Source organism: Sus scrofa, chromosome 13 (assembly GCF_000003025.6).
Source record: "Sus scrofa isolate TJ Tabasco breed Duroc chromosome 13, Sscrofa11.1, whole genome shotgun sequence".
Classification (NCBI taxonomy): Eukaryota; Metazoa; Chordata; class Mammalia; order Artiodactyla; family Suidae; genus Sus; species Sus scrofa.
The window spans coordinates 73,048,341-73,275,334 of NC_010455.5; the positions used below are offsets into that span (position 1 = coordinate 73,048,341).

Consider the following 226,994-nt stretch of genomic DNA (forward strand, 5'->3'; position numbering starts at 1 on the left):
CAGACCTTCGTCCTGCCCCTTCCTCGCCTTCTCCCAAATCCCACCATGAGGTGGGGCCTTGCTCACCCAGCCCCCAGCCCCGCACCTGTCCTCTCTGCATGGGAACTTGGCTTGTTCCTCCCTGGATGGTGGTGGCTTGTGCTGCATGAGGCCACCTCGGGGATTTCAGACCCCCTTCCCGTGCACAGTCTCACCTGGAGGGTGGGTTGGGGAGGGAATTCCTTGGCTCCAGTTAGTCTCACTCTCCAGGTAGCAAGGTATCCAGGGATGAAAACACCTCGAGGGGCTCAGACACACCCTCTGTTTGCACACACTGCACAGACCTGCCCGTAGGGCATAAGGGAGTTGTTCTCCCACCTGACAGACATGCAGCTGAGGCCCACAGAGACCCCCTGCAGTCTCAGGGTACCTAGTACCAGACCCTCCCTGCCAGGAAGACCCCTGCTTGCCTGCATTCCAATCCCTGGGGAGGAATTTGAGTCTTAGAGAGGGTTTTGGAGTAATTTACTCCAGCAAGAGAAAAGAAGACCTCCTGGCTTTTTCTAGAAGTAAAAACTGCTCTGTACCCACCCGTGCCCTTTCAGGAGGGTCACATACCAGGCAGAGGCACACAACCCACTCAGCCATCCAAGCCCATGCTTGGGTGTCAGGTTGATATTGGGGCAGAAACCAGGGAGGAAGGGCTCACTGCCAAGCAGGCAGCCAGCTGTGCAGGACTTGCCTGAGTGGGTTTGCGGGAGACAGACTGGACAGACAGGGTGAGCTGAGGATCCTGCCAAAGCGTTGTTGGGGCACAGGCTGGAGGGTAACGGGTGCTGGTCACGGCTCCTGGCAGGAAGGCAGAAAGGGAGGGGAAGCGGAAGCGCAGGCTGGGGTCCGTGAGTGCGGGACGGCCAGAGGATTGGCCAGTGTCCCCAACCCCGGCCAGCATGTGTACCTTCCTGCTGGCAACTGCTTGATGTTAGAATTTCATATTTTTACTTTCATTGTTTTACAGTCACTTTCTACTGTGGCAGGTGGGTGATACTGTCTTCCACTCACTACAGTGCCATGAATTCCCTCTTTTTTTTTTTTTTTTTTTTCCTTTTACTCAAGGTATATGGAAGTTCCCAGGCCAGGGGTCCAATTGGAGCCACAGCTGCCAGTCTACACCACAGCCACAGCAATGCAGGATCTAAGCCACATATGTGGCTTACACCACAGCAATGCTAGATCCTTAACCCACTGAGTGAGGCCAAGGTTCGAACCCACATCCTCATGGATACCAGTCGGATTTGTTTCCACTGTGCCACAATGGGAATTCCTCATAAGTTCCCTCTTAAATACAGTCTTCAAGTTGAAAAGGAAAATGTGTGTCTAGAGGAAGTTTTGAGGGAGCTGGAAGGACAAGGGAGTGAAATGCCAGGGGTGGCGCCAGGACCGGCTGGGCCACCAAACCGCCACCAGCCTGGTGGTGCAGGCCCAGTCCTACAGGCTGGGCACCTGACCTCAGAGCCTCAGACCAAGGGCCTATGTTGAGGAGGACACAAGGCCAAGGGTGTCTTGTTCAACAAAGCACCTGTGAAAAGGCAGTTTTGAGACAATTGTGATTCGAATATGCAGATATTAATGGGGTTATATAGGTGAAAATGTTTATCCATTAAAAATAGGGAGGTGTTTGAGATGGGCTTTGGGGGTTCTTTCTGGGAGCTGGGCTCCTCCTGTCGGCCAGGCTACCAGGGGAGGCCTTAGAGCTGCCCAGAGCCCAGGTCAGGGGACAGACTTGGCCACAGACAGAACCCCCAATGGAGTAGGAGCATTCGCCCTCGAGAAGGACCTGGCGTTGGGCCTTGGGACTGGACGACTGGCAGGTAGGGTCTGGGGCGAGAAGGTGAAATGTTCTGCTTTGGGGGTTGTAAGCAGCACCTCCCCCTGAGAGGGCAGTGAGATGAGGCCAGAGGTGGGAGCCATGGGGCCACTCTCCCTGCAGCCGGTGGGGTAGATGAGACAAGTAAGCCTCAAGGAAAGGGTGGGGCTGTCCTGCTCCGGAACATTCTGTGGCCCTCCCCCACCCACAGCGAAAGCCAGGTGGAAAGATACACAGAACATGAAATTTGCCATCTTAAGCATTTTTTATGCACAATTCAGTGGCAGTAATGAACACAGTGTCTTCAAGGTTCATCCACGTTATAGCAGGTGTCAGAACCTCCTTCCTGTTGAAGGCTGCATCACAGTCCCTTGTGTGTGTTTATCACCATTTGTTTATCCCCTGTGTTGCTTCCATCTCCCGGCTGCAGTGAACACGGGTGTACAGAAGTCTCCTGGAGCACCTGCTTTCAGGCCTGTCCTATATACACCCAGAAGTCAGATTGCTGGGGCCTATGGCAGCTCTGTTGAACTTTTAAGGACCCACTGCACTGCTTTCCTCGGTGGCTGCATATCTCATGTTCCCAATGTCACTGACCCCTGTGAGACCAAACTCTTTGTGACCGTGTCTCCACCTAATGTGGCTGGACCTGGGGATGGATCTGGGGGGCCAGAGAGGAAGTGGGGTGGGGCATGGGGCGAGGTACTGGCATTGGATGGGTAGCAGTTGGTAGTGTGGACGTGAGTGAATGAGCTGGGGGTGGGGTGGGGAGAGATGGTATTGCTCAGGCTGTTGTAGGTCCCCCCACACCCATCTCAAGCCCTGCAGGTGCTCACTCCAGCCTGTTGTGACAGAACCTTCCAGGTTAGGGATCAGCTTGGGGTCAATCCACCCTCATGGCCATAGATGTGGAATTGCCTCCCTGTCATTCTGAAGCCTGGCCCCGCCTCACCTGGCAGAGCTCACCTGCATAGTGGGTAGTGCTGGGCTGGACCTCCCCATCGCCAAGGTCACTCAGGCAACACAAGCTGGGTGGTACACAGGACTCAGGCATTTTAAGTGAGTTTCAAGTAGGTAGTCAGCAATTAATTAGAGGCCACCAGGAAGGGACTGGGTAATCAGAGAGATGCCCTCTGCACCCCCGACAACCCCCACTCCAGGAATCCCGTGCACACGTGAGACTCCTCATCTGTGCAGGCACAGCTCTGGATAATTTGCAAAACCCTCAGGGCAAATGGACTGACTCCTCCTACTGGCCATATGACCTGGATCCAGCCAGCAAGAGCACCTTATTCTCTGGGCCAGAATGATTGGTTCAAATAGACATGTGCCCAAAAGTTGGACAATGAAATCCTTATCGGATATGTGTGTACCAGTGGAGCTTTTTTAACGCCATGGCTGCTAAGCTGGTTAGCCTCGAGCTGCTGGCAGCTATGGTGCCCCTGACTTGGGAAGAGCCTGCCCGAGAAGAAAACCTGTATGGAGGACAAAGGAGAAAGGCAGATTCCTCGTGACCTCATGGATCCCCCGGATCAAGCCATGTCTGAAACCAGATATACCCTTGGACTTCGTATTGCAGGAGCCAACCAGGTCTCTTTCATTGCTCAGCAAGTTGAGGTTGAGAGTCTGTCATTTCTCCTGGAGAGGGGCAGCAGCATGCAGACCAAGAGGGAACACATGCTCAGGGTGGTCCTCAGCCGGATGCAGCAATGATGCCCGAAAAGCCAGTTTCTCAAAATAAGTAATTAGACTCCAGTGAGCTGGTGGACAGTCTGGGCTTGAATCCTGGCCCCATCGCTGACAGCTCTGTGTCCGTGGGCCAGTGGCACATCTCACCTTTTGTCCCCAGGTCCTCTTGTATACTGAATGCTCCAAGCATATATCAGCATGTTCTGGACTGTGCTGTAGAAACAGTTCCCCCAATGTCTGTGTCCTGCAAAACCTTGTGCCATGTGCCTCGCACAGATCAGCTGGCAGCTCTACTCCATGGAACCCTCACACCAAGAGCTAGATGCCCAGCCCAGATGTGACCCAAGCCTCTTCCATGGACGCTTCAATGGTCAGAACGAGTCCCGAGGCCCCTTTTCAGACTGACCACACGTGCCATGAAGAAATATTGCCTGGAGTTCCCATCGTGGCTCAGTGGTTAACAAATCCGACTAGGAACCATGAGGTTGTGGGTTCAGTCCCTGGCCTTGCTCAGTGAGTTAAGTATCCAGCGATGCCGTGAGCTGTGGTACAGGTCGCAGATGCGGCCTGGATCTGGCGTTGCTGTGGCTGTGGTATAGGCCGGTGTTTACAGCTCCGATTCGACCCCTAGCCTGGGAACCTCCACATGCCACAGGAAAGACAAAAAAAAAAAAAAAAAAAAAAAGAAATATTGCCTGAATGGCCTCGGGGCCTCCAGGAGGGCCCCAAAGGAATGTAGCAACCAGGGGCCCTCCAAATGTGAGTCGGGGCCCAACTTCCCTGCTCTCAAGGAGACTGGAACAGCCTCTGCTCCTCTTGGGGCCTTTGGCCCCTCCCTCCGTGGACCATGCTTGGTTTCACATGCTGACCACCTGGCCTCTGCTCACTGGTGCTCATGCAGCAGAGGTTGCCCTGCTCAGGTCGTTCCCTCTTGGTCTGCACGCTGCTGCCCCTCCCCAGACGGCCCTCCCTGTCTGCCCAGCTGGCTGCCAATGCATGCCGCCCCACAGTTACCTGGGCACTGTCTTAGCTTTGCCTATTATTTTACCCTTGCTTAGAGTTGTGCTCCGTCCACCACCCCATCACCAGTGCTTGTGTTTGGCACACAACAGTCTCAGCCTAACGTGCTGGATTGTCAGCTGGTCTCACCCCCTGCTGCCCAGACACCCCCACCCACTGCCCTGCTGACAGCTGGCTGGCCCAGTATTGACAGCCGATGGCTAACATGCTGGATGAGCCCATGTGCGTGGCAATGCGAGGCACCCGCCCCCTCCCACACCACAGTCCCTGCATAATCACACTTGATCATGGTGAGCGCTGATTGCGTGCGCTCAGGGACAATCAGCTGCTGGCAGGCTAGCAGGGCTGGGCCCTCGGCAGCCTAACGAGGGTAATTGAGGCAGGGCTGATTGTGCTGGAAAGCTGTGGGGACAGAGCAATGGGAACAGGGCACGTCACACCCCAAACGGGACCATGTTTGCTAAATTTGTTTCCGATGCAATTTCACGCTGATTACACTGACTCTTTCTTGGTAATGGAGCCTGGTGCTTCACTGGCTGCCTGTATGCCGGCTGTTGAGGGCGGCCCCTGTGCAGCAGGAGGCAAAGGTGACAATTTATGGGCCCATCAGAGCCCTTGGAGTGGAGATGCTGCAGGAAGGCAGGCAGCGCCACCCGGCTTCTCTGGGGACCCCCCTCCTGGCATGGGGGCCGGCTTTCAGTCTTGCAAGAAACTTATAGCCCCTCAGCTTGCTGTCTGGGGCGCTGTGAGGTCCACACTGGTTCTTGTCACTATCACTGCCTGGAAGTCAGGTACATACAGGTGTGCAGTAGCCCTTTGGGTCGGTGACACCTGTCTCCTCCAGACATAGGCCTGCCTCTCCCAGTCATCACCTGATGGCCACGCCTCCGGGCAGGAACACTTGCCTGTTGGGCCCCAGAAGCAACAGCCCACAGCCACCCCCCAAGAAAGGCAGCACCAATACCTTCTCTGCCAAGAAACCATGTGTCAGAACTCACAGGATGAATGACAGCCTGTGTAGGAAAGGCCAGGATTTCCCAAACCAGATTCCTCGGCTACAAGGCTCCCAACGGGGTGCTCCCGCCGAGAAGTCTAGGACATGCAGCTCCAGCCCTGCTGCTCAGATGGGACCTGGGACCATGGTGCCCAGAATGCCCCAGGCCCTCTATCTGCATCTGCACTGCTCTCATCTGAGGCAGAACAGTTAGGGAAGTTGAGGACACCGTGTGTGGCGCCAGGACGACAGGACTGTCTGGCTGACACAAAGCCCTGTGCCTGTTTCAGCTGGTGGTTCCCCGTGCCCCCAGGGCCCAGCACACAGGAACTCTGCGAGGATGGACACCACACTGCACAGCATCTGCAGTCCTGCAGAGACCTGGCAGCCAGAGCCGAGGGCATCAAGGCCCAGCCAGGCCGAGGGCAGGTGCCCCAGCAATGCAGAACACTGCTCTGAGGATGGAAGCGGGGATGTACTCATAGGCCTACTGGCCTCACAGCCCCACCCCAGACTCCCCAGCAAGGAAGACCCAGAGGCGTGAGCTTTAGCAAAAATGTTTACTCTCTCCTTAATGTGTGTGTATTTACAAGTACTAAATCTGAGACAGTAAAATAGGAAATAACCGTGTATTTACACAACCTGTGGGCCGAGTGCCATTTCAGCCACAGCGCCCCTGGGAGAGGCAGTGGCCGAGGGGCAGCTCCGGCTCCTGAGCGATTGCTCTTCTTTTGGGTGGGGGCCCTGCGGCGTTAAAGGACAGCTAATTGTGGGCTTCATCTTAAAAATAGCTCTCTCTCTCTAAATATATCTATACTAGCTTGTGTAGCACCAACGGCGTGAGCCCTCAGCTCCAGAACTGGGAAGAACCAGGCGGAGGCTCGCTCGGCAGGGGTAAACCAGGGTGGGTAGGGTGACGCTGGGCCTGTCTTGGCACTGCAGCCCCCCTTCCATGGGCCCCGGGGTTGGGAAGCAGGGAGGCGGTGGCCAGGGCCAGAGAGTACGGGCAAGCTCGAGGTATATGGAGAGGCCAGGCTCCCACTCCGAGGCTGAGCCGCCCTGGCACTCCTGAGACGTGTGCGGGTGAGGTGGGCGGTAGCAGCAGTGTCTGGGGTGGGTGGGTGTCCTGGCATAGCGCCCTGCGCCATGGCCCAGGCCCCCCAGTCCTGGGGCTGCAGGGGGTCTTCGGGGCAACCAAACCCACCTCCCTGCACAGAGCAGGGCTCCAATCCCCGGCTCCTGCCATCCTCAGGCCAGAGCTGGAGCTTGGGGTCGGAGAGCCTGGCTGGAGGGTGCAGAGGTGTCAGTGGGGGCCGGGGCACCACGGAGCCAGGACTCAACCTGACTGCAGTCCCCAGGGAAGGGCGGTGCAGCGGTGCTGCTGGGTGGACGGCAGACTTAGGTCAGCGGTCAGCTCGTGTGTAAACAGACAGTGCTAAAGTGCTTGCACCTGACACGTGTGCATGCTTCACGAGGCCACGTGCCGGCAGGCCCCTCCCCCTGCGTCACCACCGCCCAGCCAGCTGACCACAGGGTGGGCACAGGGGCCCAGCACCCTGTGGGGGCCGGGGAAGGGGTGGTGCTAGGAAGAGACCTTGGAACTGGATTCTGAAGAGGGCGGCGCAGGGGCAAGGAGCGCCCCAGACCGGGTGGGGCTGGAAGAACAGGGGCTTCAATCAGAAGCAGCCTCAGGGAAGACTCGGGGGGGGGGGTGTGACTCACACCCAGGCCAGCGCCCGTCCTGCCTGAGCTCCAGCTGGACGCCCACTGTGGCAGGAGGCCTGAGCCCTGCTCAGTTCTCATGGGGTCCAGGGACCCTGCACCCCATTCCAGGAGCTTCCTGAGTCAGGAGGTGGTGGAGTTCACCCCCTCCTCCCGCGAGGGAGCAGCTCCTAAACTGATTAGGGTGCGCGGTCTGGCTGGCGCTGCCTGGGGGGGTGCGGGGTGGCCACAGTTAGCTGTCCCTTAAAGTCCACGGGAATCTAGTACCGTCAAAAAGTGAATTGAAAAGGGGACGGGCCACTGTCTTCACAAGTGACTGATTAATTAAAAAACATGAAAAAAGGGCCTAACAACCTCTAGTATTCAACACTTGCAGTTTTAAAAAGATCAAGTCAGACTAAACGCTAGCACAGTCATGCAGGAATCCTCGGCCCTCGTCTGCGAAGCTCTCGGGCTGAGAAGTTCTCTCCTTCTCACGTCAAAACAAAAACAGGAGGCCTGGGGTGGGGCTCCACGCGGGGAAACTGCGGAAACTTTCTCCACGACGTTTGGTATCACTTTCCCGCTGCCTTGATTTTCTTATTCTAAATTGTAAAATTTCTCCTCCTCCAGTTTACTGTACAGGACCCCACTGGGGCTGGAGACTGAGGCTAGAGCCACATATATATATATGTATATATATGTACAGGTTTTAATTAAAATGTGTTCTCTCGCTCGCCGAGGGCAGGGTGGGCAGAGCCGACTTCAGGCCCTCTGGTCACTGCGTCCTGCTCCCGCCAGGCCAGAGGGTATGGTCCGAGGCCCCCCCTCAACTCAGGCTGTCCAAGCAGAGTACAGCAAGACCCCCTTGTTCCCATAAAACACGAGCATTGTCCCCAGATGTCCTGCGCTCCAAGGGGTGACACGCTGTTGAGGGGCCAGACTGGAAGCCATTGGAAGGTGGGGGGTAGAGGGAGGGGGAGGGTGACCAGGGCTGCCCCTGAGGCATCCACAGCCGGGAGGCCAGCCCAGGGGTGGGGGAATAAATAAAGGGAACGTGCACTCATGGCCCGGAGCCCCAGGCCCAGTGGCTCCCAGAGGCACAGCCCTGAGGACAGAACGGGATCCGAGTCCTTCCGGAAGTCACATGGGCCCTGCATGGAGCTGTCCTGCAGCCCCTCCATAGGAGGGAGCCGGGGGCCTCTCTCTGGGCGAGGTCATCACGGCGCTCTGGCCTCGGCCGCGGAGAGCACGCGGTGAATCGGAGGATGGTGGCGGCGGTGCAGCGGCAAACATGGGGGAGCCGGTGTGGCAGGTGGGTGGCAATGGCCAGACTGACTCAGGCCCACCTTGGCTGGGTCCCAGGCATTCAGCCTCCCTCAGCCCTCAGACTGCCCAGGAAGCCGGGCACAGCCGACCCCCTCCCAGCCCCTGGGCCTGGCCCTCCTGGCCTTGGCAGCCCAGCCTCTCCCTCCCAGAGGGGTCACGGCAGTCAGCCTGTTGTTCCGAGAAGGCCCCTGGTCACAGCTGGGCTTCCCAGCCCTGTGGCAAGCAGCTCTGGTGTGGAGGTGCTACAGCAACTCTCATCCACACCAATTTAGAGCCAGGACCCCCATGGGCAGGAAGGGGTCGGGGAAGGCCAGGGGGATCAGGACTGCACACCTGGTCCCCAGGGCACAGCACCTGCCACAGCTGGGGCAAGGCTGCCTCCGTGTACCTCCCAGCTCTGGCCGCCAGACAGAGGCCACCCCCGAGGGACCTCTCACTCAACTCCCGCTGGCCGGGCAGTCATGGCCAGTGGCTCAGCTGCTCAAGGCCATGGTGTCCACCACCTGCTCCAACTTGCTCCGGAGCCGCTGCCGCCGGGCCTGTTCATCCTTCTCCAGGGCCGTCAGGATCTGCGGGGTCAGGTAGGGGCATCAGGACAGGCCTCACAAGCAGTACCCCGGCTGGTGGGGCTCCCAGGAAGAGGCCAGGTTTGCCCCTTCCACTCTCAGCTGAGCGGCCTGGGTTTTGAGCCTGGAACCAAGACCCCAGGTCCCCAGGTAATCCAGTCTTCCTTCATGACCCCAACACCATTCCAGACAGAGCTCTGTTACTACCAGCCCCCCATGTGCCCTCTGCACAGTGTGCCCAACTGTCCAATGGGACAGAGATCCCCAGGGCCTGGCCCAGCGCCCTCGGGTCCCCATACTGTCTGCTCTCCCACGCTCCTGTCTGCTGCCCGTCTGCCTCCATCCCCTCCCACTGCCCATGTCTCTGTGCCCCTCACAGCAGAGGCCCAAGGAAAAACCAGGTCTCTGCCCGTCCTCCTGGGCCCTGCTTCCCATGCCCCTACTGCCTCTGTCTGTGGGTCCTGGGGCTTGGCCCATGCCCTTGCCTGCTCTGGACTCAGGCCTGGGCTGCTTCCTGGAACCTCGGCTGAGGGTCCTCCTGCTTAGCTGTGGCCCCACGTCCTGAGCTCAGAGCTCCATCCGCACAAACTCGCACAAAAGTTCGAGCTGACTCCTGATGTGCTTCCTGCAGCCTTCTCACCTCCTGCTCAGTCAGTCACAGTCTGGAGTCGGGCCCCATGGTTAGACCAGCAAGTCCTGACCCCTCTCCCAGCATGGTAGTCTGGACACAGCCCCTGCCCCCCCACCCCCCGCCGCCTCCCCTGCACCTGGCAGTCAGGCTCTGTGTCCCTCGGGAAGAGCACAAGTCCCCTGAAACCAGCACACACAGTGCCAGCCCTGCCTCTACCTCACCTCCCCTAGCCCTGGGCACTCAGATGCAGCCTTGTGGCCTCCATAGCTCTGCTCTCTAGCCCTAGGTACACCGTCCAGTGTAGCCCAAGACAGCTCTTTGTCCCCAGCATCTCAGGAAGGCCCAGCTCCACGCATGCCTTGCTCCAGCAGCAGAAAGATGCAGAAGGTCGAGGGTGGCCCATGCCCTACCCTGCCCTGCCCTGGAGGGTCGCCCACGCTGTCAGCCAGCCCAGGCGGAGGAGGGAGCCTGCTGGGTGAGGCTGGCATGGACAGCGTGCTCACCTCATCTTTGTACTTGCTGATGTAAGAGTAGATCTCGTGCAGGGCACTCATGCTGTTGAACTGGCTCAGGTGTAGCCGTGACTGCTCGGCCAGGTACGCACTCATGTCCTGGTCGCTGATGGCAGGCATCTTGGCAATGTCAGCATAGTACCTGCAGTAGGGCGGGCAGGTGTGTGAGCTGGGCCCCGGCCCCCACCCCCCACCCCCCACCTCCCAACCCCCGCCCCCACCTCTCCACCCAGCTCTTGTAATTGGGGATGTCCTTGGCGTAGAGCAATTTGTTGGAGGGCGAGTCCTTGCCCAGCTTGTGCTCTGATGTGGAGCAGGAGTCCATGAAGGTCTGGGCCACCACTGACAGGCAGGCGTCTGTGATGCTGCTCTTGTGGATGTCGAACACAAACTGCGGGTTCTTGATCACGTTCACCCAAAAGCGCAGGGGCAGGCTGCAGGCAGATGGGTGCATGGTCAGACAGCAGCCCTTATGGCGGTGGGGGAAGGGCCGGCCGGTGGCCTCACAGACTTCGGCTCTCGCCGTCACAGTGACTGTGGATTTCCACACAGACTGGGAGATAGGCCCAAGGAGCTGGGCTCTAAGTGAGGGTCATGCCCTGCTGCCCAGCCCTCCCCACGGTCATGGAACGAAGTGTGCACACCTGTGGGTCCCTGGGCCCGGCCACAGTCTCCAGGCCTGGTGCCCGCCCGCTTCTGCCCAGATGAGTCTTGGTGATGAGACCAGAAAGGCTCAGGAGACCCAGCCCCAGACAGCTGGCCTTGGGACCCCAGATGCCACCCCACCGGCTGGGCTTCGACAGCTACTGGCCACATGCGGGTGTACATTTAAATCAAAGTTTAACACTTGGGTCCTTGGCTGTACCAATTGTGTCAAATGTGCCTGACACGGATAGCACAAGCCTATAACTGTCAAAATCACAGCAAGTTTCCCTTGACAGTGCTGTCTGCACGAGGCTGCCTCCGGGGTGCCCCGTGGCCCAAGGTCTGGGGCAGCACAGGCAGAGCAGTAAGACTTGGGCTGCATCCTAGGCTGGGGGCATGGCATTAGAGGGCAGAGTGTTGGGGTGGGGGAGGATACCACAGGGAACAGGAGGAAGATGCCAGAGGCCAAAGGCAGACCCTTCTGAGAAAGGCAGGCAGCTCTGGACAAGAAAGCCAGACCAGGCAGTAGCTGCTGCCCTGGAGGGAAGCTGCTGACCACTTGGGGGTGGGGGGCCCCAGGAGTGTCTGCCAGCACAGGCCTGGCCCACTGAGGCTGTTCTCATGCAGAAGCCCACACCTACACATAGCTGTGCACAGCCAGGGACATACACACACATCCAAGGGAGTAGCACTCGTTAGGGCCGTGGAACCCCCCAACAGGTGAGTCAGGAAGGCCCACTCAGAGGGACCGGCCTTCAGCCTCACTGCGGCCCCCGGAAGACAGACTCCAGCAGCACTGCAACCTCCCACTTCACCTGCTGCACCTCCCACCCTGAGCCTGCCCCAGCCCCCGCAGGTACCAGTTGCTCTTCCAGGTGTGGCGCACATCTGCGTCGTGTATCTGGTGCTGGTCAGCCTGCTCGTCCAGGAAGTCGAACATGTATTTGATGGCCAGCGGCAGGGCAGAGCCCCGGTGTGCAGTGCTGAAGATGGTCTCGAAGAGGTCGTCCACGAACTTCTGCAGCGTGCCCTGCAGACAAGGGGTCACAACTGTAGGCACTACCCTGGCCCCAAGACCTGACCCTCGTGGCCCGTCCCGGCCAGCCCACCCACCCACCTTGGTGGCCAGCAGCCGAGTCAGGTAGATCTCTGAGACCATCTTGCTGCCACGGTCGCCCTCACGCTGGTCCAGGTGGTCGTGGTTCTTGACCAGGTGCCACAACTTGGTGCCACTCTCCAGGTCGGGCGTGATCATGGGCGTGCGGGAGCGCAGGCTGTCCGGGCTGCTGGCCGTGCGGAGCATGCTCTCTGCGGGCACCATGCCCGTCAGCTGCAGCATCCAGCACTCACGCCCACCTGGGGCCTTGGGCCAAGCAGCTGCCCAGTCTGAGCCTCAGTCTCCTCACGTGGAAACTGGGGCCCTCAGCCCCCTCCCTGGGCTATGGCGACAGTGGTGCCAGGGACTGGCACTACAGACGCGGTTGGGGAACTTGCTATCTGGGAAAGGCTAAGGGTCCCAGGCACAGGCCACAGCCCAGCACCTCCTCCTGCAGCGCCCCAGGCCAGGTCCTCCAGGCGGAGGGCCTGCCTGCTACCCAACCAGCCTCACCGTATCTGCTGAGGGACTTGGTGAAGGTGGACGAGTTGGAGATGTTGTAGGCGGACGTCTGCTTGGGCACTAAGGCCACCGAGGACCCGTCAGTCACCTGTGGGCAGAGGGCCAGGGATGCATGACCCACCAGCTGGGCCCAGTCTCTCACCTGGGCCTCAGCCTCCCCTGGGACCACCCACGGGCCCAGATGATCACACGTGTGACCCCACCCCTTTCCTCCTGGAGCTCTCGGCCCCCACCACCGGTCTGGATGCCCAAGCCCTGTGGGAAGAGAGGCCTGAGCTGTGGCCATGGGTCGAGGGTCACCTGGTAGTGGGCCAGTGTGTTGAGCCTCTTCCAGTCATTATCTATCTTGGTGGTGACGTCCTCGTCCTGCAGGATGATGCGGGCCATGCGACCCTGGCGCCACTCTGAGGGGGAGGGGAGTGCTGGAGTGGTGGGGCCACTGGCAAGTGCCACCCTGCTCTCTCTTCCCTCCATCTGGACAGGCCCCCGGGGTCACAGGCACCCAGGGGGCACTGAGTGAAGGGCCCTTCCCGCTCCTTGCAGGACAGCTCCCGTCTAGCTCAGCGCAGAAGCCAGGCACCCCTGCTGCTGCCCTGGGCCCTCTGGCAGCCCTCTACCTGCACCCAACCTCGGCAGCCCTCCCCCCGCAACCCCCATGCAAAACCCCTGTGGCCCTCCACCTGCCTCCCCACCCCAGGTGGCCTGACCCCGCGTGGTCTGTCCTGCCTTCCAGAGCTCTTGCCCAACTGTTTGGCCTGGTGCTCAAGGCCTTCGGCCCCAGCCTCAATCACCAAGGGGTTGCCAGGCCCAGGCCTGCTCTCCTCCCCTGGCCTCCCTTGGTCAGCAGGTGATCCCCATGACCGGCTCACGAGCCTGAGAGCCCTCGGCTCCAAAGGCCCGGCCACTCCTTAATGCTCATGGGAACCCTACCCCTGCCTCTCCTGGGGCCAGTGGCCTCCACCAAGACCCACCCGCCTCCACCTCCCCTCAGATCCACCAGACCAGTGCCCAGTGCCTGGACTTCCCTGGCCAAGCTCGTGTGTTACCTGCAGCCTCCACACGGAACCCGGCCCCTGCCCCCCAGCCAGGATGCCTCTCCTGGGCTCACCCAGGTCCATGTCCCCGGCCTTGGGCCTCTGAGAGTAGGGGACGCCCTTGTACACGGCATCCAGCAGCTTCTCCTTGACTTGTGTCACTGTGTCGCAGTTCAGCCCCTTCACCGGCACCTCAGGCGCATTCTCGTTCTCAGGATTCACGCAGTTCAGGGTCTGCAGGTGGGAGGGGCACAGCATCAGCCCCCCACCTCTCCACCTCCCCAGGGGCAGGCAGGCAGGGTCAGTGTGGGTGGTGCTCACCAGTGTCTTGTAGTCGATCTGCTGCCGGATGAGCTTGTCCTCGCTCAGGGAGTAGCGCGCCTCACCCGTGATGGCATCGATGGGGCCCTTCTCCATCTGCTGCTTGATGGCGCAGTAGAGCATAAAGAGAGGCTCCCCCGCGCACTCCTGCAGGTGGCAGGCAGCGTCAGGCTGTAGCCAGGCACCCCAGTTGTACCCAACCCCTGCCCTGGCCTCTGTGTGTCTGCACTGGCCCTCCAAGCAGAAAGGTGACACTTCCAAACTCGAAAACCCTGGTTCCCAAGCCCACGTGAGACAATTGTGGAAAGTAACATGTCTTTTCTATCAAAGGAAATCTTGGTTACTCCATTTTGCTCCTGTTCTCCTTCCTGCAACCCCCCTCGCCTTCCTGCGACCCCCCCACTTCCCTCTTCTGCCAGTAACAATTTGTTTCAAATTAGCCAACCAGGAATAATGTGCGCCCTGACCTGACCTATGGGAAGGGGAGAGGGACATCACCTGCGTTAGGGATAAATAAGGGAGGGTCCTTGGTTGGGTGCATGCGCTTTTTGGAGTATCTGTGCCCTTCTGTAGAAGTAAAGAGCCTTGTCGAGATCTCCCCATGTTCATGTGTCTCATTTTTCGACACTGACGATCGAGCCATGTCCCCAACGCCATAAACAGACCACGTGACAGACCATCCCCCAGGAGGACGGGTATGAAAACTGTGAAGGATGTCTCAGCAGGGGGGCCGGGGGCCAAGGCTGGCCAGCCCACCTGAAGCCCCCCCACCCCACGCCTCAGCTCAGGCCTCACAAGGACCACTGCCCCAGCCGCCTCACTCCTGGAGCCCACCCAAGGCAGCCAGTGCTGCACACAGACAAGACCTCAACTCCTGTCCTGCTGCCTGGCCTGAGCCACCACAAACTGTCAGATGTCGAGGGCCCACTGGGCTGGGAGCCCCTGCAGGAGAGGGCTGCTCCTCCCTCCCTTCCCCAACTCGAGAGCAGACCCAACACATCACACCGCCCAGGGCAGGATGCTAGCAGGGTGGCCACCAGGACACTGGCGAAGGTCTATTCTGCCCATCTCCATTGGCCCCTCAATTGCATGGCCCCTCAACATTGCAGCCACGAGGGCACCTCCTACTCCCCACTGCCTTTGCATCTGCTACCCTACAACCAGAACGCTCCCATCGCGTCTTCACTGGCCCTTCCAGACTCCACCAGACATCCTTTTGTCAGAAAGGCCCTCTGGGGTGACCCGGGGCCAAGGCTGCTGGGAACCCATCTCTGAGCCCTCTTAAAGGATCTTGTTTGTTTTTCTGCCATCTCCCCTCTGGAGTGGAAGCTGCTTAAAGGCCAGGGCATGTCTGGGTTGCTGTTCCACCCCCAGTGACCAGCACAGAGCCTACGTGTGCCGGGGCCCTACAGACAAACGCTGAACAACACATGCTGTGAATGAAAAGAGCTGTTGGAACAGTGCCCATGTCCTGCCCACTGAGGGCTGCCTTGACCACAGTGCCTGAGCCACTGTGTGCCGTGCACTGGTCAGTCCCCCCTGAGCCAGGCACAGGTACTTCCTGCCTTGGCCACCCCAGGGAGCTCAGGAGCAAGTGTGGCTCCAGCAGGCAGCCTGGCCAGCTCCCTGGCCCCGGGGCCCACAGACAGCGCCCCACCCGGTAACCAGATGCTCTGGTTGCTTGTTAGTATCTGTGGTCATTAAAGAGACAGCTGTCAAGGACAGCAGTGGGCACAGGGCATCCCAAGACCTTCCAAAGACACGGCCCCTGTGAGACTGTCTCACCTGCAAACCGGCCTTGGGTCAGCCAGGTTGGGGCCAGTGGGGCTGGTGGGGAAGCAGAGAATGCAAGGAGAGCCAGGGCCAATGCCAGCTGCTTTCCTCCTGCAAAGGCCATGAGAAAGGAGCCAGGGGTGGGCTCCTCTTGGAGGAAGGAAGCAGCTCAGAAGGGCACAGGTAAGGTTACAGGCCATGATCACACAGCAAATAAAAAGAAACCAGAATTCGAGCCCAGATCGATCTCCTTTACAGCAGCAGGTCCTTAGAAAACATGTGTCCTCACAGGAAGTGAGGCTGAGCGGGCTGTGCACCTGGCCCAGCCAACAGGACTGACCCTCTCCCTCCTGGACACAGGAGACCCCAGAACTCAGCCCAACCCTTGCTGGGCCTGGTTCCTGCAGTGAGGAGGCCTCAGCACTGCCCATCCCAGCTGGAAGAAATATGTGGAAACTGCCTATGAATTTCCAAGTGAAAGTTCGAGTACAGGCCATTCGATAAATGATGTTAGAACAAGGGCTTCTCCATTTGGGTTAAAAACAAAAACAAAAACAAAAAAACAAAAACAAATGAGATCCCTACCTCACACCATGTGCTAACAGTATAACACAGAAGCTACTGAAGACAGAAAACTTTTGTTTTAAAAATTCTCTTCATCTACTGAAAGAAATACCCCCCCCACCAAAACAAGCAAAATGTAAAAACAGACAATTCGAAGTAAAAATAAAAGTGGCTGACCTTGTAAATCAACTGTATGTCAATAAAACTTTAGAAAATGGGAAAAAAAAGTTACCAAAATAAAGAGGCTGGTCAAACACATAAAGGATGCCGACTTATTAAAGAAACAGACGAAAGCACCCAGCTGCCAAAATATTTCACAGCTGACAAGCACAGAAAGGCTGACATGGCAGGTGCTGTCTGCTGCCTGGGCAGGCAAGGCTCTCGCAGGACAACACATTTGGAGGAAAGATAAGTGTGATCACGGTCTCTTCTGAAACCCACCCGAGCATTAACAGGGGAGCAAAGATCACTGGCCTGGATGCAGCTGCAGGGCTGTCCAGAAGTCAACCTCCCCTGACATCCACCAGTCACGCACCAGCTGACACCCGTAATTCAGCAACGTTACACGGCGGTTAGAGAATGGGACACCTGCCTGCATCCTGAGCTGCACGGATGGCCATAGTGAGAGACATGTGGCACTAAAGAGAAGACCCTCACAATGAAGAAAAGGTACTAGGATTTCTTCCTAATGTCACAGGCACACTCATTTATAGACATTTGCTTCAGTTCAGAAACCAGCCTGGGAAGTCGCACAACTCAACAGATGGTCACTTCCACCAGAACTTGCGGAGAGACTCACCTCTGTTGTTCGGGGGTGCTAAAATGAGTACTGATCACTTTCTTGGTTAAATGTTTTTTTCTAAAGACAGCAAAGAATGAAGAAAAAAATCTGGGTTGTGTAAAAATAGCTCGCGCATACTAAAAAGAAAGGAGCCATCAGGCCATGAGGAAACTTGGGGCGGGGGGGCCTTAAATGCACGTTACTAGGAACAGAAGCCAGCCTGAAAAGGATACACACTGTGTGATCCCAACTTAGGACATTCTGGGAAAGGCAGAGCCACGGAGACAGCGAACTCAGGTGTTTGCTTGGGGAAGGAGGAAAGAATGGCGAGCACAGGGGGTTTTTAGGGCAGTGACAACCTTCTGCGTGACAGTATAGTAACAGATACGTGACAGTACATGCGCATCCAAACATACTGAAAGCACAACACCAGGCATGAGCTCAATGTCAACCACGGCCCCAGGCGATGCTGATGTCAGTATGCCCGCACCAGTGGTGACAAGGGACCACTCTGTGGGGGAGGGAGTGGGACAGAGTATCTGGGATTCTTGTTCTCTCCACTCTATTTCATGTAAACATAAAACACACACACATGCACACACACTCGCACAGTCCGTGGCACAAAGCAGTCAGGGGCCAGTGTCAGGCCCCAAGCTGGTGTGCATGGCTGTGCAGCAGGGCCATCAACCTGCTCCTCGAGTTTCCTCCCCTGCAGTGAGTGCATAGCTGACCCCGCTCAGCCTCTCGGCCAGGACCCCCGCCAAGGACAACATGGGCCAGGGGTCAGGTCCGCAGGGCTCCCAGCACTGCCCTCCCCTCCAGGCTTCCTTCCATCCTGCTCCCTCTGGCCTCTAGCCTCCCCCTCCATCCACTACCTGCCTGTCCTGCTGGAAATGCCCAAGCCCAAAGGACCCTCAGCCTCTGCCTGTGACGCCCACACCAGCTACATGCCGGCCTTACACCAACCCACGCCCGACCAGGTTCGTAGAGTGCATGGGTCACACTGGGTGTGCAGGGCCCGAATGAGAGGGATGGATGAAACCATGATGGAGCTTGAGCCTGGCTGCCCATGCCCTCTACCAGGTTTGCACAGATGACCTGGCAAGCACGGCACGCGGGCTGCGAACCACTGCATCTTCACAGGAAACATGAGGCTCTGAATGGCGTTATTGCCACTGGGCATCATTTCAGTCCTGAGCTCATACCCACCTGTGGGCACCTCAAGGCCTTTGCTCTGTCTGCTAGCTCCTTCACAAAGCCACCACAGAAAAGATCAGACCCAGGCCCCTTGCCCGTTCCGTCGTCCACCACACGGCACCAAGCAGCAGGGGCTCTCTTATAAGAATTAAGCATTCATTCAGGTTTTTTTAAGGCAAGCCAGACAGACATCTGAGTCCAAGGACCTCCTGGTCCTAAAGTGCAGGTGACCCATTAAGCTGCTCAGGGCCCCAACCAAGTGCACCTTCACCCCGTCTAGCCGCCCAAAGGCCACACCCCACTCAGAGCACAGCCTGGCTCCCAGGCCTACCTCTGGGGTGGGCCCCCCGGGCCTGCACGGGGAATTGTCTGGGCAACGAATGGCAGAGGAAGCCCAGGGAGCTGCCTCTCCTCACAACGGGGCTGAGAGAGGCCCCCGGGCGCCTCCTCAGGCTGGCCCAGTGCCAGGGGGTCCCCTCTGACCTCAGGTCTGGGCCATGGGCACCACACAGACCCACTGGGGCCTGGATCCACACCCCAGCTCAGCCATATGCGGCCATGGGACCATCTTTAGAGTGGGCATCCACCCCTACGTTGAAGGCTGAAAGAGGACTGGCCAGGCCCAGGGTGAGGTGGGGAGCGTCACACCGAGGTTCTTGAGCCTCTGGCTTCCCGTGTCCCTCCCAGCCAGGCTCCCGCCTGCTCACCTTGAGGAACTTGTACAGAAGGAAGGTGAACCAGTTAGTCAGCATCTTCTCTGCCACCGACTCAGTCCTGGGGACAGAACATGGACGGGGCGGTGTAAGTCCCAATACCAGGCCCACCCACATCACACCCCACCACCACCTCTCCAGGGCCAAAGGTCGGGCTTGGACCTTGGAGCAGGTATCTGATCATGAGGACTCAGGCCTGGTGCCGTGGGGTCCCCTAGAGGCATGTCCAGGGGCGGGTTCTCAGAACTGCCTCTACAGCACCTGGGCCAGGCTGGCAGGCGCCCTGTTGCAGGGGCATGGGCATGGGGGCAGGCTGTGGTCAGAGCGGAGGGGCAGGTGAGGCAAGAGGGGCCCCAGGGCAGCGGGGTGCGGGGAGAGCTTACCGCCGCAGCAGCAGCTTGGGGTGGTTCTTGCTCTCCAGGTTCTTCTCGATGAGGTCGGACAGCAACTGCTTGAGCACTCCCGTCGCATACTCCATCTCGCCCTGCAGGGCTGTCATGATGAGCGAGGCCACGTTGCCACGGTCGCGCATGGAGAAGCTGCGCTGGGCCTCCAGGGTGCGGATGAAGGTCAGCAGGAAGTGCTTCTTGGTCAGCAGCTGCCCGAACAGTGTCAACGACTTCTCCACATTGGCCTGCACCTGGGGGGGATGCGGGCCTGCTCAGATCTCAGGGGTGTACCAGCCCAGGAGCTGTCCAGGCCCCACGCACCTGGGCAGCCCTGGGGGCGGGTGGCACGTTGCCTAACAGGTCCCAGAGCCCCAACTGTCCTAGCAGGATGGACGTGCATTGGCAGCTGCCTGAGAAGCCCACCACGGGCAGAAACCTGGGTATAGCCATGTGGTAGGGGTGCAGCACGAGGGTGGCCTGGCTCTGGCAGCTCAGAGGAAGTATGACATGTCTAATGGGAACCACTGAGAGGTCTGTGATCCCTCACAACCAGTACCGATGCAGAAACACCACCCTCTCCACTTCTCAGAGAACAATGAAGTCCAGGGAGGGGAGTGGCTTGCTGGGGCCACCCAGCACAGAGGTGGAAAAGACAGTGGAATGCAGGCGTGGCTGGCTCCAGGGCCCTGCTTGATCTGCACTGAGGCTTGTCAGGGCAGGAGAGACACAGGCTCCCAGCCCAGGCAGGATGGGTGCCAGGTCCCAGATAGAAACAGTCACCGCTAAGAACCCAATGCAGTAGATGGCAACACTGGGAGACACACACGACGGGGGATGGGGAGCCCCCAACATGGCTGCTGTCTTAGCAAATGGGATAGTGAGCAGCCCAAGGCTCCCTGGGTCCAACCAGGGTGACAGGAAGGCTTGCTGGGCTGTACTTAAGAGGGTGCACCCCACTCACAATGCCACATAGGGGGTTCCCCTACATCCAAGGGGACACTCCTGCCTGGAGGACACAAGGTAGCAGGCTTGTCCAGCCCCCTGCCGGTTCAGAGTTGGGGCTGGGCTTCCGGCCAGCCACTGGGGAGCCCTGGATGACAGCTCTGTGGTCCCACACCATCTGCCACACAAACCCCAGCTGAGCACATGTGCCTCCCAACACGCATGGCAGCAACCTCTGACTGATGAAGCTCGACCCCCAGAACCTCCCAGTAGACAGGTTGGGCAGGCTACAGGAGGGCTCCAGAAGCCCAGGCTAAAGTTTGCTGCAAGGAGCCTGGCCCCCTCCCTGCTGTACCAGCACAGACCCCCTTGGAGCCTCCCAGCACCCCTCTAAGCAGGCTCAGGCCACCCTCAGGACCCAGCCAGCAGCCCACCTCCATCTCCTTGAGCACCGGGTGGTCCTCAATCCCAGGGAAAAGCACACGCATGGCATACGTCCGGTAGTCGAGGAAGGGGATGCCTGCGCCATCCAGGTCGTTGGTCAGCTCATGGATGTCTGTCTGCAGCTCTGCAAAGGCTGTGGGCAGATGAGTGGTCAAGGCAGGTTCCTGGGTCCCTGAGGCCCCAGCCCTTCCACACTCAGGGCCTGGCTCAGGCTCCGGCTCTGCCACCCACTAATGACTTAAAGGGATCTCAGCCTGCCTGGGCCTGTTTCCCCAGTCCTCACACAGGGGGTGGCCCTCTGCCGCTGCTACAAAGTTACCCAAGACGGCAGAGACTCCAGGGGCAAAGAAAGCCGGTGCCCCCTCCCCTCCTCCTCTGGGACACCTGGGAAAAAAGAGACAGGCCACTGGGTGAGCACACCCTCAAGGCTCAGCCAGCAGGCCCCCTACATGCCTGTCCCCTTGGGGTGACTCCACATTCAGAAGGAAGGGAGAGAGGCAGGCAGGCCCCAAAGAACATTCCAGAGCCATGAGGGGTGGTCCTACAGTGGCCTGAGGGCATGCCATCTAGTTACCTGCACCCGGTCAGCCCTGGGGGCACATGTTCTACCAGATACAGGCACTGAGGTTCAGCCCAGCAGGACGGGCAGATGGTTGTCCTTGCCCAGGGAGAGCCCTCTCCCCCTGAAGAGCCCCTCCAGCCACCCAGCCCCCAACACCTGCCTGGGACTCAGGGGGCGCCCGGGATGCAGACCCAGTTTTAAGATGGGCGATGGGCCAGGGTCCCGGGCCAACCAGATACCTGTCCAGCACAGTTAACGACCACCTAGCACTAAGTTCATTAGGCACAAGGGCCCTGTTGAGGCTTCCAATCCCACCCAGCTCCCTGCCTTCATCCCTGGTTAGGAAGCTCCCATTCCCTGGCCCCAGTGTCGCCAACGTCCGCTAACATCTGCAAAACATTCCAGGTTACTCCCACCCCTGACACAGCCAAGACCTCCAGTCACTGTGGCACTGCTTCATTCACCCCTGGTGACAACCCCCAGCCCAGATGGGGCTTCAAGAAGCACATACAAATGGGGGCTCGCGTAGAGAGGGCCACAGCCAGCCCTAAGACACTGTCTCACAACAGCCAGGAAAGCTAGCCAGGCTGATCAGCAACCAGCACAAACAACCAGCTTGCTGCCTGGTGCCCACACGGGCACACGGGAGCTGGACTCTCCAGCGTGCCCAAGGCCCTGGCCTCAGCATCCATCATTTAATGCCCACCCAGCGGTCCCACAGCAGTGTGCTCAGTGCCAGCATCTACTCTGGGAAACTGAGCCTGAGCACTGTGGCCATCCTGCCACCACAGGAGAGGGAGCCAGGGATGAAGGGGTTCCTGCGGATGGAGCTGAGAACTTGGCTCAGCTATGCCCTGACTGCCCTGCACAGGCATCCCATGACACCTCCTTGCTGCAGTGGCCCAAGCTGATTGATTTCCACTCCCCAACCCCAGAGCTCGACAGAGGCAGCCCAAGCCAAGGTCAGGTGTGCAAAGGGGTTGAAGACAGGTCCCCACCTCAGTGTATCACCCGGCGCCAGGCAGAACAGCCCATGCCAGCACACTGCAGATGGTGGACTGGCACACAGTCCCCACATCTGGTCACAGGCCCATCCCACAGACTGAAAAATCAAGGCACAAAAATGTTGTGTGCCCGTCTGGGGTTCTACAAGTCAAGCTGGAACACAAATGATGGGGGGCTCTCTGGACAGAACCTGTGTTTCGAGTGACACCCCACGAAAGCCCCCAGACAAGGCCCCTGCCCACCTCCCTGGGCCAAGCCTGGCACTGTGAGGCTGTCAGGAACGTGATCAGGTGGGTGGGCCCAGCTCAGCAGGAGCAACAGGCTTGGTGAGCCACCCACTCCCCAACCCCCAGCCCTCACAGACCTTCCTTGCACTCAAGGGCCACGCGGGATTCCAGGTTGTCCATCTGGAGCTGCAGGCGCTTGAGGGTGCGGTCAGCGTCCCGTGATTTGCGCTTATAGGCGATGAGCACAGCCACAATGACCAGCAGTAGGAGGCCCCCGCCCCCGCCGATGCCCACAATGGCAGGCAGCGTCAGCAAGCTGTCCGAGTACACCTGCAGCACCCCTGGCGAGAACTCGAAGCCACCGGCCCGGACCTGGAGGTGCAGACTGCTCAGGAGGTGCCACGCCTAGTCACAGCTCCAGGGTCCCCTCAAGACCCACCCGAGGGCTTGGCGAGGTGGAACACAGGCACCCAGGGTAGATGCCACGCCCGCTAGGGGAACCAGGGCTGGGTTCCCTCTGGCAGGAGGCGAGAGCAAAGTTCTCTCAGAGCTGGGAATGCCCTGTGCGAGACTCAGGAGGCCAGAGGTGACCAGGGCACGTGGACGCACCGTGACCTTGTGCTGCCCGGTGAGGTTGGGTGACTCGCAGAGCAGCTGAGTCTCTGAAACGGTGAGGGCACAGGGCGTGGAGCCGATGAGCACTGTATAGTTGAGCCGGGAGTTGCCAGGTGCTGGCGGCAGGAGGTTGCGGCCCTGTGGGGGCAGGACAGGGATGAGCCCACTGCCAGTTCCCATATCATCCCCATGCCATCCCCTCCCCACACCCCCCGACCGCCGGCCCCACACCATCCCCACGTGGCCCCACGCCAGCCTGTACCAGCCCCACCCACTGCAGCAGCCACCTTGAGGATGAGGGGGGAGCTGGGTTTCAGCTCCAGAAGGCCCGTGGGGCTGAGCGGCTCCAACACAGGGTCCGGGTAGTAGAGGAAAGATGAGGTGTTGAGCACGAGCAGGGCGCGCACGTCGTCCATGACGAAGCCCAGCTCGTCGGGCCGCTCCCCCAGCTCAGGCGGGCTGCGGGCGGGGTTGTCCACCGATGGGGCCCGGCACACCATGGTGGTGTCGTTGTACACCAGGCAGCTCTGGGGATACAGGACGAGGACACTAGGCTGGCTGATCTGCACCCAGCCAGGCACTAGCAAGCAGGGCCCCGGCTGGCGGGACGGGGTCAACCTCCCTCCCTGGGGCCTCCAGGGAGGCTACCATGAGCTGTGGGGAGCAAGGCCCAGCAAGGACTCACGTTCTCCCTCTCGACGCCTCCATACTTGGCCCGGATGCGGGGTTCACGGACAGTGGCCAGATTAGTGCCTGTGACTGTTAGGAGGGTCCCTCCACTAAAAGATGAGGGAGGTAGGAGTTAAGGGTTGAACTTCGGGGACCCTCTGCCTGCCCCCGCCTAGGCCCAGAGACAGCAAGCAGGTTAGGACCTCTCTGCACCAGTTTTGGTGGAAGGACCACATGAGAGGAAGTGGGGAGCCTGGTACAGGGGTCCCATGCTTGGTGCTGGTCCTTGATGGCTCAGGAAGGGGTGGTGGGGCCCAGGTAGCACCCCTACCTGTTGATGCTCCACTCGGGATCAATCTTCAGGATAGTGGGGTCCTCTGTGTAGTTGTACTTGACCTCAGGATTGGTGAGCTGAGCACGGTTGATATTGATGACGATGGGGGCACTGCCAGGGCTCTGCCCAGGGGGTGTCAGGCACCGGATCTCCCGGGAATTCCTCCTGGAGGGGCCAGTGGGAGTGAGCATGCAAGTGCCAGAGCTCACCTCCGACGTGGCTAAGAGTCGAGGCTCCACCACGGATGGCTGGGGGCAAGTTACCAGACCTCCCTGGCCCCACCTGCCAGCCTATGACAGAGGCCGCAGCAAGACCTGCCTCCAGGTGGCTGACGACTGTTAGGGCCACCCTCCTGGTCAGCCCCTCCACCTGGGCCCCAAACTGGCCTCTCCCTCCACACTGCCCTAAAAGGCATCCAGGCTCTCAAAGCTGCCTCCCTGGCTAAGGAGCAGGTCCTGCATCCTAAGCTTGCTCTCCAGCTGACCTCCTGCCTGCCTCCTCCACAGTGTCAGCTGGCAAGCCTGTCCATGCCCTGACTTGCAAGAGCCCAGCCTGCCTGGCAGGAAAGGGCAGCATATGGCTCAATGCAGTAGCCCCATCGGTCACCCAGGCAAGGCTGGCAGGACAGAGCCCATGGCTTCAGCATCCTCCAAGGGCTGGAGTACAACGAGCACAATACTCAGCACCAAATTCAGATACACTGAGTGATGTCCATGTCCCCCACATGGTCCCCTGACCTGAAAGTGGGCTAATCCTGAGTCTGGGCCCTGAGCTGGCAACATGAGCTGGCCAGAAGTGGGGGCACCAGGTCAGCCACCCCCAACGGACAACCATCCGGTCACCGCCTGCACCTGCTCCCGTCCTATCAGCTCCTTCACCATAGCCAGGAAGCCCCGCAGCCGCCAAGCCTGCTCACGGCAGGCTGCAAACACCAATAATTAGTCTGATAACGGGTAATTACCGCAGGAAAATATTTAAAGGCCCGCTCCATTATCATCCCTAATCTAAAATTATCCACTTCAGGGCTCCGGGCTTTGTTAAGACTTCCTTTTCCTCTCTTTAAAAATTTTTAAATGCTCCTTATGTTCCCAAGGAATCAACCCAGGACAGGGTGGCTGTGTCGGCCCCTCAGAGCCAGGTCCCGCCCACCCAGCCCCGCCCACCCTGCTCTGCCCACTCTGGAGGTAGCCTGTCTCCATGGTAACTTTCTCCGCCTCTGGGTTTCCATAGTGATCACCCCAGCCAGGCTCTCCACAGCCCCCCTTGTTTCCTAGGCAACAGGAAGGGGCACCGAGCCATCTGAACCAACCCCCACCCAGGGAAGACAGCCCAGGCCTGGGGTCCCCATTCCGTGCACACCCCGTACCAGGAGAATGAGCAGGGCCGGCCGCCAACAGACACAGCCACGTCACTGCCTGCGTTCAGGTGGCTACCCTCGATGCCAATCCAGGTGCCCCCCGAAAGGGGCCCGCGGGCAGGGCTCACACGGTAGAAAGTTGGAGTCTAGGGAAGAAGGAAATGGCTGGAGCTCCTGGCAAACGCCAGCACCTCTGGCTGGGCCCAGGCCTGTGCTCACCAGGTCTCAGATGCTGCCCACAAGCAGCACAGGAGACTTGAAGCCAGGCCCCGGGGAAGAGGTTGCCTTTGGCCCCCACAGGGCAGGGGAGGGCTGGGTGGGGCAGGCTTACCACAAAGGTGAAGCGTTTGGGCGACAGGGCCCGGTAGTGGGGGGAGCAGTCCCGCACGCAAACCTCCACCAGGGCGTCATGGGCCCGGACGGTGCTGGCATCTCCGATTTCACAGACGATCCTGTAGACACAGGGACCTCAGTGGCTGGCGGCATCTGGCGGGCCTCCCTGCCTCCCTGCCCGCTCACTGGCTGCACTCACTGTTCAGCACTGATGTACTCGCTCTCCACGGGGCTGCATAGCACCTTGCCCACGCGCACACCCAGCCGCACGTCCTCAAAGCGCAGCCCTAGGTTCTCGCCCGTGATGGTGAGCCGTGTGCCGCCCTGCCGTGGGCCTGTCTCAGGGGACAGCTGCAGGGAGGAAGAGGCTGGGGTGGGTGGGGGGCAGCCAGGTGTCTGAGCCCCTGCCTGAGGATCAAGGTTGGGGTTTGCCTACCTTGAAGATCTTGGGGTCCGCGCAGCGGCTGCTGCCATGGCGCGCGTGCATCCAGGCAGCGGGAAAGTCTGCAGGACAGTGGGGGCGCAGGGAGCAGCGGCGCTCGGCCACACACCAGCCACACTCAAAGCGAGGGTCGGCCTTGAGGCAGAGGCCGCAGCTTTCCCGCAGTGCCGGGCACTTGTACAGGTGGGCTGTGGATGCAGACGGGGGACTCTGTCAGCCTCCCGCCCCCGATAGTGCCACCCACCCTCGTCCCTGACCCCAGGGCCACCCCACCTGGCTCACCCTGGATGTTCTGCGGGTTGTCAATGACGAAGTGGCCATTCCACACCACAGACAGGTTCACGGGCAGGTCACTGACATCATTGCCCTCGTAGGAGTACTGCGGTGGGGAAGGGCAGTCAGGCCATGCTCTAGGTGTCAGAGCTTGCTTGCGTCCCTCATGGCCACCTCAGGGACCAGACCTGGGGCAGGGTGGTTGGGGCTTGCAGGCTGGGGTCTGGGGGCTCTGCCTAGAGAGACTGGCATTTCTGATCTGGAGCCGCCCGCTTGCAGGTCGGGCGATGGGGCCAAGCGCCTGCTGCCACGTCCCTCTGGCTTCCCCTCTGCACACGCAGGCTTCTGGTGGCGTTGGTCCCCACCCACCACCAGCCACGAGGCAGACCCTCAAAGGTAAATGCCCCAGGAAGCAGGTCCCAGCTGCTCCCACCCCATGGACACGTGCCAGGGATGCTCACGAACTTGCTCCTCATCTCTGAACCAGCCCAACAATCCCTCCTGGGGGACCATACTAAGGTCCTGGATGTGCGTCCCCCACACCCTGGCTGCCCCCCGCCCCCAGGCCAGGCTGGGCTCGGGGACTCAGCCCTCCCCTGGGAGCCCAGACCTGGTTGCCCAGCTGTGTCCCACTTCCCGCAGCTGAAGACTCGCTCTCCAGCCGGAAGCAATTCATCACCTTCTCCACAGGAATTTAACTGGATCCTATCAAATTCCCTGATACTCCCTTTACACAGAGCTGCAGGAAAGATAAATGTGGGCCTGGGGAGGGGGTAAGGAGTGTAGGGACAAGTGACAGAAGATGGAGAAGGAAGGGGGAGAAGCAGAGAGGCAGACGCACAGGGTATGGGGCACATGGAAAGGAAGGAGGGGTGGAGGCAGCCCTGCAGGGAGCCAGTGGGAGATGCAGGTGGAGGGCGTGGCCGACAGGAGGCAGTATCTGAGGGAGGAGAGAAAGCAGGCCTGGGCAGACAGGGAGGAGGCTCGGGGAGTCTAGGGCCCAGCAGCTGACCTGCCAGGACAGAGGAGGCCACAGCGCCTGGAATGGAGCCAGACCTCTGACCCCCAAGGCCCTCTCTAAGGTCCTAGGAGGTCTTACACATGGCCCACAGGTACCACCCACCACTCAGGGCCTCAGCCAGCCTGACGTCCACTGCTCTCAAACACATATGGAGACCACAGTTTGCCAGCAGTCACAGCTGGAGAGAGCAGGTCTAGAGGTGGCCTCAGGGCCACCAAGGTGGCTCTCTCCCTTGCCCAGTAGAGAAGATCTGGGCCTGCAAAGACCAGTACTGAATTCTCGGGACTTGAAAGGTCGCCCTTTCAAGTCAAGGACTGAGGCTCCGAATTTGGCTGCTCCTTGGCTCACCTGCTGCCATGTGAACACAGTGGCCGCCGTGCATGGCTTCTATGTCTGGGCACAGCATGCATGCCTCAAGGAGCCAAGGGCTGGTTCTGTCACCCTGACCACAGCCCCCAGAGATGGCGCATCCTCAACCTGGCCACCTCACCACGTCCCAAAGACCCCAGGCAAAGCCAAATCCCTCCAAACATCTGGGTGGCTTGGGCGTGGTCCCTGGGACAGCAGAGGGATGTGGTGTGGCCTGGGGGCCAAAGTGCCCTCTGAACAGGGGAGGCAGACCTGACCACCCATGGCCCTTGTGCTGAGGCAGAAACCAGGTCCTGAGGCTGCCAGCCCCCGCCCCCCATGGGCTCACCGACGAGTTCTGGCACTGCAGGCTTGAGCTGTTGAAGCGCAGGGCAGCAACACGGGCCGGGCTCCCTGGGGTGTGGAACAGGCACTCGTACCCACGCTGGCCCGACTGTGGCTGTGGCAGATTCCGAGCAGCCAGGGTGATGGGCTTCACCACACCCGCTGGCACATAGATCTGGGTGGAGGGCAGGATCTGCGGGCAATCCTGGGGGCAACACGGCTTCGGCTGAGCCCAGGCTAGAGGCTGAGCTTCTCTGGGGTGAGCATCACTGCGCCCACTGCACACTGGCAGACGGACTGAGGACAGCAGTGACAGCTACACACTGTGACCCAGGCAGGCGCTCTTGGGGGCAGAGGGGCCTGCTCAGGGTCCTAGGACCCACCAGAAGGTTCCCATCTGGCTGCAGCTTCAAAGCCCTTGAGGCAAAGCAGGCTTGAGGTCTCAGCTGAGGGCCTGGGGAGCAGGTAAAAATAGCCAGAGCAAACAGAAAAACAGCCAGGCCCCCAGGGCCAGCATTTCAGCAACAATAACTGATGCAATGGCCCGGCTTCCTTGCAGCAGGGCTAAACGGCTGTGCAGGAGATGGCCCACAGGAACGCTGCGAAGTGAGCTTTAAATAGAGATGCTGAAAACAGGCTGTGATCCAGAAGCCCCATGGCATCTTCCAAGACAGCCGGGCTGGCTCTGCCAAGGCCTCAGGGTCCCTCGGACCCTGGGCAGGCCTGGCAGACTGTCCACCAGGCTTGCGGGGTGCCCGTCTCCACTGGCCAGGAGCAGGCAATGGCCATTGCACCTGGCACACCACTAAGCTCAGGCTGCAGCCCTAGAGGCCGTTGCCAGAATGCAGGTGGCCACACCGAAGCCAGCACTGCCCTGGCCATCTGCAAGGGCACCTACACTGGCCCCCAAGCCAGGGACCCCTGTTGTTGGGGTCTCTCCACAGCCCTGACATGTCCTGGCCACCAGGGCCCTGTGCCCACCATCCCCCGCCTCACACCTTCCTCTGCACTGACACCACCTCTGCTGGAGGCCAGGGCCTGTCTCCTCATGGGTCTCAGGGCACAGGTTCTGTGTCCCCAGTAGGCTACGGCCTCACTGCAGCCAGGCCTTAGCACCTCGTGATCTCGGCCACAGAGATGCGTGAGCTGGGGCCTGACCCTGAACTCTGAGTGGCCTCAGACTGGGCTGAGATGGAGGCAGCAGGAGCAGGCAAGGGATGTGGTCACAGAGGCCCTGCCTTGGGGGCCTCAGCCTCCCCTCGTCTGAGGAGGTCTGGATCTACAAGTGAACCAGGGCCAGGACTCTGGTTCTATAACACATCTCAGGCTTTGCCCAGAGCCCTTGGCTCACACAGACCCAGGAGGAGCCTGAAGAACACCCTCTGTGGACAGCACGACGACCAGCTTTGGACCCAACACATAACCCTTGTGTGAAATGCCCCCTCCCCATCCTGGAGAGGCTGGACTTGGGCAGAAAGTCCAATCTGGGTGTGGGTCACCTCCAAGGGTGGGCTCTGCTCCCCAAGTGGGACCCACCAGGCCACCCAGCCAGCACCAGCACCCCTTTGAAGCTGACTGAGCAGACACGGGAGCACAGGGCTCTGTCCCATCACAGGCAGGAAGACGCTGTCACTGGGACCCAAGACCTCACCGAGTGAGCAAGCACTGAGGAGGGGTTGTCCAGGGCAACCAAACCTATACCAGAGGCTGGGAGGGGCTGGGGGAGTCACACTTCTTAGGGACGTCCCCATGCCACCTGGAGCTGAGAGGGAGCGCCTGTGCAGTTAAGTCCATCCCCAAACAAGCCCCAGCCCCTAGTGCCCAGCCATGCCAGCACAGGAAGCTCAGGGAGGGTCTATATCTCCCCCCACCCTGGCACAGGCAGCTCAAGGATAGTCTACACCTGCCCCCAACCCCGGCAGAGACCAGCTTGGGGAGGGTCTATACCTACAGGGTGATTTCCTCTGAAGGGATGGCTCGGGGAGGCAGAGGGTCAGAAGTGGGCCAACAAGGACTGGGCCCCCGCCTCTCACGCCCTGCCTCAACCTGGTCACTGCTGTGGTCCCTGCACGCCACCTACTCAGCAGCCTAAGAAGCCCCTGCTCCTGCCCGCCCAACCAAGACACCTGGGCCAGCTCCCTGACCTGCCACTCCCATACTACCTCCAGCCCCCGTCTGCTCTCAGCCCACCCCCCACTTGTCGGGGTGGTGTGCATTGTCACCATGGAGCGGAAAAACAGAGGCCCACAGAGAGATGGTGGGGGCAGCAGGGAAGGTTCTGCCAGGGGGTGGGGGCGTGCCCGCTGCCCCCTCTGTCTAGGCAAGTCCTCCCCAGCCGTGGCCCCCAGGCACCCATGGCTGCTGGGACTGACAGCCCCCTGCCCCCCAGCCAGCAGGTGTGGTGTCTGCCGCAAAAGCAAGACCCTGGCTTCAAGTCCCGGCTCTGCATCTGAAGGCTGGACATGGGCAGCCAGGCCCCCGCCCGTGCCTGGCATGCCCTGGGTCAACCATGCTGGTTTTTAGACCGGCTGCTGGTAATAAACTCAATGCCCACTCGGCTCTGAAACAATTACTACCTAATTAACCTCAATCAACACGCAGCCCACAAGGGCCTCCACCAGCAACCAGTCGCCAAATTCCCACGCCCATGAGGACCCAACCAGACACTCACGCTCCAGGCTCCTGCTGCCCTGGGTGGACAGTCCCTGCCCCCAGCACCCTTGGATGATCTTTTGGTCTGTAGCCCCCAAGCAGTGACCACCAGCCAATGCCACTGGCTGGCCTGAGGCTGTGACAGCCCTTGAGAGCGTCCCCTAAGACCTTCTGGGGCACCCCCCCTACCCTCTGGCAACACCCAGCTCTGCTGTGCCTCCTCACCTCAGACACATTGACGCGGCCCTCCAGGAAGGCACAGTCGGCGGCGTTGTGAGTGCACACGTGGCGGTACTTGCACCAGTGGCAGGGGAAGGAGCCGTTGACGCAGGACAGACAGCTGCAGGGAGAGGGCAGTGAGCCTGAAGCTCCCCTGCTGTTCCTGGAGCTGCCCCAGGGCCTTTACATGGGCTGCTCAGAGCTGCTCTACTGCTACCCACCAGTGCTCCCCTCCTCCTCCCTCCATGGCCTGCTGCCCACCCCAATGCCAGCCAATAGCACCTTCTAAAGATGTACACGTCTAAAGCCGGGGTCAAGACACATGTGACCATCAGTACTGGGAATGCATTAATGCAGCTAAGAAGCACATTTTAAATCTCACCTTATTCTGATAAACTAAGATGTACATGGAAGTGCTGAACAGGGGCCACAGGCTGGACGTTGCCTCTGTGACCAGAAGGCAGGCTGGCCCGGTTAAGAGTCTGATTTGTTCTGACACATTCCCAGGACCTGGATGGGTCACAGAGTCCCATGCCCCACCATCCCTGTGGCTTCATGTCACCTGCCACCATCCTGCCTCTATAGAAACGCTCCAACCCTCCAAAACTCTGGAAGGCAGACCCTGCCTCAAAGATCCCAGCCTGTCACACACAGGGAGGCCAGACCCTGGTGACAATGACACCAGGCCCACAGTGGATGCCCCACCAAGGGCCAGGAGGGCATCAGCATGCAAGTTAATCCACAAAGACACAACTGAGAAACTAGGCTCGCAGCTCTGAGGTGGACACTCCTGGGCTGGGTGCCCTCCAGGCCTGGGGCCCTGGACCCTGTGGGACACACAGTAGGGCCTCAGCTCCCCTGCTCTTCCTCTGTGGCTGGTGGGCTGGCAGAAGACCAGAGGCCTAGGGTGAGCTCCCACACTTCCAGAGAGGACCTGGGCCAGTCCTGCCCTGGGCAGCAAGTGCCGAGGGCCCAACTGGCAGTTGGCGTCTCCCATGCTCCCTGACTCAGTCTGGTGCCCTGGCCCACTCTCACATGAGGCAGCCTGAGAGATGTTCCATGTGGTAACCAACTGCACTCTGACCGCCACCCCCAGGACTCCCCCAGGGCCTGTCCTTGCTGGCTCCTCCTGCCCTGGCCATGTGCTGCCCATGGCACACCGTGCAGGAGGCCAGGGACACTCACGACTGGTGGACGCTGCAGTTGTAGAAGACGAAGTCCACGGACGCAAACTTCTTGCCCGTCTCCTTGGACTTTAGGTACAGCTTGACCACCCGCTGGTCTCCTGCAGCAGCAGCAAAGGCCCTGTCATCAAGGCCCCGAGGGCCACCTAACCCAGGAGACCTGCAGTCCCCTGTGCCCACCCACCCAGCGGCCCTGGGCCTGCAATGCCTCCCCCGCCCTCACCCCTCACCAGGTCCCCCCCTTGCTGTCCCAACAACCACCTCCTCCAGGAGGCCCCCCGCCCTGTGGCCTTACCCTGGCCCCGCGTGATGGGCGCCACCTCCCGTGCGGAGGGGGAGCGGCAGTGGATCCGGCCGTCCTCCAGGATGCCCTCAGATTCGGTGAAGTCCTCAAAGGAGCAGTTGACTCCAGCCGAGAGGTCAGGTACATTCCAGGCCTGCAGCACGAGCTGGGCGGGGGCAGGAGGGACGGTGAGCAGGGGCCCGTCCCCCAACATCCTGCCCATTCCCGGGCCACCATGCTCACCGGAACCTGGGACATAGTGACAGACACATTGCGTGGCTGCACGGCCAATTGCACACACTGTAGCAGGTCCGCAGCGAAGCGCTGGGGCTCGTCCGCCCGCTCACAGGCATCCTGACGTGAGCAGCTGCAGGCATAGACATGGGACCAGCTGGGGCAGGGGCAGGACAGCCCTGAGCCACCCCGCACCCCGTCCTAATAGGGGAGCTGGGCTTCTATCACTGGCAGGTCACAGGACACCAACCACCAAACCAGACCCAGAGGAACTTGGGAGGGAGATGGGACCCCCAGGATCACAGTGAGGCCGCTTAGACCCTCCCCCAACAACACCCTGCCCAGACTCACATGCTGTGCAGGACACACCAGCCGCAGTGGGGGTCCCGTGACCCCAGGCACAGCTCACAGGACGTGTACTGCACGCAGCTTTCCACAGGCACGCGGGTCACCTGGAGGAGGGGCCTCAGTATCAGGCTCCCACTGGGCCTGCCCCCACCTCCTCAAACACATCCAGGGTAGCCCCATGCTGGGCCTTCCTCCTGCTTGGTCTACCCAAGGGCCAGTCTTGGGTGACCCTGGCTTGGCTGAGTCAGGCTAAACAGACTGGGGCTGTCTCCAGGGAGTCAGTGCAGGTGACAGTTCTGGCCAGTTCCTCCACTCTGCATCCAAGCATCCCAAGGGAACCACAGGCTCTTAGGCTCCAGCCCCCAGCACAGAGGCAGGTGGGCCACTTACCCAGCCCTGCCTATTCAGCCCTGACATCCCAAGGCGTGAATGGCCTGACAGCAAGACAGGGGCAAAGGAAAAGTGGGAACCACCAAGAAGGAAGGGAGCCCCTCTACCCCCCACAGGGTCACCAGGGGGAGCTGAAGGGCAGAGGCCGGCTCCAAGCATGCTAGACTGGAAACAGCACATGGTCTTGATGAGCTGGCCAGGCCACAGCCTGATGACTCGGGGCCCAGGCACACCCAAACCTCCCACACCTCTACCCTGAAAAATCTCTCTCTCAAAGAGGTAGTGGGAACCCCAGACCAGCCTGGGAAGATCTGGAGGCAGCCTGGACATTGAGGGCCAAGGGTGGCCACACCCAGCTCCCCAAGGGCACGCCCAAGCTCGCCTCTGCAGGGCGGCACCCACCTGCTTCTCCGTCATGGCGTAGAGGTACTGGCGGTCTGGGCTGAGGACCAGGTCACGCAGGATGGGGTTGCCCTCTTGGGCCACTACGCTCTCGTAGGCCAGGGCTGGCCGGCCTCCTGGGTTCGCCAGGTCCACGAGGATCTGAGACAGGAGGCCCAGGTAAGGCTGCCCTGGCCCACCTCCAATTGAGGGCAGAGCCTGGAGCCCCTCCCCAGCCACCCAACCCAAGAAGCCAGTGTAGGACCCACTGTGGCCTGGAGCCTGGTCCTGGCCCAGCCCCTTCCCCAGGTGACAGACACCACAGTCCATGGGTGGGAGTCTCTGAGGACTGGAGAAAACAACCACCCTCCCATCTCAGCTGCACAGCCCTTCCCAAGGCAAAGGCAACAGGAGCCCAGGGCCAGCATCACAGTCTGGGGACATAGGGTGCCCAGGGAGGCTGAGAGTGAAGCAGGGGCCTCAGGGTGGGGGTGGAGCGAGGGGTCAGGTCCTGGGGGACAGCCCCCAGCACCAAAGCAGGGGGCGGGCATCTCACAGGCATGCAAATATGCTCTGAATCCCAAACCAGCCGGGGCGTTAATTAGCCAGCTCTTCCCCACAGCTCGCAATGCTGCAAGTATTTTTAGTTGCTTTTACCAAACAAATGTATTTAATTAACAGAGAGACCCAGGAGCTTTCCGAGATGGGGCTCGTGGGGCGGCGCCGGGCAGGCTCCCAGGGCACAGGGTGGGGCGCCTGGCTCAGGCCCGCCCCCACTGGCAGCCATGGAGCAGCCAGCCCACCTCCTCCTCCACTATGGGGGTGCTCAGCCCAGCACCCCTCCTTTGCACTCCAAGCTGACAGGGGCAGGTCTGACTGGCCAGGGTGGGCTGCGGGGCCAGCTCCAGAAGGAGTCAGAGAGGGCGGCAACCAGGGAGGGCACTGTGTCCAGGCCAGAGGCTGCAGGCTGCGGGAGGGGGAGAGAGAGGGGGAGGGCCGCATTCCTGAAAGCCCGCGGCCACCCCCCACATCCGCTCAGCTGCCTCCCAGCCAGGCAGGCAGGCTTAAGTCAAACCAGACCCGGAAGAGCTGTGTCCAGAGCGGGTCGGGAAGGCGGTCCCACGCTGGGACTATTGCTGCCCCAATGGCTTCCGGTGCCCGACCTCGGGGCAGAGGGGGCACTAGGTGAGGGCCTGGCCAGGACCCCAACCTGCACCCATTAAGCCTGCCCGTTCTCACAGGGGACCCACAGTCAGCTCCACTGCCAGCCAGGCCCTAGAAGCCAGGAGTCTGGCCTCGGTACCCACACTGCCTGGGCCCGGGCCCGGCTCGGACACATTCCAGCTGTGGACACTGCCTCGGTGTCCCTCTCTGGGGAGCAGGCATGAGGGGCACCTCTCTCCACACAAGAGCCACTCTGGGAACTACACGTCCAAGCAGGTATTACGGGTAGGCCTGGGTGGCCAAGGCCCCCCAGCAGTCACCAAACCCCAAGAGCCAGCCACAGAGGCCCGGCAAGGCCAGCCTGGCCCACGGCCAGAGAATGGGGACAGGACAGCCAGAGGGCAGGGAGGCCTAGACGCAGGCGAAGGCACCAGTGTGGGGCCAGAGCTCCAGACCCAGTCTCCACCAGAATGACCCAGATCAGGGCCCTCCATGTCCTCCCTCAGGCGCCTCCTGTAGTCACCAGAGCCCAGGCCTGACTCTGCCCCACCTTGGGGACTCCTGGGATGCTGCGCTGACCACAGCCCTGGCCTGGTGCAGAGGGCACTCAAAAGACATTCCCGGGCTCTAGCCCTCCCATCCAGATCACCAGGGCCCCATGGTGGGTCCTGACTGCTCGCCACTCACGGCTAAGGACTGGGGCATGGCATCACATCAAGGTGCGCCCCTCCACCTCTGAGCAGGGGACAAGGGGTTGCAGGGAAGGTCACACCAAGGGCACCCAAGCTCTGAGGCACAGCAGGGAAGAGCCTGGGGAGGAGGGTGGGGGAGGCGGGCCAGCCCGTCTCTGGAACGGCCCTGCCCCCAGGCCCCCACGTGCGGATGCCTCCAACAGGTGGCTCCTGACAGCTGCAGCGGGAAGCATGCTTGTCCAGCTGTCCATCTGCCATGCACCCATCTACCACCCACCTGCCCAGCACTGGGCAGCCCCCAGTGCTTACATGTGCAGGGCTCCCCCGTTGCTGGAGGACACAGAGCAAGGGGGCGCTGGGGAGGCATGGTCCATGGGCCAGTGCGTGGACATGCCTCAGCTATGTGCTGAACAGCCACGGTCCAAGCTCAGCAGGACCCCCGCCTGCAAGCATGGGACAGTTGGGGGCTTTTGGCCAGTCCTCCAACCCTGCCTGTTGTGTGCCTCAGCTGGTTTTCAGGCTGCAGGGCCTGTGGAGCACAGGGAGGTAAACTGAGGCCCACAAGGACCTACCAGGGCCCTGGACCCACGCCAGCTGCACCTGAGGACACGGAGTCAGCTCCAAATGTGGGAGGAGGGATGCAGCAGGGAGGGCATTCTGGGGAGAGGGAGCATGCAGGGCAGGCACACAGCCAGGCGGATGGCAGGACAGCAGGACACACCACGGCTGGCAGTGCGCGTGCTGACACCACACCCTGGCCCACAGCTGTCACTCAAGGGCCACCCACCTGGGCAGCTGGGCCTGCAGAGCCTCCCCTGGTACCTTCCCTGACCTCCAATTGTCACCTCTGTCCTCTGCAAACCTCCCCCCAAGACCTCTGCAACTTCCCACCATAGGCTGAAGCCCCTCCCTCCAACCTCCCCAAATCCATCCTGTCCTGTCCCCTCTCACCGTCCCCCCCACTTCACTGCAGTGAAGGACCCCCCTCCACCCGGATGGCTTAAGTGCCACCTCCCAAAAAACCCACCCAGCCTGGCTCTGACCCTGCCTGCTTCTCCACCAGGACTGTCCCTGTCCCTCTGTACATGGGGGAGTCCCCTGGGTTCTGAGCTGAATCACAAGGTCTGTCAAGAGCCCCCAGGGAGGGGCTGGGCCAGGCACCTACCACCCCATGGGCTGCCTCCTCCCACAGATAGGCCCAGGATTAGGTTCAACCCTATATATCCCCAGACCAGAAGGACCCTGAGGCCCTGGACACACTGGACAGAGACCCTGCAAAAGGACCCATCAGAAAGCAGTCCCTGGCCCTGGAGGCCCAAGCCCTAGGGTGGCTCGGCCGGCTGCCCCCACATCCATCACTGAGAGGCCCTGGCCAACTGCTGCAGGCAGGCAGCTGACGGCTCGGCCAGGTCAGCTGTCCGTCCAGTCCAGAGCCAACAAAGGGTCCATTCTCTGGGCCAAGGGCGGGTGGGGGGGCCGGGGAGGATGTCTGGGCCATCCAGGCTGCTTGCCAAGGCCGGCACGCGCCCTAGCCGCCCGGAGGCAGGGGGCTGCCGAGCTTGGCCCAAATGGGGAAGGGTGAGTTCCTTGTTCTGCCCACCCCCAGGCAGCACCTGTGGGCCTCTCTGCAAAGTGGGGGCACACTGGTGGAGCTGACTCCTGGTCTCTAGATGGGGGTTGAGGGACAGACAGAGGACGGGAGCGAGCTGCCAGGGCAAGGACTTCACAGGCACACCTTCCTCCTGTGGGTATAAGCTGCGAATCGCTCCCAGCAGCCAGGAGGCCGGGTGGTCCTTCCTGGGGAGCACCTTGTAGAAGGAGCCCCCACTGCTCTCTCCTCCCAGGCCCGGGGCTGTACGGCCCGGCCTCCTCTCCTTCCTGGCCAGCGCCGCTCAGCTTAGGCCCCCACGGAACCAGCTCCCAGGCCCGTCAGCTCTCATGGGCCCATAGGCTGCCCCCTTCTCCAGCTGAGGGCAGGTTCCAGGCCCCTTCCTGGGTCCATTCTTGGAAAGGCCAGGAGGAATTTGATACTGAAAACGCAATTAGCAATTTCCTCTTGGCAGTCATTAAGTAATTAAAACACAATTTCCAGGAGCCCTACAGGTTGTAATTGGGCCAGACACACCTGGTAAAGGGGGGTGGGTAACGGGGTCACAGGAATCTTACCTCTCCTATTCTCAACCCTCAAAACACAGAAAGACATAGGGAGGGAACAACCAACGCAAGCAGTGGTCTTCTCTGACTCTTAGTTTCCTCAGCTGCCACCTGGCAACCGACACACAGGGCTGCAAGGATGAAGCTCACAGTTCCTAACAGCAGGGGAACAGAAGGTTCCAGCTGTCCTAGGGGATCTGTCCCACTGCTACGGAGGATGCACAAAGCTGGACCAGGAGGCAGCAGAGACGCACAGCCTTCCACCACATGCCAGTGACATGGCCAGGGCACCCCTGCAGCTGGAGATTTAAGCAGCGTCCCATCCAGCCAGGGGTGCTGCAGCAGGTGGCAGTGACCATTTGGCCAGATGTCCTTGCCTCAAACCCAAGACCTGCTCACCTCTCTACCCAACCCGCACAAGCAGCTGTCCCTGCCCCTCCACTTTCATGAAACCACCATTACCCTCTAGCTCTTTGTCCCCAGGCCAGATCTCTGAGCCTCTGCTGACCACCACAGGGTTGCCAGTGAACTGTCCGCCACGTGCAGGACGAGCCCCCAGCCCCTGACCCCCTCTGGCACTGCTCAGTTCCCAGCAGCACTAGGGCACCTCTGAGCTTTGACCCTACTGTTCTCTCCCCCTAGAAGACCCTTCCTGGCAAGGCTTCATTCTCATCAAAGTTGCCCTGGTGCTGATACTAGGACTAAGCCTGACGGCCAGACCCTGCAGGAAGGCAGGCCTGGGGCAGGACCCCGTGCACACTTGTGGGCAGCTCAGCCCGCCACCAGCCACCACCCCGCATGCTCTCAGGCAGCACCAGCTCTGGGACAAGGGGCCCACAGGGTAATTGCCCGTAGCCAGCCACACCCACGAGAACCAGAAAGACCACAGAACATGTTCCCAGGACACAGAGACATCACGGGGCACCATGCCACAACCACCTCCAGGCTCTAAGAACCCCTGCCCCTGGTGGGACCCCATAGGCACAGCTGAGACAACAGGAAGCAGCAGCTGGGATGCCTCCACTCCTCACCAACCACTCCTGGGGGCAGGGGTGGCAGAGGGACCCAACAACCAGCCACCAGCAGGGCTGCATGCTGACCACTGATCTACCACCCCCACAACCCCCACCAGGTGCTGCCAGATGTCCCACACCTGGTCCTCGAAACATAGAAAAGACATCACATCCGCCCAGAATGAAACAGTCATGTGAGTGTGTAGAGCACACAACACAGGATGGGGCGTCCACAGCTGCCACACAGCACAGGTGAGGCTTGTGGGGGCTGGGTAGAGAATTCAGGAGATGCGTCAGGTGGCAATGCCACAGCCAGCCCAAAGCATGGCAGGCCGCCAGCACAGGGACCCCTGGGAGGGGTGGGTGCCAGCCGTGGTCTCAGGCCTCAGGCCCTGTGCTTTCCTGTGGGTGCATCTCCTCCAGAGTGGACGCCAGACACAGGCCAGCCACACGCATGACAGCGGGGACCATCCTGACCCCTCCCCCGCCTGGCCCCGGAGGCCACGCACATGTGCCCAGGGCTTAGGTCTCAGCCATGACTAGCAGGCCACCTTTTGGAGCCTCCACAGGCCTGGAGGACAAGTTGCGGGAAACTGACATGGTTCAGACATAGGAGATGAGCCTCCTGGGGTGCAGGCTTGGGCCTCGGGGCCTGGTCCTACAACATCTCTTGTGAGGTCAGCACACCATCCTAAAGGGCCCCCGCACCTCCTACAAAGACCTGAGCTTTGGGGCACAGGGCCCCCACTGGATGCACTAAGCAGGGATCAGCAGGGGCAGCAGCCTGCCACAGCTGCTCCACTTGGCTCTTGGGGGCACCACTGAGTCTCAGAATCCTGGGGCGGGGTGGGGGAGGGATGCCATTTTTCAAAGGGAAGCTTCTAGAGACGGAAGCCCTGAAGGGTAAGAGCTGTCCCAGGTTCAGGACAGCACATGGCAGAGGCTCAGCAACTACACAGAGCATTGATGCCCAACCGGACAATGGCCAGGCACATGCTGGGGACAGCACTGTAGCCATAGTCTGTGGTCTCTCCTCACCACACAGGCAGGCTGCAGATGCCCCAGCCCAGGTCCCCAGCCACTGCCTGGTGGTCCACAGCATGCTTAGGCTAGCCTCTGATGCTTTTTCAAGACAAGTTAGTTGCCAACACTTAACAATCAAGAGAGCTCACACAAAAGACAGACTTCCAGATTCTCTCGAAAAACCGGCTGCTCAGGCAGACAGGGCTGCTTTTCTGCCTGGCACAGCCACCAAGCCACAGGGCTGTGATCACACAGGGCTATGTCCCTGAGCCCAGCCCCAGCCCCGCAGCAAGCACAGGACAGGTACCCTCGCCAGGCCCAGGGGTAGGGCCCACTTCTACCATTGCTTTGAGGATGCCACCAGCTAGGGAGGGGCTGGGCAGGCAACCCCTGCCAGGAGTCCAGGGCCTATTCCCCACCCGCCATGGGCACCTGGGCCGACTCGAGGGCTTGGGCCAGGGGCCGCCCTTGGGAACTCCTGCTGGGGCCCCGGCACCCCTGGAGGCCACAGGGGCGGGGAGGACAGGAGGGTATGTGCAGGGCTGGGGTCTGGGGGTGTCATCCCAGGAGGTGGCAGGCAGAGGGCACCCCAGCCAGCCCTCAGCCGCTCAAGTTGGCAGCTCTTAAATTAATCGGCTACAATTTTACACAGTACCGCCTGGAGGTGGCCCAGAGCCAGCCACGTCCCTAGAGCTCTAGTCGCTGTTTAAAGCTCAGGGCAGACCAGGCGTGGGTAAGATAGGGTGTGGTGCCAACAGCCTACCCCAGGGTCTAAGGTAGGTGGGAGTTCCCAGGGCCCCACACACAGGGCACAGAGCGCAAGGGGGTAAGGAGATACAGCCTTCAGGGTGGGAAGGGCCTGGATCTAAATCCTGGAGAGGGAGCCCGAGGGCCCAGCTCCCTCAAAGGTCCTGGAGCCCCTGGAGAGGTAGCTAGGCAGCAGCAGGGAGGGGGCATGGGGCTGGGCTGGAGCCCTCCCTGCCCTGGCTCTGGCCCCGGAACACCCCCACCCCAGCTGATGCCTTGGGCTATGGGAAGGAAGACCCTGCATGTGGCCAGCCACTCAGGTTTCTAGAAGGAGGGGCTGCCCTGACAGCCCCCAGATTCCTCAAAGCGGGAGAGAGGTGGCCAAAGTAGGGGTCCCACCTCCTTTCCTCCAGGGACCCCAGGGAAGGGAGGGAGGCCCTGGACATGTGCCACTGCCCCCAGTGCACCTCGGTTTCCACGTCACATGGACAAGGGGCTGCTACAAGGCCCCAGCACTGCCACCACGCAGCACGCAAAGAGGCTGGATGGCACTCCCGGGCACGCAGCTGGGGGTACGAGGGCTGGAACCACCGGAATGCAGCCATTTTGACAAAACCTACAAACACCCTACAACAGCTTCCCTGGACCCTCCCTGTGGGTGGAAGAGGCTTGGGAGGCACCCTCTGGGGGAGGGCTCAAAACCAGCCGGGTCGACACCCTGACTCTCAGACTGCTGCTACCAGCCAGTGGCCCTGGGCATGGCTGACCCCACACACCCCAGAGGGCACCTGTGCCCAGCCCCAGTGTAGGGGTGATGGCGCCAGGGAGGCAGGTAGAGGGGAGGAGCAGAGAGGACGAGGGGCCCTCAGCCATGGCCTCCTCACTCCCGATGTAGCCCCTTCTCCCAGAGAGCTCAGGCCTCCTCCATGGTCCCCACTCAGCCTCAGTGTCCCCTTGGTGGGTCAAGGACAGTAACGTGGGGGTGAGGCTGAAAGGCAGCAGTTGGAGACAGGGATGGACTGACCTGTTCTCAGCACCTCGTGGAGTGGCCTATGGGTGAGGACGATGCCTGGCCAGCTACCCAGCCTGACAGCCAGCAAGAGGGCTGCTCCCAGCCCCAGGAGCCTACCCTTCTGCTGGGTGACAGGCTTGAGGCCCTGTGGCAATGTCTCCAAGAGGCTTCACTGGCAGCCACACCCGAGAAGGGTCTTGCTACAGTGGGACAGGCCCCTGCCAGGCACAACCCAGCGACACACCTCCACGGGTCCACAGCTCTTCCCTGCTTCCCCAGCCCCAGGGCAGCAGGCAGAGAGCATGTGTGCTGGGGGGAGGCCCAGACCTGGAAGGGGAGCAGGTAACACCCAGGGCCCAGGCAGTGCCTGACCCAGGGTGGGGGTGAGGTCACACCAAGGACAGGCTGAGGGCACAGACGCTGATCCAGAGGGTGGCGGGGGCCAGAGCTGGCCAGCCACCACCCCAATGGCCCCACTGCCTCATGGCCACCCCAGCCCAGAGCCCACACTTCAGGCCCATTTCCCAGATGGGAAAGCCAAGGCTAGGGAGGGCCCTTCCCCGGAATCACAGAGCTGGGGGGGGGCAGTGGGACATGACACTGAGGACACCTGACCTGGCAGAGACAGGAGGCACTTCCCACTTTCTCTGGCACCAGAGCTGAGAGCAGGCAAGGCCTTCGCTGGCCTGGGGCCCAGCCCCCACCCACGGGCGCACGCCAGGCGGGGAGCTGTGTCAGCAGCAGCCTCAGGACAGCTGTTATTTCATCTACCAGCCCCGCCCTGCGCTGACCCTCGGGAGCTTCCAGGCCCCCCACCCTACTGTCGCTCCAGGAACTTCCCCCACAGCAGACCCTCCCTGATCTGGTCCGCACCCACCAAGTTGCTGCTGACCCACTGCCTGTTGCCTCCCCAGAACGCCCTCCCTGTCCAGCCCAGCCTGGCTCTGCGCAGCTTCTCGGGGAAAGAGACCTACACATGTGGGATGGGCCCTGCCCCCTCAACCCACCTCGTACATGCAGGGGCTCACAAACTGCCCCTGCTCTAGAGCACGCGGAGGCTCTCACACCAGTCCCTTGCCTTGCCCTTGGCCTTGCTGTCTCATGTGGTTGGGGGCCGTGCTCCAGGGCAGAGCACTGCCTCAGCAGACACTGGATCCCAGGAGAAGAGGGAGCCTCACAGGCCTGCCCTGCCCCCGCCCTGCACACAGCCTTCCCAGGAGTTCACTGTGCGATTTCAGAGAGCAGGGCCAGCTGCTCCCGGCCCGAGGGGCTCCACCGTCAGGCCTCTGATGCCCAGCCAGGGCCTCGACAGGGGCCAGAGGCAGAAGCAGCCCCCAAAGAGGGTGAGATGGGAGGCGATCACCCCCACTGTATACACACCAATCGCCCCAGAGCGAGGCCAGCTCGACTCCCAGCTCCTCCCCTGCCCCGCTGACCTTGCGGATGCGGCCGCTTCGTGTGCCCACGAACACCACAGTGCGGCCCCGATAGTCGTAGGCGGCCACGGCGGTCAGGCCATCATCCTTGTCCACGAACAGGGGCGTACCCTCGATGGTGACTGTGCCACCCAGTGGCTGGTTGAAGTCTTGCCCACAGAAGTCGTCGTCAATCTGCAGGGGCTGTGGGGGGAGGAGGGTGAGGCCCAGGTGCCTTCTTGGGGGGTTACACAGCCGGCTCCGGTCCTCTCCACTACCAGGGCGGGAGCCCAGGGCACATTCAAGGGGCCTGCACAGGCCACACCAGGGGGTGGTTGGGGGGAGACTATGACCTGGGGGCAGCCCATCCAGACCAGGGGACGCAGGACTTCCTAGACCCATTCGACAGACAGGAAAACCAAGGCCCTGGACATCACCTGAGGCCCAGGAGCAGGAGCCCAGGGTGGGTCCCACATCTCGCACCCACCAGGAAGACCACCTTGAGGGGGAGTGGGCAAGGATGTAGCTGGGGTGGGGGGAGGGGAAGGTCCACCACACAGTGATGGCCACATGGGCGGGCTCAGGGGCTGGTGGGACACAGGACAGTTTATTCGGGACTGGAGCAGGGGTCAGACCTAAAAGACAAAGGGAGGGGCCAGCTGAGAGAATGCGACTGCGGGCACAGGAAGCGATCAATAGCATGAGGTTCCGGAGAGGCGGGTGAGGCGGGGTCTGGGCGGGCCCTGCAGCAGGCTAGGGTCTGAGGTTTGCAAATGGAACAGGGGAGGCCCGGTTGGGGCTGGGGGCCGAGGGGAAGGAAGAGGGACCCGTGAGAAGGTGAGGAGGCAGTGGTGACAATGCCCAGGAAGGAGGCAGGTGATGTGGGCATGGTGACATCAGCAAGCACTGCCCTTTCAAGCCTCAGTTTCTCTAGCTGAACAAGGAAGACTGAACGCCTCACTATGCATCAGACTCATGCACCTGCAGCCTTGGTGTGGAGGGCAGCCCTGCTGTGACAGGGCCCCCACTGTGCAGCAGCAGACACAAGAAAGAAGGGCCACCCCCCTGCTATGAGGACAAACCAGTGTCGCTCCCAGGGCAAAGGTAGAAAAACTGAGGCCAGAGGGCAGCTGGGCTTTCCTTGAGCCACAGTACGGCCAGGGCAGCAGGAGTACAGGGGCTGAGGCCTGGCTTGGAGGTCCTACCCAGTGACCCTGAACAAGACCCTCAACCCCTCTGAGCCCAGGGTCTTCCTCAGAGAACAATGGATCCCATGGCCTGCGGTTGTGCAAGAAACTCCCCCAAGGCAGCTGGCCCCATCAGGGCTTAGAAATGGGCTGCCAGCTTTTAAGAGCAGCTTCTGTGCACTCAGGCTGCTCCCAGGTCAGGCCTGGTGTCACCAGCTCCCACGTGTGGGCAGGAGCATGGCCAGGCACCTAGGGCGAGGGTAGGCAGAGCCTCTCAACATCACTGAGAAGAGACGACCTCTGGTGTCCACCTGACTGTGGTCTGGCCCTAGTTTCCCTCTTGCTGGCCACCTACCTTGGGCAAGTCACCCCATCCCTCAGCAACCTCATCTGTGAAATGGACACAAGACCGGGCCAGCAAGCACCCAGAACAACACCAGGTCAGTGCTTCGTCCAATGTCCCCAGTGGCTTGTGGACTCATGGACACGGTCACATCACCCTGTCTTTGAAGGGAGCAGCACAGCCACAGCCTGGGAGTAGGCTCTGTGGCTGACAGCTCGGGTACAGCCCCAAGCCTGGGAGATGGGCCAACAATAGCAGCTAACATAGGACCACTGCCCCAGGGGCAGGAGCATGCGTGGACAGCAGGGCCACTCACCAAGCTGACCCAGCCCATGTGTGGATGGCGGGGCCACTCACCGAGTTGATGCAGCCCAGCTCCTTGTTGAGCAGCCAGGGCAGCGAGAGCTTGCCCTCCCCACGGTAGCAGGACTGGATGCGCTCCTTGATCTTCTCCTTGATGGCCCTGAGTGTGAAGAGGCACAGGACTGACTCCCGGGGCGGCTTCACACGGTTCTTCTGGCCCTGGGCGAACACGGTGAACAGCACGTCCTCATCCTCAGCCAGGCCCAGCTGGCGGGCCAGGGCGCGACCGGGCCGGCTCAGGTAGGCATCCTGCACCAGGCGGTACTCCACTCCTGCCTGCTCACAGCCGATGGGGAACTCGACATAGGAGTAGAACTTGGGGTCGTCCACGCACAGCCGCACGATCTTGGACGTGAAGAAGTGCTCGCCGGCAGCGTCAGGCGAGGTGAGCTGCGTGTCCAGCTGCAGGGTGAGGTAGTAAACGAAGTGCTCGCTGCGGAAGCTATACACGTAGTAGATGTCGAAGGCTGGGAACTTGGACAGCGTGTCTGAGGGGATTTTGAGCTGCGAGGACACGAACTCGTCCTGGTACACGAAGCCGAACATTTCGGCGTCCTCCTCATTGGCCATGAGCCGCCGGCTGGACAGCGTGGGGAAGTACTCAGACTTGCCATCAATGGGCGTGCCCACGAAGAGCTTGGCCTGCGCCTGGCCTGGCGGCCCGGCGATCAGCACGCCTGCCATGCTGCCCGGCTCGCGCACACCCGACAGGTAGTGCTCCTTGCGGTGGTGTGGCTCACCCAGCTTGAAGAGGTCGTCCAACCTCAGGAACTGGCAGATGCCCTGTGAGGCACTGCCGCAGGCCAGCAGGCGGTTGGCAGCCTGATCTAGCAGCAGCAGCTTGTTGACATTGTCGGTGCTGCCCAGGCCGTGTGGGCAGGACTGCACGCTGGGCGGCGGGTAGCACTTCTCGTTGTCTTCCACGGGGCCTGTCACGTGCGCACGCAGCAGCGTCAGATTCCCTGACAGCTTGTAGATGCGGTTCACGGCACCCACATACACCTCACCCGTCTGCTCATGGACCACCAGGTGGGTGAGGGCCCAGTCGCTGGCCGTGAAGGTGCGGAAAGGGGGCTGTGGACCCCCGCCTGCCCGGGGTGTGCCCCCCAGCAGCAGCAGGAGCAGCAGCGGCAGTGGTGCCCGAGGGCTCAGAGATGCCAGTGGCATGATGGACTGGGTCCCGGGGCCAAGGCGCTCAGGTCCTGTGGGCACATACATCACGGGGCCGGGGCCTCAGCCCTGCGGGGAGAACAGGACACAAGGCACATGAGTGCACACAGCCCTTGCCCATTGGGGGACACAGGTACATGCACACGTGCGCCCCTTCTCTGCCGCAACTTCCCACATTGAGGGCATGACTGATCCGCCAGGAAAAGTCAGTGCAAAGAAGGCACCCCTGTGGCCGGGAGCCCTACATACAGCTAAACAAAGCTTATGACCCTAGTGGGTAGTATAGGACACCAACCTGGCTGCACACACTTCACCGCTGCCTGGGCTACCATGGCCAGGCAGAGGAGGAGAGAGATGGACCCAGAGCAGGGAGGTGGATGACCAAGGATCAGGGTCTAGATTAGAAGGCCCACCAACAACCAAACCTGGAAGCCATCACCTCCTGACCCAAAGCCTCCCCTCACCCGGGGGGCAAGACCTTCCAGCTGAGTTTCCTGGAGGGTGACAGACTTTCTGCCCCCTGCAGGCCTTGGGCAGTCATAATGCAGACCTCTCGGGCTATGCGTATCAACCCTGGGGCCACTCCCTGGCTGACCTCAGCCCAGCCCCCACCCAGCCCTCTGAGGACTTCTCCAGGAACCAGGCCGGGTGCATCTCCCACACGCCATCCCTACCCCAGCCAACCCCATGCTGAGGTCACCAGCCCCTAATCCTGCCAGGCCCCACTTCTCAAATAGTCTCATCTCCCTATAGCCCAGGAGCTGGCAGTCAGACACCAGGTTAATCATAGGCTCCACTGCTCTGCAGCCATGTGGCTGCAACAGGGTCACTCCTCTTCCCCACCCTCGGTTTCCCCATGTCTGCTAGGTAAGGCCCACAGCTGCTTTCCCCGAAGAAAGGGGGAAGGTTGGGATGCCCTCTCAGTGCAGCAGGGGCCATGGCTAGTCACATCCCCAGATGTGGGAGCCTCCACCCCTGGATGGAAATGGGGCGCTGCACACACCCTTCATTTTATAGGTGGGGAAGCTGGGGCTGGATGGAGAGGCACCTGGGCCTCCATGTGTGCCCCTGTGGCACAGGGACCCTCTGGCCTCCCTGGCCACTGCCCTGAGGCCTCTGCTGCCTCCTGACACTGGCCAAAGGCAGCAGTCACTCCTCCTGTCAGTCACCCCGTTAACTGGTGGCTCTGCACTTGCTAAAGGTTGCATGACATATTGTTCCCAGACATTCCCCACCAGAACGGGAAAGGGAGTTCCGCGAGAGTAAGGGCCCAGCTCTACACTTTCCAGCTGAATCCTGGAGGCTGGCCCCAGGACCAGCACTTGTGAATGAATGAACAGACCAAAAAAACTGGGTACTGGGCAGAACGGGACCTGTTCCTTCACCCTGTCCTCACTTCCCACACACCCTCCGCCCCTAAAAACCACAGCACTGCTGGGGAGACTGACACTCAGCAACCCACAGCCAGGGAACCAGGCTTGCTGCCCCAGGACCCTCCCAGCAGGCTGTCGGCTGCCTTCCTTGAGGATCCCCGCCCAGAATCCCCCCAAACTATGGCTGCTGGGACCTCCCAGGCAGCAGGCAGAGGAGCCCCAGCCCCTGCCCCCAGCTTAGGATCCCAAGGCAGAGCAGGAGCTAGAGGACAGGGTGGCAGTGGGGCCTCGGCTGAGCACTGAGAACTCCAAAGAAAGCATGAATCACTCACCGTTTATCAGTTCAAAGCAGGCCTGCAATTACCAGGGGCTGGGCTCTCCCCTCCTCCGGATAATTATACACGTCTTAATGAAATTACGGGCCCTACTTTTTTTATTAAACAGGAGGAACCCAGCTGAAAAAGCCCCATCCAAACTCCAGCCTGGCCCAGGGCCCACTCCCCCTCCCCCAACAGAGCTGCCCTGCCTGAAAGGCCAGCTAGGGGCGTGGGGCTGTACCAGGAAAGGGGGACCAGAGCCCAGGGCTAGGTCCTGGGACCTCCACCTCACAGAGACCAGTGAAGACTTTTGGGTGACTTCCCCCACTGAAGAGGAACGGGGCCGGGGCTTGGATGGACCCAAGGTCACCCCGCTAGTTATGAACACTCCTACAGAGACCTGGACTCCCACAGGCCTCCGGTCTGCCCAGGGAAAAAATGCATTCATTCCAAAGCCTCTGCTGGGGAGGCCCATGCTGGGCTGGGGGAGGGGAGCACCAACAGATGCGAGCTCTGGGCTGGGAGGGAACAGCACGGGCCTGGTCTGGGAGGCATCCACCTGCTCTAGGAGGACGGGGAGGGGCATCTGGGGTGCAGAGCAGCAAGAGCTGAGGCCAGAGGTGGAAGCTGTTGGACATGCAGAGGGGAGCAGGAGTGACTGCAGCACCGGCATGGGAAGTGGGCTGGGCCAGCCCAATCCATCAGAACCAGACTGGTGTCCCCATCAGAGGAGAGCAGGGAGAGGGGCTAGGATACGGCAGGCTTCACTTCTGCACAGGACGGGTCAGCCATCCAGCAGAGTGTAGAGAGTGGCAGCCCCTTCCCTCTTCCCCTCTCCACCCCAGCAGCCACCACCACCACCCCTCGCCCTGAGAAACAAAGGCCCTCAGAGGCCTCTTCAAAGAGAGACAGCCCCCAGCCTGTGCACCCCCAGCCCTGGATCCTGTGGGGCTTGCATAGGTTGGGGTGTGGGAGAGGAGGACACAGCTGTCCTACCCAGTGGTACCCTGTCAGCAATCAGGGCCAAGGTGTGCCTGTCACCCCTCCTTCCCCAACAGAGGCCCCAGGAGGTGGTCGGAACCACCTGCTCCCCCTCCAGGCATCATGTGGGACTAGGATCTGGGGGCAATGGAGTCCTGCTCCTCAGAAAAAGTGCCTGCACCGGGCCTTCCCTGAGGCCAGTTCCTCCAGGCCAGATGCTCTAGACTCAAGGACCTTGGAGGTGGGGAGGGGCTACACCACCCACCAGGAGCCAGCAAAGGGCTATTTGCTTTGTCCACAGCCCCCACCCCCACCCCCAAGCACCCACCTCAGTCACCTGGGCTCACCAGGCCTCTGCCGAATGCCCTTCCCTGGCCTTCCCAGGCTGACTTGCTGCCTGGCCCTGAAGGGAATCACTGATTTCCGCGTTCACCTCTGGCACGGACAGGGCAGACTCCGGGAGGCCTGGCACAACACCTGGTCTCTCCAGCACACCCCAAACCAGCAGGGCGCCAAGGGACCTGGGGCATGCTCCGGGCTAGAGAAGCAAAGGCGCAGCCCCACCCCCGGCAAACCCAGAGAACTGGCCTGGGCTCCAAGGAGGTGGAGCAGTGCCTAGGGCCGCACCGCCAGAGCCCAGACTCAGGGGTAGAGGATCGGTCCACGTCCCCCAACACACACACCCCTTTCTTTCAAGGGGCGTGGCCCCAACACCCCACAGATGAGCCAGGGGCAGCTTCAGGCTCTAAGCAGCCACCGGAGCCCCTCTTGCCCCCTTCCCGAGCTGCCATGGGGTCTCAAAGCGGGAGGGGGTTCCCGGAGCCACGTTCCCCTCCCTGAGGCCGCTCGATCGCTCCCCGCCGCCGCCACCCCCACCGCCCACCAGGCCCGGGGCCGCGCAGGAGCCCTCGGAGTGGCCGCGAGAAGCGGCTGACCCTGGAGAGGCCCCGCGCGGGGCAGCGAGGAGGCCCTGCTCACGGCTGGCGCACCGCCCCTCCCAGCCGACGCGGGCCTGCGGGCCTGGGCGAACCGGCGCCCACTCCGGCCCCGCGGGCCTGCCGGCGCCGGAGATCCGGCGTGGTCCGCCGGCCTGGCCCGGCCGCAGGGCCCTCCCGGCGGGTCCGCCGCGAACTTTCTCCCCGCCCGGCCCGGTGGAGGCGGCGCGGCCCCGGGAGCGCGGCAGGCAGGGTCCCATCCTGGCCTGGCGGGGACGCGCAGGCTCGGCGCCTGAGCTGCGGCCGCGCCCGGACACGCGTGAACCGGTCCGGAGCCGCAGGGACACGCGGGGCCGCGGACACGCGGGGGCGCGGCTACGCGCGCCGCAGCCCCCGCGCGCCCCCCGCCCGGCCGCAACCCTGCGGAGGCCGTCCCACGCCTGGACCTCGGCCCAAGGCTGTCCCGTGCCCAGACCCCTGCGAGACCCCCACCGGACCCCAATGGACCCCCACCCGCCCCGCCACGGGGAAAGTTGCGCCCCTACTCACGGGCTTCCCCGGGGCGCGCCCGCCGCCAGCCATCGCCGCCCACTGCCCGCGCTGCCGCCCGCCCCGCCCCGCCGCGGGGCCGCCGAAGCCGCGCAGGCCGCCCAGGCCGAGGCCGCCGCGCCCGGGCTCCGCTGCGTGGCCGCCGCCGCTGCCCAGCATGAATGGGGCGCCAGCCGCGCGGATGCGGACCGGCCTCGCTCTCGCCGCCCGCGGAGCGCCGCGCGCATGCGTAGCCCGAGCGGGCCGGGGCAGGGCGGGGCCTGCGCGGGGGCGGGGCCCGCGCGGGGCGGAGTTGGCAGCTGCCTCCAGGGGGCGCTCCGTCCTCGCCGCCCGCCCTGGCCCACTGCTGGCTTCAAAGGGCGACGCCGCCACCAGGAGCTGCCCTGGAGCCCGGCCCCTGATGCGGCTGCGGCCGAGGACGGCAGTCCGTGCCAGGGATCCTCAGGGGGTCCGGGAAGAGGCCGGAGGGCTGGGCTTAGGGCCGGGCGTGGGACGCACTGGGCAGGCGGTCATGGGGCCGAGCCGGCGGGCGAGGGAGCACTAGGTCCGGGGAGAGCCGCCGGAAGGTGCTGCGCCGAGAAGCCGCGGGCGCGCGGGGCCGAGAGGAGGCGAGGTGGCAGAAGCAGCCAAAGGGCTGGGGTCTTGCGTGAGGACGAGCTGGGGCGTGGGGAGGCCGCGGGATATGCGACGATCCGGGCGGGGACCCGCAGGGGAGGGACCTCGGCAGACCCGGGGTAGCCCTGTCCTGCCCTGTGCAGCCGTGTCCTGGTGTCTGAGCTGATCGTCCCCATTTCCTGTGGGGCCGGCCACTTCTCCACGCTCCCGGTGTGCCCGGTTTGTCGGGACATTGTGTTCATCTGAGGTCGTGGGGAGGTCTGCGCGGTGAGGGCCCAGCGGCCGAGTGGCTCACAGGCAGACGGGCCTTTCGCTCTGCTCTGCGGCCCTGGCCCTGGCAGGTGTGCTGACCCTCTTCTGCTGACCGACTCCGCCCCCCTTGGGGCCGCGCCTGGAGCTGAGTGGTCGTCTTGTGCAGGCGCTGGGCTGCTCAGGGATGTGTGCGTGTATTTTTGGCGCATAGCCCAACAGTCTCCTTCAGTGACCACCGGGCTTTACATTACCAGCTGTGGTGTGGGAGGGTCCCCGCTCTCCCAGTCCTAACTCTGTTTTGAGTCTTTGCCCATCTGCTGGGATGCACTGGCTTTTCATTGTGGCTTCAATTTGCGTGTCCCAGAACGAAGGCAAGCAACTTCTTCAAAAGTTCTTTCTACTATTTCATTCAACCCGCACTAAGGTAGTCCTGGCCCTACCTGGCTCAGCGATGATGTGTAAAAAGAGCCGGGGGAGGGGAGGTGACTGACCCAAGTTCCCAGCAGGTTGATAGCAGGGCTGGGAAGCTGACCCTCGCTACAAAACACACACACACACACACACTTAGGGCCCTTCCTTCCCCTTGGATCCTGAGCCCACTCACCTGACTGATTAACACGGCAAGTCCCACCTGTTTTGGAGCCTCGCGTTTTCCCATCCCAAAGATGGCCATTGGAAATCCTGTGGCAGAGCTGCAGTGAGGAGGCATGACTGTGACAACCATAGCCGGCCTGAGAAAATGCCAATCCCTGCTCTCTACATTCTCCAGTCCTGTCCCCACCTGTCCTTGGCGAGGCCACCAAGGAAGGAACCACTCAAGATCCTTCTCACACTGCTCAACACTCCCCAGGAGCCGGGGCCTCTGCTTTGAGGTGCAGGCCCCCATCTCCCTAGGCTCTGGGCCAACTTGGCACCCTCTTGTCCTGAAGCTGCCCAACCAGAAGCCCCCACCTCCCCCGGCCCTGTGGATTCTCTCTGAAAATTTATTCCCGATCACATCACTTCCCTCCACCCCACTACATCCCTCGCTCCTGCTCCCATGACCTTCCATCCACTCCAGGAAGGAAGTCTACTCAGGTAATGCTCAGCACCACACAGGAGGACATCAACTCCAGGTGCGGCAGGCCCGAATGAGGGATAAAGGCTAGCAGGCTTTTGGAAGACAGCAGAGCAGACTGTGAACGTGGCCAGGAAAGGAGTTCTCCAACTAGGCATCAAAAGTAAAGAATGGAGAACATGGGCCATTTGATTACCTTCAGATTGGTTATTTTTGTTCATTAAATGTTACAAGAAGATATACCTGAAACTAATACAACATTGCAAATCAACTAACTCCAATAAAATATGTTACAAGAGGAAGTATCAAAATAACCCAAAATTTAGGAAAAGACATTTGCAACACATACACTTGACAAAAGACATAGAAGAAATTCCCAAGAATCAAGGAAAGGCCACAATCCAACAGGGAGGGACACAGGGCGGAGACCCCAACATGCAGTTGGTTGGAGCAAAAAATGGCAAATTATTGTTGCTCTGAAGAGCCCTGCAGTGAGTCCTTGTACCCAGGGAGGCTGGCCAGGTGCAGGTGGGGAGGGGGTCCAGAGCTGGGGGATCTGGATGGATGCAGGTGGGAGGGGGTGCAGAGCCGGGGTTCACAGGCACTGTGGCTCAAGGGCTCTGCATCCCACCTCACATGGAGGGAAGTGAGTCACCGGCCGCTGGGCTCTTCCTCCTTGGGTTTCCTGTGTGGGTTTCACTTCTGTTGCCCTTGCAGCTCAGGGTACAGGGCAGTGGGAACAATTCCTAGAAACAGAATAGACCTAACAGGGGGTTTTGGGGAAGGAGGGCCTGTCCAAACCTCCAGTGTTCCTGCCTCGCTTCTGCATGTCTGTGACTCGGCTTTGTGTAGAAGTGGACTCAGGCACCTCTCCCACCAGGGGCAAAACCTCACCACTGATGGGCGAGGAGAGGGCTTGGGGGAGCAGAGGGCAGGCACCCCAGCCCCCTGGGGGTGGCCATTGATCCCCACCCCTGGGCTCAAAGCTGGGGTGGCCCTGCCTCCTGCCTCTCCTTCACCCCCACTCCCTTCACCACCTGCTTCAGGATGTGCAGGCCTCCCTGGTCACTGGCTCCTGGTCAGCTCTCCCTGCCATGCAGTAAGGGTCTGAGAGAGGAGGGAGGACAGCCACTGGGCCCTTCCCTGGGCAGCCAGCCCTGAGCATCCATGTCCTGGCTCATTGCACTCATTGCCCTGTGGGGTTTGGTGCTGCCAGCCTTGACCTGCGAGCAAGGCTGTCCCCACTGCATTCTGGGAAGACTGTCTGGCCGCTGGTGGAAAGAGGATCAGTGAGGTGGTGATGCCGATGGAGGGCTGTGCACAGAGTGGTTCCCACACTCAGGCCTTGGGCTTGGTCCCCCAAAGCGGGCATGGAGCTCAGCACAGGTGCGGGCACTCTGGAGGGAGGCCCACCCCAACCCACCCCACCAGGTGGTTGTAGGCGGAGCCTCACTGGATCCAAGCCCCAGGCCAGCAGGGAAGCAGCAGGGGAGCATGTCCCTCTCTCCTCACCTGTGGCTCTGCTGGCCCGAGCTCAGTTCATGGCCACATTGGCCTCTGTGCCTCGTGGCCTCGGCAGCTCCAGGTGCTTCTTGCCCAACAAGTCCAGGAAAACTCCCAGAATGCTCACAAAATGGACTGGATCACGGGCCAAGCACTGGAACTTGACTGTCGGCAGGCTGGGACAGGGAGCTCTCCAGAGCCAGGGGGTAGCTTCGGGGAATGGGTCCCCAAGAAAAAATACAAGTGCAGGTGTTTTCAAGAAGGCCCAAAGCCAGGCAGGCAGGGTGCCCAGGACCCCGTGGTGCCAGCTGGTCCCCACCTACCTTCTCACTCAGGTGACCAGTGTTCTTGCTCCAAAGATGCTTCCACACCTCAGGCTATCCCCACTCCATGCCCTTGACCAGGAGTGCCACTGCCACCTTTTATCTCGCAAAGCCCAAGCTCCCATCTCCTCCTCCAGGAAGCCTCCTTGGCTTCTGCTCCCTCCCCACCCTCGAGCCCTCTTTGGGCTTCCCGTCTGACTCTATGCCAGTGGTGACCACTCTGGGTTCAGAGTCCCCAACCCTGGGGACACAGCCAGGTCACAATCTGCACTGTGTTTTGTAGATGATACAGAAGCAAAGCCCTTGCCCCCCAACCCCCACCCTGTTCCACACACACTTGCCCTGGAGGGCTCAGCCTCACCTTGTCCTAGAGCTGCCAACTCAGGTGACTTCAGGGGCCAGGTGGGGCACGGATATAAACTTTGAGCCAGGCTGGAGCCAGGCTGGAGCCAGGGCCCAGCTGTGAGCTGCAGGGCACCTGCCTGTGAAGACCATGGATGTGCTCTCAGGTGGGAGTTGAGAGAACAAGATATACCTTCGAGCAGAGTCTGGCCAGCAAGTTTGCACGTGGCACCTATGGCTCCACCTGGCTCCCACAGTCAGGTCACAGATGAGGTCCCTAAGAATGGGAGCCCATTGCAGGGCTGTGACCTCTGGGAGAGCACCCCACTCTGTGGGGCCCCCTGGCCTGTATACCCTGCAGCCCTAGGAATGGACACGTAGGTTCTGGAAAGCTGCCTAGACCTTCTCACTGTGCTAAACTACCTGGGCTGAAGCCGGAAGCTCAACCCCCACCCAAAAGTAACAGGCAGCCCCCTGTTTGTCCACCCATGCGGGGTCAAAGGAGGCCAGCTGCAAACTCCAGGTTGAGCTGCAGCCGAGGATCTCAGACCCAGCCCCAAACATGCAGGACCCCATCCAGAGCCACCATCAGAATAGGCAGCAGGGAGCTCCCCACCCCATCTGGGAGCACAGGGCCAGCAGACACCAACATGCAGGTGACACAGATGTTGGAATCAGCTGACAAGGACATAGAAGATGCTCCTACCAGTAGTCAGGAACACGCTTGGAACAAATGAAAATACAGAACATCTTGGCAAGGATATTGAGTTTAAAGAACAAAATGAATATCTTAGAATTTTTTTTTTAAATACAATAATCATTACAAAAAGCTCCAAAGATGGCTCCACAGCAGAGCAAAGAGAAAGAGGTGTGAACTTGAAGGCAGAGCAGCAGGAATGACCTAACCTGATAGCGAAAAGAGGGGGAAAAGCCACATCTTGGGGAGCCCGGGGACAGGGAACCAGAGGTCTGTGTCCTCGCAGGTGCCCCCTGGGAGGAGAGGCCAGGGGCAGGACTGGAGAGGGGTCAGAGGCATAAGGGCAAAGGAATTCCCAAATGGTGCACAAGACAGAAACCCACAGACTCAAGGAATGGAGTCAGCCCCAGAGGAATAAACTCAAAGAAACCGAGGCCCAGACCCAGCTCCTCCAACGCCTGAAAACCCAAGTTGGACCCCTTGGAAGCAGAAGCAGAGAGACAGTTCCCAGGCTTCATGGGCACAGCGTGAACCACGGGAACCTGTGGATGGAAACCACGGAGGCCGAACCAAAACCACCAACCACGAATTCTTCAACTTTGTGAAAATACCAAGGAGCGAGGGACAGGGGAGGCAAGATGTTCTCCGGGAAGGAGAAGCAAGAGATTTTGTCAGCAGGACCCAGGAGGACCCAGGAAGAATGGCGAGCGGGAGTCTTGCCCCCAGAAGAAAGCCGGGGCAGAGGGCCCTGGGGCCACAGTGGACGGAGCATGGGGACCTCACAAAGCTCCCAAGTGCCTCACAGCCGCCTGGGGCCTCAGCAAGGTGATGGGGACCTGGGACAGCCACATGGGGACACAGCGCCAAAGCCAAGGACAGCCCTGCATGGTCAAGGACCCAAGGACACTCAATCCAGAGGCATCCCCATCACCCACAGAACAACGTCTCAGGGTTCAGGAACAAATGTAGTTCCTGGGGGGGGGGAAGGCACGATTCTGTGTCTCCATTGCGGTGACTGTGACAGCCGCCCATTCATGGTAAGGGACAGAACGGAACACACACCTCACATTGATGCCGGCATCCTCACTTCTGCGCACCTGGGTGTGACCCCTGGGGAGCCTGGGAGAGGGCACCTCTTCGTGCAACCCTCACAGCTTCTGTGAGGCTGCTGTCATTATGGATGGCAATTGCTTCACAACAGGAAGGTTAAGAAGAGCTGCTGCTGCTCTCCCCCAGGCCTGGCTGCACTGCCGGCACTCTCTCTGGGGACAGGGCTGGGCTCCATGGCTCTGCGGCTGTGCAGGTTGGACAGCAGAGGCCACCTTGGGGGTCCTGGGCATGCCCGGAGTCCCTCCTGACCACCCCTCAGTCTCCCCAGACCTGGAGCTCCCGTCACCTCTTTGGGGACACTCCTGACTCTGACGTAAACCACAGGCCAGTCCCATCCTGCAGAGTCAGTCCTGGGGTTTCCAAGCTGCTAATTACCTGTCACCCGGGGGGGGCCTGGGAGGCAGGGGTCTCTCTGGTGACTAGGACACGGTGGGCTTGTGGTGTGGATTGCCATGGGTGCTGCCCGGCAAATCTCCCTGGGCTCCACCAGCTTCAAGGCAGCACATGGGACCTCGCAGGGTTTCTAGGGGGAATTAGAGGGTGCAGGGCAGGCAGGACCTTGGGGCTGCCCCTGTGTCTCCTCCGCAGATGTGACACATGCCAGGGAGGGCACAGACACAGAGGGAAGTTGGAATTTCTGGGGAGGCACTCAGCTATCTACATTTCCCCTTTCCCTCTCAGGGAAAACCCTCCCCTGGGGATGGCCTCATGCGGGGGTCTTTGTCCAGAAGCGCACAGGCTTCAGAGGCAGAAACAAGGTTCCCAGCCCCTCCCCAGGCTCCACTCAGAGCCTTTTCTGGGTCGAGGGGCAGATGGCGCTGCCCCCAGGGTCACTGTGAGGGCCAGAGAAACATGTGGGTGCCTCCTGGCCGGGAGCTCTCTCAATCTGCCTTGCTCAACCCCAACCCAACCCCACCCACGGGGTGGGGGCTGTGGCCTTCCCCTCTCATGGAGAGGAACTGTGGCACAGAGAAGGGCCCCCAGGGAACAGGCTGAGCCTGCTGGCCCCCTACCCCAGCTTAGTCATAGGGAATCTGTGATTTCCCTCATCTACCATGAGCTCTGCATATGATGTTGCTCCCGTCCCCATGAGGTCACTCTGCTGACCTTGCCTACAGCCCCAGCCAGGCGCCTCTGCTGGGAAGCTTGCCTGACGCCCAGCCCACCACCTGGTCAGCAGCAGCAGCAGCCCTGCACTGCAACTCAGACTGGAAGTTACCGTTTCTGGGCCTGGGTCTCTTCCACGTAGGGGTGTCAAAGGGTCTACGGCAGGGAGTATGCAAGGAGCAGACAAGACCAGCCCATCTCTCCTGTATCCTAGGCAGGTAGAACCGTGGTCAGCCAAGCAGCACCCGCATTCTGGGCACAAGCTCTGTGAGGCGGAGGGGGCAGCAGAGAGGGGCTGGTGAGGGGCTGGGACATGAACATGCTAACCGACTCAAGCCCCAGTCACTGGAAACCCCCACCAGAGCAGGCAGGGCTTTTTTGGGGACAAACACTAAAGGTGACATTCAAAATATTTAACAGCCAGTCAGTAGACACGAGACATAAACAGTGGATAGGACCAGGTTCATGAAAACCTAGCTTTGCTTAATTCAGTAAGACATTCACTGACTTGCTTCTCTGAAAGGCCCAAGGAGGTCTGACCTTCAGGTTCCGCAGCCCCAAGCCTGGGAGGGGAGCTCAGCCTGGCCAACCCTGATGGCAGACTTAGGGTCCATAAGCGGTGGACCAGCTGGGCTGTGCCCGGGCTCCTGGACACGGAGCCATGGCTTCGAGCTTCCAGGTTGGCGGTAACTTGTTAGGAAATGTGAAGTCTCTCCACCGGGCTTCTCTCACCCAAGGTGCCTAGGGAGTGTCTGGGAAGTTCTGAGAGCTCCAGTTTGTACTTTTCCATTGTCAAGCAGTGCTCACTCAGTGAGGATAAACAAGATACCTTTGCATCATCTGGGGACATCTGGGTGGTTTCAATACCATGGCTGGTAGGAGTGCAGCTGTACAAACGTCCCCTTGGGCCCACCTGGGCCCATGGGCATCTTTGTGGTGTCGACCCAGCAGGAGACCTGCCGATCAGCACGGAGTCAGGTGTCAAGTGTCGACTTGGACAGGTGCCCACACCTGCGCCGTCTGTCTACATAACCCTGGCCATTGGAGGGGAATTTCTCTGTGGCTTTACTTGCAGTTCCTTGATGAGTCACAAGGATATGGAGCATTTTTTCATGTTGACTGGCCTCCCCTAAGAGGTTCCTGACATTTTTCTGCCAGCTCTGGAGCAGTTTATTGTCTGCCCATAACCCCCTCAGAGAGCAGGGCTGAGAGGGAAGGAGAGCAGCCAAGTCCCAATCACCATGCCTAAGCTCCTTGATCCAGCCATGCCTGAAGCTCCATTCTGCACTTTTCTCTTACGCGAGCCAGAGCTCTTCTCAGTTGTAAATTTGAGCAGGGACTGTCACTTGTGCTGCAGGGTCCTGACATTCTGGGAGCTCACTGACCCCAGGGAGGAAGAGAGTGGGGGTGGGGAGCCCTCCCTGCTGTGGTCTATATCCCACCTCATTGTCAAGTGTGTTTTGAGGCTGAATATCCATTCCATAGCCAAACCTCAGAAAATATGTTTTTCATAATTAGTTGATGTTTATTTAAAGGGAATAACCAGTCCATTACACTTAATGAGGCAGGTTACCATGTATGAAGTGAAATTGTCTCCCTTAAGAGAGACCTGGACCTGGCCATGCTGCTTCCTGGGCCAGGGATACGAGGCAGCTCCTGGTCTGGGGGTGGGAAGCCAGGCAGCAGGTGCAGTTGTGTGCTGCCTCACAGGCAGTGAGGCCCCCACTCCTGGTCCCCTGGCCCACATTTCTCCCCTTGTGTAACCCTCTATATGGCTGGTTTCCCACTTGCTCAGTGATGCATTGCCAGTCCCAGAGCCTTGACTACATGTGTGGAATTTGCTGCCACTGTTTGTTGTAAAATTTGAGTACTTAGAGACCCTCTTGCTACAGTCCCCCAACGTCTCCTCCTCAGGCTTCATGCCCTGTTGCCCCTTAGCAGGCAGGCAGCTCCCCATCCAACGAGAGCCAGACTCTTCTAAGGGGTCACTGCCGGGCCTGGGAGCCAGCTGGAAGAGAGGCCAGCGCCGAAGACCCCAGCCTGGCAGCAGAGGCAGCGTATGCATTGCCATGTGCATTGGGAGCTTCAAGCCGGGGGCTGTAAAAAAAATGTTCTGGTCAGTTTAATAATAGAAAACACAGGTAATTATAAAAACCCAAAACAAAACACACCATAATCCTATCTCCCAGAGAAAAGCACTGAAGCGTTCTGGTGTGCACCATGCTGGCCTTGTGCTTTTTGTTTTTCTCATGTAAAGAGAATGGCTCAGGCAGCTAACACAACTTATTTCCTAAATGGATTCACGAGCTCCACGCTGAATCGTGTGTCGGTGGCTGTTGATGGACGGAGCGCATCCCCGCTGTTGGGCATTTGGGTTGTTTCCAGTGTTGCAGCTATTACAGACACTATGGTAAGCCAGGTCTGGCTCAGCCCTCCAGCCCCACACAAGCCTCCCGAGGGCCTGGCCACAACCGACATCAAGGTCAGCTTTCTTGCTGGGACACAGGATTGGGGCACTGACCCAAGTTCTAGGATGTGGAGATAAGTGCAGGATTAGGGAGACATGAGCCTGCAGGACATTCGTCAGGGACTGACTGTGCTCGTAAGGGGAGAGAGCAGAGGATGAGGGCCAAGCTGGGCTGCTCCAGGTGTGGGGAGGGGAGCCCAGCCTTCGGACCACCCCCACCACTGGGTGGTAACTGGATGCAGCCCAGCTGGATGCCCTGCTGTCACACTTGCTGAGCACTCACCTGGACATACACCCCCCGCCCCACATGTGACTGTCTCCCTTCCATAGATGGGAAGCAGGGAACGCTGCCCGGGGCTCCATTGGAGGCCACCCTGGACCCCGCCACACTGCCCGTGGGCACCCATAAAATGGCCCCCCCAGAGGGACAATCCTGAGAGCCTTGGACCCCATCACTGGGACGGTGTAAGAAGCTGGCAGGTGGTGGGCGTGGCCAGTGCCCTGCGAGCTGTACACCACGGCCCAGGACAGGACTCAGAAGGTAGACAAGGCCCTGGCGCCACAGGCTGCTGAGGGCGTCTCAGAGGGGCCTGAGCAGTTTCTGGCTGAATGACGGTTCTGAAGTCACTTAGGGTCAAAAAGCCAGTGACCTGTGACACCCCCCTCCCCCGGCTGACCTCACAGAGGGCCATCCCCTAGCTGGGGATACACTCGTGCAACCCATCACCCACCTGACTGCAGTGTGTTTCTGACCATCTCCTGGTGTGCTCTGGAAGCTGGACGATGACCAGGACCTCTGGGTGGGGAATCTCCTTGGCCAACATACAGCCAGCAGATACAGCTAAGACGCCACCTACCCAGGCACCTAGGTGCTGCCGAGACTCGGCCCCACCTGAGCTCCACGTGAGAGGACTGGGCGATGAGTGGAGCTTGGGCTGCAAAGCCTGAGTCAAGTGGTATGATCTGAGCCCAAGAGGGCACAGAGCTCTCCAGAAACTTCAGCAGAAAATGTAAGGTCACCAGCCAAGTGACCAAGTTGCCAGTGGATCACAAGCTGCATGTGGCACTGGGCTGGTGGGTGTAGCCGGGGTGGTCAGGGTGCCTCAGCGGGGGATCCTGCTGAGGGTCAAGGACTTGTAGGTGGGCATAGTTCATCCCAGCCCATCTGTCACCTGCCCTTCTTGACCCATATCCCTTGCTCGGTCTATGGAACCACAGGCACTCAAGCCAAACATCTGAAAGTTCCCCCACACTCCCCTCACCCACTCAAATCTTGGCCCTGCCAATTCCAGCCTAAGGCTTGGCCAGCTCTGTCCCCTGACCTGCCCCAGCTCCTTGAGGATCCATCATGACCGTAGGTCTGCAGTGCTCCCCTCTGGCCCTAGTTGAGACCATCTCCCCCAAGGCCAGGGTGACATCACTCAGAGGACCCCCCCCCCAGCTGGAGACCCCCCAGCACCCTGCCCTGCTGGCCCATTTTCTCTTGGCAATGCCCAACTATGCATGGCCTGTGCCCCAACCCCAGTCCCCGTCTGGGTTCCCAGACCCTGGCTTTCCCAGCACCATCCCCTGGCTTTGGACGCAGAGCTCAGCCCATCAGGAAGTTTCTGCTATAGAGGCAGTTAGGGGCCTGCAGAGCCTCCTCTGCAGTGGGTGCCCCTTAGAGCAACAGCCTGATGGCGGGGCCAGCTTGGGGCTATGCACAGAGAAGGCAGCAGTGACCAGCCAGCAGCCCAGAGGGTGACTAGACTCAGAGACGTCTGCTTTATTTGTCTGTGGACAGGCACACACGCACACGCTATTTCTCAAGCACAGGGACATCGGAGGTGCCCAGTAGGACATGCTGCAGTGAGGGGTAGGAGGGTCTGTGGACTGTGGTCCCACACTGGCCTCTCTTCAGGGCTCCAAGTCACCACCAGGCCGGGAGGGAGGCTGCTCATCAACCCTACAAAGGAGGACAGGGTTCAGCATGGGGCCTCTTCCATGCACCCCCAGCTCTGCCCCACGAGGGCTGCGCTCCTGGCTGCCCTGTGGGCACCACCATTTAATGGACATGGTCCTCCCCGGTGGGACTGAGGCTGCGACTGGGTCCCTTCACCTCTGAGCCTAGTGCCTGTGCGGGCCGCAACCTGCTTCCACCTTTGTCCTGGCCCTGCTCTCCTGGCTTCCTCAGCCTTCCCAGCCAAAGCGCTAGAGAGCCCTTGCAGGCAGGCAGGACTGCTATGGGGCGCCATCCCCATGCCCCACGGCAGCGTGTCCCTGGGCCTGGAGGGTGCCACACGGGGTTGGAGTTGGCCCAGCAGCCCCAGGAGGTACCTCCCACTCGGGCCACTCCCTGGCCGTTCAGGAGCAAATGACTTTTAGGGACCCCTAAGGCTGGAGCCTCCTGTGGTGAGGCTGGCAGAAGCTGTGGGAGCCTCGTCAGCACTGGCTGCACCTCGGGTGACTGCATATGTGTCTGGGAGGTGAGGCCCTCCCAGAGGGAACTCTGTCTGCAGCACAGGGGTGCAGGGCACCTGGGCAGACGTGCTGGAGCTGTGGACACTGGAGTGACATGCCCCCTGCCTCCTCTAATCCTGCTCTTGCCTCGTGCAGTGAAGACATATTGGTGACTTTGTTTGCTAAAGTCAGACTTTGCAGGGGGCAGGGGCCTGGACCAAGAGACAGAGGGACCAGGAGGGGCTGGTGGGGGGGCTCTGAGGGAAGCTGAGGAGCTGTAGTACTGAGCCCCAGGTCCTTCCTTTCAAGTTAAGTGTGTGGCGGGCAGGGGCTTGGCGCTGCCCTCTGCCCGTTCCTGGCAGGGAAAGGATTTCTGTGCCCTCACAAAGCCCTTGTAGGTGGGAAGAAGCTGGGGAGGGTTGTCCACGTTCCATGGGCCAAAGCACTACAGGGACAGTGGCAGTGCCTTTCCAGCACAGCTTTCCATGCATGTTCCAGGACCCAGAGGAACCCTGGCCTCCCAACCAGGCTCCAGGCCCACCTAGTGCCCTGGGCGTGTGCACGGGCAGAGCCCCAGCCTGAGGGTCAGAGAAGTATAGATGGCTCTGGTGAGGCTGGGCTGTGCAGCAGAGACTCCACCACACCAGGCCAAGGGCTACCTGGCGCCACACCTCTGAGCTTGCCTCCTGCTCCATGACAGGAAGGCTGAGGATTGTGCAGGACCTGGGACCGCGTGACATGCTCCCACACTCACACAAGCTGGACCCCTTTGCGTCAGCACAGGAGAGGGTGGGCAGTGAGCTGTCCTCTGCCCCTTGCGTGACTCCTGCCCTGCACATGGGCCTCCCCCCACTGCCCAGAGCTAAGGGCCAGGTGGCCTACACATGCCCTTAACTAGGAGGCTGCCCAGACAGACAGATGCCAGGGCCTGATGTGACCCAGCCTGGGGGCAAGCACCCCTTCCCACTCGAGGTCCCGGAGCACAAGGCAGGGGGAGGTCAGAATGTTGACCTTACCTTGTGGGCAGCGCTCACACAGTGTTGGTAAGCCTTGACCAGGTCCGAGCACAGCAGCACCTCCTGCAGGTGGTCGCGGTAGCAGCGGAGGATCTGGTCCTGCAGCCCGAGCACACGGGCTCCAGCCTGCGGGGCCTACGGACAGAGAGAGGTGGCCAGGCTGGCCCAGTGGGCGAGGAAAGAAGGGCCAGCATGGAGGCCACCGGCTCCAGGCTCCCTCAGAGAGGGAGCCGAGGTGGCCAGCTTGGATCCCTGCCTTCCTGCCCGCCTGCCCACTGTCTCCAGCAGGCCTCTGCCCCAGGTGGAGGCCCCTGTGACCACGGGATTACACTCAAGGTGGCTCTCTCCTTCCAAAAGCTGTTCTTCTGATTTTGAAACTAATACAGGCACCAGAGGGACAACTGGAAAACTGTAGAATGCCTAAAAAAGAACTAAGATTTTCAGTTCCTGGAGATAATCCCGCAGCATTTTGGAGGGATGTACTATTTTTTTCTTTCTTTGTTTATCAAAGTAGGTTTAGAACCTAAATCTAGGCTCTAAACATATTCATGCAAAAATTATGTTCTCTTCCTAAAAATACGAAGCAAATACAAAAAAGTGAAACAAAGATTATTCTCAAGTTGGTCACCGGCGTGTCCTTCCTGAATGACGCCTCTCCCACTGCCTCCATCCCATTCCTCAGACACGCTTCGGCACACACAGCCCCCACACATATATGCACACATTAACACATGTGCAAATACCCGTACACTCACAGCCAAAGTCATGCACACATATATTCATACTCCACTGCTCACACGTTGATGTGTTCAGGCTCCTGCTCCTTGCAGCTCCAGACAGGGGTGCCATCTCTCACCCCCCAACACACTCACACACAACACACACACACATACACAACACACACACTCACCCTCACTCATGCTCACACACCACACACACCACACACTCACGCACCACACTCACACACACAACACATGCACATATGACACACACACACAGGGCAGCAGAGGCCAGGTAAGTGGCTGGCCCAGGTCACACTAGGAGGCAGAGGCTCCAGCATTCACTCATTCACAGGGTTTCCATGGTTCCTGGCAGGTCCATACAGGAACCCCTGAGCCACAGCCTGGTTGCGGTCCCCACATGGCCCTCCTACACTCAGGCACAGTGGGGAGTGGGGAAAGGACCCTGCCTTGTGCACACAGATATGCTCCTATCACTGCAGAGTGACAGCCCCTGCCTGGACCTCTGTTTTGGAAGTCCAGGCTTGTAGCAGGTACTGTTTGCAGACAACTCAAACCAACCATGTCCCTAGTCAGGACTTCGGTCAGCACCAGGAATGGAGGACGAGGAGCTCAGTATTTAATTGTCTCTCCTGCGAGTCTGCAGGTGGCACTTCTTTTCCCCCCATGGCCCCTGTGGGGTGGCTTCATCCTCAGGCCTGCTGGCTGATATACATCAGCTTCCCCCCTTTCCCACTGGCCAACCTAAGATGGCAGAGACGAACCTGCTGCCTGGAAAGAGGCAGAGCAGCAGCTCTACGACTCATCCCGCTCCCTGTCCCCTCTTCTGCCTCCGGGTCCCTGGCCCTGTGTATTCTGGGGGCCAACTTTACGGAACACCCAGCCGCTCCCAGTTCAGGAAAAACTGGGCTTAAAGTAATCCATCCATCACACCAGGGGCACTTCTGGGCCTTTGAGGCCCCTCTGCTCTGCGATTTGTCAGAAACAACATGAGGGGACAGGAGGGCAGGAAAATGTCAACTGGAAGAAATTTCACCTGTTTGCCCACCAAGCAGCCATGAATGGACAGGCAGGGAGAGCACGGCTGTGTACAGTAGAAGGTGCACCTACCAAGCACAGCCCACCTGGCCGGGCCATGGCCCCTGCCCACTGCACTTGGAGCAGCCTGGGCTTTACAAGCCTTCAGTCTCAACAGCCGCTCCTCAGACACAGACTGTACTGTGGTATGGACCTTTCCAGGGATGGAGACGGCTTGCTCCCCCACTGGAGGGCTGTTAAGGTCTCCATCTGGGGGTGGGGGTGGGGTGAAGGTTGGCAGTCAGAGGTCAGCTGCCCTCGCTGGCCTTAACTCCTTGGCAGGATGGGCTGAGATGGTGGGATGGGGCCAGGGGTGGGGTGGAGTGGGCGGCACTCTCTGGATGAGAGTGAGGGCAGGAGGCTCTGTGGCTGTGCCTAGACATGGGCTGGAGGTGGCTGCATCTGATCTGCGCCTCCCAGCCCAGGGCTCTTTCCTGGGAAGCTTAAGGCACCCATAGTGGGGACCCTTCTCTGAAGAGCAAGCTGACCACTGAGCGAGTGCCCCGTGGGCCAGCAGAGAAGCACACAGGTTTGAGGGGCAGATAAACCCAGGGCGTGGCTCAGGCTCTGCCACTTTCCTCTAAGGTCAGGGCTGGGCAGGGACGAGGGCCCAGGGCATCATGCAGCCTGGGGCCAGCTGTAGAGTCGGTTCTCAACACCTGCAGGGCCTCCTTCAGCAGAATCACTGTCCCATGGTGTCACACGCATTCAGGAACACGGCTTCCCACCTGCCTGCTTGACACCTCCAAGGACCTCAGCCATGGTAGGCACTGCGGAGAGTGAGGTCTCTTACAGGTCAGAGGCTGTGATGCCCGGATGGCCTCTGGGAATGGGCACCACCAGCCCCATGCTGCCCGTGATCAAGCTCTACCCACCGGGAGAAATGACAGATTTCCAGAATGAGTCACAATAAAGGGTATCGGAAGAAGGCTCAATGAGCCCGGAGTAAATGTGGTCCTCTCTTTGCCAGGGCACCACCCTGCCCACCACCCAGGCTGAGGGAAGAACTGCCCCAGGGCTCCAATGCTGCCCCTGCCGCTCGGGCAGTACAGGTCCTGTTGCTTCCACTGCCAGGAACACCACGCGAGGGACCAAAACCTCACCACCCACTTCGGGCAAAAGATGCTCTTCCCTCTCCTTGGGAAAGACCCTGGGCTCTGGGCAGCCCTTTCTGCTGACCTGGAATCTCTCCAGCTATAGCCAATCCCCCATCCATCCAGCCATAGGCACCATCAAGCTCAAGATGCCTCAACCCCAGGTCTGAGCTTACCGTCCAAACTTGTTACCCCCACATCACATCTCCTCACTGAGGTCACCATCAAGTGCCAAGGACCTCATCCCCTACTTAGTGTCTGTGCTGGAGGCGGTCCCAGTGACTAGCCACCCACCTAGTTAGACACCACGAATCACTGTAGGTGTCCTTCCCATCCTTCCAGGTGTCCCCCCCTCCTCCTTTCTAGATGCCCCCCAGGTGTCCATTCTCCTTTTTAGGTGTCCCCTCCTCCCTTCTAGGTGTCCCCCCTTCTAGGTATGTCACCCCTACCTTTCTTCTAGATGGGGCTCTGTTCCCACCCACCCTGGGCCAGGCCAGTCCCTTCAGGCTTGTCTGGCTCAGGGCGGCCACCAGAGCCCTGGGCCCTGGAGGCTGGGAGGCCCTGTTCTGACTCTGACTACCAGCCCCACTCCCCGACACACCGCGAGCTCTGCCTGAGGGCACCACTCTCTGCACAGCTCTGTGCCAGACCCCAGGACCCTGTGGCCCTGGCCCCACCTCACTTCTCCTCTGCACCCCGTAACTTGGGCGAGTGGTCCCTGATGTCCCCAGAGCCCACAGAAGCCCCGCCATCCCGTTTCCACTGTTATGACAGCCTCCTTGCCTCCCACCCACCCTTCCCACAGCAGTCAGTGATTTCTCTAGAATGTAAAGCAGTGCAGAGTTCCAACTCCAAGCCAGTTAAAAACCCATTTCTTGGGTGGTTGCAGCTCACTGGCCCCGTGCTAGGCACTCCTTCACTTCATCACCAGGAGAAATGCAGACTCAGTGACTCAGAGACACAGTGGCCTGTGCCCTCACCACCGATAAGCCACTCTCAGACAACTGCCCAGTGTTCCCAGGGCCCCAAGCAGCCCCTACACACCTGGAACTGCTGTCCCTTGTCTGGGCTGACTGAGTGATTCTCCTCACTGTGTCCCCCAAACCCCCGCCCCCCAGCTGAGTCTCAGGCCTCTGGAGGTTGCTGCGCTCTTGGCCTCTTTCCTACTCCCAAGGCACAGACACTTCAAGGGGACAACCAGGACATGGCTTGGGGACCCAGAGGATCTTCCTGTCTGTGTCCATCCCTCTCTCTGGCCTTGCTCCCCACCCCTGAAGACACGAAGCCCAAAGTCCCCCCTCTATGGCACACACACCACTGGGTTCTAACATGTCTGCCCGTCTGTCCCCATTCAGAGCTCAGAGGCCCAGGCTCCACATGGGTAAGAACACGTGACCAGGCGTGGCCTAGACTGCCATGTGTGTGCACATGCTCACCCACCGTGCACCAGGTCACGCAGCAAGAGCACCGGGAGGTGGTCCACATCAGCCTCGTGGGCCTGTGGAGGGGACAGGGCTGAGATCGCAGGCCAACATGGCCCGGAGGGGAAAGGAACCTCCCACCATCGGAACTAGCCTGCGTCCGGGGACTGTTTTCAGCTCTTGTATAGTGAAGCCGAGACGCTCAGCTTGTGTCACCTCAGGCTGGATGTCTGTGGTGAGTGGTGTAGGTGATGGCTGAGAGCCACCTGCAACACACGGGAAGGTCAGCGGGGAGGACTGTCTCCCCATGAAATGCATGCCCTTCTTGGAACCTCAGAAGGGGCCCTCAGTTGGAAACAGGGTCGTGGCAAATACAATTAGGATGAGGTCATCAGGCAGCGAGGCCCCTAAACCAATATGACTGTGTCCTTCTAAGAGAAGGCGAGACACAGACTCAGGGATAAGCCATGTGGCAATGGAGGCAAAGCTGTGGTGCTGCATCTATAAGCCAAGGACACCAAACCTTCTAGCAACACAGAGGCCGGACAAAGCCCAGGGCCCCTCCAACTTCAGGCAGAGCCTATCCTGCGGTCAGGTGCCTGGGTTCAGTTTCTGGTCACCGCAGCCCTGGGAAATGTATATAGTCGGCCCTGCAGGGAAATGGTAGGAGGTAAATGGGTCACTAGTCACCCTCTAACAGAGAGAAACCTGCATCTTGTGACTGAGGGGCCTCGGCCATGGCAGCTGCAGGCTGGGCTCTTGGTCTGTGCAGCATCTGACCTCTGCCCCCGGGGGACAGGACTGACCACACTCTACCCCCAGGCCTGGAGAGCTCCAAGGGAGAGATCTGGGCTGGGGGTAGGGCGAGCGACACAGGTGTGCCTGGCTCTGGCAAGCAACATGGGTGGAAAGTGTGCCAGGCCTGAGGTCCAGGTCGTTCTGGGGACCAACATCTGCCAGGCCCTGCAGGTGGGGTTACTAGCATCAGGGGTGTTAGGTGACTTGCCCAAGGCCACACAGCAGTGGGATGGAGCCATTTTAAAGCCTGGTTGTTTGGCTCCACAGCCCCTGCTCTCCACACTGCATTCATTTTAGCTCCATTCCAGTTTTGGAAAATTCTAAAAAAAAAAAACTCCAAGGAAGAAACAACCGTGGGTACGAATGGTATTCAGGCTCCCAACAGAGCCAGAAGTTTGTGGACTGGAAGTGGAGACCAGGGGGTGGTAGGTGGGGTCCATGGGAGAGCGGGGAGATGTCGGCTGGCCACTGTGGAGCAGGGTGGTGGGGGTGGAAAGGAAGAGGCCTCATGGGAGCCTGGCGGGTGGGGGGGCCGCCCCTGAGCTCACGGGGACAGGACCTCCCACACAAGCCCAGCTGCGCTAGGCCTGGGCGGGATGCCCTTGTGCACTCAGACCCTCTGTGTGCTCTCTTATTTAATAAAGGAAATCTCATCAACTTACCCTTCTCCTGTTATCACTGCTGACATCCATCTGATAATATTGGCCTGGTGTGGAACCGGGCTATTAGACGTCCTCCTGACACTTAATTTCTGAGGAGTACCAGCAGGGGGTGAATACACGGAGCAGGCTTTTTATTACGGCTGGAGGGGGGGGTCCCAGCAGGCTGGGCATCCATCTCTGTCAGGTCCAATCTCGCTGCCGGACAGGCTCCAGTTTAGCCCCGGCCAGGCTGAGGTGCTGACGAGACCAGCTGCTTATTAAGAACTTGCTTAACTGGCCTCTACCAACCATGTGCCATTCAGCCGGGGGTGGGGGACAAAGACACATCGTCCACCAGCCCGCCCCATGCTGGCCTCCATGGCCCCCCCAGGAGGTAGCTGTTCAGGAGCCCAGGCCCAGCAGAGCTCTGTTCCCAAGGAAACAAAGCACAAGCTGGATTCCTCCCTGGGACAGCATCGCACATACACATATGCTTACACACACATGGACACATGCAATACACTCCCACGCACACACTCGCACAAGCTTGTGCATAGACACACGCACATCTGCATGCACACATGGACACATGTAACACACACACAAGCTCATGCTCACACGCACACACATATACTCACATGCACACGCAACACGTGCTTGCGCTCACACATGCTCACTTGTATGCACACGCTTGAGCACACTCACACAGACACACACAACACACATGCACACACTCACATGCACACACAGGCTGCTCTTGACTAGGATCCTTTGTGAAAAAGCAGCAGGGGAAGCATACATCCTCCCAGGAGCCTCCCAAGTCACCAGGTGTGTGGGGTAGACATGGGCCAAGGAGGCAGCAGGGTCTCTGGGGGTCTTGGGTGTCTAAGCAGGGCCACCCCAGGTCCACTGGGCTAAAAAGCCTTCTGGCACTGGTCCTTGTGGTCCCTTGGTGGCTGGGGCCCCAGGGGCTCTGCTTGGGCAGGATGCTCTCAGGATGGCCTCCCTGGGCACCAGGACAGGGAGCAGCAGCAGTGACGCCTGAGGACCCCCATGACCCAGGCCCCCAACACACACACAAGGCCCTGTGCCCTGGGCAACGTCACTTGCCTGCTGGTATACTCTTGTCTGCCTCCCCCGACTCCCTGTGACACACCTGGGGGCTCTCCAAGCCTGAAGATGCAGGTGCCCTGGCCCAGGCTCTCCTGCAGAACTGCACGCGGGGCTGCCCGCTCAGCTGGACTGGGCCCAAGTCTCCCAGAACCCAGGCCCAGCCCAGAAAGGCCTCATGACATGTTTCCCTCTGCACACAAGCCGCCAGCCCTCACTGGATACCAGCCTCTGTCCTGCTCTGCCCTCCCAGCCTGCTGCGCCCCCTCCTCTCGCAAAGCCTTTCCATAGGGATAGCTGTGCAGGCCCTGCCACACACCTGCAGCCCAGGGACGGGCTCTCAGGCAAGTTCTCACCAAGGCCAGACCACCAAGAGACAGAGCCTGGGGATGGCCCCAGGGACCTGGCCAACATCTACAGGCCTAGAGGCAGGGCCAGCTCCCAGGTGGCATCCAGGCCACTGGGCCCTAGTAAAGCCACAGCCTTGAAGGAGGCGCACCTGGGAGATATGAACGCTGTGACAGTGTAGGGGCCGCCACATGCCCTGCGGGCCCTTGAGGCCTGGCAGACAGGTGGCAAGGGCAGGGCAGGAGCGGTGGGAGGTACACACGGTGTCTGAGGAGTCCATCCCTGGTGCACATCAGAAGCTGCAGGACACAGTGGGGCGCAACACCCTTGGAACGTTGGTGCTGGCTGCTCTCCGCAGGCCGGACAGAGGTAGCACCGCTGTGCAATAGGCATGAGGTCCACAGAGAGGCCAGCAGTGCCCTGGCCACACAGCTGTGGGGGGCGGGGGGATGGGGTCGGCCACCGAAAGATGAAGCTAAAATCTGGGGGTGGTTGCCTGGCCATGCAGTGAAGACCCTTGGGCCCATGAAGAGGCTTCACCGGAGTTACTCACCCACCAGACAACACCTTGGCCTGGCTGAGCCCCTGTGGAGCCATGTTGGGGGAAAAGAAGTGGGAGGTAGAGACAGTGGAGCAGCTCAGGGTCTGCGGTCCTCCAGGCCCACCCCCACCTTGAGTGGCAGCTCCCCAACCTCTTCGTCACTCAGGGCTGGGCCAGCCCCCACTAATGTCATATCTCCATGCCCAGAACACAGGGGCAGCAGCGCCTTGGGGCCTCTCCTCCATGCCCTCTCCACTGCCTCCTGGTGCCCACAGAGCTTCACCCTCCCCTGCTCCACCCGTCACACAGCCACCACAAGTCCATGGTGGGGGTGTGGGCTGTGGTTCTGGCATGAGCTCGCTGCCAGTCCCTATGCCCCCCACCGCCCCCCATAGCTCCAACCGGAGCAAAGTGTCCCCATCAACTGTGGCACCTCTGTTTGGCAGTGTTGCTCACCCTGAGATGCTGGCACTGCCCACTGCCCATGAGGGCACCCAGCTGCTGGGGCCAGACCTGTAGGAGCAGCCCTGCTGGGCTGGGAGTGCCTCGTGGGCAGGAACAGCCTCCCACCTCTGCTTCCTGGGGCCTTACAGATGCCGAGCTCACAGGGTGGACCAGCTCCCCTGGGGGAGCCCCCTCACATTCGGGCAATGGGTCACTAGCGCCCAGGGGTTCAACCCCAACTGGAAAGGAACAAACCAAGGAGCCTCCCTCTGGGGCAGGGCAGGTCACATGCACCTGGTAGCCTGTTCACCTGGCAGGACTAGGTGGCTCGGTCCCCAAGCCTCCATGTGGGATAACTGGCAATTCCATCCCAGATAGGTTTGGAGTGGGTGTGATGTGCTCTGGTGAGGGGCTGTCCCCTGACAGGTGACACAAGGACAGGGGCAGGGTTGCACCAGATGCCATCCAGTGAATCTCAGGCAGAAACACCTGCTGGTGATGTGAGCAGACCTAGCTGCTCCTCCTGAAGGCCTTCCAGCCATGACCCCAGGCACCTGGCCTGGCCTCAGGAGCCTCCACTGCTGCTGGCTGGCCCTCATGTCCAGCCTGCACAGGCCTCCTGCCACCATAGGAACTGCCTCCTTGAGGTCTCCTCCCCCATCCCCTGAGTCCACTAACTCAGGCTCTTCATGAAGCCCTGCCCATCACCCTCCCCCAGCCCCACAAGACTCTACCTCCTCCACCCACCCCTCACTGCCCTTCAAACTGCAGAACTGTTTCCTCAATGAATCTAACTTAATCTTAGTGAAGAAACAAGATTAGCATAGAGCTGGATGAGGCCATTTTCAGGTCCTCCCACCCTCAACTGTTCTCCCCTACACATTCAGAAACCATGAAGGCCTTTCTGTGGTTAACCAAGGGTACTCTGAGGGGTGCCCCTGGCCCTACGGCTGAGTCACTATGTGGGCTGCACCCCAAAGGGGTCCCTCAGGGTGTCACCTATCCCCAAGGGCCAGAAGGGACTGTGGCCTTTGTGCAGGAAGCACCCAGGATGGCCAGCCTCCTCCTCATGTCTCATGGAAGCTTTGAACCAGGACTGACCCCTCAACAGGATGAGTCTGCTGTGGTCCCTGGAGTTCAGTGGGACCCCAATGTCAGCTGACCCAAGGTGAGCAAGCCAAAGCCAGGAGGCAGCAGCATGCAGTCACCCCAAGGCCGTGCAGCAGTCAGTGGGGCTGTGCCCCATGTCCTAACTCCTGTCAGCCCCCAGTCACCAAGGATGAAGCACAAGGATGGACACCTCTCCCAGGCCTCCCAGGAGGAGAAGCTGGAGGAAGGGGGCTATGCCTCTGCAACTGGGGGTGGGGGTCACAATTAGCAGGAAAGTTCAATGACAGCTGTGAGCACACAGTTGCTGAGGGTAATGGGAGCCAGGCCTCCCACTGTCCAAGCAGGGAAGTCTAAACCCGAGAAGCTACAAGAACCCTAGCACTGGACTTGACTCAGAGGAAGTGCTGTGAACTTTATATACACAACAGATGCATGCACCAGTGTATGTGAACTCACATATGTAAACACGCATGCCTGTGCATGTGCACAAGTGTTCCCAGCTCCATTCACCAGGAGTATGTGGAAACAGTGACACCCCAGCAGCAGCAAGCACACCCAGTGTCAGATCTTGGTTTCTAAACACCATTCTCTGGCAAACAGAACAGGGCTCCTTGGAGACAGAGCTGATTCCAGCACTTGGGGCCAGAACACCTGTGCCAGAGAGTAAAGACCACTCAGAGCATGAAGCCATGTGTCAAAAGGGCAGAAGAGTCTGTCTAAGGGGCCAGATCCTAGACATCAACATAAATGAGGGTATTTATTAAAACCCAGTGAGGAACATCAACAAAGTAACACTTAAGTGGAGGAGAAGGGACGCCTTCCCTCAAATCGATTCTTAAATATAGAAGAAACAGTGGAAATAATCACTGCGGCGACCCTGACCATGGTGGCTGATTCAGGAGACGGCTGTTTCTGGAGGCAGGGGCTGAAGGGGTCAGGACCCTGGCACCCTGGAGTACCTCCCACAGAATGGATCAAACACGGGGATGCAGCCTGTGGAACAGTGACCTGGCACACACCAGTGTGACTGGGTCACGGTCCACATCCCCAGTGGGGGATGGGACGTGCCAGGAACCTTCCTGCCAAGAGCACACGGCCTAAGTCTGGCCATGAGGAAACATTGGGCAGACCCAGGCTGGGTCACTCTTCAGAGGGAGAGGCCTGTACCCTTTAAGACTGTCAAAGTCATGGGAGACAGAAAGACTAAGCAATGTCCCAAAAGAAGGAGACTCATGGCCACACAGACGCAGCACAAACCAGGCAGCATAGGATGTGCCTGCAGGCTGGCTGAGTCAGGCAGGGTTTCCTGACCACAAGGGCTGTGTACAGTCACAGAGGACAGTCCCAGGACATACCCAGTGGACTGGAAATCTTCAGGTCAAAAGGTCACCATGTGAGGAAAAGACAGCCTTTCTGTTTAGTGGAGGAAGTAAGGGCACAGACTCTGACGTGCACGACTGTGAACCTGGGTTAAGGCAAGAGCTCTTTGTGCGTTGCCATGACCTCCCTATAGCTTTGAAAGGATTTCAAAATAAAACACAAGGCTGGCAATTTAGGAGGACTGTATGTATTCAAAAGGATATATTTATCCCAAAAAAGAGCCCACCAGATTTTCCTTTTTTTCTTTTTTTTTCCAGCTGGGATTAGGGAAGGGGAAGCTGGACAAATTGATTCTACATTCATCTGAAAGATAACCTGGAAGAAGATCACCAAGGTAGAAGAACTTGCTCTGCTGGATATTTAATATTTTAAATAACTACAGCCACACAGTTTGTTTTATACACGTTTAAAACATGCAGGATTGGCCCCGGGAAAGAGTCTAGAAATAGACCCAAGGACATGAACCATGACTGGGTGGACTCTTACACCATCGTTGGTAATGGACAAAGGGGGAACAAACGTGGATCTGTACTTTACTTCCTGCGCCTTAGAAACGCAGTGGGGTGTCCTGGAGCATGACTTAATGTTAGGGGATAAGTCAGAGAAATGCTAGTCCTAAAAACACAGGTGTGGGGGAAGGAAGACCTTCATGATATAACCTGAGTCACAAACAGGAAAATGAACCACGACAAAAATACACCAGGTCCCTATCCCCAAATCAACTTCCTAAGGGCAAAAATTAAACTAAAAAAAGTTACAAAAAAATAAAAGATTAACAACACCATTACACAAAGACTTTTTAAAAAGAACTAATAAGGAATAAAGAGCAAAGGCCTTAAGTCAATCATTCACAAAAGAAGAAATCCAAACGGTCTATAATTTCTGAAAAGGTTTAACCTCACTGATACCAGAAGAAACGAGGGATTTTCTTTTTTCTTTTTTTTTTTTTTTTTTCTTTTAGGGCCTGCAACATATGGAAGTTCCCAGGCTAGGAGTCATATTGGAGCTGCAGCCACAGGCCCGCACCACAGCTGTAGCAACACAGGATTTGAGCTGCATCTGCGACCTACACTGCCGCGGGCAGCAACACTGGATCCTTAGCCCACTGAGCGAGGCCCCTAATCCTAACCCTAACCCACATCCTCACAGAGACAATGTCAGGTCCTTAGCCCACTAAGCCACAAAAGGAACTCACGAGGGGTTTTGAAAGTAAAAGGTTTTTCTTGTTTGGTTTTGGTTTTGAGATTAGCAAAAAAAAAATTTAGAAATATTGTTAAAATCATGTATGGGCTTGGGAAGATGGACACCATCCAGAATCATTGTCGAGTGAAAACTGCTATAGACCCTGCACTGTTTTGGAGAGCCAGCAGGAAAAATGTAAACATGTAAATATACATGTAGAAATACCCATGTGTGTCCTTTGACCCAACAAATCCCTCCAGAAGGATTTAAACAAGTGCACAATGTCACATAAAGCTGTTTGTCGTAGTTGTCATTACATTGGTAAGAAAATCAGAAAACTCTCCCAGATTCATCAATAAATGATCAATTACATAAATTCTGATTCTAAGGAATAATGACGTGGTTATTAAAAATGAACGTGTAAGTCTGCATTACTGACATAGGCATGGTCCACAGAACACGGATGAGGGGCTGAGGCGTGTCTCCATGAGCCCAGGGTCCTGACGTCCAACTGTGTGTCCATGCCTGTGACTCATGGCAACTTCACCAAGACTAAGCATGGGGAGATTTGGGCTTAAAAAAAAAAAAAACAATTTTTTTCTGCATCATTTGGGTGTTTTTTGTTTTTAACACTTATGTACTATTCTTCTAATCAGATGACAAAACTACCTTTGATTTTGAAAATTGTAGTGATACGTAACCATCTGGATATTGTAATTACTGATGACTTCAAGGCACAACAGTAAATAGCAAATCAAACAATATGCAGACACCAAATCTGGCATTCCGGGTCTGCATGGATTTTCAAAGTCCATCACTTACAGTGTTATTAGCACACAGCACACATGCAGTTACAGAGGTGGAGACGGGGTGCGAGAAGTCAGAGTCGAGGGCTCCTGAACAAAGCAGGAGCTAATCTTTGTTGAATTAGGTGAAATAAAGGCCTGCTTATCTCTGAAAATCCTCAAACAGAAATCAATTTATTCTCGGAGTCAAAGGAAATGTGCACAAAGATCAGCCGGATGGTTGGGGGACCCCACTTTATCCCCCTGTCACCCAGGTCTATGACGACACAGCTCCCGCCTTCTGCGCTGTCATAGCCACAGCTGTCACCAGCCAAGGCACCTTCCACCCTGTCCCCTGGCACATGCACCCACCCCGCTGTGCACACGAGAGACAGGCTGGTATAAGAGGCTGAGAGCTGCATGAAATGGGGCAGAGATGAGCCTCCCCCTGCACTCGGGGTTAAGGGTAATCAACCAGGCAAGGATTTCTGTTCACAGACCAAATGCACTGCTTCTAGGGCCCTTGTGCTGAAACGTGTCTGCTCCCGTCACTAGAGGGCTGGCACTCCCGAAGGCTTGGGCACTCGCCCCTTCAGGAGGCCCAGGAGCACTGGCAGGGGCTGGACCCAGGTGACATGGTGCTCCTGCTCATTACCACCATCCCCTTAGGAGGCCCATTCATGGCATGACTCTCCACTTTACCGCATGCAGAACAAGGACAGTGAGCAAGATGACATGGTCAAGGCGCCCAGGATGCAGGATGCATCAGACGAGTGCCAGGCCCCCATCCTGCTGCCTGCAGGAGCATGAGCAGGACCCTCAAAGGAGAAGCTGTCCATCTGGTGAAGCCCAGGATGGCTTCACCATCCGTAGTGCCGTGTGTGACCCACTGCAGAGACCTAGTGCATATGCACACAGACAGTATAGGAGTTGCCACGGCCTGCCCCACATGGAATCCATGTAGACTCCTGGGCCAAGAACCAGTCACTTCTGCCATGTCAGCCCCAGCAAAAGCAGCACAGCTGTCCCCTCCCCACCCCGCACTGCTCTGCCATTTGGAAATGCATGTGCCATCCTAAGCAGTTCGGCCTGACGCACAGTAGGGACTGACCATGCTGCACAACTCCCCAATTTTTCCTAATTCCTCGAGAGGGGTGCTGCTACTTTTGAAGAAATAAATACAGCTTCACTACTCCTTTTGACCATGTGGAAAGTGGCATGAATTTTATACGCACGACTAGCAGCAAGCTTTGTCATTACCACCATCCTGTCTACATGTAACATTCCTATTATAGCTGCAACCAGACTGGTGGCCTTTTCTTACACAAGCAATGGGACTAAGCTGCCCATGGTTTTGAGCTGATGTACAGAATCTGTATGTAACAAACCCTGAAAGCAAAGAACCTTTTGTCACCACGGTTCCTGCCCTCCACCCTCCAGCCAGGCAACCAGAGGTGGCTGCACCTTGTCTCACCACGGGGTGCTGTCCTGTCTGGGCCGTCAGCCTGGACCTTAGGGACAGGTCACCCTAAGAGGATGGGCCTGAGCATGAGCCATGGTGAGGCTGGATTAGTGGACGGGCAGGCTGCCCAGGAGCGCCTACCTGGTTTTAGATTGCCTGAGTGGTCAGTGGCACAGGCTGTGTTGGGTCTTAATGTCCAGTCGCTGGGGGGAGGGGAGAGCCGCAGAGGGAGGGACATCACAGTGAGACCAGACCCTCTGCTTCATGCCAATGCTGCCATCCTGCCACTGGAACCAAGACCCAAGTGAAAGCACCACCTGAGCACAGCAGATGACATGAGGTCATGTGTGAGCCCGAGGCGTCCTGCCTGCGTGGGATGTGCAGACAGGGGGCAGGAAGCCATTCTTGGTGCCCGGGCTGTGGGGCTTTAGGGGGGATATCATGGGTTGGCCTGTTTGCTTCCCCAGCACAGGAGCTGTGGCTGCAGAGACAGGAGAGGGCAGGAAGGGACAGGCCAGCTCCCTTGGGCCTCACACAACCCTGTGAGCACTGGATGGTTACCCTAGCGCCTGCTATGGTGCAGTGGGTCAGTGGTCCGGCTTATCTCCATGGATGTGCGGGTTCAATCTCTGGCCCAACGCAGTGGACTAAGGATCCAGCGTTGCTGCAGCTGTGGCATAGGTCCCAGCTCCAGTTCGGACTGGATCTCTGGCCTGGGAATTTCGATATGCCAGGGCGGGCAGCCAAGGAAAAAAAGAAAAGAAAATGGATAGCCACCCCTTTGACCTGCAAGAGGACCCTGGCTGAGAGAAGGGACTCCCTGGCCAAGTGTGGTGTCACAAGCAAGACACAAGGAGGATTCCACTCTTTTGTTTCAAAGACTGAGTCTCTACAGTACGCGACCAGATCCCAGAAGATGAAACAGACGCCCCAAGGAAAGCACAGGAGGTGTTTACAGGCAGGGAGGTGGCAGGGGGACCTGGCCCATTAGTCCCTACAGCCAGAACACTGAGGCCACAAGGGCAGGGCCACTAGGCCAATGCCTACAACCTGTGCAGAATACTGGAGAACCAGGGGCAGAACCGCATGTTCTCCAGCAGGAGCATCCAGACAGGCAGAGCCCAGAGCCTGCAAGACTCTGAAAGGAGTGGGGGCTGTGCCGGGGGGTGGGGGTGACAGGCAGGATAGGACGAACCCCACACCCCTCTTCCCTCCAATGGGGACTTGCCAGATCTGCCTCGGCCTTCCTGGTCCAACCCGGGGAAAAGGAGGACTAATGAGGAAGCATGTCAGGATCTGGCTGACTCACTGGCCAGCCTGCTGGAGGCCAGCGTTGGCATCAGCTCCATCTGCATCCTGTGCCCCCACACATCCATTGGCTTGGGAAGTGTGCACAGGTCCAACTAGGAGGGATGTGGACTGTGTAGATGACAGAATCCACACATGGGGACCACCAGCCCACAGACAGGCCCTGAGTCTACCCCAAATAAATACAAGGACTGGACCCAATCCAAACAGAGCACCTAGCATGCCGCACGGAGGTGAGTTTGCAGGGAGCATTACACCAATGGTCAGCGGGGTCCAGCTGACCAGACGGTGGACCCTGAGCTAGGACGATGCTGTGGCCGCTTAAGGGGCTGCCCATGAACCTGGTGCCCAGGTGAGGGGGGTGGTGGCCATGCTAGTACCCCCTGGCAGCCAGGCTCCAGGCCCTGGGCTGGGAGGACAGGAGAAGGAATATGGAAGGGACACAGACATCCCCGACAGACACCCAAGGACTGTCACGCAAGGCACCTCCATGGCCGCTAGAACGTTGGGGCAGAGACAGCCCTGGACGCCTCCCAGCCGGGTCTGCAGCAGGGCCACATGGGTGGTGTGGTGAGCGTGGTCACTGCGAGCCAGCTGGGTGGAGCTGGGAAGACCCTGCCTATGTCTGAGGCTGGTCAGAGGAGCCTGGGGCTGCATGGTTTCATGGATGCCCCAGGCAGGGGCTCAGAGCCTCACCTCATGTGCATGTGTGTGTGTCAGGTGGGGCAGGGGTGAGAGCAGAAGTGACGGTTTGGGGATACTCTAAAGAGACTCTACCCTAAAAAAGACACCCCCCCAAAAAAAAAAATTAAAAAAGAAGTTTCCGTTGTGGCTCAGTGGAAACGAATCTGACTAGTATCTGTGAGGACGCAGGTTCAATCCCTGGCCTCGCTCAGTGGGGTTAAGGATCCGGCGTTGCCGTGAGCTGTGTGGTAGGTCGCAGACATGGCTCAGATCCCATGTTACTGTGGCTGTGGTGTAGGCCTGCAGCTACAGTTCCGATTGGACCCCTAGCATGGGAGCCTCCATATGCCATGGGTGCAGGCCTAAAAAAGACAAAAAAAATAAAAATAATTAAAAAAAAATAAAGAGACCCTAGAAACCACAGCTGAGGGCACAGAGGCTGTACTTTGGGACCATAGACTCATGCTCCTGACTCACCTGGGTCAACCACACCAGGGACGCAACTGAGGGTCCTTAGGGCCCACCCCAGCCTGAACCTACCGCCATGGGTGAGCACATGGCCGGCCCGTCTCAGGTACATGCCTTCTTGTCTTCTGGACAGAGAGCTCCTGGGCGGTGGGTGGAGACCCCCCATGATTTGGAGCCTCAGCCTTCCCTCCCGAGGCCTGGAGACTGTTGGGGTCCTGACATGTAAGCTCTACACTTGTGTGAACAGGCCCACAGAAGCTGCAGAGACCAACCTTCCTGCAGCCCCACTTGGGCCTGAAGCACCCAGTTCCCAGAGACAGTGCAGCCTCTCACGAGGTCAGCAAAGCTTTCGCCCTTGTTGCTACCAAGGGACAGGGTGCAAGGTCTGTGGGGCCAGAGCCAGAGCTCTTCAGTGCTCGGTCGTCCTGACCCCCTGTCAGGGCTGCCTCCTGGGGCACAAGGCCCATCATGGGGGCAGGAATGACAACACAGGACCCAGAGCACAGCTTTCTCTCAGAAAGCAGAACCAGGAGGTAACAGGCTTAGAGAAAGAAACCGAAGTTCAAGAACGGTCAGTGGGAACCATTTACTGATTAAACAGGGAAGATTTCTCCACCGATAATATCCAACCCCAAAGAAAACAAGAGTGGCATAAAGGACAGAGCTTTGGGGGACAGTGGCTTTGCACACAAAACAAGTCTGTTAACAGAGCTGGGATGAAGCATGTCTTGTGTTTGTTAAGGAGAGGGATTAACAGGGCTAATCTCCAAGCCCAGTTTCCTGAGTCCTGAGCATTGGAGCAGTAAAAGGTACCAGTGGCGGAGATGGGCCTTGGGGTCGGCTGGGGCTACAGGTGCCAGGACAAGCTCTGAGCCCACCTGTCCTCAGACAGGCCCCCAATCCTCCTAAGGGGGCCCGGGCATGCAGGGCCCCTTGTCACTCAGTTCTGCTCCTCGAAGCCCCCACTGCCCATATGTCCAGCTGGCCCAGCTCCCATGTAGGGGCCTCCTGGTTTGCTGAACTTGTGAGTCACCCACCTGCGGAGCTGCAGTGGGTCAGGAGTGGCTTCCCGCCTCCAACTTCGCCGCCCACCTCCCAGATGCTTCCAGCTATCTTCCTAAAACACAAACCTGATCATATTAACTCCACACTTAAAAGCTTTTTTATGGCTTGCCACTGCCTGTGGGACGAATTCCAAGTTCTTTCCCACTCAGGGCAGAACCTTCCCCCCCGGGGATCAGGCTGCCCTTCCAGCCGTACCTGAGCCTCCCCTCCCCCAACACCTGCTTTTCCCCAGCACAGCCAAGCGTGCCCACGTGGCCCCCTTCAGTCGATTTCACTCATGAAGCCCCATGGCCTCTGCCCAGCAGGCAGCATCCACACACTGATACAGCTTCTACCCACCAAATACAGAGCGAGTGTGCCAGTCCAGACCCGCGACACAGGTCAGCAGGATAGGGCTCCTGGCTGCAGAACCATAGAAGCCTGACGCCTGGGAGAGTGTGGTGCTGGGCAGAAGTGGCACCTCTGGAGTGACCCGGCCCCTGAATTTGGGAGACCTGTGTGCGCACTGGCACACAGACGCCAGCCTCGAGAGAGGCTCCGCTCAGCAACATCTAATCCCATCGTTAAAGAGAAGCAATGGTAAAAACACTACAGGAGCAGGGATCCTGTGCAGTGAACACCACTGTCCCCCTCACTCATGGTGGTGGCCCCTCAGGTGAGTCACTGAAGGGGGTGCTTTCTGCCCCATGCCAGTCAAGGGCAGGCCTTGTGGAGACTCTTTCTGGGAGAAACTTAGTGCCAGTTGCCCACCTGCCGGGGGAGGCCAGTTGCTGACGCAGAGGAGCAGGCCTGCTGCCTATGCCCAGGGGGCACCCATCACAAGCCCCATGCCGCTCTGCCCCCAGCACCCCCAAAGGAAGGTGAGGGCCACAGCCTGCCTGCCCTCGGCTGTGCTGCTGTGAGTCAGGAAGTCCCTCTCTGGAGCCGACTCAGACTTTCAAGCTGCAGTTCAGGGATCCTGTCCCCCCCCACCCCAGGGCAGACAGCATCTCCTGAGAGCACCAGGCAACAGAATCATCAGCCTGTAGCTCCCTACACTTCTTCTGCTCAGCGAGGTTGCATCTCTGTTCCACTCGGAACCTCCAGATGCACCTGCCAGACCCACATGGGTGCTGGGCCCTCCTGATGCAGGTGGGGGCCTGGACGGGGAGGAGCCCACTCTCCCCAGACCCCCAGCCTCCTGGCCCAAGAGCTGCCATGTCCACTCCAGCTTTACTCAGAATCATATGTCACGTGGCATTTCTTCTGACCATGGAGCCACAGACCCATCCAATAGCCTCTGTGCACAAGGGAGGCTCCCAAGCAAAGGGCAGCAGGTGAGTCAGGGGCCAGGCCTTGACCAGAAAGCAGCACCCTCACCTGTGCACACATGTGAACACAGACACATGTGCACACACAGATACGGTCCTGGACATAGGCAGGCATACGTACCTTCCCACATACTCACACATGGATGTGCACACATTTACACACCTCCCTCACACTCACATGCATTTGCAAGCACTCACACACACTCATATGCACGTAAGGCTAGCTCTTGCCTCTATGTGGTCCCTGTCGCTGCCAGCCTGAGGATCGGACTTCCTGGCCCCAAGTTATCATCACTGCTTCTCTCATAATACTGTATTTTCATCCTTATTAATCTTTAATAACACTAGTTATATAAGTACATACACTCTTACAGAATCAAAACTACAGCAGAGAAAGCCACAGCCCTTTGAGTCACATCCTGAATGCCCAGAACTGCCCAGGAGGCTGTTTCCATCTTGAGTGCATCCTTCCAGACTTGTCTACATGTACGGAAACCACGGAGCAGAGAGAGGGCAGCATGGGTGCTGGCGCACAGCTGAGCCACGATGCACTCACCCCCCCACCCCCCTGCAAGGAGATGTCCTGTGGATTTTTGGAGCCAACATGCAGAACTCGGGAGTCCCCTTCTAGTCGCCGTTTGCTATTCCAGAGTCAGATGGCTCACGCTGGCCCCCACCTCCCTGCACAGCTGGTGAGGCTGCGCTGCCCCCTCCCAGGGCACCCACGCATATGTGGGGTTCTCCAGGGTATGGCCCCAGGTGGGGGCCCGGGGCCCAGGGGCCTTCCCTCTCTGTGGAGCGAGTCAGAGTCACTCTGCACCTCGGACTGGGCCCTCCTTCACCTACTGCACTCCAGTCTTTCTAACTCCAACTCACTCTTGTTTATTGAGTGCTTATTATGTGCTTAAAAAAAAAAGAACTCATGATGCCCTTGAAAATACCTTCAGGAGCAAGAGAAGTGTATCTCAGAGCAGTTCTGCCACGTGATGCAGTGCCCGCCAGGTGGCACTCCCCCCTGCTGAACCTCAAAGTCTGGCCCACATGGCCCCACTACTGCTGCAGGGCCTCCCTCGAGGGAAGCGGTGCCTAAACAGTTCATCATCTCTTTTGACATCCCTCCCCCAGTGTCCACAGAACAGGCAGAAGCTCATGGGCCCACCTGGCATAGCTCAGTCCTGGATGGGCTGGACAGGGGGGATGCAGAGAATGCTGGTGCATGGCACTGACCCCTGGGAGGACAGACAGTGAGCAGAAGATACTGAGGTTGGTTTTGAAAAGTGAGCATTGGAGTGGCTTAGTGGTTAACGAATCCGACTAGGAACCATGAGGTTGCAGGTTCGATCCCTGCCCTTATTCAGTGGGTTAAGGACCTGGCGTTGCCGTGAGCTGTGGTGTAGGTTGCAGACGCGGCTCGGATCCCGCGTTGCTGTGGCTCTGGCGTAGGCCGGCAGCTACAGCTCCAATTCGACCCCTAGCCTGGGAACCTCCATATGCTGCAGGAGCGGCTCAAGAAAGAGGCAAAAAGACAAAAAAAAAAAAAAAAAAAAAAGGTGAGCATGATCTGTAAGAAAAACATAGGGAAGAGTGTTCCAGGCAAATGGGCCATACAAGATAAAAACTCCACAGTCTCCATGTTCTCAAGTTGGAACTGAGCAGAGTCTCAGATTGGAAACTGGGCTGAGTGGGGGTGGCGAGTAGGTTTCCCCTCAAATGCCAGTTCAAGGAGGAAGCTGGCCCCAGTGGCCAGGGTGAGGCATGGAGTCCTAGGGTCAGCGTCTGCCAGGGAGCAAGAGGGGTAGAGGCAAGCAGCAGCCCCACCACCTCACTTTTGCCTGGGAGCCCCCTGTCCCCCACGCCCGGCAACTCCCCACCCGGACCTCTGCCCCACGGACCTGCTCCCCTCCCCCCAACAGCTGTGCTTCTCCTGCTGCAAAGGCAGGAATCTGCTCACACTGGTGTACACTGGAACTGTGCTAGGTGGGGCAATAAGCCACACAGGGCTTGCATCTGGAAAGAACCACAGACACACACAGACACACAGACACAGACACAGACACAGACACACACACACACACACACACACACACACACACGGCTGAAATGGGCAGAGCAGCCACTCAGCTCACCCACACATAGGCAACTCCCTGCTGACATCTGTGAGAGGGGACACCTCAACACAGGGGAAAAGGCCATCTCTGGACACCACTGGACCTGAACTGGACCCCTGGCAGCCCCACTGTGTGTCCAGAGGAGCCTTCAGGGAGGCCCAACAGAAACAGGGGTGCTGGCCTATTTCCCCATCCAGGGGCAAGCATCTCTTATGAGGGACACTGAACCATGCAGGTCCCAGCACAGCAGCTGCACTGGGTGACGGCCAGTTGGTCACCTGTTTCCTTAAAGAAACAGATTACCTGCATTTTGATTTGGCAAAGGAATTCTTAAATGGGCTTTGACTTTTAACCTCTCAAAGAGCCAGCTGTACCAGTTTAAACCACACGTTTGGGTAAATTCCTAAAGAGAAAACGCTTTTTTACATGGGTTGGTAAGGAAGTGAGAGAGAAAAACATGCTTTGAACTTAGGCTAATGTGAGTGCCATCTGGGCTATAGACCACTTAGGTTCAAACACACAACCACTGTCTTAATAGGTGATCAGTGCTCTGTCACGAAGTTCCTAATACACGCAAAACAGGGCTCACGGGAGCCCAGCCCCAGGTGAGGCAGGCCCGGCCGGCACATCCTTGCTCACCAGCCCCTCTAGTCACGGTCCTTGGCACACAATGACTCAGTTCCAGGAAACGGTCAATTGTTCTCACCTCTTTGAAGTCTGCTCTCCGTGGGGCCAGGGCCATACACATTTCCTGACAGGGAGGCTCAGAACGAACCCCCAGGGAAGAGGACACAGGCTGTCATCAAAAGAGGAGTGACGAGAAGGCAGGACGTCCCCAGGGCCTTATTCTCTTCCTTCAGGGAATCTAAGCGATTCTGCCTTCTGCTCAGCTGTGAGGCAGCAGGTGCGTGTGTGTGTGCATGTGTGCATCTGCGCACATGGGTGTGTACCTACCCTGCCAACTCCTGCCCCAACAACAGGACTCGCCCAAAACAAGAACCCAAGCTCTGGATGTCAGCCTCACCACCTATGTTTCTCCTCAGGTACAAGGCAGAGCTCACTGACCTTCAGGGGTCTCCAGGCCCTATGAACACCCTGGGCTTGGCAGCCTCCAGAAAGCTTGGCAGGCTCATGTTAGGAGGGTCATCCATCCACCAGTGTCTGAAGCTGCCAAGGCCTGGTGTCTGAGCACCTTCCCTCGACCTGCTTGAAGTGAAGCCAGGAATCCCAGGAACAGGGATTCCTGCTGGAACAGCTGCATTATCCTCTGAGAAAAACCTTTACGAGATGGATTTAAAAATCCATTTGAAGGCTTCTGAGGACAAGGCAAAGTAGGACTCAAGGGCCAAGGTTATGACGAGAAGAAAACGTAGAAGTGAGTGTTCATTCCTGAAGCCACGCTCCCCTGTCCCCCAGAGTTTTTGCCAATACGTGGTCCTGGGCAAACAACTTCTGCTAAAAGGCAGAGAAGCCAGCAGGGCTTCTGGAAATCTCTCAGGAGATTTCTAACAAGAGATACAACACTGCGTATGGCAGCTGGGCAGGCAGCTGGAATTGAAAGATCAGGACTCCAGGGAGAAGGGAGTTAAAACTTAGTGAGCCAAACTCAGTGCTTTTTCCTCTTTTAAAGCATTCTTCAGATCCTTGAGCTCAAGAAGCCTCAATTCAAGGAACTAAGAACCTAAGTAAAAAGCCACTAAAAGGCAGAGTGGAATTTTCAGGGGATTCAAAGAGTTAAGGAAGCGAAAAAAGGGTTTCAGAACTCACCAAGAAAGAAGAGCCCAGGACAGGTCAGAGATGGCCCGAGCCCCACCCAAACTGCAGGCAGGGCACAGTCAGCTCAGTCTGTCAGGGTTATGGTGAACCGCCCTCCTGCAACACCATCAATGAAGAGGGCAAGTGCCTCTGGGAGAGCCTCTGACTTTCGCTACAATGTCTGGCGTTTGATCAAGAACTACCAGGCACACAAAGAAATAGGACAAAGAGAAAAAACAGACAATAGAAGCAGACCTACAGATGACTTCAAAATAATTATAATTAATATGTTCAAGAATTTAGATGGCAAAAATCAGAATCTCAGCAGAATCTAGGACAGAATTGAAAGAAATGCAATAATTAAACTCAGAATTCAATAAACAGAGGTTTACAGCAGGTGACACATTAAAGAGAGGATTAGTGAAGTGAAAAGACAATGAGAAGACATGTGGGTTACAGCACAGAGATGAAGAAACAGTGACAATCCCCCCCCCAAAAAAAGAGCATGGAGACATATGGGACACAGAAAGACATGTAGCTGAAATTCCTGAGAGAATGTAAGATAAGATGGGCAGGTAGCATTTTATTTGGAGATGAAATGGCTGAAAAATTTCTAAAGCTAACAAAAGGATGTCAAACCCCAAGGCATGAACTCAAAGCAGGAAAAAAGAAAGAAAATATAAATTTGGGCACACCAGAGTAAAACCAGACAGAGAAAATCTGAAAATCAGAGAAAAAAGGAAACTACCACAAAAGTGTGACAATACCAACAATGCTGACTTCTCCAGGTAAAAACAGGTATCATATGAGAGGGCTATGTGAACAAGCCCAAGGACAGGTATCGTGGAATGTGAGGACTATATGGAAAATACAAAGGAAAGGATTGCTATATTCTTTCAAACTGCAGGTGAAGACATTTCCAGATAACTGAAAATAGATCTGTAACTAGCAAACCACGCTAAAAGGAACACTAAAGAAGCTCTTCAGTGAGAAGGAAGCAATCCCAGAAAGAACCCATAAACCCATGTGGTGGTCATCTTGGAGACCAACCAGGTCAGCAACGTAGTCTGAGGGACAGACACACAACAGACACAGGAGTGCAACACCACTGCTCTGAATGCGCAGAACCCATCTCCCCACTGGGCTGGAAAGGACCGCAAGGGTTTTCTCTAACTGAAGAACAAAACCAGGAGCTAATGATTCAGAAGGTAGCTGGAAAATTAGTTTGGAAATTACACAATATATTTTGAAATAACCTATAAGTCAAAGAAGAAATCAAAAGAAATTTGTTTTTCGGCTTTTTTTGTTTTTGTCTTTTTGCCTTTTCTAGGGCCACTCCCACGGCGTATGGAGGCTCCCAGGCTAGGGGTCTAATCGCAAGCTGTAGCCACTGGCCTATGCCAGAGACACAGCAACGCCAAATCCGAGCCGCGTCTGTGACGTACACCACAGGTCACGGCAACGCCGGGTCCTTAACCCACTGAGCAAGGGCAGGGACTGAACCCGCAACCTCATGGTTCCTAGTCGGAGTCATTAACCACTGAGTCATGACAGGAACTCCAAAATTTGAACTGAATTTTATATCAAAAGCTGTAGGGTAGCTAATGCTATGTTTATGGAGAAACTGCTACCCTGAATGAGTATATTAGGAAAGAAAGAAGCTGAAATGATATTTCACTGCTTTTAGGATGCAAGTAAAATCTCTAACTCCACCAGAGTCTTTGTGGTCTGGCCACTTCTCACTTGCTCGCTCCGGCCACACCACCCAAGCAGCAGGTCAATTCCTTGAATAGGCCATCACTTCTTGTCCAGGGCCTTTGCACCTGCTCATCCCTGCCCCTACAACGCCCACCCAGGTCTGGGTCAGAGCCTCAGAGTGTGCTTCTTTACTCACAGTCTTTCACAGCTCATGACTGTAATCAGCCAATGTTTGGGCAATTGTTTTTTGTGTAATTAACATTAAAGTGTGGTTTGTCACCCTCCAAATGCTGTGCCTTGATGGCAGAAAAGGAAGCTGTTCTGTTTGTTGTCACCAGGACAGTGCCTGGTAGATGCAGGTGCTCTGTGTCAGTGTGTGAAAACACATGGGCAACTGGTCAACCACCAAAGATGCGCCACGTCTTGAAAGTAAACTCTCCAATATGACTGCTGTCAGTGGCTGCAGCTCTTTCTGCAGCACCTGCGACACTGACAATCATCTTCAAGTCAAGAACTCTCCCTACCGAGGACTCTGTCCTTGCCCCAGGGTTTAAGCTAAACAGTTTCTAACTCTGCTTCCCCTTTGCTCCACTTGGGAAAAGACAACTCTCTTAGTAAACTCAATTTACGTATTAAATCTGATCCATGCTACACCAAGCTAGGTGTGATAAAGGTGGTGATTAAATAAATAACCACCACTGTTAATGACACTTACACGAGTACCGGCAGCAGCTTCTGATGTCCTGGGTCCACTTTCCCCGTGGACATCACTCACAGACAAGGAAATTCCAAGGCCAAGTGAGGTGCCAAGTGCACAGAGCCAGTGAGACACACAACTGAGGTCCCTGACTCCATCCTGCCACCTGCCTACATCTAGTGGGGCCTCACAGATGGTAAAAGCACCAAGACAAATAGCAAGTCCCTGAAGCTGAGCTCAGCTTGGCCCCGGCCTGCACATCCAGGTGTGACTGTGGACAGGTAAGGGAGAGGCCCACCTCTCTAGCCTCTGTTCTCAGTCTGCGAAGCAGAACACCCAACAGTAAATGAGGGCAGTTGGAACAGTCCATCCTCGGGGTTAACCTGCACCCCCTGGGAGGTGGGAGAGTCCTCCCCCTGAGGCTGCCACCACTCCAGGACTCACCAGCAGGACAGAGTTCTCCTCCCCACACCCATTCTTCAGGCAGTTCTACCACGACCCGTACCATTTCCCTAGCACCCAGGCGCCCTGTGCACCAGGTCTGGGCTGAGTGTGCCCCTCCTGGCTGCCCACATAGCTTTCACCATCACCCTGTCCCACAAACCTCCCTGTCGCCTTTCCTCCAGGCAGATCCAGCCCCCTTTGCACTGTGGCTGATTTCCTGGGGAGTCACCCCATTCAGCCTTGGGAGCAGGGTGTGGAGCCCGCTGATTTATGAGGGTCTTCAGGTCCCCAGAGACATATGCACACAGAGGACCCAGCTCACAGGACACGGCCTAGAGTGGCTCTGCCCTGAGCCCTGGCCATGGTGGCACAATTACAGGTGGCTGGGGCGGCTGGGACCCAGGGGAGCCACCACATGGTCATCTGTGCTCCCCCAGAAGCTTGGAATCAGGCTGCGGTGGTGGGAGTTCTCACAAACACAGGCTAAGCCCAGGGAGGGGGAGGCCTTACTTGATCGTGCCCTCCACTTTTGAGGCTGCCTCGTGGAACTGCTGTGAAGACAGTCTGTATGTCTCCATGTTCTACAAAGAGAAAACAGAACTTGTTACCAGACGGGCAGGAAACTCCTCTCCGGCGCCCCCCACACCCCCCAGGCAAGCCTTCAGAATCCACAGATGCTAATTTCCCACTAGTATCCAAGGAGGGTGCAGCTCCCGGTGGACCAGCCACAGTGGCAGGATGCTGAGAAGCCTCGGCAGGATGCTGAGAAGGACACGTGGGCCCCCTGCTTCAGGGACTGCACCCCAGCCATGAGCAAGGTCCAGCATCCCCCCCACCTGGTAAACAAAGTGGGCACACAGCCACACCCACGATTGGTTAACGCGCCTCTGCAGCTGCTTTCACCTACAATGGTATCCCCAGAGTCTGTGGCCCACACAGCCTAAGATATTGCCATTTTTAAAGAAAAGGTCTGCTGAGCCTCCATCTGGCACAACCCCATTTCATAGGTGGACTCCTGCTTAGAGATGTGAAGCAACTTGTCCAAGGTCACACAGCAGACAGCAGGGCCAGGACCCCATCCTCACTAGCACTGCAGGGCAGTCCCAGAGGCCCACACCTCCTACCTTCCAAGGTCACCCCGTGTGTGCAGAGGGCTGGGGCAGTGTGGGGATGGCAGGAGGATGGAGCTGGGCTAGAGTCCTGGGAAAGGCACCACCCCCCTGCTTAGTCACTTCACCTTTGTGCCCCAAGGCGAGTGGCTCCAGGTCACCCAAGCCCAGCACCCAGCACACAGCACTCCACATCCTCTGATGAGGCCAATATGAACACAGTTGCCCTCCCGACACAAGCTCCTGGCAGGGCCCTGGGAGGCTCACAAGCAGACCCACAGTAGAGGACGCAGTCTCAAGAAGGAAACTACCCAGAGGAAGCCTGGTGGTGCCCATCTCCCATGCCCCGTGGGGCTTCCTGCACCTCCCATAGCTGTTCTACAGATGGCAAATGCAGGCCTCTGGTGTCAGATACTCCCATGGCACAGGCCAGTCATCCCTGCAAGCACCCACGAGACAGGTGAGAGACCCCCCCCAGTCACAGAGACCCCTGTGCTCACCCAGAAAAGGTGACAAGTGTCCAAATCAGAGCCATCCTGGGCAACTGTGTACCCAACAGACCCTGTCATCTGTCTGCAAGGAAGGTAACCAAGGCAGGGCAGGGAGCACCTCCCTGAAGTACTCGCAAGGCATCGAAGGCGAAACATAAACTGGGGAGGCCAGGCCCTCAGCCCTATCCTGGTATCACAGCCTCCTGGGAGAGCCACTGGGAAGGCCATGGAAGAGTGTTCTGATGGCAGCTGGGCCCATCAGGGGCAGGAATTCTGTTCTGGGCTGCCCTGGAATGAATCCACTGCAGCCCCCACCCCCAGCCTCTCCCCAGCACAGCTGCTCACCTCTGACCCAGGGAGACAGCTGACACCCCTATGATGGCAGCGGGAACTGCAGATACCAGCACAAGAGGTGTGGAATAAATACCACCTCCCTACTGGCCAGGCTGCGCCAGCCCCATGGATGTGCTGACTCCAGGCCACCCAGTCCATCTCTCTAGGGCCCTTATGCTCCAGCCAGGAGATTCCAAGTCCATCTCAGCACTGCTGCCTGGGGAGGCAGTCAGGAGGTCCTCAACGGGCCCACACATAACTCTCTTCCACACATGCTGTCTGTTCTGGGGGTCACATCTTCCCTTAAGCACTGTCTTCTAGCCGGCGGGCACCGGAGGGGCAGCTCCCAGGACAGCCACGCACTCACGTGACCTGGCACCACTGAAGCCACCAGCCCTATTGTTCCCTCCTGGCACCATGTCCCTTTCCAGGGGAGCACCCACAGCCCAGATGGGACTCTGACCCTGCACCTCCTCATACTCAGCCTGGGTGAACTCAGTCAGCAGCCAAGTCAACTGTGACCTCAGCCCGAGTGTAGTCAGCTAGGTCTGTCACAGGACATGCTGCAGGCCAGTTGGTTTGTCACAGGAAGTGCCTGCAGGCCAAGAAGTGGCTGTGATAACCCCAACGCAGCTTCCTCTATTGTCTCAGGTTGACTCAGGGAAAAGCCCTTCTTGCCATCTAGTCTGCTAAGCAGGACTGAACCCCAGTGCCCCCAATGCCCCCAATGCCAGTGCCCCCACCGCTGCCACCACAGGGAGGTGGGTGTGGGCCATGGGAAGGAGCAGCTCCTGTGTCCCCAGGCCCTCCCAGCATTCTGGAGGGCCCTGAGCCCTCAGTCAGTAAGAGCAAGGCCTCTGTAGCCTCCATGGGGATGGTGGTAGGGCTTCTGGAAGGACAGGGGACCGCCCACCCTCACGCCAAGACCTGCTAAGTACTGGGTCCCAACCGCAGCCTGTGAGACTGCACCCTGGTGGTAGTAAGGGGGCTGAACTAGGCTTTACCTTCAAGGGAAGGTGGTGGCTGTGCAGACACAGCGCCGCCCCAGTCCCTGCCCTGTGCTTACTGGCACCAGCAATTTCAGATTCAGACCCAATTCCGGGGCCCTCCCCCCATGACAGCCGTCCCTCCTGCCCCTTCAGCTGTTCCCCGTGAGCTGAAGCCAGAAGACCTGATCTCTGTTAATTAAAGCTGCCATTAAACATTAACTACATGAGGAAGAAGAGGGGAGTGCCGTCTCTGTGGGGTTCAGCAGTCACTGGTTTCTTCAATCACTTCCCAAGCAGTTTCCAGATCTCAGCCTGTCTGATTTCTCCAAGGGTCTGGAGTCTCCAGATGAGAAGGGAGCGCGGGTGAGGGATGGAGACTGAGAAGGGGGGCCAGGTCAGGCCGCCCCCACTGCAGCCAGGATGGGCCTCAGGCAGAGCCCAGTCTGACAGCCTGGAGGGAGACGCGTTCAGGCTTGGCACCCTAGTAGCAAGCACTGGGCACCCCAGGACAGTCTGTGCCGCATTTGTGTCTGGCAGGAAAGACAGGACTAAGGTGTACAAGCATCCAGGATCGGGCAAGAGGTCACCACACAGTGAGGAATAGGTGTGAATCGAGGGCGGCTCTGGAGCTGGGTCGGTGCCTGCCTCCCTGGCTTCTCTGTGGAAATAGCTGGAGGCCCACTGAGACAGTGCATGTAAAATGCTCAGCGCAAGCCTCGTACAGAGCAAACAATAAATGTTTTAAGAACTTAACACCCGAATGCATGTCAGCCAAGAAAGAGATTTGGATGAGAGCCGGGGAAATGCAAAGAGAGGAGGTAAGCTCACCCCATATGTCCCCAGGGCTGCTGGTGGTGCTGGGCACAGAGTGGGCCCACCAGGAGTGCTGAGAAAAGAGGCTCAGGATTGGGATGTGGTCCTGCCTGGAGCTGGGAGACCAGGCAGGGAACACGGAGCAGAAGCGTCTGGCTCAGGGCCTGCAGGGGCCACGTGAGGATCAGGAACTTGGACCTTCCCCCAGTGAGAGCATTTCACTAACTCTTGGGAGAGTTCCTGGCTCTGCCTCATGGCCACAAGCACTGTATCACTGAGTAGGGACATGGGGTTCAGTGGGACCCCCAGGCCAGGTGTTGTGGCCAGATCAGCCAACGGACTGGCCCTTCAGGCCCAGAGTGATGCTCCCTCTCCAGATGGGCAAAGGATGCAAAGATGGGACCCAAAGCCTGTCTATCAGCTGTGCTCGCTGCCCCCAGCAAGGCCTACAACACACTGAGGGCCACTGGGGCCAGGCTCACAGCAGATGCGTGGTTATGTATAGATGAATGTGAAGGCTGGGACTCCAGATGCCCAGAGCAGGGAGAGTTCCAGCAAAATCAGTGCAGCTGCAGGGGCTGGGGCTCAAGGAATCCCAGCGTCTGCAGGGAGCAGAGTGAGAAGTGGAGACCTGGGACCCCGCCACTGGGAGACCTGAGAAACTCAGCACCTAATTACCAAATGCTCTCCAGGCTCCAGCAACGCAAGGGCATTTGGAGAATCTGACATGAAATAATAAAAACAGGAGTTCCCATCGTGGCGCAGTGGTTAACGAACCCAACTAGGAACCATGAGGTTGCGGGTTCGGTCCCTGCCCTTGCTCAGTGGGTTAACGATCCAGCATTGCCATGAGCTGTGGTGTGGGTCACAGACGTGGCTCGGATCCCATGTTGCTGTGGCTCTGGCGTAGGCTGGTGGCTACAGCTCCGATTCAACCCCTAGCCTGGGAACCTCCATATGCCTCGGGAGCGGCCCAAGAAATGGCAAAAAGACAAAAAAAAAAAAAAAAAAAAAAAAAAAGAAATAATAAAAACACAAAGAAGAAAAACATATCTTTTGTAAAAAGTCCAAAGAGTCAACACAAAAATTTTAAATCCTTGGATGTGAAGTCAGTGACAGATGGAAATTAAGTTTTGTTGAGGGGCTGAACAGCTGGTTCTCCGATCTTCATGAAGCCAGGTCAAAGACTTTGCCTTTCCCCCCGCTGGGTGCCAGCCCCTTCCCCAGACACTCCTGACACCAGACCCCACCTCCACCACAGCTCCCCCTCATCCCCCAGCACTATCCTATCAGCTACTGCTACTGCTAAAAATGACCAGATGAAGCTAACCCATTATGCCCCACTTTGCTATCAGCTGAGAGGACCCTCTTTTCCAGACCTGCTCTGGCACTTGCCCAGGCTGGGGGCAGAGACCACACTCGTTCCTCCACTGCTTGCCCTTGGCAATGTCCACCTGGAATCCCTCAGTTCCTTCTTTCCACAGCTTGGGATGCTGCCTCCAGCCCCCATGGTCCCACCTGTGATGCTCTTTCCACACCACCCACCACCTCACATTCCTGCCCTCTAATCCATTGACCTTTCTCCTGTCCTGACTTCGGCTCCCTTCCTCATCCCTGTCTGGCCCTCCCTGGGTCCTGCTTCCTTCCACTGGGCAGGCTCTGCTTCCAGCCCCTCCCATCACATCCTGGCACCCTCAGTTTTCACCCATACACCATCGGCACTGTGTTCAGACTCCAAGCCTGAATAATCCAAACCACCTGCCATGGCTGCCCCTGAGCCCAGAAGACCCACCAGGAACTCAGGCTCCAACCTCAGGTGAACCTCCCTCACAGCTTCTAATTCCTGAAATCCCAGGTCTGCTGCCCTGGCCATTCATTCTCCAGGACTGCTGCTTCCCAGCCCTAAGTCCCTGCAGTAGGCAGATGACCGCTTCTCGACCTCGGTGAACACAGAGGCTGTGGCTGGACATGAGCACAGGCATCTCCGCCGGGGCCAGGGTGCTTTTGCCCGCCCCACAGGCCCTGGGTCCCATGGCAGCTTCAGGTTGTCTTTGGGGCTCTGAGGAGGCCATGAGCAGCAGGCCAGGGCTCCTTTGTTTCTTCCCATTTGTGAGTGCCTACTGTTTACAGCAGCAAACAAGAGTGCTGCCGTGCTGGCCTTCGCAGAGCTAGCAGCCTGCTTACGGAAAAATAATTCAGGAACCAGTGTCAAAACTACACAGCAGGGGTAGCCAAGGGGAGGGGGGCTGGTAGCACCAGGAAGGCCACTGTGTGGGGCAAAGGATGTGAGGAAGGAAACAATATTGACGGAGGCTCCAGCTGGGACCACCCTAGTGTGTTCTTGGAGAAGCATGAGCATGTCTGGAACTGGCCAAGGTCTTGGCAGAGCCCTTTAGAGGGTCTGGTCAGGGGACAATATGGTCTGATGTCCATTCTGGAGGGATCACTAGCTGCAGCACAGCAAAGAGGCTACGGGAGACCGGGGGGCCTGGGTGAGGGCTGCTGGGTCATCTGAAGTGGAGAGCAAGGAGAATCAGATTGCTGGGGACGGCAGGAAACACACCGTGAGGGTCCGGAGGCCGGGACCAGGGGCCAGCTGGGGTCTATGCATGGATTGTGTGGTTTTGGTACATCAACTACTAGAGTCTTAGTTGAAAACAGATTCCCATGGGGCCTTATCAGAGCTCTGACCACCAGTGATTCCCTCTCTTCTTCTGTCAGACTCTGTGTCCAGAACCGGCCCTCACACAGCAGCTCTGGTTCCCTCATTCCTGCCCTGTCCTGGGCAGTCAGGGTGTTTTTCCTCCTGGGCCCCCATCATGATGGAGCCAAATGCACTACCTCTGCCCCCATGGCCCCAGCTCCCAAACCCTCTCCTTTGTTCTGTCTTCACTGTCCACACACCACACTCTCCCCAGGCTGCTGTCTCCCCATGCGGCTCTGCAGCCTCGTCATCCATGACCCTGGTGCCCCGGCAGGCAGGCTCTGCACTTCACCTGCAGGGGCATGACCTACGAGGCTCCAGCTGTCCCTGCATCGTCCCCTCTGCCAGCTCCCCCCCACCCACCTGGGAAACTGATTCAAGCTGTGACTCCCAAAAACAGCGTCCTCTCCCTGGGCAGTGTCACTGCTCTGCCATCTACCTCTTGGTTCTCTGCGCCCACCCCACCCCCCTGGAGCCTCCAGGGCCTGCCCCCGCCCCACCCCCCAGCCCCTGACCTGGGCTGCAAGCTGCAGGTTAGCTGTCTGACCTGGACAACAGACAGGACAGCCCTAGCTCACTGGGACCACACATCTCAGACTGGCTCTGCTCCCTGTTTTTGAGAGCGCTGCTGCATCACCTCCAGCTCAAGGCAGCCAAGAGCTCTGCCTGGGAGGCTTCTGGTCCCTGGCTTAGCCTCCTGGAGCCAGCCTCCTCCCCTCCTCCCGGCCAGCACCCCTCACTGGCTGGGCATGCCTCCATGTCCTGTTTCCTAACACCTGACTGGCCACTACCTGAACCTTGTTAAGGTGTGAACTGCCCATTAGGGTGTGTGATGTTGGCTTTAGGTGAGACCTTGGGCAAGTATTTGCATTTGTGAAAAGTCAGGAAGATACCCACCCGACTCCTATCCATCACTTCCTGCTGGGTCACGTCCGGGAGCCAAGGCTTGGAGTCAGCTCTCAGACCTGGGGTATCCTGCAGGCCTGGGTGGGCCTCCTCACACGTCAGCATGCTGCTGTGTGTGTGGTGGGGTTACCATTCTCCCCTCGCAAGGAAGCGAAAAAAAGAGTCTTGGGAGTCTACACGTGATAGATATACACAGACACACACTGCACAGCACGAAGTCCATGTAACACGGGGTCCACTCGTCCTGACTACACGGGACACTTCACCCTGGCCAGTGCTGACCATCACCTGAGAGGTGCTTTTCACAGAAGTGTGACTGGGTTAGAAGACCCGCCTCTGTGAGTTCCTGGGCCCTGGGCTGGGAAGGACTGAGGCTGCCCCCAAGGCCATAGGCCTGCAGCCCCGGGTTTCCTAGGAGGCCACTGACCCTCAAGACTACAGGGCTGGCAGACTGCACAGCCTTCACCAGCAGGCTGTATGCCCTGTGACGCGGGCCCACTTGGGATCAAGGTCTGAGGGCATTGCTCAGAGGACAGAGGACAGGGCCAACTCGGCGATGGTAGAAGGTAGCCAGGCCACTGGGCGGCATAAATGCTCTCACACAAAAGCTGGCAGCCAGCTAGGCCTTGTGTGCTAGTTGGTGGGTTTTTACATTTGCAAAAACATATTTGGCTAAATGAATATTTAAATAGTTTGAAAACAAAATGCAGAGCACAGTAGAAAAGAAAAAGAAATTTAAAAAATCAAAAGACATGAATTTTAACTCTATCTTTGTGACTTACTGGTAGAGCGATCCTAAGTAAAATCAGTCTCACTCAGCTGTATCAGCTGTGACTCCCTGATTCTCTGCAACAAAGGGCCAGAGAGTAAAAGTCTGATGATTGCTTGGTGCTGGGACTCCTCGGTGGAGGGAATGCCAGTCTGATGGTGACCTAAGAGCACAGAGGCATTCAGGTGTCCTCTCTCAAGTGCTGTTCAGGGAAGCTCTGAGTCCACAGCCTAGGGGTCCTCAGCATCAAGGCTCTGCCCTGTGACCCGAGGACCTCTGGGCAGCAGCTACAGGCTCGATGCACTGTTTCCAGAACCTTGTTCCCTGGAGCTGAAAGTCTCACCTGCACCTGCTCAGGCCAAGGCATGTGGCACAGGTGGCCCAGCCAGTAAAAGGCAGGGTCAGGGATGTGTGACACCTGGGGAGCACAGGTGTGCAGATCCAGGGCCCTTCCTCAGATCCTGGTACCCTGGGCTAGGTCCTGCTACCTCAGCTCTATTGTCCTCCTCTGTCCCCAAGTTCTCACACCTGGAAACTCCACTGGCAGCCCTGCAGGCACATGACTGCTGGGTGGCCCGGGGTGGGGGTCCAGGCGTCGGGATTTTAAAGACATTCCCAGGGTTCCCACGAGTACCCAAGGTGGGGCTCTCTGTCCCAGGTCAGGGAAACCCTGAGGTGAAGCCCTGCTTTGTCACTCGGCCTCACCTGGCCTCCTCGTGGACAGCAGAGCAGCAGAGTGGGACCTGTCAGTGTGGGACCTCCTGGAAGGGACTCTGCAGGGACAAGGGCAGCCATGCAGGGGAGGACCTGGCATGGGCCATAATGAACACGTGGCTGACGGCTTCGCATTCCCACCAACGAGGGAATCGGCTATGAGGGTTAAACTGCAATTCAGACTTAAGTGGAGGAAAAAAGGTAAGAAAGAAAAGGAAGGTGGGGAAGTTTGGGTTCAGCTGGGGGCAGGTGCTGGGCAGCAGGTGGGGTGAGCAGGGTGACTCTCTGTGGATCAGGATGTGGGGGAGAAGCAGAACAACTGGGGTCTACAGAGTCCCTGTGGGGGGACCGGCTGTCTGCCTCTGCCTCCTGAGCCTGGACCATGCTCAGGATAGGCAGCCGAGAAGGATGTGCTGAATAAGAAACCACTCTTTAAAAGAAGGGCTCACAGGAGCCACAAAAGTGTCAGCAAAGCATCCCCAAGGCAGAGTGATGTCAATCCAGTGACAGGTTTGCTGGGGAGGTGGGCCAGTTGTGGGGTACACTCTGGAAAACCTCTTCTTCCCTGAAGATTTAGGGCCCAGTGGGTCCCCCTCTGGGCTCCTTCAGGGGCCTGGGGTGTGTCCCGTGCGCTGGGCCTCCTTCATGCCAGCTGTCCCCGGCTCCAGGCCCGCTGCTGATCCAACACCGACTGGGAGGGAGTCCTGTCGGGAGCTCTGCTCCCAGCCCCCAGTGGACCCACCCCTGGGCACCCCAAGACCTGCATGCATCACTTATCATAGCAGAGCAAGTGCACCCCAGGTGAGAAAACGTCACCGCCCTGAGAGACAGGCAGCCAAGACCTCGGCCAGTGTGGCCACTACCCTCCCCTCTCCAGATGGCCGAGGCTCAGGGGACACTGCTGGTGACTGTGGCTGAGCCCAGCCTCTCACTCCAGTGGTAGGGCAGAGCAGCTCTGCATCCACTCCAGAGAGCGTGGGCTCATTCATCCCATGGGTGCTGCACTGATGGACACCTGAGGCTTGCCCACAGCCACGTGTGGCGCCCAAGGAAGTGGGGCTGGGGGGTCTCAGGGCTTCATGGAAGACCACCCCAACTGTCACTCGTGGGCCACTCTCCCCTCCCCTTCTCTCTTTCTCTCTCTTCTTTTCTTTTTCAGTGGCACCTGCAGCATATGGAAGTTAAGGCTAGGGGTCAAATCAGAGCTACAGCCGTCAGCCTATGCCACAGCCACAGTCACAGCAATGTGGGATCTGAGCTGCATCTGCAACCTACACCACAGCTCACGGCAACGCCGGATCCCCGACCCACTGAGCAAGGCCAGGGATCGAACCCACATCCTCATGGATGTTAGTTGGATTCATTTCTGCTACGCCATGATGGGAACTCCCCATCTCTTTTTTAAATTGAGCATTTGGATTGTGTTTATGTCACCTGCCACCAAGAGTCCCTACTTATTGTGGCCTCTATTTAGGAAAAGGGTTACATGAGAAAATAATGTGGGGACTGAGAGAAAGCTGTACTAGGATGCAGAAGGGGCCCCAAGGTCACCACCTGGACACTCACCTCAGGGGAATGCAGACGCCGCCAGCCTGAGCAGAGGTGCCTAAGGGGCATGCACAAAATGTGTTGCAGAAACCAGCGCCAGCCCCCAAGGGTGACACAGCACCTCCAGCTCCACACTGCCTTTTGGGAATGTGGCCACACACCAGGCAATGCCCCCAAGGGTCCCAACACCCCCAAACCTTGGCAGGGCCGAGGGGCCACTCCAAGTCCTAAGGGCTGGCCATCCTCATGACAATGGGCTGTTTCTGCCTTCACAGCAGCACACGGGAGCCTGTTCCTGCAGAGGGGGCTCCAGGGTCATCACTGCTGGACCCTGTGCCTCCACCTGGTCTGCTGGGTGTTCAAGACAGGGCCCCCATTCCCAGCTTCAAAGAGAAGCATGGATGTGCTAAAGCTGACACCCAGACCCTCTCTGTGCCCACAATTACTAATTAAAACAGGAGGATTAAAAACCCTGCAGCTGCCATCCCATCCCATCCCTGGACACTGCAGCAGGAAGATGCCCTGAGTGTAGCGCAGGGTGGCAGGTCCAAAGGGTTATCTAGGGCATCGAGTAAGCAGAGCTAGCATGGGGCCCTGGGCAGGCTGCCCCTGTGGTGGAGATGATGGCACTGCCCCCTCACGTGGGTAGGGTGTGCATTCAGCCAGGTGTTTGGTGCTCATAAACCAGTGACCTGTCAATGGGGCTCCTCTCAAGGGACGAGGGGCCCCAGGAAGGAATAAGGCACAGCCTCAGAACAAGCAAATGTTTCCTAGGCATCCCTGTGCCAAGCAGAGGCTGCTCGCAGACAGACTGAGCAAGTCTGAGGGACAGGGACGGGACCTTGCGTGGGGCCTACAGCTGAGACTGACAGCACCTGAGAAGGCAGCACTGCAAGGCCAACAGGGAGAGCGCACTCCATGGGTTCATCCTTATGGGAAGCCTGCGCCAGGGTTTTGGTGTCCATCCTCCACAGACAAAGAGACCGAGGGTCATGGAGGTCAAGACTCACCCACACATAGCAGGACTGCCTGCTGGAAGGCTTCTATTCTGGGCATCTGGGCTGCACTAAGACACTTCCCCAGGGAGGGCAAGGAGCACCTCCAAGCCCTTGGGGCACAGAGTGAGGACAGTTCAATGGCCAGAGGTTTCCAGACCAACTGCAGAGCATCTCATTCATTCTCTCCAGGTGAGAAAACAGACCCAGAGGAGACGTTGTACCTGGGGACCCAGAGCCAGGGAGCAGGAGAGGACACGGACCCAGGTCTGCTGGACGCCCCAGGCCCTGGGGGCAGAGGGGAGGGGCCTAAAGGGAAGAGCAGGGAGAGGCCAAGTCAAGGCCTGCCGCCCTGGTGATGCCTGGTGATACTTAGCTGGAAGAGGAGCCCCCTTCCGGGGCTGCACCCCCAGCCCTGTCCCATCCTCCATGACCGTGCACTGGGGTCTGTGCTGGTCAAACTCGTACTGAGGGACCATCTGTGGCAGTGGCTGGGCTGTGGGATAGTTACCACTGCCGCCCCTCCCCAGGGATATTAAGAAAGCAGATGCTGCTCCTCACTCAGGAGAGGGCCCAGCAAGGCCAGGAGAAGCCACCACACTCGCCGACTGGCTCCCGTTCTGGGTCAGAACCTCATACTCCAGAAGGGTGACCTGAGGGAACAGGTTTTGTACCAAATGGCCCTGAATGCCTCGTGGGTGTGAAAGGACGATGGGCCAGTCAGATTCTCCTGGGAACAAGCAGAGAAGCAAGTGGCAGTTGGCAGTGGAGGAAATGCAGGAGGCGTGGTTGGGGTGGGTCAGGGTCAGGGCCAGGGGAGATCCCTGCAGGGCTGGGGGTGGGCAGGGGGGCAGACACAGGGTGGGGGGGGCGCCTAGGCTCTGCCAACACCATGCTTTCCGCCTAAGAGGAGCTTCCACCTGCTTGAGAAAACCTACTATTCTGACCAGGACACTTCTCAGCAGAGAAGTGCCAACACATCCCCAGCCAAGGGTGTGAACACAGAGGTGCCTGTGGCAGGGAAGGGGGTAAAGACTCTGAAGCCACCTCAAGACTAACCTGAAATTCCCATGCTATCCCATCATGTCAGCATTTGCTGTCACATAAAAATGGCATTTCTCCCTCCAGGAGCTTCATGTAAAATTATGCTCCAGGAAGATGTGTGCTTCTTCATCTGTGGTCCCACATCCTACTGCTGGGCAGTGAGTGGGCAGCCCTGGGGACACACACCCTGCGGACACACCCTGGGGGACATACACCCTGGGGGACGCACATCCTGGGGAAACCCCCGGGGACAGGCACTCTGGGGACACAACCCCTGGGAGACATGCCCCTTGGGGCACACACCCTGGGGACATGCACTCTGGGGCCTGGGGGACACGCACCCTGGGGACACACAGTCTGGGGGGACACACCCCCTGGAAACACACCCTGGGACACCCCCTGGGACACATTCCCTGGGAACACGCACCCTGGAGACAAGCTGCAGCAGGTTTGTAAAGGCCTTCTAGCTCTCACCTGGGAACCAGAAACTCAGTGCAGTACCTGTGTGGCTCCTGGGCACCTCAGAAGCAAGAGATCCTGGTTCTGAGCCCTCTGAAGTGTGGGGACAGGTGTGCAGCCCCTGGTGCCCTGGGAAGGCCCTTCCCACCCCCCAACGTGGTGAGGCAGGAGCTAGGGGCCATGGGCGGCAAACACAGCAAAGGGCAGGTTTTGGGGCCTGGAGGAGGGCCAGCTTCCTGCATGCATCAAGCTCTGAATCGATGCCCACAGACACCAAGGACCCAATCACTGCCCAGATGGAGGGCAGCTGCCTACTGCTCGGGAAGGGCCTCTGCAGTACACAGAGAACAGCACACGGACTGCAGCATACGTCCACCACCCAGGTGACATTTCCACTCAACATCTCGTGTACTCAGGGGCCCCCTTCCCTCTCTCCAGCCCAAGGGCTTGTTCCTCCACCTCCCCTGCTACCAACAGCCCAAAGCAAAGGACACAGGCTGACGCCTGAGGACTGCAGCAGCCAGGAGTAGTCACTGTGCATGGTCACCATGACACCCAGCCCTTCGGGGAACCACCCATCAGACAGGCTGGGGGACCCCGTCCCTTGCACTGACTCGCTGTGCCCTCCAGCCAGTCACCTCACCTAGCAGGTTCCTCACTGTGGTGAGGCATTGAGGTCACATTGGTTTGGAGGTCCTTTCCGCTTGAAGAATCTGATGTTAGCTAAGCAAGTATTAGCCATTAGCTGGGAAGAAAAAAGTTTATATACGGGCAGACCCGTCATTAAGGTGAAGAAAGTAAGCTGCAGGGCCATGTGGCGTGACCATGCGGTGAAGCCTGGACACAGGGAGCCCCTGGATGGTCCATGGGGCTTTCCAGTGGCTCCTCTCTGATGAAGGAGAAGGGGAGGGCAAAAAGGAAGTGCCAGTTTTACGTTGTCTTACAAGTGTCACCCCATGAACATGTGACTCTGAGTTAGGCAAGTAAATGAGCAGAGAGCACCAGTTCCATGCCTGGCATCGCCTCATGCTTCTCATAGGACAAAGGCCTCACCTGGTGTTCAGTCTACCAAGACCCTTCCCATCTAAACCTCCAAGGCGCATCAGCTCCCTCGGGGTGGCCCCCACCCCTGTTGGTGTCCATCTCTGCACGTGGGACACCCCCAGAGGTAGTCACCAGTCCCGGTGCTGTGATGCCCTTGTGTTGGGGTGGCTCCCCCAGACTCAGAGCAGGGCTGCCCAGGAGCCACTTCTTCTTCCCTCTGCTGGAAGGGCAACCAGAGGGCCCCTGACCCCAGAGACTGGCTCCAAAGCCCCTCCCCTGGGGAAGCTCAGTGTCTGTCCCCAGAGAGACCACCCTACAGACTCAGCCCCACCCTCCGGCAACCCGCCTGTCACTGCACTTATCAAGCGGCTCGCAGACAGATGGCCGTTATGCACCGCCTGAGCCCGGACCTCGCTCTGGGCCCACTTGCACTCACCAGGGGAGGCCAGCACAGTCCCCAGGTCAGACAGGGGACACAACTCCTCACTGTGCAGAGCAGAGGTGCAAACTTCCATCAGCAGGAGCCAAGGGTTACGTGCTCCCTCAACTAAAGCCTGACCGGCTAGAGAGACAACCAGGCAGTGAGAGCTGTCGGGGGAAAGGAAGGCCTTTAGGTCAGCAGGACGTCACCCAAGACAACGAGATGGAAGTGTCAGGGCCCAGGAGGGCGCAGCAACAGGCTCCTTCCCATAAAGGATGCTTCTGACATGCACAGCCCTCGGCTCCAAAGAAGCCTTGGGAAGGAGATGGAAGCAGAGAGGAGGGTATAGGAATGCCCTGCTCCAAGGGTGAGAGGGGTTCACAAGCGCTCAGGCAGGCAGCTGGGTGGGGGCTGCAAATCTGCTGGAGCCATGTTCATGGCCACTGAGCACTGTGGGCCCAGAGTAGGTCACCCCTCAGGCTAGGACACAGCCATGGGACTTCAGTGCTCTCGGAGGACACAGCAAGCCTCCTTTTGTTTGTCCTTAACAGAGTTCCTTCAGGGCGTGTCACCGCCTATGACTCCAACTTCCAATGTTAGAGCAGTTTCAAAATGTTGGTGGACAGCAGGCTTTGTGGGGACAGTAAAGCTCCAAGTACAGGAAGAAAAATTACTACCCAAGTTAGAACAATCCCTCCTGAACTGCAAAAGTTACTAATTCATGTCAATATAAGTACACAAAGGTTCTTGCTAAGTGTTTACTAAAGTTGTGAAAGACTCTTTGGAAAAAGAATGTCTTCTTGAAGGTTGTGACATCATCGACAGGAGAAGGATGTTGCCTGTGATGAGCACCTACTGTATGCCAGCCCCCAAGTGCTTTTACGCAGTTCAAGCTGTTTGCTCTGCAGACAACGAGCCCAAGTCTTGGAGCTGGATGTGTCCAGGCACGTCTGCCCAGAGCCTTGTCCACCAAAGGCTTAGTCCAGATGCTCGACACAAAAGGCAGGAACAGATTCAAACGAGGAATTTGCTCCTGTACAAAATGAATACCCTGACGAGCTGAGACATGCACACTATAAGTGAGAGTAGAAGAGAAAATACACCTGTGGCCATGGTGTGTGTTTGCTCTCCAGGCTGTGCAAAGGCAAATAGAAAATGTCCCAACACCAAGGAAATCCACACAGGTTCTAAGGGAAGCCTAATGTTTGGGGGCTATGAAAGGTGTTTTTTTAAAAGGTTCTATCTTCATATCCGCAAATAGAGCCCAACATATGTAGAGACAGCTAATAAGCACAAACTCATAAATAAAACAGGCTTGGAGTCAGGTGGTGCTGAGCTGTGATCAAAGGCAGGGGTGGGAGTCAGGACTACAAGTAAGAGAGGGTCTCAGAGCGACCAAGAAGACTAAGAATAAATTAAATAAATACATAAATAAACCAGATAACATTTAAACATTTAAGAAGATAGTCTGGTCCCAAGCAGCACACAGCAGCCACTCTTGGGGGTCCAGGGCCATCAAGGTCAGATGGGATGTTTGCTCCGCCTGGGGTGGGATGGGGCGACAGCTCCCAGTTGTCACTCTTGGCAGCAGCAGCAGGTGCCGAAGGAACGGGAGCAACCACTATTACTACCAATAACTGGACTGCTGAGGCAGGGTCAGTGTTTATGGAGGCCCCCACTCCACTCCGAGGCAGCAGGATCCCCAGAGCTGAGTCACCTGGCCCCAGGGCTGTGGCTAGCAGTGCCCTGCACTAGCTCTGGGTTCTGAGGGCCAGCTGGTGCCCCAGCGCAGCAGCTGGTAGGGCTTGGGGACCGGCATGAGCTCCCGGAGCAGTTCTCATCCCCCCAACAACCACATGTCTGGGACAGCACCAGGGTGGTGAGCTTGGGATGGGAGCCCAGGGCAGGCCCCAAGGCCCTCCTTCCCCACAGGAACAAGGAAGGTATGAGGCCACAGGGCTGCAAGGTGCAGGAGCAGCTGCAAACACGGCCTGGTGGTCCAGGCTTATGCCCCTTCACTGCTTCCTAGAGGGCTGCCCTCCTGGAAGATGCCATCTGCTCCTTGCCACCCTTGAAAGGCCCTCCCTTTACACCCTGCTCAGGCTGCTCTGCTGAAAGGGTCATGTTTTGCACCTGAAGAAACTTCAACCCCGCTACAGAGAGCAGCCTTGGGGCCACCTTTTCTTTCTCTTCTTCCACTTTTTAACTTCCTGTTTCCTTCCATCCTCCTGGAAAGCTTATTTTCACTACTCAGGCCAGAAAGCAGTGCAGGCTTCCTGCAGCCCCACGTTCTGGTTTTGAAGACATTCAAAGCTACGCAGCTTGGAGAAGAATCTGCTGAACATCACATCCCTGCAATGTCCCGTCCTGGGGCTCAGTCATGGTCACTGGGGCTTGGCTGATGGGGCTTCTCCCTCTGGCTGAACTGTTCCCACCGCTCTGGCCTTTCAGAGCGCTAGTGTTCTGAAGACTCCAGGACAGCTGTTCCAGAGAATGGCCCGCAATCTGAACCCATCTTCTCATTAGATCTGGTGGGAAGTCTTGGTAAAGAGAGGACACAGGTGGTACAGCCTCTCAGCGTGTCCCAGGCTGAGGAAAGGGAGTTGAGGCAGCAGCATCTTTCAGAGGAGCCCAGCCTCACACACTCCCACCCCAGTGGGATTCCATGACTCTTTTGGGGCCATCGTGCAGCTTTGGAGCGAACTGGTGCCCCGCTCCCTGAGACCCAGCTGCCATGCTGGGAGGAAGCCTGGAGGAGCCCGCAGCAAGGGGACACGTGAATGTTCCAGCCAACAGTCCAGGTGAGTCCCAGGAGAGCCAGGGTCAACGATGGAGGTGGGTTCTACATGGTTCCAGCCCCAGCCAGCTGGTCATCTGGCCTCCACATCTTCCCAGACAAGGCCCTGACTTGGTGCAGAGGCCAGCTGCTCCCATGCCCTGAGCCAGACTCTCAGACAGCAGTCCTAATAAACGGCTCTATGTGACCACTTCATGTCACGGTGATTAGCTGTGGAGGATAGTACAGGTGTGACCGGACCTGCCTGGACAATGAGTACATTCCCTGAGGAGTGATGCCGTGACAGCAAAGCACCCTGCCTCCCAAAGGTCATGGTCTCTGCCTGGACTGCCACTCTAGCTGCAGCAAGAGAGCCACTGGCTATGGTCCTCTCATACTTATTCACCGTTGTTCTTCTGTACAGTTTTCCTTTCCCCTTTGGTTTCTACATACTTTCATATCAGTTTGACTTTAGATTCTCTCTGGACTCCCAAGCATTATAATCCATTTCTGCCCTTAGTCACAGTGCAGTGCAGGTGAGGTGTTCTGAATTCTGCTCAGGGCCTTGCAGGCCACTGCTCTGTCCTGCACAGGCCCGCACACCCTTGTTATCTCGTCAACCCTCCATACTTTTCCACAAAGGGTGGCAGCTGGCCCACTAGGTGCCCAGGCATAGCTGCCTGTAGGTCTCATTTGCATATCCGATGGCTAATGATGGTGAATGTCTTTTCAAGTGCTTACCTACCATCTGTATATCCCCTTGGTTCATTTTCCTAATTGGACTTTTTGCTTCATTTATTTATTTATTTTGCTGTGAGCTGTGCGAGTATTCTCTACATTCCAGGTACCAGGCCTTTGTCTGGTGTGCGCTTTGAAAATATTTCTTCCCTGTTTGTAGCTCCTCTTTTCATCCTCCTCAGAAGGCCTTTCATAGAAAAAAAAGTTTTTAATTTTGATGAGGTCCACTGTGGCATTTTTTTCCTTTCAAGGATCTTGCTTTGGTGGTTTTAATCTCAGTTCCAGATGTTGTCAGTACAGAGCAATTTGTAATGCAATTGATTTCCGTGTGTTGATCTTGTGTCTGGTGACCTTGCTAAATGCCTTCATTAGTCCTAGGGTTTTCCTTTTTTTTGAATTCCTTAGGTTACCCATGTAGATGACCACATCATATGCAAACAGGACAGTTTGACTTTCTCCTTTGCACCCCATAAGTTTTCATCTCTTCTTGTTCCAGTGCAGAAAGGCTAGTATCTCCCTGGAGACAGCTCCAGCCTCGCATGATGTGAGAGTAGGGACAGCTGCCTTGTTCCCAAGGGTTTCCCCACTGCCTCTGCTGTCACCTGGGGTTGTGGGACCAGTCTTTAGCAAGTGAAGGTAGTTCCCCCCAGTCCTGATTTTCATGGATGGGTGTCAACTTTATGTATCAATTGAGAGGATTGTATGATTCTTCCGTTAGCTAATAAGAGGATCTCATTGATTGCAAACACTGACCCAGCCTTGCACACTCAAAATAAATCCCTCTATATATACATGGTGTGTAATTCTTTTCATCCATTGCTGAACTTGGTTTGCAGATATTTTGTTGAGGATTTTTGTGTGTCAGTTCATGACAGAACTAGTTGGTCTCTAGTTTTTTTTTCTGGTTTGGTAACATAAATTGTCACACAAGGTCAAACTGGCCTCATAAAATGAGTTGGGGGAGTTTAGCCTAAGCTCATTTTTCTAGAAAAGATGGTGTAAAATTGGACCTAATTCTTAACTGTTTGGTAGAAATCGCCGCAGAAACCATTTGGACCTAGAGAGCTTCTCCTGGAATACTACAGTCATGAAGTCCATTCCTTTCATGGTAACAGGACTACTCCGTTTATCAGTTTCATCTTGGTCAAGTTGTGGTAGTTTGTGGTTTTTGAAGGACTGGCCCATTTCATCTGTCATGGAGTTTACGAGGGGAAAGTGGTTGCTGTCACTTCATTATCTTCCAGTGGCCACGGGATCTGCAGGGACACAGCTTGCCTCACTGGTAATGGGCCATGTGTGTCTTGTCCATGCCTCTGTCAGTCTATCAAGTTTATTAATTGTTCCAAGAGCCAGCATTTTGTTTCATTAATTCTCTCTAGTGTTTCCCTGTAAGAATTATATTTTTTATTCTTATCTTTATTATTTCCTTCCTTCTGATTGCTTTGGACTTATTTTGCTCTTCTTTTTCCAATTTCCTGAGGTATAAACTTTAATTTGAAACTTTCCTTCTCTCTCTCTCTCTCTTTTTCCGCTTTTTAGGGCTACACGTGTAGCATATGGAAATTCCTGGGCTATAGGTCTAATTGGAGCTACAGCTGCTGGCCTACACCACAGCCACAGAAACATGGAGTCCAAGCCACATCTGTGACCTACACCACAGCTCACGGCAATGCTGGATCCTTAACCCACTGAGCGAGGCCAGGGATTGAACCTGCACCCTCATAGATACTAGTCAGGTTCATTACTGCTGAGCCACAACAGGAACTAACAAAAATAAATAAACAAACAAACAAACAAACAAGCAATCTCTTTTCTAATGTAAACATTCACTGCAATAAATTTCTTTTTCAACCCTGCTTATGCTGTATCACACATATTTTGATATCCATTCTTTTAAATTTGTTAAGATTAGTTTTATGGCCCAGGTTATAGGCTATGTTGGTTCCACAAGTGCTTAAAAATTCTGTATTCTGCCGCTGTTGGTGTGCCCTTTACACAGCAGTTAGACCCAGCTGGTTGGTTGTGGCATTTAGACCCTCGACAATTTTCTGTCTAGCACTTCTATCAGTTGCTGAGGTCCCCCAACTATTATTTTAGATTTGCATATTTCTCCTTTCTGCTCCAAGTTTTTGCTTCATGTATTTAAGATCCTTTTCCTCAGCACTATGCATTTAGGATTGCTACGTCTTCTTGGTGGAATGATTCTTTTATCATCATGTAATGTCCTTCCTTGTTTTTAGTAATTGTCTTTGCCCTGAAGCATTTTATCTGATATTAATATAAGCACTCCTACATTTTCCTGGATCAGTGTTTACATGATATATCTTTTTTTTCACCCTTTTACTTTCAATCTTTGTCACAGTATTTGAACTGTTTCTTACAGACAGTGTGTGTGTGTGTGTGTGTGTGTGCGTGTGCGTGTGCGTGTGTGTGTGTGTGTGCGCGTGCATTAACATTCTCTGGCAATCTCTGCCTGTTAATTAGTATCATGAGAGCATTTACCTTTAAGGTGATTACTGGTACATTACACACTTTCTGTTTGTTCCCTCTGTTCCTCATTCTCCACCTCTCTTTTCTTGCCTTCCTGTGGATTAAACATTTCATAGGATACTGCGCTGATTTATTAAGAGTGTGCTGGAGTACACTTGATTGAATTTTCTCAGTGGCTGTACCGAGTATTACAATATGTGTGTGTGATGTACCATGACCTGCTGGTGCTGATGTTTAACCCCTCAGGGTCAAGTGTCCCCTCTTAGTTCCACTTAGATCCCTCCATCCTCTCCACCTTTTAAAGTCTACTTTGAGCATTTTCTATACATGCATTTGCCTCACATCATATGATGTTCTATTTTTTGTTTCAACCATCAAATACGGTTTTTAAAATTCATATGAAGGAGGATAATCTGTTGCATTTATCTGCATTTTTGCATTCTCCCTTGTTCCTAAATTATTTATCATTTTGTCTCTATTTGAAGAACTTATATAGGTACATTGGCTAGCAACAAATTCTCTTAGCTCTCTATAATCTGAGAGTGTCTTTATCTCCCCCTCACCTCTAAAGGATAGTTTTGCTGGGTGTAAACTCACAATCAACAGACTTTTGCTTTTAGGACTTGGGAAACACACCACTTCCTTCTGGCCTCCATGATTTTAGATGAGATTCCAGCACCATTCAAATCAGTGTGACCTTGCAAGTAACACACTGGTTCCCTCTGATTGCTTTCAAGTGTTCCTTAGTCTTTGGAAGCTGTGTGATTGTGAGCCCAGCTGTGGATTCCTCTGGGATTTTCTCAGCATCTGGAATCAGAGCTTTCCTGCACTGCTGTGGTCCATTTGGATCCCTGAGGGACTGGGGCTTCGGCTGACTCTGGGGGTTGCAGAAGAGGCAGAAAGTGCCCTCTGGGCTGCATTTCCCTGCCAGCCACTTGTCTGGGGTCCCTCCTACCAGTGCCAGCCCCCTTGGTGTCTCCAGGTGGGGATGGGAGTCTCTGACCCACAGGACATAAAAAGCACTGCTCCAATGACTGTGGTAGGACACCCAGCAGGTCACTGATGTCTCCGGGTGGGACTCTCCAGTCCACAGAACAAGGAGCACTTCCCAGGCCAGTGTTCCCTGGCTGCCCCCATCCTGTTATGGAGACCCCCATGCCCTCATTGTGCTGTTGAGCCATGTACGGTCCTGGCAGGAGGGTGGGGCAGGTAGTCTCTGGCCTGCAGGGGGAAGAACACTTGTTGGGGCCAGCTGTCAGGGTGGCTCTCACCTGATCCCCAGTGTGGCTGGCGGGGCTCCCTCTCAATCTGGAGGACTATGAGCCTTCCTGGCAGCCATCTGACACTAGTTTGGGGGCTAGAGACCAGCCCTGGGTGGCTTTCTGTCACTGGGTGCCCCTGGGCCATTCCTCCAACCCAGGTCCCTGGCTAGCCCCTCGTCTTTCCTCTCTGAGTCCTACGGCTGTCACTCCACTCAATTTCCAGGCTTCGGGGCTGCACATGTGGGAAGCAGCAGAGAGAGGGAAGTCAAGCCATCTTCCTGGGTGGAAGTTCCCTCTCTGTGGGGTGGCATCTGTCTGGTAGACAGCGAGGCTCATTTATTTCTGTTTGTATAGATTTGTTACCCCATCTTTGTTGATTTAAATTTTGAATAAGCAAGACACTAACATGGTTCAAAAGTCAAACTATTTATGAAAAATATACTCCTTATATTCCCAGTCCATTTCTACTCCCACCTGTAGAGAAAAATCTCATTAGTTTTTGGTTTATCCTTCTTGAGTTTCTTTTGAAAACTAAGGAGATTCATTCACTCCTGCCTTTTCTTCTCATTTCAGCGGAGGCATGCTTTTGGCTTCAGAATCTCAGTCAGCAGTTAGTCATTCACAGCCTAGCAACTTAAAATCTTCGTCATCTGCGCGTCTCTCCTTTCGAACCTCTCCACACGCCTCTCTGAGTCCATTTACATGCACTCCCTTCATGCTGCTCAGCCCCACAATCTGTTGAGTCATCACCTGTCTGTTTTCCGTCTTTAAGTTCTATTGACCCAGGTATTCTCAGACTGTCCTCAGAAGTTTTACTCTCCTTTCCATCATTAATACATCCAAGCAGATCAGAAGAGACAGGGTGCTGCCTTAATGGGACAGTCACCCCTGTCAGAGTCGGCTGTGAGGTGACCTATACTAATGGGACAGTTGGCACCTACTGGAGGTGGCTGTGAGGTGACCTGTGCTAATCGGGCAGTCGCACCTGTCAAAGTCAGCTGTGAGGCGAACTGTGCTAATGCGCAGCTGCACCTGTCGGACATGGCTGTGAGGTGAACCCACCCCACAAGGCCCCTGCAGCACACAGTGGTCACAGCAGGTACGACAGCCCTGGATGGTGCTTTGTGCCTAGATCGCGTGCTCACAAGGGAAGCGAGATGTTCTCAGCAATGCTGCGGATAAAGCAAGTATCCACAGCTGCACTTGGCCACACTCCTTTAGGTGCCTGGTGGGGAATCAGCCACCTTGCCCTCAGCCCCCATCTTGACAGCTCAGCTCAACGGCTTCTCAGCAGACTCTACATCCTTTCTGCTGCCCCTCTATCATCTGGGCTCACCAGGCTCCTTCCCACGCCCCCCAAGGCCAGCCATGCACTCTGGGTCCTGGGTGGGTGGGAGCCTGAAGGCACGGCTCATGGGCTGTCAGGCGGATGACACACATCAGGGGCATCAGTGGAGGAGTGGGTGCAGGGTTGATGATCGTCCAGCACCTGTAGGTGCCTGGGGGCACCGCTCTTCTAGGCAGAGCCACCAGACAGTAACCAACAACCAGGTGCTGCACTACCGTCTCCTCGTTACCAAGAGGCCACAAGAGCGTCCACAGTGCCTGCCGGGTTTGACCACCTGAACAAGAGCCAGAACACCCTGAACTCCTCCCAGGCGCACAGCAGGAAGTAGTGTCCTCCATGTCCAGGCAGGCAGTCCTCACAGAGACTCACGGGCCACAGTTCCTCACACTCTGAAGTGTTGCAAGTAGGATATGAAGGCCTTTCCTGAGCTGTTTAACTCAGGTAAATAACCCTGCCTCCCTGTGTTTGAGTTTAGGACCCGGGACTGTGGGATTCTAGGATGACCAGACCCCTCTAAACTGACCCTAGTTTGTTTAAAATGGCACAGGGAGTCTGAGAGCCTGGAAGTCCTTAAAGACCATACCCTCCCTGCGTCATCACTGGCCTGCGAGCCCAGGATGGCCCCGGCCTGGCTTTCCAGGCAGTGCACAGCTGCCCACACGGCCCCAGGCACGGTATCTGGGGATGAGCCTGAGCTGCTGCTGGAGGAAGGAAGGCCTGTGCTCTGAAGGGGCCTGTATGGGGGTTGCTGTCCACAGAGGACCCTTCTCCCCCCTTTTTTCTGCCCTGGATTCTGAATATTCAGTGCTGTGACGGTTAAGAATCACTTCCTGACCTGGAGCTCAAGCTGGGGCGGGAGGCTGACCAACGTCAGTCAGGGTGTGGAGGCCAACACAGGGTGGGAACACTGCACTGGGACAGGAGGATTCAAGGGCGGGAAATGGCGGGGCTGAGTCTGCAGGGCAGGCAGGGCCTGACCAAGTAAGCCCAGGGCAGGACGAGGAAGCACAGGTGAGCAATGAGACACCTAGACGGGGACAGAGGGATGGCCACTAAAAGGCCAGGAGACCCTGAGGGGTGATGCCTGCCTGGGTGACAGATGATGGGTGGTGGGGATGCAGAGGAGGGGGCAGTTTTTAACCTTTGGAAAGTGTGGGAATGGACTGAGAGAGTGAGACACTAGGACAAGAGGGAAAAGAGCCCCTGAACCTGAGGTTTCCAGCTGGGGGACGAGTGCATGGCATGCTTCCCGGGACAACAGCCACATGGAGAGCAGCCCCCCCTTGCAGGCAGCCCCACACCACTCTCTGATCCCTCCATCTCCTCCTCAGCCTGCCAGGCCCTCCTGCACTTTCGGCCTCTTCACCAGCCCTGCCCTTGACTCGGTGATGCTGTTTTCCTGAACCAACGACCACTCTCAGTCCCAAGGCTCCTCCAGGTTGCATGCACTGTGACCACTGTGACCACTGTCACCCATCCCGAGGGCGGGACAAGGCACAGGTAAACCCTCCACCTATAGCAGGTGCAACGCAAACCAGGGCACTGAGTTCCCCAGCGCCCTGAGGGAGGCTCCTTGACAAGCACCCCCGAGCGTGGACACGGTATTGGACTGTCAAAGAGGACACGGCTGGACACAGGATAGGCAGGGCCCTGTGTCATTTCCACCCCTGAAACACATCTGCCTGCCCTTTAACAAGATAAATTTGTCACAGCTTCACCAGCGAAGGGCTGAGCCTCTGAAGTCAGCCAGCCCTAGATGGAAATCCCACATCTACCACTTAGGAGGCTGTGGCCTCATGCAAGCTACTTGTGGTCCCCGAGGTCTGATAAGAATGGCCACATCCATGGACGGGCCCATGTGAGGGCAGACAAAGCCTCCGGCCAGGTGCCTGCTCTTGGACACTTGACCACGGAAACTATGCCTGGTCACCTTAAAGCCAGTATGAGAGTGGCCTCCCCACATGCTCAGTGGTGCCAGTGGCAGGGGACTGACACAGAGCCTGGCGGAGCAGCCTGGACACCCAGGTGGCCTTATCACTGCGCACCAGCCAGGCCCAGTGCTGTGGATTAGGCACCTTTGGCTGCCCAACCTGAACCAGCCCTGAACCAGCCCCGAACCAGCAGTGCCAGGGAAGGCCAGGCCCTGGGCACCTTGTCTATGTGGACCCTCTCCTGCCAACGCCACCCGTGACAGCAGCAAGGCAGGGAGCAGACCTTGGACATGGTCTCCTGAGCATTGTCAGGTCTCCCAGATGCACTGCAGCCCCAGGCTCCAGATGACAGGAAATAGCTGTTGGAGACACACGGTGCACCTGGGCCAGGGTGCCTTGTCAGCTGCTGCCCAGGACAGCGGGTGGCCCCAGACCCTGAGGGCATAGACCTGTGGAAAGACGGCTGCTTGAGGCATCACTGCCCCCAGGCTGTAGGGAGAGAGGTGAAGCCCAGGCTCCCCACAGAAACTGGAACTAGACTGAAGTCCTCCTGGAGAGGAAGTGCCATGTGGCCTCAGTGCTCCCAGCGCTCAGGACCGGGACCTGGGGCCTGTCTGCCCAGACAAGAGGCTGGGAACTCCAGCTCAGTGCTCAGTACCAAGGCCAGCACAGCATCTCTCAGATGGCAGAGCCCAGAGAGCACCCACAGAAACACGGGTCCATGGCCCTGCTGGACTCAGACATTCCAGAGGGATCTGCAGTTCTGAGCAGGCACCTGGGGACCATGAAGCCAGAACCTCCTGCATGGGGCCTCCGACATTCTGTGCCTGACAGGGCTGGTTCTGGGGCTTCCCTGGGCACCAGGACCTGGAGCTGCATCCCTGAGCCCCACCCATGAGACACCAGACAATACCATTCCCAAACAAGCCAGCCGGCATGTCCCCAGATATCACCAAGCATCCGCTGATGGGGAAGATGGCCCGTCAGAATGACAGCTCCACAAAAGGAAGACAGTGTAAGCAGGAAGGTCTTTAAAACACACTGCTGACAAATACAATCACACTAGACCTTAACAAGAGCCCAGGATGGTCAGCCAGCCCCAGAGCCCTGCAGAGGCATCTCCCAGGAAGGGCACAGAGCTGCCCTCTGTTTCAGAGGCAAAACCCTTGACGGTTTCTGCTCTACGGGGTCTCAGGAAGCTAGAGGGGACTTCACAGAGTCACACCTCCGGTAGTGCAGTGAGGTCACAGGGTGGTGGGACCAGCAAGGGGTGGCTCGACTTGGGGAACCTGGCAGGAAGGGTCAAGACCCCTCACACTGAGCTGCCAGAAAACACTGGGAACAAAGACAGGGCTTTAAAAGTGGATAAGAAGCGACAGAGACAAGGACAGGCACACACCAGGGAGAAGGTGCTCGGTCAGCCTAGGGCAAAGAGAAAGCTCCTGACCTCTCAGTCGCTACCCAGGAGCCTGAAAAGGGCGGAGACCCAACTCGGATAAAAAGGCACATTTTTGCCAAATCTCAGGGACATTGCCAGCCTCACCCTGACCAGATTCTATCATCCGAGTCCCTAGAAACCAGAGTGGCCCGAGATGGAACGCAAGTCAGGCTGATCAGCCCCCACTTCTGTCACCAGTGACAGGGACACAGCAAAAAGTGTTTCTACGAGGGTGCTGACCACACAAGGGGCTAGGGCCCCACCTCTGCAAATGTTACAACATGCAGGCCTGGGCACTGTCCACCGGGGTGTTAGCAATGGTCACCTCTAGTGGGGGCTAGTTGGACAAAATTTTATTTTATTCTTTGGGTTGATCTGCATTTTTGTTTTCTCTACTGTGAATGGTATGACTTAAGAAATCAATATCTGCAATTTTAAAAGGCAGTGCAGGAGTTCCCATTGGCTCTATGGGTTAAGAACCTGAGATTGTCTCTGTGAGGATGTGGGTTTGATCTCTGGCCTCGCTCAGTGGGTTAAGGATCCAGCATTGCCATGAGCTGTGGTGTAGGTCACAGATGCGGTTCAGATCTGGCATTGTTGTGGCTGTGGTGTAGGTTGGCAGATGAAGCTCTGATTCAATCCCTGGCCTGGTAACTTCCATATGCCGCACATGCAGCCACAAAAAGAAAATAAATAAAATTTTAAAAATAAAAAAAATGCTGCTGCAGTGCCAGGCAAGCTCCAAGCAGACTCTGGGTCATGCCAGAAAGCCAGGCACCAGGGAAGCTTCAGGGCTGTGAGGCCCTGGCTCCCTGCTGGTGGCACACAGCCAGGACCCTGTCTCCCTCTGCCCTGCTACCCTGCACTGTCCTCTGTCTGGACTGGACAACCTGTGATGCTAGTCAGACACTGTGCTCACCCTGGGCAAAAAACCAAGAGGGCTGGGTGGCAACCAGGGGCAGTAGGAGGGGTTGGAGAAGCCCTCCAGGGCATCCCAATGCCAGAGGAGTGGCTGGAGAGGCTAAACACACAGGCAGGGCTGGATCACAGAGCCCTGAGGCCAGGCACTGAATGTCAGCCCTGTCCTGACACCATGAGGAATCACTGATGGGCTCCAGAAAGAGGCTTCCTGCACCAAGTGTGGCAGAGCTCATGGAGAGAGGCCAAGGGGGGTCGGGGACGCCTTCCCCAGCCAGAGGGGCCTTGGGGCAAGCAGCCCTCCACCCTCTTTGGGCCCTGATTTCATCAGCTCCTCCCAGAGATGCTAGGGATTCTCCTGCCATCAACACGCTCAGCTAGTCCCTCTTGACCCCCGCCCCCGGCTCTGCTCTCTCTGATGGAACTTCCCTGGTTCACTGCGACCCTAACTCCGCACACGCCCAGCTTCGGTCTCCACTGTGACCCTGGAAAGGCTCCCTCCAGGTGCCCACCTGCCCTGCAAAAGCGCACCTCAGAGGCCTTTCTTGACTCTGCGCTCTCCGGCCTGCACACCTGGCAGGGACCTCGTGCCCTGGAAAGTCCGGGGTTAAGCAACATGCGGCGCCACCAGCCAGGGCTTCATCTCAAGGGGCAGCTGCAGGGACCACGGGGATGTAAAGGAGCCTTGCATGTAGTAGTCGCTCGTGCAGTTGTAGCGACTGCAGTGACCAGCATGTGGGCGCCTCCCCATAGGCGTCCTCTCGCCCACGTGCAGCTTCATGCACGTCTCCTTTTGCTTAGGGGCACCGTTGTTCTTCTCGACGTTCTTGCTCAACTCTCTCCAGCTGTAGCCCTTCAAGAGGTCTCAGCAGCATCCCAGAGGGAGGCCCACAATCCAAGCCAGCTGCACTGGCACGTCACCCCACAGCCCCATGCCCTTAGGTCCCCTACCTCAAGCTTATGCCCAAACACAGCTGCCACCTGGGAGCCCACCTCCCCTGCTCACAACCCTCTATGATACTCCTACAAAGGTTCACCGAGCACTGCTCCCTGCAGACCCCACGTCCCCAGCCAGTCACCCCAAGGAGTCAGGCCCAGAGGACGCTGAGCTCACAGCTAGGACAGGGTGACGAGCACTGGGACACAGCCCGGGGACCTGGGGGCAATGAAGGCAGAGCGGACAGCAGTCCTACGACATTCCGACAGAAGAGGACAAACTGCCCCAGATCAACTGCTGAATCCTTGCTATGGGACCTGCGGAGGCAACACCCAGGCCAAGGACAGGACACACACACACCTGCAGCCCCCACCCATCTTCCCCGTTCTGATCGGGCTCCATGCTAGGGCGCGTGGAAGGGCTGTTGGGCATCCGCACTCCCCGGTGCTGGCCTGGGCCTCGTGTGTGAGGCCTCATGGATCTTTCTCTGCTAGTGAAACACCCTGTTGGGCACAGGCTTGAGGGCCCCAGGATTCAAGGGCCTGGGACATGGCTCCAACAGCTTCAGGGACCCTGGACAACAGCTTCTCAAGGCGGCCTGGCCAGGTGACCTGCTGCAGTGCGTGGGAGCACATCTGAAACACCACCCTTGGGGCCCACAGCTCCCAAGCAGCCCCTCCACTGGGCACGTGATGGGAACTTGCTCCCTGAGCACATGAGGCGTGACCCTGGTGTGGATATCACACTAGGCTCTGCTTCCCGGCCTGAGACTCTGGCGAGTCTCTGTGAACCCAGCAGCTCACTGCCCTCCTCACTCGGACCTGATGGCCTGGGTGTGAGGAACTGTACGCAGCAAGATCGTGACACACACGCACTGAGAGAACCTGCTTCCAGCTCTCAAGGACGGTAGTGGAGGGCACAGAAGGTCAAGAAGTCCCCTCCCCTGAAAACAGGTCTGGACTCCATGGTCTCTCCTGCCCTTCGGTGCCTGACATGAGCCTGGATCCAGGCGGCCCTTGGGGCAGAAGGGCCTCGGCGCCCCCACCCAAACCTCCTCCACAGGGACCAGCTCCCAGCTGCTGGGGTGTCAAGGATGAGGATGATTTGGTAGCTGTTCCAAGTCTGCTCCAAACAGGTTTCCACCATCAATTTCTAAGCTTAGAAAGAAATGGGGCAGAGGGGGTGGGGAAGGCCCTGAAACCATGTGCACAGAAGCTGAAAATGCTAAGGTCTGAGCGTTTTAACAAATGAGGCAGAATTTATATAAAAACACAATAGCAATGGCTACTAGAAAAGAGTCTCTGTTGCCCCAGCCGTTACAGAAGCAAGACTGTCCCTGGCAAAAGCCCGCCAGGCTTGTGCCTGGGCCGCTCTGCCCTTTCACCCCCCACTCCAGGGACCAAAACACTGGTGTTTAAGTGACAGAGAGGAGACTGTTTCCACACCTCCTCTGAAGCTTCCTTAATGTGCTGTGAGGCCACTGCTCCCCACCCCAAATGCACAGGGGCACATGGTCCCAGGAGCCAGGCCCAGAGCGGGAAACACAGGGATACAGCCAGCCACACACGGCCACAGGACACTCTTACAGCTGCATCAGAGCTGCGGTTGGTGGGCTCGCTTCCCATTTGCAGGGCACAGGTCACACTCCTTGTCATTATGGCATTAGCAGCCAGGACAGGAAGCTACTCCAGGGAGCAGTGCTGCTGCAGGGCCAGCTCTGCACACCTCACACCCCGGTGTCCCCCAGGACCGCAGGGCACAACGGGGTGTCCTCCCCGGTGCACGGAGGGGGAGCCCCCCCATCCCTGTCTTCGCTGCTAGGCTGCAGGGTATGAGCCAGGAATCAGATCTTGGCACACAGTTGGCTCCAAAGCTCAAACCTGTGACAGGCGAGCCCGGCACCTGAACAGCTCTAGATGGGAGAACCGTGTGTCTTGACTTCCCCCCGACCCACATTTTAAGCCTTTTCTTAGAAGACTCTTTCATGATCAACAAATTAAGGCACCCGTGCAGTAAGCAAGTTACCAGATGGATTTTCAGGCGTTGCTGCAGGCTTGCAAAGGGTGTGATGTGTCCCTGAATCTTTTGCCTGAAAGGCTCATCCCCAGAAGAAGAGAGAGGAGAAAACCCGTGACACAGGTTGTGTTCAGATCATGAGGCTTCATGCCACGGCTGCCTCCTCCGCAGCAGGCCTGTGCTGACATGGGACGGGGACAGGGAAGGGGACAAGCTCTTCCACCCCGCGCCCCGGGAACAGTGTCACTTACCTTCCTCTCCAGGCCCCCCAGCTGCTCCTTGTAGAAAGCATCACGGCGTCTCAGCTCTGCCTCTCGGCTTTCCAGCTCCCTGGCCTGGGGAGAGAGCAGAGCCCTCGTTAGCCATCCAGGGAGGAGACCGCGGGACACTGTGCAGACAGCGAGCTCCTTATGAGGGCAAGTGTGGGCACAGCGGGTTTGAGTGCTCCCCACAGGCTCTGAAGTTGGAGGCGGGGGACCACTACAACATGGCACAGAGGCCACAGCCCCTGCAAGCCCACACCATCCTCTGGCACTGAGCCCCGGCGACTCGTGCTCTGGGCTCTGAGTTGCAGGGACGCCCAGAGGCCTTCTCCTACCTCCAGGGTCAGGGAGCTGAAGGGAGAGGATTATCAGAACCTGGAGGGACAGCTGCCCCTTGGCCTCCTAACAGGAACAAATGTGGCCCCTCCAGGTCACAGAAGCCTGTGGGGCTGAGCCAGCAGACCTAGGGCTGAGCCCCTACTTTAACCCACCGCGGGACCTGACATGAGTCCCTGACCCTGAGTGCCAGCTCATTGCCGTGTGCCCAGACAACTCCCACCCGCAGCTGTGTGTGGGGCCAGAGGGCAGCCCCAGGGGAAGGGTTGGGCTGAGGCAGTCCCCAAAAGGGACAGAGAGCAAAACAGGGACATGTGTTCTCCTTGCGGGAGGCCCCTGTCCCCAGAGTCCCTTGGAACCACCCTGTTTCGGGGCCCACACCTGCCTCTGCCCCAGAGCAGGTAGGCTGGCCTGATGCTTGGGAGGGTGTCACACGCTCTTCTCACCAGTGGCCCAGCCAAGACCAAGCACTCAGGGACCGGCCCGGGTGTGTGGGTCACTAGTGCTCTCGACCCCAAGCGCACAAGACCAGGCAAGGGCAAGGGGTCAGCACATGGGCCTGAACTGTTCACAAGTGCTAGGCAGGACAAGGCAGGCTCTGAAAGCCCCATTCCCAGGCAGGAACCCCAGCCAGTACCCAAGGGACAGCCTAGGCTCAGGGCACCAGATCGCTGGCAGGGGCTGTGCACCAGCTCTGCGTTGAGTGGCAGGGCCCTGGGCAGGCTGTGCTCTGCCTCCCGTAGAACTCTGGCCTGGCCCCTGTGGATGGCATCTGAAAACAAACTGCCGCTCACAGGGCCAGTGGACAGGAGGAGACAGACTCCTCCTAGGCCACCACCACCTTCCTGCCCATGCACCTGCCCAGGGTACCTCCTCAGGCAGAGGCTTGTGTCCCTGCAATGAGGGACAGGGATGGAGGAAGAGCTAAGATCCAGGCCAAACTCCCCAAGCAGACGAGAGGCCTGTGAGGCCTTTCACAGCTATGGGGACATGCAGCGCCCAGAGCAGTGTCTGAGAAAGGACGCCATATGCTGGGAGAGACCCCTTGGAAGCCTCTCAGCCCCCTGCCTGCTCAGTCACCTCTGGGGCTCACTGAACTCCATCAACCATGACAGATAGGAGGTGATGCTCGGGGGCTGTGGAAAGGGCACATGGTGCCAACCCCTTGACCAGCCCAGAGGCAGCAGCTCCATCCCCTCAGACCCCAGGCCACAGCAGCAGGGGACAGGCCTCAGAGAGCATGGCTACGGTCACACCCAGCCCTGGGGCAGGTGTAGGCCACTAGAGAAATGCTTGGCAGGGAGACAAGAAAATGACAGAGAGGAGTTCCCGTCATGGCGCAGTGGTTAACGAATCCAACTAGGAACCATGAGGTTGCGGGTTCGATCCCTGGCCTTGCTCAGTGGGTTAAGGATCCAGTGTTACCGTGAGCTGTGGTGTAGGTCAGAGACGCAGCTCGGATCCCGCATTGCCATGGCCCTGGTATAGGCCAGCAGCTACAGCTCCGATTCGACCCCTAGCCTGGGAACCTCCATATGCCGTGGGAGTGGCCCAAGAAATGGCAAAAAGACAAAAAGACAAAAAAAAAAAAAGAAAGAAAATGACAGAGAAACAAAGCAAAGCAAGACCAAAACCGAACCTTCTACTCAAAACAGGTTTGTGAACCAAACCCCAAATGCACAGGACGTGTCAGCTTAGAAAGGCTGCCAGCCAGCAGGTGGGTGCAGAGTCACTCCACACAAAATCCTGAGACGGGACGTCACAACAGGGGACCTTTAAAACCTTCCTTATGCAAAAATGTTGCATTGTACAAAAATAATATTAAACCCAGATGTTATAGAAATAGTAAAATACATATGAAACTATTTTAAAATACGAAATTTTATAATAATATGTTTTAAAACCCAGATGGTCATCACTAAGCTTCAAAATTATATATAAACTGAAGGAAATCTTGTTTCCACTATAGTGTCCAGCCCTCCCTACCCCTAACTCTCTCATAGCAGATCATTTTATCTGTACAAACTTCAATATATTTCTCTAAGAGACAAGGACTTTTATTTTCCTAAACAGAACCACAGTTTAGGAAACACAGTTTTGTATTGCCTACCGAAAAAAATGAATTCCTGAACATCATCAAATGTTCAGCCAGTGTAGTTTTCCAAATGAGAAAGGATTTTAAGCATGTCAGTTTAAGGTGCACAACAAGATAAATGAACTGATTTTTAAAAAGTTATGAACCTGAAACAGGCAAGCCCTCAAACAGGTAACTATTATGAATTTAAATTCCTTCAAAACAAGGAATAAAATGGATAAGACAAGCCCTGAGCTGGGGGCAGTAGGGGGAAATTAGGCAACTGGGACGCAGCACAGAGATTTGTCCCAAATGTTGCAATGGGAGATATGGACGCAGGTGACAGGGGAGCTGGGAAAGGCGAGGGCAGAGCACAGACCCAGGTCCAGAGCCTAGTGGACACTGGGGAGACGCAGAGCGGGCAGTGGGGGAGGACATGGGATGGACGTGGTAACAGATGAGGTAGGAAGGGGTGGGAGGAGAAGGAGGGAGGAGCTGCAGCTCCTGCGATGTCCCCAGGGATCCCTGATGAGCGATGGCAGGAGGTACTTTCCAGGAGCAAAGATCGTGCTGTCTGGCTGGCTCCCTCCCGCTCGTCCACACCCAGGAACAAGCTGCCCTCTGTGCTCTGGAGACACCCACACAGCACAGAGCTGAGGGGCCTCTGGCCAAGGCCCAAGAGGGCCGTGGATATGGGAGATCCATGTCTCACTCCCACCCCTGTCCTTGCGGAGCCGTCACTGGAGACCTCAGCCCTGGCTACACCCTGACTGCAGCCCACAAGAGACCAGGGGCAGAGATGCACCGGATCAAGGCAGGCCAGTCCCAGACCTACAGATCACGTGAGGTTATATATGGTTATTGTTTTAAACCACTTACTTCGTAACTTGTTACTTGGCAATAGATAACTAATAAAAAACACAAACTCAATAATCTCATCCTTAAAAGAAAAAGATCACCACTTTGGATAAAAGAAAGAAAAAGGAAATCCAACTATATGCCACTTATAAGAGACACAGTCCTCCAAACTAAGGATCTGAAAGAACAACAGAAAATCCTTCACTGACATAAACAGATACTGCAATACCCACTGTTCTGTTCTGTTTACGCAAAAGGTTCAGCATTCAATCAAAAACTTAAACACACAAGAAGGTAAAGATGTACCATAAAGAGGAAATTGTCCATCGAGCCAGATTCAACAGTGGTCCAGGTGTTAAAGCGGCCACAATGAACATGTTAGAGAGTCTTGCAGGAAAGGGTGGGCGGTGTGGAGAAGCCATGGAGCATGCCCTGTGACACAGACACTCTGAGGCCCCCACTCTTCATGAGGAGAAACCAGCCGCCAATGCCACCAAGGGTCCTGGACAGGAAAGGTCGTTTCTCTCCTGCTGCTTTCAAGGTTCTCTGACGCTGGCCTTTGACAGGGTGGAGTCCTTGAGATCTCCCTGTGCACAGTCCTACACAACATGTGGCCTCCAGCTTCCAAGGAAAATGGAGCTTTTCAAAGCCTCCTTTGTTCCTCTTTCCTCTAGCTTTTCTTTCCAAGTATTTGGGCTGTCCCACTATTTGCCCCAAACTGCCCTCCACCTTGTCAGACATCCAGGTGTTCAACAATGGCCTCTGATGGTTTATGGCAAATGCCCCTGGGGGAATCGCTGCTGTTAAAATTGACAACTTCTGAGTCATTTCAAATACAGTCAGCTTTGCAAGTGGGGTCCTCCAGATAGGAAAAGGAGTGATAATCCTCTGGGAATGGGGTTGTGCAGGCCTCCAATCCTTGCCTGCCCTGTGCAGCAGGTGCCAGGCCGCTGGATACCTGCTCAGCTGGGGAGACGAGGAGAGGAAGAAGACAGTCTGAAATGCTGTGAAGCTCTCTGTCCTTACTGAGATTCACCCGCTTTTCTGAACAAATGCTCCTGGATGCTTACAGGCCTTTGGTTTATTTTCAGTCCTGAAAAAATAGACTCTGACCATTTTCATTACTTTTATGGAAAAGGGGGTTTTCAGCAGTGCTTTCACCACTCTCACTGACACCACCCAAACTACAGAATAGAATCAAGTGGAGATGCTTGCAATCATGGGTTTATTAGACTGGACAAAGAAAAGAATCAATGACCTTGGAAACAATTAGAAATTATCCAAAATGAAACACAAAGAGATAAATCATGAAAAATGAATGGTATCAAGTGATATAGCACACATTTAATTGAAGTCCTAGTAGAAGAAGAGAAATATGGGCAAAAGAATGAAGAGGTAAAGGCCAAGAATTTTCCAATATTAACAAGGACAACAAATGACAAATCTGAGATGCTCAGAAAAATCCCAAGCAGGGTTTTTTGTGACATTCTTAAATAATTCCTGAAATAACAGGATACTTTTTGAGCACAGACTGTCATAAATTTTTTTACAATAATTTCTAGAACTACTAAAAAATTAACGAAAAGGGCAGAATTAAATGTCAGTAGATCACAACAATGTATATCAACCATACCTCAATAAAACTTCTAAAAAAATGAGAAAAAAAAAAAAAAGAGTTGAACGACAACAACCAAAAAGTCAGGAGACACACCACTCAGAATGGCCATCATTAATAAGTCCCCAAATAACAAATGCTGGAAAGGGTGTGAAGAAAAGGAAACCCTCCCACACTATTGGTGAGAATGTAAATTGGTGCAGCCACTATGGCGAACAGTATGGAGGTTCCTCAAAAAACTAAATATAGAATTACCACACGATCCAGCAATCCCACTGTTGGGCATATATCTGGACAAAACTTTCACTCAAAAAGATACATGCACCTGTATGTTCACAACAGCACTATTCACAATAGCCAAGCCATGGAAACAACCTAAATGTCCATCAACAGATGAATGGATTAAGAAGATGTAGTACCTACACATGATGGAATACTCCTCAGCCATAAAAAGTACAATAACGCCATTTGTAGCAACATGGATGCTACATACTAAGTGAAGTAAGTCAGAAAGAGAAAGACAAATGCCATATATTACTTATATGTGGAATCTAAAATACGGCACAAATGAACACAACTACAAAACAGAAACCGCCTCACAGACATGGAGAGCAGACCTGTAGTTGCCAAGGGGGAGAAGGAGGGAGTGGCAGGGACTAGGAGTTTGGAGTTAGTAGATACAAACTATTACATTTAGAATGGATGGGTAGGAGTTCCCCTCGTGGCGCAGTAGTTAATGAATCCGACTAAGAACCATGAGGTTGCGGGTTCGATCCCTGGCCTTGCTCAGTGGGTTAAGGATCCGGCATTGCCGTGAGCTGTGGTGTAGGTCACAGACGCGGCTCAGATCCCGCATTGCTGTGGTTCTGGTGTAGGCTGGTGGCTACAGCTCCGATTGGACCCCTAGCCTGGGAACCTCCATATGCCGTGGGAGTGGCCCAAGAAATGGCAAAAAAGACAAAAAAAAAAAAAAAAAAAAAAAGAATGGATGGGTAATGAGGTCCTACTGTATAGCACATATCCAATCCAATCTCCTGGGTTAGGACATGATGGAAAAGAATATTAAAAAAGAATGTATATATGTGTGTGAGTGGGTCACTTGGCTATACAGCAGACATTGGCACAACACTGTAAATCAATTATACTTTAATAAAAAAAACTTTAAGGAGTTCCTGTTGTGTCTCAGCAGTAACAAACCTGACAAGTATCCATGAGGATGTAAGTTCAATCCCTGGCCTTGCTCAATGGGTTAAAGATCTGGTGTTGCCATGCACTGCTAGGTTGCAGACTCACTTGGATCCAAGGTGGCCGTGGCTGTGGCTTTGGTGTAGGTCGGTAGCTGCAGCTCCAATTCGACCTCTAGCCTGGGAACTTCCATTTGCTGCAGCTGCAGCCCTAAAAAGAAAAAAAAAAAAGTTTTTAAGTCAGCAGAGGAAAGAAACTGAAATTGTAAAATATACTAATTCATCTCCACACTCTCCCTTTAAAAAAAAAAAAAACTGCAAGAAAGTAGTAACAGAGGAACAAAGAACAGATGTAACAAACAAATGAAATATCAAGATGGTCAACTTAAATGCAATCATACTAATAATAATATTAAACATAAACAGACTTAACGCCTGCATTAGTTTCCTATTGCTTTGTAAGAATTTACCAAAAACATAGTGGCTTAAATCAACCATCTTCCCTGACAGCCCTGAGGTCAGAAGTCCCAAGTGGTTCTTATTTGGCTAAAATAGCAGTGTTGGCAGGGCTGCATCCTGGAAGCTCTGGAGCAGAGTCTATTTCCTCATGTTTTTCTGTGTCCAGTGGTTGCTCGGGCCCCACATGGCCCTGACCCCATGATGACCAAGAGGTGGACATCCTTGGAGGGCCATTACTCTGCCTACCACATACACCCCAATGAAAAGACCAAACACTAACTATATGCTATCAATAAAAATACATTTTAAGAGTTCCCTAGTGGCGTAGCACTTAAGGACTCAGTGTGATCACTGCTGGGGCTTGGGTTAGTGCTGTGGCGTGGGTTCAATCCCTGGCTCAGGAACTTCTGCATGCTGTGGGCATGGCTAAAAAAAGCATTTTACACATAAAGACGCAGATAGGTTTTTTGAAACAGGGAAAAGATATGCCATGCACACTGAGTATAAGAAAGCTAGTGTAGCTATATTAATGTCAAATAAAGGAGAATTTGGGACAAAAAATATCATCAGATAGAAAGAAGGGTACTTCATAATTATAAAAGAGACAGCTATTCAGGAGGAAATAACAATTATAAACATGTATGCACCTAATAATAAAAATCCCAAATGCATAAAACACATCTGACAGACTGAAGAACATTGTAAATCCACAACCATAGTCGAAGACTTTAATATCTCTCAAAATAGTGACAGAATAATTGAAAAACCAACAACATGGAAGATATGAAGAGTATTCAGATCCAACAGGACCTAACTGGTGTTTACAGAAAACCCCAAGAAACAGCTGCAGACATACTTTCTCCCTGAGTGAACATGGAATAGTCATGAAGATAGACTACATCCTGGGCTACAAGAAACAATAACACATGAAATCATACAAAATATCTTCTATGACCAAAAAAGTATTAAATTAGGAATTAGTAAGACACCTAGAAAATCCTCAAACGTTTACAAATTAAACATATTATTAGATAATCCATGACTCCTAACTGGGAGGAAAAGTAGTCCTTAAAAAGAAATGTGGAAATGACAGAGATGATAGAATTAGCAGATGAGGACTTTAAAATAGCTATTATAAATATATTCAAAGATTTAAAGGAAAGTGTGGACATGATGGATAAATGGACACTACTAAAAAGAACCAGATACAACTCTGAGAACTGAAATATAAACTATTTGAAGCGAAAGGCTGAGATGGTAACTGTGATATCAATGACCCAAAGAACAATTTCAATGTCATCTGTAATGTGTAGAGTTGGAATCCTGGGGGAGAAGGTGGTAGTGGAAAAATATTTGAATATTTTAAGAACAGTGAATGAAAATTTCTAGATATGTTAAAAAGTACAGGAATTCTCATCAAGGCTCAGCAGAAATAAATTTGACTAGTATCCACGAGGACGCAGGTTCGAGCCCTGGCCTCACTCAGTGGGTTAAGGATCCAGTGTTGCCATGAGCTGTGGTGTAGGTCACAGACATGGCTCGGACCTGGCATTGCTGTGGCTGTGGTGTAGGTCAGCACCTGTAGCTCCAATTCAGTCCCTAGCCTGTGAACCTCCATACACCTGGGGTACAGCCCTAAAAAGACAAAAGAAAAAAAAAAAGAAGAAGTATAAACCCACAGACCCAAGAAGTTTAAGCAATCAGCCAATTAGTTCAAGTGACAAATGATGCAACAGAAATGTACAAGCTGTGTGCCAATGATGATAGGTTTACAGTTCATAATTTTCCCTGATTTATAAACCAAAATAAATCAAACACAAATTAATAGGAGTTCCCGTCATGGTGCAGTGGAAAGAAATCCAACTAGCATCCGCAAGGATATGATTCAATCCCTGGCCTTGCTCAGTGGGTTGGGGATCTGGTGTTGCCGTGAGCTGTGGTATAGGTTGCAGATGAGAGCTGTGGTATAGGTTGCAGATGAGATGTGAGCTGTGGTATAGGTTGCGGATCCTGCATTGCTGTGGCTGTGGCATTGCTGTGGCCAGCAGCTGTAGCTCCAATCGGGAACTTCCTTATGCTGTGGGTGGAGCCATAAAAAGCAAGCAAACAAACCAACCAACCATCTTATCCCAAAGAATTTTGTTGCGCAGGTGCCTTCACTGATTAATTTTATCAAAATTTAAAGAAGAAACCACACCACTTCTAAGCAAACTCTTTCAGCAAACAGAGAAGGAAAGGACTTCACTTTATGAGGAGATTTTAACTCTAATAGCAAACCAGACTAGGGTAATTTACAGACCAATATCACGAAGGAAAAACATGTCAAAATCCTTAACAAAACAATTAGCAAATCAATTCTACCAATGTTTCTAAAAGATAACATCCTATGTGCAAGTGGGGTTTATGCCAGGAGTGCAAGGTTTGCTTTAACATATAAAAAAATCAATCAACATACCACATTAAGAAATAAAAGGAGGAAAATCATAATTTAAAATCATACAATTTCAAATCATGATGCCTCTAAGAAAATGTTTTATAATAGAGGAAAATCATATAACTTCAAATAAAAGGAGGAAAATCATATAATTTCAATGTAGGAAAAGCATTTGATGAAATACAACATCCATTTATTTTTAAAAAAACAAACTTCTAGTAAACCAGTAACAGAAGGAAATTTCCTTAATTTGGTGAAGCACTGTATAGAAAAATCTGCAGATTATTATGCTTATTAGTAAAATATTGAATGCTTATCTCCTCAGATTGAAGAGAAAACATTAATAATGATTTCGGAGATCTAGATACTAAAATTAACAAGAGTGATCTAATAAACATATTTCTAGCATATCTACCTCCTTTTCAGGTCACACCCACAAAAATAACTGAACAAACCTCAATGTATCAATGGTAAACAGATCACTTCTCTGATGAAAGTGTAATTAAATTATAAGAAAGTTAAAAACAGGTTTGGTAATATGCCTTCTAACATAACATACAGGCTAAGAGAAAATAATAATAGAAATTTCAAAATTATACAAATGAAAGTTCTACACCAAAAAAAAACAAAGTGACATAGCAAATGAAGTATCTGAGAGGTAAGGTAAGGTCTTAAGTGCTTTATTTTTTAAAAATTAAGACAAAGAGCTCCTCATTTCATGTGTGAATAAAATAAGACTCAGAGGAAGTGACATGCTCCAGGCCATGCAACGTGGAGTGTGAATACACCACAGCCACCCACCTCGCAACACGTGGAACCAGGTCACCATCCCCTGACCTGCAGGCTTGGAAAATGTAAAATCACTGGCCAGTCACAATGCTCTAAGAACACATTTTATAACAGAGCTTCCCAAACATTTAAAGTGCCTCTGAACCACTGGGTTTGGACACAACACAGATTCTGAAGTACACGTTTGGAATGGACCCATGCTTACATAGCTCCACCAAGCCCCGTCACGTGTTATGCTGCGGACAAGGCAGCAGACCACACCGGCAGATACGGTGGGGTCTGCAGACACACGGCGGGGTCCGTGATGGGTCTAATGTGCTCCCCACAGCCCTTCCTCGGGCTGAGTGGTAATGCCCTCTAATTTTCAAAGATGGTACAGAGTGGGGTTAAGAGGGCAGGCTGTAGAGTAGAAAGACCTGGATTTCCCACCCGGGACATGGGTCCAAGCACAATTTCTCTAGGCCTCTGTTTCCAGTCTGTACAAGGGCATGGTCTATACAGGGGCACTGATGGCATCCATGGCTCAGGAGGCTGGAGTGAAGTCCACGAGGTTATGCCCATAAAGCATTAAGTGCATATCTGGTCCACTGAAGTTAAAAATAAATAAATAAATAAGCGGCAGCCAAAAATGATTATCGCGATGATAAAAGTGTTGTTACTAAACATTCAACCAGAAAAGAAAACGTATGTATCCATAAGCACCGTGGATAACAGAGGGCTCCATGTCAGGTCCCCTCCCCGGGGGGCCACGTGTCAGCACCACTCCCCTTGTTACGCCCACATCTGTCCACAGCAACTGTCACAGGAGCCTCCTTTCCAAAAATGCATTTGGGTCCTTCTACTGACGCACATACTGTACAGGTCATCCTTCTGAAATCCACAATTCAATGGTTTCTGGTGCATTCGCTACACTGTGCAACCATCATCATCCCAAATGAGACTGTGTCCACTGGCAACCACTGCTTGTTTCCCCTGGACCCAGCCCTAAATGCCCATCACTGGACAGGCAGGTTTTTAATGTGGTCTGTCCACACAGCAGACAAGACTCAGGCAGAAAGGTGACTGCAGGACTGACACAACTATGTGGGTGGACCTTGTCAACGTGTGCTAAGTGGGAGAAGCTGGACACGGAAGGACACACATGACATGACTCCCTCCACATGACACAGGACAGGCCCTGAGACCCAGAGGTGACAGACCAGGGTCTCCAGGGGCTGCAAGTGGGGAGAATGTGGACTGACTCCCAGGACACAGTGTTTCTTTCCCAGGGGCTGGAAATGTTCTAAGTTGGGACCATGGTGACAGTTGTGCAACTCAGTGAATGTACTAAAAACATCTTAATTCACACTTCAAATGGGTGATTTTATGATATGTGGATTATATATCAATAAAGAGGTTAAAAATGCTTAGGATCACAAAGGAAACCAATTACACTGAAATAAAGCTATCAAATTATTAAGAAAAATAAGACTTGGGGCCGGAGAGATGCAGCCACCAGGTCAGAGATGAGGATGGGACCTGAAGGGGAAAGGGACCCAGCCCTGCCTATTCCCTACAGGGGGAGGGAGGCCCAGTGACACCCCCAGGCTTCTGGCCTGCAAATGGAAAGCTGTGTGTTGACACTGTGATGGCACACGTGTCACCTCTGCTACACAGCGACACACATTCACACAGCCCCTGTGGTATGAGTGCTGCCAGGTGCCGACTTGAGACGTGTACACATGTGTGTATGCCTGTGTACATGTGTGTAAGCATGTGCACATGGAGGTGCATGTCCACCAGCTTGCCCCCTTGAGGACTAGAAGCTCCTGGAGGCTGGGGATCAGGCTGTGTCTGCTGCTTTGTCCCCAGTACCACACAGTAAACATCTGCTGAAAAAATAAAATGATGATAATGATGTTATGAGAAGTGGATCTGGGGGCGGAAAGGGTGCAAACCTTTATGAAAAGAGCTTGCTCTGATGCCTCAAAGCCCTGGGCTCAAATTCTGGTTCTGAAAAAAACTGGCACAAGACTCTGGATGGGGCAGGTGCTGGCTCCAAGCTGTGGTCCCTCTGGGGTTGCCATTCTGCCCTGCAGCAGGTGTGCCCAGTCTGCAGGGAACGCAGCCCCCTCCTTCCCCAACTCCACTCACTGCCCTCCTCCCTGAGAGGAGGGCTTCACGTGCTCCCCTGTACCCCCAGACGGGGACTGTCCCCATGTGTCCTCGGGTGCGAGCCTCACAGCCTGCGCTCGCCACTCTCACTTCCTCTATCTGTGCCAGATTCAGGGTGGGAGGTACCAGCCCGGTTAGAACGGGACAGGCATCAGAGACGAGGACAAGCAGTAAAAGCAGCAGTGGCCATTTACCCACAGTAACTCACACCACCACCTGGTGAGGCCAAAAGGATTAAACCCACTTCCAAGGCAAACACGACGAGGCAGAGTAATTAAGTCATCAGAGCACACAGCCAGGACGTGGCAGGAGTAAGTGGCTTCCAGAGTAACAGAGGCCTAGCAGGGGCGGGTCCCAGGCAGAAGGATGAAGAAGCCAGGACAGCACTCCTGCAGCTCGCAAGCCGGCTCCGAGCCAGGAGCGGTCAGGTCTGTAACTGTTCAAGAGGAAGCCTGGCTGTGTGTGGGGGAAACCAGTCCAGTTCCTGGGGAAAAGCTGGCTGGGGGTTGGGGGGCTGCTGGGCCACAGTGCCCATCTTGTCACAAGGCACTAAGGACCCTCAGCTTTGCAAGGGAGGGCCTAGGAGCCCCTGCCAAATGTATGGGGGGAGGCGGGGGAGAGGGAGGAGGAAAGAAAGGAGTAGGGGGAGGGAGAGCCCATTCATTCATGGCTGGGAACTACATGGCCTACTCGGAGCTGTTAGGCGGGTGGATTTGGTTTAATTCTTCATTTAATAGGTCGCCAACATATAGAAAACTGGGGCTTTTACCTAAAAACATTTCGGAAAATGAGGCCTTAACCCAGCAAGGATGGCAGCTCCACTTGAGGCCGGCCCAGTCCAAGTCCTCACTCCCAGACAGAGCTCTGAGGCTGTGGCCACGGCCTCCGCCACCCCCTGCTCTGGCCCCACTGCTCCCCACCTTCCTGCTTCCCACCTTCCTGCTTCCGCAGAGCCTCCCAGAGAACGGCACACTCGGGCGACAGAGAGCTGACCTGACAAGTGGGATGCGGGCCATTTGAAGGGCTGTGAGAATGGGGGCAGGGTGTTGGGGACAGAGGGGGCCTCTGTGGAGGCCACAATCTCACATGCTGACAGGCTCGGCGGGAGGAAGCACTGGAGAGCTTCAGGCAGGACAGTGATACGATCTGACTTGCTTACTTTCTGAATCCAGTTCATAAAAGCCAAGCTGGAAGGCTGCTGTGCGAGCGAAGGCCTGATTATCTCTGTTCCCGCGTGGGGACTGGCGGGCAGGCACTCAGGCTAGGCTGCGGCGAGGTGACAGCTGCAAAGAGGCGGGAGGAGCGGCTCACAGAGGAAATAATCTGCCACCTTCCAGTGAATACCTTTTCCAAAGCAATGATGGAGAATAAAAGGCCTGCCTGTGGACGAGGCAGGGTAACAGGCGCCACTTGTAATAAGCCAGAGTCGGCAGAGCTGCTTCTCAGCTGCAGATGTGTGCTCAGGGACGCAGCATAGACACTACATGAGCTGTGCCATGGCTGTTGCATAGGACAGGCCCCGAATGGCCTGGCTCAGGCCAGAGGAACCGCACACTGGGCAGAGGAACCACATGCTGGGCAGAGCCGGCAGCCTAGAGTCGAGGCTCCAGGCGCTGAGGCCTCCAGAACCCCTTTCCCATTGTGATGGGTGGCTGTGCTAACAGTGAGGGAGTCTGAAACCATGGTGGCCCTGGTCACATCCTGACCATCAGCGGGCAGGTGGGCCAGGAGACCCAGGCTCTGTGCGGCACTGTCCTACCACCTGTTGGCTCCCTCAACCTGGGCTGAGATGCCAAGGACGTGAGGACAGTGCCCTGGAGAAGGCGTGGAGCCCCATGGCACTGCCCACTGGGACCCTGGTGGCCTCTGATGGTGCAGGTTGTCCAGAAGCCTGCTTGTACCCTGCCAGGGACACCTCATGGGGTTGTGGGGATGCAGTACCAAAGGACTGCTCTCCTCTGACCTCATCTCCACTACCCAAAATGCTGTCCACTCTGCAGGCACCAGGTTCACCCAGCATTTGCTTCTGGCTCCTATGTCCTTTGCCAGAAACACCTCCTCTTCTGCATCCTGCTGCCAGCCTGGCAGGTTCTCTAAGGCTCTGCCCACACACTCTGCCTTCCTCGAGGTCCAGCCCAGCCCATTGCATCTGGAGGCCACTGTCCTGTCTCCAGGTGGGGCAGGCATGACTCATCGGTGTCCCCAGCCTCCCTCTGGGGACCCCTCCTTGCTCACAGAGGCTGGAGCTGGTTTCTACAGTTGCAATCAAGACCAGACTGGACAGTCTTTTCTTCCCTCACCGCCCAATCAGCCCCTTCACCCGCCTGTACCCCCGCTGCACTTACACACAGCTCAGAGTTGTTCTAATTACTGTTACACTATCCACCCCTGCCTGTGGATATCAGTGCTTCGCAGGAGAGGCCCTGAGTCCCTTCCGTCCCTCTGGCAGGGACCCGGCAGGGAGGCAAAAAGCATACCTCTGCAGAGCTGAATTCACAAAGTCACGTTATCAGCGTAACTGAGGCTCCAGCATGACATGGAATCTTCAAGAATCTCCCGAAGGTCACCTGCTTGCTCTGCAATAAAGAGCTCACCCCAGTCACTGCCACCATCCACGCAAGAGGCCGAGGAGGACCCTGAGTGCCCACGGCTGCTCCATGGCAGAGCCAGGGCTGGAGCTTGGGCTCCTCTAGTTCAGAAGCCATGCCCCCTGGCCTCCCCACACTGCCGCTCAGAGAGATACCACTGGTCAGGCCCCACCGGTTACCCTAACAAAGCTGCTGCTGTGCAAACTACTGCTCTGAACAAACATGCAGAGGCCTATCTTTGATAGAGCAAATCTCCTATCCTTAAGAGAGGTATCAAGTTCCTGTGAAGAACCAGAAGGTTCCAGCACCCAGGTCAGGAAGCAGGCAAGCTGTCCCAACAGGGGCCCTGCCAGCCCCAAACCTGCAGAGTACACCCCAACCCTGAAGGGAATGGCCAGCTCCATACAGCCCCTGAACTGAAGAGCCACTCAGCTCTGAGCTGAAGGTGTGTGCCTGGGTGTGCATGCAGGGCATGGGCAGGTGGGCAGGGTCATTCAAATGGCCAGCTTCCTCCCAAACTGAAGGTGCTCTCTTCTCAGAGAGACCTACACGGCCCACGGACAACCTGGGGAAGGGCCAGAGGGGAAATGGCTGGTGTCCTGTCCCGTCCAGATTCCAGAGCTACAAGTCTGGGGCCACAAGTATCTTTCTAACACACCCTTTAGGGCCAGAACTGGGCCCTGTAGACTCCAACCAAAGGACCCCAGTTGATAGCAGGGAGCACAGCAGCCAAGAGACATGACAAGCAGCTCCGACAGCAAAGACCCCAGGGGCCAGCACCAACACGTTGGGAACCTGAGCCCACACACAGACCACTGTCTTGCCCTTGGCCCTAGCAGGCAGCCAAGAGCTGAAGTGGTGGTCAGGCCCTAACCTAGAAATGACAAGGACAGAGGCAGCGACAAGAAACCTCTCGGGCCGAAGGGTCAGCAGGAGGCTCTGGGATGGTGGCAGAAGCCCTCCTGGCAAGGATGTGTTCTCCCCAAGTGGGCATTTGGGGAGGCCCTGCCCCTGTCCACTTCCAGGCAGCTGGGAACCGTGTCTCTCTGGGGAGCCTGCAGAGGGAACCACATCACTGCCCCAGCCACCTGCCATGGCAGGAGCCCCAGGTCACTGGCCTCCACTTGGCACTCAGATGGTTCTGACCGCAGGTCTAAGGAATAAGCCTATCGTCTCCGGGGCTGGAGAGAGGTGTCCTGCTGTCTAAGGCTGAGGAGGGAGGACGAGGTGGCCAACTTGGGAACAACTTCCAGGAGGAAGGAGGCCTGACTCCCTGCTCGCCGGCTCCAAAGGGGTCTGTGTAGAGACTGATCCTGCTCTCAAGCCCCGCTGAGCTGTAGGATGGCAGATCTCCCACATCAGGCAGGGGGCAGCCTGGGCGCTGGCTGCATGGTCTTGGCCGTTACATGAGCTCTGGGCTTTGGGTTTCTGGGAGCTCCACGCCCAGCATACATCCCTCCCTCTCTCCCAGGCTGCACAGGCCTCGTCCTGCCATGCACCAGGGGATACCAAGCACAGGGAGCAGCATGTAGGGCCTTCAGGTGAAGCTGCTGCCCCCACCATGGATGTTTACAGAGCCACAGCCACCTCACCCAGCCTGTTACAGGCCAGGGACCTCCCTGGGGCAGAGTTAGGGAAGAGAATAAACACATAAACAGTCAGGCTACTGACTGAGCTTGGCAGTGAAGGAAGAAGACACCAACCTCCCAGTTTTGGGGATCCTGAGCGCCTCCACGGAGACCCTACTGTGCAGCCAGGAGCTGAGAGGGTTCCCAGATGATGTTTCCTAGGAAACCACGAGCACTGAAGGCCGAAGATAAAAGGCCGGGGCCCAGCCTGGAAAGGGGTGGGGGGCCTGGCAGGACAGACCAAAGGCTGAGGCGAGGAGGACAGAGTGGAAAGAAGGCACCTGAGAAGCAAAGAAGGGGCTCCGTAGCCAAGAGAGGGCCAGAGGATGAGCACCTCCAGCCACTGATGTAAGGTGGTGTTTGCAACCATGGCCCCAAGATGCCCCAGGGCTGCTATGGATCCAGGGTGGGGGTAGGCAGTCAGGGACCACTGCAACCTTTCCACCGCAGGCCCTCCCAACTCACTCACAGTGGCCATGGCTTTCCTCCAAAAGGCCTGAGGCCAACCTGTACCTCTCGCCCACTGTCCTGGCTCTGGCCGCCTCTGGCACCACAGCCACCTGGAGCTGCCCCACCATCGGCCTCCCTGGGGACAGGCCTCACCAGCCACAAGGGAGGATCATCTGCCACAAAACACAGCTGACATGCTGCTTCCCTGCATCAAGGCCTTTAGTAGAGCCATAGGTCCATAGAATGAAGTCCACAAATGTCCTGTAAATGGTTTTTAACATGCTTCCTGCTCACCCCAGTCTCACCTGCCCCACCCTATCTCACCTCTCCCAGTGTGCCTCCCTCCCGCCACCCTGCCCACTCCTCAAGTCTCATCTCACTTCCTCCAGGAAGCCAATCCCCTGGGTCCAGGTTTCCTACCCATAGACTCCCAAGAACTCCAGGCTTCCCCTGTCCTCAGTCATCAGCTGGACCCCATCCAGGCTCTTCTGCACAAACTGGCCCCAGAGTGGAAGTGGAGGCTGTGGCCATAACAAAGACAAGGTTACCAAACATAAATTACACCTCAATAATCTTCACTTTAAAATACTCAATTATAACTCACCACACTGATGTAACACAGGGAGAAAACACAGGGGCATGAGCAGATTCAGAAAGGTATCTGATAAAATTCAATACACATTCATGATGAAACTCAGCAACTGAGCCCAGAGATCCGACAAAGAGTGTCTATGAAACACTGCACTAACATCACAGTGAGTGGTGAAATACTGATCCTCCCCGCACTGAGAGAATGCCACCCAGAATAATAATTTCTATTCTAAATTGTACTGGAGGTCTAGCTAGTGCAACAAGGAAAAAAAAACGTGAAGTTTTTTTAAATTCCAATCTTTGAACTGGAAAGGAAAAAGTTAAATAGCCACGACACTCAGGTGATACAACTGTATATAGAAAACCTAAGGAAACTACACAGCAATATGTGAACTAATAAGTGAATGCATCAAAGTTGCAAGATTCAAGGTCAATATATAAAAAGTAACTGTCTTTCTATATACTAGTAAAAAATAAAAAATAAATGAAAAGTAATACCATTTTCATTAGCATCCAACAATATGAAACACCCAGGAATAAATCTAACAAAAAAGATCTAAGATCACTACACAGAAATCTATGAGACATTGCTGAGGAGGCCTAAACACAAGAGATACACATAGAGAGAGATGGGGGAGGGAAGAGACCGAAGGAAGACTCATGAAGGTGAACGTTTCAATTCTCTCCAAATTGATCTGCAAATGTTAATCTGAAAAACAGATTCAAAAACTGATAGACATGCAAAGAACATAGAAAAGCCAAATAATCTTGAAAACAACAAAACTGGGGATTAAATACAGAAGATGATCAGACCCACTATAAACATATCATAATTCAAAGTATTACTGGCCCAAGGAAAGAAACACTGAACTGAACAGCATCCAAAAACAGGTGGCACCAGAAGCCAGCTGACTGGGGACAGATGGCCTCCTGCAGCCAGGAGGGGAAAACAGCCTTATATGGACACACCCACCTGACCACGGCTTTCTAATAGCCGCACCCATAGCTGACCACAGTCTTCTAATAGATGCACCTCTACCTGAGGACTTCAACAAAATTTAACTCACAGGAGATTCCAGACCTAAATGAGAAAGATTTTTTTTAACCAAAATGCAGTATCAGCTCTATTCCTATCTAAATCTCAGCTGTCTCTTTGCTTTTGCAGAAACAAAAATAGATCCTAAACTTCATAAGGAACCTCAAGGAACCCCGAAGAGTCAGAAGAGTCAGGAAAAAGAACAAAAGTAGAGGATTCTTACCTTTTGATTTCAAAACTTAGCACAAAGCTCAGTAATGAGGTGTGTGGTAATGACATGAGGAAAGACATATAGATTAATGGAATGGAATTAGAGTCCAGAAATAAACTGTTATATTTATAGTTAATTGACCTCAACAAGGATGCCAAGTCTGCATAATGGGGAAATAAGAGTCTTTCAAAGATGATGTTAATACAACAGGGCTTCCACATGCAGAGGAAAGAAGGTGGACTCCTACCTCACAACACAGAGAAAAACTTTAGAAGGTTCAGAGATTTAAATTTAAGAGATAAAAAACATGAGAAAACATAGAGATAAATCTTTATGACTTTGAATTTAGCCATGGATTCTTAACTATGACACCAAATACACAAATAACCAAAGAATAAATAGATCAACTGAATGCCATTAAAATTAAAACTTTTGTGTTTCTAAGAACATAATTGAGAAAGTGAAATATACCCATAGAATGGGTGAAAATATTCGCAGATCATTTATCTCCTAAGGGACTTGAATACACAATATGTAAAGAATGCTTACAACTCAAAAATAAAAAGTCAAATGACCTCTGTTTAAAAGGGCAAAGGAGGTACATGAAAATTCAAAGCAGTGGGAATAGAAGGACTGGAGCTCAACTTCTCTCATAAAAACAACAAAATTACAACCAAATGCTGAACAACCATCAACCAAATGGATTGGAAACATCCAAAAAGATATCCTACTCCAGAAGACAAAGAGGAGGCCACATCAAGAACTAGGAGGGGCAATTACATGACATAAGCAACCCCAAACCTCTCGGGTGGGAAGCCCCAAAGACTGGAAAGTAACTATATCACAGAGACTCACCTATAGGAGTGAGAGTTCTGAGACCCACGTCAGGTCCCAACACCTGGGGATCTGGCACTGGGAAAAAGAGCCCCTGGAGCATCTGGCATTGAAGGTCAGTGGGGCTTGTGTGCAGGAGCTCCACAGGACTCGGGGAAACGGAGACCCCATTCTTGAAAGGTGCACACAGACTTTCATGTGCACTGGATGCCAGGGCAAAGCAAAGGCTCCATAGGAATCTGGGTCAAACCTGACTGCAGTTCTTAGAGGATCTCCTGGGAAAACAGAGGTGACTGTGGCTTGTTGTGGGGGAAGGGCACTGGAGGCAAAGCTCTTGAGAATATTCATCTGCATGTGTTCCTCTGGAGGTGGCCATTTTGAGAAAATCTGGCCCCACCCCTAGGCCAAACAACAATCCAGGTGGGATCACAGCCCCGCCCATCAGTAAACAGGCTGCCTAAAGACCACCCCCAGGCACAGAGGTGCCTCTAATCTCACCCAGAGTCAAAGCCCCACCCACAAGGGGACAGGAATCAGCCCCACCTACCAGTGCGCAGGCACCAGTCCCTCCCATCAGGAACCCTACAGCTAAGCCCCCATACCAACTTCAGCCACAAGGGGGGCAGAACCAGAAGTAAGAGAGGCTACAACTCTATGTTTGGAAAAAGGTCTACACACCAAAAACCTATAAAAATGAAAAGACAGAGAACTATAACTCAGATAAGGGAAAAAGAAAAAACCCCAGAAAATCAGCTAAGTGATCAGGAGAGTCTCAGCCTCCAGGAAAAAGACTTTAGACTGTTGATGCTGAAGATGATGCAAGACATTGGAAATAAACTAGAGGCAAAGATGGATAATTTACAGGAAACACTGAGCAAAGAAATACATGATATAAAACTTAAGCAATAAGAGATGCAAAATATAAAAATGGAAATAAAAAATTCATTAGAAGCAACCAATAGCAGAATACAAAAGGCAGAAGACCGAATAAGCTAGGTGGAGGACAGACTAGTGGAAATGACTGATGTGGAACAGAAAAGAGAAAAAAGATTGAAAAGAAATGAAGAGAGTTTCAGAGAACTCTGGGACAACATTAAATGTACCAACATCTGGAGTTCCCATTGTGGCACAGCGGAGATGGATCCAACTAGGAACCATGAGGTTGTGGGTTCAATCCCTGGTCTCGCTCAGTGGGTTAAGGATCTGGCCTTGCCATGAGCTATGGTGTAGGTCGCAGAGGCAGCTCGGATCTGGTGTAGGCTGGCAGCTACAGCTGCAAATAGACCCCTAACCTGGGAACTTCCATAAGCCGTGGGAGTGGCCGTAAAAAGACAAAAAGACAAAAAATAAAATTAAATTAAAATAAATGCACAAGCATCCATATTATAGTGGTGCCAGAAGAAAAGAGAAAGGGACAGAAAAAATATTCCAAGAGATAATAGCCAAAAACTTCCCTAACATGGGAAAGGAATCACTCACTCAAATCCAGGAAGTGCAACAAGTACCATATAAAATAAACCCAAGGAGGAACACCCTGAGACACATATCAACCTGAGCAAAATTAAAGACAAAGAGAAAATCTTGAAAGCAGCTAGGGAAAAGAAACAAATGACATACAAGGGAACCCCGATAAGGTTATCGGCAGATTTTTCAGCTGAAACTCTGCAGGCCAGAAGGGAGTGGCATGATACACTTAACATGATGAAAGGAAAAAACCTCCAACTAAGATTACTTTACTCAGCAAGGCTCTCATTCAGATTTGAAGAGAAATCAAAAGCTTTACAGATAAGCAAAAGCTAAGCAAATTCAGCAACACTAAACCAGCTTTACAACAAATACTAAAGGAACTTCTCTAGGCAGAAAAGAAAAGGCCGCAACCAGAAACAAAAATACCACAAATGACAAGGCTCACCAGTAAAGGCATATGTACAGTAAAGATACAAAATCATCCACGCAAAATTATGCCACCAAAATCAGAAATCGTGAGAAGAGGAGGGTACAAATGCAGGACACTGGAGATGCACTTGCAATTAAGAGACCAACAATGTAAAACAATCTCGTATATAATAATTCTTCTATATCCAAACTTCAGGGTAACTGCAAACCAAAAATCTACAATTGATACACAAACAAAAAGGAAAAATCGACTCAAATACAACACTAAGGATAGTCATCAAACCACAAGAGGAGAGAATAAGAGAAGGGAATAAAAAAGAGCAACAAGAACAAATCCAAAACAGTTAATAAAATGGCAATAAGAACATACATATCAATGATTACCTTAAATGTAAATGGACTAAATGCCCCAACCAAAAGATTTAGACTGGCTGAATGGATAAAAGGGCAAAGGATCCAAACAGATGGTTTTTCAAAGAAGATGTACAAATGGCCAATAAGCCATGAAAAGATGCTCAAAATCACTAGGGAAATACAAATAGAAAACCACAAGAGGTGCCACTACACACCCCTGTAATAGCCAGAGTCAAAAGGACAGACAGTAACAAGTGTTGACAGGAGTAGCAATGGAAGTACTCACACCACTGGGGAGAATGTGAAATGATCTGGCCACTTTGAAAAACAGTCTAGTGCTGCCTCAAAAGGTTAAAGGTAAGAATTATCATAGACATGAATAATTCTACCAAGTAATTAAAATACAAGAGAGTTAAAAGCATATATCCAATAAGAACTCATTAATGATGTTTTTATAATGTCATTTATAACAACCAGACATTGGAAATAGCCCAAATGCCATCAAATGATGAATAGATAAATAAAATATGGCCCATCAATACAATGGAATATTATTTGGCCATAAAAAGGAATAAAACACTGATGCTACAATATCGATGACCTTTGTAACATTATGCTCAGTTAAAGAAGCCAGAAACAAAGACCATAGATTATATGATTCTACTTGCCTACACATCACAATAGGCAAATCCACAGATAAAGAAAATAGATCAGTGGGGGTGGGGTTGGGACAGACAGGGAGTTACTGCTAATGGTAATGGTTTGGGGGTATGAAATGTTCTAGAATCAGCGCTGATGACTGCAAAGTTCTATGAATATACTAAAAACAATAACCTGTATGCTTTAAAAGGGTGAATTTTATATGTGAATTATACCTACAATATATCATAATTTTTAGGTCCTTCTAGATGGGAACAGTAAACAATGAAAGATCTCTTTATGACCCTAGTATAAGCAAAGATGTTTGAAGCAGGAAACACAAAAGAATTAAATGTAAAGAAATGTTTGACAAATGAGACGTAGCAAAAGGAATTATTAAGAGAGTGAAGAGGCAGGCCCCAGACTGCAAGGAGGTATTTCCAGCATATATTTTCAACAAAGGACTTGATTCAAAATATATAAAGAACTCCTACAAAGTGACAGAAAAAGACAACCCAATTTTTTTTTTTAATGGGCAAAAAATGTGAACTGACATTTCACAAAAGGGGCTTTTCTAAATGGTGAATAAATGTGAAAAGTACTCAACCTCAATGATCATCAGGAAGTGCAAATTACAACCAGTGCTTCCGCAGAAGAAGCCTTCAAATTAAAACAACTGATGGAAGAAAGGATGGCCAGGAGCAGAGCCAGGAAGCCTCGCATGTTGCTGGAGGGAAAGCCACACAAGCACCTGAGCAAGTGGCCTGGCAACTCCACTTCACAGAAAGACGCAGCAGAAACAAACACTATGTCCACAAGCACAAGGGTGAAAGCACTCATCACAGCCAAACGTCCTTCGTGCACCTGGTCGAGCAGCTGTGGTCACTGCAGACAACAAAACACCACTCAGCCACCGAGGGGACATTCCTGCTCAACACAGCGTGGGCAGAGGAGGGCTCAAGTGTGGGAGGGGCACCTCCACCCATGGGGCCAAGGCCGGAGGTGCCACCATGGGGAGCGCTGACTAGCAGAGGGTCAGGGGAGCCATCTGTGACACAGAAGTCAGTGGCATCTTCCCCCAGGTGCGATCACACCTGGATTAAAATGTGTGCTGAAAAGTGCTGCAGTTCTGGTTACATCTCAATAGAACATGTACTTTTAAAAAATCCCCTGACCAATCTCTACGGCCAGGGAGCCCCAATAAGAGATAGCACACTCATTGGAAGTAAGGGCCTCCTGCAGAGGGAGGGCAGCTCCCTGGAGAAAGGGTCCTGGGTGTGGTCAGGGCAGTGGTGTCCCTATGGTGCCCACCACCAAAGAACACAGCTGGCAATGGCAGGGCCAGCACCTGAACCCAGGCCTGTCTCCAAAGCTGGCCCTTTCTGCAAAGCCACACTGTCGCTTGTAAGGAAAGAAGCCCAGGCAACCAGCCAGGAATGGCTCCTTCCATCCTGCAGTGCATGGCTGCATGCTCCTGGTGGCCAAGCCTGAGCTGCACCCAGGGGCTCCCTGTGCCAGGACCCCAGGGCTGCTGGGTCCCATGTACCCAGTGCAGATGTTGCTCCCTCCTCTTCACGGGAGGGAAGGACCCAAGGGGTAAGCATGCCTTTCTCTCTGCTGAGGATCTCTAGCCTTGGAGCATCCGCCAAAGCTGGAACTGCCCTCAAGGAGTACACCAGGCCCTGGCGCTTTGCCCTGGGACAATGGACAAGGGAATCCAAGCCACCCAGGACCTGGCCTGGCTGTGCTGTTCTCAGATGGGCTCAGGGAACACCCTCTGAGAGGCTGTTGGAATCCAGGCCCATGTCCTACTCCCGATCTCAGCATGTCTTGGGCAGAGCCTGCAGCCCAGAGCCCTCAGTCCCACCTTCCCATCATGATGGAGGGGTAGGAGGCTCAGAGAGAGGGCTGGCCTCACAGAGAGGCACAGCCAGCGGGAAGGGAGGCCACAGAGAGAGAACAGAGCTGCCTCGAACTACAGCAGCAGATGCAAGCCAACCCGCTAAACAGAATTTCCCAGATCTATCCTCACACCTGCCCAGCTTCCCCGGGGACGAGGTGGGCCGACACCCCCGTGTACAGCTCAGCGAGGCCTTCTCAGGCCCAGAGGCAATGCCATGAGCCCACTGCAGGAGGCCAGTTGTCACAGGGAGTGGATTCAGACAACAGGGAAATGTGGGGGTTGCTAGGGCCAGGTTGCCATCCGCTGACCCCTCCCCACTGAGGAAAGCTCCAAGTCGTGAGGTCTGCCAGCACGGAGCACTGAGCAGCAGTGGCCAATCTGCTCACATCTGCGGGCAGGAGAGTTCATCTTGCTAACTGGTGCGATGTGAAGGCCACCTGGTTGCCATGGTGACTTGTATTTGAGAACACTGGGCCACACAGATAGGCTATCGCTTCATATGCCTTCACTTATTCCCTCTTAGAAAACATGTTTAATATGGAGTCATAGCCAGTGCAGGTGATAAACATAATGAAAGGCAGGCTGGTTGTCCCCAAGGAGACCGGTCACCTCTGTGAGACTGACAAGGAGTCTCCGGGGGATGTGCACGTGCTTGGTGGGGCAGGGCCAAGCCACGCAGGAGGCCAGCATCTGCTCCTGCTCACAGAGAAACAGGAGCAGCTTGTCTGTGGTCATCACAGCAAAGGGTTCCTAAATGTGCAGAAACTCAGAGGGGAGAAGCCTCCTCACAGGAAAGGTGCCATCATGCCGAAGCCCTACCTTCTGCTGGCCCAGCTCCCCAGGCCTTCAGGAACCTTCCGGGCTGGAGGAGGTCCCCCTAAGAGGTGAGTGGCCCAAGGATGGGGCTGGAGCGCGGCCACATCAGGATCCCCACCCTGCCTGGCTGACCATCCCCAGCACATGCCACGGCCTCCTGGTGGTGCTGACCTAGGACCAGAGAGACGGGCTGTACTTCCAATAGGGCACAGCGTGGGCACTGGGGCTGACAGCAGGCCATGGCCCCCAGCACGTGGGGTGCAGGGGACAGAAGCTGCAGGAGGGCTGGGAGCCTGGCTGCACAGCTGGCGGCCCTCTGGCTGGCAGCACAGATGTGGAATGGCAGTCAGCTGACAGGGAGAAGAAACCAGGGCCTTTTTTTGGTAACTGTCAATGCCCTAGAAGTAGCTTTCCGACATCTGCCAGGAAAGCTTTTCATTAAAAAAAAAAAAAAAAAAAAAAAGCCAGAGGAAAATCTATCTGGCAAAACCCCAAGGTACCTGACTGCAAAGAGAAAACATCAAACCTGCCTTCTGCAGGCTCTGCTGCCTCTGGCTTTTAGTCACTACACAGGCAAGTAAAGACATCACAAAGGTGGCCAGAGCTGGTGCTCCGTGACCGACCATGGGTAACAGGTGACAGGGCCATGGCAGGGCCTGCGCAATGAAGCCAGATGCCACCTGTGCTCCCTCCCTCCATGAGACAGAGCTCAGGACCACCGCCAGTCCCTCAAGTCACATCTTAAAGGTCCCAGCCAAGAAGCCAGGTCCTGCCTAAAGGTTACCGCTGCCCCTACCAGACATGCCGCTGGCTTGTGAGGAATACCAGCACTGCTACCCCACCCAATGCTGGGGCAGGCCTGAGCCACGTCACAGACACTCTTCCCAGGCAGACAAGGACAGCACCTCCTTCCCTTCAGAGCAGCAGGGCAAGCCTGCAGGGCCTCTGCTGGGAGTGCAAGTCCCTTCCTAGAGGGGTAGGAGCTTGGAGGAGGCCAGCAGCGGTGCAACCAAGCATCAGGCTGCGGGGCTGGGACCTCATCACATAAGTCCAGGGAAGCTGTGTGTGGTTTAGACAAAAGTAGCAGAGTTCTCCAACTCGAGCTTCTGGGAGGTAACCCTGGGGGAGGAGGAGATGGGAACTGAGAAAACAAGGAGCCCCTGTCAGAGTCAGAGGCTAGGGGTCTGAGGGGGCTATAAGTGGGAGGGGCGAGGGCTGCTTCAAGGAGAAAGTCAAAGACTTGTACCTGGAAGCAGGTGAGATGGACGCTGGGCAGGCCTCCAGCAGCACCGGAGCCTGTGGGGGTGGGCAGGCGGGGACCAGTTGACTCCACTGAGGATGGGAGGCGGGGTGGGGGGAATCCACTGAATAAAAATGGGACTGGCCTGCAGAGCAGCAGCATTTAGGAATCGGGCAGGAGTGGAAAACATAACCATGCAATAAAAGGCTCAGGTCACTAAATTTCTGTTTTCACCAAAGCTCATCATCACCAAACTGAAGGTGTCCCCAGGCTTGGGTGAGAGGCATGAAGTCAGCAGAGACAAACCCCCTGAAGAGGCAGAGAGGTGGGGACAAGCTGCGGCCAGCCCACACTCCACACTTGGAAAACAAGCCTATGGCTTTCTCTCTGTTCCCTTAGGTCCAGAGAGCTTCCTACCTGCATTTCCCTCTTATCACCTATGATGTCAGGCCAGCAACACATGCTGGAATACGTACCTCAACCCAGAACCACAAAACGGGAATAGCCACCCGCCAGCGCTCTTGGTGCAACAAGCTGGCAATATCAGCCACATCTGTCCAGGGCTTAGCCCCTTAGGGACTCCATCCTGACCCCACAGGGGAGCTAGGTCTGGACTCTGCCCATTTACTCCCCCATCAGGATGAGGATCTAAAATGAGCAGCCTTCTGGCAGCTGCCCTGGCCACACCACAGCTGGTGTCCAGCACTCATCGGCCACTCTGCAGCTGGCTCCCTGGTGGCAGACACCCTCCCGCCCCACAAAGCCAGCTCGAGGACTGGAGTGGGACTGGTGAGCATCAGCAGCGCCAGGCCAACCGACGGGGGTCCAGGCAGTATGTGCGGTCTGGTGAGCAGCACCTCCTCCAGGCAGTCCTCCTGTCTCCATTCACAAAACATAAACTAAGGCGTTTCCTGAGGTGCCTGCGGTGACTCGGGAGTGGACAGAGCTGCAGCCTTCAGTGCTTCTCCCACCGGAGATCACGTTGCAGAGGGAGCCGCAACTTCAGGAAAACTCCCTGAAGTAAGGTGACCATTCCCATCTCTGTGTTTTCTTCAAGGGGAAGACTGCCCTGGCATGTTTTAGCACAGCAGTAGCAAGGTGGTTTGTTGACGTGGACTGTTATGGACCCCATCACACCCTCATCTGACCCTTAACAATAACCTGGCACGGGCAGCAGGTAGGGACAGCATCCCTATCCCCAGGCTGAGCGCACCAAGGCTCTGAGAAGGGCCCAGACCTGCCCAAGGTCACACAGCCACCAGAAGGCAAGGTGACAATCTGAATCCAAAACCCAGAACAGCTTGTAAACATTAAGATTTATTAGCTCACTACTTAACGATGGTGGGGGCGGGAGGGTGTCTACCTCCAGGATGCCACACAGCGGCCAGTGGTAAGAGATGTCACACAGAAAAGCGCATCTAATTTTTTATTCCAAATCCCATACCTTCTACAACAACACACTGACTCCCTAAAAAAAGATTCATACCCACAAACTCTCCATCTTATATAGTACACAAAGCAAGCATTATGTCCCCACGGTCATGGTTCCAGGGCGGCCCAGAACTCCTGCAGGAAGAAAAGCCACAGGCGGCACCTCCAACAGAAAACCTCCAGGATGAGGCACCAAATACACCAAAGGTGCCCATCCAGCAAAACAAAAAATAGTCTCCACAAAGGGTCCATCATAAAGTCCAGGCAAGAAATGGGATGCAGCTCAAAGGGTGTAAAATAAACTGGGAAACATTTTAGCTACAGAAGGAGCCACAACAAGGTGACCTTGCCAATTTGGATCCTCTGAAGAACACTTGTTACATCTTTTCTCTCCAGTTCATAGCTACATGTGGAAGAGAGACTCTGATTATGCCACACGGAGGTGGGAAAGGGGGGAAAGAAAATCTGCGTCCCCACATCTGCATGTGGGATCCTCAGGAAAGTGGCCAGAGGATGTGTCTGAGCTGCTATGACGTCTGCAGGGACAGAGAAGGGCCAGGATGTGACCCCGGGTCCCTTGATGTGGGGTCTGCACTTTGCCACTGATACACATGCTCTGCTCTTCCACCAACCACCTCCATGGGGGGATATGGCAATAAAACACCAGTGTCCTGGCAGAGACCTGGGAGGGAAACCCGCTGGCCCTTCATGGCTGCCCATCTGTCCCACTTGGCAGGACACAGCCCCCCCCATGACAAGGGTCAGCCATGGGACAAAGCGCTTCGAGCAGGAGGCTAACAGCAGACTGTTCACTCCCTGTGCCTTCGGGCACAGGGCCTCTCAGGAACAATGTCCTTGGTCCAACCCTGTCCGCAGCCTCCTGAGCAGAGGCTGTGCCAGCCCAGTCAGTCCACTGTGGCTGGTACGTGGGCCAAAGTCGGGCCAGGGAAGGAGTGGAGGGAGGCCAAGGCACAGGAGAACCACATGGGCCACCAGTATGGGGCCTGCAAAGCCACTCTGTCAGTAGACATGTTCTGTTTGGTCAGCAAAAGTCAAAAGCAATTAATTGCCAACATTAAAAATTAGGAGGTTTCACATAAAACACTGTATATTTCTGACTTAGAAAAATAAGGGAACTTGGCAAGACTCAAGGCTCCCCTGCGGAGCTGGCGCTGCCCACACCTCTCCCGTCACTGTCACTGTGACGCCAGTTCACCAGCCAAACTCTATTCTCACCGTTTGGCCAACTGGGTCAGGATCTAACATTCTGGAACCTATGCCAGGGCACCACAGTGCACTCAGATCTACCCATTTCACAGTTTGTTTCTGTCAGCATCAAATATGAGATGCAGGCTGTCTACATTGGGCTCACCTCGCTCCACTTCCCCGAAGACAACCTCAATGATTTCAGCTGTTTCTTCAAGTAATTGTGTCCAATTTGTGGCTCCCCACCCTGTATCCACTGACTTACTAAGATGAACTAGGAGCTTGGGTCTCACATGCGTCCCCTGGCTCATCACTCCAAGGAAGAGGATCACAGCATATGCACAGCCCAATATCTAGTATTCACAGTCCCACTGTAAGCAGCGTCACAGGGAGAAGCCATACTTCCTTTCCCATCTCACTTCAATCTCTCTGGAATTAAATGTTACCTCATTTTTGGAATTATAACGGCATTGCTCAGAGTTCCCATTGTGGCTCAAAGGATTAAGAACCTGATGATGTCTCTGTGAGGATGTGGGTTCTATCCCTGGCCTCATTCAGCAGGTTAAGGACCCAGCATTGCTGTGAGCTGTGGTGTAGGTCGCAGACACAGCTCAGATCCATTGTTGCTGTGGCTGTGGTGTAGGCTGGCAGCTGCAGCTCCCATTCAACCCCTAGCCTGGGAACTTCCATATGCTATAGGAGCAGCCATAAAAAGAATAAAAATAATAATAGTAAAATTGTTTAAATTTAAAAATTTTAAAAATAAAGGCACTGCTCCATTGTTTGCAGCTTTCAGCACTGCTGTAGTCTAAAGACACTGGTTCTTAACCTTTGACACAAACTCTTCTCCCCTTGACCTGTGCAGCCTTGTGATGTGGCCCAGGGATGCCAGCCCTGGAGTCCACGCCCTTGCAGGGGCAACGTCCTCCCCACACATGAGCTGTCCCTAGTGATCGGCTTCCAGCAGAGAGGGTGTGGCAGAAGCTGTGGCTGTGCCTTCCAAGGGGAGACCACAGAAGACTGACTGCTCTGCTGACAAGGCTGCGATGACTCGCCTTCTGGGGACACCAGGTGGCAAGGCAGTGAGGCCCCGCGGTCCCCCAGGACTCGACCTTGCCAAGAGCCACGTGCAAGAAGGTCTGTCCACCACATCGATGGCTGTCGCCCTAACCCACACTGTGGGGGCCCTCACCGAGGCCCAGGACCAGAGACCAAGCTCAGCCGGCAGAAAGCAGGGGACATGAAGGTCCTCCACCGGGGTGGGAGACAGCCGTCCTGAGGTGGCTGCATGCTTCCATAAGCAAGGTTGTACTGGCAGCTGCAACCTCTCCTTGAGGTCAAAGGGCTGCCGCTTTGGCCTCACGGGGCCAGGAGGGCGAGGCTGAGGCTGAGGCTGCTTGGCCGCAGCTGTACCCAGAAGCTGGCCACTCCCTGCTCCCTGCTCCAAGTGCTGGAGTAATTCATTTTGCAGCAATAGATAATTCACCCGTCGCTGGACAATGGAGGTCAGCTCGGGCCCTTTATGTTCTGGAATTTCATGAAGTCACACCTGGAATGAATTGTTCTCAAAAGCCAACAGGCTGGGGCCAAATGGGCTCGAAATCTGGAAGACTTGTTCCTCAACTCTGGGAAGTTTTGAAGAGAATAAAGAATTCAATTTTCTCTTTCTGGTACTGCTATTATTTGGATGTTTGACCTCCTGAACCAAGATTCTGATTTTCCCAACGTCTCTCTCATGTTTTCCATCTCTTTGTCCTTTTGTTTTAACTTCCAGAAGAATATGCCTCAACTACATTTTCTAGTTCTTCCACTGAATTTTTCACTTCTCGTATCATATTTTTATTTTCTAAGAGCCCTTGTATTATTCTTTAACAGCTCCTGTTCTTATTTCACAAATACAATACTTCCTCTGATCTGAGGATTTTTTAACTATAAAAAAGGCTTCCTCCTGCTCCCTGCACTGTTGGTTTTGGGCTACAGAGGCTGAATTTTTTTTTTTGGTCTTGTGTTTATGCTGCCTTACAATGGGGTCCGATGATTCCCTAATGGCTGGCCCCTCACAAGTAAGAGCCAAATGTTGGGGGGATTGTACCTCTGGGAGCCATGGTCCCTAGAGGATGATCTGGTCAGAACATTTCACCAGAAAACTTTCAATTCCAGTGTTCGTGGGGCTTCTCACTTGGGCTCCTCAGCTTCTCATAAATGACGTTATAAACTTTATCCTTTCATGTCTTTCACATGAAAAAGTTTTAAAATTATAACTGTTAAAAATATAGTTCAGCAAATAAATGCTGGATAGGGTGTGGAGAAAAGGGGACCCTCCTACACTGTGGGTGGGAATGTAAATAGGTGCAACCTCTATGGTGAACAGTATGAAGGTTCCTCAGAAATGTAAAAATAGAACTACCACATGACCCAGCAATCCCACTCCTGGCTATGTACCCAGACAAAACTGCCATCCAAAAATATACATGCACCCCAATGTTCATTGCAACACTATTCACAATAGCCAAGATATGGAAGTGCCTAATGTCCATGGAGAGATGAATGGGTTAAGAAGATGTGATACATATACACAATGGAATACTACTCAGCCATAAAAAGAATGAAATAATGCCATTTGCAGCAAGATGGATGCAACCAGAGATTCTCTTACTAAGTGAAGTAAGTCAGAAAGAGAAAGAAAAATACCATATGGTATCACTTATACCTGGAATCTAAAATATGAAACAAATAAACCTATCTACAGAAAAGAAACAAACTCACAGACATGGAGAATAGACTTTAGGTTGCCAAGGGGGAGGTGGGAGGGTGTGGAATGGACTGGAAGTTTGGATACTATTACATTTACAATGGATAAGCAATGAGGTCCTACTGTACAGCACAGGTAACTATATATCCAATCACTTGGGACAGACCATGATGGAAGATGATGTGAGAAAAAGAATGTCTGTGTGTGTGTGTGTGTGTGTGTGTATGAATGTATTTGTATATATATATATAAAACTGGGTCACTTTGGTGTACAACAGAAACTGGCACAACACTATAAATCAAATATACTTTAATTTTTAAAATATGGTTTAGGACAAAAATTGGGGGAAAACACACAAAGTACAAAGAACCATTAGAATCCCTGAAAGAAATGGGAAAACACTGATTCAGAAAAAACTCTTTGCAGAAATAGTGATTTAAAACTTCCCTAAGTCGGAGTTCCTGTTGTGGCGCAGTGGAAACAAATCTGACTACGATCCATGAGGTTTCGGGTTCAATCCCTGGCCTCATTCAGTGGGTTAAGGATCTAGCATTGCCATGAGCTGTGGTGTAGATCACAGATGCAGCTCGGATCTGGCATTGCTATGGCTGTGGAGTAGGCCAGCAGCTGTAGCAATGATTAGATCCCTAGCCTGGGAACCTCCATATGCCGTGGGTGAGGCCCTCAAAAGACAAAGATAAATAAATAAATAAAACTTCCCTAAGTTGGAAGAGAAAAACCCTACAAATTGAAGTTGAATGGATCCCAAACAGGGTGAATGTCAAGAAAGCCACTCCTAGACAAATCATGACCAAATTTTTGAAGACTAAAAGACAAAGAAACAACCTGGAAAATAACCACCAATGGAGGATGTGTTACCTACAGGAGCGTGATTCAAGCAAGAGCAGATTTGTCACCAGAAACCATGGGGACAGAAAGAGGTGGCATGTTTCCCAAATGCTGAGAGAGAAGAAGCTGTTACTCCAGAACCCCCATCAAAATAACTTCTGAATAAAGAGAAACAGACTTAATCAGTAAAGGAAAATGCAAAGAATCTGTCCTTAGCACATCTGCTCTGTTACAGGACGTTCTTAACAATCAAAGGAAAAAGTTTGACAGAGAGAGAAAGAGAAAGGGAGTAAGGGAGGAAAAGTTGGGAGAAACATGGAACATGAAGAATGAAGAAAAAGTAATAGAAAGGGTAAAAGGGATGGGATGCCTCTCCCCTTAGGGTTTAAAAACGGTGTTTGACATTTGAGAGTAACAACTGTAATACTGACGTGGTTCTCAATATAAACACAAGCCATATTTAAGAACTATTTCATTAAAGGGGGAGAGAAAAGGTACATAAATGTGGTAAGGTTTCTATATTTCACTTAAAGTGCTAAGTTGATGATACCAGTAGATTGTGTCAAGAAGGTATATAGAATCCACAGAGAAGCCACTAAAATAAAGAAAATAGATATACTCAAAAATACTTTAAATAAATTAAAATGAAATACTATAAAATGTTCAAGAGACCAACAAGAAGACAGGAAAGGAAAAACATATAAACGAAAACCAGGAGTTCCTGTCATGGAGCAGTGGAAGCAAACCCAACTAGGAACCATGAAGACATGGGTTCAATCTCTGGCCTTGCTCAGTGGGTTAATGATCTGGCATTGCCGTGAGCTCTGGTGAAGGTCGCAGATGCCACTTGGATCCCACATGGCTGTGGCGTAGGCTGGCAGCTGTAGCTCCAATTCAAACCCTAGCCTGTGAACTTCCATATGTCACAGGTGTGGCCCTAAAAAGCAAAAAAAAAGAAGAAAAGAAAAAGAAAGAAATCAACCAGTGGGTACAAATAAAAAACTAATAATAAAATGACAAATTTAAATCCTAATATATCACTAAATACATTAAATATAAATGACGTCAAGACACCAATTAAAATAGAATGTCAGAACAGATTTTTAAAATGATCCAACTATATGCTAGCATGGCAAAGCAGTTTGTGTAGATTAAAAGTTAAAGTATGAAAAAGATATATCATGCAAATACTAATCAAAAAAAGCTGAATGGGCTATATCAATATTGAACAAAGAGATTTCAGAGTAAAGAATGTTGCCAGAGATGAAGTGGTAATTACACAACGATCAAAGGGTCAATTCAGGAGGAAGGCATGACAGTGCCAGCTGTGTGCAGAGATCCAAAGCAGCTGAAGTAGAAGCAACAGAGCTGGGGACAGAAACGGGCAGTTCTGGGATTGTAGTTGGGGGCCTCAACGCGACTCTCAGAAACTGACACGACCATAGTCAGAAGTGAGCAACAACACAGAAGAACTGACAGTGCCACAAACCAACAGATCCACTTACAATTTACAGGGTGTTTGTAACAGAAGTGTAAACATTAGTTTCAAGCATATGTGGAGGCTTCATCAAGAGAGACCATTCTTTAGATCATAAAATAAAGCTTACAAATTCAAATTAACTGAGACCATGCAAGATAGGTTCTCTGACCATAGTATATCAGATTTCAATAATAAAGGATAATAGGGAAATCTTCAAAAACTTGAAAATTAAGCACCATCTTTCTAAAAAATCATGGGGCAAAAAGGAGTTTTATACAGAACTAAATAAAAAATAAAATAACACATCAAAATCTTTGGGATACATGAAGATATTAGAACTCTGGTGCACTGCTGGTGGGAATGTAAAACGGTATAACACCTATGGAAAACAGCCTGGGGCTTCCTCAAAAGGTTAAATACAAAACTACCATATGACCCAGCAATTCCACTTCCTGATATCCACCCAGAACTGAGAGCAGGGACTTAGACACTTTCATACCAATGTTCATAGCAGCATTATTCACAGTTAGTCAAAAGGTAGAAATAACCCAAATGTTCACCAACAGTAAAAAGATCAATGAAATGTAGTCCATACAATGGAATATCATTTAACCTTTAAAAAAGTGAAATTCAGACACTTGCTGCAACATGGACAAACTCTGAAAACATTATGCTTTATGAAGTAAGTCAAAAAGGACAAATCCTGTATAATTCCACTTCTGTGAGTATCTAGAATATGCAATTTCATAGAGATAACAGCAGATGAGAGATGCCCGGGGTTCAAGCAGGAGGAATAGGCAGTCACTATTCAATGGGAACAGAGCCTCTGCTGGAACGATGAAAAGACCTAGCAATGGACAGGGGTGATGGGCACACCCCATGGCGAACATACCTAATGCCACTGAATTATACACTCGAAAACTGTTAACAGGATAAATTTATATTTCACTATATTTCTTAAGCCTATGGGATGCAGTTGAGGTGGAGGTAAGAAGTGAATACACCACCCGGTGTTCTGACGTTCACACCGCTATGTGATGTGATGTCCCCTTGTGACACTGTGGGCTGGACTGACGGACTTGCTTCTAAGGAAGAGGACACAACTAAAGCAGGGGAATAGGATGCTCCTGAGGAGGTCATCAGAGATGGAGACACTCAGGGCTCTGCCCTCTCACTTGGTCTCCTGAAGCAAGCTGCCACGCTGTCTACCACTCCAATGCAGAGGCCACATGCCAGGAACTGAGGGCACCAGATCCTGCAGGAGTGAGCTCAGAAGCGGGTCCTCCTCTAGCCCATTCCTAGGATGCCCACAGTCCTGGCCAAGACCTCAACTACAGCCTTGGGAGAGACCCTGAAGCACAGGACCAGCTAAGCTGCACCAAGATTCCTGACCACAGAAACTGAATTAGTAAATGTGCTCTTAATCCATTAAGTGTTGTGGATAATTTGTAACACAGCACTAAACGCTCACATTAAACACCATGATCAAGCGGGATTTATCCCAGGGATGGAAGGATTTTTCAATATCCACAAATCAATGTGATATACCACATCTACAAACTGAAGAATAAAAACCATATGATTATCTCAATGGATGCAGAAAAGACTTTTAACAAAACTCAACACCCATTTCTGATTAAAAACTCTCCAGAGAGTGGGCAGAGAGGGAACCTACCTCAACATAATAAAAACAGTATATGAAAAATCCACAACTAACACCATTCTCAATGGTGAAAAATTAAAAACATTTCCGCTAAGATGAGGAACAAGACAAGGATGTCCATTTTCACCACTATTATTCAACATGGTTTTGGAAGTCCTAGCCACAGCAATCAGAGAAGAAAAAGAAATAAAAGGTATGCAAACTGGAAAAGAAGAGGTAAAACTATACTGTCTGAAGATGACATGATACTATACCTAGAAAACCGTAAGGACAGCATCAGAAAACTGTTAGAACTCATCAATGAATTTGGAAAAGTTGCAGGCTACAAAATTAATACACAGAAATCAACTGCATTTCTACTACTAATAATCAAAGATCAGAAAGAGAAATCAGAGAAACTATCCCATTTACAATCGCATCAAAAAGAATAAATACCTAGGAATAAACCCACCTAAAGAGACAAAAGACCTGTACTCTGAGAACTATAAAACACTGATGAAAGAAATCAAAGGTGACACAAACAGATGGAAAGATATACCATGCTCTTGGACTGGAAGAATCAATATTGTCAAAACAGCTATACTATCCAAGGCAATCTACAGATTCAGTGCAATTCCTATTAAATTACCAAAGACATTCTTCACAAAACTAGAACAGAATATTTTAAAACTTGTATTGAAACACAAGAGACCCCGGATAGCCAAAATAAGATTGAAAAAGGAAAACAAAAATGGAAGAATCAAGCTTCCTGACTTTAGACAATACCTCAAAGCTACATTCATCAAAACAATATGGTACTGGCACAAAAACAGAAATATAGATACATGGAACAGGATAGAAAGCCCAGGAACAAACCCATGCACCTATGATCAACTAATCTATGACAAACGAGGTAAGATCATACAGTGGAGGAAATATAAGTCTCTTCAATAAATGGTGCTGGGAAAACTGGAAAGCTACATGCAAAAGAATGAAAGTAGAACACTAACACCATACATGGATTAAAGATCTAAATATAAGGACAGATATTATAAAACTCCTAGAGGAAAACATAGGCAGAACGCTCTTTGACATAACTCACAGCAACGTCTTGTTTGATCCACCTCCTGGAATAATGACAATAAAGACACAAATAAACCAATGGGACCTAATTAAACTCAAAAGCTTTTGCATGGCAAAGGAAACCATTAAAAAAAAAGAAAAGACAATGCACAGAATGGGAGAAAATCTTTGCCAATGATGCAACAGACAGGGGCCTAATCTCGAAAATATACAAACAACTCATGCAACTCAACAACAAAAAAAAACAAATAACCCAAATGAAAAATGGGCAGAAGACCTAAACAGACATTTCTCCAAATGAGACATTCAGATGGCCAACAGGCATATGAAAAAATGCTCAACATCACTAATTATTAGAAAAATGCAAATCAAAACTACAGTAAGGTACCACCTCACACCAGTCAGAATGGCCATCATTAAAAGTTAGCAAATAGCAAATGCTGGAGAGGGTGTGGAGAAAAAGGCACCCTCTTTCACTGTTGGTGAGAATGTAAACTGGTACAACCACTATGGAAAATAGTATGGAAATACCTCAGAAAACTAAATATAAAATTACCATATGACCCAGCAATCTCACCCTTCAGTATACATCTGGACAAAACTTTCCTTAAAAAAGACACATGCAACCCTATGTTCATTGTGGCACTATTCACAATAGCCAAGACATGGAACTAACCTAAATGCCCATCTACAGAGGAACAGATTAAGAAGATGTGGTACATATATACAACGGAATATTACTCAGCTATGCAGCAACATGGATGGAACTAGAGATTCTATACTAAGTGAAGTAAGCCAGAAAGCAAAACACAAATACCATGCAATATCACTTATTTGTGGAATCTAAAATATGGAACAAATGATCCTATCTAAAAAACAGAAAAGGGAGTTCCCATCGTGGCGCAGTGGTTAATGAATCCGACTAGGAACCATGAGGTTGTGGGTTCGATCCCTGCCCTTGCTCAGTGGGTTGACGATCCGGCGTTGCTGTGAGCTGTGGTGTAGGTTGCAGAGGCGGCTCGGATCCTGCGTTGCTGTGGCTCTGGCGTAGGCCAGTGGCTACAGCTCCGATTCGACCCCTAGCCTGGGAACCTCCATATGCCGCAGGAGCGGCCCAAAGAAATAGCAAAAAGACAAAAATAAATAAATTAATTAATTAAAAAAATAAAAAAAACAGAAAAAGATCATGGCCAAGGAGAGCAGACTTGGGGTTCCCAGGGCGAAAGGGGAGGGAGTGGGATGGATGAGCATTTGGGGGGTTTTATGGATACAAACTGGAATGGATGGAAAATGGGGTCCTACTGTACAGTACAGGTAAATGTATGTGATTGGGTCATGTTGCTGTACAACAGAACTTGAAGAAACAATGTGAATCAACTATACTTTAATAAGAAAAAAAGAAATACTAGCTCACAAAACAAGAAAAAATAAAGCCTTCTATTCATAAAAAAATAAATGCTCACATTAAAATAGAATGGTTTCAAATCAACAATCAGCTCTAATTTTGAAACTAGAAAAAAAAAGATAAAATAAACTCAAGTAGATATAAAGAAACAGATAAAAACAGAAATCAATGGAAGTAAAAACTGAAAAACCATCAAACCAAAAGCTGGTTGTTTAAGAAGATTAATAAAGTTGATAAACCTCCAGTAAAACCATAAAGGAAAAAAGAGAAGGACAAACTACCAAGAACAAAAGAGGAGCTAGCACTACAGACCCCTGAGACATTAAGAGCATAAGAGAATACTCCAAGCAACTCCAGACACATAAATTCAACAACTTGGATGAAATGCACCAATTCTTCAAAAAGTACAAACAACCAAAATTCATCAAGATGAGATAGACCATCTGAATAGTTTGGTAACTATTAAAGAATTGAAATCACAGCTAACCTTTTGAAAAAGAAATCTCAAGCTTAAACGGTTTCATTAGCAAATTGTTCCAAATATTGGAAAAAAGAAAGATCACCAAACTGTATAAATTCTTTTCCAGAAAATAAAAGCCATAGTTCCTAACTCATTTTATGAAGTCAGCATTACCCTGATAGTAAAACTAGAAAGGGGGGGGTGGTACTCAGGGAGAGGAAGGAAGGGAGGGAGGAGGAAGGGAAGGATGAAGGGAGAGAAGGAAGGAAGGGAAACTTATCAATAATTAATGACGATAAAAACAGATGCAAAAATTCTCAACAAAATATTATTATTAGCAAAATGAATTCAGGACGTGTGTACATATGTATGTGGGCGTGCACACACACATACCATGACTAAGTGGGGCTTATTCTAGAAATGCAATGCTAATTCAACCGTCAAAAAATCAATTTAAAGAAGCACACTAAAAGTCTAAAGAGGAGTTCTCTTGCGGTTCAGTGAGTTAAAGATCTGGCATTGTCACTCCAGCAGCTTAGGTCGCTATTGTGGCACTAGTTCGATGATCCCTGGTCTAGGAACTTCCACATGCCAAGGGCGTGACCAAACAAACAAATAAGCAAACGCATGATCTTATCAACTGATGAAAAGACATCTAACAAAATTCAATACCCATTCATCATAAAAACTCTCAGCAAACTAGGAATAAACGGGAACTGCCTCAACCTAACGAGGAGTATCTGTAAAAATCTGCAGCTCGCATCAGAATGAAAGGTGAAAGAATACATTACCCCAAAGATCAGGAACAAGGCAAGGAGGTCTACCACTCTCACCATCCCTACTCATCACAGTCCTGGAAGCTTGAAACAATGCATTAAGGTAAGAAAAATTAAAAGCAAATAATTATTAAAAAGAAGAAATTTAAAAGCTATGCCTATTTGCAGATGTGCCTAAGCATAAAAACCTAAGGAATCAACAACTCAACTCCTAGGTGAGCAAGGTCACAAGATACATACAAGGCTATCGCATGAAAATCCATCTTACTTCTAAATACTAGCAATGAACACCTAGAGACCAAAATTTAAAACAAAGTATCATTTACGACTGCCTCCCCAACACACACAAAAACCCTCCACAGGAAGTCTAACCACCAGGCACAAAATGTGTATGACCTCCAGGCATTGATGAAATACATCAAAGATGATTTTAAAATTTAAAGAGACATACTGCATCCATGAGTTTGGAAGACTTAACACTAAAAATCCCACTCTCTCCAAAATAATCTACAAGCTTAATGCAATTCCTATCAAAATCTCAGCAGAACTTTTTGCAGACATAGGCACACCAATTAAAATGTCTATGGAAAGGCAAAGCAAGTGGAGAGCTACAACGATTCTGAAAAAGAAGAATAAATTTGAGGGCATCAAAGTATCAAAATTTAAGCCTTCCCTTATAGCAATAGTGATCAAGACTGTGTTGTACAGGCAGGTGAATAAACACATAGGTCAATACAACTGAAGAACATCCAGAAAGAGACCCATACAAACATGGCCAAATGACTGATTACAGTTCAAAAGCAATTTGATAAAGAAAGAAGAGTCTTGACAACAGTGTTAGAAGAAATAAAACTCAGATTAAACCTCATTCATTATACAAATAATGAACTCAAAACAGATTCTAGATCTAAATGTAAAACATAAAACCATAAACTTTAAAAGGAACAAAAAAAGAACTGCCTTAAGAAAACTCAGGAGAGAAATCTTCATGACCTAGGGTGAGGTGAAGAGTTCTTAAATATGACATCAAGAGCATGATCCATAAAAGAAAAAAACCTGACACACTAGACTTCACCAAAGTTAAGAACGCTTTTGTTCTGCAGAGACCCTGGTGAGAGAATGTAAAGGTGAGGCATGAGCTGTGAGCAGACTTGCAAACCACATGCCTAATAAAGGAGCTTCACTCCCAACATACAAAGGACCCAGCAAACTGAAGAGACACTTCACCAAAGAGGGTCTACAAATGCCAAAGGGCACATGAAAAAATACACGAGATCATGGGTGATTAGGGAAGTGCACATTAAAGCACAGTGAGCTAATAACCTCCCCAGCCACTAAAAAGCTATTACCTTACATACTGCCGTTCTTTCATTCTGAATACTCTAAGTGCTGCCTGTACCAACCATGATAGGGATTCTCATATAATGGGGCTCTGGAAAACAGTTTGGCCATGTCTTAAACAGACACACAGCATATGACACAGCAACCCTCCTCCAGCGTATTTATGATAGAAAAGTGAGAGTTAGGTTTATACAAAAAAACTGTGCATGATTACAGCCAAAAACTAAAAACAACTCACATGTCTTCCAAACAGGTCAACATAAACAACCTGACAGATCCATACAGTGGCTCACTACCCATAAGAGAAAGACCCAGATTATTGACTCACGACAGTTTGGATGAATCTCAAGGGCATTCAACTGAGTGAAATAAAAAGCCAGTCTCTGATTCCACTTACATAATAGTCTCAAAATGACAAAATTATGCCCACAGAGAGGAGACAAAGGCTGCAAGATCAGGGTTGAAGGCAGGGGATTTATTTGGGGTTAATGGGACAGTTCTGTGTCCTTGACTACGGTGGTGTTGACATGAAATGTGCGTGTGCGTGTTAAATATCTATTGAAAAAATGTGACAGATATATACACCAAAAAACAGGATATGACACTGTTTAAGACTGTTTATGGTGGAGTTCCCGTCGTGGCGCAGTGGTTAACGAATCCGACTAGGAACCATGAGGTTGCGGGTTTGGTCCCTGCCCTTGCTCAGTGGGTTAACGATCCGGCATTGCTGTGAGCTGTGGTGTAGGTTGCAGACGCAGCTTGGATCGCACATTGCTGTGGCTCTGGCATAGGCTGGTGGCTACAGCTCCGATTCAACCCCTAGCCTGGGAACCTCCATATGCCGCAGAAGCAGCCCAAAGAAATAGCAAAAAAAAAAAAAAAAAGACTGTTTATGGTAATGGACGATGAGTGCACGTGAAAATGGGTGAACCTGATCAAGGTCTGAGCTGAGCTGAGGTCCCACTGCAGTGATATGACTTCGCAGCTGCCATCTCTGTGCTGTGGCCATGGACACAGGCGTCTAAGACGCTACACTCTGATCCCTGGACTGTGAGCCAGATGAGATTATCCTGGATCATCCACTGGTCCCAGTATCACCACCTGAGCCCTTTACCAACTGATGGTGGAGAAGGAAGGGCTGGGAGGGAGGGGAGTGCAGGAAGGAGCTGGACTCTGCCAACAGCCTGGGAGCTTGGGGCAGACCCCACCCCAACCCACCCCGCAGGCCTCCAGCAGGCATCCCACTTCGGCCCAGGGGGCTGAGCAGAGAAGCCAGCCTACAGGCCAGAGTCCGGCCTACAGAGCCACAGCGCTGTTTTCAGCCAGGAAGTGCCTTGTGACTTGTTACTTCAGAAACAGAAAGCTAACACAGAGCAATTTTCAACTGGGGTGATTTGGGGACTTTGGGTAACATCTAGAGACGACTGTTAGACACACCTGGGGGGAGTGCCATGGCATGTAGTGGGTAGAGGCCAGGGGTGTTGCTAAGCACCACACAGTGCACAGGACAGATCCCTCCCCAACACAGGCACGTCCAATCCCCAGTGTCACTGTGCTGAGGGTGGGAACCCCTCCACTGTGGGGGCACAAGTGTCACTGTGGGAGGTGGCACAGAGGGGACTCTGGTTCTGCAACTTCCATATGAGCCCAAATGATTCAAAATGTAAATACTTTAAACATGCAGGGTGATCACTACCACCAGGTTCATGGCCGCCAGCACCCCTGACCATGGCCCCAGCCAACACTCCACCCTGCCCACCATCTCGCAAATGATAACTGTTGACTGAAAAGGTATGTGTGGCTTCAGACCACATGTCTTCACTGGAAAAACCAGACCAAATAGGGCATGGGTCTGTTCTGGGGACAGAGGTGTCCAAAGGTACACAGCCAGTATAAGGACATCCACAAGCTTCTTATGTTCCTAGTCCAAAATGTGATGCACCCTCTGGGGAGCTCCTGGTGCCATGCACAGCAGGATGTTACTGTGGCACCAGAGCACCAGCCTGAGGGACATGGCTTCCTGCTGTGGAGCCCCATGCGGACTTGCAAAGTGGTGCCCAGGAGCAAGGAACGCAGAGCTCTGCTGGTGGGGGCACATGGCTAGTGTGTGATCCTTGCCCCGAGACGGGCACACTCTTCTGTGATATCCAGGGCCTATGTCGGGCCTGCCCAGTACCTCTTACCAAACACACTCTGGTAAGAGCAGGAGCATGGGGGCAGGTGGGGGAACAGTCAACCAAAGGGCCCCACCTTCCACTGCCAAGGTACAACTGGTTGGGAATTTGAGCAGCTGGAGGGTAAAGGGATGGCCTGGTTGGGCAGAGCAATCCCCTCCCAAGGTCCTGCAGGACGCCACCCCACTGCCCCTCTTTCAAGGCCTCTCCTTCACCTTTCCCTGTGCCCCCACAAGCCTGCTGAAATCCTCCCAGCCTCCTTCCAGTCAATCCTCGCTCTCGCTTGAGTTGGCCAAGGCAGGCTTTTGTTGCTGGAAGAGAACTTCATAAAAAGCAGCCTCAGGTTGGAGTCAGAAATGCTAGTCCTTTCTCTACAGCAGGTGACATCACTGCCATCAAAAGGTGCTGCCAGCAGCCACAGTCAGAAGGCCAGAACAGACACCAGAACCACCAGGGCGTCATCCACAGACCAAGAGAGACAGGCAGGCTGGCATCACAGAAACGCAAGGGCAGGAACAGAGTGCAGCAAACAGGCAGCCCCTTCATTATTCAATTACTCACTCTGTAAATCGGGAATTAATGTGCAGGGGTTCTGGTGAGTGACATAATTACAATTTAAAAAGGGCAATTAATCATCAGCTTGTTCACTGTCTCGCCGGGAGCCACTCACTCCATGAGCCCCAGCACAACCACGGGAGGACCAGACACAGGAGAGTGTGACCGCGTCCATGTGACTCTGGACCTGGTGGGGCATCCACATCTGCCTTCTGAGTCCCCACCTTCTCAGGGGCCACCCCGCCTCCATGCAGGAGGCAAGTAAGCCCTTTCCTTGGCCCCAGGCTCAGCTCCCAGGGGCAAGGAGAGAGGGAGGCGGCGGGAGGTGAGAGGGAGGGGGCAGGGGGAGAGAGGGAGAAGAACCAGGCTGTGGGTCCCTCTTTCTACTCCAGCGGCCCTGTCCAGTCTTGACCCTCTCCACTGGGCCCAGCCGCTCAGGGAGCCTCCAAGGACCCAGGAAGGGGCATTTCTGGTTTCCTATAATGCAAAGATGGATAAGGGACTCTCCCGAAGGATGCTCTTCCAGGGGAAGAACCTCTGAAGGAAAAGCCTCAGGGACCATGTTCTACTGCCTTAGGCCACATCCAAAGTCACTGATTCTAGTCCCAGACCCCAGAGGTGGCTGTGCCACAAGGTCCAAAAGGAGACGTATCCCTACGTAGCTGGACAGCTGTCCTGCCAGAATGAACACAGAGATCTGCACCCTTGCACCGTCCTGCTAGAAAGGCTGGAGCGAGGACCTGGGCTGTGACCAAGACTGTGGCAGAGGCCAAGACCAAAAGCTGCGAGAAGCTGCCACGTTCTGTGCGGGATGGCAGCCTGCTCAAGCGCTCTGGCCTATGCGGCTGCTCCCCACGCACCTCATGAACCCAAAGGCCTGAAACATCCACAGGGGCCCTTGAGGCCACCGCACACGAACCAGCCAGCCCAGATCAAGGATGACCCTCAAAGGCAAGAAGGAACCAGGTGAAGGGTAAGGAGGAACCTTTGTTTTCTATTGGCAGTTGGCAATGCCCTCTGGACAAGTGGATAATAAGTTGCTAAATTCTACCCCAAGATGGGGAGCCAGGCAGCCAGAGGAGTGGCTGAAGGGGCCTTGTGTACTTTTCGACTTTTGAGTCATGTCAATGATGTATTATTATCGAAAAATAAAATTACCAATGAAAAAATAAACAAACATAAAAGGGGTGACCCCTAAGGTGTTTCCTTACCTTATTTGAGGGCTTCCTGGTAATTTCTGCAGTATCTGTGCTTCACCTAATATTCAGTGTTTTTCTTATAATCTACCTTCACTTTTTCACTTCAATTGGCCTTAAAACTCCATATAACTCACAAAAACATGAAATATGAGCATCTGCCATGGACAGAAGCCATGACACAAAAACAACAAGGAGACCCCGTGAACTCTGGGGGATGGATCCGGCAGCACATGCCCTTAAAAGAAGAGCCATGTTTACCAGCGCAAGCCGCACACTCTGACTTTGCTTTTTATTTGTTTATTTTTTATTTTATTTTATTTTATTTTATTTTATTTATTTATTTTTTTGTCTTTTTGCCTTTTCTAGGGCCACTCCTGAGGCATATGGAGGTTCCCAGGCTAGGGGTCTAATCGGAGTTGTAGCTGCTGGCCTACGCCAGACCCACAACAACGTGGGATCCGAGCCACATCTGCAACCTACACCACAGCTCACGGCAATGCCGGATCCTTAACCCACTGAGCAAGGCCAGGGACCGAACCTGCAACCCCATGGTTCCTGGTCAGGTTCGTTAACCACTGCACCATGACGGGAACTCCCTGACTTTGCTTTTTAAATAATCAAATGTGAAAATAAAATTGAAAGGGAAACCCCAGTCCCTGTGTGCTTCTCCCTCAGCCTGGGTGCTATGGGCTCTGGCTGGACAGGGCTGCCCCCCACATTCGGGGATTAGCCTCTGCTGCTCGCACCGACTCACACGGAGTCAGTGTACATCAGACACCGCCTGGACACAGAGGGAAGCAAAGAGAAAGAAGACATGACTTCTTTTGCCCTGAGGAGTTTATAACCTAGTGGGACAGGTAAGATAAACACAGAATGCTTCATACCCACATTTATCTATTATGAAACCAATGATAAATGCCCAGCAAAACTGAATATTTTACATTCAACAAGATGCCAGGACAATTCAATGAGGGAAAGAACAATCTTTTCAGCAAACGGTCCTGGGACCACTGGGCACCCAGACTTCTGTCTGGGAAAAACAGAGTTAGACTCCTTCCTTACCAGGTAGGGCACAGCCCAGAACCTAAGAGCTAAAATCATAAAACTCGTAGAGGAAACACTGATGCAAATACCTGGCTCCTTGGGTTAGGCGATGGTTTCTTAGATGTGACATCAAAAACAACAAAGAAAAAAAAAAATAGATAAACTGGACCTCATCAAAATTTAAAATTTTGTGCTTCAAAATAAGTGAAAAGACATCTACACATGGGAGAAAAACTTTGCAGATCCTACATCTCATCAAAGATTACTTCCCAGAATATATAAAGGAAAGTTCGTCATGGTGCAGCAGGTTAAGGATCCAGCCCGGCTTGTTGCAGTGGTGCAGGTTCCATCCTGGGTCTGGGACTTCTACATGCCATGGGCACAGCCAAAAAGAAAAAAAAAAAGAACAATATACAAAGAACTCATACAATTGGACAATAAAGACAAATCACCCAATTAAAAATGGACAGATGATATGACATTTCTCTAAGGAAGACATACAAATGGCTAATAAGCACATGAAAAGCTATTCAACAGCAGTAGCCATTAAGAAAATGCAAACCAAAACCACAGTGAGGTACCACTTCACACCCACCAGGACGGCTATTCTCAGAACTGCATGACAACCAGTGCTGGAGAAAGTGTGGGGAGACCAGACACTCCTAGGCTGCCAGGGGATGTAAAAAGGTGCAGTCGTCCACTTGGGAAGACAAGGCCATTCCTCAAAAGGTCAAGCACATAGCTGACCTCCTACCCAGCAATCCCAGCCCTAGATAGACACTCAAGAGAAGTGAAAACACACGGCTACAGAAGAACCTGTGCACAAATGTGTGTCAGTTACCCTGATAGCTAAGCAAATCACCCAAATGTCCAGTGATGATTAGTACACATAAAATGTGGCATAATCACATGATGAGCTGGTTTAGCATTAAAAAGGAATGAAATGCTGACACATTCAGAAAGCATGAGGCTAAATGATGAGCCAGACATGAGGGCCATGTGGAGACACACCGGGAAAAGGTAGACGTGCAAGGACAGGCCGCTGAGGGCCTGCTGGCAGGCAGAGTGTTTCTCTGCAGTGATGAAAATGTGATGGTGACATGCTCTAAGAACACACTGAAAATCCAGGGCATACACTTTACAAGAGCTGTCTGGTCTGGGGTCATTCTGAGGGAAGGTGAAGGTGTCACATTTACAGCACAAGTGCCCGGGGAGGAGCTGGAGATTCTGCCAAAGGGCAGCCATGACTGGCCACATTGAACCCACATGGAGCAGGCACAGGGCAGCCCTGTGTGCACAGACAGTAAGCCACCACAGGCCACCCTGTATCTTAGCGTGTGTGTATCATTACTCCCACAAGTACAAGTCTAGGGCTGAATATCAGTGTTTTTTCTATGACATGGCCCCAAACACAGGCCAACCACTTCACCTCGAGCTGAGCAACAAAAACAATGATTCACACAGGACATTCCCCCGATCCTTCCCCTCTAAAGGGAACATGTGCAGTTTGTGCCTGATGAGTTGACCTGAAGTCTAGATTGGAAAACTCAACTCCACTCAATGAAAGCTGTAGATAGTCACGTGAAATGGCACTGACCAACCAGGAGCTGTGGAAGGGGAAGGCTTTTGGTTTTAATCCCTTCGTTTAAATTAAAGAAAAATTTTGGGAAGACATTAGCTGAACACAAGCTAATGGAATAGAGATTTCAGTGACTACACACAAGGAATATAGTCTTTGCACAAATACTTCAGAAAAGTCACTAAACGAATGGATTACTGTGGACTTAAAAAAAAAAATGCAAACCCCAGGAAAGAGGAAAAATCTGCTTTCCAAAGTTACAATATTATCATATTCAAATGTCCAGTATTCAATAAAAATTCAAAAGGCATACAAAGAAACAAGAAAGTATAGCCCTTTCAAGGAACAAAATTAATCAATAGAAACAGTCCCCAAGAAAGCTCAGACATCAGATTTACTAAACAATACTTATTTGAAAATGTTCAAAGAGATAAAGGAAAACATGGACATACAACAAAGAAAATCAGGAAAATGAGATAAATAAAATGAGAATATCTATGAAAGATATAGGAACTATATAAAAGTACCAACCAAAAATTCTATAGCAGGAGTTCCGATTATGGTCAGTGGAAACGAATCCAACTAGCATTCATGAGGATGTGGGTTCAATCCCTGGCCAGGCTCAGTAGGTTAAGGATCCAGTGTTGCTGTGAGCTGTGGTGTAGGTCTAGACATGGCTCAGAGCCCATATTGCTGTGGTGTAGGCTGTCAACTGTAGCTCCAATTTGACCCCTAGCCTGAGAACCTCCATATGCTGCAGGTGGGGCCCTAAAAAGCAACAACTATAACAAAAATCTGTAGTTGAAATGAAAATTTATTAAAAGGGTTTAACAGCACACCTGAGCAAGTAGAAGAAAGAATCAGCAAGTGTGACAATAGGACAACTGAAATTATTGAGTCTGAGAGGAAGGAAGAAAAGTGAACAAAGCCTGAGGAGACTGTGGGTCACTACCATTTGCATTACTGGAGTCTCAGTAGGAGAAGAAACAGAGAAAGGACATCTGAAAAAGTAATGGCTAAAACTCCCCCAAATTAATGAAATATATGAATTTACAAATCCAAAAAGCTCAAAAAACCTCAATAAGTTTCAAGAATGATGAATTCAAAGACACCCACACCAAGACATATTATAATCAAGGAATTCCCACCATGGTACAGTGGGTTAAGGATTCGGTGTTGTCTCTGTGGCATCATGGGTTTGAACCCCAGTCTGGTGCAGTGGGTTAAAGATCCAGCATTGCTCCAGCTGTGGCTCATATTCAACCCCTGGCCTGGGAACTTCCATAGTCCATGAGTGTGGGGGAAAAAAAGATACATAATCAAACTACTGAAGCAACAAACAAAGAGAAAAATTTGAATGCTGTGAGAGAAGTGACTTGTTATACACAAGGGATCCTCAAAAAGATTCACAGCTGATTTCTTAGAGAAATCATGGAGTCCAGAAGACAATGGGAAACGCATTTAAAGTACTGAAAGGGGGAAAAAAAACCTTTCAACAAGAAAAACCAGACTTCAAAAATGAAGGAGAAGAGTCCCCACTGTGGCACAACAAGATTGGCAGCATCTCTTGAAGTGCCAGGATGTAGGTTCAATCCCCAGCCTGGAAGAATGGATTAAAGGATCTGACATTGCCACAGCTTTGGCATAGGTCAACTGCAGTTCAAGTCTGATCTCTGGCCGAAGAACTCCATATGCCACTGGGAGGCAAAAAGAAAAAAACTGGAGAAATTAAGACATTCCTACATGAGCAAAATCTGAGCCAGTTCATTATCACTAACTTGCCCACAAGAAATGCTGCAGGGAGTCCCTCAGGTTTCAGTGAAGAGATGCTAAAGAATAACTGGAAGCTGCATGAAGAAATAACACCTCCAGTTAAGGTAAATGCATGTACGAATATAAAAGCCAGTACTGTCAGGTTTCTGGTCTGTAACTATTTTTTACTTCCTAGGTGATTTCAAAGGCAAAAGTGTAAAAAATAATTATTATAAATCTATAATTGGATACACAATGTATAAAAATATAACTGTGAACATAATAATATAAAGTGGGGATAGAGCTGTATAGAAGCAATTTTCTAACTTTTCATTGCAATAAAATATATACAACAAAATTTACTGTTTTACCAGTTTTAAGTGCAAAGTTTCAGTGACAATAAGTATATTCAAAATGGTATACAACTATCACCCTATTTCCAGAACTTTTTCATCATCTCAAAGAAAAGCTCTATATTGACTCAACAATAACTTCTCCTCTTTCTTTCCCATAGGTCCTGGTAACCTCTGTCCCACCTTCCATCACTATGAACTAGGAGCAGGGTTTATACATGCTATTGAAGTTGGTATCAATTCAATTAGATTGTTATAAATTTAGGATGTTAAATGCAATCTCCATAGTAACAACAAAGAAAATGTATAAAGAATGACTACAAAAAGCAATGAGAAAGAAGTCAAAATGGTTCACTACATAAAAAATCAACTAAAAACAAAACTAATGGAAGAAATGGGAGTTAAAAACAGCTATAAATCTTACAGAAGACAAAGAGCAAAATGGCATAATTAAGTTCCTTCTTCTAGGGAATTATCTTACATGTAAACATACAGGCCAATCAACAGGCCGACACCGGCAAAAATAGAGGAAAAATATGGCCCAACTATATCCTGTCTACAAAAGAATTACCTTACACCCAAAGACACATAAGTGAAAACTGAAAGAATGAAAAAAATAAGTAATATGCAAAAGAGCTGGGTTGCTATAATAAATCAAAAATGAATAAACTTTAAGTCAAAAATAGTCACAAGAAACAATGGAGGATTAATGATAAAGAGTCAATTCATCAAGAATATAGAGCAGTTAAAAACATATATGCATCAGGAGTTCCCACTGTGGCTCAGCAGAAATGAACCCAACTAGTATCCAAGAGGATGCAGTTTTGATCCATGGCCTTGTTCAGTAGGTTAAGGATCCAGTGGTGTAGGTCACAGACACAGCTTGGATTTGGCATCTGTAGCACAGGCTGGCAGCTGCAGCTCTGATTGGACCTCTAGCCCAGGAACTTCCATATGCTGCAAGTGCAGCCCTAAGAACCAAAAAAAAAAAACCATCAAATAACAGAGCCCTAAAGTATATAAAGCAAAGGTCAACAGACTAAAAGGGAGAAATACAGAAATATACAGATCTACAATAATAGTTGGAGACTTCAATATAACTTCAATAGTTATATTTTCAATCATAACTAGATGATTTAGACAGCAGATCAATAAGAAAATAGAGGGCTTGAACAACACTACAAAACAATTACACCTTAGAGACATACATAGAACACTCCACCATAGACCTTATATTAGGCCACAAAACAAATCTCATTTTAAAAGACTGAGGAGTTCCTATTGTGGTACAGCGGAAACAAATCCAACTAGGAACCACGAAGTCGTGAGTTCAATCCCTGGCCTCACTCAGTGGGTTAAGGATCTGGCATTGCCGTGAGCTGTGGTGTAGGTCGCAGATACTGCTCAGATCTGATGTTGCTGTGGCTGTGTTGTAGGCCAGCAGCAGTAGCTCCAATTCGATCCCTGGTCTGGGAATCTCCATATGCTGTGGGTGCGGCCCTAAAAAGCAAAAACAAACAAACAAACAAAAAAACAAAATAAAAGACTGAAATCATAGAAAGTATCTTCTCTGACCATAGTGGAATTAAGCCAGAAATCAACAAGAAAAGGAAAACTGAAAAATGTGCAGTTATGTGGAAATTAAACAACACAATCTTAACCAATGGGTCAAAGAAGAAAACAGAAGGGAAATTAAAAAATACTTTGATATGAATGAAGATAAAAACACAACACACCAAAATTTATGAAATGTAGTGAGGGTAGTATTTAGAGAGAAATTATAGCATAAATGCTTTCATTAAAATAGAATAAAGATCCCAAATCAATAATGTAAGTTTACACCTTGAGGAATAAGAAATAAAAGAGCAACTAATGCCAAAGCTAACAGGAAGAAGGTGATAGTAAAGATTAGAAATAGAAGAAACAAAACAGAAGAGAATAAAATAATCAACTAAATTAAAGGGTGGTTCTTGGAAAAGATTACAAAATTGACAAACTTTTTGCTAGACTGGCAAAGAATAAAAAGAAGTAGATACAAATAACTAAAACAAGAAATGAAAGTGGGGAATAATTCTACAAAAACAAAAAGGATTATAAAAAAGTATTATAAACAATTGTATGCCAACAAATCAGGTAACCTGGAAGAAATGGACATATTCCTAGCAACACACAAACTGCTTAAACTGAGTTTAAAAAAAAAAAAAAAAAACTCAAAAGACCTATCACAAGTAAAGAGATTAAGTCAGTAATCAAAACCTTCCAACAAAGAAAAGTTGAGGATCAGATAGCTTCATGGGTGAATTCTACCAAACATTAGGAGAAGATTTAACGCTAATCCTTCTTAAACTCTTAAAAAAAAAAAAAAAACTGAAGAGGAAGAAACACTTCCTAATTCTATGGAGCCAGCATAACTCTGACACCAAAGCCAGAAAACATCATCACAAAAAAAGAAAACAGGCCAATATCTTTTATGATTATTGAGGCAAAATACACAAGAAAATACTAGCAAGCCAAACCCAACATCAAAGTATACGAATCATACACCATGACCAAATAGATTTATACTAGGAATGCAAGGCTGGTTCAACATGAGGAAAATCAATCAACATAATACATCACATTAAAAGAACAAAGGGGAAAAACACAATCATTTGAGCTGATACAGAAAAGGCATTTGACAAAATCCAACACTTCTTCCTAATAAAAATTCTCAGAAAAGTTAGGAATAGGAGGATACTTCTATTTAGCTATTAGTTCTGTTAGCTAAAGCTGTATTTAGTTCTAAAGCTATTAGAACTAAAAAATTAATTCAGCATAGTTGTAGGGTACAGTACCAACAATGAAATACCAGATGCATTTCTATATACGAGCAAAGAATAATCCAAAAATAAAATTAAGAAAGCAATTTCATTTACAACCACATCTAAAGGAATAAAAAACCTAAGAATAAATTTAACAAGGATATGAAAGACTTGTACACTGAAAACTACAAAATACTGCTGAAAAAAATTTCAATGACTTCGATAAATGTAAAAGCACTTCATGGTCATGTTTAGAAAGAATTAATATCAGTAAGATGTTAATACTAACAGTTTTTCAATAGTATCCTCCTGAAATTCATATCCACCAGAACTTTAGAATGTAGACTTATTTGGAAAAAGTCACATTGGATCAGGGTGGGTCCTAAATCCAATATGACTGGTGTCCTTACAAGAAGATGGAAACAGAGGGAAGACTGTCGTGTGAGGATGAAGAAAGAGACTAAAGTAGCTACGAGCTAAGGAACATTAAGGATGTCCAGGAGTTCCTAGCATAGTGCTACAGAAACAAATCTGACTAGGAGCCCTGAGGTTATGGGTTCAATCCCTGGCCTCACTCAGTGGGTTAAAGATCCAGCATTGCCATAAGCTGTGGTTTAGGTTGCAGACTCAGCTAGGATCCCGAGCTGCTGTGGCTGTGGCACAGGCTGGTAACTGTATAGCTCTGATTAGACCCCTAGCCTGGGAACCTCCATATGCCGTGGGTGTGGCCCTAAAAAAAAGATGTCCAACAAACACCAGAAGGTAAGAGAAAGGCATGGAACAGATTCTTTCTGAGCTTCTTCAGACAGAACATGGTCCGGAGAACACCTTCGTTTATTTTTTTAAGCTTGTGGTACTTTGTGACAGCAGCATTAGGAAACAAACAAGCCACCCAAAGCAGTCTTCAGATTCAATACAATCCTTATCAGAATTCCAGCATCTTTTGGGCTTCACATTGTGGCTCTGCAGTAACAAACTTGACTGGTATCCACGAAGATGCAGGTTCAATCCCTGGCCTCACTCAGTGGGTTAAGTATCCAGCATTGCTGTGAGCTGTGGTGTAGGTCACAGACACAGCTCAGATCCTGTGTTGCTGTGGCTATGGCACAAGCCATCAGCTGCAGCTCCAATTTAACCCCTAGCCTGGAAACTTCCATGTGCCGCAAGTACAGTCCTAAAAAGCAAAAAAAAAAAAAAAAAAAGTTTTAATTTTTTAAAATTCCAACATCTTTTTTTTTCCTGCTAATGGAAAACCAACCCATAAAATGATATGGAATTACAGCAGGGACTGAATAGCCAAAACAACCCTGAAAAAGAAAAACAAATGTGAAAAATTCATACTTTGCAATTTCAAGACTTATTACAAATCTACCATAATTAAAACAGTGTGATACTGGCATAAGGAGAGATATAAGCCAATGGAAGAGAACTGAAAGTCCAGAAATAACCCCATATGTGTGTGGACAATTGACCTGGCACAAGGGCGCAAAGATGATCCAATGGAGAAAGAATGGTGCCTTCAACAGGTGGTGCTGACACAGCTGGATATCCACCTGCAAAAGGATGAAATTCGACCCCTACCTCATACAATAAAAAAATTAACTCAAAATGGACCAATGATCAAGACCATAAAATCCTTAGACAAAAACACAGGGGTAATCTTCATGACTTTTTAGTTGGAAATAAATTTAGATGCAACACTAAAAGCATGAGCAACAAGAGAAAAATTAAAGTTGGACTTTACTGAAATTAAAAATGTTTTGTATCAGAGGACATTATCAGGAAGTGAAAGGACAATCTACTGAATGGAAGAAAATGTTTACAAATCATACCCCTGATTAGGGACTTGTATCTAGAATATAGCAAGAACTCCCACAACTCAATGATGAAAAGCAACCAAATTTTAAAACGGGCAGAAGAACCTAAAGAGACATTTCTCCAAAGAAGACATATAAATGCCCAAGAATTACATTAAAAGATACTTAACATACTTAGTTATCAAAGAAATGAGGTCAAAACCACAAAATACCACTTCACACCTACTACAGGGATGGCTATAAAAAACAAAACAGAAACGGAAAAGAATAAATGTTAGTGAGGAAGTAGAGAAATTGGAACCCGCTTACTCTGCTTGGTAAGAATATAAAATGCTACCACTGCTATAGAAAACAGCATGGCAGTGCCTCACAATATTAAAAATAGAATTCCCATATGATCAGCAATCCCACTTTTCCGGGTATACATCCAGAAGAACTGAAAGAGAAACGGTGGGACTCAGGGCCCAGCAGGCCTGGGCTGCAGGAAGGACAGGAAGATATAAGCAAGCTGGAGGGCTGAGAAAAGGGCGCAGGGAGCATGAATCACAACACTGGGTCCACGGAGGGAGGTCAGCCCCTCCCCTTTACTGGAGATGGATCCAGAGAGAAGGAGCCTAAACTATAACATCACTGACACTAGTCAAACTGCTCGGAAGACACACCAGTCCTGAGCTGAGCCAGGGTCAAAGCAGCCCTCCCACAGTGGCTGCTGGGGGACACCGTGCTGGCTACCCACCCCAGTAGACATACACCTCCTTTCCAAGCCAGGCCTGAAGAGCACTTGGGAACAAAAGCCACCTGCTAAGAAGGAATGAGCAATGAACTGGCCTGATAGAGACACAAAGCCCACATCTGGAGCAGAGAGAGAAAAGCCACTGCTGAGAGCCTTTCCACACCCTTCCTGTCACCCTGCACGGCATCCACCTCCCACGGGATGGATGGTCACTGGGACACAGGGGAACGTGCTCTGATTCACTCTGAGAAATGAGATGCAGTTCAACACCACTGTGATTTGTGATGCCATTTACACAATTAAACACAGGCATGTAGCACAAGGAGGGGGTGTGGTTAATGGCATTACACAAGCTACAAAGAGCAGACAGCTACAGGCTGGAGGCGACATGGGACAGCACCACCAAAGGGCGTGGGCAGACCCGTCAATTCACCAAGGCTCTCTTCTATTTAGCTGGGCCTTTTACTCAAGACTGTCAAGCTCCCCACCAACATGGAGCAGCAGCTGCTGGTGGCCTGTTTTACAGATGACAAGCTTAAGGTCCCAACAGGGCCACTGAGGGCTTGGAAGAGTTCTGCCCGTGCTGAATTCCAGCTCAAAAACTTCCCAACAACCTGCATTCCCCCAAGTCCTGAGGGGAGGTTCACGCACAGTGGGAAGGCCCGAGGGCTGTGGACAGACCACAGCCTTTAGATTTGTTCTCTTGGGATCACACAGATCCTCTTTCTCTTCCAACTCCTTCCTCTTCTTTATGTGAGAGTAGATGCTGACACCTGCAAATTCCTATGAACCCCGTGCTCCAGCTCAACACCCCTGGGCTCACTCCTGGCAGCAGGAGGCCACCCACAGGGGGCCATGTAAGCCTCAATGTCAGCATTCACCTGTCCCTGCAGCTTCCAGGCCCCGTCCATGGAAACCTTTCTCAAAACCAGCTGAGGCTTCTGGCTTGAGCCAGCTCACAGTGTCCCCCAAGAGGCTCAGGCTGCCTAAGAGCAGCATTTCCCACTGGACCTCGGAGGAGCCCTCCTGGTCAGGGCTGAGGTAGGTCAAGGAATCTGTTCATCCCCCCATTTACTCTCGATCCATGCAGCCCTCACCGTTAGGACCGGCTTCACAGAGCAGCCCTGATTCCTCCTTGCCCCCCAACCCTGCTCATTTTAGGTCTCTTTCCCTGGACCTCCACCAAACAGGTCAGATCGCGTTTCCTTAAAGCAAAGTACAACCTGCAATTTTATCAAGGAAAGCACGCATGCTGTTTGATTTTTGAGACTGTTATCCATGGGGAGACAAACAGGAGGAAGAGGTGGAGATGCGTAATCACCAGCCAGCCTACAGGCCTGGAAAGACACTGAAACACACATGTCACACAGCCCTGCTGCCCTTCTCCGGACACAAGCAGGTTACCAGACTCAGACAAACAAGAACTCTGATCAGTCGAGGTCCAGGGAGGCAGACGGGGAGGACACTGCACCTAGTGCGCCTGTTGCATGCCCAGCACACGATCTCTTGTGCTGGCCTCACAGGCCCACCGGCCTGGCCACCATGCACTCCCCTACTTGGCTGACCAGCTCACAGTCCTCCCTGCTGGTCCCCATGCTCCCCATGCCAGCTCTCCACCCCACTCTCCAGCTCCTCCACCAGGAAAGCTCCAGCCCCACATTCGCTGGTCACTTCCTTACTTGGCTCTCGAACATCACTACCCCATACAAAACAGCACCCTGACGGACCCTCAGGGGTGACAAACCTGTTCTGAAACTGTGGAGAGGCAATGGCTCCACAAGAATGTCAACTCAGGAAGTGCACTGACTTAACTTTAAAATGTGTTGCATGAACAGGACTCAGTGAAAAGAGAAAAGCACACCTACCCTCCGCTCCTTACACCAGCCTGGCTTGCTTCAAGATGCTCACCACCTGACTTGTTCTCCATGGGCCTGCTGTGTGCCTGCCACCCAACACAGCTCTACATGGGTAGGAACTGCGAGCTCACATCAGCAAACATGGGATGCTGCAGCCGCCCAACAGTGAGCCCTGAGGGGGCGTGGGTGGAGACAAACAGCCTGCCTGCTGCCAAGCCCTCGGCCACTGCAGCCACCCTGACAGTGGCCCCTGAGGAGACTCAGGGTGGGAAGACAGGATGCAGGCCCCAGAGAGCTGAGCTGCACATCACAGGAATGACGTCGGTGAGCCCTGACTTGCCTCTTTCCACACTCAGAAAAGCGTTGCATTCCTTAACCTGAAACACCTGGTTTTCTTTTATTAACAGGGATCTTTCAATGCTCTGCTAACCCAGTCTTTTGTTACAAAATCTCCTGTATATTCTGCTCCCGCAGCCTCCTCAGAGCCATCTCAGCCTTATCTGAGATGCTGTGTCCCACGCTTAAGTCCTCAGAATGTCCACCCAATAAAACAGAACTCTCACCTTATAGGTTGGGCTTTTTTTTTTTTTTTTTTCAGTCAACAGAACTCTGTCCCGTCCATGAGGCGCCCCAGTGCCAACACAGAAAGCACAGGACAGCGGTGTGCTTGCAGGGACAGGGGAGTGTACGACGTCGTAAGAGGGAGAGACGGCAACTTTGGGCCTTCCAGCCTACGTGCATGCCTGACAGCATGGCAGGGCCCTGGGTTTGCCAAGGGGACACAACGCGAATGAAATGGGAGACACTAACTCCATGGCCGGCAGACTTACACCCCAGTGGGAGGAGGCCTCACAGAAAAGGATGAGGGTAAAGAGGTGCCACCCCCACCCCCCACCCCCCTACACAACACACAAGGATGCTGGTTCTCCAGCAGCCCAGAGGGTCTTCTGCAGACAAAGAGAAGCAATATAATCACATTCATCTTCCTCCTTTTACAAAAACTATTGATTCTCAGAAGAAAGCGTATTTAACAGAACCAACAGAGGCTTCTGCTGCCTTTGCATCCCCCTTCTTCCCTTCCCCTCCCCACCCCCTGCCCCAGATTCCAGTGCACGGAGGGGGTGGGTGAAGCAGAGGGTGGCTGGTCATGCCTGGAGGGACATCACCTGGAGCCCTCTCCCCTGAAGCCTGTGAAACAGGATTGGGCCTGGTGAGAGACACAGGCGGAGCACCCAGCTCAGGACCCAGCATTAGGAGGCGTGGCATCTACAACACACAACCTGGGTGTGCACACCTGTCAGATGCACCGCAGCACCTAATACCTGAGCAGTTCATAGCTACAAGGTCCAAGTGATACTTCGTTTCCATTTCACATATTTAATGACAACAAATTTTAATACAGAGTTTATGAATAAAAGGAATGACCAGTGTTCTTTTTTTAAACTAAGGGAATGTTCCATTTTTCTCCCAAGCCACACAAATATTTCTGCATTTCATGAGACAGTTGTGCCTACCTGTCAGGCCTAAATAATCAGGCTGCCAAAAAAAGAGCTACAGCAACTCAAATCCAGATTCAGTGCGGAACCCCTGAGGAGCGCAGTGAGACCTCGACATTTCAAAGAACGTGTGAGAGACGCCTCCCCAGGCCAGTGTGCAGCAGGGCCTCAGAGACAACCCCATGGCCAAGGGGGCCTGAGACACATGCCAAGGGGTTCAGAAGGCACACCAGCTCAGGTCTCTGGACAGGAGTGCGACGTCATCTGGGCCTCATACCCCTACTTAGCAATAGGACTGAGCGAGATGGGTTTGAAACCTGTTCCCAGCTCCAAAGATCCACTGTGTACATCCCTGGCTACCGAGGTAGGACACCGTGTACTGGCCAGCACAGACGCTGCAAGAGCTGCCTCAAGTCACTCCCCCCAGAACTTCTTCTGACCCTGACCCTCCTCAACTCTGCCCCGCTCCACCTGTTCCCGACAAGCCATCCTCCACCTTCTCCGTGAAGGCTCTGACCCCCTGCAGACTGCCTTCCCCAGGGGTCTAGAATATGACCCCTCCCTACCTCCCCGACAAGAGGCCAGACCCAGGAAGACTGGCAGCAGCCTTACTTCCTCCTGGTGGCCATGTCCTCATCTGCCACCAGCTGCTTACCTGGGGCCCTTCCAAGGGATGGCCTCTAAGACCAGAAGGCTGCAGGTGCCTTCCTCCACCTCTTCTAACGTGACCTTCTAGAAAAGGTGGAGGGTGGACGCTGTGGTGGCTTCAAACAGAACTCATGTGAGGTGCGTCATCCTTGAGGAGAGCGGCCTGGGGGCTCTGGAAGCACTGACACAGGCAGAAACCAATTCACCCTGAGAACCAGTGGGGTGGGCACACAGGACTGGCACTTGGGCAGGTGAGCAGCCTGCACTAGAGGAAACCCCAGGGAGAATGTCCCTGCACAGGCCAGCCTCCTTGCCCCAGCTCCTCGTCCACCAACAGTCAGCACCTTACTAGGAGATCAGCCCAGGATGGGGGCCACTGGGTGCCCTGGCACAACCATGCACGGCAGTATGGACACTCCCTGTGGCCGGGTGCTGCTCCATCCCCAGGAGGGAACAGCACCGGAACATGTCACTCCAGCCCCACAACCACTCCGAAGAAGGCACTTCTGTCCCGTGATCCAGATGGGAACACCAACACCCAGAGACACGTCACAGAGGCCACACAACTGGCTTAGGTAACAGACGGGATGCTTTGCATTTTTCTACAACTCAGTACCTCCCTCTTAGGTCTGTTCAGACTATGACTCAGAGACCGCGCTATTTGCCCTGACTACTTCACGGACTGACTTGATTAGGTTCCTGCCTTTACCTATAAGCGGAGGTTAAAACCCAGCACCCTGGTGCTGCTACTGTGCACTCTCCACCTAGAATCTGTACAGCACCTTCAGGGCAGCAACCCCTGCCTCCTACCCCTCAGGGAGGTGTCCCAGGGAGCTCCCGGCCGCCCTACTGATCTCCCAGGTGGCCCTAGTCTGGGAGGGCTGGCACCTGAAGCACCAGCATGCAAGCCCCTGCCTCCACCCACTGGTGGGGAAAGGTAGCCCATGAAGGCTCTGGGCAGGGTGCCTGTCAGCCAGAAAGAGGAGAAAGGCAAAGGGAGGTGGGAGTGGGCTGATCTCCACCTGGGAGAAGAAAGCCAAGGCCCCACTAGCACCCAGAGACTCCGCAGGCTCTCCTGGAAGCTGCTTCCACCAAGCCCACTGGTGTCGACACACACCCCACCCCAGTGGCAGCCAATGGCCTGCGAGGCACAGCTATGGCAGGCATGCGGGCGGGCTGCAGCACGCTTGGGTACGCACCCTCTCCCCGGAACACACGCACCCTGCAAGAAGGCCTCCTCCTCTGCCTCCAGCAAAACCGACCAGGGAAGTCGGCCAACTTGAGGTTCCTTAAACCCGACAGCTATTCGCCAGGGACGTTTCAGCCATCACTGTTAGCCAGTTTCTCTGGGCCCTGACAAATCCCACAGCTGCCCAAACAGCGGTGTCCGAATCTGCTGTTTTTCCAAAGGGACCCGAGGATGAGGGACAGTACGCTAGCCCCTGGGAACCCTATCTCCCCTCCCGCCTGCCAATCAGAAGGGGTCCACGGACTCTGGCCTTGCCCTCAGCACCTGGCAAGGAAAGCAGCAACATAACCTGCTCCAAAGCACAGCAGCCTGTGGCTGGGAGCCTGGGCCCAGCCTGTCAGGAAACCCCAATGCTTCCCATCTCTCATCTAACCCCATGGATCTTCATGCACAAGCATCAGAGACTTTATGGGTTAGAATACACAGAAGAGGGGAGCCCTGACCCAGGCAGCTGGCGTCCCATCCCACTGGGCAGCCCCTCGGGCTCTGCACCAGCCCCAGGCAGCACCACCAAGGTAAGCCTGTGGCACAGACACAGGTAAAAGCCTAGGTTGCCCAGCGGGAGATGGGACAGGAGCAGGTCAGGCAGGTCAGGGGCCTCTGGAGCCCTCAGCTAGATCCCCCCTCAACAGCACTTGTCCTGGGCAAGGGCCTCCCGCCTGCCCAGGCCTCTCCAGGCCAGCAAGTGGCTCAGGACTGCCACCTCGTGGCCCAACTCGCAGGACAGGAAGAGGCTCCTTTACCAAGGGCAGCAGCCACAGCTGCCATCCTTCTGCTCCAGGCTTCAGGGCCAGCAGGACAGGTGGGCGTGAGGGGTGGTGGAGGCAGCCGTGTGCCAAGCACCCCCTGAGCACCTTCAGGGATTTTCTCAGGACTCTACAGACAATCTAGGGACCAGGACAACCAATGCCCCCCTTTACTGGGAGGGACGATGACAGATAAAGCGACCACCAGGGAGAACAGCCAGGATGAAGGACAGGTCCCAGGCAGTCTGGCTCCTACATCCAGGCCAGGCCACAGCCTCCAATTCCAGCTGCTGGACACAACCCAAACCTCTAAACTCTCCACCCCAAACCCTAAAACCCGAGACTGTTCTGGACAGAGCCCATCTCTTCCAGGGGGCAGGGACAGGGGCCAAGGGAGAGAGTCTAGGAGGGCGAAACAGGTGAGGCAGGCACAGCCCACAGCTCTGCAGGGCCCCACTGAAGACAGTGCACGCAAGCCCTTCCCCAGCCCTGGGGTTCAGGGAAAACCAGAGGTAAGGAAGAGAGACCACCCCCACGGCACTCTGCTCCCTCAGAGCCTCGGGGGCCAGCACTGAGCACCAGCTGCCCTGGGTCAGCTGCATCTTCTGGGTAAGAGGGCAAAGGTGGAGCCTGAATGGTGTTTCGAGTCTCTGCAGGAATTTCATGGAGGACAGCTGCCCACTTACTCACAGAACTTTCTGTGGTGACAGATGGGGCAGCGCTAATGGGCTGCCTTTAACCAGAATGCAGGATGCTTAGGCTCATGGCAAAGGGAGTGAGCACTAAGGCTGGTAGGTCCTCCCTCAGGGGAAGGCCTGTGAGGAAGCTGGGGGGCTAATATGTGGGCCTCACGTCCCAGAGGCCACCATGCTCAATCAGGGCCAGGCCCTCCAGCGAGCCTCCAGCACCAGCAGCCAGGCCAGCTTGGACCTGACCTTATCCTGCTCCTCGTCCTGATCCATCTCCCAGAGGCAGTCCCCAGCTCTGGGATATCCCCTCTTTTGACTCCATATGAACCGCTGGAGACACCATCCCTCTGAGAGGCCTGGCCAGAACCCAAGGCACAGATGGCCTGGGAAGAGCTGCGTGCCTCCCCCCAGTCTCCCAACAGATCCAAACAACAGGTACACATCTGAGGTCTCAGATGCCTGGACAGCCAGTGGCCACTGGGAAGGGAAAGTCAAAAACTCTGCGCTCTGTAAGAACAGCCCTGCTCCAAGAAATAGCTCCACAAACATCTGAGCAGAGCCGCTGGCACCACATCTGCCCCGGTCATGCTGGACCCACAGGATGAAGCCGTCTCAACAGCATGGCGGTGGTGAGTGACAGAAGTCAGGTCTGGGGAGATAGCCGATCTGTACATGCTGAGTTGGAGGGATACTCCCGCCAGCACCTATGAAGAGCAGGCCCTGGGCAGAGGTCACGACGTCACAAGAAGATGGGGCTCTGTGGGGCCCCTTGCAGGCGTGGCCACGAGGCCACATCTGGCAACAAGGCTCATCCAGGAGGGCACCCAGGTCCTGGCATGAGAGGACTAGGTGGCCCTGCCCTCTCCCAGGAGAGAACTGTGGACTAACACCACCCCAGACTGTTACCTGGAGGGGCAGATGTACCTGGGGACCTCTCCTTACATCCTCATCTCCACCCTCCTAGACGCTGTGACCACCTATGACAGCTCACCAGCTCTCAGATGGGAGGCCAGGGGGGCACACACCCCTGCTTCCTCCTCCCACCTGCTGGCCCACCCTCCCTCTGGATCCCTCCCCCTCCCACCACCGGCCTCTGTCCTTTGTCCAGGTCACCATGGCCTCTCAGCAGGACTCATGGCACCTTCCCGTTGTGACCCAGGTGCCTCTGCTCTGTGGACTCAGCTGCCCACACAGAACCTCCTGAGACCTTCCCAAGCCCCTCCTGCCTCCAAGCCACATGCCCCACCCGGCCCACAAGCCCCTTGGCAGCCAGCTCTGCCCATTTCTCAGTCCCCCCACACCCCTGCCCCTTGCCAGCATCCTTCTCTGGCTCCTCCAGGCCTTGGCTCCCAGGAGGGCTCCCCAGAGAAGGTCCTGCTGTCCCCCAGCTCCTGGCCCACCAGCAGCATCACACACCCTAGTCGGTGAGCCACTGAGTGTTCACTTCTCACGTCCGTCTGTCTCACTGGACTGTGGGTCCCCGGAGGACAGGAGGGTGGCCTGCAGGTGGAGTGCACAACAGGGGTGCAAGGGACACAGAGTAGTTTTGAGGCAGAGCAGCTCAGCAGCAGTGCTGAGACTGGGCACCCTCCACTCTGGCGCCAAGATGATGGCAGCCCACAGCAGGGGACAAGGGACAAGGAAGCACCCGCCACGTACTCACAGCTCCTCGTGAACTTCCCATGTGGGTCAGTTCAAGCTAAGATGCGACCATGTCCCACCAGCCGCTCCCCGCCACCCCGAGCCCCAGGAACAGAGGCTATCCAGCACCAACAGCCCAGGGACAGGAGGGGAGAGGACAGAAAGAGCCATGTGGAGAAGCTGCCAGGTGTCAGGGGAGGTGCAGAGAGGGCCAGGGCCCAGGAGCAAGGAGCACCAGAGAAAGGCCTCACCAGTCACCCACTCGCCAGCCCTCTAGCAGCCCTCCCCAACTCCTGGTCATAGCAAACCGCAGGGCACCAGAATCCTCCAGAAACCCCTCTGGCTAATCTGTGGCGGGGGGGGAGGTTGCCAGGGGCTGTGGGGTGCACTGACACCACCAAAACACCACGAGTGCAGGCAAGGACTTCCGCAGGGTCCCCAGAGCCCAGGGCTCTGGAAAATACCCCCTTCTGGACGTGGATGAGCACACAGCCCCTCCTCTCCAAGCCCCCAAAAGCTCGGAGAGCGAAGGCGTGAAGTTCTGCTGCAGAATAAAGGACAGGGAAAGAAGTCACCACCTTAGCACACCTGGCAGCCATCACGCCTGCCCTCTGTGCAGTGTGCCCTCTGCCCTGCGTGGTGCAGAGCAACTCCCACCTCCACCTCCAGGAGTGCTCCTCCCCTGCCCTACCGCAGGAGGCTCTGCCATCCCACAGCTCCCCATGTTCCCAACAGAGGCAGCAGTGGTCCTGTGACTCTGTGCCCAGGTCCACAGCAGGGCTCATTCAAGCCCACCACCAGACCAGCATCCCATTCCATCCCATCTTTACTAGCATAACCCTGGTTTGAGGGGTGGTCAGGTACCCAGCTGAAATGACCAACATAGCTCTGCTTTCAGCTATAGGCCACCTTGTGGCCCAGTTCTGCCGAGAAGACCCCAGGGGAGGGCATCCCTCCCAGAGAAAACAACAGAAAAGGCTCTGGGCCAACTGAAAACTGACATGGTACCTGCAGGCACAGGAGTCACCCTGGAGCCACGAGGAGAGCCACTGGCTTGGAGGCTGTGGGGATGGAGGGGGAGGAGGACCAGGGGCCCTCCTGGTGTGTGGACCTACTGCCCCTACCACACCAGGCCCCGCTGACTTGTGATGGAGGTAAACACACCCCATGGTTGAACCACTGCACCTAGGTTTCCCATTCGGCCACCCTCCAGGTGAGCACACGTCACTCTAACCAAGATGCCCAAGGTGGAGTTCCCGTCATGACTCAGCATTAATGATTTCAATTAGTATCCATGAGGACACAGGTTCGATCCCTGGCCTCGTACAGTGGGTTAAGTATCCGGTGTTGCTGTGAGCTGTGGTGTGGGTCACAGACATGGCTCAGATCCCACGTTGCTGTGGCTGTGGCATGGGCAGGCACCTGTAGCTCTGATTCAACCCCTAGCCTGGTAACATCCATATGCCAAGAGTGCAGCTGTAAAAAGACAAAAAAAAAAAAAAAAAAAAAAAAAAGCCCACAGTGAGGGGCCTGGTGTGGCCCCTGCACAGATCAGGTGAGGGAGAGATGGGAGACTTTCTCCCGTCCCACTGCCATCTGTCAGCCCAACAACCCCTGTCCCCTCCCTACCCTGTAGGATCCAGCAATGGCATCTGCCCAAGTGGCAGACACAGTCTGCTTGTCACAAACCTGAGATCCTTTTCCACAGAGAGGAGAAAGCAGAACAGCAGCTCCCCAAAGACTATGTGAATCAACCATAAAGAAACATAAAATAACCCACGCCATCCCTCTCCCCAACCCTGCAGGCATCCTAGAGAAGTGGGCAGGTGCTGACCCAACTCCACTCCAGGGGCAGCAAAAGGAAACACACTGCTGCCAAGATGGGTTGGGTAGAAGGCTTGCATGGAGTGCAGGGGTGCTGGGCACTGCTGCCTGAGAGGAGGTGGGGACAGAGCAGGGCTGCCAGCATTGGGTGCCAGCATGAGGGACAGTTAGGTCTCCCCATGCCAACAGGAGACCTACTCAAGACAAAAGGCCCAACCTTTCAGCCAGACCCCAAAACAAGAGGACAGCAAGGTGTCACCTCTGGCCCAATGCCCAACACACACCCAGGTCTCCCCCTACTGACCAACAGACACCCAGACTCCCTCCATGGCTGTGCTTTTCCAGGGGAGTCTGTAGCCCAGGACCCGAGGCATGCTGGGGCACAGAGACCCGGGAGCCTAACTGACGCTGGCAGCAGAGGCAGAAGGCTGTCCCTAGAGCCCCACACCCACCCACTGCCAGCCCTGGAGCCCTGCCTGGTACACGGGCATTCCCACAGATGTGCCAGCCCACCAAGGCCCTGTGAAAAGCACTGACACCAGGAAGGAACCAAAGCACCCGAGGCATGCTGGGGCACAGAGACCCGGGAGCCTAACTGAGGCTGGCACCAGAGGCAGAAGGCTGTCCCTAGAGCCCCACACCCGCCCACCGCCAGCCCTGGAGCCCAGCCTGGCGCACGGGCATTCCCACAGATGTGCCAGCCCACCAAGGCTCGTGAAAAGCACTGACACCAGGAAGGAACCAAAGCAACTGTCTTCTGGAGAGTCAGAGGCCAAGAGGACTTCTGGCCCCTACAGGCACAGGGCCCAGGTCACAGGCAGGAGGCGAGGCAGGCACCAGCAAGCCTGGGAGAGGGCCTGGCTCTGAAGCCCTGGAGTGCCAGCTGCTGGCATGAGGGCACTGAATGCAGGTCTCTCAACCCACACCGGAGCCACTGGGAGCAGGCCCCCTAACCCTGCTTCTCGCCTTAAGTCCAAGAGCAGTGGCCACTTTAGAGAGAAAGGCCACAGGCTCTCCAGACTCTGCTGGGTCACCTCATCCTGCTCGCACTCTGCCCCCACCTCACCTTCTAACTGGTGAAAAACGCGACACAGCACAGGGCCTTGGTGGGCTGGCCAGCTGGAGAGGAAACAAGTGCCCACAGAGCATCCAGCAATGGGGGCGGCACTGGCACTGGCACAGCAGCCCCTCTCCCCCGTGCTCAGGCTGGCCGGGGAGTCCAACCACCTGGACAAGGTTTCTTCCCGCTCCTGCCTCATGTCTCCAACATTGCATGAGCTAGAGACCAAGGGTCCGGGCATCACACAACCCAGGTCCCTGCTGGGGGTTGGTGCTGCCACCTGGCCACCCTGCTGGCTCGTGACAATTTATCATCCCCTGTCCCCCAATGCCCAGGCTCTCCCAGGGCCCCTCCGGCAGAGAGCCAGCTCTTTCCTAGCTGTCCCCAAAAGGCTCCTGCCTGCCTCTGAGGCCCAAGAGTTTGACAAAGGCGTCCATGTGGGCAGGAGCTGCCTCGGGACGGGGCCGTGAGTTACCCAGAGCACATTTCAACAGCACGGCCCTTGCCCTGAGGACTGTGGGAGCTACATCACCCATGGGACACGCCACATCCCTCAGGGCCCAGCAGCAAAAAGGACCAAGACCCACTGTGGGGCCCCTGGCTCCCCCACAAGTCCAGGAGCCAGCTCTGGGCCTGCAGGTCCAGGCCCTTCTCACCCAAACTCCAAGGTCAGGGCCATGAGTCTAGCCCAGTGTTTCTGCAAGGACTGACTCAGGACCCCCGTGCTCTCCCTTCACAGTGTCTCCTCTGAGGACCAGGGAAACCCTCCCCCAGGCTCCGTAGGAGGGGCCTCTCCCGCCTGTGCCCCCACTACTCCCTGGACACGAGCCTGATCCCCCACACTCCCCCTCACACTCCTCCTGATAGGCTTCTCTCACATGTCACCCCTCTTCCAGGCTCTCGTGGCAGGAGGAAACCTGAACACTGTACAGTCACTTGTGAGAAAAGCCTCTCAGGGACAGAACTCTGCCTGATTTACATTCATCAAGCAACTAACCCAGCGCCTAATGCCTGGTGGCACAGAGAACACATATACATCACGTGATAAGAGAAGCACTCACTGGAAGAGGGAAGAGATGAGGTTTTTGCTTCCTATCAGGGGTACAGCAGGTTCACACTCCTAATAACATGTGTCAGGAATCCAGCAGGCAAGGTCCTAAATCCCACACTCTCTGCCAGGCCTTCACTGCTCTAACCACGGGGTCTTTAAAGCTCTGCCATCGGAAGACTCAGCCAAGAAACCACAGCTCGCTCCATGTTCCCCTCCGGGACATTTGATCTGGATGCCAAACTTGCTCCCAACTCAGAAGGAAGCTCACTCACCACAGCTCCCCACACCCAGGACCCCCAGCCCATACATGGCAGGAATGCGCCTCAATACGTATTTCAAAACCCATTCGCTTTGGCACTAGATAGGAAATGGGGACGCTCTGGTCATCAAAGTAGCTTATAAAAATTATTACCTCTCCTTGTCGTTAGTTTTATGAACTTGTCCCAATAACAAGCCACGCAGAAGAGAACTGAAAACCCACACGGTAAGAGTCAGAACAAGCGCACATGCAATGTCAGGGTGCACTCAGCACAGCGGGAGGGAGCCGGCGATGCAAGGCCCAGGCGGGCGCCAGGCTAGGGCAGGAGGCAATGAAGATGGCAGCACTCCCTGGGCCGCAAGCATGCCCTCTCTGCCCGTGAGGAGGGAAAGTCCTGTCTGCTCCACTCAGGTATTTCTCCTGCCTCTTCCTCATTTAAATTCTCCCAATAACTATTTTGAAACTGCTTCCACTAAAAGCTGCTGCAAACACACCGACCCAACAGAGGGGACACCGTGGCCAGGACACCTCTGCCCTGCGGATGCCTGGGACGGGTCCTGTCACCTGCCGTGGGCCCAGCAGCAAACCCTGCCTGCAGCTAAGCTGCACAGAGTTATCAACGGGCACTCTAACCCCAAAGAAGGCAACCAGGGGTGAGCAAGGTGGCGCCTGGCCTCCCAACTGGCCTCCCCTCAGTCACAACGGCCAGTCCGGGGGCCGGGCTCTGACTGCCCGCAGGCCCTGTAACCAGACCTTGTTTTAGGGCAGGGAAAGCAAAAGCTGCAATCCTGCCCAGGGACACAGAGCATCAGGAGGCAGGCAAGCTCCCAAAAGGGACAGGGTGCAAAGTGCACAAGGAAATAGATGCCAAATAGTGAAAAAAGTGGACACCCAGCAAGTCAGAGCAAATGCTTCCAAAGTGAGGCAGCCACTGGCTCCACCAGCCCTCAGAACTCTGGAGCAGCGGAAAGGTCCATCCAGACGTCTGGGGGCTCGGGTCAGTTACCCCTGGGGTAAAGAAACCCATACCCAACACAAGATGGGTGCCCTGCCCCTTGAGGAAGCTCCTCCCTCCAGGCACAGCCTCCAGGTGGGCAGCCTGGGTGGTGGGGCAGCATCTCCCGGGCAGGCAACAGCAGGGAAGCTATCAAACAGTCCAGGGGAAAATGAAGAGATGCCACACCTGCAGGCCGCAAGTCCCACTGGACAACTGTCCCAGGTGACACTTCCATTAACCCTTCACGTCCTGGGCCAGAGTTTGGCTACCTGCCCCACTAAATGCCTGTCCTCGCCTGGCTTCTCCCTGCCCCAGAGGTCTCCCCAGGTCAGAAGCACCCAGGACAACCTGGACTTGAGGTGGGTGTCTAGGGGAACCTTGTGGGGACATTGTGGGACACAGCCTGCAGGGTCTGTGCTGACACCAGGTACATAGTGTCAGATCGGGGAACCTTGTAGGACAAAGCCCTCCACCTGTGGACTGTACTGCCATCTCTAGGAACAGCATCAAACACCCAGCTGGTGCCGAGCATTCCCTGGATGTGTGGGGACACCCCCGCACAATGGAATTTGCAGGATTGATGCCACTGACAGTCCTAATTCTGTCCAGATGCCCACCCTGGCACCCAAACATGATAGAGAAGAGCCCCAGATCCAGTCATAGAGCCTCCAGGGTCTCTCTGCTAAGAGCTGGCCTTGGACCCTGGAGCCATCCAGGCCAAGGGGACATGAGAGGAAAGTCCTCCTCCTTCCCAAGCAGAGGCTTGTCAGGCCCCATGAGCCCTGGGGGACCATGACTTCTTGGGCTGGGAAACAGCCTATATCCACAGCAGAAAGACCCTCAGCTAAGTGCACAGAGAATAATACCAGCAATCAGCTGTCAGGCCCCGGCTGCCACAGCCCCTCTAAACACAGGAAAGCCCATGTATGAGCACCACAACCATTGCCAGCCTCCCAGGCCCCCAGGGAGAGCAGTGAGGCTCTGCACCCAGGCTGCCTGCCTCTGAAATTACCTCTTCCCCCCCCGCCCCCTTCTCCCTCTCGAGTGCTACATGTCCGAAGCTCACAGCGTCCTCCCGCTACACCCTCCTGGCAGACACTTCCTGCAAAACTTACAACTGCAAGGCTCTGGGAACCAGCAGCCAACCAGCCAGCCCTTAATGTACAAACCTGAGGCCCACAGAGATGGGAACCACAGCCCAGAGCTGCAGAGCAGATAAGCGCCAAGGCTGCGGGAATTATCGCCCCAGTCCCTGGAAAGATACCCTCTTAGCAGAGAAGCAGCTGGGCTGGGGACCGGTCAGGCTCCGGACTGGCCTCTTCTTCCCCCACACTCACCATCCGGGCTGACCTCTGCTTCTCCTGGTCCACACTGATCTCCTCCCGCCGCAGGGCCGCCTCTCCCTCCCTCACGGCCACATGGGGCAGCTGGCCCTGACCCATGGCCAGCTCCTCTTCACACCTGCGCCAGAAGAGATGGGAGAAACAGATGCAGACAGCAGCCAAGGAAGGGTCTGCATGCTCCCTTCAGCCGCCCAGGCCCTGGGACCTGAGGGCTGGGGACTCCCAGGCCAGCTAGCCAGGCTCAGGCACGAGGGACAGTCCCCAAGGTGAGGGGACAGTGACACTCTCAAACAAGAGATCAGGAGCCAGGTGAAGAATCAGACAGCCAAACGCCAAATGAGAAGTTCGACCTGCCACTCCAGCCCCTGCTCAGTGCCCACCTCCCCACTCTGCCGGTGCAAGAAGGCTTAGCAGCAGCCTTGGCTTTGAACCTTCACTGTCTTCTTGTCCCTACCCTTCCATCTGCTTTGACTCCTCCTATACAATCATTCTAAAGAGAAAAAAAGTTACTGGCACTGAGGTCGTCTTAGGAGTATTACTGATTAGGGTGTAGATCTGCACACAGTGAGATAGGCAGCACCAGTTCGGCCCAGAAGCAGGTGACAGGCATGGCGTCCTCACCAGACATGCTCTTGGGTGTGTTGTGGGCTAGCTCCCCTGAGGACCCAAGGACAGCACCTTCCGCAGTGAAAACCCTTATGAACAGGTGTGACAAACGGAAGATAATTATAAGACTGGGTACAAACAGCAAGATATAAAATTTTATATGATCCTGAAAAAACAATCCTAAACTAGAAGAAAGAAGGCATTTGAAAGCAATACTCCCAAATATTAAAAAGAGATAAGAAAGCTATGGTGATGTCCCCTCTTTACACATATCCCAAGTCTTCCATTAGCTTGTGCTAGCTGAACATTTTTTAAATGTTTAAAAGTATTTCAGAAAGGCCTCTTGGGATTAGGGAGTAGACATGCTTAGAAGGTGGGTCTTACCCACAACCACAGAAGAGCCATGGCCTGGCTGACCTGTGGAGGGAGCCGTCCAGCTATGGGTCCTTCAGGCCGTGGGCACCATCCCTCAGACCAGCCTGGGTCCTGTGCTAAGTGCTGTGCATAACATGTAGCCCCAAGACCACACCCAATGAGGGTGCTCAGCTCTGCCTTCTTCAAGGCCTGGAGACTCACGGGGACATTCCAGGGTCACATAGCAAGCAGGTAGCAGAATTGGGATACGTCCTGTATTCTGGGGGCCTCTGCCTCGGCCGCTGTGCCACCAGCCCCACAGCGGGGAGTAGCCCCAGGTCAGCTGCCCTCCAGGGCTGTGGCCAAACCAGTGGCAGGTCATCTGTACCCTGCAGCCAGCCTGTGGAGGAGCCATGGTGACCTTGAGGCATCCTCTAAACAGGGCTACATGCACACAAGCCAGGAGTGTGGCCACTCAGCCACCTAGTCCTGGCTTTGCAACTGAACCAACTCCACAGCCTTGGGTGTTTCTTTATCTTCACACTAGAACCAGTTCCACCTCAACCACAGGGTTGGTGTCCCCCTAAGTGTGACACAAACACTCCAGGCTTTAGGCAAAGAATAGGGACCCAGAGAGGGAGGAGCACAGGGCCAGACCGCAGAGCCACAGCGCGTGGGCACTCAGCTTACCTCCTAAGGGGACCCACTTCCGCCCCTGAGGGCTGCCAGCCACGGCCATACTCCGGTCTGGACACTTTACAGTCTGCAAAGAGTGGAGAAGGAAACTCTGTCAGGAGCAAGCTCCTCCAGCCCCTGGATTTAAAACAGGCACATCAGTTATGGGTGACAATAAGACCCAGATCCTCATCAACAAATAGCAGTTATTAATCAGCTGTCTGAGGACCTCCCTAGTTCATAATGTCTTAATATTTTTGTACCTTGAGTTCCCCATTCTTAACCGTCTCTGTGCCTTGGTGTTTGCTACTTGGAGAAAAGCAGAGGCTCCTTCACTGGTGGCAGACACAGGAGGGACAAGCGAGCTTCAAGCCTGGCTCCAGCAACAGCAGGCTTGGGGGCCCGGTGAGGGGGGCACAAGGTGGCGGCCCTCCCAGAACCCAGGGTGAACCATCCAAGAGCCGGTCCAGAACCCCAGGACATGAGGTCAGTGCTCTGAGCACTGCATGTGGAGCCTCCCAATCCCGCCCCCACCCCAGAACCACTGCCCTCCTACCTGTGTCCAGGCCTCTGGAGGAGCCAAGGGCAGCAGGTGGAGGAGCCGTTGGCCCTGTTCTGGCAGGCTGGCTGGAGTTCTTCATGCGGGTCACCACACTCTCAGACAGCTGGGGGGGATGGAGGGAAAGTTACATCACAGAACCCTCTGGAAGGTGAGAATCCCCTCTAGCCACTTCCTCAAGGACCAACCCCAACAGAGGATGGAATTCTACTCAGAAACCTCAAGCCGGCCCACTGCCTCCCACGTTAATGCCATGGCTGGTGGGGCCCCCACGGACTGCACAGAGCACAGCCTGGCCCCTGCTGGCCTTCCAGCTTCACCTGCCACCCACTCACACTCGGTGGACCCTGGGTTCTCCCTTCTCTTACCACCCCAAATTCATCTCATCAGTACCCACCCCAGCCCCCACCCCAGCTGGTATCCAGCTGCCTAGGTCTGACCCTTCCCAGGCACCCCCTGCCCAGGTCCCTCCACCACAGGGTCTTCTGGGCCCCTCCCAAGGTAAGTTCCATTTGTCCCCCTCCTTCATGCCTGGGTCACAATAGCTGTGCCTCTGCCACATCCAACCTGCCTCATCCTGATGGGTCCTAAATACCTCTCCCTCCCCTGGGAGCCTCCCACCACCTCACCCTCACAGCGGAAAATCCACCCTGGCCTGACTGCCTCCACCTTCGCTCCCCTAGTGAAGCCTGATAACCCAAATGTTCCTTCATTTGTAGGGGAAGTGAAACAGGCAAGAGGGTGTCATAAAACAGTTTACTGAAATGAAATAGCAAGTAGGGATGAATCCAGAATAAAAACCTCTAAGAGTTTATGTTAGTATTTACACACAAGGCATCATAAACCACAGCTGAGAGGAGACAATAAAATGGCTTCAGGACAAGCCCCTGATCAGCAGCTCCACTTCAGGTACCCAGGAGAGGAGAGCGTCTGTGTGCGCAGAGAAAAGGGGCAGGCCATGGTTAGAGAAAAGGCGGCACATCTTCTATGAAGAACCACAGAAGCCTCGAGAAAGGACAGCTAAGCCATGTGTACCTGTCACAGAAGGGCACTACTGCTTAGTCCTTCAAGACCAAGACTACTTTGCGTATCTCAGTTTTGGAAAAAAAAGAGATGCACAATTATAAAGAGGCAGACTGCGGTGCAAATACGTCCACACCCACACCCCCCTAAATGCACACATCCGCTCAGAGAATACACGAGATGTTCCCTTTCAGCACTTCTGTGTTTTAATGTTTGACTGAGTATTTTTTTAAGCAACTATTGCTTTTTACAACAACAGTAATAGGGTCCTTCTAGTACTATACAAATCAAGTAGCTAAGTTATGATTATAGGGCAAGAGGAGACCAAGCATGCACAGCAGTAGAAAACCGAGAGCCCAGAAATAAACCTATGTATCTGTGGTCGACTGACTGGGAAGGTGCCAAAACCATTTAATGGAGAAAGACTGGTCTCTTTAACAGATGGGACTGGGACAACTGGACATCCACACGCAGGAGATTAAGGCTAGACCCTCCCACACACCATATACAAAACCCAATTCAAAAGGCCTAAATGTAGGAGTTAAAACAATGAAACTCTTGGAAGAAAACACAGAAGTAAATCTTTATGAACTTGGCTTTGGCCATGAATTTGGAGATATGACGCCAACAATACGAGCAAAGAAAATATAGATATACTGAACCTCATCAAAATTAAAACGTGTTGTATCAAAGAACACAACCAAGCAAGTCAAAAAGACAACCCACAGAATGAACAACTATTTGTAAATTTGCATCAGAAAAGGGATATGTAACTAGACTACGTAAACAACTCATTAATACAAAGAAAAATAACCCAATTAAAAATGGGCAAAGGATTTGAAGTCATTTCTCCAAAGAAGATATACAAATGGCCAACAAAGACATGAAAAGATGCTCAATAGCTTTAGTCATGAGAGAAATGCAAACTCAAACCACAATGAGATAGCACTTTCCATCCAAGACAATGTCTATAATTAAAAAGTCGTGCTGTAACAAGTGTTGGCAAATATACAGAGAAGTCAGAACCCTCATACACTGCTGGTGGCAAAAAAAATGGTGCGGCCACATGAAAAACAGTCTGGAAGATCCTCAAAAGTTTAACACAGAGTTACCATCTGATCCAGCAATTCTACTCCCAGGCACCTACTCAAGAGACATGGAGACACACATTCACACTGATTTGGACATGAATGTTCACATCAGCATTACCCGTAACAGCCAAAGGTGCAAACAATCCAAATGCCCATCAACTGACAGACGGGTAAATAAAAATAATGGAATATTATCAGCCATAAAAAGGAATGAAACACTGACACAGGCTACACAATGAAGAATCTGAAAACACCATGCTCAGTGAAGTAAGCCAGATACAAAAGTCCACTCATTTGAGATACCCACAATATGCAAATCTCGAGACAAAAAATTGACTGGTGGCCTTGAGCTTGGTAGAGGGGGAGACTGGGTTCTGATTACTAAAGGGTAAGAGGTGGGGGTTTTCCACCTATTATATGGTATCTCCATTTCAAAAATGTGTCTTATTAATCTGTGAAGCAGGAGTTCCTGTTGTAGCTCAGCAGTAAAGAGCCTGACTAGTTCCATCAGGATGCAGATTCAATCTCCAGCCTCACTCAGGGGGTTAAGGATCCAGCATTACTGTAAGCTGTGACGTAGGTCCCAGATTCCACATTGCTGTGGCTGTGGTATAGGCTGGCAGCTGTACCTCTGATTTGACCCCCAGCTTGGGAGCTTCCATATGCCTCATGTGCAGCCCTAAAAAAAGCAAAAAAAAAAAAAAAAAAAAAAAATTCTGTGAAGCATGTTAGTGGTAAGTGCTAGGAAGAATACACAGCAGTCCTGCATGGATGAGCACATTCGGGGTGGCTGCAGGAAGACCCCCACCCCCCGAGATGGTACTGATACAAGACTCCCACCCATGAGCAAGGAGGCCCAGCCATATTCACGTCAGGGCCAAGAGGAGGGGAAGACATTGACCTGGGTCTGGCCTGTCCAGGCCTGTATGAGGCCAGTGTGAGAGACCTGGACCTGCTGACCAGGCCAGAGGCAGACTGAGGTCAGAAGCTCAAATGTGACCCAAGGGCCAGAGGAGCTATGGTGAGGGAGGAGGAGAGGGGCATAGACTGAGCTGTTCCACCTGGTGAGTGAGGGGCTAAGGAAAACATTGGCAAGCTTCTCGCCGGCAGGAAGAGATTTGAAATATTTTTTAATGTTGCTACAAAATAAGCAAGTAATATTTTTAATCAACAAACACACATACACACACAGCAGTCACGCGAGAATAAACACCATCTGGGCAGTGCTTTCCGCACCAACAGAACCAGGATGGAGGCCCCCAGAGCCAGACAGGCCTGGGAACTCAGTGCCAGAGGCCCAGGTCACTGTGCCATCAGAGCTGGCCAGGAAGAGTCCTGTGTGGCCAGGAGGTGGAGGGCCAACTCCAGAGCAGCACAAGGACAGAGACACCCACCCACACCTGGCTGCAGGGTCCCACAGGCTCCTCACCCACCTTCCTCACTCCACTTGGGGGACAGGGCTCACAGGCTGCCCAGGAGTCAGTGCTTGGTGTCACACAGGCCTGGGTTTGAGTTCCAGCTAAGCCACTTATTAGCCACATGACCTTGGGCAGGGGACTCCACTTGGGAGGCAATGTCCTCACCTGTGAGGCAGATGTTACTCATGGTACACACTGTCATGAGGATGACAAGGCTGGGGCTGGGGGGTGCTGTGCACAGCGGAGGCCACAGAGCAAACCAGCACAATCAAACCAGCATGGTCAGGTCAGTGGTCGTGTGAAATGGGACACAGAGGACACTACGCCCCCTCCCCCCCCGCCAGGCACACCCTAGGTATGCAAAAACATGAGACCAGTCAAGAACAAGGACTGAAAGCGCCCAGGACCCTGGAACTGATGGTTCTGTTCCATGTGCAGCTGCAGAACCTCCCTCCCGCTCTGCAACCTACCCAGAGTGAAACTGACAGACTCCTGGCAAAGTGCCCTCTGGCACTGATGTCCTATGGCTCAAATGTAGGCCTGGAGTAACTCAGGGACTCTGAACAGAAGGACCTTCCATGCCACCACCGAGGTGCAGGCGGCTGGCACCTGCACCAGTCATGGCAATATCTCAGAGCCTGAAAAGAGATGAGGGCTCCTCCCTCTGTCTCTCACGGCCCACGAGAGCCATGGCTGTAGGAGCAGCTGAGTTCAGGGCATGGTCCCAAAGCAGGATTAGAGGCTTTCCTCATCAGCCGTCCAGCCTATAAACCTCGCAGTCCCGGGAGCAAAAGGCTGGGTGAAGGGGCTGCTTTAAAAGCCCAAGTGGCCTCATCCATCCATCTCTGGACACAGGAATGCCAGGAGTGAGGAAGTCCTAGTCACAGCCACCTCCCTGCCAGGCCCAGGGAGCAGGACACTGTCACCCCCCACAGCAGCAGGAAGGCCTTGTGCTTGCCACAGGCCACCAGCTGCAGGCAGGCTACCCAGCCCCTCTCCCAAGGAACAAAGCCAGCTCCCTGACCCACCCCAGCACAGGAGCAAGGGAGGAGCCCCACTAGCATCATGGGTGGGTAGGGCCATGAAGGGACAAGAACAGAGCCTACTAGAAGCCCAGCAACCCCAGGCAGGTCCCAGGGACTCAGCCATGGAAGAAGACTCTTCCTGCCTCTCCCACGTGTGAGGTTGTGACCCTGCAGCCCCTCTTCCCCTGAACACAGCTCAGGGCAGCAGAGATCCTGCTGGGCTCTGGCCATGTCCTGGGTGCCTGGCATGCTGATATGCTGGAGGGATCACTCAACACGTGGACTGTGTAAACACTGACTGCAGGCCCGGACCATAACCACTCTGGGGGGGTGGGGGGCGGAGAGTGCAGACACGACAGAGACACTGTTGTCCTCAGAGAGCCCGCAGTCAGACGAGGAAGGAGGTGGCAGAGGGCTTCCAGAGAGAAAAGGCCCGAGCACAGCAAGGGCAGCACCCAGAGAAGCCAAGGTCCAGCCCAATGGAGAAAGGTCACTAGAGGAGAGCCAGAGGTTCTGTTCATGATGACAGAGAGGAAGCTGCAGTCCGTAGGGAGCCGAGAGAACAGGTGGCAAAGCCCAGAAAGGGGAAAAGCTCCCAGAGGCAGGAGTCAGAGAATGCTGGGGGGAGAGAGGACCACACGGTGAAGTGACCAGACACATGGCATTTGCCCGGACATGCTGGCAGGCATGAGGTGTCTACAGCATGGTTCACACAGTGACCTCATTCCTACAGCCAAAGGGGAAGGTGCGCTTGTTGTGGAGGCCTAGGACAGCCTGAAAGGACCCACAAGAAACTGGGAACAGCTGGCATGCAAACATAAGATGCATTCTGCCAGAAGATGCCTGGAAGGAATGGATGAGGAGCAGATGACAGCCCAGCTCTCTGGAGAGGGTGCATCCTTGCTGAGCCCAGAACCACTGTGTGTGCGTGTCCTGGGTCTGTCCCAGCAGCTCTGCTCCACAGGCAAACACACACAGCACATGGGCAGGGGTAATGGCAGGAGCTGCATCTGGACAAAGAAATCAGGGCCTCGCCAGGCAGACCATAGGGAGAAGGAACCTTCCCCACACTCTTGGCTGTGGGGGTAACTCACCCCAGCAGAGGGCCAGTGGCTCCCATGTAAGGACAGCGCTAAAGACAGCCCTGCAAGCACCTCCACGTGTCAGGACCTTGGCCAACCCCATACCCACTGGACAGATGAAAGACTGAATGCCAGGAAGTCACAACTCACCCAAGACTACAGAGTCCTAACTGCCAGAATCAAGACTAGGGCCAAAGCTGGGCAGCTGACGGGACAGTGCAGGTGGTGACACGGACAGTGCAGGTGGCAACAGGCAGCGAGGGGACAAGTCACCAGTGCAGAGGAGTGCCAACTCAACAAAACAAAAGATCTGCAAGTCGCCTTGCCTGCATCTGTGGTGCTTTACTGAGCCCTGGGAGGGAGAAGGGGAGCACGCAGGCATTCAAGAACAGGCAGCCACTTAAATTAGGAAACAGCGCCTTTTCAGGCTAAGAGTGCTCCTCATCCAGACACTTCTGAGACGCTGCTCCTGAGCATTATTCTCCACATCAGTGAGGGCTCTGATGTCCTTCAGGTGACTATCCTCAGTCCTCACATGGGATGCAGGGCTGAGGTGCAGAGGCAGCCCATCCAAGTCCCTGGTGGCCACTTACACATCGTCTCCAAGGACCTACCTTCTGAGGACTGGCGTGCAGCCCCCATTCCCCCTTCGGGGCAGGCTGAGCGCCAGGCAGCTCCCAGGTGGGTCAGGACTGCCAGCGGCCCGTGGTGCCCAGACACCCAGCCTGGGAGGTGCTGCCAGATTCTATGACTCTTAAGAAGACTCCTCCGCTTTGCCTGTAGCCGTTGCCTTGGAAATTCTGTTGGCTGTTTCTTCTGTTTTCTGTGAGCTGAAATTAGGTGCACAGATTTAAATCCAAGTGTCGGGATCAGAAGAGCCCTGAGATCCCACAAAGCCTGGCAAACACCAAGGCCCTGGGTCTGGCAGGGGGCCTAGCAAGACAGAAGCAGTGCAAGGATAAGGTGGTGGCAGGGTGAGAGCACAGCCCTGGAGGCGGGGGGTGGGGGGTGCTGCCTGGCAGATCCAGCAGATGTTGCCACATGGAAACACCGAGACTTTCATATTACCCCCCAAAAAAGCTAACAACTGAATTTATGTACAGCCTCCAAGTTTTAAATGTTATCAATTAATACCACAAAGTTTTTGGGCTGGTGGTTTCCCTTAAGAAACATGGAGCCTCTGTCCAAGTTCAGTTCCAGTTCAAGTGCTGGGGCCAGAGATCAGTAGCAGCAGTCCTACTCACCAGGTGTGCACAGGGCAGAGCTGCCCGGCCCCCAGGAGGGTGACCAGTGAAGGGAACACTGAGCTGGCCCTGAGGAGTCTGGTCTAAGCAAAGAGAGAGAGGGGACAGAATCACAGCACAGAAGCAAGACGTAGCACAGCAGGAGCATGTATTCCCCCCTGCAGGGCAGGCAGTGACAGGAGAGGTGGTGCTGGTATACGGAGGGCCTCAGGAGTGAGGCCAAGAAATCTGCATTTAACCCAGAGGCTAGGAGAAGCACATAAGGATGGTAAGTGAGGGGTCACACTGCTGGCTTCAGTCTGAATAGTCATAGACACCACAAGCTGGCGGGGGCCACCCGAGAGCGAAGTCGCTGGACACGGAAAGGAGGTGTCCTTTTTCCCTATGAACCTCCAATGAACTGTCTGGATTTTATCACCATTTCCCAAAACCTACACAAAAGTGAAGTTTACCTTTTAAAAACACATTACCCTAGCACCAGATTTGTAGGAGGCAAGCCTATTGGGAGAAAGAACAATTTATCAGACAGTCAAGGAAGCTGGGGTGGGCCTGACTGAGACAGACTCAGTGAGAGCAAAGAGGAGACGGTAAAACAGAAAATCTGGAAGGTAGGCTCAGAGTTGTCCTCATATGGAGAGAAAAAGGGCACGTGGGATCCAGCTTCCTGGATGAGGCCTGTCTGGATGGCCCTCTGCACTTAAGGAAGAGAGGTTCTAAGAAGGTGGGAGTGGGGGCACAGTGAGCCCAGAGGATGCATTGCACTACAGGTGCCCAGGAGACTTGCAGGGGACACTGCCAGTGGCGTCGGGACAGGTCTGGCTGGGTATTTAGAATCCAGACAAAAAGAGATGGCCGAGGCATGGTACACAAGGGAAGGAGGGCTGAGCTAGGGAGCACTCTGAAGAGACATCGTTGGGATCCTGGGAATCAGGGCCTCGGGAAAGAGCAGGTGGTGGAAGCCAAGGGGTCCTGGACAGAATCAACAAGCCTCCACACAATGAGAGGATGCTGGGGTTATCCTCTGTGCTGTACTGGGCGAAGCTGTGGTACCACCATGGAGTTTCACCTTGGAGAGGGATGAGCGCTCACATGCTAATGCTATTACTGGTTATGCTGCAGCACCACCAAACAGGGGTTTAAAGGATGCTCAGAGATGCTCCAGGACGTTGCTGCATCCGCCCTCATTCACAGAGTATCTGTCTGGAGCCAAGAACCATCCTCCCCTCAGGAACTATGGGCCAGGAGGAGGGACCATGTGCTCTGCTTCCCTGAAGGATTGGCCCCTACGGTTTTCAGATACCTCACCTCCAGAAGATGCAGTGTTTGGGGAGCACCAAGGAAAGGGCCCAGCCTGGGAACGGCACCCGAGTGGCACTGGGGGACGTGATGCCCTGTTGCACCGGTTTGCTTAATGCAAAGCCGGGAGAACCAGGCTGGCTGCCTGCTTTTCCTGTTGTGGCCCATCCATGGCACACGCCAAATGGTCAGCCAGGTAGAGCACAGAGCTGGGAAAGAGTGAGGAGGTCTCGTGACCAAGCCCATTGGGAAACACCTCCTGAGCTTGGCCTGGCCTGTGTGTAAGGAGAGAGACACACCCCTGTGCAAGTCAGGGCTCCAGGCCAGGTCCTCTGGGATCCCTGGTCCCCACACTAACCCTAAGCAACGTGAAGACAAACGTTGTGGTATAAAGCTACAGAATGAGAAGCGCTGACGTTCACACTGAGACATTTAAGAAGCACGTCACTGGGCAACAGGTGAAAAAGGAATTCTGCCACATGCATGTGGTGCAAGTTTGTGTTAAAGCCTGGAAAGAGTAAGAAGCAGAAGAGTAAGATTCACAAGCGGCAGTTGGCCAGCTTGGGTAAAAAACAATCACCAATTCTCTAGTCTGAGCGTGCAATCCAAAATGCACATACTAATGATCCAGAGGCTAATAAAGAAGCCTCTGCACTCCAAGAGCTTACAAAAGAAAAACAGGACAGAGAGGAAGGGGTGATGGAGAACACTGATAAATAAAATCATCATTCTGATAAAGAGCATCTATGAAAAACCTACAGCTAATACACTCAGTTGTGGAAGACCAAGTGTCCTCCCTAAGTGCAGAAACATGGCGAAGACATGTACTCTCACCACTTCTGCTCAATACTGTACAAGAGGTTCTACCCAATGCAATAAGGCAAGAAAAGAAAGGGCATCCAGACTAGAAAGGGAAAAGTAAAAATGTCTTGTTTTGTAGACAGCATGATCCTACCTACATAAAATCCTATGGAATACACACACACAAATACTACAACTAGTAAAGGAGTACAGCAGGTTGCAAGACACAAGATCAACATACAAAAATCAACTGTATTTCCACATGCTAGCAATGAAGAATCCACAAATTAAATTAAGGAAACAATTCCATTCATAAGAGCATCAGAAAGAAAATAATTTGGAATAATTTTTTTTTCAATGTAGGACTTGTACACTGAAAGTAAAAACATTGCTGGGAAAAACTTTAAATAAAAGATCCAAATTAATGAAAAGATTTCATATTCTCAGATTGGAAAACTCCATATTGTTAAAACGACAATTCTCCCCAAGGTAATCTTATAGATTCAACACAAACCCCATCAAAATCCCAATAGGCTTTTTCACAGTTGACAAATTGATCCTAAAGTGTATATGGAAGTATAAAAGGACATAAAACAGCAAAACAATCTTGAAAAAAAGAACAAAATTAGAGCCTTATACTTCCTAATTTTGAAATTTCCCACAAAGCTACATCATGATAGTGTTGCACTAGCAAAAAGACAGACATATAGCCTACAAACCAATGGAATTCTCAAAAGAATTGGGAGTCCAGAAATAAACTCTTATGTTCACGGTCAACCAATGTTCATCAAGGTCCCAAGGTAATTCAAATGGGAAAAGGATAGTCTCCTCAAAAATGGAGATTGGAAAAATTAAATACTGCATACAAAAAAGATGGATTTAAACCAGAGTTCACCAAGCTCTAGTACTCAAGCCAAATCCAACTTAACACTTGATTTTATAAATAAAATTTATCGAAACAGCCACACCCATTCATATTGTCTATGGCTACTTTCACCCTAAAACGGCAGAGGTGAGCAGTAGTGATAAAGACCTCAGGTCAGCAAAGCAGAAAGTATTTACCAACTGGTCATTTCCAGAAAAACCTTGCCAACCCTTACATCAAGTCATATACAAAAACTCCAAATGGATCACAGTTTTAAGTATAAAAGTCAAAACCATAAAATTCTTAGAAGAAAGCATAGGAGAAATTTCCCTTTTTTTTTTTTTTTTTTTTTTTGTCTTTTTGCCTTTTCTAGGGCCGCACCCTCAGCATATGGAGGTTCCCAGGCTAGGGGTCTAATAGAAGCTGTAGCTGCCGGCCTACACCACAGCCACAGCAACGCAGGATCGAGCCACGTCTGCGACCTATACCACAGCTCACAGCAACGCTGGATCCTTAACCCACTGAGCAAGGCCAGGGATTGAACCTGTAACCTCATGGTTCCTAGTCGGATTCGTTAACCACTGAGCCACGATGGGAACTCCATGGAGAAAATTTCAATAACCTTTAGTTTGGCATAGATTTCTGAAATATAATACCAAAGCACAATCCTTAAAAGAAAAAAATTAATATATTAAACTTCATCAAAATTACAAATGTTTGCACTTCAAAGACAGCATTAAGAAAATGAAAAGGAGTTCCTGTTGTAGCACAGCAGAAATGAATCCAACTAGTACCCATGAGGATACAGGTTCAATCTTTGGCCTTGCTCAGTGGGTCAGGGATCCAGCATTGTCGTAAGTTGTGGTGTAGGTCACAGACGTGGCTTGGATCCCGAGTTGCTGTGGCTGTGGCGTAAGCTGCAGCTGTAGCTCCCATTCAGCCCTAGCCTGGGAATTTCCATGCGCTGTGGGTTCAGCCCTAAAAAAAAAAAAAAAAAAGGGAAGAAGAAAATGACAAAAGCCACATATTGGGAGAAAATATTTGCAAATCATAATATGATAAGGGCTTGTAAAGCAGCATGAAGAAATCTTCCAACTCAATAATAAAGACAAATAATCCTATTAAGAGCTATTAAAAGTAGACAAAAGATTTGAATACACATTTCACCAAAGAAAATATGTGGGTGGCAAATAAGCACACAAGAAACATTCAGTATGATTAGTTATTAGGGAATGCAAATTCAAACCACAGTGACGTACATGTCACACCCACTAGAACTGCTATAACCAGAAGACAAAAACAAGGGTTAATGAGGATATGGAGAAACTGGAACCCTTACATACTGCTGGAGGAATGTAAAATGGTTCAGCCACTTTAGAAAACAGTTCAACAGTTTCTTAAAAAGTTAAACCTAGTAAGTCACCAAATTCATAAACAGAATGACCCAGCAATTTTACTCTCAGGTATTCAGCCAAGAGAAATGAGACAATCTACCAAAAAAAAAAAAACAAAACCGAAAATGTTAACAGCAGCATTCTTTGCAATAGTCAAGAACTAGAAACACTCCATCCTTGTTTGACTCCATAAGCAAAATGCAGACTGTCCATAAATGAGATGCTATTCAGCAATAAAAAGGAACTACTAATACACACCACAACCTTGATGAACCAGTGCCAAGCACACTGTACTAAGTAAAGGAAGCCAGACGTAAAAGATGCACAATGTCTTTACATGAAATATCTGGAAAAGGCAACACAGAGAGACAAAAGGATTAGTGGTAAACTGGGGCTGGAAGTGGGAGTGACTGTAAACCAACAAGGGATCCTTTTAGGCCTTGTAAATGTTCTAAAATCCCATTGTGACGACAGCTGCTCAACTCTAAATTTGCTTTAAAAAAAATCACTGAAATGGGTGAATTTTATATGGAAAATACATTTCAATAAAGCCATTTTTAAAAGGAAAAAGAGGAGTTCCCGTTATGGCTCAGTGGAAACAAATCGGACTAGGAACCATGAGGTTGTGGGTTCAATCCCTGGCCTCGCTCAGTGGGTTAAGGATCTGGCGTTGCTGTGAGCTGTAGTGCAGGTCACAGACGTGGCTCAGACCTGATGTTGCTGTGGCTCTGGTGTAGGATGGCAGCTATAGCTCCGATTGGACCCTAGCCTGGGACCTCCATGTGCCATGAGTGCAGCTCAGAAAAGCAAAAAAAAAGAGAGAAAAAGTCGCCATCAGCTAAAATCTTCCCAATGCTCCCTTCTGGATTAGAGAACCACAATGTTGCCTCCAGGACAATGTAGAGACAACCCTGCCTGGCACTCAGGACCTCATTACTGGCTAGCTTTCTCCACCACCCCAAGCTCCGAGTGGCTGCCAAGGACACAGGCTTACAGAGATGGAAAGTCTGAGCTTCCAGCTCTACCACCAACTCGCTGGAACCAATGGGTTACTTCACTTCCTTGAAGCTGTTTCTTTGCTTCTGATGGGGATGACAGCTCACAAGGTCATCCTAGGGACCAGCTGAGATGCTGTCTTTAAACCACTCAGCCCAGAAGAGACAGGCTTCTCCTTGGGCTCAGGCCCATGGTCATCTTCAGCTCCACAGAGCAGCGGCATCTCACCAGCCCACCTGGAGCAAGGAGCTGCATAACTCTTTACAACCTCTTCCGTTCCCTCGTGCTGTTTTATTCTTGTCTCTTTTCTATCAGTCAGTTTCCACTCCTGGGCTGAGGTCTCCATGGGGGCAGGACACTGTAGTTTGTGCCGTCATCTCTGCAAGGCCAGGCCCAGGTCACAGTAGGAACTGCTGGGGCAGCAGTAAGCGGTAGCCACATGTAGTGCTGGGACACATGGCTCCTCGGTGTGCTCACACTGAGGACTGATTCTACTACCTCTTCCTGGGTCTTCCCCTCAACACTGGTCCACACATGCCTCAGTGGAGTGACGAGCAAAGGCAGAGTAGACTTGAGCGTGTGATGAGCCTGAGGACACAGCTGAAGCAGCAGCCTCGGGAAGTGACTTGGGAAGAGCAGAGGGAGCTGAGCGGTTGGAAGGCAAAGGACGGAGAGCAGCAAGGAGTCTGGATGTAGACAAGCAGCCGACTCCAGCTGAATCACCAAAGACGGCTGTGTGTGGGGCAGAGGACAGTCACACCCAGGTGCTATAACCATGTGTGTGCCTCCTCTTACTGGAGATTAAACATACTGGCTGAAATGAAATCTTTATGTATTTCACACATGCTTGCTCTGAACAATGGAGCTGAACACAGCATTTTGCATTACTTAAATTTCTTTACCTTCCTCGGAATTAGATCTTGGAGTAAATACGTAAATTTATGCAAATAAGTGTGCAAACTAGCAAGGCATTTAATTTTAAGGAAATTAAGAGTACTTTCCAGGCTAGGGGATGACATACAAGGGGCCTTTAAGAATATTTAACCTAAAAGGAAAAAAAAGGAGCTCCTGATGTGACTCAGCAGGTTAAGAGATCAATGTTGTCTCTCTGAAGATTCAGATTCAATCCTTGGCCTCACTCAGTGGGTCAAGGATCCAGCCTTGCTGCAAGCTGCAGGTAGGTGGCAGATGCAGCTGGGATCCAGTGTTGCTGTGGCTGTGGTATAAGTTGGAGCTCCAATTCAACCCCTTGCTTGGGAACTTTCATATGCCACAGGTGCGGCCATTAAAAGGAAAAAAAAAATTTAACCTTCTCTGAAGTAGCAGGCAAATGCTCTGTTGTGGCATCTACCTTCTATTAAATGAACTTCTCCTTTGGTTCATTCAATGATCTTGTCCAGCAATTTTTTACTTGCTTGCTTTAAGGCAAGGTGGACTCCCCAAATCTCAAGCCACTTTGCAGAAAAATCTTCACACCAACTCTGAATTGCCATCACCTCCTCTCTCTGGTCTCCCTCTCTGAAGCCAGGGTCAGGAGTGGACAGAAGGAACAGAGGAAAGAGAAGGAAGAAAGCAAAGGGCTCTCATAGCATGGGGCCATGCCCCCAACTGTACGCCTCTGGACAAGGCACTTATAGTCTCTGATGGGTCTGCCCAAAGCTCCCTCTTGTTTTAACAGTCTTGATAGAACCTGCGCCCTATCAGGACAGCTAGGAGCTGTTACACAACCTTCACATTGCCTTGCATATGGGAGGGGGCTTGTAGTAGTGAGAAAAGGATGTTTCTTGTACCCAAATGATTAAAGTCCCAAAAGTAACACCTTGGACATGTTCCTTAATGTCGCTAAGCCTAAGTCTCCATTTTAAAAGAGAATTCAGTCTTTGCAGAACTGCTAAGACCTAGAAACAAAATGCCCATCTGATATAAGACCCAAAAAAGATGATGTTCCTTTAATTTAGGGGACATCCCCTTAGAAAACTGTGACTGACTGAATTTTCCAACATTCCCCAATGTAGGTGACAACAGTGGGAGAGGGCCCAGAGAACCTTTCTATATTCTGATTCAGCTACTGCCTCTCACCTTCCAATACAGACATTTTCTCCTCATTCTGTCTTTGCAACGAGCCAGATCAAGACTAGATAACACCTAGCAAGCACTAAATAGGCTACGCTAAGAGGCCCCCACAAACACTCTGCACTTTTCCTAAACATGTCCACATACATCGTCTTACCCTAGGTTGCACCTGGATTATATAGCCTCCTCTCATTTTTTAAAAGATGTGGTGATTGAGACTCAAAAGATAAGTTGTTCATCCCAGGTCACACAACTAATGAGCATCTATCCGGAAGTCAGACTTCCTAATGTCCTTTTCTGAGCCACCTCCATAATCAACTAATTCACCTAAGCTCCGTACCTGCTTCACTGGGTTCATCCATTTAATCATTTAGCAATGGTTTACAAAGCACCAGCCTTGTGCCAGGCACAGATGCAGGAAGCAGGGCACCGAACCAACAGGACACTGAGTCAGCGGAGCTCGAACCCAGCTCGCCAGCTTGTTGCTCAGGTGACCTTGGCTAAGTACCTCAGTGCCTGGTTCTCAACCCATAAAATGAGCAAACCGAATCCTACTTCTAAAGGGCTGTTGAGAATTAAATGAAAAGATCCCCACTAAGCACTCGGATGTGAGCTGCTTTTATTCTTCCTCTAGACTCTGGGGATAGGGTTTGGAGTCAGGCAAGAGCCTTGGAGCTTACCCAGCAGCGGGAAACACAACAGGAAAGTCAAGTATCAATAGAAGTTTCTCATCGTGATGAGCCCTCGGACAAAAACAACTGTGAAACCGCGGGGATGGGAGTGGGGGGCGGCCACTTTAGACTGAATGGTCAGGGAAAGATACTGAGGTGACATCTGAGCTCCCACAAGAACGCACGAGCCGACACAGCCCGTGCGGAGGTCGTGTGCCCAACAGACCCGCAACCCAAGGGGCAAGAAGGCCCTGAGGCCAGTGAACAGGGGCGGGAGAGGGGAAGGGGGAAACTGGCACGGGAAGCTGTGGGAGAGGTAAGCGGCTCGTCGTCCTCGTACAGGCGTGGCGTCCCCGGGCAGCGAGGGCATCGAATCCGGGTCCCGACAACAGGCCCCGCCCCGGCGTCCGCTCCTCCTCCCACCTGGCAGCGGCCGAGCCTGCGGGCGCGCTCCGAGGTCGCGTCCCTCTCGCCGCTGAGGAACGCCCGGCGCCTCCACGCCCGCCCTCCGGCCGCCCGCTCACCCGGATGCCCTGCAGCACCCGGACCCGCTCCTCCTCGTCCATCCCGAAAGACGCCCTGCGGCCCTCGCTGCTTTCCGCGCTGCCCATGGCGGGAGGCGGCTCTGGCGCGCCGGCTCTTCCGGACGGCGCCACCTGCCAACAACGCAGCGTCCCATTGGGCGCGGCCGCCGGGCTCAGCCAATCGCGGGCGGGCCGCAAGGCATTGTGGCGGTTGTAGTCTGGCGGCGGCGCCGGCTGGACCAGGCGCAGGAGCCGGGAATGTGCGTGGTCGGACCGCGGGTTGGGAGGCCTGCTGACGAGCCGAGCGGAGGGGGCAAGGACAGCGCCGAACCGGCCGAGGCGCTGCAGGTTCGTCAGCAAACCGTGCGGAGCAGCCGGGGAGCGCTGACCGGCCGAGGACACCCGGGATGGAGGGAATGGTGAACAGTCGGCGAGCGGCCTGTTGAGGAGCCTCCTGGACGCCGAGGAAAACGGCGGCGTCTCGCTGCCCGGCGAGAAGCTGGCGGGAGGCGCTTGCTTTACCTTCGGAGCTGGAGCTCCGTCTCTGGGGGAGAATAGCCCGCGATGTGAGGGAAGGACTGTGCTGGGCCCCCGGTCAAGGGCCCGGCAAGAAGGGCTCCGCTTGGCGGAGGGAGGAGCAGCCCAGCGCTGCCGGAGAGCGGAAGGGGCAGAGCCGCGGGCCTGGTGAGCGGCTCCAGTGCTTCCTAAAGGCCCACGGAGGACAGCGCGTGGTCCTAGGCTTACGGACACTCAGGCGGCTCCGAGTGCCCTGAACGAAGTGCCCTGCCCTCAGCCGTGCCCTGAACGAAGCCCATTTGTTCTCTGAGCTGCCGACTGGCTTTGATTCGCCAAAGTGGGCCTGGGGCCGAGTTGGGATCATGAACTGGGAAACAGCCGACTGCTCCAAGAAAAGAATCATTTGGAGCCTTTTAGAACTTGGACGCAGGGGTAAGGAGAACAGTGTGGAAGAGAGAGAGAGACGCTTCGAGATGACCACAGCTTGGCCTTGGACGTGGGGTAGGGGCGCTAGGGGGGTTATGAGCAAAGACATCAGCTGGTTTCCTTCAGGATACTTTAATTTGCAAATCTCTCTCCATCCCTTCATCTGTTTCTTCACTATAAGCAGAGGCTGAGGTGGGGATTGTGGTGCAAGAGGTTTATGGGGGGGATGCTTCAGGAGAAAGCGAAGATGTCAAGAGCTGGTAGTGGCTTCAAGTCACCCCCACGGCTCTCAGAGCACAAATTACGTCCAGAATTGGTCCTGCTGGGAGGCAAGGGGCTGACCTTCTGTCCCCCGCAGCAGATGGTCATTAGCACCCTCAGGGAAGAGGGCATACGTGAGCTCTTGGCAGCCAGGAGATGGCCTCACCAGCTGGTGAAAAACCTGAAAGGGGCACTTTCAGCATCCACCACATGTTCCACACTTTTCCAAGGTCTCCTGAACACCCTGTGACTGAAAAAGGGGGTTATAAAAAACGAGGAAAGGGATGGATTTATTTCTGAGTCAGATGATGAAGCAAGTAACCACTGAACTAAATGAGTAAGACAAGAGTCTGAGCCACAGGTGACTCTGAGGCTGTGTGGCCCCCCACCCCCACCACGTGCAGATGCCGGTAGAGAATGGGACTCCCACAGGACTGAAAGTGGGGGGCACACCGACCCCAGCAGAGCTCATGACCACCCAGTAAATTGCGAATTCCTACATCACAGAGAAAACTGAAGTGCAAACAGGTGAAGAGAATGTGACATTATGAATCAAAAGGTGAGGATTTTAATAAAGGCAGTAGTGAGGAAAGGAAGGGAAGAGAAATTCATGGTTTGAGCACCTGTTGCCAGGCTCAACCTGGCACGACCAATTCATTTTGCCCTGGAAACCATCCTGAGAGAGTATTTCCTCTGTCTAAGGGCCTGGAAACAGGCTTCAGGGAGGCGAGGTGTTGTGATGGGCCCACTTGTTGTTGCCCTATACCCAGGCTCCTTCCTTAGAACAGAACCCAGTTCATCAGTGAGCCTGGTTAGATAAATTTGTGCCTAGGCTCCCACTGGCCAAACTTGGGACTACGAGCACTATAGCAATTTGACCAATTGAACTTATAACAGTTCGTTTTTTTAAAAAAATCCAGTAGTCTATCTGTTGAAAGAAATGGGCTGTGTAAGAAGGGATTGGTGGGGGGGAACCTCTTTAAAAAGGAATGCCAGCAAATCACTGTGAGATAAAAATTGCCATTTTGCAATCCTCAGTGAATTACCTGAATCAAGCAGAAATTATTAATGGTACCACAAGCTGTTGAGTGATAGGGGGTCAGGAAACAGGATATTCACAGGACCCCCAAGTCCTCCACAGATTTCTGAGCCATCACAAAGAGAAAACTGTTAGAATGAGACGATGTGGAAGTCACCTCTTTAGCCAGATGGCTGAATTTAGCATCACAAAGAGTGGGACTTGACATGATGTCCCTCCCCAAGAGATGTAAGGGACACACAGCTTCCCCTTTGGAGTGTTGTCACAACATGCATGACCTGAATCCAGCCATGAGGAAACAACCAGACAAATCCAGAATGTGAGGCCTACAACACAGCGGTCCTGGGCTCTTCCAGAAGCCTAATGTGATGAAAAACCTAACAAGTTTAAAAGACGTGAAAGAGCATAACAGTTAGATACAGAGGTGAATCCTGATTAGATCCTGGATTATAATGACAGCAGCAGCAAAACTGTAAAAAGGTACTTAAGATTACTGGGAAAGTTTTAGATAAGGAATGGTGTCCTAGGTGATGTTATTGAATTAATGTTAATTTCTTATTCTTGGAAGATGCATTTGGAATTAATTGAGGTGGAATGTCAGTGTCTGCAACACACTCAGATGATTCATGAAAAATGTTAACAATAGATGAATCTAGGTAAAATACATATTGTAATCCATTATATTATTTCATTGGTTCTGTGGGCTTGAAATTTCAGAATAATGAACAAGAAATAAAGTCCTACATTTGAAGAAATGAAAAATACTTCCCTCCCCAGGTTCACTTCTCCCTTGGAGCTGAAGGCAACCTTGTGACCTCACTCTGGTTGTATGGCTGTTGAGCCATCCAGTACCTGGACAACAGCACAGTGCTGAAGAGAGCAGAGAGATGAGGTGCACAGCTGAGCTCTGCCTCTTTCTAGACTGGGCCCCTTGGTTTGCTGATAGAAGAGTAGTGCCAACGTTACGTGGAGTAATTGCCAGGAGCTTAGACTCTGAATTCATTCCATGATAGCTATTATTATTGAAAGGTTGGTTTGTTTGTTTATTTTGGAAACAACACCTTGGCAACCAGTATAGGAGGTGAGTGGAGAGGGAGTTGTGTGAGGTGACTTTCTTCTAGAAGAAGAGAAGAAGAAAAGGGCTGGCAGAGTAGAAAAGTAATTTACTTTGTCCTTGTTAAAAGCCAAAAGGAAGCTTTTTCTATAAGATCAAGGAAAAGTCAAGGATGTCTGCTTTCACGATTTCTATTCAACATTGCACTGGAGTTTCTAGCCAGGGCAATTAGATAAGAAAATGAAGTAAAAGATTGGAAAGGAGGCGTTCTGTTGTGCAGTGGGTTAAGGATACGGTGTTGTCATTGCTGTGGGGAGGGATTCAAGCCCGGCCCAGTAACTTCTACATGCCACAGGCACAGCCAAAAAAGGGAAAAAAGGATTGGAAAGGAAGAAGTAATAATCTCTATTTGTGGATGACATGATCTGATTCATGAAAATTCTAAGGAGTTCACATGCACACTCAATAGAGCTAATAAGTTCAGCAAGGTTGCAGGATATAAGAACAATGTATGAAAATCAGCTCTAATTCTGTGTCCTTACCATGAACATAGAAAAGAGGAAATTACTACAGTTGCACTTAAAATAGCATCAAGAAGGATGGAATGTGTAGGAATAGATTTGGCCAAAGAAGTGCAAGACTTGTCTTCTGGGAACTACAAAAAACACTTTTCTGGGAAGGGGGATGAAATTGACAGGGAGATAAAACTTGGGATAGTGGTTACATGATCTATACAATTATCAATACTCACCAAGCTGTACACTTAACATCTAGGCACTTTACAGTATGGATATTATATCTCAGTAATAAGTTGAAAATATTTTGGGTAGAGGGCTAACAACATAATGTGTTTGTCATTCAGGCAAAATGTGGGTGTAGGACATGGCTGTCCTGGCCACCAAAAGCTCCCTACTTCACCTGCATGTCTGGATGTGTGGCTTCCTTGGCCAACTCAGCAGGATAAGTGAGCCTTAGCTTTTCCTGCCTCCAGGACCGTCACTTGTGTTCACATCCACTAACTGTTCAGTCCAATGGTCGCTCCCATTTGCAAGAGCTGGGAGGTGCTGTTTTCCCGAGTAGAAAGGAAAAATATCTAAGCACTAGGGACATCATGCACAACTGTCAAGTGAACACCCATTGATCCCCTGTTTTCTCAGAAGGTCCACGTAAGGAAGATGTACGGGTAATAACAAACTTGACACGCTGAAAGATTGCATTGGGACATCTTATGAACCAGAATCGTGATACCACATTCACACGTCTTCAGCCAAGCTCTTCCATGGATCTTCTGCCTTAAGAAGGTGTTTCCTGGCGCTAAGACTGTCCCCCAGCAATGCTGGCATGGATGTACCTTTGAAGGCAAGTGGTTGCTGCTCTTCACTCACCTTTTCCCTCTCTGTGTGCTGCCACTAACTCCTGCTGGGCTGAAGTTTGGGACCACTGGGGAGGAGTGGAGCCCTACTGAGAAGGGTGACACTTGTGTGGACAGCTCCGATGGTTGGGACACTGGGAGGAGTGGTTGAAGGACTGGGGTCCTAGTGTGGGGGGCATCTCTGAGGTTTCTGTGACTCTTCCCATCAGAGCCTCAGGCTCCTCATCTGTAGGACGGGCATGATTCCAGCCCCCTGTTCCCACCACTTAGAGGCCTGAAGAACAAGAGCAGCTGCATTCCAGGCATTTGTACCCTTCAGGCTGGCATTGAGGCATTTGTTGTGTGGGTGTGGGTTTGGGGAGGTAGAGGTTCAGGATAGGGGCAGAGCCAGCTCAGTGAAGGAGGGAGGAAAGACAGAAAACTGGTAGGAAGAGGAAACTGGGGAAGGGGTGATGGTCACAAGTTGCAAATGGATAGATTGTGTTCTGTCCTATGTGGTAGAAGCTTCTCTTCCTTTCTGTGTATTTAATATCACTAAAGTGAGCCTCAGCCACCAGTGGCTTTGAATTGGATAAGGTAATTTCGTACAAAAGTGTGTGTGTTGAAGCCGACAAGACTGACTTCCCCCAAATCCATCGTTGGACCATCAGTAGAGACCCCTTAGAAAACGGTTGGCCGGCAGTGGCACTAGGAAGGAAGTGCCAGGGCCCAGGGCAGGAGGAAATGGGCTGTGGTGGGAAAACTCCAGAAAGGCTGGTTGGGTCAGGGGGTTGGAAGCCTTCCAAGGTGGGTACAGCATTCCACCCCAGAAGCCATAGACAGTGGAGAACTCTTGACTTGGGGCCTGGGGAGGGGTCTGAGCCGTGCTCTGGGGCACTTTTCCACCCCCCATCTTTGGAGTCACCGTGGCAGTTGATGAGGAAGCCCATCCCTGAAACCTAGTCTGCTCTGCATGTGGACAGTGCCACCTGATTTGAGGGAGCCACTGCCGGCCCTCAAAGCCTTGAGTGTCCACAAAGAGGACAGGGCTGACAAAGCACTCCTGGGGTGTTTTTTGGGGCTCCCCTCTCCCCCAGGCCTGCCACCTGTGGAGTGGGTGCTTCTCCCTGTGGGGACTCAACAGTGAGGGGCTGGGTCCAGCAAGGATGGAGGCTCCTCCCCTCCATCTGCCCAGCAGGCTGGCGACATCTCCTCTCCTGCATCGGGGTGTTATCCTCAGCTCCAGGTATCACACCCGCCACTGTGGAGTAAGGGGCTGATGAGGTCGTGCCCCCTCACACAAAGTGGTCTTTCCCAGAAGCCCATCTTTCCTGCAGCCCAGGGTCACCCTGCCCTGGGCCAGGCCCCAACTGAGGGGGCAGGGTGTTCGCAGCTGCTTTAGACCAGTTCCCCAGGCTTGAAGTCCAAGTCTGCAAAGACCCTCCAGCAGCCCCACTTCCTTCAGGATGGGGCAGCCATGGGCAGTACCCTGTGAGCATGTGGGAGCTGGGAGAGGAGAGGTGGCTCCTGCCACTATGCCCCCGCTGCTGGGCCACCAGCTCTTCGGAACCGAGGCAGCGCCTGCTGTGGGCAAAGCCTCAGGAGAAGAAGGATTAACTGCATAGCACACGTTACTCAAGCAGCAGGTTGGAGAAGCTTCCCCAGAGCCTGGTTCCTTTTCTGCTTCTCCGAGTTTTCGCTTCAGGTTTGGCCTGAAGGGCTGCTTCTTGAGGGGCAGAACACCCAGGACAGGCCAGAGAGGGCACCCTGGAGCCCGAGGTCTATAGCCCTTTGTCCCAGTTCCTTGGGTGAGCACTGTGGGTGCTTCCATCTCAGTGGGAAGACAGGTTAGCTCCCCAAGACCCAGTGGGCCTTGGAACTATAGCAGGGTGGCAGTGAGCCCCAGACCAGGCATCAGGGGCTTCAGGGCCAGCAGACTTGATCTGGCCCTGCCGCTCTCCTGGGATGTCATGCACCTCCCCGCCTCACCCATCCAGGCCACCCTTCCCACCTCTCACTGGTAGGTTTTATCTTCTTCCTCCTAAAAGGAACATTATTCCTGGATATTTAGCACTTAGTTATTTGTTTATGGTTGGTCTCAACCAGTACCACCCACAGTATGTGCGCTTCCTGAGATAAAAGCTTTGGAGAAGAGGAATGGTGTCTACTCATTCATCACGGATGAATGAGGGGCCTGGGATGGAGCAGATACTAAGATATCTGAGTGAGGGACTGAGTGAGTGAATGGATATTTCTCCTGCTAGTGAGTGAATTGTTCCACATTGCAAGAAATGAATACAAGTGATGACCTTCATATCAGCCCCAGCTGTGAGATCTCCAGCAAGTTACTTTGCCTCCCTCTGTCTCAGTTTTCCCATATGTAAATCAGGCCTAAGCACAGTACCTACCTGTAGGGCCGACGTGGGATTACGTGAGTTAATACCTGTCATGGACCCCAAATGACACCTGGCAAAGAGGCAACACTCAGTTATCACTAGTTCTTATTATGCTGCCCCTCATCCCCAGAAGCTTGCCAAATTGATGCTCAGGGTGCCTGACTTGCCTGAGGTCACACAGCTGGAAGGAGGCAGAGACAGCGTTTGAACCCTGGTCCAGACACCTCAGATGAAGAACCCATTTCTAGGAGGGAAAAGGGGGCTCCTGGCCTGGGGCTGGGCACCCTGCTAGTCCCACTCCCAACCCTGATGGGACAACCAGCCTGGCACCTGCTGCAGCTGCACTCCCGCCCCCATAGGACTCTTCCAGAGTTTTATGAATTCTGTAAGATGTACTCACAGACTTGAAGGAATAACGTTGCACTGTAATAAGAGCTACAGATTGACATGATTCCTCAGAGAGTTCATTGCTGATCCTGGTTACCTGATTGGCCAAACACTTTTCTACCTTTTGCTGCTGTTAGCAGGGGAAGGGGGGACAGCCCATGCATGCCCCCTGATCCCCCCGCAGGAGCCATGGGTCCTTTTGCTATTGGTTTGCAGGCGCTTGTATATAGTCCACATGTCACTCGTCTTTTGCAGGTGCTCTATTTCTCCCACCTACCACTTGTTTATTACCTGTAGATCATTTTTTGACAAGTTTAATTTTTTTTTACTCAAATATCTAACCCATGCCCTTTTTCGGCTTGCAGATTTTATGTATTAGGAATATCTCCTACTGAGATTGTAAACAGTTTTTTAAGTGTTTACCTTTTAAAACCATTTGTAGTTTATTTTCATTATGCTATGGGGTTATGCTGGATAGTATGTTTTCATAAAATAGCCAGTTATTTAGATAGACTTTTATACATATAGCTGCTGTCATTTATTGAATATCTTATTGTTTTTGCTACTGATTGTGTGGTCATGGAATTCTCTTGTAGCTCAGCGGGTTAATGATCCAGTTGTTACTGCTGTGGTGTGAGTTCAGTCCCTGGCCCAGGCACTTCCACATGAAACAGACATGGCCAAAAAAAAAAAAAAAAAAAAAAAAAAGTTTTAAAATCAACTTCATGATAAAAAACCTGTCTTGCCGGAGTTCCCGTTGTGGCACAGTGGAAACAAATCTGACTAGTATCCATGAGGATGTGGGTTTGATCCCTAGCCTTGCTGAATGAGTCAGGGATCCAGCATTGCCATGAGGTATGGTGTAGGTCGCAGACTCGGCTCGGATCCCACATTGTGGCTGTGGCATAGGCCAGCAGCTGTAGCTCTGCTTTGACCCCTAGCCTAGGAACTTCCATGTGCTATGGGTGCAGCCCTAAAAAGCAACAAACAAAAACGTGTCTTCCATATGTACATGGTCCATTTCTAGGTTTATTTCTCTGTTCTTTATAGCAACTCACCACTGATTTAACTGCTATAGCTTTATCAGATATTTGGATATCTGACAAGGAAAGTGTCCTTACTGTTTTTCTCTTTTCAAGTTTTCTTGACCACCTCTGGAGATTTTCCTTCTTGGGGAAAGAAATCATCTTGTCAACAGCCATTAGCAGGCTTCCCGAGACCTCAGCTACAGCTCCGCTAGATTGATGGATTAATTTATGGGAGAACTGCCATAGCCAGCGCCTCTTGAAGGCCGTTCAGAAAACTTTGGCAGCTTTCTTTATGTAGTAGGTAGACATTCTTATTAGGTTTCTCTCTAGATATTTTATGGAATTTGTTGCTTTTAAAAATGAGTTCATTTTTCATTTCATTTTCTAATTGGTTTTTGCTACTATGTAATTAAGCTATTGATTTTTCTATGCTGATCTTATATCTGGCTGCACTGCTAAACTCTCTTATTGGTTTCCCAATTGATGCTCTTGAGAATTTTCTAGGTAGATGATCGTGTGGTCTGCAGATAATCTCAGTTTTGTTCCTTTTTTCCAGTGTTAATGACATTTTCCCTTGTATTATATAATACCGGCTAGACTTGCCAGTGAAAATGTTCAGTAGCGCAATAGTAGTAATATTGTCTCTTTATTTCATTATCAAGTGGTGATGATTACTGTAGGGGTCCAATGCCTTTTATCATATTAAGAAAAAAACCTAATTTGCTAGAAGCTTTGTTTTTGATCATGAGAGCATGTATGTTGAATATTTCCAAGAGTGTGTTCTATATGAACATAGTTGTGGGGCTTTCTTGTGTTCTAGTAAAGCAGTGATTTAAACTGGTAGATTTTTTTTTCTAAAGTTGGATACATATTTGCATTCCTGAGATGTCTCTGAGTATACTGCCAAATTGAATTTGCTAATTTTTTTTTCTTTGTCTTTTGTCTTTTTTTAGGGCCGCATCCACGGCGTATGGAGGTTCCCAGGCTAGGGGTCAAATTGGAGCCACAGCTGCCGGCCTACACCACAACCACAACAACATGGGATCTGAGCCATGTCTGTAGCCTACACCACAGCTCACGGCAATGCTGGATCCTTAACCCACTGAGCAAGGCCAGGGATGAACCTGAGTCCCCATGGATGCCAGTCAGGTTCACTAGCCACTGAGCCATGAGAGGAACTCCCCTGAATTTACTAATTTTAAAAAATAAAAACTTAATTTAATATATTGTACTTTAAAATATTCCTTTCAGAGTTCTCATCGTGGCACAGTGGTTAACAAACCCGACTAGGAACCATGAGGTTGTGGGTTCGATCCCTGCCCTTGCTCAGTGGGTTAAGGATCTGGCGTTGCCGTGAGCTGTGGTGTAGGTTGCAGACGCGGCTCAGATCCAGCGTTGCTGTGGCTCTGGCGTAGGCTGGTGGCTACAGCTCCGATTCGACCCCTAGCCTGGGAACCTCCATATGCCACGAGAGTGGCCCAAGAAAATGGCAAAAAGACAAAAAAAAAAAAAATTCCTTTGATCATGACTTAAAGTTCAGAACAAGGAACACATTGAGTTAGTGAAAACATAACTTTTGCTTATTTTTGATATTTTTAACAATTAAGGGAGAGAACTAGAGAAAAAAAATTAAAAACCAAAGTGATAAAAAAAGTCATTTTCACCGAAATATCTAGTTACAAAGAAACAAAAAACGTGAACCTAAAAAAAAAACAAAAAACAAATTAGAGAACAAAGGCCAAAAGATTCACAAATAAAAATATTCCGAAGAGGGAGTTCCCATCATGGTTCAGCTGAAAAGAATCTGACTGGTATTTATGAGGACGCAGGTTCAGTCCCAGGCTTTGCTCACTGGGTTAGGATCTGGCGTTGCTGTGAGCTATGGTGTAGGTCAAACACGCGGCTCAGATCCCAGGTTGCTGTGGTCGTGGTGTAGGCCGGCAGCTGTGGCTCCATTTTGACCCCTAGCCTGGGAACTTCCGTATACCTCAGGTGCAGCCATAAAAAGACGAAAAATCTCCCCCCACCATATTTACACATTTAGAAGAATGTCCAAAAAGATGAGAAGTTGGCGGATACACAGACCTAGAGAGAGGGAGTTGGGTGGAGGTGGGGAAGCAGACAGGGACGGAAATACATTGAGATTGAAACAAAGACAGCATGATTCCCAAGCATGACCTTATGGGTGGCCCCCCATTTCTGTGGCCCTGGGTTTCTGTTCTATATGGCAGTTTATTTAGGTGTTTTGCATCTGTGTTTATGAAAACAGCATATAGCTTTGTTTTCCTGAGCCTGTCTTCTTTTCTCTCATGAAACATCTATTTCATTGACCAACTGCATTGTTTTTGTTTGTATTTCATTTCTACTTTCGCACTAAAGCCACCATTACACTTTTTTGGATTTTTAAAAACTCTTTAAAATAATTTCTTGATTTGCAAGTTTAATTAATTTTCAATCTTTTTTGTTTTCTAATAATGCATTTAAGTCGTGTTTTTTCCTTTGAGTATTGCTATGGCAGAAAAACAGAGTCTGTCATATGGTACATGTATGGTCATTCAGAAATAAATGGTTCATACATTACATATTTTTATTTTCCCTTTAATTCAAGAGTTATGAACATTTTTTTGTTAACTCTTTATTTTATTGCCTTTCCATCGGCCTAAATAACAACAGCTTTTGAACTTTATTAAGATTTCCTTTATGGCCTCACACAGGTCCGTTTTCAGGATATTCTATTTGTGGTTAAAAGAATATGTAATCTGTCATTGAGCAGAAGGGTAATTAGGTCAAGCTCATTACTTGGTTTATTTAGATCCTCTTTTTACTTATTTCTATGAGAGTTTTGTCAAAATTGCACATTATTATAGAGGATCTGATTTTTTTCTATTTGTAGTTCTGTTGGCTTTCTGCTCTGTTTATTTTGACGTTGTGCTTTAAGTGCAGTAAAATGATCATTAGTTTCCTTGTGGACTGTTCCCTTTCTTCAGCATGACATATCCCTTTCTTTTATTTTTAAATCCTTTGACCTTGAATTCCATTTCTTAATTTACTATTACCATCTTTTTTGTTTTATTATCATTTTCTTTCCTTCACTTTCATTTCTCCTGGATTGTTTCTTTTAGATATGTTTCACATAGTTTGTACTTTTATTCAATTAGAGTTTTTTCTTTTAGTTAATTAATTTAACCCATTCACATCTATTGTGATAACTGATGTTATTAGCATTGTTTGTTCCACTGTTTTTTCTTTTGTGTATTTGCTTTTTAGTTGTTTCTTTCCCCTCTTTCTTTTTATTTATTTATTTATTTATTTATTTGGTCTTTTTGTCTTTGGGCTGTACCCGCGGCATATGGAGGTTCCCAGGCTAGGGGTCCAATCAGAACTGTGGCAGCTGGCCTAAGACAGAGCCACAGCAATGCTCAGTCCAAGCCACATCTACAACCTACACTACAGCTGACAGCAACCCCCAATCCTTAACCCACTGAGTGAGGCCAGGGATAGAACCCACATCCTCACTATTGCTAGTCAGGCTCACTAACCCCTTAGCCACGACAGGAACTCCCCTTTCCCCCTTTCTTAATTTTGTTATAAAAGATGAATTTAAAAAAAAGTTTCACTTTTTAAAATGCTTAAGGTTATATTTATAAAATATCATCTGTGGTTAAATTACCCCACAAAACGTCAGACAACCAACACAGTCCTCCTTCCCTCTGCTCCATTTACCAGTTCCCTAAAATTTCTGTTCTGTGATTATTTATTGTTTTCATTTAAGTATAACAGACAGGAGTTCCTGCTATGGCACAACATCGTAGGAGAGCTGGGATACAGGTTTAATCCCCAGCCTGGGACAATGGCTGTGCAGCTGTGACTTAAGTCATAACTATGGCTCAGATCTGATCTCTGGCATAGGAACTCCATATGCTATGGAGAGGCCAAATAAGTAAATAAATAAATAAACTAACAGATATACTTTATGTGCCCAAATCCTAAGGGCACAAATTGATGAATTTTCCTAGGTGAACATATCCCTGCAAACAGGACTCAGAACAATGCAGCACACTGCCTGTTCTCAAAAAGCCTGTATCAAGCCTCCCATCATCCTGTCTATAGGTAAATTACAGTGCTGGCTTCCACCATGAGTCAGTATGCAAAGTCTCTCAACTTTGTGTGTTCAGATCACAGTATCTAGTCCCTTGTGTCTGGCTTTTGCTCAGTGTCAGGCCCCTGAGACTCCTCCCCACAGAAGCCTGTGGAAGTGGTCCATGTGCTGCATGATATTCCATTCTTTGATGGTACCACAGGCGGTCTCTCCCACAGTGAGCATACCTGTTGGTCCTGATATGTGGGGCTTGGAAACCATGATGCCCTGAACATTCTGACACCTGACAGATGGAAAAGGTATGAGCACTCCTTTTGGGTACATGCCTGGGTGGGCGTGAACAACTAGCTGAGGACACCATCAGCAGTTTTCCAATGGTATACCACATTGTTATTTAAAATCTCTATCTTTAAGCAATCAACACTCATTTACTCTTTAAAAACTGCTTCGATTGTTTTGTTTATCACCGTTTGTGTACCCTATTGCTTTTGCACAACTTGACTTTTCTTCTTGCCACAGCTCATCACCTAGCATTGGTTTGCCTTTATATAATGTCTGTGGACTTTAACTGTTTGGCTTCTCGTGTGCCTGAAAATATCTAGCTGTGTAATAATTCGGCTCCATATAAAGTTATAGGCACCAAGTGACTTCCCCTCAGCACTTTGAAGGTTTTGCTCTGTTATTGTATTGATCTCCTGAGGGGCCCTGTCATTCTGAGCATTCCTGCATGTCTTCAGTTTGGGGAGAATTTCCTCTATCATGTCTTGGAAAATCTCTTCCCTTCCAGTCTCTTCATTCTCTCTTTCTAGAACTCCTGTTTGATATCTTTTACAATTTTCCTTTTTTTCCTTTTTTGGCCTCACCATGGCATATGGAAGTTCCTGGGCCAGGGAATCAAATCTGAGCCACATCTGCGACCTACACCACAGCTGTGGCAACACCAGGCAGGTGGGGGATCGAACTAGCAACACCACAGAGACTGAATCATTAACCCACTGCTCCACAACGGGAACCCCTTCAATTTTTCTATCATCCCTGTACCTTTTATTTCATGCTTTCTATTTCTTTGTACTTTTATGATAATTCCTCACTTAGGTTTTCTATGAGGTGAGTATTACATTTTTCAGGCCACCTATTGAGCTTTTGTTTTTCCTATTTGGCAATCAAATTCTTAACTTTTTTTTTTTTTTTTTTTGGCGGGGGTGGGGGCGCTCTTGCGGCATATGGAGGTTCGCAGGCTAGGGGTTGAATCGGAGCTATAGCCACTGGTCTACACCAGAGCCACAGCAACGCAGGATCTGAGCCACATCTGCAACCTACACCACAGCTCATGGCAACGCCAGATCCTTAACCCACTGAGCAAGGGCAGGGATCGAGCCTGCAACCTCATGGTTCCTAGTCGGATTCGTTAACCACTGAGCCACGACGGGAACTCCAACGTTCTTTTTTTTTTTTTTTTTTTTTAAGAAAAGCAATTCCTAGTGCAGTTCTCTGAAGCCATTAATTACACTTATTCAAAATTCCTGTCCTGTTTTCTCTATAAAATTTGATCCCTCACTCTTCCCTGGTGTTACTATTTAGAGAACACCGTGGAAAGGCTCTCTTGGTACTCCTGTTCAGATTTTCACATCATCTCACGGATTTGCAAACGGATCTCAGCAGTTAGCAACTCTGATGCTGAAATGGAAACTGATCAGAGGGTTCATGTCAGCTGTGTCTGATGGGAATAGGCCACCTTCAAGCCTTCAGACCCTTGCCTTCCATCCTCCTTTCTCTCCCCTCCCCCCAACCCCTCCCACTGCTCCAGAGTGGTTAACTCACTGACCCCTGCTTTATAGGTTGGCTTGGGGGCCCCATTAGGGAATTTGTTGGTGGGGCCTTGGGAGTCCAAACCAGGTTGCAGTGTCCTCCCCAGGGGGAGAAAGAGGAGGAGGGGAAGCCAGGATATGTGAACATCCCTCCAAAGTCCAAGGGTTGAGCCAAGAAAATAAGATCAATTGGCCAATCTGTAGAAGGGGCCAAGAGAGGAAAGCCCAGCATGGGCACAGGTGGAGGTGGCAGGCAGGTGAGGAAGTCTGCCCCAGGTGGCTCCTATGTGCTCTGCTGAGAGTTTGTGGCTGGCCTTTCTTAGCTATTAGAGGACTTGAGTGTGGATGAGTACGGTTGGCCCAAAGGCTCTTGGTGGGATGGACAGAAACTTCTAGCCCCAGCCCCACCCCTGCAGGATGAGTCCCAAAATTCCACTCATTGGACCTGGAAGAATTCCCCTTTCTGCATTTCATAAGATTCAAGTTTGTATCTTCTGTTTTTCTGAGGCTGAGATAAACACAGGATAGCATCAAATTCATAGACTCTGTAAATGGAGAAAACCCAAGATCTTCCTCCAAGCCCAGCCCTGATGTCTTTGCAACTTAGAATTTCAGTCTCGTGTGTGTTATAAACATCCTGTCTGCCAGACCTAAGAAATCCACCCGCTCTTCCTGGCTGGTTGAGTCTGCTTCCCTGAGTGTATGGATATCCTTCATCACAACTTGACAAAGGAAAGGTGCTTTGAGCTTGTTTTATAGGTTTTCTATTCTACAGGCTTGCTGCCCGTCACTACCATCTGTCAGAGTCACAAAGCAGCAGTATGTACGCATTCCTGTTGGTGGATTTTATTTAGACACTAATTCTTGTAGCTGTTAAAAAAGAAGAAAGGCAAAGGCAGGGAGAAGCACACCAACCCCTCCTTTCAGGAAATTCTCGCCCATCACCAGACAAGAAGCACAAATAATGCTGCAAGAGAGGAAAATATAGAAGTAAAATCACCATGAGTCTAAAAACCAGCAATTAATTACTGGCCTCCAAAATTAGACGCTAGAAACCAGTCAGATCTCCAGTAACTATTACTCTGCATCTTTAGCCAGCAGACCACACCTCTATGGTTGAACAATAAAATGCCTTCTCTTAAGTGAAATTATTCCTGCCAGTGAATAGGTACCAAATCAGAGGCTAGAGTGTCTCCAATTTTAGAAAGCCATTACCAGTCCCTGGGAGGAGAAGGAAAAGGGGTCAGTGAGCCCCCCGCAGAACACAGCCAGCTCTGTCACTTCCTGGTCACATCCCTGAGATCCCTCCAGGGAAACGGGGTGGCATTTGGTATCTCACAGCTGGAAAGCAGCCAAGACAGCAGAAAGGATGTGCTCTCGGAGCCATCGTCAGCTCCTTCACTCTCTGCGCTTCACGCAGCGTGCTCATACCATTCCCAAAATCCAACCCGGAGCGAGGGTCGCTGAGCGCGGATACATTCTGCTGGGGGCCTCCCCCTAGAGGGCGGGAGACGCCCAGGTGAGCACAGGTGCCCAGAGAGGAAGCGACCTGCGCAGCCCGCTCCCCTGGCGGCCACTGCCACCTAGTGGCCGCTGGGGAAGTGATGCGGAGCGGGCCGCGCGGAAGGTCCCCGCAAGTGCTTGGAGGCCCAGGGAACTGAATGCAGGCTGAAGGAGGGCCTGCGTAGGAACGGACCACAGGGAGCGCAGCTCTTTTCTGGCGTCCACTTGGGTTCCCGCCTTTCTCTCACTGATGGAGGTTCTGTTGAGGCCGCCTGACCTGTTCAAGAGTCGCAAGGGCTGTGCAGAGACAGCGCCGCCTTCCCCCTCCACCTCCGACCCCTCCAGATACAGGCCGACCCCTCCCGTCCCAGTGCAGGAAGGGCCAACCTGCCGAGAGGTGGGCTGGGCGACCGCCCACCAGCAGACTCTGCTCTACTCTGGAGAGAATTACCCTCCAGAGCCGTGGCCACTCTTTCCCCGGGGACCTTAGGGAGCTCAGTCCCCAACCCCCTTTTCCTGGCAGGCTGGTGAGCATCTGCCACCGTCCCATCTGTATATTAAGCAGACTTTGGAGGGGTAGGAATTTCCAAGCCAAAGAAACTCTGTTTACACCCTTTCTCAAAACAAACAAAAAACCAAAAAACTGTATCTATATATCTATATCTATATTTGACCTGCCGGCCTGACTTCCATTTATATAACTTAAGGTAACTCAGAAGATAGTAAGGCAAACTCTGTTCCCAAGTGACTTGGGGTCTCCACTCAGGGACTGGGAGCAGCTGCATAATTTTAAGTTTCCGCCTGAACAGGCATTTCCATTACCCTCAAGACCCTCCCTGGCCGCTTTCTGGAAAGATCAACTCCGAGGGAGGGGGCTGCTCTTCCTTCCCCATGGAGCCTCAGCCTGACCCTCTGCTGCCTCCGTGTGTTCTGGAGAGGGAGTCTTTGCTCCAGGGTGATCTGAGTCCTGCTGGCTGCCTTAGCTTTGCTGGCTGCCTTAGCTCTGGGGAGCCACACTGGGTCTGACCAAAGGCTTCTCTAGGAGTGGGAGACAGGGAGCAAACACCTGCTGTGTTGTCTCAGCTCCTCAGAACGCCAGGAGTTCTGATCTGGGAGATGCCCCATCCATAGCTCAGGGCCCAGAGAGCCCATCTAGGAAGAGAGACCCCTTTCTGCCCACCCTTCCCCCAAATCCTTATTTTCTTTCTCTGTGTAGACTGTCCTCAGAAGTAGCCCCATTTTTTTCACCCCTCCCTGTGCACACGTCCTCACTGCTGTGATGGTGCCCCTCCCATCAAGACATGAGTGTGTGTTTCCCGCTGGCCCTTTTGTCCACAGAGTGTGGCAGAAGTGAAGGTGTTCTGGTTCCAAGATGAGGCCCCAGGAGGCATGCCTCCTGTCTCTCTGGGATCTCTGGACCAGGCAGGCTACTATAGGATGAGTCAGCTGGGCTTTTCCAGCTGTCTCCAGACCTGCTAGGAAGCCCCACTGAGATCAGTGAGGAGGTCATCTGCTGACTCACAGCTGACAAACCCTATAGATCCCAGCTCAGGAAAGCAGATCCACCCTTCGGATCCTAAGCCCCGCTACAGGTCATCTGAAGGGACTACATCTGGGGATCGTTATGCAGCAAGGGCTAACTGACCCGCCCACAGGCTTGGTTTATTCTTCTGCCCTTCCTGAACTTGCTCAAGGTCACCCAAAGGAGTAGCTGTGTCTCTCTGGGTCATTCCCCCTGCCCTCTGCCCCTGGGGCTCCGTGTCAGGAAAGCAGCCTCCTACTACGCATCTTTACAAACTGGACTGCTGAGCCTTTGCAGCAGCATGAGGGGCTGCTGCAAAGTCTCTGGTTTTCTTTTGGACATTTCCTCCTTCTCTTTGAACCGAACCATGTCAAAGAGACGTCTTTCTCTTTGAAAGATGTCAGCTCTGTAAGACGACTGGCTGGCTTCACGCAAAGCTTCCTTTCACTAACCTCCTAGGATGGACTCTCCTTGTCCTCCTGGAGCATTTTCTCAAGGATCAGCAACTCATTTGTGAGGGAGGGAAGCCTCAGATAATGTTCTGAGAAGTGCTCTCTGCAAGGTCGACTTCATGAGTCCTTCCAAGTCTAAAACATCTTTATTTTGCCTTTAAACATTGGCTTGTTTAGAGGTCTTTGTCCAAAATTAATGTTCCTCTCAAATTTAGGGGCCACGTTCCTTTTCCTCCTAGCACCTAGTGTTGCCAAATACACCTCCCTGCACCCACCTTTTTTGGAAGCTCATACGATATTTCTATTACTCATGATATTCTGAAATTTTGTGCTGTTGACAGATGATTCTTTTTGATCCATTGGAGGGCCATTCTGGACCGAAGTCTCACACGATTCAGTTCTGGGACATTGTCTCCTGCTATTACTATTATATTCCTATTTTTATCCCTTTTCTTCTGTATTTTTGACACTCCTACTCGACAGACATTTCAACCTCATGGACTGATTTTTTGGTTTATTATCTATCATATTTTCTGCCTCTTTACCTATTGTGCCATATTTCAGGAAATTTTCTTATTCATAGACACATGTGTGTATACATAGAAATATATTTATAGTGTTAATTATATAGTATTAAGTACAATAATTATATATAATATTTGTATATAATAATTTATGTTATATATAGTATTTTATATATAAATATGTTTTGGCAACAATACTTCACATATCTCAGAGTTCTATTTTATAGTTTTCTAATCATTTTATTAATATTTTCTTTCTTTAACAACTATTTAAATTATAATTCACATGGCATTCAGTGCACCCATTGAAGGTATGAATTTAAAGTATGAAAGTCTTATGAATTCAAAAACTTTTAGTATATTCACAGGGTTGTGCCTCAATCACCAGAAATTTTAAACATTTTCATCCTCAAAATAAATCCTGTGACCCTTATCCCCCATTCCCCAGCTTCTCCATTTTCTCCCCTGCTCCTCAGCCCAAGGCAACCACTAATCTACTTTCTTGGCCCTATCATCTGATTTCTTGAATCTGTCTTCAGTTAATTAAGAACTTATAAGGGATAAGAGGTGATTATTAATGAGGTTATATCCCGCCCCAAGAGATCAGTGGGAAAAAAAGACAAATATATGTTGAAAATAAAAGAATGGAAAATATGTATACAAATATCAAAAGAAAGTAGTTTTGGCCACAGTGATATTTGGAAAAATAGAATTTAAGGGCCGAAGAAGTAACAAGGACAAAAAAGGATATTTTATGTTTAAAAAATTTGTACTCTATTAAGAAAGTATGAGTCATGAATTTTTCTGCACCTAACATCATAACCCTGAAATATTTTTATTTGTTAAGATACTTTTCATTGCAAGCAATAAAAACCACAGTTCAAGCTGGCTTACACAATGAAGGGATAAGAGGGAAAGCAAATTAGGGTCATTTACATGCTTCATTTGTGATGTGTCTGAATTGCTCACTCATTCAGTAAAAATATACTGTGTGCCTACTAAGAGCCAGACACCGTGAGTGACAGACGCTGAAGACAGAGCTGTGAATAGAGTGAAGAGGACCTTTCCTCACATTCTTTTGTTGGTGATGGGGGAGGGGAGCACGGGTAATAAACAAGTAAACCAGTATTTATAGAAGATAATTGCAAATAGCAATAACTGTGTCATGAAGGAACTAGAATACATACAATTCGATAGAAGCTGGTGACTACTTCGTTTTGGATAGAGAGCAAAACGTTCTTTAAGAAATATTGAAATAAATTTCTAGACCCAAGATAGAGCTGCTCCTGGCCATGGTGCCCCAGCAGCAAACTGAACTTTTGTCTTCCTGTAAATGCTCCTCTTGACCAGAAATAGCTTATCAAGTCAGGAAATCCCCAAATTCCAAGGCAACTCTGGGCTCTATACTTATTTCCTTGTTCCTTGATCCTTCTAAGATCAGATATGCAACCCCAGCATGACCATGTTGCTGCTTCTAACGGTTTGTGAAACTCAGTCTTGCCCGAACATCTGTCTGGAAGAATGCATCACTGCATGTGAGGCACTGCATACTTCCAATCTACAAACACTTCCCTTGACTAAAGGACATCACATTTGTTATTAAATTGTTTTATTTTGTTACTTCACAAAAAGTAACATTTAAGCCAAGCCTGGTTGATAAGAAAAAGCTAGATTTTCTAGACAGGGAAGAACATCTAGGCTGAGTAAACAGAAAATGCAAAGACCTTAAGGCAGGAATGGGTTTGACACACCTGAGGCACAGGGAGAAAGCCCATGTGGAGAAGCACAGGGAATCTGAGGGAGGTGTCAAGAGATGACCCACAAGAGGGACCAGACCATGCCTGCTGGTTTTGTGGTTGAGGATCTCAGTCTATTGCAGTTTCATTAGTTCCTCACAGCTGTAGGGGGCTGTTAATCACAGTCAGCAAGTTAGCGCTGAGATCCTCCACCCACCCACCCAAATGATGGATACAGGATTCCTGTTCTGGCAGAGATGACTTCCTTTTATTAGAAGTGCCTCCAGGAAGTTCCCCTTGTGGCTTAGTGGTAAGGAAAGTATCCATGAAGATGCAGGTTCAATCCCTAGCCCCACTCAGCGGGTTAAGGATCCAGTGTGGCTGTGATGTA

At 53.2% G+C, this 226,994-nt stretch overlaps 2 protein-coding genes across 3 annotated transcripts; both read right to left on the reverse strand.

Annotated features, from left to right (window-relative positions):
• Positions 6,094–50,446, reverse strand: PLXNA1 (plexin A1). Of its 2 annotated transcripts, none has more exons than XM_021069450.1 (32): positions 50,370–50,446; positions 45,039–46,283; positions 43,173–43,355; positions 33,953–34,093; positions 33,164–33,264; positions 32,822–32,945; positions 32,591–32,744; positions 32,297–32,396; positions 31,118–31,232; positions 28,245–28,445; positions 26,527–26,632; positions 26,248–26,441; positions 26,011–26,162; positions 25,810–25,930; positions 25,488–25,624; positions 24,119–24,286; positions 23,804–23,897; positions 23,406–23,645; positions 23,113–23,256; positions 22,641–22,875; positions 20,700–20,842; positions 19,318–19,574; positions 18,929–18,995; positions 13,907–14,053; positions 13,660–13,819; positions 12,852–12,955; positions 12,543–12,639; positions 12,051–12,241; positions 11,794–11,963; positions 10,510–10,722; positions 10,280–10,430; positions 6,094–9,148 (listed from the first exon to the last, which is right to left on the reverse strand). In XM_021069450.1, exons 2-32 carry the CDS (start codon positions 46,260–46,262, stop codon positions 9,053–9,055), a joined length of 5,730 nt encoding a protein of 1,909 aa, XP_020925109.1. In that variant the 5' UTR covers positions 46,263–46,283; positions 50,370–50,446; the 3' UTR covers positions 6,094–9,052. The 2 variants fall into 2 exon arrangements, with proteins under 2 accessions (XP_020925109.1, XP_020925110.1); XM_021069451.1 differs by having other exon boundaries at positions 6,100–9,148; positions 26,536–26,632.
• On the reverse strand, positions 53,828–214,616 carry CHCHD6 (coiled-coil-helix-coiled-coil-helix domain containing 6). Its single transcript, XM_021069811.1, is given in 10 exon segments — positions 53,828–53,972; positions 58,243–58,331; positions 63,298–63,407; positions 63,410–63,432; positions 89,478–89,548; positions 119,412–119,495; positions 188,799–188,922; positions 190,455–190,527; positions 190,996–191,104; positions 206,502–214,616. Coding segments are annotated over 10 exon segments (915 nt in total). The 5' UTR covers positions 206,589–214,616.

Coding starts and splice junctions, on each gene's coding strand:
- PLXNA1 (XM_021069450.1), bottom strand. CDS start 46,262: ATGTATGTGCCCACAGGACCTGAGCGCCTTGGCCCCGGGACCCAGTCC. Junction 22,876..23,112: donor CCGGGCAGCACAAGGTCACG/GTGCGTCCACGT, acceptor CTGCACCTCCAG/GTCCGGGCCGGTGGCTTCGA. Junction 11,964..12,050: donor CTCGGCTGCTGGCCACCAAG/GTGGGTGGGTGG, acceptor CCTTGTCTGCAG/GGCACGCTGCAGAAGTTCGT.